Below are 240,578 nucleotides of genomic sequence, written 5' to 3'. Positions count from 1 at the left end.
AATATGTTGGAAGTACGAGGCAGATAGGCAGTGACAAGCCACACTGCATGAAAGGAACGAAATGGGTGAATTATCAAGAAATCCTTTTAAACACAGTCCACTGGGTCAGCTGATCAATTTAATTTGAAGTTTTAGCATAAGGGACATCCTGGCTTGTGCCCCGTAATTGCTGAGGCAGGCAGATGCCCACATGAAATGGCTAGTTAAGATTTTGTCCCTAGTTAGCTAGGTAAGATCTAGTCACTGGCAAAACACTTTTAGGAGATACGTGTGGAAGTGCTTGTATTTCAGATGCTCTGAGTTTTACGCTGAGGTTTATGTTTGGGGCTGCCTGCCCTCCCAGCCTGGCAGCAAAGGAAGGCAAAGTCAACAGGGCACTAACATGTATGCGAGGCGGTGTTGGCCACCCTCTGCAACACAGGGGGTGATGGAGGGGCAGGCACTCCCCTAGGAGCAGCATCTCTGGCGGCACTGGGTCCATATGACCTAAACGCAGCCTGTCCTACAGCCAGACAAAACCCCTGCATCCCATTCTTCTTCCCCACTGATTTACACAAACCCACAGGCGTGATTTCCTTCTGCTCCCACAGGTTTATCTGGTGAACAGCCATGGTGTGGGCTTCTGCGGCGCATCCATAATCAATGAAAAATGGGTAGTGACGGCAGCACACTGCTTGCATCCAGGCGACAATGTCACTGCCGTGGCAGGTGAGCACCTTGGGTGGCACTGGGCCACCCAAGGCAAGGGACGGGGGATGAGGCTTGCACTGGCCAGGCACGAGGCACTGCACAGAACCCTGGGACCCACACCACCACGACGGGCAGCAACGTGGCGTGAGCGGCTTTAGGGCGCTGAGGGCCCTGTTACAGATGGCAGTGTTTCGGCAGTCTGGTGCCTGCAGGTACTACTACCTCCAGTGGGAGCCGTGAGCTGGGGCTGGCCCTGGTCCCAAAGCCACAGAGCTGCAGGACCACGTTGAAAACACAGCTCAACCCAACTGCAGGCGATCATCTCACCTAAGCCAGAGAGAACCCCAGCATGCTTAAAAGCCCAGTGGGCTTCAGTTATTATGCTGCTTCAAGAGCTAGTGCGAAGGATTTTCATCTCTACTAGCCACACAGGACCTAACTAGGGATTTCTGCTTTTCTTGGCAGTCACACTATGTTTTCACACAAGTTGCAGAGAATGGATTTGTGTGGCTGGTGCAAGAGGGGCACCAGCAATCTGAATAACTCCTTGCAAGGAGACGACTACTTGTGCTCTTAACTTCTTTACAAGTAAACAGAATTTATGGACTGAAGTAGTGAAACTGGGCTGATATGTAGGAAAGCGTGCTTTGACAGCAGGGTCTCTAGGGAGTTAGGTGGGGGCAGTGTGGCCAGACCTCACAGCAAGTGATGCTGCTATTTTACAAAACAAATGTGACTCTGCTTGAAAAATGATGTTTCCCCCTGACTCTTGGTGCCCAGCTGTTCCAGGCTGCCTGCTAGGCAGCCTGCTGATAGCTCAGCATGGGGCCTTGGCGAGCGTCACGGTGCCACATTTCACAGCTGTGGCAGAATCAGCTTCCCCAAATTATTTTTTTCTCCCCTGTATGAATATCTAGTACATGAGAGTTACACTGATAGGTACAGGAGGAGAACACTGATACGGTCAGTAATTGCTACAAGCAGCACGAGAGGAGGCACAGAAGAATCATGCTTTCTCTTTCAACACTGTGAAACGCATTAGTGACAAAATTGGACATTCTACCTGAGCCTTGAAGCACTGAGTTTATATCTAAAAAAAGAAGCTCATCAAGAGGGCTCAAGTTCCATCTTCATCTTCCACGTTAACAAGGCCAATCTCCTGGGTGTGCCTGGCTGGACCCTGGAGAATGAGCACTGTGGAGCTGGGCACCATGTGCCCAGCGCTGGCAGGCTGAGGCTCACAGCTTGCTCACAGCTTGCACACAGCATATTTTGCTATCTACTTTCAGGCAGTTTTGCCAGAAAGCCCAGCACAAAGCCCAGACTTGCACCCGCTAAAGTGAGAAAGTACAAGACCCCCAGTGCAAAAAATACTCTCCCCCCAGAAAAATCACACTTCTGCCTGGACAGAGGCTTTGTGTTTGCTGCATCTGCACTCAAACTGCCTCTCCTTTCAGGCTCTCTCTTTCATGCCACACACCCCCTCCATTTAGGATATGTTATCAGCTAAGTCCCCTCATGATGCCCTCACACCACTCTGCACCACTGCTGGGTTTCCAGAGAAGGATTTTGGACAGGCAGCAAGTCGAGAAAGCAAAACACGATTTTGCAGGGCTTCAGGGACATTTGTGCCTGCACCATGTACACTGCATGGGCAATATCTGATTCCTTCACATCCATTCATGCTAAATATTCAGCTTTGTATATAGCATACCAAAAATCAATAGCAGGGGGTGGAAGAAGCATTCCCCTCCCCTGTCCTTCTTTGCATCTCCACTTTCATCCCTGAAGCATATTTTCAGGTCTCCAGCAATAGTAAGCAGCTATAGCATAAGAAAAACCCTCTCAAAGTCTCCCCTACATCTGTCTTGCATTTACACTGTAGAAACACAGCCTGCGAGGAAGCTGACATTCACACTCTGCTGCAAAAAACCCCTCACAGAGCACATCAGCAGCACCAGCCACCAAACCCGCCTTCGTCAGGTGCCAGCATTAACGTGAACATAGAAAGCTGCCTCACCTCTCTCACTGGGCTCCGTGCTGCTCCTCGCAGGCAGACGCAGCAGTCACAGGACACTGCCAGGGCCAGGAGTGCTGCAGATATTGTTTAGAGGAGATCGTATATTCTGGAGATTACAGCAAAGCATGTAGAAATACCGCAGCAGGGGTTAAACGCACCCTGCACTTCTTGGGCTGCGAGAAAGCAAGCGGGAAAAGTCATCCTGCTCTTGATCCTTCAGCACAGCCAGTTCACAGGCAGGAGAGGGGATTCGGCTACAGACAGACCCAGGCACTGCCCATCTGCCAACCCAAGACCACAGAGCATTTTCCCTTCTCTCTACCTGTTACACAAGCTGGGAGGGGAGGTAATAGGCTGACAGCAACTCAATCACAGGAACCTGAAGCTGCTGGCAGCACCCTGTAATCACAAGCAGCTGAGCCTCATGTGGGCAGCAGGGACCCAAGGGGCACCTGTGAGAATCGGGGGGGTGACATTTTGTAGCCCCCTGTGCCCATTCTGCCCCGTGGCTGTGTGGTTTTGGAAAAGGGAAGGTCAAGGTTTTTTTCACTAATAAATTATTTATTTTAAGTAAAGATTTTTAATTCTAGAGGCTTTCCCTCCTTTGATGCTAAGGCAACATCCCTGTACATCTCTTCAAGGGTGCTAAATCCTGAGAACAGCCACATTGCTACTAACCTTGGCAAAAGCATCTGGCCTTTGGCACTTGATCGGCCAGTGCATACCCGGTGTCACATCTGGGTGTTCAGATCCTGCTGGCTTCGGGGACTAAGGAGGTGTTGCCATGGGGGGAACCTCCAACACCCTTTAGTAAGGAGCAGGCAGCCTTGCCAGCAGCAGGCTCGGAGCAGCCTGTGTGCTGGGGCATGCAGCACCCATCCCTTTGCAACCACCCAGCTGGGCCGGTATTGCATCGGGACGGCATTGTCAGGGCACGGTCGCTGGTCCAGCCATGGAGCCCAAGCCATGCTTGTCTCTGCAGGTGAATACAACACCAATGAGGAAGATGGCATGGAGCAGCGGCGTAAAGTGGTGAAGATTCTTCCGCACCCCACGTACAATGCCATGATCAATAAGCACCACAACGACATTGCTCTCCTGGAGCTGGACCAGCCATTCAGCTTCAACAGCTACGTCACCCCCATCTGCATCGGCAGCCGGAACTTCACCAACACCCTGCTGAAGCACGGGATAGGCACAGTGAGCGGCTGGGGCAGCATGCTGTTCCGTGGCCGGCCTGCCACCATCCTCCAGGTCCTCAAGGTGCCCTTTGTTGACCGGCCAACCTGCCTCACAAGCACCTCCACCACCATCCTGAAGAACATGTTCTGCGCGGGCTTGTCGACTGGGGGCGGTGACACCTGTGGGGGGGACAGTGGAGGTCCCTACACCACTGAGATTGAGGGCACCTGGTTTCTCACAGGGATCACCAGCTGGGGCGAGGAATGTGCCAAGCCAGGTAAATATGGCATCTACACCAAGGTGTCTGACTACGTGAAGTGGATAAAGGAAACCACGAGGCTTACCTAACCCACAAGGAGGATACGCTGTGCTGGGGGATAGACTGGTTCACTGAAGAGAGACCGTAGCAGTCTACATGTCTTTCAGAAATTGTTGCATTTTAATAAATATTTCTAAATTAACTAATTTCTGCTCTTGGAAGGCAAAAGTTGAGAGGAGGCAGAGGAAATGTGGTAATAAGGAAATAAAAAGCCTTTTTAATTACTCATGACTGCATTCCTGAATGCACCGGCACTGCTGAGATGGGGTAAGTCCCCAGATCCCAAGTGCAGAGGCTGGTGTGGACGAACTGGGGCACGGCTCACACATGCCCTGGGCCAGCATGCCACCAGCATGCCCACAGCTGCCGCACAGTGCCATGGGAAAGGGGAGCCCAGCAGGCACTGGGTACATGGGGCACCAGCATCCAGCATTGTCTCTGTAGAAGGATCCCATGAGGGCTGTGAACACACAAAGCATTGTACCCACAACCCTCTCAGACAAATGTTTTCTTGTGACCATGGCTGAGATGGATCATGGGCAGCAGGAAATCAAAGAACTACAGAATGGTAGGGGTTTTGAATATTTCCAGCAAAGGAGACTCCACAGCCTCTCTGGGCAGCCTGTGCCCCTGCTCTGGCACCCGCACAGGGAAGGGGTTTCTTCTCATGTTTAAGCGGAACTTCCTCTGTTCCAGCTTGTGCTCGTTGCCCCTTGGCCTGTCATTGGGCACCACTGAAAGGAGTCTGGCCCCATCCCCTTGACACCCACCCTTCAGATATTTACAAGAATTGATGAGATCCCCCTTCAGACTTCTCTTCTCCAGGCCGAACAAACCCAGGGCTCTCAGCCTTTCCTCATAAGGCAGATGCTCCAGTCCCCTGATCACCTTGGTAGCTCTCCGCTGGACTTGCTCGAGCAGTTCCATGTCCTTCTAAACTGGGGAACCCAGAACTGGACACAGCACTCCAGATGTGGCCTCACTAGGGCAGAGCAGAGGGGGAGGATAACCTCCCTCGCCCTGCCGGCCACACTCCTTTGAATGCACCCCAGGACACCGTTGGCTTTCTTGGCCCCAAGGGCCCGGTGCTGGCTCAGGGTCACCTCGCTGCCCCCCAGCACTGCCAGGCCCTTCTCAGCAGAGCCGCTCCCCAGCAGGTCCCCCCCAGCCTGTGCTGGTGCGGGGGGTTGTTCCTCCCCAGGGGCAGGACCTGGCACTGGCTCTTGTTGAATCCCATGAGGTTCCCCTGGGCCCAGCTCTCCCGCCTGCCCAGCTCTCGCTGGATGGCAGCACGGCCTGCTGGTGTATCAGCCGCTCCTCCCAGCTTGGTGGCATCAGCGACCTTGCTGAGGGGACGCTCTGTCCCTTTGCCCAGGTCATTGATGACTGTGTTGAACAGGACTGGCCCCAGCACAGACCCCTGGGGAACATCGCTAGTTACGGGCCCCCAACCAGACTCTGTGCCACTCATCACGACCCTCTGAGCTCCGCCCTTCAGCCAGTTCTTAATCCACCTCACTGCCCCCTCATCCAACCCACACTTCCTAAGCTTACCTGTGAGGGTGTTAGGGGAGACAGTGTCAAAAGCCTTGCTGAAGTCGAGGTAAACATCATCCCCTGCTCTCCCTTCATCTACCCAGACAGTCACGCCATCATAGAAGGCTGTCAAGCATGACCTTCCCTTGGTGAATCCATGTTGACTACTTCTGATAACCTTCTTTTCCCCTACATGCCTGGACACGATCTCCAGAATTATCACCATTCTGGGGATGGAGGTGAGGCTGACTGCCCTATAGTTTCCTGAGTCCTCCTCCTTGCCCTACCTGAACACTGGAGTGACATTGGCTACCCTCCAGTCCTTTCCCGTCCTCCATGACCTTTCAAAGGTGATGGAGAGTGGCTTAGCAACAGCATCTGCCAGCTCCCTCAGCACTCGTGGGTGCGTCCCATCGGGGCCCATGGATTTGTGAGGACCCAGTTTGCCTAAATCATCTCTAATCTAATCCTCCTCAACTAAGGGGAAGGTTTCCTTTCTCCAGATTTCCTCTCTCACCTCTGGGGGCTGCGATGCCTGAGGGCCAGCCTTAGCAGTGAAGACTGAAGCAAAGACGGCATGCAGTAACTCTGCCTTCTCTGCATCCTGCATCACCAGGGCACCCACCTCGTTCAGCAGCGTGCCCACAGTTTCCTCAGTCGTCCTTTTACTGCTGATGTATTTGAAGAAGCCCTTCTTGCTACCCTTGACATGCCTTGCCAGACTGAGTTCCAAGCGAGCCTTGGCCTTCCTCGCTGCATCTCTGCACACCCCAACAGCATTCCTACATTCCTCCCAAGTGGCCAGTCCCTTTTTCCACATACTGTGAACCTCCTTCTTCCATTTGAGTTTTTTCTAGAAGCTCTTTGTTGATCCATGCAGGTCTCCTGGGGATGCGCCGATCTTGAGCTTGGAGGAAGTTGTACTTGACTATTGACCAGCTCTCTTGGACCCCCTACCTTCTAGAGCCCTTACCCATGGGATTCCTCCAAGCAGGTCTTTGAAGAGGCCAAAGCTATTTCTCCTGAAGTCCAGGGTTGTAGTCCTATGCTCCTCCTGCTTTAGGATGGCATAAATTAGCTGTATAAATGACCTAAAATCTGTATAAACCTCATCTAAAGGTAGTGGTAGGCTTTATGCTAATGATTTCTGAGGACGCTTGTTAGGATTATAAAGAGAACTGCTTTGCCCTCATTACCTGTCCTGGTCTCCATATATGTCATGTTAGAGACTGCAGCCACAGGCGCTGCTGGTGGTGATGGTGACGGAGCAGTGCCTTCTCCAGACAAGCTTGAGGGATGTCCCGAGTTCAGCTAGTGCGGGAGACCCCAGTGTCTGTTCTGAGTGGGTGGGAGAAGCCTCACTGGGAGGTACCCGCCCTGTGCCCAGGGTGGGCGCTGGCACTGAGGCATGGGGACGGGGAGGTGGCATCCTGGGGAAAGGCTACGCTGGGCAGAGGTCCTGTGCCAGGCTGACTCAAATGGGCTTAATTCAGTTCCCAACTTCAAGGGCAGGGAATAATCCCAGAGGAAAGGAAGTTTACCTCTGATCAGTGCTGGTTTGTCTCGTATATCCTTCCATGGAAAACTCCAGGGGCACACAGGGAAACAGCGTGGCCTTTCGCAGCTGCACGCTGTGATGCCTGGGTGGGCAGCTTGTGCACAGCCACGCTGCAGGCACGCACACAGGACCACGGCACATTCCCAAAGGCAGAATCCCCAGTGACGAGGGTCTCCTCCCTCCCGCCTGGTGAGATGTGCCTGAGACCACCTCTCCCCCCACACCACCTGTAAAAGCACTAGCGATGCCCACAGGGTCCCCGTGCACCCACCCACAAGCACAGCCCTGCAGCCCCCTGCCTGGAGCTCCCTCCTGGCAGCACTGCCCAGTGCTGGGATGCAGGGGAGGCTGGTGACTGAGACACTCTGAGCCAGGGCAGGATTTCAGTAACTGTTATTTCAGACACCAGTACGAGCACTAAGGTGCCTCTGCCATTTCATTGCCACTAGATCCAGCAAGAAGCTAATCGGATCATGTGCCACTGCTTATTTTAAAATCAAAATACATGTAAGAAGGTTATATTTGCTCCCAACACCATGAGAATTATTTTCTTTTTTTCCTCTAAAATTATAGTAGAGGTGTCTTTGGACAGAATTGCATATTCTCATATGAATTTATTTAACAAGTTTTTAATCTTTAAATATAGATTTAACACATTTTTTACAGGTACATATACAATATAGTTCATTTAAACTTGCAGTTAGAGAAAATTCTCTACTGTACTTTATAATAACATATACATGAAGAGCCTAATTCAACAGCATACTTAAGGTAACATACCATGTTGTGTGCAAAGTTTCAAATGTTAAAAATCTCAGACTGTACATTCAGTTTTGCAGAACTTTTCAACCTCATAAATTAATAAAAGCTTAGATTTAAAACTATGGAAGACAAAAAAGATTAAAACCATTTAATATGCAATGTGTGCTACGTTTGAGACAAATATTTACAGTTGTACCTCAAAATGTGTACTGTTACCACAAGAATTGTTACCACTATAAACAGCCCCGACAGTAACTTAAGAGACTCCTACTTTCCCACCTAGCAAGTGCATTGTGACCAGCTTTAAAGTAGACGGAAATAACCTTCAGTGACTTTAAACCTTTCTGCTAAGCTTGCCAGTGGCTGAAGAGTACTGGGAGCTTTCTACGTCTTGCAGAGTTGCTCAGTTCAGACTCAGCTGGTCACGCTTTTGAGGGTGTATGGGTGTGACCCCAAATACTGGCCACCCAAACTGGAGAAATGCCAGCGTGGCAGGGAACACCCCAGGCAAACACAGCCATCAAGTTGTTCAACAATTACTCCATACAAAAATGGCCACCAAAAAAAAAAAAAAAGCTCCAGTATATTTTAACTTAACAACTTGGGACTGTGTCTAAGAAACCATGGTTCATAAATCAAAGTCAGATCAGAAAGGTCCCCCTTTAGTCCACAGTATAAAACATTTCATCTTGACGGGACAGAGCAAATTCACTACCGCATGCACACTATCAACCCTGTTCTCAACACAGTCAGATGCTCTTTGCACACATCTGCTTAAAAGTCAAACCACCTGTACCTATTTTCTACAAAAGCAAAACTAGACAAAGAAACACAAAGTTAAATTAAGAGTGTTCAAATTCTTTTTTCCTTCTCAAAAATTCAATAGATACATTATTGTTAAAGATGCTGAAAAGTACAGTCTTATCACAAGAACATCCTTAGTGCAAACATGGACATTTAACTTTGATTTATGGCACGTGTTCCAAAAGTACATACATTTAATGTAAACTTCAACACTTGCTAGATACAGGTTTCAGCCTTGGGACACTTTGGGACCCATAGTGATTGGTGACAACCCTGAGTTGTCAGGTTGACCTGATCCAAACCTCACTGAAATCAATGGGACTGACTGCAATGGGCTAGAGTCAGACCCTAAGTGCAAAAAAGAGGATCTTTAGCATTATTGCATCTTCGCATGTGAGTCAGCCAGATGATGCTCTTACAGAACATTACATTCACATAGCTAAAGTAGATATTTAAGAAAAATCCATTCAAAAATCAATTAAGCAGGACATACAGCTTCTTTGTTTGGTTTTTGTTTTGGTTTTTGGGGTTTTTTTGGTTTACCAAAACTCAACTCTTATTTGCAACTTCAACAGTTGTCAGCTAATAAGTAGGTAAAGCCTTCAACCTGTAGAGGAAACTTCAAGCATCTAAACAAAGTGTCAGGGAACTGTAGTGTACTCCTCTGATGAAACGTGATGGATGTCATGGAAAAACAGCAGGTAAAATTAATAAAATACTGTACTTTCCATAGGAGAAAAAAAAAAAAAGAGCAGAGAATGGCTTCCTTTATGACTATGAGAAGCTGCTTAGGACCCCAGTCCCGTTCAGTGCAGATGAAGCTGTGGAAGTCTGTGAATGTGATGAATAGTACAGGACAACTCCAACTATTGTGCTATTTCTCTGTAACACTTAGTTGAAAGCTTCCAAAGAGCATCGAAAATAGGATGCTACTAGTTCACCCTCAATTCAAGGGGAACTAAACTTTCTTGTGTTACACAGGGCAGCATCTATAAAGTAATGAAGATTGATGTTAATATTAAAGCATCTTATTCCAAGAAATACATTGTTCCCTGTAATCACGTAACATTTGTATAACATTAAAAAAAGTGCACTCCTGCAGTTCTCCCTAAAAGCTGAACTCCCACTAGCTTCAGCGAGAGCCTCGTCTAAGGACGGACCGCAGGGTTTGACTCATTTCCATCATCTATCGCTTGATTACCACAGTGCAGCCAGCTGATATCTTCTCTAGGCTCCTTATTTTGTCTGGCTCAAAATGGTTATTTACAGTGTTACAAAACAGCTGTTCTGTGAAGCTGGCTGGCATCACAGGCTGTACAAGGAGTCCCTGCTTTATGTTTCAAAGGCCAAAAAGAAATCAACGTTACCGTTAATGGACCCTGCATAAACCCGAAAGCCTGTGGCTGCAATCATCGAAGTGCATGAGTAATAGTGCAAACAGCTGTGCTGCATCTGCAAAGCTACAAGTAGCATTTTAAAAAGAACTTAGACAAAACTTGCGCGTTTCAGCTAACATGCTTATGCCAGCCTGCAAGAGCTCAAGAGTTCAGCCACGTACGATACTCTTATCGGGCAGATTCAAACCACGTGGCCTAGGGAGCCACGTAATGGGTTGCCTCAAGCTCACCACAGTGGAGAGGATGATCCCCACCACCCTGGCCAGCAGGAGCAGAGGACGTCCAAGCTCGGTCCTTCAGGCACTACCACCAGTGGGGGAAGCCCTTACTCAGCTTTATTGCATGAAGAGCACACACAGGGGATCCCCTTAAGGCTTGGAAGAGAGAATTTGGCAAGTGGGGTGTTAAAACAAACTAGGAGAGAGTCTGGCATGTAGAACAGAGGCCTGAGTCCTCCTTAAACCAAGCGGGTGCGGGTGCCTGCCCTGGCACAGAGCATCCTTCCACGCCTGCTCTGAATGCTCCTTGCCTTTGGGCTCAAGTCAAGTTCTGCCTTTCAGCTCTTTTGCTGGTTAAAAGAACTTGAAAGTTGTAGCAATATTCCTTTTATATATATAATCCAATAAGTAAAAGGCATTTATCACTGCTTCCATTTTTCATTTGAAACCCTTTTTTATTCAGACTGCTCCATGCTCCCTCTGACAGAAATCAGTCTCACGCAACTTCCACACAGCGAGTGGAGATCGAAAACTTGCCCTTCACTCTGCCCAGCTTTTAAAGGTCAGGTGAAAAAAGCTGAAAATGCTTTGGCCCCATTTCGCTCTGACGTGACAATTTGGGACCGAACAACATGTTTCCTTTTGCTTGCATCTGTTTATAACTGCCGAGAGAAGGGAGCAGGGACAGAGCTTGGCCTCGATGAGGGGGGAGGCTGCGGTGCTGCTGGACACGAGCACTGTGTCACTGAAGTGAAAGCAAGTCACACATCTGCTTTGGGTTACAGCAAGGACCTCGTTTCTGCCGTCCCCGCTCTCTGTTTGCCATGGAGTGGGTGCTGCAGCACAGCTGAGAGGCCAGATGCCTTTTCCTTCACTGACACAGACACTGTCAGTGCTGTAAATCACAACCCTTTGGCACATTAGCAACCAGAGGATGTGCAGAAATATTTTGACTCCCGCCCAGCTGTGGAAGAGTAGTTGGGATTGTAACACTCCAGCTCTCACTTTCCCCAAGATGTGTGTCTTGCACAAGGGAAAGGGATAGATAATTTGCATCTCCTCGTTAATGCATATAAAAGTCAAGTCAGTTGACGAGGCAACGCCTGACCACTTTAGGAAGGCAGCTTAAACTGCAACACACAGGTAAGTCTGAGCAGTAGCTATTTTCTGAGTATTGAATTTTCTGAGCAGAGTTCTCCCCAGACATTTTAGGATCTGTGTGTTACCACCTGTGATGTAAAACTATTTCTATGGCACACACATTACAAAATCCGCCATGGACTGGCACAGGAAACAGAAAAAAATCTATTCAGAAGGAAGCAGCAAAGACTAATCTCAGAAATTATAGCTAGAGGCACACCAGAAGGAAAACTGGTTTTCAAAATGACCTCCAAGCCAGCCATCTTCATCCCAAAAAGCCTCCTGGATTATATCCAGGCCAAGATTTAAAAAAAGTTTAATAAGGTTTCCTACACACACGCACCTCTGCAGAAGTTTTGGACCAAAACACTTGCTTTATCAAGAGTTAAATGACATTGCCAATAACAACCTCTCATTTATAAGGAAAATTATCTATGCAACCATGTTAAGGAAGGAAGAAAAATCATCTGTGGTTCGTTTGGACGTTGCAAGTTCAGCTTTGCGAAAAGGCTGTCCCTCAGCAGGCCAGGTGCAGGAGGACAGCGGGTTTGCAAAGCTGGCAGTGGTAGGGGCATGGGACATTGACCAAATACACATCTGATAACTTAAAATGGACAGCAAAAAGTTCCCTGTAACTTCATCATGATTTGTACTGGCTCTACACTGGAATAATTAGCAGGAGAGGAGAGGAACAGCTTGTATGTATGCAGGTACCAGGCACCCTGTGGTGGGAGGTCTTTGTTAGGACCACAGCACAAATCTAAGAAAAAATGTCAAGGTAAGGGAAGCATTTCACCTAGCCAGCTATAGGCTTTGCACTTTGTATGGATTCTAGTTATGAAATTCTGTGACTGGAGATACATTTTTATTTATTGTGGGGACCTGGATCTCAGCAATAACAGAGGTGCTACCCCCCTGCAAAGGGCTCTAAGCTCAGGGGAACCCTACAATGTGTTAATCAAGTTTACCCTGCTTACATGCAAAACAGCATTTCAGCACAAGCAGCTACTAATATGTGAGGGTTACTCTGCTCCCTCCTGCTCCTGCTTTGCTCTGCAAGCTTGGCTGCCTAATTCTCCCTCTGCTATACTGGAGCAAGAGCTCCATCTTCTGAAGAAGCAGAAAAGAGCCCAGTCCAGACTGCATCCCTGAGCAGTCAGTGGTACAAAGTCACCTGCAGTATAAAATGGCCAATCTGCAGAGGAAAGGGAATTGCTAAATGCAAGGTACTGTTTGAAAACCAGTTTTCAGAGTGCAAATACATTATGCCTATAAGGACACATCACTGAAAAGTTCTAGGAATAGCTCTAGGAAACAGCAAGAAAACATCCTACATCATCCTACAATATTGCCTGGAGCACATGTAAATCAGAATCATGCCTAGAGACTGCATACACGATCAGTAATAGCAAGAGAGAACAGAATTAATCTTAACAGGGAAAACAGAGCCTCAGTGGGTGCAGCTAGACCCTAGCAACACGACTGCAAAGCATCTGGGCAGTGGTGTGAGACTTACAGGAGGAGCTTTCCATGATTTCACCTTGTGAAATTCTCCTTAGTTTGTACTCAGCAACTTTGTAAACCAGCCTGGAATTGGGAGTCTCTAGGTTTTGGGGGATGACCACTGACAAAGCAAACCAGTGTTCAAAGTTTGCTGGCACCCTATTTTCAAGACGCATTTATAGCTGGAGAAACCTTCTGCACAGGCTGTGGTCCAGGACCTGGTGAGATGTGATAACCAGATTTGCAGAGAAGACAACACATGGTGCTCCAGGGTGGGAGCACGCCAAGGGGACTCCTCTCAGCTGCGCTGCTGCCAGCCCACCACGAGCTACCCCTTACATAAAGTCAGAAAACCTCCAACCTGTGAAATTTGACTGCCCTGCAACAAAGGGGATAAAAAAATACCTTCCTGTATAGGAAGGATTTTACTGAAATATACTGGAAAACCATCAAGAGCTGACTGGAAATTTAAGCCTTTCAGAAGGCTTCCTTCATATTAATCAAAAAAATAGATTTTGACAAAAAGTATTTAAAAAGAAATCCACTTGCAAAATTTGTTTCATATGGCCATAACTGGTGGATCCTTTTCGGTCTTTTTTTTTTTGTTTGTTTTTCTGTTTGGTTTTTTTTTTTTTTTAATGGACTAAATCTACATGGGTTTCCTGAGCTGCTCCTGTCGCAAACCCTGGTCTCCCGTTTCCAGTGGACAGCATGGTGATGAGGCAACACATGGAGCGGTGATGCTGCATACACGGCAAGGGTGACAGGCTGCTCTTAAGGCATTTTCTTGTGTCATCTGTTATGCTTCCCTATCTACTTCTATGTACATTTACAGCTAGAAAATGAGAAATGATTTTTGAGACTAGAAGCCTTCTGCCAAAACCTGGTAACCTGTTTATAAACTTTATTCTAACAACGGATTAATAAGCAGGCAGCAGGGAGGGCAAGAGCGAGGCTGCAGAAATGGAGTATTGCCTTGAGTGCTGGGACTCAGGCCACAAAGTCTCTTGCAGCAGGAGGAGATTTTTGCCTGGGTACCTCCTATTCACATGGGAATTGAGCTACAGCAGTGAGTAGGAAAACAGTCACGGGAATCCCTGATCAGACTCCATCTCTTCTCCCCGATCTTCTACCCAGTGCTCTTGCAAAGAAATCTATGTTTTTAAATGCTTGGTTTTAATTTGCTAGTGCCTAAAGTCACAGAAATGTCTTAAGGTCTTAACAAACAAACAAACAAAGCTTAATTTACTACTTTTTCAGGCTTTTTGGGAGTAGTTGCTTTCTTTTTTTTTTTCCTGCAGAAGCATATGCAGCCAGATTTAGTACATCAAGTGTAATGCAAATGGCTTAAAAGACCTGACTGGAGTTACAAAATATTTCTGCTAGGCGTGCTATATGATACCTGCGACTTTGGCGTTCCGAAATCTGCAGTCACCGACTACTATCTGCAGACTGTGGACAGGAATCCAGCCTTCTTTTCTTCTGTTTAGGTTTTTCACCAACCTTTGAATGACAACAGTATTAGCAAGAGAAACAAGCCAACCCAGAAGCAGTCTGATACGGGCACACTCCACACAACTGCTGGTGCAACCAACTATTTGTTCAAACCAAGGAAGCATTTTAACAGGAGCTGAGCATGCATTTAAAATATTATTCCCACCTAAATTTAGGAAACCCAAATTGGGAGCACAGTTGCCTTGGGCCCCTCTCTAGTCAGTGGAGAGGAACAGGATTCTCCAGAGCACAAGCTATCCTGCCCAAGATCTGCATTGCTCTCCAGAGGTGCCAGTTCCCCTCCGTTGACGACCGATGGAGTCAAGGGCAATTACTTTCCTCAGTCCTCTGCTATGAAGCTAGACTGGTAGGATGAATTCAGTCAGGGTACTACGACTAATTCAAGCCAAGATGTAAGCAGCTGGAAATACTCATGCTCATAAATTACATTTCTCCATCTCACTCATGCAGTGAAATCCCCTCTAACAGATAAGTTTGGTGTGGGAAATCTTTGCCTAGCACTGGCCGAAACTCCCGTGAGAGGTGGTGAGCATTCAGCAGTACTGAGATGTTTTACATCTTGCTTTTGCTAAGAACAAACTGAATGTCTCTTGAAGTGCAAGGGCTGTAGATGCCAGCCAGGAATCCTCCATAGGGCATCTGCGTCTGTGCTTTCACAGGCTAGTGCCCGCACAAATCTGATTCAGGTTCCTGCTAATATCACCCTTTCCACATCCCGAACAAGGCACTAGTACTCTGTGCTCTGTCCTACTGAGACCCCGGGCTGGCTGATGAAAGCTAGTCAGAAATCAACCTGGAAAGGAAAAACAGCCAGAAATCTCAGCCAAATTGCTGCAAAAATCAGAAGAGGGCACGCTGCCCTCCGAGACAAGACGACTAATAGTTCAACAGGCAGGAGGCTGGGTACGGTGATTTCCCAGGCAACGCTCCCAGCCATAAGGAGAGAACCAGCTGTGAAGTATTACCTTGTGAGCCACAGCTTTAAATACAACAGAAAGCTGGTCTGCAGCCGTTAACCAGTTAACACTCATGCAGCTGTCTGAGGGAGGAAAATGTCTCACAATTACTCAATATTGCTATCAATAAGCCCAGAGGAACAAAGCCAGCAGCTGAGCTGGGGTGGGCAAAGAGCTCTCACTTGAAGCATCATCTGAAGTGGGAAGAGCATGGCGAGCGGGGGCTGTGAGATGTTGGTAAAACACAGCTCGCCCAGACACCCGCAGCAAGGGAAGTCCTGACATGTTTTCCCAGGCCAAGCGAGTCTGTATGGCCTCTAGTCTTGGCAAAGGAATGAATTCTTCAGCTTTCTGGAATAGTCTAAAACTTAACGGGAAGCTGCAACAAGTGTATCACCAGGCAAGCGAGCTTGCACGGGACTGCCTTGCAGGCTCTGAGAGATAAGGCAAAGTAATCCTGAAATACCTACCACTGTCCCTCACCATCTTCATGCAGAAGCTGAATTTCATCCCCGTTTTTCACCAGCAGGTCCTCTGATCCTCTCCTCTTGCAGTCTGCAAGGGCTTTGTATTTTCCTGGAGACTGTGGCAGTAAGAAAAAATTATCTTATTTAGCTACATTTCATATCACGCAGCTGTTATTTCTGACTGCCGCAGGGAACATGACAGAGCCCTATCAGCTACCTTAATTAAAATTATTTCAAGAAACTGTGGCCAAGACATCTCCTTATCCTCCAAACTTGAGATGTGGAAAATTTGAGAGACATGGACAAGATACATCCATTATCCAGTGAAGCAAAACAAAGCAAGATGACCAATGAACGGCAGCACCCCAAGCTTTGGGTCCATTGCATCTCTGTACTAACCAGCTGGTTCCCGTCCTCCTCTTCGGTGTCCGAGCAGTTGGAGAGGTACTGGTTACCCGACCACTCCTCCAGCCCCTCGCAGATTTCCAGGGACTGTGACATTCCCGGCCAGCCTGCAAGACAGCGTGCAGCTCAGGCTGGGGGTACCCCAGCACCTGCAAAGCATGCCCTGAAGGAAGGGGAAGGGTCCGTACTTCTGTGGGGCTTGTTCTGGGGGGATGGGAGCCCACTGTCCAGCATCACCGGGCTGGTGCGCTCTGAGTCGTTCTCTTCAGAGCTTATGGAGGCTCTCTGCTGCTTTCTGAAGGATTGAAAAAAAGAAATCAATCTCGGTTTTACTTTACGAATGAACATAAACTCCATGAGGGTCAGAAATTGCAACGGTACTTTTAAATTTATGTTTCTATAAAAGTGAAGGACTTGGTGACTGCTTTTAATTTTTTTGGTGGGAAAGGAAATAAAATTGCTACAATATCTCTTTCCCTGGATTTGAGCACCGTCTTTGATACTCACCTCCATTTGCAGAGGAGCTGCAGCTCAGGCTGTGCTGCCAGGCGATCTCTTGAGGGTCCCCTCACAGACCCTGTCCCCAGACCACTGCCACCAAAGGACCAGCTGCAGCACATCCTTCCTGCCACCCACCCAGAGGTCCCAGACAGATCTGGGGTGAGGGGAATAGCACAGAGCCAGGATACAGCCAGAGGGCACTGGGTGCCCCGTGACAGGAGGGTACCAGTGAGAGCCTCTGGTCCAGCTCCTAGGACTCACCCATCACTCAGCTGGGAAGAGAGCGGGAGCTGGTCCGTGCATGAGCCGGGCTGCTGCTTCTCCACTGCAGGGAGGTCAAACACCAGCTTAAAATCCATTTTTTTTATTAGTAACTATCACACTTGAAGCATTATTTTAAAAGTCAGACCTTTTGTACAACCCTAGTGATTTCTATTTAGAGAAAAACAGACCTAGGGACTCTCGCAAAGCACAGACTTAGTTATGATTAAGCTGGTATGTTAGCACAAATCCAATAGTGAGCATACCATTGAAGACTCTAATATGCTTAAAACTAGGCATCTACCATGTATCTTGTTGAATTAAGCCTATGATAACAAATATGAAATAATCCCCAACGTAAGGTCAAAAAAAAAAAGTTCTTCTGAAATTCATTTACACATAAGCACCTGGCCTTTACCGCTCTAAGTTATGTTATTTCCCGGTAATGTAAGACCTCAATCCAGTATTTTGCTACTAGGTTTCTTCTGAAAATCAATTCTCTGGTGAGAATTAATGGATTTGAAGATTAGCAATGTGAAAATAGGAACGGTTCTGCTGCAGAGTGAATGCCACAGAGAAATTGGTCAAATGTACCTTTTATAAGCTCCTGCTGCTTGAACAAAATTTTTCTTATTTCATTCAACCATGCCATCTTCAGATCTACTGTTTGGGCCTGGAAGAAGAGAAAATTGTGAATTTGGAATTAAGAATCATCCATTATAATGTATGCATAAAATCTTACTTTTCTATGCTGTAATTATCTGAAATCTGCTTTTATCCAAAACCACCACTAAATTTTAAACCTTCATCTTTTAAAATTGATCATCCCCGCTACATCCAGGCAAAATATACTGGAAATTGTGGAGCATCACCACAATGCAAGGAATGCAAGCAAAAGCACACGTGTACATGCATCTTCTCTCTTTTACGAAATACCTAAAGGGCCAAATCTGCCTTCTGAATATATGTATACTTGGCTACACACATCTGCTTATGAATTTAGGTTGCTACTGTGTTGTAACATAGAGAAAAAAAACTAGGCAGAAGGCTAATTTAAAAAAAAAAGATTTGATCAACACTATTTTCACAGTGGGTTTTCCTATAAACATCCCATTAGGCAAACATTTCACCTCCATAAATTTCTATTCGAAATGCTACAAAAGGAAAACAAAATCAGGAAGAAATCAGGTCGATCACGCTACTAATTTGTAGAAGAGTCAAAAGACTACTGGAAACAGCACCACAGAGGTTAAACCTTTGCTCTGGGAGCCGTTCTGACACCTAATTGTGCACATGTGGCCCGCGTCCATTAAAACATGTGGCCCATTTCCCAGCTCAATTCACATAAGCTATTAAGCACAGACTAGTGGTCTATCTGAGATTTCATCTGGAATAAAAGGTTTTATTTTGAGGGAGCAATTCTGTCTCCACTTTGAGATAACTTTTACAGTTCTGGACTGGACACCAAGGACCAGCCACTGGAACAGCTCTGTGAATGCTGACATGGGCAAAGAGGAAGCAGAAATGCAAGTTAAATGTCTGATCATCCTGTAAAGATCAATGGGACACATTTCCTTAACACTGTTATGCGGATGTACATATATCCAGATTTTTGAAGCTACAAACCTGCACGACATAGACCTCTTCTCGCCCACTATACCAGATTTCAAATTTCCGATGATCTCCTTTCACATTCTCAGTTATTCCAACTGCATTCATCTGCAAATCCAAAAGAACCAAAAAATTAAACATACTACAAACCTTTCCCTCTTCCCTAAGAATCCAGATATTTTGTAGCATGCTACACAAACCTATTTTCACCCAGTTTAACATATTTCATCAATTTTAATTTCAGTAGCAACTGGAAGTCATTATCTGACTCCATTCCCCGACAGCCAGCTTGCTGTATTTGTAAAAGCTTTCTGAAACCAATCAACGGACCTTAGCGGACTTTTCATTAGGGAATCAACGGAACTAACTGAAAAGTCATCTCATACCTCTTTCAGTATGAAATTTCTCAGATGAGGCTTATGAAGCTTTATAAATGCATGACGTGTTATTTTCCTACATACATTATTTCTGCCATATTATTCTTTATTTACTTGCTGTGTTTCATTCTTTCAGTGATCTTTAAAACCCATCTGTGAAGCCCTTAGCTCCTTTAGGAATTTCAGTTCAACACCTTTTGGCCCCTGACCATCCGTGTAGTTGCAACATCGTCCCAAAGTTTCCAAAAGAAGGGTTAACTTTTGGATATACAGCCTGAGCTGCCAGAAAGCTGGCTTTCAGGGAGCACGCAGACTTTGGGCTGGACGTGGCTGAATGCTGCTGTACCTAGGTACTCGTCATCACAGACCACTCTTGGTAAGTTGGGTGGGAACGCCAGAGGCCCAAATAGTTCAGCACCTGCACAACGTGACCCAACTGAATCAGTAGCTCAAACTACAATTAGAGACCAAGAAACTCTTCAGCAACAGGAGGCCTCTGACCCACCTGCTGAACGTGCCATAAAGCTGAAAAACGCTTTAATACCTGGTATCGCACAAACCATCTTCTCACTTACGGCACAGTTTGCTAGCAATTTATTCCTCATTAATGGATGGTCAAAAATAGCTGAAGCATCCCACTTACACATTTTGAAACGGATCTAATAATAATGGTATCACCTATCATAAATTATTGACGTAGACTGCACTAGGTAGATCAGTATAAATACAAATAAGGCCTTAGAAAGAATATCGCTTTATCATTGCTGTTATTTGTTAATATGTGCATTCTCAGAGCTTTTGGTCTGAAAGACTATGAGGATTTACAGATTAGGTCACCTGGGCAAACTTTCTGTTACTAGTTACTTTTTCAAATGTTGGTGCCCACCTTCAGTGACCACGAACAGCCTCAGGAAATAGGAAGCAAGTTGCTAATTAGCTTTCCTCATTTCTTCACTGGCATAAAAGCAGAGCTCTTCTGAATGTTAGAGAAAGCACTTGCCTCCAGATGCAAAAGGCCCATCACTGAACAGCAGTCAGTGTTTCCCAGTCTCGCTTTGCCTCACATCCCTCTCTCAAGCTGGTCTTGTATAGTTACGTTTGACAAAAGTGTAGAGATCTGCACTGAATAGGACCGAACTTGCAAGAAGGTGATCAAAGCCAGCGACCGTTTGCGCATTCGCAGTTTGACACACATCCATCGGTATTTAAAAATGTACAGGTTAAAATCTGCAGCATAGTCCTGAACACTTTGAAAAATTTTATCCTGTGCAGTACAGTGCCATGATGCCTTGGAAAGCTGGATCAGGCTCTGTTCTGGTTTCATGAAGATTAAAAAAACTTTAAACTTAAAAAAAAACCATTATGAAAGATGTTGAAAAGGCAGCACAGAGAGCACCTCATCCAGTCGCTGCAGCTTCCAGTTCTGTGCATCTTGGTTAGCATGGCAATTTATACAGAGGCTCCTGCAAAACTGCCCAGGAATTAAGATATTAGAAATTTTAGGTGATCTACTAGGAGGATGCAAAGGAAACTGCCAGGAACAGACATATTTAAGGTCTGTTCATTCATATTAGTGGATTTTGAAATTCTATGTCCTGCCCCTGGCCAGGATTTACTGTACCCCAGCTGGTGGCTCACTGCAATGCAGACCGAGGTGGGTTAGTGTAAAGCTCTGGGATGGCATTTGCCTGCATCAGCTTCCACGGTGGTGAGAGGCAGACTGACTTACCTGGCATTGCAGTGAGTAGTGAACCTGCATCCTCTAAGGTACTGAACCTCAGCTGAAGAGGTATTTACCACTGGATATTTTACGTAGTATGTAAGATATAGTTTACATAGTATGTAAAACATAATCCTGAGGGGTTCTTCTGTTTGTTTTACAGATGTCCAGTTACACAGCTTCTACCCAACAGCTTGCTGTAATTCTGAATCCCCAGAAAACATTCTTGCAAAGAAAAATAATTTCCTAATACTATAATGACTCAAACAAATGTCAAGCTCCAGAAACAAGATGCCAACCTCAGGATGGCAGTTCTGAAAATATATGTGTGCAGATGTGACCCTGCAGCATCTGTGGATTCTCAAACCCTAACCTCTCAGCGTGGAAACATGAACAACTGGAAAATGACCCCTCTCAGGCAAAAAATTAAAAAAAACCCTGGCTGCACTGCTTGGACTCCCAAACACGAGATTTTCTCCTCTGAGCAGGCTCTTCCCGTGCCACCTCTTCAGTTCTTTCAAGAGCATGTATGGTAAAACAAGTTCTACAGGGAAAACAAGCTCTCCAGAAAGAAAATTATGCTGCTTGGGAAAAACATTTAAGTACCTAGACATATGGCCTGGGATTTGGTTTTATTACACAATTTGTAATATGCACCGGAGCTGAACAGACTTACCTATTTTTACATGGCTTTCTGAATACTCGTGGCATTTCTCTCTCTAGACCCCTCTGAGATCAGGGGCCTGCAGTACCTGGGCCTGACGGCTCTGCCTCCAAGTGCCCCCTTTTTTCCATTCTAAGACATACCCATATTGGGTTTTTATTTATCAAGAAAAACAAGGCAGAGTACCGAGACAAAATGCTGATGTTAGAAGCGCTCATCACACGCAGTATGCCAGAAGGTCTCTTTTAGAGGAGCAGTTTGGGATTTTTATTGATAATAGGTGACATTTATAGGCTTGGAACAGTTGTTTATGTCCCTCATACTTTGCCACAGGCTACTCTTTTCATCTGATAATTGTACTTTTAGCTGCAGTTAGAGCCTGCCAAAGAAGAAAGGCAATGAGAGAGGAAGAAGAGTTATCTTTGCATCTTTCTTGCTGGGAAACAGGGCTCAGGAGCAGCCAGGCTCCTCCAGGCTGTGCACCAGCCAGACCCCAGCCCAAGGGATCTCCCCAGAGACCAGGGGCATGAGGAGCCCCCTTGCTTTCCCAGGTGGGCTGGGCAAGTTGCAAAGGGCTTCCCCAGTTTCATGCCCTCACTCCTGTTCCTGGAGAGTGGACACTAGGGGAGGGGGGAAGGCATGTTCTCATCCCTGGGACTTGCCCACAGCACCGTTTCCCTGGCAGATGCCATCACATACGTGATTCTGAGTCCAGGGGCTCTCCCAGCTGCTGCTTCAGCTATGGGGGTCCTCACAGCTTATCACAACCAACAGCCTTTCATGGGGACAACACTTCCGTATGGGGCATTACAACCCTTAATAGCAGAAAACCAGCCACTATGTTAGAAGAAAAATGCTCTCTAGGTCTGCAGAGTTATGGCTTACAATATACATGGCAAAAACCCCAACTAAAAAGTCCTTACTTTCAAAAAATGCTTAAAACTGTAAGATGAGGTTTTGTCATATCCGTCACCATGCTCCTCTCGTTTCTTGCAGAAGACCAAGGCTTTCTCATACAGGAACAGATGCCTCTGCATTGGCTTGAACCTGGCAAGATCCTTCATTTTTGTTGGACCTTTTCGGTGTCCTGTCCAAACACTGAAAGACCCTTGCATCAATACTTTCCCCAGTTCGCTCAGGTCACCCTGGTGAGAGTATGACAAATAAAAAACAAAGAAAGAAAAAGGCATCAACTAAAATGTAAGAGGACTGTCCAAACAATGACGGGCAATGGGGCCAGCCTTGTTCCAAGGCAGGTCACTCTAAGAATAGGTCTTCCTGGAAGGATCAGATATCTTTTGGGAGTGATGGCATGGTGCCAGGAGGCAAGCAGAGGTCTCGGATGCACGGCTGCAGCTAGTCTATGTGAAGGGATACAAGTCAGGATAGGAAAACTCTCTAGCTCCTACGAAGTCCAGGTCAAGAGCTCTGGCTGCTTCAGTGGGAGAGGGCAGATGAGATTCGAGCTTAAACCGAATTCTTGGAGGACGGACTTCTCAAGGAGGTGAGGACAGGCACCAGCAGCTTAAAAAACCAACCCCTGCACCCCTCCCTGAAGCCCTAGGAAAGACAACCAATTCAATGGGCAAGGATCAAAATCAGCCTCAGGGAGTATGTAGTTAAGTGTTGAATGAGAGAACTAAGGTGCATGCTGGAAAAATACTCTCGAAAACCACAAGGTGGCAAGTGTGGGCACTACGCGACTCTGCCTGTCCTTTGGAGGCAGATATTTTACAAAATCCTGAAATCAGATGGAAGACTGTCATCTGCAAGACCTTCCTGATTCCATTCGCTTTGTAGCTGTTCTAGTATAGTTTTTGGCTCATACATTCTGGGACACTATCCATTCCCAGTGCATCACTTGGCCTTGTGCAAGGTGTCTCCTTACGCAAATCTACTCACATCATATCCTGTTATTGAAATCTGATGCATAGAGTCATTGACTGACTTTAGCAAATCCAACATTGCAACCAGAGCTTCTTGAAGTTCCTGAACTCCATCACAGCTCGTGCTGTACTTTAGCAACTCCTGAAAATAGAAATGGAAGAGCATGTGGTTGCACTTGAACAAAGCAGACTTTTCCATCCCACCCGAAGTTTCCAGTGCCCAAGAGCAACGTACACTGCCTTTCTTTTTTCATGTCACCAGAAAAAAGACCCACTGTAAAGTACAGTCAGTATGAGGTGTGGAACATATCACTGAAGCATGGCCCGTTTTCTTAGGTGTTTCCTTAGGTGTCAAGTTAGAGAGCGGCACCACGCCCGTCTGAGTTCTTTGTGTTGTGTTTTCCTGCTTGGTAAGAAATGGAAAATAGGCTCAGGTTTTCCATCAGCTGCCAATATGTCATATATGCCTTCAAATGAGGTTGCAGCAGATTATATTCTTCAGACTGCCAGACACAAGGACAGATTTTATAAAACCCAGAGCCTTCAAGTCAATAAGGAGAAGACAGAGTTGGGAATTATACCACTGATATAAAATGACTCTCACTTCAGGCCTCCTCTGCCCACTTACAGCTTCTTGTGCAATTCATCCCTCATTCAAGAAGCTGGAAGGTGGGGTTCAGAGGCCACCACCCTGCTGTTGTTCACACACTGTAAAGTGGGAATAACAGCACTGCCCTGCCTCAGACAGAGGACACAAGAATAAATGCATTAAAGTTTACAGGCACTATAACAACCTGAGGAGAAGATGAAATGCATCAATATAATATATTTCATTTATCTTACTCTTATGATCATCTCTGGTTCAGTTTTCTTAGAAGTGCTTCTGTCATTTTGCATCTCTGAACAGACTTAGTCTTTCTCCCCATAAAATTGGCTTGTTAAAAGCACTTGTTCCTTTTTCAGGTATGTGAATTCTCATCCTCACTGAAAATCACTACAGAGGGCCAAGATAAGCAATATGTAATCTGAGGCTTGGTGCTGATTTACAGGTAACCTTTCATTGAAAAATAAAACAAACCGGAAAACATATCTATCTCCAGATGTCCCTCCAAAGCAGAACAGGAAATACCTTCAGAAGTAACTGGTATTTTGTCAGGCGCTGCACTGGTTTCAGCAAATAGGAATCCAGCCCGAGTTTGTGCTCTAATTTTCTTTGGCATTCCTGGAACAAAGAATTAAGATTAAGTAAATTCTGCACCAACTATAAGTAGTTATTCCAACAGCATGACTTGTATGGTTTGATGAATTTGAAGATTTCATGTAAAAATGTCTAATGGTGCCTATAACTAAAGAATTTTTATAAAAACACGTAAAATAGTATAATGAATAGATCTGCCTTAAACTCCTTGTGTACAAGAAACTCCAACTGCTATTTTTGTGAAGCTTCCACGCAACGGTAAACAGAATATACTGCTAAATCAGCGGGGTGCCGAGGAGGGTGTTTGAGTGTCCCAGGATGATGCCTGCCATGGTAGGAACAAACAGCTCACCTGGAAGAAGGTGCTTTCGGAGCACTGCCTCCACAGGGACTCCGACCGGGGCTTGTTCTGGCAGTATTTCTCATACATCTGGAAATCCTCTCGCTGTCAGGGAAGCCGAAAAGCAAGTCACATGCATGCATGCAAACCTGCTGGGCAGCTAAATAAGGTGAACACCCAAACTGTATATTTCCTTTTATCTCTGCTGCTAGCCATAATATCTAAAAGTCACAGAGTCTGGGTAAAAAAAACACTGCTGGGAATCACAGCAGACCATGGTGTAGTCACGACTGCTGCTCTCCCCCACCTGCTGCTGGCCACGCACCTACGCTCCCTGGCTTGCTGTTCGTATTGCGTTTCAGAAGCGTCTTACTCAACTGACATAACTGAGATGCTGCAGAGTGCAATGAATCAGGAGAAACATTGGCCTTCAAATCTGCTTTATATGTGAAAATGAGTCACCCACCCTGTCTAGGAAACAAAATCCCACTCTCTCGGGTGCTCCCAGGCAGCTTTCCAGACTGTGCAGGAAAATTCTGCAAGAGATGGGAGCAGAGACAAAATGCAGTGGTGAGCAAGGTACGGCTTCGGTATTTAATGATTATAGGAAATCCATCTGATAAAACAGGGGAATAGCGGCAGCATCATACTTGTTGTGGAAGTCATATATCTCAGGCATGTTTCCGAAGAGGACATCCTTCCTGTTCCTCAGCACGGGAGGCATGAGGATGAGCATGGCGGGGTTATCCATCTCAGCTCTGTAGCCCTGGGGGATGCAAAAGCGGCTCATCACTCAGATGCTAAGGCCTTGGCTTGGCATCTCCTCAAAAGCAGATGAAAAAGGGATGTGAACAGACTTTCAATACAATCTGCTTCGTTTCAAAGTGCAACCTCCCTTTTATTCTCGTCCCTAAACTCCTGTCTTTCAGCCCCTGGGCATACGGGGCTGTGGTACAGCAGGGGATGGCTTGGGACAGCTCCTGTGGGCTGGCCAGCACTGCGGAGATACTCTCTATTCACTAAAAGAAAATTGCAGCCACTCTCTCCTTGCTATGGCCTGACTGTGGGGGAGGTCCTGCAGGGATACTTGTGTGGATTGAACACAGCTGCTGTTATGACTGTGGGACACAGGAGTGACAGTGTGTTTGTACAGGGTTACGCACAACCTCACAAGAACCGGTGCACAAGGTGACTTGTCACAAAGCAGAGACAGCTTGAGATCAAATACCAAAAGTAATGGGCTTTTTGCTCTTGTACAAGATCCGCTGAACACTAGGGTCTCACTCTCCTCAGTGCCTCAGGATTTCTGTCCTCTGTGGCTCCACCTGCCTCTTGAAATCACAGCCTCCCAAACCAGGGAGGAGCTGGAGGGGATACCACTGCACTGCAAATCGGTGGGTGGAACTAGGAAATAATGCAAAGCTCCCCTCGGTAACATCACATCACTGCACCAACAGAAAGCCATTCACCAGATATGGTAAACATCCTAACTGTAGGGTAGGGAGAAAGCACGGCCAGAGCTCAGGACTGTGGCTGCAAAGAATCATAGAAACATTAAGGTTGGAAAAGACCTCTAGGATCATCAAGTCCAACCATCAACCCAACACCCCCAGGCCTCCTAAACCGTGCCCTGAAGGGCCACGGCTACACGTCTTTTAAATACCTCCAGGGATGGTGACTCCCCCGCATCCCTGTGCAGCCTGTGCCAGTGCCTGACCACTCTCTGTGAAGACATTTTTCCTAATATCCAATCTGAACCTCCCCTGATGCAGCTTGAGGCTGTTTCCTCTCATCCCATCAGTTGTTACTTGGGAGAAGAGACCAACCCCCACCTCACTACAACCTCCTTGCAGGTAGTTGCAGAGCGCGAGAAGGGCTCCCCTCAGCCCCCTCTTCTCCAGGCTAAACCCCCCCAGCTCCCTTAGCTGCTCCCCAGCACACTTGTGCTCCAGACCCTGCCCCAGCCCCGCTGCCCTTCTCTGGACACGCTCCAGCCCCTCGAGGGCCTTCTTGTCCCAAGGGGCCCAAACCCGAGCCCAGCATTCGAGGTGGGGCCTCCCCAGTGCCGAGCACAGGGGCCCCATCCCTGCCCGGCTCCTGCTGGCCACACCAGTGCTGACACAAGCCCGGGGGCTGGTGGCCTCCTTGGCCACCTGGGCACTGCTGGCTCATGCCCAGCTGGCTGTCAGCCAGCACCCCCAGGGCCTTCTCCGCCAGGCAAGAAGACATCAAGAAGGCCATTAGTCACAGCTCAAGCTGGCCACGCTAGTCACCAAGTGTTGCACAGAACTGAGGTCCTTCTAACATGAGTAGCAAAAATGTTTGCCAAAACGTATTCAGTATGTACAGCATATCTTCTTTGGCTTTCCAAATTAATCTCTCACACTCACTGTGGTTAGAATCAGTATTCCTTGTACTAAGCAGGCACTTTGTAGTTGATTAAGGATTCAGTGGAAGATAAGTATCTGGAAAATTAGTCATTTATATTTAACCACTGCAAGCAGGCTTCCCTCTTCAAAGGAAATACTATCTTCAGAAAACTTAAGTCTATCTGTCCATTTTTCTCTATCTAGACTTGATAAGCACAGTAATAAATCTGCATACTTGCCAACCACTTTATCATATAGAGTGTGGTTTAACAAAAAAACCAATCAGTGCAGGGCAATTACGTGTAACTACCTGCAGTCCAATAGATTGATATCCTGCTTGTTCCTGGGTGAGCAAAATGTAAGGCAGGAGAGATATTTAACAGCCAGCTTGTTTTGGCTGTCAGCAAGAGTTATTTGGGAATAAAGTAGAAGTGTCTAAAATGGCAGTATGAGAAATTATAATCTGTTTTCTAAAGATATGTGCTTTATACCTTCACGAACTTCACAGTATTGAGACAGAATCCTCACAAGGATAAAACACAAGCTTCTTTCTTCTGTTTTCAAAAGGTAAATTAGGGAACAGTTAAAAACAACAGCTTTTTGTACATTTTTCCAGGAACTGACAAAACTAATCACCAGTGCTTTTGTGTACAAACGGAAGGCTTCTCCCCCATTCTAAAGGCAAAGCTCATCCTGACACCAACTATTCCTGCAGATGCCTCCGACAAAGAAAAGCTAAGGAGAAAACTTGAAAATTTATGACTAGCTTAGGATCTGACAGTTTGGTAAAACCTGTCCATGCCCCCTCACATTTTTGCTTAGTTTGACAGAGTGGCAGGTGCCTTTTGGTAACAGTCACTGGGGAACAGTAATGAGGAATCCGAAGAAGTCACTCACCGTCAAAACGGTGAAGAGTTCCTCTACGTACACTCTCTCAGTTTCTATAAGCTCATTTATGACATGGCTAAAATAAAGAAATAGAAGGATGTTATTTTTATGTCTGTAAAAAAAAACCACAGGCAGTCAGTGCAGTTCAGCTAGCTCAAAACACAGGGAGATCTCATTAACCACCAACATAGTGATGATAAAACAGCACAAAACATGACACCAGGTCAGGTTGAAGGAACACATGGATGGAGCAAGGATTGGCCAGAAATAAATGTCATTTTGAGTGATGTAAACAGGGTAAAAGCTTACCCTTTTAGTATATCTAAGTTGTCGTCACTGTCTGAAATAAAAGACTGCAAGGAATTCCGTTTTTCCTGATAGTCGTGCATTACTTCGATCTGGAAGAGAAATGGGATGCCCTGAGAAGAGGTGCAGGGAGGTCACTGCAGAGGCAGAACAAGCCCAGCCCCTGATGTCGGCACAAGAACTCTGGGGAAGGATGAAATACGCTTCCTTTTAAGAAGTCCTTTGTGACACAAAACTTAAAAAGGGCATAGTGTATAACAGGTAGCCAAGTAGCCTCAGAAATTACCGTGCTAACGTAAAATCTGAAACCACTGGTAATGTAATTCACAGTGCAGAGACCAGAGAACAGTTCCACAGGGGAAATTTCTGTGGATGGGGAGTTTTCCTAATAGACATCACTGTTATGCAAAGAACAAGTCCAGGGAACAACACACAGAAAATCAATATCTGTGACTTGGAAAAACAATCCAAGATCGATCTCAGGTGCTGGACTAATCCAGCACTAAACCATACGGAAACAAAAGGGGGCTTTGGGTTTTGTTTGGCTTTTTTAAGGAAAAAAAAAAAGCATCCTCAAATCCAAAGTCTAAGTACAATCAATTTATAGAAGGGTTTCCGTTTTTCAGTATATAAAACTCATTCAGATTTCATTAATAATTTTTACCTTGCGAGAACTTAGAGTTTTTCTTGATGTTTTCTTCCCAGGAAGAGAGAGGTCAAATGAAAATTTCAAACTGGAATTAAAATCCACACCTTGGGTAGAAAAAAAAATATACTTATGTAATGTACCTCTACAGTGAAGGAGATGGTTCAGACAGAAGCTAATAAATCATAAAGAAAAATGGGATATATTTTAAGAATGAATAATTAGTTAGCTAATACTAAAAGCAAACTGACAAAATAAAAGATATCTGAAGCAACAATACTAATACCAAATAACACAAGTCACATGGATGGTCATAAAGGCCATAAAGTAAAAAGTAATCAGAAAAAAACAGCTAACAGAGTCTGTGAAGCCTGTGTAAATGATAGAAAACAATAAAATCAAATAAGCTACCAAAAGGAACATCACCTACTGGCATACTGGTTTAAAGTCCTTTTATGAATGTAGGGCAAGGTGCTCAGCTGGTATAAACTGTTTCTCCACCTTGTAAGAATTTATTCATATTGTCAGTAAATAATTACAAGTTGTTATACCTCGGGTTACAGAGGTAAATTGGAAGATGAACAATTAAAAAAATCAATCTCTCCAACAAGTTACGTGGCATCTTTCAAATACTTCTTATTCCTGAACAGTCAAGTATGGCAATTCTTCACCAGAAGGGTCTGTTCCCCCGACATGAATGGCAGTAATGAATTTCTCCAGCATCGCGCCAGCTCCAGCCTCAGTGACAGCCCCACGGGCCAGGCTGCAGCCCCAGTGGCTGTGCCAAATTCTGAGATGGACTAAAAATAAACACGTTCTGATGTGCAATATTCACCTTATTTACAAACAGAAAAAAGGGCTATCAAAATAATAATAATAAAAAACCCTGGACTAACAAACTATCTTTCCATTAGTGTGAAAAAAAGGTATCACAGCACACACGAATGCAACAGCAGCTGTGTCTAGATCAAAGGTTTGAACAGTGCTGACACCGAAGAGCTGCCTTTTGTAAAGCAGAAGATGTAAGCAGAAAAATGGATGCAGAGGAATGCAAACCCAGGTGGAGAGCAGGCGCCCCATCCTAAGACGGGGCTGCTATAAGACAAAGCTGTTACATACTACCACACCAACGAGGCCTTAGACCTCCATGCATAAACGTGCCAAACGTGGAAGGAGAGATCTGGATGAGCAGATCAGAGGCGTGCATGGGGTGTCACCCATCACGGACAGGAAGACCCAAAAGAAGCGAGGACTTGCCAGTGGTCCTACTGGGAGACTCGCACTGGGAGGAAAGGAACACCGATAGGAGGTTGGACGGGAGACGGTCACCAGCTGCAGCTCCGTGTTCTGTTGCAAGAGTGACTTTACCCCAGCACTTGGGCTCTGCTGCAGCCCGCCGTACCATTCCTGCACATCTCACTACATTTTATGGCTCAGGACAGGATAAGTTTACTCTTTTTTTTTCCCCGAAAAAGTGGTTTCAAAATTAGAACCATATTTATCAGACAGGCTTCAAATCCAGGGCAAAGATGAAAGAGGAAGCATCTGTCCTCAGACAGAAAAAGGAGGGAGGGAAAACAAAAGAAAGAAAGAAAAAGGGGACAAAAGCATTTGCTCAGAGGTGGTTTGGTTTCAATCCATGCCATAAAACCCATCCATCTCAAAGCACTCCCGGCGGAGCCCAGCATGCGTCTTTGACACTGCACATCATGCCAGCAGGCCTGCAGCATTTTGATGTTTTGTGTCAAACAGAGGCCTTATTAAAAAGCTCTCTTGGCATGATCTATCCAAAGAGAAGCCTTTTGTCTTTCCCCGCTTGCTGGCTATGCTCATTCCAACACACTTGATCATCTCTTTCAGGACGAGGATTAATGGAGGGTACCTGTGCTTCGGAGGCGACTGAGAGCCTTTGCTAGAAAAACGTGCATCCGATAAAGGCATGAAATAAGTCCAGCTGATAGATGATGGTCTCACAACATCCCATGGAGGTGGCCACCCATTTACCCCTACTCTGGGTCAATAACTCCTTCTTAACACTTTCCTGTTTCTAGAAAGCTGAAAAGTGACACTAGGTAAAATGGGCAATACTCTAAAGACTCAGAGCTTTCTTCCTGATTGAGGAAAGGGGTTCAGAGGCCAGTGTGGTCTAGCAAAGGTGGCATCAGCCTGGGGAAAAGGAAATTTGCGTCTTACTTGCTTCACTGGCCTGCATTTTGAGCAGCTTAGCTCCCCTCACTGCACCTGGCTTCATTCCTATCCCTCCCCCAGCTTGGTCTTTCACTTTAGTTACACCCTTAATGGAGCCACTTGTACTGTTTGCATGACACCTGCTTCAATTCACCATAACCAATATTCATTAATTCATCAAAAAAGTTTTGTGTTATAACACAAATGTTTAATTGCTTTATACAGTCAGATCACTGAATTTAATATTCCCACATTACTTAGTATGCCCATGGTTTAAAATACATGGACATTACTTTGGAATACTTTTTAATTCTGATACATACAGGGCTGCCAAGAATGAAAGTTTTAACATTGTCATTTAAAGCTAACATTGTGCCACATCCCATTACCACAATCAAGGCAGAACATCCAGTGACCTCAGTTCAACCAGAATTTGTACATTTATGGGTATTAATTATTCCACAGTTGGGATTTAAGGAAGACATTCTCAAGGAATCAAAGGGAGTTAAACATCCAGCTCATTTCTGTTCATGAGGTTTGAGCTCCTCATTTCTCCAAGCTCCTTTGCAAAATCAGTCTAACATTATGTCAGTTCCAGCTCAAGACAGTTACTGAGACTGCCACGGAGAATAGGTATGCTAATAAATTTATAAATCTTGCCGTTTTTCTCTGTAGCACTAATTCACCATTTTTCAGCCCAGTAGGATGCTAGTAAAGCAGAACTGGAAGTATGTGCTGTTTATAGCTTTCTTTTTTCACTGAGTAGGAAGTGAAAAGTGAAAATAAATACCAAGCAAACAGCACCGTTGTTCACACAGGTATGGGAAGCTAGACACGAATACTGGAAAGATAATAAATCACCTCATATACATTTAGCATTATACAACATTTCTGTATCAGCCAGCAAGGTCTAGCTGGTTTCTCAAAACCTCCTTAGCCTTACTCTTCCTGCCTCAAAGTAATATTATCATCTGAAAATACCATAAACTTAAAATATTTTACCATGTTTAGGAGAGAATAATGGTGATTTTGATCTTGGTGGATTTTCTGGCCGAGGGGCTACTAATTGGACGGGCCGCACATGTTTATCCAACAGCTTCTTGAAGCAAGACTGCCGATTCTCAAACATGCTTCGAACATTTTCAAGCTTGACCTGCACTGTCTGTATCTGGCACTGTAGAGAGTGAAAGAGACTCCCGTGATCAAAGAACTACCATTATTTTGCACTCCGACCCAAAAGAGAGGACTATAAAGCTGACCACACTGCAACGCAGCCCGATCTTGCTTTTCACTCACGTGAAAAGGAACTGGAGGGGTTGTTTACCTTCAACTCAGATGTTAAGACTGACTCAAAATCGTAGTGTAGGGCTTGGGGATCATAGTTTAAGTAGGCTGAAGAGCTTTCAAGAAATCTTTCTATGTCCTGGAGAGCCTTCTGAGCGCCTTCTTTAGACTGGCACTTATCCATCTGCTGGTTGGCGAGCAGGTAGGCACCTTCATCACAGCACTGCAGAGCCTAGGGCAAGCACAGGGAGTGAGACCGTCAGCGGCACCCCTGCTAAATCAAGGTTCCCATGAGGAATATCATCTACCAGATCTGTATTTTCAACATGGAGATAATTAGTACTCCTGAAAAGCTCAGCAGCTATCATGTTTTGATTAGAAAGTAGAAAGGCCACATTTTTTCTGGAGGGTGGCTGCAGTCCTTAACATACCCAGCTGAGATGTGCTCCCACTTGTACCTCGATAAAACCAGCGGGATAACTGACACAAAAGCACTGTTAAGTGCATAGCTGAACCAAATGATAAGCAGATCTTTATTTCTCCAACTCAGAAAGCTGAAGGGGGCACTGCAGAGTTTACAATGAGACAGGCAGGTTTCTTGAGATAAATGCCTGGCTCAGTGCAGACCTGAACTGCGAGAAATGCTCAAAGTAATTGCATTCCTGTTTTTTTAAAAAATTAAGGATTTTAAATTTCAGTTTAAAGTCATACATTTAACATACACAGGTAATAGCTGAACACCAGGCTGGTGTTCAGCTGGCACTCAACACTGGGGTATGCAGGCATGAGAAGATGCTGCAGCCAAGAACAACAGAGGCCCTCCAGTGCTGTGAATGGGAGGGGAGATGGTGGAGAGCAGGACCACGGAGTGCTCCAGCAGAGCCCACGGGCTAGACCACCAGCACCAACCAGGAGTGCAAGGACCCCAGGAGAGGACACTGCCCTGCAGCCGAGAGGCCACCGAGGAGTTGTCTGTCCCCACAGATTAATGCAATATTGAAGTGGAACATACAGACAGAAAAAAAATCCAGGTTCCCTAGTCCCCCAAAACAGTGAAATGGGACGGGGTCAAACTTTGCTGCTTCTCTTAATAGCCTCAAGCATGTTACAGTCATATGCCTTCTGGCCTAATTAGCATGAATTTCCCTAAATGAATTTTTGATGCTGATTAAGATATCAAAGAGTGTTGGAACCACATGACTCCACTTCCATGCTAGCACACAGCAGCTGTGCCTATCTACCAATCTGTCACCTTATTTTGCAGTCAGCTATGTTCATTCTTAATAAATCGCTAACAAAAACAGGCTGGGGTTTATCTGAAAGCATTTTACCTCTATTGCACTGGGTATGAAAACCTCAGAAGTCAATGAATACATGGATGCACCATGAACGCACGAGCAACAGCAGCAGCTGAGCTTTGGTGTTCTGCATTGTCCCCCAGGGATGCACACCTCTTTCTGCTGACTCTTCACAGCACTAGCAGATATCTGTTTGCTAACTTGACCAGCTAAGTGAGGGGTGAAGCACTCCTCCAGCCTCTGGGGACCCTTCCTACCATGAACCATTGAAGCAAAGCTGCAAATTCCAGATGCCTCCAGCTAAGCAGAGAGGCTAACCCCATGCAGAAGCTAACTAACTACTTCTCAGGGCCCTGTGTCTCTGAACTGTACCTGCTGAAGGCGTGTATGAAGATCCAAGGTCTTCTGCAGCCGCATCTGCTTCCTTTTGATCTCATCAGACAAGACATCAGAATGGTGCCGCAGCTCGTTGCATTGCTGGCAAATTAAGTTGAGTGCGTAGTGATGATTTGCTGCTAGCTGGTGTCCATGTAGTATCACCACCTGAGCCTTCCCTATCAGATCCTTCAGTGAAAGGAAGAGAAGGGATTGCACACTTACTGAAATAATGCCAAAATATCTACACATAACAACATGTGCTTTCTCATGTTACAAGATTTCAGGTGCACATGGAGATGACTGCCATTAGGAGTAGTCAGAATGGGTGGCTTAAGCAGGATAAAATGGGACCCAGCATCAGGGGAAAAAAAAAAAAACCCTTTTGCTATCCAAAAGGAGGATGAAGAAGAAAACAGTGTTTCACCAAACTAGCAACACTGTGGGTGGCTGCTGGCAATGTGTTGCTGCCGTCTCCAGGAACTGCACTCCAAAAAAAAACGCAGCTGGTGTCCAGTTTAGGCACACTGTGCTCATAAGCACGAAAGGGAATTTGAGCTGTTAAGGTTTATAGGTGAAAATAAACCAGGCTTTTTGCTGCAAAGCTTGATGCAAAGAGCACGCTATCTCATCTCCACATCTTGGTCAGTGTAATGGTTATGTCTCCTCCAGGGTCCGCTGTCTGTTGGGACTGCTTCCCTGTTGCACCCTGTCTGCCTGGCCTTTTGTGCCTCCTCCCCTCTCCACAAACACTTCTTCCAAGTGACCAAAAAGCCTTACACCTTTCCCCTAGGACTCTTATTTTCAAAGAAGCCTCTGGGGGTTGCGTCCAGATCCCTCAGGATTTCTCCACTGACACTGGCCCACTTGCCAAGCACATCCCTTTACAGAAGTCACATCCTCAGTTGGGCTCCTGTGAATCATCTCTGTCATCTCTCTTCCCTCTTCTTTCCCCTACACCTCTTAGTCTTCACCCATATGTTATGTTCAAATCACAGACACGTCAAGATAGCAACTTTTTTGCCCATCAATGTGCCTGGTAACAAGTCTCTGCCTATTAGCACTGCTAAAGCACTTAACATATAAATAATTCTTCTTCCAGCTCATTAGCTCCCACGCCTCCCCTATGTTCAGACATTTATCTGTTCTGGATTTTCATGGTGTCTCAGCAATTTATTTTAACTACGATAATTAAATACCCTGTTCCTGGCTTTCAGAGTGATCACAGCATTGCTGCGCAGAGCAAAGACATGAAATCAATCCTTTTGTGCGGCCACTTACCAACGAATTACAGCAGAACCAAGTAGTTTCAGAAAACACCTCCTACCACAAATACAGAATGCGTCTCTTGTGTTTCACTAGTGCCTCTTTCTGTGAAAGATTATCTCACCTGAGCCATACCATCAAAGTGACCCAAGTCCTTGAGCCTTTGTTTTACTTGGGGGGCACTGTCGCCAGTGCCTGGCAGCTCCGCTTGCTGACCCATTAAAAATTCAATGGCATTCTTGACCTAGACACAAAGAAGAAGACTGCTGCGACAGGATACAAAGCACAGGCAGAAAATCATTCTCAGACCAAAATTAATCGCACTTTAGCTAAGACTGCTAAATCCAATAATAAAACTAGTGTCCAAGAACTGATTTCTAAATTCAAAGATGCTTCTATCAGCAAAATGTATGCAACTGCAGGGCAGTGATACCTAAATTAGCTCTGCATGAGAAGGCACAGTGGTCTCCCCAAGCTAGCTAGACCAGCCAGAATCAAGGAACAGCAGCGTAAATTAAACACTCTCAAAATAAAAAGCATAAAAACTTCTCTCCCCTCCTTTTTGTCTCCAACTCTTCTTTTTGCTAAGAGAAGTGCACCTGATCATACCTCTTGAAAACTTTGCTCAAACTTCCACAGTTGTAAATATTGTTCCATTTTTAACTGATGTTTGTCCCAGAAGCCATCAAACGCAGTCTCCATCTCATGCAGCTGACCAAGTAACCTTGAGCACAGAAAAAGGACAGGATTGGAACAGTTTGCAAATAGAGGACAAGCAGAGATGGACAAGCCCTAGAGATCACCTTTTCAGGTCTTCTGGACCAAAGCTCTCAGGAGAACTCAACAGACACGTATATATGACTTACTAAGATCTCGGAGAGAATTTAAATGAAATCATCACTGCAGAGGACAGCACCTGTGTGAAGCAGTTGTTGCTATCTCCATTTATCTGAATAATGCCTGGGAACCTGGCATGGGAGAATTCTGCATCTGCTCCACAGCCTCATCGTATCAGTGGGGGAAAAAATCAGAGCAGGTCAAAGTCATTTGACAGAAGTCACCCAGCAGTTTGATGGGTCTGGAGCAAAACTCTGGTACCTTTGTCTTTACCTGTTTGATAGGTGACCTAAACAACACAACTACACTTAAATAAATTGAGTGCTTCCACTCAAAATCGGGCAAATTAGGAGCATAGTGCACTCACCGATTCACAGTTTCCCAGTCCCCAGGCCTCTCGCGGTGTCGGTCCTGACTGCATTCCCCGGAGTCAGGCTCTTCAAAACTGCTCAAAAGCAAGTTTCCCTCTTTTGTGACTGCTGTAATATCTTCCTGTATAATGCAAAATGTTTCTGATTCAGGCTACTTTTTGTGAGTAAGGAGAAGTCGTTTCGTGTTTTTCCTGCCTTAGTTTCTCTGTATGAAATGAAGCACCAGTATCCATCAGACTGAAGGACTCCCAGCAGATGTTTTAGCCCTCTTAAGGTGGGATTAGCCCCTGGAGCTGGAGGAGGCTGAACAATGGACTGGTCACCAGGCTGGGTGGAAACTGACATGCCTGAAAACATCAGGCCACAAAATGATCCAAGAGGCAGGAGGACACCACTACCGCAGGTGCCTCTTGGTGAGCAGGCAGGTTTGTATTAGATATCTATCTACAAATTCATGTACTCAAGCAAGTATTTCAGCAGCTTGGAGGCTGTGTTTCTACATCAAGATCATCACAGGAGGTTGTAGGAAGAGCATCCCATAGTGGGACAAAGCTGGGACTGAGACCACATAGCATCACTTACTAGAGCCTCTACCTATAGAGGCAAGCCAACACTTTCACTGTAACCTCCACTTACGCAAAATTTAAACTCTTGGTGTGTTCATTAAAATCAGCTGAGGTGCTTTGTGCTGTGTTGGGCTCAGCCCCAAAGCAAACAGGTGCATTTAGTCAATTATTTTCAGAAAAAAAAAAAAAAAGACCAAACACAGAGGTGAGAAGGAAGGAGAAAAGAGATGTGGCTGATGAACTGAGTTGGAAGAAGCCCTGAAGGAGAGATCTGTGCACAGCTCCATTGGAGAGCCAACTCCTGAAGGAGTAAGAGCCCATCCTAGGAGATGGCCAGATTTCTGTTGCAAGAGAAACAATGGCAAAGCCACTTCAGGGAGAAAATTCAGAAAGCACAGACTTGCTTAAACATCTGCCTGCCCCAGATAGCTCACAGAAACCTAAACATAACAGCGTCTTCAGGGCGGCATCCCAGGAGCAGAAGGACATGGCTGCAGGAGCTTCTCCTCTCCCACACACACAGCGTCCACTGCCAATTTATATCCTTATCACTAAAACATCATGGAAGATGACCGCAAGGCAAAAACCCCGTCTCCTTTTGCTACTACCACATCCAGGAGACTCAAAAGAGAAGAGGAATTATGCAGCATGCTTTAGACTGCAGGTGGCTGCTATTTCATCCTCTTACATCTCACTCTCCAGAGCCCTGTGCTCCCCTTTTGATTCAAAGCCTTTCATTATACATATAGCAAAGTAGCCCGACTGTCAAACAGGTGTTACCTTGATTCTTTTCCCATTCAGTATATCAAAGAGGTTAATTTCTTAGTTACTCTGTTTAATTAATTTCTGTCATTTTTTTCATTGTGCTTGCAACCGGCTTCTGTTCACTATCACAGCTACATAAATTATTCTGATCGACTCATTATTTGAATTCAGGAATCAGCTGTACCAATCTTGGGGTTGTCATGAGAGAGACAGGGATCCCATGTCTTGCTGTCACCACAATCTGTGCACAGTTTCTCATCTGCTTTCATCTTTCATGGTCTTAGAAGGAACAAAAGAAAAGAGCCAACGGACTTCATTTCAGTCGAAAGCCAACGAGTGGTTTGATGTTTGAAATCACTAGATGAGGCATTAAAAGCAACAGATGCCTTGTAGTGAGCACTGCTGCGCTTTATATGCAAATGAAAACACAACGTGTTGTATTTCTCCACAGAGGAAAGCGTGTATTACTGACTGGTTTATACACAGGACTACATTGTACAACTGCTATTTGCCCACTACGCTTTGGCTAAAGTCCTAAGCATTAAGTTTCAGTCAGTCAGTCATATTGCAATATATGTAGCTGCTGTTTTATACTACAGCTCTCCTCATTTTCAAAGAAGTAAGAGACTATTGGCAGTATCTATAATGATACTTTCTATACATATGCACATACATTTATGCCTACACACACACACTTTGGATGTCATTTTGCCTATTTCATACAGGCAGCCTTCTGGGAACTCACGTGAATGACAAATGATTATAAATGAAGACATACACTTCTTTGACTTATGTAAGCAAACCCTGTTCTAAAGCAAAGGAGCTCACTCTTCAGCCGCACAGCATGGCTATCGTTTCTGAAGCGAGGGTTTGGGGACAGGCCTGTGCTGTCCCCAGAAAGATGCCAGAGCAGCAAAGACAACAGCTTGATATAGCAACAGCTGGCTGCACTAAAGCTTCCACTAACTCCTATAATAATTGTAATCACAATCACGAATAGTTGAAAAAAAAATCTTAAAATATGAAAGACACAAATGAAGATGAAGCACGAAGGCTCACACGAAGACAGCGATCACATCATGAATGCTCCGTCCCACATGCTCACAAGAAACCTCCACCTCGAATCTCTCCAGCACAGTTGCCCAGGTCCCCCTGGGGAAGCTTCCTCACAGGGAGGGGCCTGGGGACAAACCACCCCTCCAGACCCAAGGATGACCTTTGCATGCAGCTTCCTCCAGCCGTGGGGGTGAAGCGAAGGGAAGCCCACCGGGGGCACGAACCCACAGGCGACGAAGCCTCCCACCCACCCTCCTGCCAGCGAGACGTGCAAAGCGCACGGGAGGAGCACACGACAGACACCAACTTCTGCATCCAGGAAGGAGGCGGCAGCTGAGACAGTTTGCTGGATGCTGGCAGGGTGGTTTGCTTGAGTGGATGGCAAATGTAAGGGTAACATACAGAAATAGTCATGCTGCGTTTTATTTTGTCTGTCAACATGTACACATATATGGGAGGGAAGAAAGAGTGGGCACCAAACAAACAGGCAGTCAAACCCTGGAAATCCCATTTTGCTGTGCAAAGAGGGGCTGGAAACACATGGCGGAGCTGCTGATGAGACATACCTTGAGCTGGTAGTACTTCTCTGTGCGCAGGGCCAGGATGCGCTCGATTGAATACATGTCGTCCGGTAGCTCGGTCTCTGCCAGCTCCGTGCCAAAGGATTGTAACATCTGCGCAATTTCCTTCACGGTTAGTGCAAAACTCTCTATTGCCTGGTGGGAGACGATAATTGCAATCAGCTTGGGATTCAGGATATTCCTACAGCTCATTAAGAGTGAGCAAAAGAGCCAAGGCTGAGATCTGCAGGGGAGCCCAACAGCTTGCTCTGGGAGAGGTGGGTGAGATGTCCGCTGCAGACGGAGCTGATGCATGCTGCGGTGCATTAGCTAGCGGCCACCAACATGTGGCCAGGTGGCTTTTAGTGCAGTTTGAATCCACAACAGAGACTTAAATAAGGACAGTGTTGGGCAGAGATACCTCATGCTTTGTTTTCTGCTGCGTGTTCTTGTGCACTCTAAGATTTTTACTAGCACAAGTTGGAGGTCTATAGCAGAAGCCACCATAGGATCCATCTCACATATTCCTGTAATTCCTCTTCTATCTTCCTCCTCCTCTGGTTAACCCATACTGTGAACCACCTCCAGGCAGTAAGGCTTTGGAGATGTCTGGCTTCTCGGTGATGGATGTTTCCAGCCTTGCAAGCCCAAATGGTGGGTTACGAGGCAGTCTGCCACCATGGCCACCTCATCCACAGCTTCACCAAGAGGACAAAGGAGGGAGCTAAGCATCATGCTGGAGACAAACTAGAGACAGTGGGATGGAAGTGAGTCCTGCTGGTACTTCCCCAGCACATCCCAGACAGACGGATCCCACACCATGGGGTGAGGTGGGGCTCTCCTGGCCCCGCTCGTTGCTCTGATCTTCCCTCCAGTTGCAGGAGGGGAAGAGCACAAAGCTGCTCACCGCCCAGACTGCCACCAGGCGACTGGATCAGCAAGGAGCTGCCGGTCTCCTACTCACCTGGCAGCAAATCACTGCAAAAGCAGAAGACACAGCCTTGCTGAGGCTTGAAACCTTGTCCCCTGAAGGACACAAGAGCTCCATCGCTGCTCTTGGGAACCGGGTAATAAATTCAAATGTAACAGATCGCATTTATATTTTCTTTAAACAGCATGTATTTTCCATGGAAATTTCAAGAAATGTTTTATAAGCACAAGGGCATTTTGAGAGAGGTTTTTCATGTGGACATTTATCTCCCATATGCAGCTATGGTCTAGAAACTCATCCTTTTCTTAGATTAACCCTAACATTTTGTCATTCATTTTGTCATTTTTGCCTCCAAGTGTGACAGATATGCTGTTATCATTTTAACACATTGTACAAAAGAACAAAACTAAGAGCCAAAAATTTTAAAAACTCATTAATTTGGCAGTACATCAGTGTAAACTGGTACAAAGTTAATGGCACAAGCAAAACCATGAGTTATTCCGGCTACAATGTCTTGTGCTACAATGTCATTATACTGAGCTCCACATCTGCTGGTGTGGATGATGTTGCAGGAGAAGGGGCACGAGGATGTCTGGTGCATTTTTTATTAGTGCTTTGATTTGCTGGGAGGGTAATTAGGAACCCAACCTGCCATTAATCTGGGAGACAAAGTACCAGTGGAAACTAAGAATGTACAGGAAGCGTAGAAACACACAGCAAGGCACAGCTCAGGGAATTAAATGCCTCATTCCTGGCAATATTGAAGGAAAATTCTTGCAAAGGAAAAAAAATAACAGGAAATTTTCTGAATTCTTTGCATTCAGTCACTACGCGGAGAGCAGTCTCATTGCGCTGGTTCCCAAACCCATTTGTGATATTAATCACATGAAGCAACCATTATAGGAAAAAAAAAAAACCCCAACCTATTTTGTATCTACTATTCTGGGAATTTTAATAAAGACTTAAGAAGGCAGATTTTTCGGGAGCAGTTTCAAAAGGAGCCTGATGGAGGTAATCATCCAATTCCCTTATAAACCCATCAAGTGCCTAACGCCACTTGACTCCTTTGCAAATCTGATCGAGGAAATGTAGTTGGCTTCAGGGGCTACTTTCAGCTACCTCATTGCCTTTCAGTCTATTGCCTTACCGAAAACCTTCCTCAATTGATCCCAAACACCCAAGAGCCCAGTGCTAGCCCTGGTACGTACAGTCCTGAAGATGACCCACTCGCTGTGGCAGTACTCCAGAGTGCCTCCAAACTCTGGGGTTAATTGCTGTTCATCAATGTATGTCAGCAGGTCGCTAACCGAGCTCAGCATAACAACCTACAAACAAGGCAACACCATTAGTTGACCGGTCATCACTTCTACCCAAGTCAAACACAGATCAAGCCTAGAAATCTTTTACGTATCTAAAAATTGGGTTTGTTCTAAATATTGTTCTACAGCATGGTTTTCGTCTTATGCTTATGGCTTAACATGGCTTTTATTTGATGTATTTGACCATTTTTATAAGCCAACCCTGATCTCCCAGGTGCTCTCTTCTCTAAATGCAAAGCGCAGTGAGATGCTGCAGTACCTGACTGCAGAACAGAGCTGAAAGTAAAAGTAATGTAGGATTTTGCAAGGGACGACCAGTAATCTGGGGAAAATACAAACATTTTAATAAGTTATGAAGCATTGGCCAATTTCACATAAATATGGCCTCAAGCTGCATCGGGGAGGTTTAGATTAGGTACTAGGAAAAATGTCTTCACTGAAAGAGTGGTCAGGCACTGGAACAGGCTGCCCAGGGAGGCGGTGGAGTCACCATCCTGGGGGGGTTCAAAAAACATGTAGACGTGGCACTTGGGGACATGGTTTAGGAGACATGGTGGTGGTGGGTTGACAGTTGGACTTGATGATCCTAGAGGTCTTTTCCAACCTTAATGATTCCATGATTCTATGGTTCTATGATATACTCATGAGGTTTTGTGTCTTGATCTGCCCTGGGATAATGAATTTTCAAAACTGTACAAATGGCAATAATTTTAGAGTGAAAAATGCAAAGTTTGTGAAGATCTTAGTATTTCCTAAAGGAAAACATTGGTTTGTTTTGTGGGTTTGTAATTGCATCAACCTTAGATTCCATAAATGTACTTTTCTTCTCTTAATTATTCTCATAGTTTCCTAAAATCAAGGTGGCTTTAGAAGTCTTGGAAACTTTGACTTGAGAATATAAAACCATTTCAGTTGCTATTATAAAAACAAATAGCAACATGATGTTAGTATGGAGCTTGCATTGAGATGAAAATGGCGATTATGAGTGGAATTCATAGCAAAAGCTTTACTAGACATGTCTTCTGACTTTTCAGACGTTAAACAAATTCCTGAGCATGGTTTTATCCCCCACAGGGGCATGCAGCCTACATGGGGCATGAGGACAGGCTGAGAGGCCCATCACCCACTTCCATGGGCATGCTCTGCGGGCAGCAAACTCGCACAAGGGAGATGAAAAATGCTACAGGAGAGATTTGGTGAAGAGAAATTTGGTGGAAATAGAGCATTACTGGCAGAGACACTCTAGTTACTCCTCACATAGGTGCCTGCAGAGTGCGACACTGTCACCCTCCCAACCCGAGGTGCACGGGCAGCCTCTCATCATGCACAGGCACAACACCTCTGCACGCTCATACCGGTAACTTGAGTAGAAAATCCTCCTGACTGAACCGAAATCCAATGTCAGTGAAGGTGCGCTGGAAAAACCCCGTGGGACGAAGAACCATCACTAAGTGCAGGTTCCCTGGGAAAGATGCCTGCAAGGAAAGAGAGATGATGTTCAACCTGGGGACGTGGCAGGTCCAACAACGGCTTTCAAACTCCTTGAAAAGAGGGGAAATTGTTCAGATCTTAGTATTTTTTTTTCTGATTGCCCTGATAGCCTTTTCTTATTTTCAGAACAGGAGGGAGACACTGTGAGTGGTTTAGAGGTATGGGACATAACCGCGGGAGGATTGTCCAGTCCCACTTTGTCCCCTTCAGAGCAGGCAGGAGTTCAGCCATGCTCCTTGAAAGGCCACCTATTATAAACTTTAATACTATGTATTGTGTTCAGCATTATAACCTGAGGAGTGAAATTACAACTTGGCAGGGAACAGAGGGCTGGAACATCAAGAAGAATGACAGACAGATTGGGGAAGCAAAATTTATTGCCAAACTCACTAATCATCCCATAACTGCATCAAGCACACTCTTCTTGTCCCTGGCAATTACCAGGCAACATCTAATTTGTGGTAAGAATTTGGAATTTCCTGTCTAAGCTGCTGGAGTCTTTTTACAAGCATATGGTTGGCAGGTGCATTTTTAAATAGATCTGTGAAAAGGGTGCTTGAGAATGAAAAAGAATTTTTAAGAAAGTAGGAGTCATATCATTAAATTATGGATAAGTGCATGATGCAAAGAATCAAGTTAATTAAGACATATGATTTCCTCTGAGATCCTGCCAGGCCAGGTTACATTTCTCCATATATTCCTCCTTATATTATCCTCTTCCGTGATGCTCAAAGAAAGATGACAATAGTATCTATATCAAGGGTGAGAGTAATGAACACGTTGAGGTATTTTGCACTGCAGGGCACTTAATCTATGCCTTCAAAACAAAGATCGCTCCCATAAACATGAATTAGTGTTGTTCAAAAAAGCAATGATTTACAGTTGAGATCTGATATTCATGAACTGCGTTGTAACTCATTTGCTATGTTTTCTTGTGTAGGAAAGGTCAGGTTGTAGCCACCATTGCCCACCACTCCACTTACAAATGGACAGTGACTTTTAGGATCAAATAAGCCACATAAATTCAATATATTGATCTGCCGTTATTTTAAGTAGGAGCAGGAAAAAAAAAAAAAGAAATGAATGTGAATGAAGCACCAAATTCATACCCTTTGGAAGTCAACAAGAATGGTTCCAGGGACGACGATTTGGCATTAGAAACAAGAGCAAACCATTAAATAATGGAGACTTTTGTGCTGGCTCCAGGCCCTGGGTGCTGCAGCTCTGTTACACAGCACCTGGTCAGCACTCAACATCTCTGAAATGACTGCCAGCCCCAGACACGGAGCGACGGCTACAGCCACCGGAGACCTAAGGAGCCAACTCCCAACCCCATCAAACCTGCAGATGGGCCAAAGGTCTAAGCCTGGCCACAGGATCACCAGACCTTTGCAGCTCTGTGACAGGACTGGCCAAGAAAGTGTGGGTGAGAGGCTGCAGGAGATCCAGGTTCAGCTCCCTGCTTCAGCTCCCTGCTTCAATGCCTGTTTAATTAGCTCTGCAGGGAAGAACAGCTCTCCTGCAAGACAACCTCAGGCAGGCCCTCCAACACAACAGCTACTAGATACAGCTTTGAAATGAAGCCCATCTTGGAGACCCTACTCAGCTCAGGATTTTTAATATGGACTTCCTCTATTACTAGAAAGAAATTAATCCACAGGCTACAGGATGTCTCCAAGGAGTTGGAGTGGTTCCTTACGTTGAGATTGAGAAGAGTATCTGCCTAGGAAGCAGAAAACCTTCACTGAGGAAAGTACCACCAGAACTGCATGGGCTTGAAGACATTTTGAATGAACTGAAAATTTATGGCATTAATATTTCACTGAAAGGTCTCTGGCAAGCTCAACACTCATCCTCCAGCACATCCCAGAGAAGCTGGCTGCCTCTCCCACCTCACCAGCACTGGCTCTCCATTGGACCCAGTAAATGCTGCTATTGCTCTTTCCAGGCCTGTTGGCTGACCTGGCTGGTCCTTGACCCATTTCATGCTCCGGCACTAGGACTTACCAGGAAACGACCTATCAGTCTGCGTTCACGGCAATGTCGTGCCCGTGCCTGCAGAGCTGTGAGTCCATCGTGTGTCATCCCCTCACACCCAGCCTCATGTCCCTGTTTGCCTCATTTCACTTCCTGGTCATTTCCCAATGGGCATTTCCCTGTAGACAGAAGAACAGTAGCATCCCCCAACAAGGTTTCAAAGATACCACCACAAGCTGCAAACCTCAAAGGATAGGATGCTTTTGCTCCAAGACAGGCCCTGCACCCCTGGCATTAATGGCTCAAACTGACTTGAACCAAAGCCTTGTGAGGCCAATGGTCTTACAATGCTTTAAAGGAGCCAGAGGATGCAATTCTAGGTCCTTCTGCACAGTTATGAGTCTGTTGTAGGTGAGCCCAATGGTGAAGTCCCACAGAGTTTGGGGAAAGCCACTATTTCCAGCTCAGAAACACAACAGTGTGTTCAGGTCTCTGGACTTTACGCTTTAACCTTGACCCCCTCTTGAAAAAAACCACATCAGGAATATCTTTGAAAAGAACAACCAGCCAGAGATATATCCTCCCTTCGTCTTATCTCTTTCTCCCCCTCCATCCCCTGTCCCCTTTAACCCTGTCCAGCACTTCAGGCAGAGGTGGGTCTGCTTTGCCCTCTCCTACTCCTCCAAGTCCTTTTTGACACACACCCTTCGTGTGCAGAGCAGTCTCCCTGGAGGAAGGGCCTGGGTCTCCAGACGATATCACTCAATGAGAAGCTGTAGACTTTGAACGCCTTCTCCTATGAACCCGTGGGCAGGAAACCCACAGCTCCAGGAAGACGGACCAGTGATCAGGAGGGAAGCAGAGCCGCCTGCCAGAACTACACTGCAATGGTGACAAGGTGTGAAACGCCTCTCTCAGAGCAAAGGTGCCTTTGGACACCTTTGGTTTAGTGAATGCAGGATGTCAACATGTTCTACACAATGTAGAAGAAGAGACCATAACCTGGCACTCAAATCCTCCTGCCACATCCGCCACAGGGGCAAATTCTTCTTTGATACAACTTTATGTCCCATATACAGACAACCGTATCCCTTTAGCTCCTTGCTATGTTTCACCACAGAGGTAGCTGGGTTTCCAGGACAGGTAATTTGATTTCCATTCAGTTTAGAAAGTGTTTGGGGATTTTTCGGCTGATCTTATACATATAAGATCAAGGTCAGCGCTCACAAGTAGCTAAAAAAAACAAGAAATACAGCTTTGCAAATGATACCCAATATATATCAAGCATGGAAAAAAACAAACAGGCCAAAAAATAAACTTGCAGAAAGACAGCCACCAATCAAACGATGTTCCGTGCCCTCTTACAGACTCCGGGGAAAGGATGAAATGTTAAAAATATATTTTTTTATACATATATATGAAAAGATCAATAATTCCTCAGGGATAACATTCCTGAAGGGACCGTATCTTTTTCAATCATTGCTGCAATTCTAGTTCTTCTAAGGGCTGAAGTATAGAGAAGGTCCCTGCAAACTGAACTCTAATGATACTGAAGGTACTGCTGGAAAAAAACCCTTCCCTTTAACATATTTGAGAAAGCAAAGACAAAAGGGTCCTTAACCTTGCCTTACATTTTGTCTTATTATGTCTAACACTAAAAACAACCTTGTGCATTTGACAAACTTGGTTTTATGTAACAAAACACCTAAAACAAACCTCTAAAGCATTTGCCCTCTGCAATTCCTCTGCAGCGTTAGCAGGAAAGACAGAAAACTATCATCGGCGCAATTCCACTAAATCGGGCGGTTGGAAACATTTCACTGCTGTTAAGTGTCTCACCAACCAAAGACCGTGCTCAGAACACCCCTCCCCTTCTGAGGACACAAACCTTTATACCGTAAGGCCCCAGTTCAGTAACTTGTTTAAACACACGCTCAGCTATAACCACGTAGATAGTGCTGATATAACCAATATAGATGAACGGTCCTAATGAAGCACAAGAAAGGGCATGCACTGAAAGCATCACAGGTATCCCCTCCTTAGTGAATATCTCATCCTGACACACTTAATGTAATTTTTCCTCATTTTAGGAATTCAGTTTCCAGAGGATATCCTTTCCCGCAGTTCACTGGGACATTCATGAGGTTGGAAATCAATAAATGTAAAGAAAAAGTAGTATCAGCCAGCAAGTTTGTTCCCGAGCAACGGAGATGGAGGCTGGCGGTCCTTAGACAGGTGCCGAAGTGAATGACTTTCTGCTGTCCCTTAAAGGAAGAGTCATACAACAAAATGCCAGGTTCTGCTAATTTGAGCTTTAACTTGCCCCGGAGCCAAAACGAAACTCCAAAGCGCTCTGCTACCTTTCTTTCAGCCGCCCGCATAATTAACCCCCAAAGATGCTGTCAGCGCCGCCGCGCACCGATTCCACCCGGGGCCCCTCTTGCTGGAAGAGCGATAGATAGAGCCTTTCCCACGGCATTCCCGGGATGCGCGGGAAGAAGCACTGCGGGGCCGCGATGCCCACCTCCCGCAAGAAGATACCACTACAAACAGCACCCCCCACCCCCCGCGCCGCTCAGCTACAGTCGCTCGGGCCAATATTCCCGTTCCCTCCATCCTTCCCACCCCCTCCCCGTAGGAAAAGGCCTCTCGCCGCGGCGATGCGGCTGCCCCCGTCCTTGGGCGCTGCAGCGGCAGGAGGAGGAGGAGGACGGCGGGCCCGGAGCCTTACCGCATCCCCGCGGCCCCGCCGCCCGCCCCGCCGCGGGCTCGCCTCGGCCATCGCCCCCCGCGGCACCGGGGGCCGCCCCGCTCCTCCCGCCCCCGGGGCGGGCGGGCGGGCAGGGAGCGGGCAGCGGGAGGGCAGGCAGGAGGGCAGGCAGGAGGGCAGGCAGCCGGGCAGGCAGCCGGGCAGGCAGCGGGAGGGCAGGCAGCCCTGCCGGCACCCGGCTCCCAGCTCCGCTCGCCTTCCCAGCGCCGGCTTTCTTTTTAAGGTGGAATGCCAAAAATCAACCTGCAGCCTGGGCCGGCGCTTTCCTTCGAGAATTGGGCTCTCTCCTCACAGCTTTTACCCTTTCCTCTCCCCTACCTGCAGTTATCGCAAAGGCACGTTTTAAACCGGTTTAGCATTTTGTAGGGAAAGCAAGATGCTCCTGCCAAAACCTGAGGCTTGACCCTGGCATAGGGCCTCGCTTCCCAAAGCGAGTAGTACCAGCGTGAGCCTGGCTCGCCCACACCATTAGAGACATACACAAAGAGTTAAACAAAAATCTCTACAGTCTGATAAAATTTTTTTTTCTGGATCAGATGCATAACTGCAGAGCTGCAATCACATATACATATGCTGAAAAAATAGGACACTGCATTTCAAATTCAGCTTGTTTGCACTTCTTTATTCCAAAATTATCCAAACCTCAGAAAAAAAAAAATATTGCAGCATGGGTTATGGTTTATGACTGGAAAGAAATCAAGATTTAATCTTCTGTGTTAGCCGCACAAAGGCAAGTCCAGTCAAACACCTCCTGGATACAAAGACAGCCCTTCAGGGCTAGACCCTCTTTTTAAGGCACGATTCCCACGCCATAAGATTCAGTGGACACGGGTTTCCTGCTTCTCGCTCCTCTTTGCAAGAGCACCTCCGCGTTTTCTACATGGACAGCCCTGATACTACAGGCAAAGTCACTTCTCTACATGGACACACAGCACATACAGGCACACGGAGGGGGTGTATGATCAAAGGTCACAAAAGAACTAAATTTTCTTATTAAACACAAAATGAATGACACTTCTCTAGAAGCTACAAATTAGTACAGGATTTTTTCATATTTGAAACTTCCAAGGTATGCAAAGCAGCTACATCATCCTTAAAGGATGCTCTTAGTACTAGCACCTGTACAAACGCTGGCAGCAGAACTGAATTTTCATGATCGCTTTAAAGAACTACTCTTTAAATGCTACTGCTTCTCTAATGGTTACCGTACTTGGAAAGTCAGTGTATAAAATTCAGGAAAATCGGAACCCACAATATTGACAGCGGCATCTTATGCACACTGCAAAAAGGGAACCCTCTTCCTGCTGTTGGATGCTTATCAGCAAAATGCCATCAAAACCTGGACACTTGTAATGCCAAGTTCAGCTGGACCGGTATTAAATACTTAAAATAGCAAAAGATTTAACTCTATCAGATCTAACCATAATCAGGTAAAAGCCTTCTTTCTCAGTACATACTGTTTACTTCATTCTCTATCAGATGGCTGATTCTCTGTCAGATGCCTTTAACTTCAATGATAAGCAGAAACAGAGGCAATAATAATGCACCCACAATATTTTCCTTGACTTACCCACATGGCACGGTCTGGTTGGGAAAGCATTTGTCAGTTAGCCCCTACCTATCCATGCACCTATATAGATGACTCTCACCCCTGCACACACTACTCTAACATCGTGCTCCAATTTCATATGACACGATGCATTGCTGAGTCGCAAAAAGTTTACTTTTCAGATATGGTCAGAATCTAACAATGGGTGGCATATAAACACGTGTAATAGATATTTTGAATATATGAATGCATACACACACTTTTAGAAGAGATTTTTCCACCCATGTCCACGTACAAATGCTTGTGAAGCCTGTTTTAAGAAACCTAACACTTTCAATCAGTGACAATTAGGTAAAATATACTCTCACTAATAACCAGTGTCTAGAAAGAACATATGTGAAGCCAAATTCTCCACCCATCAAAAGCACAGAACATGGCACAAAACACATTTGGACCACTATGAAGAAGTACAAAACCATGCAAATAAATCAGTTAATAGTCAAACAGCTCATTTATGCACTCAAATGGGGCACAGAGCTATGACTGAATTAATTACAGGGCCATAAAACAAAACACTACCTGGAGAGAAAGCACAAGCATCATTGCTCCTGGTTCGCAGTGTTTTTCTGAAAGTGATACATAATGGGCACGATGACTTAGTAGATTAAAAGAAACTAACACTAAAGAGGACTTACTGCTATTCTTTGGAGAGTCGTTTTGACTGATGTCCATGTGTCCAATCTTCTATCCAGGATTAGGATAAATTTGGTGTCAGACTCATGTTGACTATGAGATAAGAAAATACCAAGTAATCAGATAACATTTTGAGGGAATACGTTCCCCCAAAAAATCCCCAAACCCAAGCACGCAGAATGCAAACCACATTTTGACGTTTCCACAATTGCCAAAATTCCCTTTGAAAAAATTTCCCTGAGCAGACTCTGGCAAAATATCTGGGAAGCCCACCTCATGGTTAGCCCAGGGTTATGCATCACCTGTGAAATGGGCATTGCCCCGGAGGTGGAGATGCATTGGTCTTGAGAAGGACTCTGCAGAGGTGGGAGAGAGCTGTGCTCCTGCTGAGCAGCTCAAGGATGACCAGCAGCCTGCACCAGCCACTGCCCCAAGGTGCACATCCCGGCCCTCACCACTGAGCTCTTCCCTCTGAGGGAGCTTGCTACCTGCTTGGCCCGGTTACAGCAACCACACGATGACTCCTGACTTGTTCTGGCACAGGGTAACAAAGGCGACACCAAGCCAGGGAAGTGAGACGCCAGCCTTGGAGGGGGAGCTGGTGCTGAAACAGGCTGTCAGGGCTTCCCCGGCGCCCGCCCAGGCCCCGCTGGAGAGGCAGCGATTGCTAGGAGGCACTCTCCAACACACTCTGGTTCACTTTGCAAGCACAGGCTTTCTGACATCCCTTTTGACACCCAAATCCTTGAAGTTGCTTTGAAATCTTACCAGGCGAGCGAGCAGTACCGGGGATGCCCAGTCTGGCAGGTGACCTAATGCGCAGGTGAGCTCCCATCTGTAATTCAAATACTGCCTTCCCAGGCTGGCTGGGTACAGCTCAGCCAGGCTCAACCCATGACAATACACACCCCAAGACAGTATGAATTACAAATTGAAATCATGCTTGCACACAGGTAAGGGTGCGCCAGCTTGTCACCAAGTCCTGTGATGTGAGGGTATTTACAGGATACCTAGTTAATGTTTACAATATTTATTTTGCGGATGCTGAAGCAGGATAGCCACATCCCACGCCACCCTATCCAGGCATCTCAGTGCTGCGGAGAGGCTCCCAGTACACGTGCTGGCTGCCGAGAGCTGGGTCAGGTATCTGCACTGGGCATGGCCCCGTGCAGGCAGCCTACCGCGAGCACTGTCTTCGCTAATTCTTGTGTTTGGCAAGTGAAAACACATGGTGGGTTACTCAGAAGTATCAGATGGCAGCCAATACTTGGCAACTTCACTACAGGAAAAAAAACCAAACACTAGAAGCCGGTGCAGGAGCTTTCATTCAATACACACGGTGCTGCTCTGGTCTGTGATAGCCATGACTTCGACAAATATATTTAAAAGGAATTAGCAGTTGTGATGAGCAGAAAAAAAATTGGCTCATAATAATAATTGACACCCAAGCTGTCCTGCAACTATATCTTAGGGACCTCTAATGTCACACTCAAAGTGCAAAGGTTTGGCGCATATTCATACATTGCCGCTGGGGCGTACCAGAAAAAGAGCAGAGAAAATGAATAGCAGATTTTACTCGTGGGTCATACACAGAACTTCTGCATGTAATAAAGGCTGAGGTTACAGACTGTGATCTGCATCAGGCACAACTTTTCAGGCAAAACCTTTTTTTTTTTAGCTAAAATAATTTGGGCAATATGAGACGACTCTGCAGGTTTCTGTCAGCTCTGTTCACCCCCACCACGAGTTAAATGACGTGGGCGGGTGGGAGGGGGGCAAAATTATCCTTCTGTTTGTGGTAAAAACAAAACCCTTTGATTTTTCAGGCCACCCTAAAACTTTAATAAGTAGGTCTCTGTCCTATGAAAAACAATCCCCCAACTCCCCACAGTATTTCCCAACAGGCTGCAATTGGAGAAAAAAAAAAATAGTGTTTACACAGCACTGCTGTCATTGTAATAAATCCTGAAAAAAAACCCAACAGGATCCCAAGTAAATTAGAAAAGGCAGCCAGACTGTAGTGCATTGTCAGTTAATAAAAGTATGCCATAGTACGCCATTTACTCAGGACAAGGTTATATTCAGAAAGTTGCCTCTCAGCATGTTAATTTACTTTTATCAGTTCCCTTACAGACACAAAGAAGAAAGTTCTCAGCTGTCCAAAAGCCTTGAAACCTACTGTGGGAAATTTTTAATTTATTCTGGGGCTAGCGGAGCAAGCCTGTGACTATTTGCAACCTGGGCCTTGCAGGTTTATCAGATTTCCAGTCCTGCGATGTACCTTTTAGACTGGCAATAAAAATAAATCAGTGCTTTCTCACCAAGGCTGCAAGGGGTGAGTTCATTTGCATCCAGTACTAGAAAGATAGAGACAGATAACCAGATCGAGGATTATTTCTCTCCGGGTGCTTTTTGTCACTTTTTTTTCCCTTACCCTTAATTTTGTATATGTCGCAGGATGCACCAGACTAAAAATAAAGACTTGGGATGTTTTGCAGGAGGACTTGAAATTGGATCCCAGAGTCCGCAGTTGTCTGATGTATCACAGGACTGAGAGACTCCTTGTGGCTGGTGGGATCAGAGCAGGACCTGCTGCCTAATATTTAAATTCAGAGGTATTTATAGCCAGCAGAGCCCTTCACTGTTTCAGTACCCTGTGTCATCAGCCATGGCTCTAAATGACTTTGTACTTCACTTCCCAGTGTAAGGGAAACACACAGAGCTTGTCTAAACACCGAACAGCTGCATAGTCAAACAAGATCGCTCTTAGGGTCTCCTTTCTGCAGATACTGGGATCTGTCACGCTTACCTGTGCCTCTGCGTCGAGCACACCACCGCAGAGGGCTGTTCAACAAAGCCAGCCTGAAGGCAGGCAGGCAGCCCCTCGGCAGGCAGCCCACCGCGTGCAATTTGACTTGGGTGCGTGGGGCATGTAAGGTGGGGACCTGCGACTTATTTTTCTGCACAGCTCCTCCATACAAGCACTTTCCGCAGGTGCCTCCTGCCTGCAGCATGGTTCCCAGGAATCCTAACATAAAATTAACTTGCCTACAAGACTCATATTCCTCCCGGCTCTGTTACTAATGCAGAGTAATACTCGCAGAGTGATGAGTGGCTTATAGCATCCATCTCCTTTATCTAACAATTATTTCTAGGAGAAAAATGCTTCGTGAAGTTCAGCTTCCCAAAATACTACAGACCTGACATCCCATGAGGTTTCCTCAGACTACTATCAGTAGGAGGAGATGTAGTCCTTGCTGCTTGATTGCATAGGAAAGGCACTGTGCCCGTGGTTTTGATACGCCCATACCCATCCACAGGTATGTGGTAGGGAGGTGTTGGCGCATCCACAGCTAACTGACATGCAGGTCAGATACTTAACTCCTTTAGGGACTTTTCTTGCCCAAAGCCCTGATGCCATGCTGGGATGCCACTGAGGGTCACATACCCAGGGGTACCACATGCCTCACAGCCCTTCCACCCTAATTATGTGATGCTTTTCCTTGCTCCCTGACACCACAGCCTTTTTGACTCCAAAGTGTTAAAAGTCACATGTTTTTAAGGCGGTCAGGTATTGAGGCAGGCTGTTACGGTGGTAGGAGGAGCAGAGAAGCATGATTAAAGTGGTTTTACTAATAACATGCTGAACATGTTTGAATAAGCAGCAAGTTTGCAGCTATCATCAGTTCCTTGATTGAGTTTGACCTATTACAGGGACAGCAAGACTGCTCATCATGCTAATGCCAGGGTGTTCACAGTCATATGAAATAAGAAGCCCTGGAGAAACTGGGCAGAGCTGGGAAGCATGGTTGCACGGATACAGGCAGCCCACACAGCGAGAAGGAGAAACCCCTCTGCCAGCAGACAGCATGGCATGCTTCTGTCCACGCTGGGACAGTGCTCTGCGGGCCACGAGCCCAGGAAACTTCAGAGTCCATCCAAAAAGAGGACAGAGGAACCAGAGGCCCTTTTTTCTTCCTGCAGAGGTGGCTAAACACATGGTACTTCTTCCAAGGCAGCCGCTGATGGAAAGCTCCCATCTAGCTGCTGTCAACCTGCTCTCCCTGCAGGAAGAAATTTGCCAAAACATGCATTATTCAAGGAAATTAAGCATTCCAGGTAACTGAGTCACCAGGCTCAGCAGCAAGAAATAGGAGGGCCATTAATCTAAGTATACAGCCCTGCATGTGGCACAGGCAGACTGTCAGCCGCTTAACCCCGAGACACAGGCGGGTAATGGGAGCTGCGGCACGCTGCTGAGCCATCATGTGTAATGGGGACCCCAAACGGTTTGTTCCTGTAATTAGTCTCTTCCTCCAGTTACATTTCTCTTTTTCCACAGTAATGACTCTCTATTTATACATGTCAAAATATTATTCTGCAGTGGCATGGCGTATTTAAGCAGTGACACATGTCAAAGCTTAAGGAAAGCTTGCTGTTAATTAGAAACTTAATAAACTAAATTTATGATACATGAAGGCTGACAAGGCATAGGGATGACATTCACTTCTCACTCTGCAGTCACTGGCACATTAAATACCACGCCTGGACACCACAAGGTTTTCATTGTTCATTTTCTCCTTCTTACTTGCTCTGAGAGATGAAGATGCCCCTCACCTCCACGTGTGGCATTACCCTGAAGATGCTCTGCCAGACCCAGGCATGACGGACACCTCTGCCATCACAGGCAAGAGCTAGAAGGGAGCCACGTACCTCGGGACTGATGTTAGGTATGTTAAGACTTTAGATACGATCTCCTCAGGCACCTCGTTGAAGCGAGCGTTGTCGGGGAGGGTGATAATCCAAGCCTTGTCTTTCCCCCGGCCACCTGGAATAAAGACAAGGATGCTTCCCTGGGCGTGCTTCCGAGGAGGGCCAGCAGCAAAGCCCGGGCTGGCCAGTCAGGTCAGAAAACACACTGCCATTGTTACAGGGGTTTTTTTAACATCACCAGAATAGCAAAACCAAGCCGAATCCTGCCTCCGATTTCAAGCACAACACGCACGCACAGGTGGTAGAAACAAACGTACCAGGTACCAGATATTTCCTTTATTTACTGAGCTTACTTTACATGAGGGTACTTTACATGAGACAGCAAAAGAGATGTCAGAAATACAAGGACAAATCAGCACGCTGGTCTGGAACCTATAGAAATACGTTTCAAAGCAGAACACTTGTTAAATGCATTGAGTGCTTGAAGGTAAGAATATTTTACAGTACGGCTTCAGACAGAAACCTAATATGCTCTTTCAGGCTGCCTCAATGTTTTATTAACAACACTTCTAGTGGCACTGGAGACTACCTGATGGGTAATATCCTGTGGGGAGTATCATTTTGCCAAATAGCGCGGAAGTTTGTCTGGAGTATTTAACTACCACAGAGAGAGAGAGACACCCCGGAGCAGTTCACCGTACTCACCAGAAAGAAAAGCAAACTCTTTCATCAAATCATCGCTGATGTCCTTTGCACAGACGGGTATTGCGGTTTCTGGAAAAAAAACAAAAGCAGCAATCAGAAAGGAAGCAAAAATCCAAAGCAAGCACATTTATCAATGCGTTAACCCGAAGGTGGGGCTCGAACCAAATGTTGCTTCCCAAAATTATATATGAAACATTGTAACAAAGGATATATAGTACTCCTAGAAACCAATGTTTCTAATTAATATAACAGAGCAAATTCCATAATTCAGTAGCAAATATATTCTATCAAATGTACTGAGGAAGAACTGCCTGGGAGCTTGAGTGCTCTCCCCTCAACAGGTTATAACCAATGTTAATATTTACATTTTGGAGGTACTAAATTTACTCGCCTATTTTGCAAAAACTCCCCCAGTGCCTCCTAGCCTTGGCAATACAATGGGCTGAGGTTTCTGCTGGGAGCGGCAGCATCCAAGGCTGCGGCACTGGGAACAAAGTTGGGTTTTCAGACTGTTAGAGTCTTTAATTTTGAGCAAATAAGCTTCTGAAATCATGTTTTCATCTGGCATGGGGCCACAGGAGCTGGAAAGGCTGTTGTTCTTGCGTCCAGTTATTAGATTTCTTTTTAATTAAATAATGGGAGAGGCTGTTTTAATACCATATTTAGCATACTGACCATTTCAGTGGCAATGAAGCACGTCAGAACAATATACATGATTTTACCTTTCACTGGGAGAAGGAAACGAAAAACAGACTCAATAAACATAAGAGGAGCTTATAGCTGGCAGACATTTTTCTGGATTATCTATAAATGGAATGATAGCTAAAAATTAAGCATCCTTGTTCCTGCAAATAAATGTTTTAAAGCACATCTATACAGATTAACGTCCTTGTGCTTTCTGATAATTAAATTTTAAACACTGATTATTTTACAGAGTTGGTCCTAGGGAGTAATCTTTCGGCTGTTTTAAATCACACAGGCTGCATACTTCGGCACACTCCAGCGTAACCAATATGTATTCTGTTACGCTTTTTCCAAAAGCTTTCTGGGTCACTTTTACTTTATCTAACGATTTTTCAGGCCTTTAATTGGCTGTACGGAGCTGCAGCACAGCAGCCCAAAGGTGCACCAGGTGGGGGGCTCTCCGCCTCCTGCAGTCCCCGCCGGCCACGTGCTGCTATTCTTTTCCTCTTGTAGATAAAAGTGTTATTTTTGTTTGTTAAGGATCGAGCCTCAGTCCCACTGGCATCTACAGAAACATTCTTGACTTCAACAGGCCCCAGAATTGGTCTTGGTAAGAAAGAAGTTTGTTTTGCAAAGATACTTCAAATATTTCTCTTTCATTCAACTGCTTCACCCGACTTGAGGACAAGCAGAGGCAATAGATTTCTCTGTTAGTTGATTTCTTTTCGTGGTCAATAGTTTCATACTGATTAAAAAAAAAAAATAAAAATCACATTTCATAACTCAATAAGCTCGAACACATGAAGTAAGTGACATTAAACCTGCCGACAAAAGACAAAAGCCCTTGGCTGTGCACACATATTTGCCTTAGAAAGGTGTGGGGCTGTTCAGCAGTTCGTCTGCATTTGCTGCTCCCAAAGCCAGCTCACCCCACGTACCCCACCTAGCCCTGCCGACCGCTCTCCCTGGAGATGCGGCCGCTGGCAGGCCAGGCAAAGTTCTGCCCTGCGCTGTAACGCCCACGCGCGACTCAAGTGCTCAACAGTAAAAGCAAACACAGTTACAGGTTTACAGTAAATGCAGCTTTTGTTTCTGGTTATCACTGCTGAGGAAAAAGCTGTTTTATTGATAGCTGTCCAGGAAACGGGCTGGGAAAGGGGGTTAACCTTTGCATGGTTTAAAAAAAAAATAAATCACTTAATTAAAAAGTTTCACAAGACATTTTCTCACTAAGAACAACCTAACAGCTTGCAGCCTTAAACTAAGCCAGAGACAACCACAGCTGGAAAAAAAAGTAGCATTTTTCCAGAGATATTTTCAAACTTTGCTTTCCAGAAAAGAAATAGCATCTTAAAAATGCATGCTTTAACCCCAGAGTCTGGTGCTTAATCTCTCACATCTCCCTTAGCTGCAGTTTCCCAATGATCATCATGGAAACTGCAAAAACCAACTGATGTTTTAATCCTACCTGTGCGGGGGGGCTGCAGTAGGACCCGCTGTGCCGTGCCCTCCACAAGTGTGGGTGCAGGCAGCCCCTGTCCCACACAGCCCACCGGCTAAGCAAGTACCACACCAGCAGGTGGACCTGGCATCTTTGGGTTTGAGGTGCAAAGCACCATAGGACCAGGGTTCCAACCATGCTCAGGAACGACCCGTGGAGGGACCAGCTCTAGGAGTGGTGGTTTCCAGCAAGGACCTTTCTCCCCAATATTTTATTCTACAGCAAGTTTCATCCTTGATTTTGGCACAGAGGTGGAGAACCAGATTCCTACAGCACCCTTATGACTTTGAGTTTCTCGCTCCCCAAGGGATGACATTTTTGGAAGAGGGCACTCAGCACCTTCAGAAAATCAGGCCCGTCTCAGCAGTCCTAAGCTGAGCACCCAAAATAACTCATTTGAGGAAAATCTAGGCGGGAGTACTTTACTTCAGGCAGTGAAGGCTCAGGGAGCATTTCCCGTACAAACCCTCCCCGTCTCCTGCAGGGTAGGAGAATCCAACAAGCAATGGAGGAGCAGGACGGCTGCCCTTTGGTGAGGTCAAGGCACAACAACAGGCTGACTGTGGTCCCATGAGAGCCACTCCTTGGCCAGCTCATCGCTCGCTCTGCCTTGGCCATCAAACTCAACCTCCTGGGCAAACATTAGGGAAAATCAAGTGCTGGCATCGAATTCACAAGCACGTTGCTGTGCCTGTGGCACATCAGTTGGACGCTACTACAAACCCTGTACGGAAGCATGACCTCTGTCCTCAAATATTAATCTCTGGAAAAAGAGCAGTGGCAGGCAGCGGGGCACCAAGCCTCTCAAACAAGGCTTCAGTTGATGTTCACCAGCAAACTGAGTATTTCTTATTTGAAGGACACGCTCGGGACAGTACGGAAAAGGCCCCAGGGTACTGCCCAGCCCTGGCTGTGAGCAGCGCAGCCAGCCTGCATCGCGCCTTGGCACCAGGCAGAGGAAGTCAAGGCTTCGTGCAAGTACACTCGTTTCTCTTAAAAAAAGGCTTTGTGATCATCAGCTACTACAGAATTGAGATGCTGTTACAAAATCAAGCCTGAACCCCCTGCGTTACGGCATCCCAGAGCACTCTACAAACCGCACTGCTATCCCCACACAGTTGGTATGACCCCAGGCTTTAGGGTCTTACTGAAAACAAGCAGCATCGGGATGATAAATTGTCATAACAGTGTAGTAACATTTTTATACAGGCTCTAAGCTGGGTAGTTATAAAATGCTGATGCAATTATTACATTCAGAGACTCCTCTACAGAGGAGATCGTTGCCATGACACAGAGTTTCAGAGGATGCATGAAGCCAAGCAGGGAAAAGACAAAAGGGAAATACAGAGCTCTCTACCCCTCGAAGAAACACTAACGGGGCTCATCAGGGAACCTCGCTGAATCTGTCCTCTCCCCATCATTTGGTTACACAGTCCAGAACATTTTGCTGGGTCCTCTTCATAGGACCATATCTCAAGGCCATTGCGTAGACAGCAGTTGTAAGAATGATGCTTATTGCTACAGATCTTCCCTTTTGAGGCGATTCAAGCACAGCGGGACTTTCACATACAGTGGAGGTCTGCAGTGACATTCAGAGAGAGGACAGCTACAGTCTGAGTCCAAATTCCTCTCGTAAAACTCTGAAGTGCTTTGCTCTTTGGTAACTATTATTTTTTTTCTTTTCCAGACTTTGCAGGCCCACAGCATCTGCCGACAGCAGCTGTGCAATGCATCTGCCAAGCTCACGTAACAGCACCTTACACTTCACAACACTGACCGACTATTGTTTGCAACTATAAAATCCATTTGGAGATGGCTTTGTTGTGAATGAAGAATAGCAGCTTTTCATGTGAGGGTTGCTGCTGTAGTCTAGGTAACAAAACTGAAGTAAACCAAATGAAAAGGGTAAAGGATCACATTGAGCTTCTCCATGATCTGCTTCTTCTCAGCTGTTCGTCCATTTGGACGTCTATATCCAATGAAGCAGTGTCAAGGCAACCTGCAAATCAGCACATTCATAACCTATTTCCATTTTCCTCAGTGACTTTTGGGGCTAACCAGGGTCAGCCAGCGTCTGTCTCGGGTGTCCCACCACAGGAAAGCCCACCTGCCTCCAAAAGTTCCTTTGAGGCGAACGACACCGGTAAGGCAGACCTATGTAAACCGTAGGCATTTGCAGGAAGGGCTGGTGCTCGGGGAGTTTCAACGAGCGGGGTTTCTCCCAGCTGCCACGGACACTCCTGCCGCAGCCAGCATCAGCGCGAGCCTCCCAGAACAGCTGACGGAGCACAAGCTAGGCTGGGCATGAGGTTTAAGCCATCCCGGTCTCATCTGCTTTGCGCAGGAGTGGGAACAGGAATCCCTTAGAGTATAGTGCCCCAACCATGAACCCTGTGCAATGCAGAGAGCGGTCCTTTCTGCTTCTCCGGCTGAAGTTGCTCTGCTTTGTAAAATTAAATATTCACTGGGGCAAAGAACTGAAGCACAGTCCTGTATCTGAGGAGAAAGATCAATGCACCACCCTGCAATCTCTCCCCCGAACTCAGCCCAGACTGCTATACCCACTCAAAACGCTCAAAAGGAGGGACCCTGCAGCCCATCGCTCGGGGCACTCACATTGGATAAGGGGAACGGTTTCACCTGAAAATTATCTGCAAAAGGTAAAGAGCTCCTCCAGGAAGAATGACAGAAATTCATCCCACAGTAGCGGTCGGGGCCACAGCTTGCTGCAAGAAACCCGAGTCTCCATCACCCCAGTGCTCGTCCTGGCTGGTGAGCGGCTGAGCCTCACCCTGCTCTCTCACTGAGCAATTTCAAGAGACTTTGGATTCAATCCAGTACACAACAAGAAACATCGCCATTCTCCCTATCAGTACACCATGTCCAGAAAGCAAGACACAGGGAGTTATTAGAGAAAAAAATATTTTATACTGTCTGCAAACTGCTCTACTGTGAATGGCACGCTTGCATGAGGTCTACACAAAGCCCGTCCAAGAGCATGGTGCCCAGTGACAGAGTGCTCATCCCTGGCTGCAGGGAGGGTGCGGGGTGGAGCACGGAGGCACGCAGGCAGCCGCCGTTACTGCCCAGGCACCACTTCACCCAGTATCTTCCTAGGGATCGTGCCCACCTGCACAGCCTCCAAGCGGTGGCTTCCCCAACAAGCTTGTACCTGGAGCAGGATCCTAATTTCCACATCACCGGATCCACCCTCCCGCATCCCCATCCTGCTCCGTACCTGCCCAGGGAACAGGACACGACGCCATGTCCGCGCAGAGCACGTGTTTACACAGCGTTCATGGGAACCGGAGCCAGGAGGGGCTGGCGGCTGTCCAGGTGGCACAACGCTGATCAAGATACCGTGCTGAACCGCACGTTCATTAGAGAACATTTAACAGAGAATAGGGCATTGTGCTCCTCCACAAGGCCTCCTGTATTCACCAGAAGCTTATTTATAGGACCTGGTCTGAGCAGAGGACTGACAGCCAAGGTCCTGAGGCTGCTTCCTGGCTTTGAGACTAAACTCTTTGGTAGCCAGAAGCAAATCGTGTCACCCGTGGCTTCAGTTCCTCATCTGCAAATGGGAACAGGCAAAACTACCAGCACAACAGGATGTTAGTAAAGGGCCATTAGCATGTCTGGCAACAAGGGCAGAAAAGACCCCTGCAGCCCCCATGCGTCAGGGCGATGTAGGTGTTCATGTCTGTATGGGTTGTGTGAGAGCTGGCTTCAGAGGGCGAGTGTTAAAAACCCCACCAGACTAACCATTGGCGTTGGACTAACCTGGACAGCTGGGTAAGAAAAGATTTCCACAACCCACAGGACTGGTTTCTGAATCCACCAAAAATCCAGAAGATCTCGGGATCGGACATGAAGTCCACCAGCCAGTACTCGGTGGCTTCCTCCCCGAAGACCCGATGCAAAGGATCATTTTCCCCTGCAAGCGGGTTTGCAGCATGCTGGCTCGCAGGGTCTTGCAGGTCTAAAGATCTAAGATCCACAGGGCAGAAAAGCAGAGGGGCCTGCTAATAAGAGACATTTCTACTTGGTTCCACCAAAGTCATTCAGAGCTCCAGAGCACGTTGGGGTTAGCAGCCCTACGCTGCAATTACACATTTATAGCTGAGGTAACAGCCTGGCCACAGATTTAGACATGTGGGGACCTTCCCCCCATGTGATGAATACCCTGCAATAAAGCATAGCCTGTGTGAAACAAATTCCCTTCCCTCCACACCCCAGAACTTCAGCTGATAAAGAAACTTAGAGACTTGATAGTGCAAAGTGCAAAACCTGCTGTGGTCCTCTTCAGCATTTGCAAGTGATCCCAGGTATGCTGCGGAAGCCATATATGTAATCATTAGTAATTGCTAACAGCAGCGCTGAGCTGCACACAGCCTCACACGCACCAAAACCACGTTCAGCTGATCATGCATCTTGCCCCGACACACATACGCTCTTGCAGAAGCGGTTCCAGTGCAGTTGCTGGCGGTACCTATTGCAAAGGTGAGGCACTGTTGCTGTCCAGGGGAGCCACGCGGAGCAAACTCACATTCAGTCACCTCAGTCGTAGAACAACAATTTCTGCTGCTGCACTAACACCTGGTGCGTTCAACAGTTTGGAATTCCAGGTGGTGTAGCCATCCCCTGTGCCAAGCAAGTGGCACAAAAGAGTCCTTAAAATATTGATGGCGGAAAGCTTCAATACCCCCGACTGCGGCAAGCCCCTTTGTCCCCCCCCGCCCAGGGGACAGCTCACACCTCGCTGCGGCTGGGGGCTGCAGGGGAGCATCTGCATCCCCCCGAGCCCTGCGCTCAGCCGGCAGGCACCTGCTTTGTACCGACAGCCAGTCGAAACCACGCTTTCATTTGGAGGGAAAGATCAGGAATTAGATTAGGTTTACAAATGCCGAGGAGGATGATGGGGCTCCTCGGATGGTTCTGTCAATAGCCTGATGACAAACCTCCACCTGCCACATGAGAATCTCTCAGTAAATCCTCGACTCGGCAGAGGCGCTTGCAAAACACACTTTTACAGGGTGGCTGAGCTGCCGCTTCAGACGTTTCCCAGGAAGAGCATCAGCACAATACGGGGAACAGGGGTGGCAGAGCCACAGGAAGAGCTGCACCCCAGGAACGTGGTGGGAGCCGTGGATGGACAGGGTGTACTTAGAGGGAGCCGGTGGTTCCGGTGCCGGCAGCACGCCCTGGTCCCCAGGCTACAGGTGGCAGCAGGGCCACCCCAGGAGCTGCCAGGAGCCCAGCGATGCTGGCAGCCAGGCATGGGTGGCTCTCGGAGAGCTCGCTACAGAGGCAGGTCAGCAGCAAAACGCCTCTGTCAGAGCCAGACAGGACAGATGCACAGCAGCAGCCACGACACCACCGTTTCAAAGGGACGCGGCCCCTGCAAAGCCATGCCCTGCGCAGGACAGCCGCCGGCACCGGCTCCCCGGTACAGCCACCACCCTCCACAGCCATGTGGGCACGAATTCAGACGCCTCCTCCCAAATCACCACAGTAACTGTCCACATGTGAGCATGCCCCAGCGAAAATCATGATTTACACTTAACCATGAGCATCAGTTCATGTCACAGATGGGAAACTGAGGCAGTCGTGTCAAGCAGAAACACATCAAAAATAGCCAGGTATGCAAAAAGGCCGTGGAAAGCCCCGGGAAGGTTAGCCCATCACTAGCCATGACAGGTTGGCCACCATGCCAGGTTCAAGGACTCTTTAAATTGTCCTTTGTTAGGCTGGGGAGGATTTTTTAAGGAAAGGCTCACTCTCTTTGTAAGCTCTTTCTTTTACTTCTCCCCAAGCACCCACTCCAATGCAGCGTAGGAAGCAGGATACAGCACCAGATGGTCCTCTCTTCTGACCCAGTGGCTCAGCTTCTCCACTGAGGCCTTCTGGGGCTTATCTGCGGTCGATGCTTCAGCGCAGACACACATCCCCATCACCCAAACCTGGGAATATGCTTGGCTAAGGAATCTTACAGCAAAAAAAAAGTGAAGCTTCTGAAAAACTAGAATGACCTTTACAAAAGGCTTAGATTTATATACACTGAGGATAAGAGTAAAAATGCAAAAGAAAATGCTGTGAAAGAAAAAAAAAAAAGATAAGAAATAGGAAGAAAATGTTAACTCGGCACAGTCCAGGCTCGTGGACCATCACCCATGCGGTGTGCCCGTCCCATGGAGGAACGTCCTTTTGGGACCAGCTGAATCATCACCTTACAATAGTGCAGCCGCAGAGGGATCGGATGGCAGCATGTTGAGGCGTGCGCACAGCAACCCTGAATCAGGCCCTGCAGCCGAGCCTACGAGCCGTGGGACGGGAGCCCCTCACACCCGGGCATCCCTTCAGCAACCACTGGAGGGGAAACATTGGCTGAGGCAGAGCAGGAGCACACAGGGCACCGGCACAGCTCAGCTGCGGTCGCTCACTGACACACAAAACGTTGTTCCTGCTGACTGCTGCCAGAAGGCAAAGGCGCAGCCAGCTAAGGATCCCACGTTCGTGGGGAACATCATCCTCTGATATGATTTGGGGAGCTGGAGTGAGCAGAACGGTCCCCGGGAGCCAGGGCTGAGCCGTGCTGCCAGCGGGGAAGAGGATGCTTAGAGGAGGTTAAAAGGTCCAGGGAGTCCGTGTGTGCTTGGGACCACAGCGTTTGGGGGGGCAGGAGAGAGTCTCTTCCAATTCAGATTTAACAGCTGGCAAGCAGTGGAAGCTTTGCTCAGAAAAGCTGAACCAAAGGTAAACTAAATGGCAATGAGGCTCCCATGTTATCTCCTGTTATTGCTGTGGCTAATCTGCTGATGTGAGGGAACAAAATACTTTGATGCTTTGATGTATTCACGTCCAATCAGAAAAAACTATCTTCCCACATCACCCCAAACTAAGCAAAAATTGGGAAAGAGAAAAGCCAGCTCAACTATACATGAATTTACATCTATTGCAAGAAATGTAACAAAGTTTCTCAACACCCACCCTCGTGGATTCAAACTCAGCGTGGGAGTTGAGAAAATCTAGTTTCTTGCATTTCTAATACTTAGGAGCTTCAGTGTACTTTTAGTTTTCTTCTATTCCCAACCCCAGTCACTCCTCCCTTACAGGAGACTCAGGAAAGAGCCTACAGGTGTTTGCACACCAGCACCGGGGTGCGTTTGCCAGCTGTGCAGGGGAAGGTGTGTTTCGCATCTGCCACCTGTATGCACCTTCCCAGCCAACACCATCAGCCTCCAAAATGGAGCCCATTCAGCACTAAAGACTTCCAAAGCTAAATGAAAACATACACACATCAATAACTTTCCCATCATCATTCAATGCCATGCAAGCACTGCTTTTTCCAAGCCAAATTCCAGCTCTGTGCACAAAGTAACTCTTGGGAGATGTAATAGCAGTAAATCCTCGGGCCCCGTTACCTGCCTGGGAACCTGGAATTAAGTTCACTGAAGTTACTGGAACAATGTATTTGCTTTCAGAGCCCATATAGCCAGGAAACTAAATCGTACAGCTGGGTTCCCGTGATGGCATCACCTGGAAACTCCACTGCAAAATGAGGGAAACAAAACTATTTTCCTGCATTGAAAATGGAAATGCTCAATTCTGGCATTCTCCTGTTGAGCAAAAGCACGTCTCCAAATCCAGCTAACCGCTTTCCTGCGGCAGAAGGTGGTCAGTGGCATGGAAAGTGAGGGGTGGGGGAGGGTACTGCTGGCGCTCGCTGTCTGTCTCGCACCACCCAGCCCTTGGACAGACACCCATGGAGCAGCAGGTGGATAATTGCACCGTGCAGGCGGCTCAGCCAGTGCCGATTCCCAGGGAGCAACTCTGCCCCGGGAGCTGCCATCAGCTGGAGCTCCTGACGCAGCACCACTGTAAAACCCAGTCTAGCATCGCCTGGGAGAAAAAGGGATTCAGAAGACAAGGCAGCCCCACCCAGCCACTTCCACCACAGCTCCTCGGGCTCCTGTTCCCCTGCCCTCAATTTTGCAATGGCCTTCAATTTTACTGTGGTAGGGAAGCTGTCAGATGGGGTGACTGAGGCTTTGGCAGCAGAGCAAGTTGAGGAGCGTGGGACCACCACGTCACGAAGTTGCCCATTTGCAGGACGAGGCTGAGGACACTCGCTTGGTTTGTGGCTCTGGGATTTCCTTGCAAGTCTTACCTGCCAAAACCAGCTCTAACAAAAGACTCCTACCACAAAGCTGACCAGCGGCAATACCCGAGCTCTGAACTGCCCACCTCCAGGCACGGGGGAAAGCTCCAAGCAACTCCCAGTGCGGTGGCAAAGACAGAGCTTTGGAAGACTCTTTCTTTCCCCCACCATATTTTACACTTCGGTTCCCTCCCTCCCACACAGACCTGCTTCACGTCACTTTTGTCCTGGTAAATGAATGATAAAGCATTAAACTGCAGTTGTAGCAAATGTGATGCAGGGAGAGGAAGCACATCCCACGTACTACTGGCTGCTCCCAGACTACTACTCCTCTGTGGCTCTCCCTAAGAGGTCTGGACCGACAGTGGCGCAGAGCTTTCAGAGGCTGCTGGCCCTGTACCCCTGCCTCTCACTGAGGGAGCCCAAGCCATTTTATAGATGAGAATGGCTGTAAAAGACTTGGGATTTATACGGGCTTATACCTCGCTGTAAGGCAGGTATGGGGGAAACATCCCCTTCCACTAGAAACGACCATGTTTCCAGCACTGATGCATGAAGGAAAATGGTTAAAACGTGGTCCCAGATCAGACCAAATGCTCGGAAATCAGCAGTGAGGAAGAAAACCTTCTGATTTATTTTTAATCTCATGATTTGGGGAACCTTACTCAACTTTGTCTCTTTTTCAATATCTCATTTTAAGAACGTACAGAGATGCCAAACCACATGCCCAGACCCCGCAGCTACAACCACACAAGCGTGTGGAGATATTTTGATTTTGTATTAACATTATACAAAGGTCATCTGCCAAGAGCTGGTTAAAGCCAGGGCTCACTCTCATGAGAGACCCCCTGCCTGCTTTCACCGGTTTCTGTTACACCGCTCATAGAAACCGCTCACCATCTGCGTCCCCATGCCTGTGTCACCCGGTTCCTGTTCAAGCAGCGTGGGTGTTTCATCGCCGGCACCAGCGCAAAGAGGATCAGACTTCTTTTTTAATCACATCCGTTCAAGCAGCATCCTTTGCTAACTGGCCACGACCACCCCTTCTTACATTTCCCTACCCTATTGCCAGGGTGCGGGCATGGGTACGGCGGACAGGACCGCCCACAGCAGAGCAGAAGGTGCTGCGGTGGGCATCACCCCAGAAGGGCATGTACACACGCATCTCTTGAGGGGCAGGTGAAGTTCTCACCTGTGCCTTAACCCCCTCCATAAATTCCGCCTGCCCCTAAATTGCACTTTGCAAAGAGATCAAGGAAACTGGAATTAAACTGGAAGCTTTTTTGGGGTCAGTGTGTCTTTTTTGTGCCTGGCACGGCTCCAAGCGCACTGCCAACTGTGAACAAATAAGGAATGATGAGTGTCGGCGTCTCCTGACGCCATATGACACCTCTAGTGAGGATGGAGTCACCCAGGATGCCACTACCTTTCCTGACTTACGAAAGACCTCTCTGTCCTCCCCACAAGAAAACAAAATAACAAAAAAGCAAGGGCTTCAAAAAGTTTGTGAGCAGATCAGTGTCCCTGAAAGGAAAGGCAGTTGAAGCCCCAGAGCAGCTCACAGCCCGCGGGTAAGGGATCAGATGGCATTTACTTCTCGCATTAAGGGTGTTGTGCAGCCATACAACAACAGCAACATCATTACAACCCTGTGCGCTCCCCAACGCAGCGTTAAACGCAGGTTTAAGTGGTGTTTAAAGACCAAGGAATGAGGGAGGGAAGAGGGGCTAACAGAGGCACATGCTTTATATGCATCTACTGCTTTTCTACTTCGGAAACTGGGAAAGGGCACACATGATGGTCATCAGGCTAAGCTGCAACTTCCCAGAGAAGACTTCTTTACTTTTGGTCGTGGGATATCTGGGAAGGGGACTAGCGCTGGCAAACATCCTTCTGCTCAGCAAAAACAATCTCTTTGCTTCAAAATGCATTTTGAGCGAAGCATTCCAGTAATAAGAAAGACAGGTCAGCAGCCCAGTGTGAAACTGCTTCTCCTTAAAAAACGAGGCCATTCTACACAGATCCGATCACGCAACCCACCAAAACCGGTAACACCCAGAGCCCTCAACAGCCCTCGTGCAACAAGCCCTCCCGGAGGCTTCCTCGGCACCCCGGCCCCGCTCCGCCGCCGGCACCCGGGCCGTGGCCGGCGGGGGGCCGGGCGCCGGGGGCTCCCGCACCGCCGCTGCCGCTGCCGGGAGCGCGGGGCGAGCGGGAGCCTGGCTCCTCCGGCGGGGGAGCAGGGGTGTCCAGGGCGCGCCCCTCGCCCCGCCGGCGCCCCCCGCCGCCCCGGGCACCCGCGCCCCCCGCGCCAGACCGAGAGCCGCGCCGGCCGCGCGGGGTCCGGCAGCCCCGGGACTCACCGGCGGCGGCGGCGGCCTCCAGCAGCGCGGCGGCCCGCAGCAGGCAGTAGTAGCGCTCCATCTCCCCGGCCGAGGTGCCCCCCGGCGGGGGGCCGGCCGGGGCCGGGGCCAGGGCCATGCCCCCCGGCAGCGCTCCGCCGCCGGCAGCGCTCCGCCGCCCCGGGCCCGAGCGGCCGCCCGGGCGGGGCCGGGGGAAGCGGCGGCCGCCTCCGCCCGCCCCCCGCACCGCCCCGCCGCCTCCCGCCCCCAGCGACCTCCGCTTTTTGCCTCTTCTGCTTTTTCCCCCCTCTTTTTCACCTCCCCTCCCTTGCCCCCTTTTTTCCCCTCTTTCCCTTTCTTTTTTTAAATCCACTGCTACTCTCCCCCGTCCCCCGGCACACCGCCCTGCAGCCGGAGCCGCTCCCCGCTTTAGTGCCTACAGCACGTCGCTAAGAGAAAACCAAAAAAGTCTTTTCATCCTCTGCAAGCAGCGTTCCAGCAAATTCCTTGAACAATATATGAGAACTACATTAAGCCGTGCTATAGCCAAAGCCGGCCAGAGCTCTAAGCACACCACTGGCCTGACCCATCCACCTCAGTTTCCCCGATGCCGAGGTTCAAATGATGCCAGCTCATTCTCCACAGGAGCCTGAGCTGCCCAGAAAGGCAGCACAGAGAAGTGGATGTTCCTGTTTTACCAAAACAACCTTTTAATTATGCTCCTTGCTATAATAGCAGCCTTTTTCCAACACTTCAGCAGTCAGGGCTATTAATTTAGGACCCAAGGTCTAACAATGGTAGTATGAAAAACATCATCTTTTAGTAGACCGTGTCCCTTCTTACACTGATACAGATTTTTTCAAGGAAAAAATTACCCGTTCAGTCAGTGCTCCCTGTTCGTAACACAGCAGATCCTCACTAACTTAACTGTTCAAATGCAGAGGTTTCTGTCTGGTCGTAAAGCACGTCTTGCGTGACAGGGAGAGCTCATGCGCAGTTACTCATCAAAAAATCCAGCTCAGGTACACAGCAGTAAAACGCGGTTATAAAATTGCCATATGCAAGGCTACAAGCATGGGAAGACAGCCGTGGTGCATTCCGTCTGTATTCGTATTGTAGGAGCACTGTTATCCCTGAACTGCAACAGCTCATGCAGAAACAAGGCCCATCCAAGTGCTCAAAGTCTCCTTTTTGCTCTACCGCTGCGCAGAGGATGCCCTGCTGTAGCTGGGACTGGCCACCACTGAGTGATACATACCCACTTTAACACTGGCTTCTGGAAAAATAAAGCTAGCCAGTAGAAGATATAGCTGCGGTATCCCTAAGGTTTGGCAGTCAATACATTTCTTGCTCTCTGAACAGAAGACAAAATGATTAAGACTGGATGTGGATCGGGTGTTTGCGGCCAGCGCGCCCTGCCCGAGCCCCGGGTGGGCTAGGCTGGGCCATGGGGGCAGATGCCGGTGGGAATCCTGCACAGCCCAAAGCTGCACCTCCTCCCACCGATTCAGCTGGCGCAGGACAACAGCAGCTGGCTCTCAGCATGGAAAAGCTGTGTTTGCTCAAACTGACGGATTATCGGTCACAGCTTTCCCGTACAGACCTGTATGGCCACAAAGATTCTTGTTTTGGAAGCCTGGCTGCTCACAGCCCCTCCTTTCAGGCATTTCGCGATAAATGCCCAGCTCTTGCAGCAACGCCTTCAGCAGAGGCACCGTCCGGCTGCTCCTGTTTTTACCCTGGCAGAAGCTGCTTGGTGTGTCTGCCTCCTCCAGAGATGAGCACTACTCTCTGCCTGCCCAAGGAACGATAAGCTGAGATAGAGGGAACAAGGAGATGGATAAAAAGGAAACAACAACAGCCAGAAACATGGGTCTTTCTTTTTCAAGGATTTCCCACCCAGGCCCCGTAACAACATTCAGTGCTCTGAGAGTGGCACGTTTATGTCTGTGTGAGAAGGGAAAGAGCCCTTTCACAGAGCTGGGGAAAATCTTGCCAGCACCTCTGTTTGCAGAGTTCTTTCACGTGCGTGCAATTCCTTACCCTTAAATCTTAGGGAGAAGCTTGAAGGAGAATTCCTACTAATTTCATTAATTCCAGATCAGAAGCTGGAAAAAAAAAGTCTCAAACAAAATTCAAAACCCCCCTTTTGTTGTTTTGGTTTTTTTTTTTTCACATAAAGGCTAGAAGTTTTTATTGGGTCTGGCTCCTTGTTTGGAATTAGAAATCACCCTTCAAAAATAGCTGTTTAGTCAAACAGGAATGCTGCACTTCAGGCAACCACAGTCATCTGAGGCCTCACAGTGATGCGATCTCCTTTTGAGACTGATCTGAATAATCCTAGAATCATACAATCATTAAGGTTGGAAAAGACCTCCAGGATCATCAAGTTCGACCACCAAATCATATCAGCTATTTCTCCCCAGCATATATTTTTATTCTCATTTGGAGAAAACATAGGTTTCATATCAGCAACTTCCCAAAGCTGCTGCTTTCATACTTCATTGTGGGACTGTGCAGAAAGCAAGGGCCAAGCAGTGAGTGGCTACTGCTGCTCCATCCCCACCACATCGCAGGAGGTATCGCTCGGTTAGAGGCTTCTGAAAGTGTCTTGATAAACACCTGTCTGTCACCACCAGCTCAGCCCATCGCATCTCCTGGTGTCCCCTTCAGAAACACCCTTCCTTTGACAGTTGCTAGGGAAAAGAGTTTCTGGTTAAATAGGGCAATTTAATTTGTCACCCTCAATTCAGCCCTCTGTCGCAGCTCTCACACACAGATCTGCAGGTGCCAGATAACTTCTCCAAGATACAGCCCAGCTCTCATCACTCCAGGGCTCAGCTGTTGCCGTGTTTTTCCCTGGCTTGCCCAGATCCCATTTTTCCTGCTACACCACCTGGAAGGCTGCTGCAACCACCTTTGCCCCACTCCATCACGGTTGCCCCATCAGCTTTTGCAGGCAATTCCTCCACTGACCCTCTCCTCACCTGTGTCTCTGTTTCGTGACCCCTGCTTAGACCCCGAGCCCCAGCTGCAACGAGGAGCAGCCGCTGGGTCTTTCGTGCCCAAACTCCAAGGGACAAAACGGGACAGGAGGGCTTTGATTTTTTTTAGGGCGGTGCTGGGAACTGGAAAAACAGAGCTGGCTAAATGTGGTTTGGAGCCAAACTGATGTTGAAGGGAATTGCTCACCTCTGGAACAAGCATAGCGACATCAAAGTACTTGTGCCAAAGAGTAATTAAGCTCTGGTTGGTTTCCATACACAGGGTTTTAGGAGGATTTCGTATGCACGAGGCAGCATCGCTCCCGAACCTGGGGTGTTGGCCGGCGTGGGCCCTCTCCAGCCTGGTCCGGGAGGAGCAGAGGCTGCACAGCCCAGCAGAAATCCTGGCTACACGGAAGCCAGTTAAGCCCTGATCTCGCCAGGACCAGGATTTTATGTCACCTGCTGTGGCGATGTGAAAAAGGTCTCCACTCCACTTTCCCACTCTCACTTTTTCTCTGCGTCAGTCAGACCTGCCTTATTTATTGTTACAACCCCTGGTTTTGGAAGGGAACACGCACGCAGGTGCATCACACGCCCTTTCTCCAGGCCACAGCGTATTTTCCAGCTGAGCAGGTTATCCCCAGACATGTGAAGGTTTAAGAAGCCAACCCCAATCCCAGCAGCGAGGACAATGTGGATGCATCTCCTTCTGCAAGGGCTGCAGGGGAACAGGGAGCGACGGGGACACCGTGGCACCTCTGCGCGCCAAGAGGCCTCACACGCCAACAGCCTGACCTTTAAAAAAATTGCTGTCCTTGTTAAAAATCACCTTACAAAATGACATTGCTTCTCCCTTGCAATATGAAGGGTTACACAAGTGTTTTAAATGCTAATTTAGCACTTTCTGAAACACTTCATGACCCACAGCCACCTCCCATCGCTTATATCTACTACTTCTGTCCTGTCAGCCCGGGTAGCCAGCTCGGAGTAAAATCCTTTCCAGCTCTTCAGATGATTTTCACTATCACTCACTCGGGCTATTAAGATTCTCAATGCGTGTATCTGGTTTCCAATAGTACAAGCTGCTTCTTAAAGGTTATAGTTTGTTTTAAATAGCACAGCCATCTGTCCTCCACTGGCTGATGGGAGCTGAAGAAATCAAAGCAGCCAAAACAGAATTTTTCAAACTGTCAGTTTTTCATTACAAACATTCTGGTTTGAATCAGATCCATGTCAAAAGAAAAAAAAAATCTATATATTTTTCTTGTGTATTGTACAAACACTGTGATTCTTGCTTTAACAATGCAAATACCTGGCCCGGACTTCACCAGCTCCAGGCGCTTTACACACCACAGAACAACTCTCATTTGTGTGCTTCTAGTCTTTGAACTGAAAAAAATACTTATTACGGGGAGCCACGACACATGGAACCAACACACTGCATTATGGAAAAGTCTCCATGCACATATGGAAGTCGGGCACATGGACCTGCATTTCTTTTCCCCAATTCCTAAATATCAGCTAAAGCTCGGAGTCCAACACCTCTACAAAGTTAGATCAATCTATTCACTTGATTCACAGGGCTTAATTTCTTAATTTGACAGATTATTTTTCAGGGAAATGGGTTTAGAGCACATAGGCCAGCCACGTGCAGCAGCTGTTACCAGCAGAATCGCTAATACCTTGCTGGAAAACTAAAAAGAAGCAAGCAGTGTTTCCTTCCAACGCTGCTCCACATCAGAGAACAGCGTATGCCTTGGTGGCACCACCTACCCCCCAGCAAAAATCCCGACGGTCCCCCTCGTACTGCCTTGTAAAAGCCTGCGTTATGCACTAGCGCCCAGGAGCGCCCGAGGAGACGAGAGAGACAGCAAATATATATTAATCAGAACAACATACCAAAGTTTATTGATTACTTCAAACAAAAGTTTCCGTAATGAAAAAAGAGCAAGTTGCATTCATAAAAGGTAACATTCACATTCAATTTCCCTTATATAAAGCAACATAAATGTATAAAATTGCATTTAAGTGGAAAAAATGTAAGGTTGCAGTCCTTTTTTTTTTTTTTTTTTGTAAGAAGCTGAAAATGTATCTCCTCATTGCCTGTAGATAATTTACACTTCCTGTATACTACATGGTTTTTTAAAAAAATCCACACCTGGGAAATTGGATAAATGGTGCAGTAGTAGGTAAGTTTTTCAACAGCGTGGATACAAATTCAATTTTAAGCTTTTATGCAATTCCAAGTAATTTATAATATTCTCATAACGATTAAGATTAGTTTTTGAAAAGTAGCTATGACTACACCAAGTTCTTCCGTTATCACATACCAGTTTTAGAGGGAATCTTAATTACTTTTCTTATCTTTCAGTGTCACTAGTCAGTGATTAAACTTCAATGAATTATTATGAAAAAAACCCGAGCCTTTTTTCCTTCAAGTTTTTCCACCAGTAAGCCTGTACTGACCTTTCAGCTCGCTGAGGAGCGCTGTAGCGGTGCAGCAGGTATTACAGTACATGAACAACAATCAGAGCATCACTGTCGGCCTACTGCCACTTCGGCATCCTGCTGGCTGATACCTTACATGTATTATCGCCACTTTTTCTTCCCTTCTCTAACCCCAAAAGGGGTCTCCTGTTTCCCCCGATTTCACAAGCCACCCACAGCAACAGGAATTTCGCTTCTGCTATTGCTGAATGACGAGGATCAGCTCTTCAGCAGGTCCAGCTACCCCGGCATCCCCACACTACACCAGTGCACTAGCTGAAGATCCAAGCCCAAGAAAACCCACATTTTCCCAAAAGAGCTGCTCTTAAAGACATTTTCACATTAATTCCAGCCCGCCTGTCAGCACACATGCCTTGGATTTGAACAGACAGCTGTTGCGATGGTTTGCTCCATCCTGAGACTTGGAAAGATTTGGTTCTTGGAAGGTTCCATCTTAAAACAGACTGTAGAAATTAGCCCATTTAAGTGGCTTTATTCAGACAGTTCACACATCGCACATACGTGGCAAGCTTCGCCCTGTTCCCACTAACATCACCAGCAAAACCCCCAGCTGAATTTCACAGGAACAGACTCGGAACCTAGGAGCAGGGTACAACACAAACGGAGAAGCAAGGGGTCAGGCTTGGGACCACTGGGGCTTGGAATGGTTCTGAATCGCAGGAATTAGGCATGTCAGTGCCCACATTTTAAAGGTTATGTAAACACAAGTCAGCAACTGTATATTTAAGGAGAAAGGTTAGATTTGGCATATAGAGCGTATTTTCGTTGTATTCGTCGCATACTTGATCTGTAGGCACCACATTTTAGCAAGAAAAGTTGAGAATAGGACAAAGTCTGCAAGTTGAATTCTAGGTCTGTGAAATGAGCTAGAAAAAGGGAAAAAACAGAAGGGAAAAAAGAAAAAAGCTTCGCCTGTGTGACACATGCTGGAAGTGCAGCTCCTCGCTTCATGCAGCAAGGAGTCGTGCCGCGGTCGCTAACGCAGTGCTAGCAAACACCACTGGCGTTGAGGCCAGTGCAGTGGGTATAATACAGTGGTCCTGTCCGTCGGTGCCCTCCGAAGCTGGGTGATGTGAGAGCAGCCACCAGGGACTGTGCGCAGCCCTCTTCCACTCAGGTAAGGCCCACTGCAAAGGCCTTACGATGCACGCCAGCATTTGCCCGCAGATCTGCATCCTGCTTCCGCCGGAGTCAAAGGCGGACCTCGGCGGTGGCAGCCCGAGAGCAAGAGTCAGTCCTTCCAAAAATTAATAGTCCATAGTTCAACAAAATTTGATGAAGGGAATATTCCATCCAGTCCCACATTGTTGTTTCTTTGCATGTAAGTGACACAAAGCCTGAGAGAGCAGGAGCCAAACCCAGCTGCAGCGTAGAGCTTGTCACTTCTCAAACCAGAACCAAACGCTTCTCACAGAAGTTCCTCTGTGTCGCTCTGCAGAGGAGGGGGGATCTTCACACCAAACGTTGGGGGGCACACAGCGTGCTCCATCACCCCTTATGACTTACTATAACAAAAAAGTTGGTTTTTCCACATATTAAGTATCAGACATTAAAAAAAAAAATTGAGCATCAGGCATCTCACAACCTAAAGAGAAAAGTTCCCACAACCATGATACAGGTAGATTTAAAAAAGAACATGCCAATTTAAAAACCAAATAAAGTATAAAATGAAATCAGGTTCGTGTATTCCTTTTATTTTTAAACTGGCTTCTTTTTTTCTTAGTGCAAATAACTCAAGATGCAGTTTTACATGCCTGCAGGTTTACAGGCACAGCCCGTGTCCCTGGGATCATCCAAGGACCGCGCTGTCACTCAGGCCTTTAAAGTGTTGAAGCAACTGCACGGTGCAGTAATGTAAGCACAACCACAGGAGCCCGGGCAAAATGGCTGAAAGTCTGGCACAGCCCAACTTTTGAGATTCTTTCCTCCCCACGAAAGCTTCCTTCCATCACAAACAGCCACAACAGGAGGGAAAAATGACCTTTTCTTCACCCTCCATCAGGAATATGCCCCTCAGCAAACTGGCCGTGGGAGGATGCCCAGGTGCTTCCCAGCGCCGTGGGGCTCCGCACGGACACGCCGCTGCGTAGGGACCGCAGACCGCTTCCTGCCGTACCCAGAGGAGGGACATGCAACCGTGGGCATTGCACCGCCGGCAAAGATTTCTCCCAAATTTTCAAGTACTTCTGCTGCGTGCATCTGGTAATCCATCGCTGGGAGGGGGCAGCCCCCACCGAGGGGTCACAGCCCCAGCACCAGGAAAGATGCTCACAGGGCTGCATCCAGCTTCTGCGCGAAAGGAGCCAGCTTTCCCCATCGCCTTCGGGGAGCCGGAGGGGCCGGTTATTGGGTTTGAAGTCTGCGCTACTTCTTTGGTCAGGCAGAGCAAGAGGCTTAAGCAGCTCTCTGCTGCTCTCGGACAGATCTGCAGCGGGCAGAGGAAGCCCCCACGTGAAACGGGGCTAGTGTTGCGCTCTTGCACTTCGATTCATGCTGTTTTGGATAAATTCCTAACGATGCTTTCTCAGCCTCCTACAACGTAGAATTTGGCAGACTTTTTTTCTCGGCGGGGAGGAGAGGCGTGGGGAGGGCGAGGAAGCCACAAGACCAAAGACAAACAGGTACCATGGGGCCAGTGCCCTGGCTACTGCTTTATTAGCATGGCTGCTTACTGTACTTGGTAATATTAAAGAGAACTGTCAGGTTAAAAACCATGTTTTTTTCCTACAGCATGACAATACGCAGTGTTTGTATGGAGCACTTTAAAGTATCCTGAGAGGATATCTTTCTGCCAAATTAGTAACAGCATCTTCAGTCTTCACATAACCATTCTCTATACGTTTGTATGAGACTAACATAGGCAGATCAAAGGGGCCAGTCTGCAAAAATCAGAAGGAAAACACACACGGTATTGCAATTATTAAACTCCCAAATTCTTAAACCTTTTTCTGTGTTATTTTTAGAAGAAAAATACTTAGAATTTTATAGGAGAAGAAGAATTATTAGACCACAATAGAAGTGCCAAATTTCATTCACAACCAAATAACAGGATGGCAAATCAACCTGCACAATCTGCAAAATGCTGTATAAAGTCTAGAAGTGGTGTCTGCCCCGCTGTCCCCTGCGGTTCCCATACCGCCCCAGTCCTGCTGCCTCCTGCACCAGTATACGGTAGTGGAGAGCACCACCTAACGTCTGCAGGGAAGGAACGGCTGCTCGGCTTGCCGGCAATGCCCAGGCAAGCAGAAACCCAGATTTATGCCAGATACATTTGGAGCTCTGGCACGCCTGGCTGCTGGACCTGCCATTCTCATTAAACTGATTTCTTTAGAAGCAGCTGTAGGTACAAAGGCAGGGGAGCTTTGCAGAAAATGTGAAGTTTTATGTTTGCAGTGGACACCACGCAGCTATGTAACATCTCACCTAAGAGCGAAATTGTGAATTCAGTTTGGCACTTTTACTTTTTTATTCTGCTATAGGCTTACTACGATGCTTAAAATCAAGTAAACTTGTACGAGGATGCTCTCTGTGTGTACAGACACGGAGGCATGCCCGCCGTACCGCACGCTGACACACATAGACAAGTACACGTGTTTAGTTTCAATCTAGGCATATGAATTAAAATGTACTTATTTCTATCTGACAGAATAGCATGCACCCTAGAAAAAGGGATTTTGGTACAATTCAGATGCAATACTGAAATAATTTTAATAGCTGAGATTTGAATACTTCACTGTAAATGCATCAGTGTTAGCTTTTATAACCAGTTAGCACAATTCAGTGGCTGTATTCTCAGACTAAGTTGTCTGTTAATATTAGACTAAAATTCAGTTATATTGAAAAAACTGTTTACATACTGAGAAATATTTCAGTCTGAGAAGACCTGTGCACATATGGGATTCTGTTAAGGCTCGATAAGACAACATCCACAATTAAAATGCATCCCAAGCATTGCATCTCAATTCCACAAGGACAGGTGCCCCACACCGATAGTCAAGAGGATTACAAGAACCATAGTTTAATTGATTTGGGGGGTTATGTTTCGTTAATTGATGCCTTTTAAAACCATCCCAACTCCTTCGGACAGGGTACCTGTTATAACACATTAGACTCATCTGAGAATGTTCTTAAAAGAAGTGGTCTGACAGAAGCTCTGGCCGACAATGATTCAGGTACCTTCCTGCTGCTCTGCAACAGCGAGGCAAAAAGACTTACAGCACACGCGACACTTGCCCCTGCCTAATGGTCACACAATATAAGACAGACACCCACCTTTTTACAGCTAAGTCATATCATAAGTGATGTAGCAATACACACTCCCTAAATACCACAGTGGTTAATACTGGCTGGGTTCTGCAGTGCAAGAGGCATGGAGCGTATTCAGGAACGCCTCCTGAAATGGTTAACTTCAGGCTTGGAGGGTCATGCTGCAGGTGCTTTCAAGGGAGGAGGAACCATCCTTGATCTCCACATAACTGGTATTTTTAAAATAGCAAGTAATATTGGAGATCTGCAGTGAAACCAAACGCTAGGGACAGGAACTCAAGGCCTTTTGCTGTGAGGTAGCCCCACCACCCCCATGGTCAGCAAGGCCGAGACTATCCCTCGTTGCGAGGGCTGAGTGCAGCACCTTCCTCACTTGAGCAAAGAACAGTGGTAGCACTAACAAGTGGGCTGGGCTGGGCAAGATGGGCACTTGGGGAGCTCCCCCTGAGCAAACAAGCCTGAGCTGTTTGCCAAATCCTCCAGAGGACAATCAAAATTGAGTCCACACTGTCCCATGCTTTAGAGGAGTCTGTATCTAGTCCACAACACGCAAAACTACAGTGGGGAAGGGGAGTGTAACCAGCACTGGGTGCATCCCCTCACTCGGACATGTTGAGCACGACCAGCTCACCCACCTGAGGTGCAGCAGGAGACTGAAGAGGAAGAGACAGATGAAATATTTAAGCAAAAGATTTAAATTAAAGTAAAAGGGAGGGGGAAGCAGGATTCTGCTGGGTGAGCAAATCTAAACATGGGTTTTTAGGAGTTAGGCGTTAGAAGGAGGAAAAAAGCAGTAGCAAGCAACAGTGACTCAGAAAGGAAATCACCTTATTCACTCCAAGAAAAGCTGTGATTGCTGGAAGTTTGAGAAAGCATGAAGATAGTGGATGTTCCTGAGGAAGGAAGGCGCTTCGTTACCTAGTTCACAACAGCACAAAAGACAGAAAATTGCAGTACAAGAGAAAGGCAGAAACCAAGGAAAACACAACTGCGCCTTGCCATTAAAAAAACAAAACACAACCAAAACACTTCCACACAGAAAACTGAATAAAGACTGAACAGAGCTGATGTGTTGTGTTATAGGGAACTTGGGGTGAAACCTGGTCCTGTTGAGGTCAAGGGCAAATGCCCATCAACCTGGCCTCAGTCCACCTTCCCCTTCCAGGGGAACCCTCAGCCGCCAAACTGGGGATTCAGGCACCTAAATAGCATCCCTAACCTTGTTTTTCATTTGGGAAACTTTATTGTTTTCCAATATTAAGGTCAGGATCCTCAAAATGGGTCTTGATTTCAAATAATCTACCTGGTCTTAGATACCTTTAAAAATTAGGTGACTGACTTCAGTGTCTGACTGCTGACAGTCATCTAGAGCTGATGTCTGCTTCAGGAATTTTAGAGCTCTTACTCAAAACGTACATTTAAATATGGCTCAGCCTGTGTTTAGTTCGCTATGCACATATAAAGAGACTTTTCACTGACACTTCGCTAAACTATTTCACAAGAGCCTTTTTTCAACACTTATAAAGCACTCTTGAAAGCAAGTATTACATGAGGGAACGGATCTTCTGGCCATCAGCTGAAGGCAAAAATGGGTCACCTCTCAAGTGACTTCAGTTGGGGCTTGGTAACCCCCAGGTCACCGCTCCAGGTCACTGTCCTTGACCTGTCCTATACCCACAGCCGAGAGTGACTTGCTCCCAGCCTATTCAACAGGGGTGTCAAGCTAGAAACTATTAAATCATTCCTAATTGGAAAAAATTACATGGCGCTTCAAAGAATTCAACCATGTTTCTTTTACCATCTCTATTGCTTTCAATTTTAATGGTTTGGAGGGGTTTTTTGTCTTGCAGATACATGTTTTACTTCACTGATATTGTGCCAAAATTGTATTACAAATGTTACTGGAGAGAAAAACCTTTGCTACTTCTTTTGGTTTGTTTTTTTTTTTTTTTGATTGAGATATTTAAAAATCATTATTAAGGACCAAAGATAACAAGATATCCCAGGTGAGGAAAGTGCACTGAAACCTCATAGGATATAAAAGCTTCAAGGAGAGAAGCCTGTTTTGAACCTCAGTGTTTGGAAGGTCATCCCATGGGTTCCTGGGACATGGTCAGACCAGCTGAGCACCAGTCTGCCGGTACCACAGTGCTGGTCCAGGGCACAGCTGGCAGGGCAGAAGGCACCTCTGCATGCTCCTACCTCTGCGCTGGCCAAATTCTGCAGCCGTGCTGGCGGGCAGAACGATGGCTGGCTCTGGCCACCGGCCAGGGAACCACCCTGGCCAAACCCATGCTGCCAGCATCTGCACGGGGGTGACCCTGTGCCAGCAGTGCTGGCCCGTGCCCCTTTGCTCTGCCCTACTGCTGCCTACAGACATGCAAACCCGATGGCAAGAGGCCAGGGCCGGCTGGCAATGTGCCGTGTGCTGACCCAAGGCAGGACTTGATGTTGCAGGGGGAAAGAAAGGGGCTGCAGGAGACAGGGGAGGCACAGGGAGCAGCAGAGCACGGCCAGGGTGAGCAGGGGCTGCCCGCGGGGACGGTGCTGCAGGAATGTTCGGCACCTCTGGGCAAGCAGAGAGCAAGGGGCAGGGGTGGTCTCAGCATGGTGGGAGTCATGAGCCCAGCAGTGCTAGCATCATTCACCATTTGCAGAAGGGACAAAGAAAACTTTTAGGAGCTGGTTTACACTTCTAAAACAAGCCCTCCTCCTCAGCAGTGGAGGAAAGCTGTTAAGAAACCAGACTGCTTTTGAGGAGAGCTAGACACACCACAGGCTAACACCATGGTACGAGCCCTCAGTTAGTAAGGGGGGCGGGCAGATGTGACAAGACCTGGCCCTGTTGCCCCTGCACTGGCACCTGAGGATATACCCAAGGGGAACATTGTGGGGGTGTTCTTTCAGATAAAACCAAGTAGCTTTTTTTTCAGAACACAATAGGGTGGCTTGGATGATCAGTTCAGGTTGGAAAAGGGTTACTGTACTTTTATAAGAGATGGCAGGTTTCCATCCAGTGAAGGTAACTAAGGAAAGGCATGGGTTGAGTCTCTCCTCGCTACAGATCTATGCAGTATTTTTCGATGGCCTTCTGGATGTTGATGGCATGTGAAAGTGCAAGACAAGACTCTAAAAAGCCTTCCTCGAGATCTGAGTGGTACATGGTACTGTTACGGGTTCATCTGGTACTTCAGATTAAGAGAGGTCTTCCTAAAAATACTGTGCGATACATCATCCTGTTCCTTACCTGATGGTTTTTCTCTTTTATATTTTTTAAAACTATCAGAAGAATTTCTGGGAAAAGACTGATAAAGATCAGGAGAATTATTGCCAGCCATGTGGAAACAGAAGTCAGCATATGGGCAAATATAAAATACATTCTTTGCTGCTTCAAGAAAGGCCTGAAAAAGAATGGATACAAATAAATTCTGGTTAACACAAAATTTCCCAAGAAGTCAGAATCAAAGACAGATTCAGATCAAACTATTAGCAGTAAACCCCCTTTCAGATTGAGACGGATACAGCCTGCACAGACACACACTGTTCAGCCTTCTCCCAAGGCATCTCCTGCCTTCAACTGCGCCAGTTCTGGAGGACTGTCCTGTCACCTTACATGACGTATTTTGCATCTTCCACATCTGTTTCATTTTGGGGTAGGGAGGGGTTTGAATTTTGCTATTATCACCAATTTTGCTACTATCACTGAAGGTAAATTATTCACCTTATCAAAAACCAGATCATTTTATTTCAACTTTGGACTTTGTTATAGCTTCTGGTTTGCTTTTGATGATGGAAATCCACAGACTCAGTCCCAATAGGTTATTTGCCTCTTCCTCCCTCCTGTGATGATGGAGAGCAACTAGCAGAGGATTGTGAAAAATGCCTCATAAATAACTGATGACAAGGATTCCAAAGCAGGTCTTGCTTAATATTTTCTCAAAAATATGGAGCTATGCAAGGTAAACACACCAGTAGAAAACACCCACATTTCAGCATAGAGATCTGGCTAGATCGCAGGTCTGAACCTGTTGGTTAGGAACACTGAAGAGTTAAACAAAGCCTGTAACCCTCAATTAAAATACTGAAATCAGTTCCACATCTTTATTAGCAGGCTGCTGGATCAAGGATCTAGCCAATAACCCATGGCACTAGCCCATGGGAAAGCACAGGTGTAAAATGGGAGAGGTTGTCTACTGTGAACGTCAGCATGAACCTCTAACTCCAGTATGGGACACAGAAAACGAATAGTATTTCTAATGTACTACTGCTTGCCTGCTTTTGTGAGACATGAAGTCTAAAATCCTGGTTGCACTCAAATCAATTAGAATTTCTTCTCCTACTCAGATCCAGGACTTCAGCAGCAGGATCTGTGCTTTCTCCTGCTTATTTCTCCCCCTTAAGCTGTCCCACTGTGCCAGGTCCTCTTGCTCTGCATCTGCCTCATATTTTCTTTCCTATATCACAGAGTTTCTTTCCACCCTCAATTTTTCCTTTCCTTCCCATCCACATGCAGAAACAGATCCTGAAATATTTACCCGGGAACTTCACAATGAAGACAAGGGCCTCGGCACCAGAAATAACTCCGCGGGCAGAAAAGCAAATCACCTCTTGCCAAAACCGAGCACCTGGATGACAACCAGGGCATTATCTGCTTTTAGGCCATCTCTTCAGTAGGGAAAGGAGCATGGTTGCATACAACCTGCCATCTGCAATCTCTCGATAGCCCAACTGAGGGCATGCTGCAGCCGCATCCCCCGCAAAGGTGGCGCAGGGCATTCCCCTAGGAAAGCAGCATGGAAAGAAGAAGATACTTGCCAAATGACTCCTCCCCAAAAGAACGAGAAAAAGACATAGAAGGCAAGGGAGCCCCAAATCACAAAGTGGTTCATCCACGTCCAGAATCGGGTATCTAATGCTAGCTGTGTGAATAAAAAAAAAAAGACAGAACAGGCATTAGACACAGAGAGTACTTGATTGTATTTATATGAAATTTCAGACTGCTTTCACAGTAAGGCTGAAGGTTCTCCAAACAGCTACCTCTCTGCAAATGTGCACCAGGGAAAATATTTTTACTATCTACACATTGGCACAGTGTCAACAGGGAAACAGCGAGTTTCTAATTTTAACTGACACTTTTTAACGGAATACATTTGATGCAACCGCTGATGCTACAGGAGAGAAATGTCTAAAGGTTCCGGGCACTGTGATTGCCTCCTGCCATCATCTGCTGTCCTGAACAAAACATAAAAGGCCTTTTGTAAGGCCTTATGCAAACTGTTCATTTCTGGAAAGCTCCATGAAACAACACAGATTTACTATTGTTATTTGACAGGTATGTTTCTGTGATCCCTCTGGTGCTTAGAGGTGTCTGAAACAAGGTGGACAAGCCCAAGTTCTCTATTATTCCTTTCCTCTTGCTGGAACTGAACGCCAAGAGGTGAAAGCATGGGGGAAAAGTCAACCATAGCCAACTGCAGTTCTCAGAAGCACACAAAAAATGGGACAATAATTTAACCAAAACAAACACTTATAGACCAGCACAGCCCAGGAATACAGACCAGAGACTACACAAAGGACAGTGGTCAATAAGCAAGTTCTGCCTCTGTGGAAGAGAAGATTTAAGTATGGTTCGAAACATATTCATAGAAACTTGACCTTCAACACATTTACTGCATGATTTTACAGTGCATACAAGTGGATAGGAAAACGACTGCAAAAATAAGTGACTGAAAAAGGAAGGAAGAGCCTAACCTTCAGAGTGACGGTGAACACCAGCACAGTGAAAACAATTGTCCCAAAGGTCCAGTTCCCAAAAACCTGAAAAAAACATTACATTGCCACAGGTGTCTCAGTCCATCTCCTTGGAGAGGCACAGAAACAACAATGAGGGCAGGGGTGCAAGCAGGGACTGGAGAGGAAGGACGGGATGGAGCGACTGCTACAGGGAATTGATGCTGGGAGAGGTGCCGGGCGCCCAGCACGACAACTCGCCACCCACTACACTACCCTGTGCCATGCAGTGCCACACAGACGGGTGACCCAGAGTTGGGACAGTGACAGGTACAACCTCCTACTAACAGCAATGTCGACTGAGGATACAAGTCATTGCACAACCTGTGTTTCATGATTTCTTGGTAATTTACTCAGTTTCTGCTTTCTTGCGACACCTTCGCTCATCGTCTCGCTTTAGTCCCATTTGCAGAATGCACCAATGGGTATTTTTCCATCTGGTTTGTTTTGCGGGTACTAGTGACTACGCACAACAAAGAAAAGCAGATACTGTATATAAATCCAAATGATGGCAATGAATGGGAGGGATGCTTACCAAAGGCTGTCAAGATCTGAATGCATACATTAAAACAGAAAGTGAAATGTAAAAGTTTTCAAAAAATGCAAAAAAATTAAAGTCAATAGGAGCGAAAAAGGAGTCAATCAAACACACATGGATATTATGAACAATTGCTGGTAGCAGTTCTTACAGGCTAAGTGTTTACAAAACAGGACATAACCACAGATCTTATTTTAGTGCCACAGACTTGACCTCTTGAGGCATTTGCAGAACATATCAGTGCTTCATGTTTTATTCAAATACAAAGAATGGCTACAAATACAGAAAAGCACTGAATCTACAACACAGGGGCTTGACTACTTACAGCTGTGCCATAAATGTTGGCATTGATGCAACATATGCATACACATACATAAATTTCATCAGCTTTTCTCCAAGTGTTGGCCACTAGAAAAAGCTAAGGTATTTTCAAGGGTCACAAATGATGGTGTAAATAAGTTTTTCATCAGCCTAGACCTGACAAGAAGATAGCTCAGGCCACCACATGTGGCAGCTGCACTGCACTAATGCTTTGCTCTCTACTCAGTTAACTAGCAAAAAAAACAAAACAAAAATAAAGAAAAAAAGAGAAAAGAGACAAAAAAAAATCAACCTCCCCGCAACTTGGTGTAAGTTAACTCAGAGCAGCTCCACACCTTGCTCACGTGGTGATGCAAGTGCTTGTCCTGACACAAGAGGCACAAGCAAGCAGGCAGCAGGGAGAAGAACAGCCTGCTCATTCTGACAGCAGTGCTAACTTATGCTGGCTTTGAAATGGTAGCAAAACCCCAGCACCAGCCGTCCCCCATCGCAAAGGGAAGAGGGGGGCTGAAATCACGCCCTGGGCAGGTGCAGCACACAAGCAGCCCTGTACCATGTCTGCGCTGACAAGCAGCATCTTATCAAGGTGGGATAATTCAGTCACTTATCACCAGCTGAACACAAGCCAAATTTCATACAGCACACTGGTGGGAAGGATGGACACTGCTCCTGCCCTGGGCCAACACCTGGGACCACGCAGAAGAGTGGAAAAGCGCTGTGCAAAGCTCAGCAGGTTGGAATAAGCTGTGTGTAAGACTAGTTATTTTACCTAGTGAGTATAACCAGCTCTGCCCTGTTTCCACGGCAATTTGGAAAATGTTTCATTTAAAGCATTTGCTGCAAAATCATACCATAAGCAAGGCTACACTGTTGGACAAGACTCAAGACACACTGCACAGATTAAGCATGTAGATATTCCCTGCCAAGCGTATAAAAGAGGCAGCGCACAAAAGAAACACTCATCTTTCTCTTTCTTGTTTTGGTGGTGTTACCTTTCCATTATCTTCCAATGATGAATTTTGGAAAAGAAAATAAACCCCAAAGAAAAACACGAGTCCTTCAAAGGCTCCCAGAAAGGTCCAGTACAGGAACGGCCTCCACTGCAGCATTGCATTATCCGAAACCTTCCTGCCAAGAAACGGAGTAACAAGAACATCACCATCACATTTAGGATGCACTGCACAGCCCCTTGCAGCCAGGTGATCAGTGGGCTCTGAAGCAAGCCCTTGCTTGTAGGGGACAAGGGGGCAAAACACAAATATCTGCCAGTGCACAGGACAAACAACATTTGCCATATGCAGCTGCTGGTCGTGAGAAATTATAAGAGGTTCAGCATATTAATTTTTTTTTTGGGTCTTCTCCTCTAGGTAACTTGGATTAAAGTCCAAGCCAGCCCAAAGCAAGCAGCTGTAATGCTGTCCTGAGCCTCCCCCACAGCCCCTGCACTGCCCACGCTACCTGACGTTAACTGCTGAACTTTAAAAGCAGGGCACTGCCAAAGAGCAGCTGTACAGGATGCTGCAAATCTGTGGCGTTTCCCTTTTCTTGTTGGATGCACTAAGTCCCTCTTTGATCAAAGCTCTGCAAGTCCCATTTCTGGAAGCGGCATTTTTCTGCACAGGCTGAAAATAACCTCCTGAATTGTATGGTGGGTGTTTTTAACACGGGGGTTGTAGCAGGAGGCTCGTGGCTGATTATAGAATGAGATCTGGCACGGAGGCAGCAGCAGCGAATGGATGCGCTATGAGCAGAGCTCTGCACAGACTGCAGGCGAAGCCCAGGGAAAAAAGAGGGGACATCAGGGCAGCAGGGAGTTAAAGTTTCCTGCTTCATTCTCTTTTCTGATTACTTTCTATAAAACTTGCAGATTGATGAGGCATAAAAGCATGTTAAAAAGCAAAACCAAAAATCCCCATTCTCTTCTCATTTTCCTTCCTAACTGTTAAAGCAATACATCCATTTTCAGCAAGATGCACCTTGCAAACTGGTGTGGTGCTGGGCTCCTATAATTGCAGTTTCTAAAACCAAGCCCTACCGAATCCTATGCACCGTGTTGTAGAGGCAGTGCTCTAACATATTGCAGTTTAGGTATGAGTAAGGAGCACAGATTCTTGCTCAGACTGTAAGTAGGTTTTATTGCAAGGAGAGAAAATACAACCAATTTCCTCACTGCAAGCTCTGTTTTGCATTGGCATTTATGTCCTGCAGCATTCATTGTAAACAGGCTTTTACAGTGCCTCAGATTAGAGATCTGCACTGCAGCAACTCAGCCCTTCACACAGCAGAGGCACAGCAGTTGTTCTGCATTCAGCAGCGCATGCACAGTCATGAATATTCAAACTAAAGCTATCTGCTTTAGTTTAAATAGTAGCTTTATTTTAAAGTAATCTATTTTCCCTCAGTGGGAAGACCCTAGAGATCAGACAGCCCAGTGACAAATGCACAGGGGCCTGCTGTTATTTGTCTCTGCTGCATAATATTCAATTACCAATTTATTTAGAAATACATGCAGTGGCATTTTGCCATATGAATGGAGTAACACAGAGGTCTAATCAATCATGGATCTGGGTACTTCAAAAGCACCCAGGCCCCCTTCCTAGTCTTACTGCCCCTATTGCATTTGCTGATTTTTCTATACCTAAAGCAACTTTCACACAACATCTTTAGGTACCTAATTCCCTTCACTGTCCCTGCAAAGGCAACACTCTTGGCTTGAGCATGACTTCGCTGCACACAGCTCCTCCATGGCTGAGGAGCATTGTATGATGGTGACAGGGCTTGCACAGGGCACTGGCCAGAGCAGCCCCGACCTGGTCTCTCTCCACAGGGGTGAGATCAGCACTGAGATTACTGCCAGGCAGGGGAATTAGCAACTGCAAGGCATGAGCAGGGGCTTCCTCAAAAAAGCATCTTCCTTAGTCCTTACTAAAAGGCTGCACACAAGCATGTGTGCGTGGGCGGGGTGGGGGGGAGATGGGAAGCATCTTGGTTTCCGTGGGATGTTGCAGCTCCCCTCAGTTGCAACCAAAGAAGGAAAGAAAGCGAGCAGCAGAGAAAGACAGTCTCCTCTTAAACTGGGTTTTCTGTGGGCAACATGACAGAAAACACAGAGCACATGGATCGAAGAGCAGAGGTCCCCAGTAACAGGCTCTGATATGGGGATTTGTCCTGTGGAGGGTAAGTCTGGGGGAGGACATCCATTTAGACGAGCTGAGAAACTACCTGTCTGAGCTGGGCTTCAGGAACATTTGTCTTTCTGAAAATGAATGGATCTTTTCTCCTGAAAACCACATCTCCCCTCTGTCCATTACATGCTCTGTCATGTGCTTGGCTCGTGCTGCCTCAAAGCTAACATGAATGAAAGGTCTGCCCACACTTGCAGCTTGATTTTTCTTACAGATGGAGAATTCCACATAGGGTTTATCTTTTATAGAGACAGCAGTGCAACTTGCTAGACCAGATACTGTTAGAGAGCATAAGTAGAAAAAGGCAGTAAATAGGACATTGCTCAGCTCTAAAGCAGAAGCAGCAGAACCAGCAGGGACAGAAGCAGCCTTTCCTGCAGTTCATGGCAACCCCATCACCACCAACACAGGACAGGTACACCTGCTTACACTCCTGCACTAACAAAACTTGAACTGTGGTTAACCAAGTCGGGTGCTGGCTTACCCAGCCCAGTGCTACTTACATATACAGCTGTGGATCTGAGGTCAGCGTGTCGATGCTGATATGCTGCTCCAGGAGGCTGTAAGCCAGGATAGGTAGTGATGTGAAGCAGATGTTGTACATGGTAAGGTAAGCAGCATCGTACAGTGGCTTAAAAGAGGAAGAAAGGGTAAAATGAGACAAATTCCATTTTAAAAGTCTCCCCACAAACAGATTTAGAGTTTCCAGCCCTTGCCTCCATACATACCCTACAGATACATGCTTTTGTAATAGCCACATAGGAGTTTCATTCAACAGGGGTCATGCTCCGGGCAATGCCAGGGGGCCCAAGGCACCTGCAGGTTGCATGTCTGGGACCCCGCTCCTGCTGCTGGGAAGTTTTGTACCTGGCTGGTCTGATCTCCAGCTCAATCTCCAGAAAAACATGATTAAACAGCCCTTATCACAGATCTTCTGTAGCTGCTCTTGTGCTGATGTTTCTATTAATATACTTGATGTCTTCTGTGACACTCTCAAGACTAGACTGCTTTAGAGGAACTATGGCTTCTTTTTTTTAATTAAAAAAAAACAAAACAAAACCAAAAAACCACCTCACCAAGCAAGTGGTTCTGCTGAGACAAGCAGAGAATTATTTCCTATCATTTACTCTTCCTTACTGTTACTTTTGAGCCCAAATAGACACAAAAGCCCATAAGTTGACACAAAAGCCAAAGCTCTTGTCTTCAAGCACGTGAGCCCACCCACCAGATGGATCTGTCCTCCTGACGCTCACCTGGACTAAGCAAGGCTCTGATGACACTCATCATGTGTCCTTTTTTTTTTTTTTTTTTTTAAGAGCTGTCATAAAAGAATAAACTATTCTTCCTTTTGAGAGACACCTTTAATGCAGGGAAATGCAACAGAGGAGAAAAGATCAGGAAGTCTTTGAAAACTTTTTCTCTTAAGAGAAGTAGCAAAACCAGGTGCTGACAAACCAGCTAAACCCCCTCCCTTGTTATTTTAGGAAGGTGTCCATAGGTGGTGGATGGGAAAGGAAAGAAAGCAGATTCCTTTCTTTTCAGTTTTGCATCTCAAAAACAAAATGCTCCACATATGGTGCTGAGCAATGAGGTCAGCTCCTACTGTCCTCTAAAGCAAGGTGAGGAAGAGACAGGACACCAAAAGCCAAGTCTCTGCTAGGAAGCCTCATTGTGCCACTTGCTTTTTATCCTAGCTTTGTAGACACATTACTGGAAGTTACCTGCTGTGAGAATCCACAGAAGAACTGGTATAAAAACTGCGGTAAAATGAAGCAAAGGTTCTAGGAACATGAAAGAAAAATCGTTAGCAGGGAAGCACTTGACTTCTCAACCTAATTCTAAATAATTTTTCCTGTTATCAGATATTAGTGTCTGATATTACATTATCAGTCAAGCTGCAGCACTCTTTTCTACCAAGCACAAAACTAATCCAATGAGCTCTTAGTATCTGCAGAAGACGCTGGAAGAAAGTGACGCTCACACTCCCCTGTAAGCACTGTTTTCAATTGACAGGCACATGGTAGACACACAGCCTGTTCTAGGGAAGGAAAACAGACACAGGATATTCTATATATTTTTTTCCTGTTTACTATTTTTTTATATTTTCAAAGAAACCCATAGTATAAACAAAGAAATAAGCTGCACAGACATCCTTACCTTATAGAAGAAATACTGTACAAGGTGTGCTATTCTCACGTAATATAAATGCCCATGTGCTAGTAGCAATTTTCTTAAATGTTTAAACTTTGGCACAGCATAGTCGCTGTTTCTGGAAGCCTGCCGTCCTTCTTTGCCTTTTATACCTGCAGACAGAAGCATGGCAAGGGGTTAATCCCAAAGGGACTGGAATTTGTACTGATGCTACCCACTAAGTTTGTTCACATCACTCAGTGTCTGAAGCCATGACGAAGGCCCTATTTCCTTCTCAAGTGCCCCAGGAGAGCAAAACACTAACACGCTGCAAGACTTGGCGTGATTTTGGCTCCACGACAGTCAGACCTGCCTCTGGAGTTTTTAAGCTATATTTAGGTTGCTGTCTGAGTTCCTACATAAGAGAACGTGGTAAAGAGTATCTAAGCAAGCCTGATAAAAAATAATGAGTTGGTTTCCCCACAGGCTTGCCCATATCTAACACAACCTAGTTATTTCATCACAGACGCTCAGCCTCCGGAGACATCCCTGCAGAGCAGAGCTCAAGACAGACAGTTTTGTTCACTCAAAAGCCATATCCAAATGAACTGCTCTGAGACCCCATTCATTAGAGGGCACCGCAGCATTTCTAACAGCCCCAAATAAAGAGGCTGCCCTTATCTCTTACATCAACCCTTCTTTAGCAGTATTAAAAAAAAATGTCCAGTATTCCCCGTATCTCTGACACTAATCTGCTGAAAGGAGGATAGTTTCCAGCCTGATGTCAATCATACACACAGGGCAGAAACAACATAACCCAGCATCAGCCCTCAGGAAACATGTGCAGGTCCCCAGTGTTGAGTTACTAGCAGCTGTGACCAGTTAGCCCTAACAAAGTCTGATATTTTCGTTGCACTGCCTTTGCAACAACTGCCAGTAATCACCCATCAGTTTGCCTCTTGTGCTTTTTTTTTTTTCCCTGACCAGCAAGCAACCTTTGCTACCTTGATTTTGGCCACAGAGTTTTTGAGCACAACCTACAGTTTATGACCAATAAAGAGAGTAGTACTATCAAAGGTGAGCAGTATATGATGATCCCAAGCATTTATCTGGAGTCAGACTCTGGCTCCAAAGAAAGCAAAGCAGGCTTTCTGCATTTTTCAGTGGGATCAGTTAAGCCACGTGCAATCAGAAATACTGACTGTGCCTCAACAGTGAACCCCAGCAACAACAGACAGGTGTGTGGTGTCAGATGAGTGTTACCAGGAGCCTTACCTATTCCAACATGTGCTTCCAAAATCATACTAACATCATTTGCACCATCCCCTACAGAGAGTGTTATCGGGCTCCCTTTTGTGTTCTTCACCATTCGCACAATCTAAAAAGATTTTAAGAAAAGGCTAGCAGCAGAAACCAAAAATTCTGTTAAAAAGCCTCCAGAGACGCCCCACTGCCCCACTTGCAAGAGCCCCCAGGACAAGCAACCAGGCTTCTACAGCAGCAAAACAACACCCAGAGAGTTCAGATTAATAAAAGCTCTCATTACATCCTTTGCAGTCACCAACCAGAGGAAAAGCCAAGATCCAGGCTGAAGGACAGTATTTATAAACAAATCCCAGGCAGCAGCATCCCACCCTTCCCTTTTGCCAGACCCCGCTCTCCCAAAGACAGGACCTCTCACACATTTCAGGGGGCAGGAAACCCTCCCGTGGAAGATAGGCAGAAACACGCCACTTATCAGGCTCGGATACCATCAGCCAGTGTGAGGAAGTCACAACTCTACTTGACAAATTTGGAAAGGAAAAGTAAACAAACAGGGGTTTTGTTTATTCCTAGTGGGTTCGGGTTTGTAGCTTCCTGCGAGCACATTAAACAAAGGTTTTATGATCAGATTTGAAGGACTGGTGTGTTCCCATCACACTCTGAAGCTCAGACGAAGTTTACACATAGCCTGGAGAAGTCCTAGCTGGTTAAGATGATCAGGTCAAGTCCCAGCTGATGGATTAAATGTGCATCGCATCACCTAGTGAAGTGCTTCAGATGGTTAGAAGTAGAGTAAATACCTGTGCTTTCTGCAAAGGGGCCATCCGGCAGCAGAGGACTGCAGTACACTTCAAGCAGATTTGTAGAAATATGTTTTTGTAATTACTAGAACTGGAGTCCTGAGAAGGGTTGAGTATCAGTGACAGCGTTGAGCCATCTATAATCAGGCCATATTCTTGACTCAATGTCCAGCTTCTGCAACAATGAGGAACGTGTTTGAAATAAAAATCAGGATTTAAGTCAATCTAGTAGCTGCTTGTATCATCTTAGCAGAAAATAAATTGCTTTTGTATCAATCTTCTTCCCATCCCTTTTGGGGGGCTTAGAAGTCTTAAAAACCTTGGAATTAACATGGACTCTTCACTAAGGGAACTGTGTAATTAAGTTCAAAACCAACTAATACTAGAGGTTATGAGCAATGAGAAGGAGCCAGATGCAGTGCCTGCAAGTAGCCATTCCCCAGGGCCACAACATGGTCCTATTCCAGCTATACACTTTGCATATCTGCATCCAAAACATGCATGGGCTGCGTCCTCTTGCTCACTTACCTCTTCAGGCCTCCCCGGCTTTTGGGAACGTCCTGAATCAGCTTTTTATGGTACTCCATCAGCAGCTCATGGAGCCGATCCTCCTTTCTTTCACCCTCCCCCACCACTTTCGCTGTCAGCTCCAGCAGCTCGGTGCTAGTCTGGAAGAGCCTGCAGGCGTAGCAGGTGGATTTGGCAGTTTCCATTTTGTCTCCCGTCAGCACCCAAACCTTCATGCCAGCTGCATGCAGAGCTTCGATCGTCTCTGCCGACTGCTCCTGCAGCCTGTAAGCAGAGCAAAACATCATTTCTCAGGTTGGCCCATACTTAATCCACAAAGCCCTTATCTTGCAGGTAGGAGATACCAGCTGAAGACAAGTTAACTGCTTTTTCCCATGCTGGAGAGACCACTGCCACAGGAACAAGGATTAGAAGTCAGCAATCCCAAATTTTTATCTGCAGCCAAAAAACAACCCCAAAACACCACTTTATACTGTGAGAGTAAGAGTTTAATTTACACATGCCATTACTATAACTGCATGCGAAACTCAATTTGTTTTGATGTGCAAATTAACACAGTGTGCTTAATTCACTCTCTAGAAATAAGAGTACTTCTGCAGTTTCATTAATAAATCCCAATTCCTACTACACCACCCAATTTTAGCAACTAGGGCACTGTGTAATGGGTTGTACCATGGAGTAATTAATTGCCCTGGACACTTCCAGCACCTGCCTGGCTGCTCAGTTCCACCACAGCAAGTCAGGGCCATGATGCAACATCAGGGAGAAGCTGCAGGTGCTGCAGTGTCAGTGGTGGTGGTGGTCACCTCTTTACCTGTCTTCTACAGCAGTAGCCCCAATCAAGTGCATGTCTGCTTCTGTGTCTTCAAAAACCTTTGCCATCTTTTCCTCCCTGTCCTGCAGAGCCATCTTAGCTTCGTTCAGCTGTCTGTCAATTTTGTCGTACTCCTTCTGAGTCAGTTCTTTGAATGCCACACAGAGCGTTCGGTAGCCATCCTGGTAGGGGGAGGGAAAGAAAATTAAGTGGACAAGTGCCCTAAAACCAGATTTTCTGCAGCTCCTCACTTTAGGGTTAGTGCTTTTCTCTACCATCAGTGCTTTCTGTCAGTACTGACCCTGATGGCAATGGCTTGAGTCAAAAGACCCATTTCTCTCTGTTTATAGGGTAACTTCTTCTCATCAGAGTAACTGTGGTTATGCTTATTACGGGCATGCAATATGGCAGAGAGCAACCAAGAGAGAAGGAGCAGAGCCAAAAGCATGCATCCAGCAGGGAGAGCTGAGACCAGGTGTCCCCACGACATTTGTGTGGGCCAGTTATTCCTCCCACCGCGGAAAACAGCCTGCTATTGTTACTTCCATTTTTAACTTACTTGGGAGATGCTCGGACACAACTGTGATGGAGACCATATAAGTATATCAAAAGTCAAATGAACGTTGGAAGCCAAAGAAACAGAAAAGGAAAGAAGCCTGGCTTCAAAACAATGTGAAGTGACACTCAGATTTTCAACACTTCCCTCCAAAGCAAGGTCACATCCCTATTTTGGAATAAGGCTTTCCTGACCCCAGGACCCAGCCAAATTCAGATGTGTGCTCACCATAGCGTTGCGGTCCACATGGACTTTTGTGTGATGGATTTCTTCTTGCTGCACCCTTGGAAAAATAGAGGAGTCTGCTCCTTTACAGAAGAGAAGCAACTTTCCTAGAAGCAAATTATAAATAGTTTATCATATTCACAAGCCGTAAAAAGACTTAAAAGATTCAATAGCTAGCAAATGATGCAGAGGGAGAAAATCCGGCAGGACTAAAGAAGGAACTGCTAGAAGCCCGGCTGTCTACCAAAAGTGGCCTCGCACTAACAGGGGTGCCCCTACCTGCCTCTGAGCAAGCTTTCTGCAACAAGCTGGAGAAAGCAGTGTATTTTTTCCTATTTAGAAACCTTGGCAACCTTTTGGAGGAGAGGAAAACCAGCGTCCCATACCTCATAGGACTGATATTTGAGAAGGGTGGTGACCTCTGAATTTTTGTCTGCTATCCCCATGAAACCCCTCCTGCCCAGGGGAACGTCTCAGATCTCCCCTTGTAGTTGTTCACCATCTCCATTCCTGTCCCCTCCTCTAATCTGCTGCTGGCCCCCAATGGCTGCTATGGTGAAAACTAACTCTATCCCAACCAGAACCAGTACAGAATTTAATTAGACCAGCTTAGAAAACCTAACAGCTTAGCCTCTCTAGGTTAGAGCGCATGGCACTATGCACACTCAGTACGGGAACAGAGGATGTGTTTTGTATTTGTATACACGTGCACACATGTATGGGAGTCCAGAAATGTGTTTTAACTGTACCCGTGGTGGTTCTCACAATGACACTCATACGGCGACGGACAGGATCAAAGTTCAACACATGGAGAAGCTGGTACCTTAAAAAAAAATAAAATAAAATAAAAAATAAAAAAATAAAAAGAGAGAGAGAGAACAGAGCTTGCACTCAGTAAGAGAAAAATAATTATTTAAGACAGAAAATCACTAGCAACACACTGCAGAAATCAATACACCCTATGAGTGACAGCACCCACCGGGCAATGTACTTTTTACAACTACTACACAAGAAAACAGAGTAAAAAAACCTCCAGCATTGCTTTGAGCACAGGGCTGAGGGTGTGGATGCACACACGAGACCTCCCACCAGACAGCAAAGCTTTGGGTTACAGCTCGTGACTGTGCTCCCCTCGCTCCCCTGCACTGGTGCACCGAGCCCCCAGGCCGTGCAGCAGCTCAGCAGGAAGCAACATTGGCATTTAAATAAGAATTTTCCCCATATGGGAAGTAAGAAGTGAAACTTGCTTGTAGAGGCAAGTTCTTGGAGAGCACTGGGATTAGGTCAGTGATTCTCAGATGTCCCATGAGCTGTTAGCACAGTGTATAATCTAATTATTTTCAGCCTGGGAGGGGGAAAATGTTACAGGGGAGGGAGCCATATCATGCAATTTAGGCTTAGTGAATCCCACTGTGAGGCCCAGTCACTGTCTGTAAGGTCAGCAATCACCCCAGGAGCCACGTGCACAGCCAGGCAAGGATGAAGGGACCGCACGCACTCAAGGGCCCTGAATTTAGACGTCACTAAAACCACCAGCAGATTTTTACAAGCAAGACTTCCAGCCTGCACCTTGCTGTGCTGTGCGTTGCAAAAAGGACAGGAGTTTTCAGGCAGATCAGCACGGTCTGACAGCGCTCATGGAACAGCTTTGACCTTGCCAGGTTGGCCACATTGACCAAACTCGATTAAGCCAGGCAGGAGCTGGTGCAGCACTAAGGGCCCTGTTCCTCAGCAGCCCCTGCAGCACTTACATTTCAGTTTCATTCTTTTGGTTTCGTATTTTCATGAAATCATTTTGAAGTCCTAGAAAAGTGAAACCATACCTGTCAATAAACAAGAGGACAGAACAACATTGAAAACACCCATTGGCACATATTATACATTAACAGTGTTCATGTTTCACCTTCTGTACTGCACAGGAGAGCAAAGAAGTTAGTGAGCATGAGCTAAAAAGCTTGGCTAGATGTTTGCTTGCTCCGTGCAGAGCCTACAAGGATGTTCTGGCACCGCCCGCATGACCTAGAGAGCTGGGCACTACAGCGCACAGACACCGAGAGCCTCTGGACACGGTCCCCTGCGTCTCCAGCACATTTACAAACCATGAGCAAGTATATACAGCTGCAACAACCTCAGTCTAAAGCTTAGGTGCTGGCAATAGCATAGAACAGAGTGGTCTGGATTGGAGGGAATCTGAAAGATCACCCAATTCAACCCTCCTGCCATGTGCAGGGATAGCTTCCAACCTGGTCTTGAGCACCTTCAGCAGGATTCAAATGTGGGTTTGATAAAAGTAACCCATCCCATTATTTTGCCACTGCATGCCAAGGAAGCAATTTGGCTGCAATATGCACACAGTAACCGATCTCCATTTCTTGGAGATTAAAACACAAGGCCATGTGGGCTCCAGCAAAGGAGCCTCTGCCCCAGCCGGGCACTGCAGCACCTTGGGGCTCCTCTCAGTAGTGAATGCAAACCACAGCCTCCCAAGAAGCTGCTCAGGGAAGGCCCTTCGCAGAGCATCCCCTTTTACAGAGAGCTCATTTAAACCCACAGGCTCGCGTGTCTTCACAGGGCTGCAGGTCAGGCCCAGCATTGGATCACAATGTGCTTCCCAGACAGAGATGCAGTCTTGACCATGGAAAGGTGGCTGCCACCTTTAGATAACCCTCACCTCCCTCCCACCAGGAGAGAAGGAATTAAAAACCCAACATCTTCATATTCTTACTTTTCTGCGCCTTTCACCAAAGCAATTTCGTCTGGGGAAGAGGAGATGTAGGTGTATTTGCGTTCTGGATGCCCTATCAGCCCATCCACCTGATCTGCTTCCTTGATCTGAACGGTGTGGCACAAGCAGAGGGCTCGCAGGAACAGCTCCTCGCGGCTCTAGGCAGGAGTGAGGGAGGGCTCGTTACCAGCTTAATGCCGTGCACTGAGCCCACCTCGCAGCACTTGGTTGTGATTTTTGTGTGTACATGTTTTACAACAAAACACACCCTCCCCTCCTCCCCCAGCTTCTCCTGTATTTACCCGGCCAGGAGCTGACCACAAAACCCTAATAGCCATCGACATGCAGATTTCTTACCTTTTCTGCTTTGCCATAGTACTTTAAGGGTCCATCAGTCTGGGAGAAGCCATCCACCTCCGAAATGCAGTCTTTGTACTTGTGCCCGTCTATGCAGCACTCGATGAACTCCATGCTGTTCTCCGTCAGGGTCCCGGTTTTGTCCGTGAAGACATACTCCACCTAGAAGCGAGCAGGCAGGCTGCCTCACTGCACCCCCAGCCCGATGTGCTGGGGAATGAGCTCCTCAAAACCAAAAAGGCTGGGGCATTTTAGTGCATTCATGGCAACACTGATGAGTACATTGCTGCTATCCTAACCTGGACCCCCAAAAGACAGGTGCCTGACGTGAGTGACACCACCGTGTAGTTTTACTACTTTGCGCCTCAGAGCAGCTCCTTTGTTTCCAGTGGTTTTGCATGGGTGGCAGAAGGCAGCTCCTGAAGACTTAAAATATGTTTTGAGGCTCTTTGTTTTCCCCTCATCCTCTTTACTGGGCCCTTTGCTGTAGCTCCTAGTGCTGCTGCAGCTCTGCTCCTCCTTTGGGAGATCTTCATTTTGGTGCTGTATTTGAATTAGGCAATTGCTGCTCCAAACTAATTTTTTCAATTCTTTTAAGCAAAATAAAAAGCAGGAGGCACTACTCATACCCCACACTCAGTGTCTCCTGACATAGACAAGAAGGGAAGGCTGAGCTAATTGCCCCAGTAAAGCCAGCAGCAGCGTGGCTACACGTGCACTGCATGCCCACAAAGATGACTGGGCAGACATTTTCATTAATCCTCAAAGAGACAGAGGATTTTTAATTTTTAATTGAAGCAGTGAAAGCAAGCCACCCTGACATGCAGAGTGCTGCGCCTGATGTTCCCCAATATGGAAACAATTGGCATGACCCAGTTCCTGCTCTTTCATGCACTATTTATAACCTTATCCATTTCGCAGAGTGAGTAGAATCACATTAAACGGAAAGTGCCACCAAACTGGCTGAAGCTCTGCCCTGAGGGGACCGCAAGGGACAGCCACAACAAGGGTTCCTATTGGGAAGGACATTTTTGTCCACATTTTCATCCAAGCAGCTGCAAACAAAGCGTGTTCTGACCTGCCCAAGCTCTTCGTTCAGGTCTGAGGTGTTCACCAACGCCCCTTCTTTTATTTCTTCGTCATACATTTCCTTGTCCCAAGAAATGAAGAAGGAACCCAAGAACTTCTGCATTTCTACTGTAACGTACATGGAGACCGGTATGATAAAATTGAAGAGGACCATAAATGACAAGAAGTCTGTGAACATCCGCAAGACCTGCAATGGAAAGAGAAGATGGTGCAGTCTGTGCCTGTCAGGCATAACTCAGGAGCACTTTACAGCAACACCTCTGGGGTTTTAGAGAGCTTTTTTTCTAAGGTTAAATAGAAAAAACCAACCTGAAACCGAATACAGCTAAGATACACGGCCAAATTCCATTTTCCTTCAATGTAGAAAATCTCATTGTCTTCTGCAGATCTATGAGTGTATCATACAAGAGTATATCTCACTGCTTCACAGTGACTAAATCAATGTTTTATTCAAGTATATTCCTCTTTAGAATATAGTGCTACAGGCTCATTCTGATCTCAGCTAGAAACAAGGAGCAATTTAAGTTTACCTACTAAAAGCTGAAAGATAGATCAAGTTCAGGTAAGGATCCAGGTTAGATTGACTGCTGCATTTATATAATATATAATATTTATGCTTTGCCCTGCTCCACACAAGCATCACTGTGCACAAGCACGAGAGGCAGGAAAGAAAGAAACGCAAACAGCAGGAGAGTCTGAAGGAAATGACAGTACTTCCAGTGAGCGAACAGGACTTGCACGGCTGGCAGAAGACATTATCAGATTAAATAAAGCTGTCAGAATAAATAAAGCTGGAGGAGGTGCCGAAATGCACATCCACTTACCTTGAATGTCTCCCTCTCTTTTTTAGTCTTCTCGTTGTACCAAGGCTCATCATTAAATGGATTACTCTGCCAGACATATTTCAGAGTTGTGCACACAGTAGCCTTGCTCAATAGGATGCACAAATACACTATCAAGAAAACGTTGATAGATCTGAAAAATAGGTTTCTTTTTTAAATTCTTGCAGCTATTTTTATATAGAAAATCATGCAAATATGCAGGAACAAGGTTTCCTTACTTTTAAGAAGGGAATTACAGAGCAAGTGCTTTTGACAGTGCTGATATTCAGGGTCAGTTCATGTATTTTAACATTTCTTAATTTTGTTTTTAAATAAAAAAGCTACTAAATGACGCAGCTTCTTGAAAGATATGCTTAATCAAATATACAGATTTTCTATGCAATCAGAGAGCATCTGAAACAAAAGGCAGCAGATTAGGGTATTATTTCTGTACAAGTCATCCTTGGAAAAAAAAAACCCAACCCACAACAGCTTTTACCGATTTTTTGCTGACTGTAAATACTCACTTTTCTACAGCAGACCGTTTCTGAGATTTCCCTTGGTAGTTCAAAGCCATTTTCGTTTCCATTCCAGTATAGACTGCAACTCCTACAAGGGTATTGAAGCAGGGCTCATAAGGGACTCACAGCCCCGGAGGGACGCAACTTGCACTTAGCCATAAGGGGCATCTGTGCTTACATGAAACTCTACACCCAATTGAAGAAAGAGGCATTACCGAAGGGCTGTTCAACTACAGAAACCTCCGAGGCTGCCAAGTAATGTAATTGCATATATCCCAGAGCACTGAGTAGGAGCCTACGGATCACACACAGTCAGAAAAATCATCAGTCTTCTGTAACAGCCGTCACCCTTGATCACTAGTGGCTGGGACTGTGATCTTAGCACATGTTTTCAGCAAAGGATTTGGGAACAACTCCCTGCTCTTTGTATACCAAGCAAAAAGAAAAGCTTGCTCAGGTGCATTAACACAACCTGCACAGCCTGGCAGCACTGCAGATATAACCAGTATCTCCTACTTTCACCCTGTAAACTTTGCAGTCAGCTTGCATGCTGAATGCAAATGTAAAGCCCTGGCAGACAGGCAGCAGAGAAGTATTTTCCCTCTTCAGATTTAGTGATGAGCATCTACATTTGTCAGGATTTATCAGAACTATTTAAGTAAATAATAATAAACTGTTCACCATAGATCTTCTTGGTATTTTTGAGGGTAGCACCTTTCAGCAACAGGTTTTCAGGACCCAAGGACCTAAACATAAAAGAAGTTACAATGTTACATCACTCGACATTCAAATTTCTTCATAATTTAGACCCGGAGATAGATTATAAAGCTAAACAGATGTTCTTAAGATCCAGTTATTTGATTTGTGTGTTAAATTAGGCATTGCTTGAGTTTGTTTTTCTCTTTACATACTTACATTTCCATTTCATCTTACACAGACTATTTTTGGTGCTCAAAGTTCCAAATTTAATAGGGGATTATCAGTAAGGCTTTTGAGGAATAAGTACAAAATGTTCAGATCTAATATGTTCTAGTACTTATATAAAAACCCGATTTTAAAAGCATTGAAAACCTGTCTATTCCAGCACTGTCGACTAATGGCACCAAAGCCGACGGCTTATTTTGCTCCCATTTGTGTCTTTATTTCTCTTCGAAACCCCCATGCATGACCCTCCACCGCTTTTAGGGGCTGGGTAGATCCACCACAGCACAAAACACACTGGCACCACTCTGGTGACAGCCATCTGGTTTTGGCAACTTCCTAAACATTATTTGCTTATTTTTTCCCAAAACACACTGATTGATGTTTAAGTTTCTGCTTTTCCTCAAATAACAATTTTTTTGCAATTGCCTGGTAAACTTGTTCCCCATCAGCAGGGGAGGACGTTACTGGGTGGTCCTGCACTGCTTCCCCAAGGGGGGCTCAAACAAATCACTAGATAACAGAAGAGTGTAAGTGGAGAGGTTAACTACAGGCCTCCCTTAATAATGAAGTATTTGGAATGGTTAAATAAGAACAACCATTCCCTACTGATGGCAGCACAAGTTCAGATCCCTGAAATCTGATGCAGATGCCCAGCCTCTTTGAGGAGGGCCAGCAAGGCGGCTACAAGACCAACCTGGCTATGGGCTCTTGGTTGTTTCTGTAGATGATAATTCTTCCAACAAATCTGCAATAAAAATTAGAGAAACTTGTATTACAAGCACATTAACTTTAAAGGGCTACTACAGGCATACTAAAAAGTCATTGGCAGGAAGTAGAAACAAACACACCAATGACTGCATCTGAGAGTTTAACGCTTCAGAGGGGATGCTGCGCTCAGAACAGGCAGAAACCACACACTCCCCATGGCCGGGGGTGCCCACAGCTGCCACCCAGCAGCTGAGCCGCAGTACCTGACCATGCCTACGCACCCTAGCCCATCCCTATTGCAGAGTACAACGTATCCCAGCGAACCTCCTTCAAGCGATTTAACCACAATGACACCTTCCTCTTGGAAGTAATTTGGCCCAATGCGTTTTACTTGGAAGGTAGAGTGGCCTAAGAATAGGCACAGGGACCATTACTACAGCTGAGCTGACAAAAAATAGCTCATTGCACCACGACAAGTGTTTCACCGGAGAGGTTTTGCTGCAAAGAAACTAAGCCCTGAAGAATAGCGGCATCAGCTTTGCCAGCCTCATATGGAAGAAGCCCAGCAGCTTATCACTGCCCTGGAAAACCTTCTGGTCTCTGCTGAACTCTAACTTGTTAGATCCCCTAACCGGTGGTGCTCAGGTGTCTGCAGGGAGGTGACACCAGGCAGCAACAGGGCAGGATGGGCAAGAGGAACAGACTCACTTGTAGAGGTCAGGCTGTGGCTGTTCACACTCAATCGTGGCAGTGAGGGCATCGATGGCTTCATCTGTACAGAGCATGGTGGTATCCCGCACCGCATAGTGAGTCTGAGCAGAGAAGCACAGGCAGCGTCACCATGAGCCCCCAGCAACATTGCCTGTACCCAAGTTTTATTCCCCATTACTTAAAATACCACCATGCGAAGGCTTGTCAGCGTGAGCAGCTCACCCAAGTCCTCGCCCCACACCCACAAAGCAGCTGAAGCATCTCAGTGAAAGACTGAAGTCAATAAGCTTAAGAGAAACCGTAGCGGGAAGGAGCTGCTGGATATCTGTTCAGTAAGGCGTGTACCAAAAGCAGAGCATCTTTGTTTTTTCCCCAGGGACTTGCTGCTGCCCCGACTGGGGTTGGGGGCAGGCTGCAGGTGTCCCCAGGGTGAATGGGCTCCCAGGGACCCCCTGCCCACCCGCTCCTGAAGGTAATTAGACACCAGCTCCAGCACCCAGGGATCAGGCAGAGCGCGCTGACAGACTCCAAGCTATTTTTAGTAGCTGCTGCTGTGAAGGTTCATCTCTCACAATTAACTGGAAAGCCCACGAAGGATCCGCTCGCTGCCTTCCAGGCTCTATTTATAGGAGCTACTCAGAGCTCCAAGTCACGGCAGGCTGCCTCGATCCATCCTCATAAACAAATTCATTAAAAAGCTTCCTCCACTCCTTACGTTTGCGTTCCTCTCCTTGCATGTCCCGGGAGGAACCGTTATGTTACACACTCTGTAGTCACGGCATTATAAATACCCATCTTCATGCTGTTTTGGAAACCTGCCTAGCTTTTCATATTGAAAGCAGACAAACACACCCGCATCTCTCGCATAAATCACAGCCTTTGTGAAACAACACAAAACTGTTCCTGCAGTGCCCAGTACCAAACCCAACCCTTGTGCCTGGTTCTGCATCCACCGCTCCTGTCACCATGGACACCATGCAATTGCCAAGTCGTACTTCAAAGCCGCCTCCTAATCAATTCCACCATCTTTACATGCTGGGTCCCTTAGTGTATTTAGAAAACATATGCTCTTTTAGATAATGTATGACCGAAGATTCATGCTTCAAAGACAGCCCTGACAAAAATCCCTTTAATACTCTGCTGCAGTCTCACTTGGCCAGGCATCTTTCCCATACCTCAACCTGACATGCCCCAAATACCAGAAAAATCCTCACCAGGAATGCAGTTGATATTGGTGCAAATGAGGTTTTGTGTGTATCTGAGTGTGCTTCCCTCACCCTCCTTTTGCAGCAAAGCCTGGTCCCTGATGTTAGACCTATTCCCCCCTTCCCCTTCAAACTCATCTTCATCTCGTCAAGAAACAGGAGACAGCTCCGTCACCTACAGGAATCCACAAACCAGGAAAACAACACCACAGCGCTTGATATACAAATTCAGCATCACGCTTGCAGACTCAAAAGTTAGTAAGAGCCAAGACTGCAAAAGTTATGTGAACTCATGCATATAACACACCTGACACAAATAAGCAATTGCCTATTTAACATGGTTATTTATTTTCTGCCTCAAACCACTTCAAAGCTCCACTCCTCTTCACTAGTGGAACCAGTATGGTGCACCGGTACTGTATCAGCTTCTACACAAGACTTCCAGTACCAGTTAACAGCCGGTCATAAAGAGGCAAGCCACAGACCCTGTACAAATTATATCAGACCGACAATGGTATTCCCAGTGACTTCAGACTGCTGGAAGGAAACAGGTCATTTTGAAGTATCTTCCAGTCTTACTAATGTAGTTGCTAGTGTCTATATCAACATTTATCAAATACAAGTGCAATTAAATGTTCATGCTTTCTGATGTATATAAGTTTTTTGTTGTTGCTGCTTCTTTCACAGAATCACAGACCAGTGGCAGTTGGAAGGAACCTCTGGAGCTCATCCCGTCCCACCCCCTGCTTGAGCAGGCACACCCAGAGGAGGGGGCACAGGGCCACGTCCAGGCTGGGTTTGAATGTCTCCAGGGAAGGGACCCCACAGCCTCCCTGGGCAGCCTGTGCCCCTGCTCTGGCACCCGCACAGGGAAGGGGTTTTTTCTCATGTTTAAGTGGAACCTCCCATGTTCCAACTTGTGCCGATTTCCCTTTGTCCTGTCCTTGGGCACTATTGAAAATAATTGAAAATAATCCACTCCCATCCTCTTGACAGCCACCCTTCAGATATTTTATAAGCATTGATAAGATCCTCCCTCAGTCTTCTCTTCTCCAGGCTGAACAAACCCAGGTCTCTCAGCCTTTCCTCATAAGGCAGATGCTCCAGTCCCCTGATCACCTTCGTAGCTCTCCGCTAGACTTGCTTGAGCAGTTCCCTGTCCTTCTTAAACTGGGGGGCTCAAAACTGGGATGCCCAAAACTTTCCCTGGTTTAGAGATGGGGGGATTTATATATTTTTTTATATAAATATATTCTTTTATTTACATACAGAAAATAAACTGAACAGGAGATTCATCCTGAGCAAGACTAATACTACATTTCACTGCTTGAGTCAGGAAAAGGGAGAGGAAAAAACCCAGAAGCAATGTTTTTCTTATGCGGGAGAAAAATTCCCCAAATGAATCTAGACATACTGCCTCAAAAAGTCTCACTGCAAAAGCTCAGTTAAGTAGCAGACACATTGGCAGGTACTGGAAAGGGAGCTGAAGCAGCTGCAGGCACTACTTTACCAACGCACCAGACCTCATGAGGAGCAGGAGCAGGGAAGCATTAACACACTTCCCATGATGGGCAACAAGGCAGTGAAGCTCTATCAATAAATATTGATACAATTTGGGGCAGTGCCAGCAGGCATGGCTGTTGGAGACAAAACATTAAAAAAAACAATCCCCAGGGGGCTTCGGTGCTGACGCATTGGGAGCAAACAGAGGGAAGAGCTGTAAATAGAGCCATGTGGCCACAGGGACGGGCTCTGCAGGAGCATCCTCCAGATAAGCACACACCCCCTTGCGCAAGCGCCAGCTTCAGTGGCAGCTCCAGGAACCCAAGTACCCCTGAGCACAGGCTCCTGAATGCCACCCCATCCATCCCCGTCACCTTGAAATTGGACTCGCCATCGAGACTTGCTGTAGTGACATAACAGGTCCCATCAATGCTGCTTGAGGCCAAAAATATCAAGTCACAGGGGAAGGTCTCATCTGCTTTCACTTCTACTATGTCTCCAACCTGGAAGAAAGGAAACATTTACATGAAAAGCCCTCTTGGTTGTTACTAGATGGTTATAGATTTAGCTTCTCTCAAAGCCTAACAGACATCACCTTGGCTAAAAGGGAAATCAGGGTTCAGGAGGTACATGGGTCCCCAAGCATCACTCCAGAGCCCGATGGGTCGGCCCAGCCCAGCACCAACTCAGAATGCCCACATGGCGCAGTTAGTATTTATTTCTTTGCTAAATCTTGATGGAGCAAAAGCCTCTGTACTTGTCTGAAGTGCAGTGTGATAAACTACCATCAAAGCTATTGTACTCCCCTGGTGTCCTTGGGAGTGTTGGAATTAGAAGAGGACTGCCTATCCCAGAGAAGCGCAAAATGCTGACAGATCTGTCACTTGTCAGCCCCAGTACAGTTTTTGCAAGACAGCTTTTCAAAAGCGAAGGCAGCTTCACTCCTTAACCAGGAACAGCTCTCTGAGCATCTCATCTGAAAGTGAGCATGCCCGGGCGGCTCTAACCGCAGTACATCCCTCCCTCCCTGCCCTCGCCTCCTCACTACACCCCCTCATGTTCCCACTGGCTTCAGTGATAACCACATGCGAATTCTCTGTTAACAGTTACCTTGATTTTTTCACTCTCTTTCTGCACTTGCTTTGCATTTTCGACAAGGAAGACATTGCTTTTGTTCACTTCGTTGTCAGCTCTGTGCCTCAGCCAGTCCTCATATCCCTAGGCACACAAATACAGGCAACACAAACTTGTAACGAAGCAAGTAAACTAATGAAAGAGGATGAGTGTGGACAAAGGCAGAGATTAAAAAAAAAAAACAGAATAAATGAAGGAGTCCTCAGACCTCCTTCCTGCCTGACAAAACATCAGCCACAGTAGCTCAGACTCAATCAATTTGTTTTAAAAACTTCATATGCATATTTGACAGATTCAGAACAGATTAAAATAACACACAAAAATAATCTATATGCAACACATGCACCAAGCAGCTAAATTACTGTAACATGTTTCTATTATTCTCAGCGTTGGCAAGAACAGGCTGATAATATGAATAATACACTGAGTACCCTGCAACTCTTTCCTATGGTAACGCAGGACAAGACTCTTCCTCTTCGGTTTTCACTGAAAGAATACAACATTCAGATTTGAAACAGATGGGGTTTACGCTAGCTCTCCCTTTCTGGCCCCTGCAGAAGAAACTTCTTTTATTATTCAATCCTTCTGTGGAGCAAATTTTAAATGGCACATGTGCGTATGATGGGAGGAAAAATGTCTTTCAACACCACAGGACGATGAGGACTCATATTTTTGGGACTAGCTGAGTGGTTGAACAGAACCTGTCCCTTCCATTTACCAACAGAGGAACAGAGAGCAGGCTATATTTAGAGCACATCTCTGCATCCTGCAAAGACCCAGAGAACATTTCTAAAAACAGAATAAAAATTCAAGTAAAGCTAGAACTACAGTGGTAACCTTTACTGACCCTCACGGCTTGCTTACAACAGCACATATAGAGATGTTTTACATTGTCAAAACAAGAGACACCCACAACCACACTCAACATGCAGCCTCTCTTGAAAAACACCAGTACACACGTCTGGTCTTCTGAGAAGGGTTCACCAAACCCACCAGCCCATTTTGGTGACTCCTGAGTATATTCAAATACATGCTCATCATTTTCTCTACCTCATGTCCCAAAGAGCATCTTCCTCTCCCCACACTGACCCTTGTACCTGTTTGATAGCTGTGACAGTGATGACAAAGAAGAGTGGGAGGCCACTGGTCACCGGGCTGGTTGGGGTGTCCACTATCACCTGTGGAGAGAAGAATGTACTGCTGACATCTGGTTTTCAGGCAGCAGAAGAAACAAAAACTCCGGTAATGAGGGAAAAAGGATGCTCAGCCCACAGCAGGTAAGTCACAGCCCAGCAGAGGAGTGAGAGAAGAAAGGGGCACATGAGAAGGATGGGCCCCAGAAGTGCTCTCCTCCCTTTTGAGAAGATGGCAATCCCTCCTCCTGAAGACCACAGGATTTCCTCAGGTGGGAAAAACCCTATCAGAAGTAGCTTAAAACCTAAACTTGACCTTGCACTAGTGGGAAATAAAAGCCTGGATGAATGGGTTGCTGGGGATGGGCTACATAAACACAACCACTTGAAGTGTGTATGCCAACAAGCCTGCTCCCACCACGGGATGTGCTGGAGATGACCAAAGAGGGAAGGAGTATGGGGCAGAGGCAACAGCAATGCATGAAGTGAAAACCACCCTCACTTCTCACTGAGCCACAGGAGGGCTGTTTCTCCTCTTTGGCAGTGAAGACGAGGCACATCTGAACCCTAAAACATGGCTGGTTTTGAGGGGGAGGATAGTACCAGTTGTCTCGAACCACTGACACTCAGATTAAAATAAAACATATCAGCCCAAATTAGCTAGGAAATATATTGCAGAATGGAACATGAATATTTAAGTAAAACAAGCTCTGAAATTTGGAGTTAAGAGCACAACTTAAGCAGAGACTGCACAAAGAACTTGGGGGTGGATAACTGGATTCTTCCCAAGTTCAGTGCAGCACTTCAGCTGACACTGCAGCAAAGACCAAGCCCCTTCGTCGTTAATTAAACCTTCAGGCTGTGGGAAATCGCTGCTTCTTCTGACTGTATTATGACTTGGCCCAAAGGGTAAGAACAGCAGAACTGCTTCATAACTGGGAGGGAATAACATAAGAGGAGGAAAAGCTGCGCCCCTGCCCCACCCTCCAAACCAGAGCACACAGAATTGGCTATTTTTCCTACTGTCCCCAGAGAGGATGGGAGCACGAGAGGCAGATGGTGAGGGCTGTGATGAAAGGGATGGGGAAGCTCAGCAGAAAGGCTTTGTGTCCCCATAAAGGGACTTTGTCTCCCTCCACTTGTTTGCGCTTCCCTGGCACACTCACAAACAGCAGCATCTGTATATTTATTGTTTCAGGCTGCCCATAAAAAGCTTGTTAAGGACAGGACTGCTCTTATCAGCTGGGAGGAAGCTACATGGAAATTTTTAACTCTCACAAATGCCGTACACTGCAATTTTACCCTGAACTATTGGACCAAAAGATAGAAGAGCCAGAAGATATTGAAGTGGAGGAGATACACCACAAGAAGTAGCCAGGTAAGTGGTGTATGAGTTAAGTAGCATGAGAGTAAACCAAGATAAACACAGCAAGTATCTCCAGGAACACAAAGCCCTGGCTCACTCAAATGGGTCTAAAATGTTTACAAGCAGAAAGTCCAATAAAATCCAGACTTTGGAGGAAGAACCTTGAGCAAGGATGGTGCCAAGTGTCACACGGACACACACCATACAGCATATGTGATGGAGGCTCACTGGAGCAGCATCAGTGAAGTTTAGGCCAGTTGGCCAAAAGTTATCTTGCAAAAATTGGACAGACCTTGGAAATGAAAGAGGAACTTTGGCTTTTAGCTGAGAAGGACAAGGGAGAGGACCTCCTGCTGCCCAGCAGGAGGGTTCTCTGCACTGGACAGGATGCAGTTGTATTTGTTTAAACAGATTATATTATTTCTGTCCACACAAATGCTGTATTATAGATGTATGAACACAAATATTAGATTAAGTCCCCAGAACAACTCATTTATGTATTTGGAGATTGCATTCCCTGCGCAACCTGCGGCTGGATACTGCTCTTCCCCTTGCAGCTGGTGGAAAGCTGAGGGACACAGGAGCACTGGGCCAGATCATCAAAAGCAGAACTCCTTTGAAGCTATTTTTGAGCTGGTTTAGGACTGCAACAGCTTAATTTGGAACCACTTAAAAGTGACTAAATCCTCCTATTACTTAATAGTTTCTTCCTAACTCATTGTTTAGGAGATAAGACCACAGTCCAGAAGTCACCTCCATCAAGCAAAAGGGACATTTTTCATTCCTGCCACCTCCTAAATTAGTTTACTGCCATCAGCTTGGTCTGCCTAGAAAGGTACGTGGACTACGCTTACTCCAGGCCAGCTGTTTCCACCAGGAGTTTACTCGCAGTTTCCTTTGAGTGTTGCAATAGATGAACCAAAGAAACAGCTGTTTCTATCCCTGTTAGTGCACTAATATGTGTTTTATATTTAATGCATGTACTTTCTCTTCCACTCTCTCTAAAACAAGACCTGAATTTGGAGTCTCGGAATAACAGACATTTTAATAAAGGGTTTCAGCAGCAGGTAGAGCAGATGCACCAGACAATTCCCCAGGCACTGTGATACTTTGCTCCTAATGCAGCACGTAGGACAATTCTATTCATTTCAAATAATTTAAAGACAAGCACCAACATTTAAGCTATAGATGCCATTTATCAAGGTATAACCCTGGATATTTTAAATGAATGGAGTTGCTCTGAGTGCTTTAAGGCAAGTGACACCTCCAGAACAACAACCGCTCAGGGGCAGTCAGCTACTCTGTAGGGCAGCAAGTATGTTAGTGCTGCCAGGTTGGTTTTTGTTCGGTTGGGTTTGTTTCTTCTCTAATAGAGCATGAAGGTTGCCTCCTTATTTTACAGGTAATCACAGGTCACGGAATAAAAACAAGGAGCAATAGTAAGGCTCTTTGCTCTTGCACACCCCTGTGCCTAAAAAGGGTAAGCAGCTCAACTGCAACCAGCTTTGTAAGTATAATCAAGAATATTCCATGTTCTTCACAGCCAGAGGGTCAATCGATAAAATGTAATACCATGTCACTAAATGGCCAACTACACAAAAAGGACATCCCAACTCCGGGGCACTGCTTTAGTTCAAAGCAAATTACCAATTCACTCTGACAAAAATGGAGCAACGCCAGTGAAATCAAGTGGTGGAGAACAGCCAGCTGATGTCAGGGTAAATTGACCTTTTGTGTAACATTGCCAGGAGGAGCCATCCTCAGCCGCTGTCTTGGGATCCCCCATTTCTGTGGCAGCCACTGAAATGACTATAAGCCATAACACTTTACTGTGAGGACAAAACATTTTAGGCACTCATCTTTTGAACGTGCAGCCTAGACGAGAGTGATACGCCAGACCTGAACCACCAAAACCCCGGAGAAGCCATCTAAAAGCAGGCTGCTTGCAGTAGACGCATGGTGCCATTTAATTTGCCTATTTTCAGCCCACAGGCAGGTTGTCTGCTGGGCCCCAGGTGTCACTACAGCATTTAAAAGGTGAGCAAACACACTGCGGTGATTCTCCCAAACTCCCTTCACCCCAATGCGTTTGGACAGACCACTTTTCTTCTTGGTGGACAGAACAGAAAATGACTGTTCAGGTTTGCTCAGGATTTGCTCCTTAACCAAAGAATAATGCAGAGTAGAAGTTTTTCCACATATGAAATGTCTTGTTTTGTCTGTGTAGAGCAGCTTCCTCAAGTTTCACATTCCCAAAGCTGAGGCTATGCATTTTTAAATTTTACTGAGTACAGCCTCTCTCTCCTGCTTGCCTTGAAAGTCACTACAACTTATACACAAGTATCATATAACATGGGAAAATACACAGTTATGCAGCAGAAGTAATAAAGATGACCCAAAAAATAGATCTTAATTCTGTAGTATCAAATGTATTTTCACTGGTCGACTGATCTTAATGGTTAAAGAGTTAGGATGGATTTTTATTTATTTCAGCAGTCATTCAAACATCATCTCAGACAGGCCCAAATATTTTAATTGTTATTATGCCTTAGATGGCGTGCCAGAATTATTACACAGCTTCCAATTAAAAAAAAAAAAAAGAAAACAAAACCCCCAAATACTTATAAACATCAGAGTAATTTTTGAACTTCAATTCTTGTTCAAGCTGAGCTTACCACCAGTACATAAATAAAACCCACCCTTGGCATCAAAGCTCTTACCTGCACGAGGAAGATGATGAGGAAGTAGAAGTTGGCAATTCTTCTAAACTGCTCAAAAAGGTTCTTCGGGAGGAAGTTCCAGAGGGTGTACTGTGGGAAGAGAAGGGGCTCACAGACCAAGGCACGGGGCTGACTGGGGCCTTGAGCTACAAAATGGGAAGTATCTGCACAAAATAGGAAAGGAGTTTTCCCTTTAACCTGGCAAAGAGCACCGCAGCGAGCTGTCTGAGCAGCCCCGGTGCGCTCCAGACAAAGGTCCAGGTCCCTGCTTTAAAAGCAGGGGTGCAATGGAGCTGGATGCCAAGATGCCACAGAGCTTCTGCTTCAGCTTCCAGCACCGGCTCTCTCTGCTGGTTCACTGAACAGCTGGAAGTCTCTCAGTTACATGGGGGTTTTTCGTTTGTTTGCTTTAAAGTAGGCAACTGTTTCTCTTTTGTCAAAATAATCCAAACCCCATGGTTGTAGAAGGCGAGGGGTAAAAGAAGATAAAACCAACAGAATCTGTTTCAGCAAACAACTTCTAGATACACATTTGTAGAGACTTTATTTCACAAAGAGGTAATACACAGTGCAGATTTTTTTCATATTCCAAAAACCATCTTAGTGTTGCTCTTCTGTTAAAAAAAAAAAAAAAAAGCCATGCTGCCCATCCAAATTTGTTATTAGGTTGTGCTTCCTTATCATTTTAAGAAGGCTGCTGAATCATTTGCTTTGGAAAACATGAAATTTAAGATGGAAAATAATGGGTCTAATACCTGATCTTTCAGTCTGCCTCGAATAAACAAAGAATAATAAGCAGTCAAGTCTCAAGACAAATGTTCTCTTCATTATAAAAAGAGACTGGGGAGGTAAAAAGACTCCATGCCCAGCAAATATAAATGGAAGAAAAGAGCAAGGACACAACATTTGAAAATAAATCAGGGAAGAACTGAAATTAGTGCTAAACCAAACCATTTTGTCAGAGAGAGAACTGAAACAGGGGAAGGTGTCCTCTCTGAAGGACCCTCTTGCGGGCCAGGGAAATGTCAGTAGGAATGCTACATGAATTAGACACGGCAAAACTTAAAACTTTTCCCCAACATCAACTCAGACAGCTCAGAGACATAAAACCAAATAAGATCCAAGCTGTATAAAAAAGAAAGAGGAGGGGAAGAACCCCCTTACAGCTCTAGTACAGTAGAACTGAAGTCTAACTGTATGCTGAGCACCATGAATCCTAAGCAACATAATATGTATCCAGCTGTGTTGACAATATGGGATGCCACTTGTTTGATATTTTACTCAAATTGGCTTCAAACCTTTTGAAATAGCTTCATGAATGTCATGGAAAAACGCTAAGCAGAAGGCAGACGGGTGTCATCACAGTTTTCCACCATAAACAAAAGCTGCATTAATACCACACGAATGTTCCCCCCTTTCATGCAAAGGGATAAACAGAGCATGGTTATTTTTGTCCTATCTTAAGAGAGAAAAAGACCATGGAACAGCATTAAAAAAAAAGGCAGGGGTAATCATATTTTTCTGTCCGTTTATAAAATAATCCCCACTCCCTTTTGCAATTCTGAGTTGCTGTCATCTCACGCTGTGTTACACTTAACCTGTCCTTGCTTCACAATGGGAATGCCAGAAAACATTTTTTAACACCCCAAAACAGCCACCCCACCCCAAAAAACCCAGAAAACCAATGCATCCATGTGCTTTGCTCTCATCCAGCCTAGAAGACAGGAACTTGTACACACCCCCGCTGGGATTGACAGGAAGAAGAAAACCACTAATAGAGAGACTGGAGCTGTGGTGTATGTACCAGGCTGCTCCACTTGCAGAGGGACCTTTACATCCATCCTTGAGGAATTCAGAGTTTCTCAATTTCAGAAACAACCATCAAATAAAACCAGGGCGAATATACAAGCGGGGAATACACACGCACAATGCACCTGCAGGAGCAGAGCAAGCTCACCTTGGAGGAGACGATCCTGTTGTCGCAGAACTTCTGTGCCACGTATGAATCTGTTTCTGAAACTGGACGGTGCCCAACCACCACGGTGCGTGTACCGACCCGCTTCTCTTCCCCAGCACACTGTCGGGGCAACCAGAAAGGGGAAAAATTAGCTTTCAGCTTAAAAAAAAAAGTTGAAGATGTGTATTAATACTTCCAGCTTCTGAATGCACCATGCCATTCATTGGAAATAAGGAAGCGGGAACCTCAAAAATTCACTTCTTCGCCCCAGCAAAAGCACAGAAAACAGAGGTGCACGTAAGGTCATTCAGCAAAACCAAGGCAACGCCAAGCGTGCAACCCGGGGTCCCCACTGCTGCTCAGCCACCGACCCCCCAGGACCACAGCCTGTCCTACACCCCACCAGGACAGGTTACTGCTCACGTCCTCCCTGCTCCTGCCCTATGTGGGATGGCTGCTGCCTGTAGTTGCAGCCTGCGCCCATCTGCCGGGAAATTTTTCTTTCTTGAAGGAGAATACATCTTTATTAAGCACTTCAAGTCATTAGGAATATCATTTATCTTCTGTCCATCTCTTCCTAGCCCCAACCTGGAGAGTCCTTCAGCCTTGGGTTCCTAGAACGGCTCCAGGCTTTACCCCAGGGCCCCATGGAGAATGATGGAAACGGCACCCTCCTTTACACTTGCTCTCCTGTCAAACCCTCAAGTCTACCTGAAATGTCTCACCACCACACTGGTGTGTGCAGGCTTGGGATTTAGCTTAAAATAAAGGAAATGTTTTAATGCTGCTATTTTGAAATCTCAGATAAAACCAGAAATAATGGAGCAGAGTTTCACATCACAAATTCCTCAAAAAGACACGTGAGGCGCTGGGGATGACAGCTTGTCTTGCTGGGGGGTTATTTTAAACAGAATGAGATGTCGCAAGTGAATGATAACCTGGTGTCACAGGAGCTGACAACAGCCCCTCTGCACCACAGCAGCCAGGGGAAGGGTGAGGGGAATTGCAGCAGCCTAAACTCAAAACAGAGGGGAAGCAGAGTGGCTCTGCAGGAGGAGAGCATCCATTGCACAAAGACACGAGAAATACTTGCAACCGGCAACACGTGGCTCTAGCAGAGAGCCAGCCATTGCCGTGACCTTGCAGGGTTCCCAGGGGAGGTTGCAGCACCCAGCAAATTATAGATAGATCCTCCCAATCCAATGGAGAGTACGTTAAAATAACACAGAGTAAACAAGGAACCTGAATATACTGAAATTAACAGTGCTCTTCTAATTAAATATAACTCTTAAATATCAAATTTCCAACTTCCTGTAACCTCAGTTAAAAACACTTGCAAAACTGGTCACAAGGCAGAAGCAATGCAGGTCCCCACCAGTGCCTGCAGCCCTTGGGAAGGCTCTCGGGCAGATGGGGCAACGTCATGGGCTCATTTTCCATCAGCTTCCAGCTACAGGCTGCCCAGCACGTGCAAGGTCCTCAATGGATCAGAAAAGTCTATTTTCAAAAGAAACAAAACTGTGCAATTGTTTAAAAATCAGCTTTTTGCTCTGTCCAAGTTCCACCTTGCATATAACAAAGTGTCACCCCACTGACGGTTGCAGCCAAGGGAAGAGACCTGGCTGGCACCAGGAAGTGTTTTGCAAGGTTGAACTTAAAATTATAAAGTGAATTTAAAAAGCCCACTAAGAGGAGATGAAATGAGGGGGAAAAAGGGTCATCTTAGGCCAGGCTAAGGTTTTCTTAGAGTTAAGGTTTTGGATTTTAAAACATGAGCAGGGAAGACATCTGTCACTGTTCGTGGTTCAAGGGCATTAACAGGCAGCAGTGCTGCTAAAACACCAGCAGATACTGTTCATACTCCACTTAGTCTTATCAATCCTCAACCCTAGAGCTTGTTTGCTTTGAAACCCCACCAGGGCAGGTGCCAAAAATGCCAAATCTCTAACTTGTGTCAGCTGTACGGCACAGGCTCAGCCTACTGTGGGCAAATGCTCCTGGCATGCTCTGAGTCCAGTTCAGCATCCCAGCTGCCTGAAGGGCCCATGGCAGACAGCTTGTCAAGCTGCAAGCAAAACTCAGCTAGAGAAAGGTTGCTCTGAAAACCACCACACTAAGACAGTAAGCCCTAGGATTAACCTCTGCTTAGGGAAAGGGTGGGGAGGAAATCTAAGCCAATCTAATTCATGTACCTGGAGCAGCAGCAATTGAATGGATCCTGTTGCACCAGGAGCAATGTCTGCCCAAAGGAAGCAGCAGCTCTTCCTTCCCTCTGCTCCCTACCCATGTCTGCGGCATCTTTAATTAAAGAAGTGTTTTTACATCGTGCCTAAACCTGGTTAAGTGTGCTGACCGCTCTCACTACAGCCCTCCTCAACCCTCCAGTGGCAGTTCCTTAGATCCGAACAACGTTTCTCACACACCCGCACCGTATCCTGGCATGGACAGCAAAGCCAGCAGCAGCCACCAGCACCCCCCGCAGCACCTTCCACCTCCGCCAGGCACAACTGGCTCGCCAAACACAGATCGGGCAGGCGCATGCTCCCAGCTAGGCAATGCCACCACCTCAGCACGGGCTGACCCCCCTCCCAGCCTCATCATCGCACCAGCAGCAGCAAACAGCACGTCTTCTGAATGAGAAACTAGACCTAAAAAAGACTCCCCAATGTGTCTCCTGTATTATGGAGGTAACAGCCATGGGTCTCACCAACCTGCACCCCAGCAGCGAGAGGCAGAGCCGTTTATCCACACCACGGCAGCACCGGGGAGCAGTGACAGACTGTCCCCAACCCTGAAGTCCCCATCGCATCCCCAGGCAGGAGCTGGAGCCAGGTGTGCCTGGCGAGCATCCCTCCCGTGCGGGGAGGAACAGGGAGCTTCCCTGCCCATGCTACTGGCAGGGCGCTGGGAAGGAGCGGGAATGAGGGTTTGTCAAACATATGCATTGGCACGGAAGCAACAAAACTCTGGTTAAAACACTCCTGTAAAAATATACACAAGTGTTTACTCTGCAAGACTGTCTGTAGTGAGCCATAAAAAAAATGTGGAGCATGGAGCATGTGAAGCCCCAGAGCAGAAGAGAACCCAAATCCCAGGTATGGTGCATTAGCTGAGTTACCACCAGTGACTCCCAGGTGGGCTTTCAGCCCTCAACTCCCCTTCAGTTATTCTCTTGAAGCATCTCCTACAAAGATGATGGCAAGCCCCTACACAGTGCAGAGCCCTCTGCAGTGGCAGCAAAGGGGGAAGTCCTCACTCTGTGGTCTAACCACACTCCCACCACTCCTGGCATTTCATTTCCCATTCCCCTGCCTGTCCCACGGTGTCACACCATCACGCAGCCATGCAAGCAGCTGGAAGCCTTCATGCCACATCTCTCCGCTTTTTCTGCCTCCCAGAAAGCGAGCGTACACCACAGTGATCCCCGCGGCGAGAGGGTTTGGCTCAGCAGCAATTAAAAGCTCTTATTTTGACAAGCCCACCTCAAACGGCTCACCAGGTTGCTAATAGATTGCTAAATCTTAATAACGGCTCTCGATGGAGACTTAAGAGGAGATTTAGGGAGTAACTGCCAGGCTTTTGGGAAAATTGTAAAATATGCAGATTAGCAGGGAGGGGATTTACACAACTTTTCCTGACCCCCTTTCACCAAAAATTTTAATGCTGAAGGAAAGAAAAAAAAAAGTAAATATTACTTGGATACAATTCAAGCTGCCTCATTGCCTGGTGGGGTTTTACAAAGCCCATGCTACAGGGTGCAGGAGTCAGCTGGTACAAGAAAAAGCCCGAGTTTCTTCTGCTGTTTAGAACCAGGCATGCTAAAAGGATTATTTAAAAAAAAAAAAAACAACAACAAAACCAAACAATTGCAACCTCCCCACAAGCACTTCATCACCTCCCTCTGTCCAAGGCGTGGTGTTTGCAGGAGTGCTGGGAGAACCAGAGCTGTCCACAGGGATTAGCAGTGCCAGACCACGCACAGCCTCAGGACCGTGGGGTGGGAAGCCACACTGCATCCTCCCACCAAGCCCTAAGAGTCTGGGATGCTGGTAGTTGACCCCAGGCCCCTCTCTGCTGTACCATGCCCCAACAACCCAGAAAAGCTCCCAGCAGCTGGCAAACAAAAAACAGCACCCCAGGGGGAGACCACACCCCAGAAATCAAGAAGAGGGAGAGGAGGTATTTTTGAGAAGAGCCACTATCCTGTTTGCATCACTTGAAGACCAGCCCCAAAGATGCTGGTCTTTCCTGCAACATTTCAAGCTACAGTTCACGACTCCAAGCCCATCTGCAAGTCAACCTCTCAGCAGGGCATCCAAACCAGATTTCTCCTGAGGGAGCTCAGCTGGAAGACAACAGCCAGAGAGTCAAAAACAGATCATAGGAGATAAAGATAAGGCTAGCAAAGCTATTCTGCCAGGACCATCTTTCCAAGTTGGCAGCCCGCTATCTGCCTTCGATCCCCACCTTGGGCAGGACCAGGCGCCCAGGCTGCAGTAATAAATAACTGCATCGTCCCCAACGATGAGGGCATGCATGCTCTGCTGCATGCACAGCAGGGCAAAGTGCTGCTGCTGCAACATTGCCTTCCTTATGCCACAGAGAAATTCAGATACAGAACATATTTCTGTTACATCAAAATATTTAACCCAACCTTTCTGTACTTTCAACTTTGTACAAAGCCCACTGATTGCCAGAAGCAGCACTTCCAAAAAGTCATTAGGGAAAATGGCTGCTTTCCTACGCTGTTCAAATTTTGAAAGTCCATCTACACACATTAACATGCCCAAGGACGGTCAGCTGAGCCCTGGCATTTTTCTATAAGCTTGCCTTTGAGGAGTGAGGAACAGGTACAACGTGAATGCATCAGAGCAAGGCTAAAAAAGTCTGTGGATACAACTAATAACCCAACATCATTTATGACTTGAAGCTGGTGGAGCATTATGTACAGATGGTAGAATTATATTTGCAGCCCACAGCACTTGCCAAATTCTTCACCTGAGTTTGGGTAAGCCTCTCTTCATGCCTCTTCCCCTCTCCATCTGTGCCCTTCTCCCACGAATGCATCCTGCCCCAGGACGACAGCTCCTGCCTGCCCACCCAGAGAGGCTTCTCTTCACCCGCCCTCCCAAATTTCTGGGAATCCATCACAGCGCCATGTACAGGACCTGGCTGCCAATAGGTAAAAGTTGCAAACCTGGGTAAAAATTAGCAAGCCTGGGTAAAAATTAATGGAGTTAGACAGAGTTTGACACGAGAGGTGAATCTGTGCTCTGCAACTGCTGTTGACAAGGAGCCACTCTAAGTGGGCTATTTCCAGGGCAGCTGCAAAACTGCCCTAAAACAGTGTCTAATTATATCCCCCATATGGAAAACAAGTCTCTGTACTACCTGCTGGCCCCATTTCCAGAAAAAAAAATAGTGGCAGAAAAAACCAAGACCCCAGAATTTTATTTACTATAGTTTCAGAAAGCACCTAAACCAGAACTAACTAACCAAAAGAAACTCCATTCATGTTTGCTGAAGATATCTTCAAGCCACAAAGTAAACGCAAATAACTCAGAAAAAAAAGTCTAATAAAAAACACAGGCATTTAAAAAAAAAGTCATCTGCTAAACCCAGAGATAATTATATGGTACAAGTACAAAGCTCAAACATTTGAACAAAATCACAGCTTATATTAAATATACGCAGAAGGAAGATTAAATCACATTAGTTGGCTTAGATCTCATGAATAGTTTAAAGTCTAATCACTCCCATATTGTTCCATTTGTCATAAAAGTAGTAGAGAAGACGACCTGATTTACAAAAAAAGCTGGCAAAAATAACACCACCTCCCAAAACAGCCTGTTCTAGCTCCTGTTGCATTTAGCCGCAGAAGAACCAAGAAAAACACATCCACAATTTTAAAAAGCCTCTGTAAATTTACCAAAACCTCCCCAAACTGTCCAGCAGTCTCAGAAAGTTACTCAGCACACCGATCTCATTGCCCAGCCAATATATTTTTAATGGAAATTTTTCTTGCCAATTTTTCTATTACTCTTTGTCCTTAGTCATTTCTGTGCAAGTACAAATGGTGCTTTGAGAAAAGCCTTAATTATTAAGCAGCTTGGACTATGCTTACCCACACCGACAACATTTTTAGGCAGATCTCCTGATTTATAGAGATAACTCCATCGACTCGGATCAGCTCCACCGCTCTCCCCTATGCCTGCGGGAAAGGGTCGATAACATGCATAGTCCTCAGGGAAAAAAAAAAAAAAACAAAAAACAAACATTGCATTTAAAACACTAAGAACCCATAGGTCCAAAAGAAAGGGCTAAAGGTGAGCACAGCTCTGAGCTCACTTCCCACTGGAGGGGACTTCTGCTGTTCATCCCTAAGTGGAAGAGGAAAGGCCAGTACCTTGGGAAAGCAAAAGGTTGAAATTTAAACCAGTACCCCTTCTCCTCCATTGAGGCTGAAGCTCCTGCTGATATTTCGAGCAGAGAGAGAACAGTACCACCAAGGAGCAACTGCCAGGGGCAAGCCAGCTGCAGCTGAGGTGAGGGAGACAGCAGGGGGTAACCATGTGAGCCCCCAGACCAAGAGCACAACAAGCAAGAGAGAAAAAGAAGCCATGAGAAAAGGACCAATACATTCTTTTTTAGAAACCATGGTCAACATATGATGGAGCTCAATACCCAGACCTCATCCCTGTCATCCCCAATGAGGGACCAAAGTGGCAGATGACATGCCCTAGCAGAGCATCATTGACCCAGACCACACCATCCTTAATGCAAGTTGAGACATATCCAGTGACACAAGGGGCCCTGGCCAGAGCCAGAGCCTGTCCCCACATCCCCTCTGTCCCAAGGACGTGCTGCCTCACCATACGGGCTTGCAGGAAGGTCACCTTCACCAAGGACGGTGGGCTGGAGAACTGCAGGGCCCAACCAGGCTGTGTTTCCAGGAAAAGCTCACTTAGCTGATAAAGCCACTGATAAAAGCAGAGACACACATGACAGGGGGTAGAGACTGGGGGAAAGGGCTATCTGAAAAATTTAAGAAGGGTGGAGGGAGGAAATACAGGTGGGTTTTCCCCCAGATAATAAACGTAGACAAGGGCCCCAGAGAGGGCTGCACACAGGGGCGACACTCAAAAAGTGCTTTTCTGGTGTGGGGTTTGTTTTGGTTGGTTGTATTTTTCTTTTTCCATCTGAAGGCAGTCTACCCCCAAATCACATTGCATCTTCCAAGCAAATACACCCCGTTGTCCCTAATCACAGCCTCAGTTCAGCAGCACTTTGCACAAAGTCAGGTTCACATATGAGGCAGAAAGCTAAACCCAGACTGAAGCCAGCAGGTATTGGTTGAGATAGCATTGCTTCAGTGCTGCTGTTTTGTGGAAAATCTGTTGCTCCTCTTCAAACACAACCACCAACCTTTGCAAGTTTTCAGCTTCTCAACTCTTTTTCACTGCCCTGTTGGCAGTCAGGGTTATGAAACCATCTCTCATCTTGAAATGCAGGCAGCATATTTTTATTTTTGGCAGTCCAAAGAAAAGTTCGACCAGCACACTGGTAGCATATCCAGTTCAGGCTCATTGGAACACTTCAGACTCGAGAACAGAAAAAGGACTTTGAATAAGAGCCCAAATGTTTTGCAGAGGTCACAAAGCAAATACAGCAAGGTCTTCCTGCCTTCAAACCTCTTCCTCCCTCCTTTTCCCAGATCAAGCTGTGCATATATGTCTTCTCATCAGCAGCTATTTTAGCAGGGCCGCAAGCTCCTCAGAGCAGTGATCTGCCCTGGCAAAAATTAAAGACCAAACTGGAAAAAACCTCCAAGTTTGCAATTGTCAATGCTTGCATCAGCCAGCAGAGCTATAATTTGTTGGTTTTCCCCGTTGCTTCCTGGTCTTCTGAAAGCCTAAGCTCTTCAGTTATAAAAAAGCACACCCAAAAACCAAACCAAAACAAAAAAACCACACAACAAACCCTAAATACGTTATGCATCCCAGATCAGCCAGACGTTACCCTGACCTTTACCACCTAAAGACATTTTTAAGTTTTCCCAGCATTTCAGAGCCAGGCTATCTGCTGACCAGCAAGGAGCCCATTTCCCAGAGCAGTTTCCTTCCCTCCCCCAGGAAGCAAGCCCACCCAGCCATGCACCCACCAGGGACAGAGGCTGCAAACCCCCCTGCCAGGGCATACATCACTGCCACAACCCAGGAGCAAGGGCTGGTACCCAGGCCTGCCCAGCCCACATTCCCCCAGGTCAAGCTTTCCCCCAGGGAGGCTGTCATATTTCCCACACAAAAGCCACCATGAGGGATGGGAGGGCAGGTCCGGGCTGCAGTGGGTGGCCGAGCCCCGCTCCGGCATCACAGGGCAACAGAGCTCTGCACCAGCATCACAGGGTGCCCTCAGTCCCTGCAATGGGTACCCGAGGTCCAAGGTCCCAGTCCCGCCACGCTGCTCACTCACGCTAGTTCAGATTAAGTTTTTCCACTCCAAAAATGTAAAAGCTGTGGTTTTCTAACCCTCCTCTTCCTGTACGGCAGAGAAATGATTCCTCAGAAGTAGCAGGAGATAAAATGGGAAAGAGAGCAAGAAATCACCTACTTTTCCCCTTGCTCCACAGCCAAAATCAGCTTCACAAGCCCCAGACCCCATTTGGAATATTTTCTTCTCTGGATACTACAGCAACCAACAGGTTTATCTTTGGAGCTGCAGGCACAGTGTATATCTGTGGATAGGATACCGGATCAGTGCAATCCACCCAGTCAGGAGATAAATCCTCAACATGTGGCCTAGAATCATTTATCTTCAGCAAAACCTTGTGGTTCATGTTTCCACCAGGCTGGGTAAGGTAGCTGCAGCAAAGCACACGCTGCTGGGGATGACTGAGCACCCACGCTGATCAACGCCAGCGGCACAGCAGCAAGTTTTGCAGCGGGAGGGAAATCTGCTTATCCACAGGTACTTGGGAGATGAGGTCTGAGGTGGTTCTGGGATGCCGGGCTCGGTGCACGAGGGGTTTCGGCACGGTTCATCCCAGCACCGTCAGCTGCAGAAGTGAGCCCATCCTGTGCGGGAGAACAGGGCAGCATCCTGGGAGATGACTCGTGGTCATCCCATCCCACCACCTTCCCTAGATGGGCACTGGGATAAGGGCATTCCTGCTCTCACAGTTATCAAGACAAGCACCTTCACCCAAGGTTTTCTCTCTCTGCACATCTGATCTTCCCACCCTGCACTTACCGGAATGGTACTTGTCAAGTGGAAAATCCCACTTCCATCCATTCAACTGCACTGGAAGAAACCGCCCCACGGGAATTATGTACTCCACAATAGGAATTCGACTGATACAAGGACAACAGCCCTCTGGGCATTGCAGTTAATTTTTCTGTGTTCCCTCCCTGAGCAAACATTTATACGAAAAGGTGAGCCAACAGGAAGAGGGAGGGGGAATGAAAAACACCTTCCACAACTCAGAGTGAACAAAACCGGCGTGCAAAACGCAACCCTGAGAGCCAAAAAAACCAAAACAAACAAACAAAAAAAAAGGAAGAAAAAATTAATATTGCATTTTAAGCTTGGCTTTGTGGTCCCTGTAACAGCAGGCACCCCTGGCACAGCCCGAGCTCCCCCATCCCTGAGCCTGGCTCAGGACCTCACCATCACCCCTGGTCCCAACAGGCAGCAGCTGCTTGGCTTTGTGCAAACGCTGGGGAGGAATTACACAGAAATCATAATAAAAGATGGCAGGGCTGCTCACAAAGTGGATTTTTTTTTCCCTACATTTAATTTCCCGGCAGTGAGATTTATTTTTTTTCCCTCTCAAGCCAATTGAGACTCAGGAGAGGCAGCACAGCATCGCTGCAGTCTACCAGCACTTAATTTTGATTAGCACTGAAAAGACTTTGAATTGCAATACCAAAGAAATGCTTCACATTGTCCAGTCTTGCCCATTGCTCACCCTACTCAGCTTTTCTAGAGCCTTTACTGTACAAGAAAAATAGGATCCCTCTGTTCTGCAAATCAGTGCATTTGCCACAATATTGCAAACAAATTTTATCTACCAAGTGAGCATTGCCTCTGTTTCCCACTTACAAAGTCTTACTAACGTGTACAGCATACTTTAAGATAGGCCAGATGTAAAGACTGCTTGCTGACCCTTTGAAAATACACAGCTAGAAATTACCAAGCCCTCCACATGCCACCCTAGGAAAGCAAGACTGGGGCCAGATCAAGGGCCTTTCACCTATAGGTCCTGCAAAATTCAGCTGAAATCACAAAGCAAGAAGCTTGCAGCAAAGCATTGCTCACCCAAGGCCACAAAAGAGGCTAACAGGAATCTTGTTCGAGTTGTGAACAAAAATAACAACCCTGATTTGCTCCCAAAATACCCGGCTATGATAGCGTTGCATGTGCTTACCCCTACTTTCTGCTGCAGGAGGAAAACAAAAAGCCCTTTACAAACAGCCAGATCAAAAATAAGTGCATTAAGCTTTCATTAAGGAGAATAGGACAAACATCTCTGAAGTACAAACGCTATCAATTACGGCTGGATGTCAAGAGCGGGCATGCTTTTAGACTAAATTGGCTTCAGTTGAAATTCTATCTCAAACAAAATGACTGAAGTCTTGGGAAAAAAATGACTGGAGTCAGCAAGATGCAACAGGTGCCAGGAGAGAGATGGACTAAAAAAGATTTTTACAGAGTGCTGGTTCTGAGCAGCATCCATGGCAGCAAGCATCCCTAAGACAGTATGAAAAACAACAGGGGGAGGGAAAGCACAGCCCAGGACTGCTTCCCTTCTACCAGGAAGCCCCCCGCTAGCGCATCGACAGCTCCTCTCCCCACCTAGCCCTGCTGCCCTACCTGTGGGCGCATAGCTCGATATCCAAACGCACCTTACAGCCGTCAAAGTGGCACTTTGTACCAACCACCAGCCAGCAGCTCCCTGGATTTTGGCTAAGCCTGAGAAAGATCCCATAAGCAAAATATAATATATATATTTAATGCATCTATATATATTGCATATATGCATATTTAATGCATATATATTGCATACATGTATATTTAATGCTTTTTTTAAAGTCACTTCAGCCTCTGGGCAGAACAGGCTTTTCCTGACCCAGCAGCCATGCTGCTGCCAAGCAGGAGCCAAGCAAGGAGGACAGGGTCGGGAGGAGACCTTTTAAACCAGGAAAGTTTCACTATTTCCCCGAGGCTACAAGTTAGTAAACTAAGCTTTAAAATGGCTTGCCACTTACTGCCCATCCCATACGGCATATTGGCATCACTCTCCTACCACAAAAGGGTGATGGCAATCCACTTAACAGCTCCATGCTTGTGCATGCTCATCTTGGGGTCAAGTTTATTACAAAAAGCAAAATACTAACTGCCCAAATCAAATGTTAACCAGTTCGGACAAACACCAGTGACCAACCCACTGGTCAGATGTCAGAATATTCAAAGCAATTCAGCAAACTGCGGTGCGGTGGTTACACCGAAAGCAGCTGGGGCTGCCTTGTAGCCAGCCTGCAGAAAGGGTGCATGGAGTCACAGGAGAGCAAAACTAGAGGAGACAAATTACTATATAATAATTAAAAATAATAACAGAAACGGCCTACAATCATCAGCAAGATGAGCAGCAGTGTCCTCATTACCTATTTCCAATGAGTAGGACACACTTTCCAACTGGCACGGTGTCCCTAAAGGCCAGACATGGTCCGAGCACAGCACATTTCACCGACACGTCCTTCACACAGCACTCACTGCTAAGAGCTACGCAGCAGCATGAGGCTCCCGAGTGGCAGTGGCTAAGCACCGGTGGGCAGCAAACAGCCGCAGCCCGGTACCCCAAGCTGCTGGAGATGAGCCTTGCCTGCAGCCCAGCATCTGCACGGTCCCCACAAGTTAGAGAGAGCTGCAAATCTCTGGGGGAATAAGGGAAAACAAAAACACTGAACCTCAGTATCACTTGGCAATTAAAATAGGAAAAAAAATATACTAATTGCAATTGATGAGGGAGTCGGGGAGAGGAGGGGGAAGAGGTTGTAGGGGAGCAGTGCGGTTCTCCCAGCTCCCATGCAGTGGTATGCATCATCTGCAGAGCTCAAGCTCAGGTCCAGACACAGGTCCGCTGGCACAGCAGAGCACAGGCAGGTAAAGTCCACAACAGCCTGCATATAGCACTGGCAAAACCTGCTCAGCAAAACCAGCCCATCCTTCCCAACATCAGACCTCAGCAAGCACATATTTTTGAAATGAGCAACAAGAAGCAGATTTCAGTCTAAACCCAAGGGTAACGTATTTCCTAAGATCACCTGGTGATAGCCTGTCTGGCACAGGACAAGAGCTGAAGCCCACTCCCCTTTGTAACCTAACCCGCTCCCCCGGGCAGGGCTCGGCAGGGGACCCAGGGGACACTTTTGGGCAGAAGGCCACCAAAGTGACCAGCCGAGCTGCGCAGGAAAACCTCTGTGTGGCCTTCCAGCCTCAGCACCCGCTTCCTACACACAATTAAATACAGGAAACTCCCTAAAAAAATCCCCTGAGCAAACGTTTTCAGGGAAAGGCAAATGGGTTAGTAGCACATTCAGTCACGCTGTGCCCAAGCTTCTTGGAAAATTCACGCTTCCCAGACACCCTGGCCAGGCCAAACAGCTCAGTGACTCCCTTACCCTGCCACTGCGATACCAGCTCCTCCAGCAGGCAGACCCCGGCTGCAGGTATCACAAGGGATGTCCCTCCACTTGGCCACCCCTGCATTTTCCCAGCAAGGACAGTGGGTTAAAGTTCCCCAAGGGGATGCAGAGTCCCATGACCAGGGGAAGTAGCAGCCAAAGGCTGTTTTTCTGTCGCACACCTCTGCAGATAGGATTCATGTGGGGATACGGTGGGAGGAAGATGCTCAAAGGGACGCAACCTGCACTGCCAAAAACATGGTTGCTGGCAGAACTCTTTGGTGTGAAGGTTTCTTCTGTCTGAGACACTCTGGTAACACTCCACCAGCTTTGCTTTTAACTTACGTTTCAAAAAAAAACCCTCCACTAGAGAGGGCACCAATGGTTACAGCCAGAAAGCAGCAGTTCTAATGGGAAAGGAAGTAACAGGATGAAATTAAAGGCAAGGCTGAAAAGCCTGCTATTAATAGATGGCCTGTTTGCTTTTACAATTTTTATTGTTAAAAGCAAATTGCCATCCCTTCAGCTCCAACTCAGTTCAGCTCCAAACCTTCCCTACACAGCCCAGACAATCATTATTCTTAGCAAAATACCAACTGGAGATAAACCTGGTTTCGAGGGAAGAATAAAATACAGCCTCAAGATGCACATTATTCTCCACAGAAAAGTTTCTGCACACACGGGTTTAATTTGCAGCATCATATCATTAACGTTTGACCGGTGCTTTCTAGTACCTCCTCATAGCAATTTCTAACCTCTCCAAACTTTAACTGCACACATGAATGTTTCCATGCAGCTGCTTGTCCCAGGCTGACTTTTTCTGTTTGATTTTTATTTATTTTTAGCCAAATGGTTGAGCTATTTCTGGGAATAAAGCTACGGTGAGGACACTGCTTTGCAATGTTAAAGAGAAACGGTTACAGGAGTTTGAGAAACTCCTGTGTCCCCATTTTCCAAGATAGAGGCATCGAAAGGGGATTTCAGCCCTGGAGAAGAGCCTTTTGCAGCTCCAGGTTCCCAATTTGAGCCTCCGCTGCCTTCCCTGTGGTCAAACATGGGCTGCCCTGCAGCTGCTATAGGGGAAAACGGCCCTGAGCACATGAAACGCCATATCACGTTAAATTCATGTTACAAAATAAATTCCAGCAATGTTCATGAAAAATTAAAGTCGCCTCATTAAAATCCACGCACTTTTGAAGTGTGATATTCCTCCAAGCAGAACCGCTACCAGTGTCACCAAGACACCCCAGCCCCAATCTTTGCTGCTTGTGGGTTTTTGTCATACTAATGAAAGCAAAACGCTTCTTGCAGAAGTTGGCAGTTGGGTACAAGGTATTTGACATGCAACTTCACTCTCAAGGTGTTAGCTTAGCTGGATTGGGGGGAAAAAAAAGGTGATTCTCAAGGCTTCCTCCTCCTGCCTATGCTGCTTTTTCTTATTAGAATAGGAACTGCAATCACACACTGTAATGTTTGGTTCACGCTCTCTAAAAAAAAAAAAAAGGCGTGAAAGAAAATCGCAGATGTGCTCTGTGTCCCAAAATAGACGTTATTACACATTTACTGCAAAAACTAGAGACAGGAGTGTAAGCCAGCATCTTCCACCCCAGACTCAGACATCTCCCACTACATGTACTCCAGCATCCCCCCTGAGCTGGGCAGGGTCAGGCTGGGCAGCAGCCAGAAGTGGTTAGCCCCCACAGCTCTCCCCACCCACCCCTGCCCCTCCTCACCTACTCCCCATTTCCAACCACAGGCACAGGGAATTTACTTCCCTTCTTAACGGTGACCTTGGGCCACTTCTCATTTTCTGCCATTTGAATAGGTCTCAATGGGGGTATTTTCCTGCAGAGCACAAGGTAGGACCTGCCCCACAGGGCTCACCATCACTGCCTGCCCTGCTCCTTCCCAGGCTCCAATCACCTCCCCAGTCTCCAGCACATGCCTCTTGAGTCAACACATGCCTTCTCCAAGGCCTTCCTCCTGCCTCTAGTCCTACCCGAAGGGACCAGGCAGGGCTTCAGGGACATGAGGAAACACACTGCCATGCTCTGGTCCTGCTGACGGCTCTGAGCATCCCTGCACAGACCCACCTCCTTAGCAGCACCAGCTTTGCCCCCCCGAAGTGTGTGGGGTTGGGGGGCATTCAGGGTAAGATGACCTTCAAAAAATCCAAAGGGGCTTTGCAAAAGTACAGTAGAACCAAGACGGAGCGCTGAACCTCACACCAGACACCACTCATGTGCACGAGTCCCCACCCGCAGGGACAGGATCCTTCCCCCTGCCACTTTGGGAAGGGTAAGGCTTTGGAAAGGAAGTTTGTGACAGTCGCAAGCACTTCAACAGGGGAAACCCTTCCCTGCTGTCTGCAGAACACCAGCAGCACAGCAGGTGCAGCCGGGGGATGCACAGCAAGCAGTGAAGCAGTGTCCGGGGAGCCTGGCTGGGAGAGCCCCCACAGAGGTGACAAGCCACAGGTGACATTAAAGCCTGGCTCAAGTGCCCATCCCCTGCAACCCTGCCTCATGGCAGTCTGCAAGCAATTTTTTTATTTATTTAGATAAAACAAGCCCCAGATGGAAAAGCTCCACATGAGAGCAGCACTAAGCATGCAAATCAAGAGTAACGGGCAGTTACAAAGGCAGCTCCTCTGTTTTAGGGCTGCACAAAGCAAACCTCCTTCACTTTCCTCACCATCCCTCCTCTGGGAAGCAGGCAAGCCTGAGGCATTCCAGCCGGGACACCAAGGGACAGGTCCTGACCCGGGGAAGCTAGCAAGTCCTGGGGAGAGGAGGGTGGGGGACCCTATGTAGCCCCACAGCCAACCTGGGGGTACCTCCAATGCTGGCAGCCACACAGCAGAGACACCAGGAGAAGACCAGTAAAGGACCGTCCTTGTCAGCCTACAGCAAGGCGAAAGCACTGAGTTAGGACCCAAGGAGAAACACTGTGCTGGCACCTAAGAGGCACCTTCTTTCCCCCAGTGTCAAGCATATGTTCTCGAGAGCCAGCAGCTCAGGACCAGCCCAGTAGTTGCAAAACACTAGGGATTTACCAGAGCACAGGCTGCAAAGAGGATCGGACCCCAAGGTATTTAAATAAAAGGGAATAACACAACTAAGGTCCTGTTGTTAGACACTGCACAAACACACAAAGCAAATAATTCTTCTCCCAGTTAGGGACTCTCTGTTATTTTCTTACCCTATTCTTGTGTAAAATTCGGGAAAATACCTAAGCGAGGACCTGCACAAACCACAGAGGAAAGAGACCCAGGTGGCAATGCTGCAATGGGTGAGCACCCCAGGGTGCTTCCCTCCCTCCCAGCCTTCCAGCACCGTGAGCAGGGTGACAGCTCCAGGGGCTCGCTTCCAGACAGGTCTTAAACAAAAGCAAATGGCAGGGGGAGGGGAGGACGACACACACACCCCACACACCTAAAACCAGCATCTTTCTGGATTTCTTACTCAGTTCTTACAACAGCCTGAGTTGGCGCTGGCCAGGTGTCATCGGCAGAGCTGTGGTGCATAGCTGTGGCCAGGAGGTACAGCTGTGTGCATGCTTCAGAAGAATCCAGGAAAGGTAATTAAGGAAAAAAGCAAATTGTCTTTGATGCACAACACAGGGGCCAGTAATTCCCACTTCCAGGCAGCCAAGCGAGTCTGGAAGCGGGCAGCGCTCACCCCACTCCTGCAAGGAGCCCAGCATCAGGAGTCAGACCCAAACCCTCCCCTGGTCACCAACACACTTCCCCACTCTACTCCCACACCCTCCCCACAACGGCCATACAAGCGGCGTGAGACTCAAATAAGAGATGCTGATGCCAGAATCTGTTTCCAAAAGAGAATTAAAGTTATATTTCAAGTTGACAGTATCTCCTGAAAGTGGATTAGCCGTGGCAGTTCAATCCTGCCTCCCCGCAGCGATCCCAGCCCGACTCCCCTTTCAGCAGGGATAATTTTAGTGGTGTAAATTGAAGTTGAGAATCCAATTTGTTTCTGCAGAGAGCATCAGTCTGCGCCCTGGGGTAGCGAAGCAGACCCACATACACCGCTCTGCCCCTCTTGCTCTTTTTACCATCCTGTTTCGTACCCTATCCAGGATAAAAAAGTTTATGGGAGGGAGAAATGGAGCCACCTAACAGTCACATTGACAGGGCAAGGCACATTCATTATGCCTAAGCAGTGAAATACATCTGAAAACATGATTTTTAATATCTGTTGGTATTTATCAGCCTCTGGCAGAGACCACACAGTGGAGGTGACAACATTTGTCTGAGTAGCCCTGTGGGATCTTAAGTGTCAGATAATCTGCAGCCTTTAACAACTGCAGTGAGTTTTCTGCAATGCCACTGCCACAACATGAGCATTGCTTGAAGCCCTGTGACACCCGTACAGGACTGCAGGCAAGACTGGGGATACCTCTGTGGGCTGTCCTCTCCTCCCATGGAGCAAGAGGGGAGACCAACTCAACCCCAGCAAGCTCCTGGGAGACCTGCAAGGCTGGGGACAGGGCAGCACCACAGCAGCATGACAGGTGGCAGGAGCTGCTATCTGCTCAAGGCCGGGGGACCCATGCCACCTGAACAAGCCTGATAACAAACACAGCTCGTTGCTGCTCAAATTCCCCTTACAAAGCCAGTAGACAGAAAAAGTGTCCAAAAAACCCTCACACCACCACAGTCGTCCTGGTGCGCTCTGGAGTCCCCTAGCAGAGTTGTTCCTCTAAACAGAAAACTTCCTCTAACCCTCCAAATGCATGGCGCAACAGTTCAGCCCTGAACAAAGCAGTTACAAGTACCTGGGTTTGGTGATCAGGACCATTTCCTCCCCACTCCAGTGGCCAATCACACCCCAGCAGCCATGCATGTCTCCTACCTGTGCGGAGGGACTGTGAGAGGTGGCACGGAGCCAGTAGTGGACCACCGGGCAGAGCAGGGGTCGTGCTTCACATGTGAAGAGGATGCTGGAGCCAGAGCTCAGCCAGGCACCTCTGTGGCATCCCACGGCCGCCAGTACCTAAAAATGCTTTTAGCCAAACTCGGTGGCTCCAGGAAGAGACGCTTCATACCGCAAGTGTCTCCTGGTACGCCTTAGAAAAACCCTCCTGCAAAGGAGGGGTAGGACGCACAATAAGACCAGGCAGAGCTAAATTCAAAGTCAGAAACTCAGGGCACTGAGATTAGATCTTATATATTTATCCCTAGGGCTGCAAAACAATAGTTGCAGTAGGTGTGTTCTCTGCAAGGCTAAGCAAAAGTCTTCAAGAGCAATCCAACCAAAGGCACAGATGGGGAAAATTAACCATTTGCTTTTCCCAGACCTGCTGCAGAACCACCTCCAGACTTAAAGAAGATTAGAGTTCCTTGTGCCTGGAAATCCAGAACGAACAGCTTGCTCAAAACTAAAAGCAAATATGAAAATGCATCTCCCAGCCATTCCGGCCTTGCGGGCAGCCGCAGGCAGAGCCCATTATTCTGGCAGGTAAGAGGGTGCCAAGAGGCACAGCGTGCCTCAGGAAACAGCTCCTGCACCTCCACGGGTGTATGCACCAATCTAATAACATACACTCGCGGCTTAAACTCAAGGAACTTTCTTAACTACACACTGCACAATAAATGGCACTGCTACATGAACAGAAGCTCCCGAAATTATGTTTAAACGCTCGCTTTTACCGCACTTGCTGTGGAAAAGGAAAAAATGAGTAATTACAGCATTCAGGCCAAGCAATGAGGTCATGGTGAAATCTCTGAGTGGCTTATGTGGCACTGGGAGGGTGTTTAACGTATCTGCGGACACGAAGCGGGTGGGAAAGCGGCGGGCAGCCCCCTGACAGCTGCCCTGCGTCCCGCCTGGCTTAGAACCGTGCGGTTTGGGGTGCGCGCTTCCAGGGACCGAGAAATCCCCTCCTCTAGGATTTGGGGGGGGGAGGTGGGGGTGAGGCGGCAAAAAGGTCTGAGCTCCGACAGCAAAGGCAACTTCATGTGAAGAGCCGCAGGGCGGGCAGGGCGCTGCCCGAGGGGGGATCAGGGAGGGAGGGAGGGAGACAGACAGCGCTGCGGCTCGCTGGCGGGAGCGGGCCGGGAGCCCTGCGGCCGCGACCCCCACCGCGGGGATGCGCCTCCCCCCCCCCCAAAAAAAAAAAACCAAACCAAATCCGATAAAAGGCAAAAAATAATAACGATTAACTTTTCCCGCCCTGCCCCCCCGCCCCGGCCCCGCACTCACCAGGCGGCTCAGGCTGCGGCGGAGCATCGCGGCGGCGCCCGGCCCCGCCGCCCTCACGGCCGCATCGCCCGGCCCGGTTCCTAGGCCGCCCGCGGGCCGCGCCGCCGGCCTCGCACCATCCCCGCCACGGCCCGGCCCGGCCCAGCCCCGCTCGGCTCGCCTCGGCTGGCGGCGCTCCCCCCCCGCGTCCTCGCTTTTGTCCCGCCGGCGCCGGGAAGCGGCGGGGCCTGCCCCGGAGCAGCCTGGGAGCTGTAGTGCGGAACCAGGCCGGCGGGAGCCCCCCCCCACCCGCCGCCGCAGCCTCGGGCGGCCCTGCGGGGACAACGTGGGGCCGGGGCCGCGGGGGCCGCCAGCTCCCGCCGGAGGAGAGGCTGCCCCAGGGACGAACCCTGCGTGGCCGGGAGCCCTCAGGGCGCTGGGGGGCAGAGAGCAGCCCGGGGTGCGCGGGTGGGTATGGCTGTGGGGAGGGAAATGGGAAATGTGGTGCGGGGAACGGCTGTAGCGGGGGCTTGAGAGAAGCATCATCCCTGGAGCCCCCGGAGCCTTTGGGTTGGAGCCCTTCTGTCCACCTTCCCAGAGCCACGGCCACAGTTAGGCAGCGGGTACAACCTTATATTTATAACGCAGGATCCTTCCCTCCTGTGCCACAGCCCTCCTAATAATCCTCTGATACAAAAGTCTGGCCTGATGCTCAAGCAAATACCATAAATGCACCTTAGGGCACTTTTCCCCACGTTGTGACTGAGCACGGAATGTGTTTAGGGTCCCTCGGTGTTTTTCCCACTGCAAACTCTGGGCACACCTCCAGAAGAGCACCCCGCAGGCACTGCCTTTGCGGGCTAAGCCTGCCTGCCGGCAAGCCCAGCCTAATCCCCAAGGCGGTTGGTTTTGCAGCCCCTGAGCTCAGAACTGCCCGGCTTTCCCCGGTGCCTCCAGCCTTCTGGCAGCACACAGGCCAGCCCCATATCCTCTTCCCTCTGGGCTGGGATAACGCATGACTGGAAACAACATTCATCTGAAATAGCTTCTGTGAGGGAGCATCCCCCTGGTCCAGAGGGCACAGACCATGAAAACATTTGTTGCCACCTAAATCACTGAAATTGAGAGATGAGATGTAACCTAACAAAATCTGCATTTTCTATTATGTTTTTGACATTGCTATTGCCTGTGATAAACCAGCTTTTTCTGGAGCAATACCCTCCATAAGAGCACAGGGCAGGGAGTTTTCCTGGTGCCATCCCCTGCTGACAGCCTCGAGGACCCCCGGGAGTAGGTGGGCTGCTCGACCCCACGGCCAGGGGCTGCTGTCATTTCAGTAGCCTGAGTCGCTATTTTAAAGCAGAATTCTCCCTGGAAACTGAGAAAAGGCAGGTGGGGGCTGCCAGAGACCTGGAAGACACACAAAGATTTTTTTCACTTGCCATTTTTAAAGCACGAAGAATACCATATTGATTTTACTAACGCTAAAACCTTGCTCTACTTAAGCACCAACCGTCTGGCAGTTTTACACAGTATAATTACTCAGTTGGCGAGGCACTCGGTAGCAGCAACGGTAAGTCCTGCGACTGGGCGCTAGATTGGGGTAGAAAAGGGGGTTTCCTGTGCCAGGGAACCCGGTAACGAGCCCGGTGGGGCCCTCGCGCCAAAACCAACCGGCTGCTCTCGCGAGCGCGGCAGACGGGGCTCGGGCGTTGCTGGGGCAACGGCGGGAGTTTTAAACGGGCCCCTAGGGAGCGCGAGCGACCGGGCGCGCGGCGTGCCAGGAAGGGCGCGGCAGGGCGAGCAGGCAGCTGGCGGGCTCTCCTCGCGCTCTCCCGGAAGAGGCTCAGCCATGGTCTCTGCTCGGACAAGAGCCATCGCCAGGAGGCATGTGGCGATGCAGACAGAACTCCCACCAAAACATGCAGCCACCCAGGTCTCTGGCTGCAGGGAGTGCCAGAGCCTTGCTCCAGTCATGGAGGGCTCCCGAGACAGGGCCTGCGTGAGGTGCGAGCAGGTGGAGGATCTGCTCAGCACGGTGGCAGAGCTGAAAGAAGACGTTGCGAGACTGAGGTGTATCAGGGAATGTGAGAGGGAGATAGACTGGTGGAGCCACTCCATACCATCCCTGAGACAAGCGCACCAGATAGAAGCATCAAGAGAAGGAGTGGCTCCCCTGCCCTCGTGCCACCAGGCAGGGGGAGGGGACCCAAGAGACGGAAGATGGATTCAGATCCCTGCTCGGTGCAGTAGGCGAATCCTCTCCTGGCTGACTTCGCCCGCCCAGGTGCCCTTACACAATAGGTACGGGGCTCTGGAACCCAAGGGCCAGGAGGACAAAGACACAGTGATCCACCCAAGGGGTTGACTAGAGGGAACCAGTCAGCCCCACGCATTACAATGGCCACTGGTAAGAAAAAAAGAAGGGTAATTGTCATAGGCGACTCCCTTCTGAGAGGAACAGAGGGCCTGATATGCCGGCCAGAGCCATCCCATAGGGAAGTCTGCTGTCTCCCTGGGGCAAAGATAAGAGACATTACCAGGAAGCTCCCTAGGCTAGTAAACAGATCCAGTTGTTATCTGCTAGTGGTTGTTCAGGTCGGCAGTGATGAGGTAGCTGAGAGGCGCAAAGACAATCGAAAGGAACTTTAGAGATCTGGGGTGATTACTTGAAGGATCAGGAGCACAGGTAGTGTTCTCCTCCATCCCATCGGTGACAGGGAGACATACAGAAAGGAACAGGACGTCCGATCTCATTAACACCTGGCTCAGAGGCTGGTGCCAGTGGTGGAATTTCGGGTTTTTTTTGATCATGGGGCAGTTTACATGGCCCCAGGCCTGCTGGAGACAGTTGGGGTTGACCTGTCACAAAGGGGGAAAAGGATTCTGGCTCAGGAGTTAGCAGGCCTCTTTGAGAGGGCTTTAAACTAGATATGAAGGGGGAAGGGGATAAAACCAGGCTTGCTAGGAACGAGCCTGGGGGTGGCATACCTGTGTTGGAGAAGAGACCAATAGATCAATTGAAGGGCATTTACACCAATGCACGCAGCATGGGCAATAAACAGGAGGAGCTGGAAGCCATCGCACATCAGGGAAACTACGATGGGGTCACCATCTTGGAAACATGGTGCGATGACTCGCACAACTGAAGCACTGCAATGGATGGCTACAAGCTCTTTAGAAGGGACAGGCAAGGAAGGAGAGGCAGAGGGATAGCCTTGTATGTTAGAGAGTGTTTTGACTGTCTAGAACTCAATGATGGTAATGATAAGGTTGAGTGCTTATGCGTAAAGATCAGGGGGAAGGCCAGTAAGGCAGACCCCCTGATGGGCGTCTCTTATAGACCACCCAACCAGGACGAGGAGACAGATGAAGTACTCTACAAGCAGTTGGCTGAAGTCTCACAATCTCTAGCCCTTGTTCTCATGGGAGACTTCAACTTACCAGATATCTGCTGGAAATACAACACAGCAGAGAGAAAGCAGTCTCGGAGGTTCCTGGAGTGTGTGGGAGATAATTTCCTGATGCAGCTGGTAAGCAAGCCAACTACAGGAGGTGCCCCGCTGGACCTGCTGTTTACAAACAGAGAAGGCCTGGTGGGTGATGTGGTGGTTGGAGGCTGTCTTGGGCTCAGCGACCATGACATGATAGAGTCCTCAATTCTTGGAGAAGTAAGGAAGGGGGTCAGCAAAACCACTACCCTGAACTTCAGAAGGGCAGACTTTGGATTGTTAAGGAGTCTGGTTAACAGAGTCCCTTGGGAGGCAGTCCTGAAGGGCAAAGGAGTCCAGGAAGGCTGGATGTTATTAAAGAAGGAAGTCTCAAAGGCACAGGAGCAGGCCGTCCCCATGTGCCATAAGTTGAACAGGTGGGGGAGAAGACCAGCTTGGCTGAATAATGAGCTTTGGCTGGAACTCAAGAAAAAAAGGAGAGCTTACCGCCTTTGGAAGAAGGGGCAGTCACTCAGGAGGACTACAAGGATGTTGTGAGGTTATGCAGGGAAAAGATTAGGAAGGCAAAGGCCCAGCTGGAACTTAAACTGGCCGCCACTGTTAAAGATAACAAAAAATGTTTTTATAAACACATCAGTGACAAAAGGAGGGCCAGGGAGAACTTCCCTCCTTTGTTGGATGCGGACGGTAACCTTGCCAGGAAAGATGAGAAGGCTGAGGTACTTAATGCTTTCTTTGCCTCAGTCTTTAATAGTCAGACTGGTCATCCTCAGGGTTGTCAGGCCCCTGTGCTAGGAGATGTTGCTAGTATGCAGAATGAAATCCCAGTTGTTGAAGAGGTGGCCGTCACCGACCTGCTCCTTCACCTGGATGTTCACAAGTCCGTGGTGCTGGATGGGATCCACGCGGGGATACTGAGGGAGTTGGCAGAGGAGCTCGCCAAGCCACTCTCCATCATTTATCAGCAGTCCTGGTCAACCAGGGAGGTCCCAGATGACTAGAAACTAGCGAATACGACACCCCTCTACAAGAAGGGTCAGAAGGAGGATCTGGGGAACTACAGGCCTGTCAGCCTGCCCTCAGTGCCGGGAAAGGTCATGGAGCAGATCATCTTGAATGCCATTACACAGCACGTGTGGGACAACCAGGGGATCGGGCTCAGCTAGCATGGGTTTATGAAAGGAAGGTCCTGCCTCACTAACCTGGTCTCCTTCTATGATAAGGTGACCTGCTTAGTGGATGAGGGGAACACTGTGGATGTTGTCTACTTGGACTTTAGTAAGGCCTTTGACACTGTCTCCCACAGCACTCTCCTGGAGAAGCTGGCTACTCACGGCTTGGACAAATGTACTCTGTGCTGGGTTAAAAACTGGCTGGACGGCCGAGCCCAGAGAGTGGTGGTGAATGGAGTCAAATCCAGTTGGTCACAAGTGGCGTTCCCCAGGGCTCAGTGTTGGGGCTGGTCCTGTTCAATATCTTCACTGATGATCTGGATGAGGGGATTGAATGCACCCTCAGTAAGTTTGCAGATGACACCAAGCTGGCTGGAAGTGTCGATCTGCTGGAGGGCAGGAAGGCCCTACAGAGACCTGGACAGGCTGGATCATTGGGCTGGAGCCAACGGCATGAGATTCAACAAGGCTAAGTGCTGGGTCCCGCACTTGGGTCACAACCACCCCATGCAATGCTACAGGCTTGGGGAGGAGCGGCTGGAAATCTGTCTGGAGGAAAAGGACCTGGGGGTGCTGGCCGACAGCTGGCTGAACATGAGCCGGCAGTGTGCTCAGGCAGCCAAGGAGGCCAACAGCACCCTGGCTTGTATCAGCAATAGTGTGGCCAGCAGGAGCAGGGAGGTGATCGTGCCCCTGTGCTCGGCACTGGTGAGGCCCCACCTTGAGTACTGTGTGCAGTTTTGGGCCCCTCACTACAAGAAGGACATTGAGGTGCTGGAGCATGTCCAAAGAAGGGCAATGAAGTTGGTGAAGGGTCTAGAGAGCAAGTCTTATGCGGAGCGGCTGAGGGAGCTGGGGTTGTTTAGTCTGAAGAAGAGGCAGCTAAAGGGAGACCTTATCGCTCTCTACAACTACCTGAAAGGAGGTTGTAGCGAGGCGGGGGTTGGTCCCTTCTCCCTAGTAACAAGCAATAGGACAAGAGGAAATGGCCTCAAGCTGCGCCAGGGGAAGTTTAGGTTGGATATTAGGAAAAACTTCTTCACTGAAATGGTTGTCAGGCATTGGAACAGGCTGCCCAGGGAGGTGGTTGAGTCTCCATCCCTGGAGGTATTTAAAAGAAGGGTAGACGTGGTGCTTGAGGATATGGTTTAGTGGTGGATTTGGCAGTGATAGGCTAGTGGTTGGACTCAATCTTAAGGGTCTTTTCCAACCTTAACAATTCTATGATTCTGTGATAATATCTCTAAGCTTACACAGAAAGCCTGCCTTAGGCAGCACCAAAATAGCAGGCAGGTGCTGGACAGGCAGGAGCCTCCTGGGTTTTGGGTTTTTTTTTAACACCAGTTATCCCAGGGCAGCCATAGGTGTGTCAGGGAAGGCTCCCACCTCCCCACTGAGCAAGGTAGGATTCCCAAACGGGATTCAAATGAGTGCTGGCTGTCCAAGTGCAACCTTTCGAATATTCTACGTGCAGCCTGTGCAGAAAGGTAAGTAACAGCACAAAGCCTAACCACAACAGAGGAAACCTAAAAACAATGCTAGACAGTTTTAAACACATTTTAAAATAATGAATGGAAATTGTTAAACATCTTAATACAATGCCTAACCAGTTCAGCTCCAGGCTTCCTTATCCCACAAAAGAGCAACAGAGAACTAAACTTAGATCAACACTATAATGCAGCTTTTGCACTGCTATTTTTGATACTTTTCTGATGTTTTTTCTGGCCTGTATTGGCTAGAAGAGGGAGTTGCTGTTCTCAGGCATTTTTCCTGTTGCAGGGCTCCACGGTGGGTGTTGAACAGACTAGTGATGCCCAGTGAGCCACCAGTATTTGGGGCCAGGCACCTGCATGTTTCTAAAGGCCAAGGCAGCCTGGCTTACCTGGCCCATAGAAAACAAAATATATTCTTCTCTTCAATGTACTCCTACAGGTGCAGCTACTCAGCTTTCACCTGCATTAACTGGTAAAACGGGAAGTTGGTCTCACAGCAGAACAGAAGATCCATGCAGCTACACTTGCTATATGATTCCCACGCTATACAAATTGCAGCTCCTGTCCAGTTTAGTTTGAAGTGCTGCTGTCTTCATTTCTAGAGAGTTTGCTGGATTTAGAACTACAATGCAAGACTTAAACTGCAACATGGAATTAAGTATTAGACAGGCGATTATCTTTAATGTATTGCCAACAGTGGCTGTGACTAAGGTGTTGGAGAGAGACCCTCTTCCAGGGAGCACCCAGATGAAGCAAGTCCAAGCAAGTCAGCACAGCTGGGAAGCAGGTAGAGGCAAGTATCTGGTCTCCCATCTCAGCCAGAGCAGAATCATAGTCTCCTGCCATGGACAAGGCTGCTTAAACTCATCCATCTCCCTACTTACCCTGCACAGCCAAAGGATGATTTCACTGGAGAACTCACGGCAGCTCTCACCCCCCTCTTTTGCTGCTGACACAGTGGCCTTGGGCAGTGAAACACGTATCTCAGCAGAAACCATCCCCACACAGATGAAGCAAAACAATCCAGACCGGGTTTTTTCACACCCTGAAACAGCCTGCTTGATTCCGCTGCTGCTTGGGTAGCAAATATATCAACTCACAGTTTTTTTTTTTTTACAAGGAAACCTGTTCTTCATGCACCTTTTAATGCCACAAACAACTGGTCCCTGCGTGGGTAACACACACGGCACAGGCAATACCAAAAGGGCCTCCCCAGCAGGGACTCCATCCTACATCCAGGCATGCCAAGCTCCCCGCAGCAAGGGGACCACAAGGGATGGGTCTCAGGGAGAATTTTGCATGTTACAGCTCAATTGGGACCCATAACCACTTAAAGTAGCATCAAAAACTAGTTCTCCACTAAATCAGCTGAGCTCTCAGCCAACTGCCAACCAGGGCATGAACAGAGTGACCCAATGGATTGCTGTGAACTACTCACAACTTGGTCAAGTCCATTCAATCCTTTAACAAAATAGTTTTCATGTTCAGTAACCTTTGTTTTTAATGTTTGCAGCAATGGAAGCTTTTGAACCTCAGTCCCTGGCAGGTAGCGTAGCAGGAAGGGGAGCCAGCCTCCCCACTAACCTTGGGACACACTAACCTGCACTGCCTCTTTTTTTTTTTTTTAAACGCTTAGTTTTGCAATGTTCTTTGCTTTTTCTGCCATCGTGTGGCCAGTCGAGGATGAGAGCTGTCTTTGGTAGAACGTGCAATCAGCTTGCCAGGTCTTAAAAGTGTTGTATGGATTTTTATGATATCCGGTGGAGTATGAAGTCAATGGAGATGTATTACTTCTTTTCAAGGTCCATCCCACCTCCTGACGAGTACTACAGATTTATCTTTAATGCTGTGATGGCTTGAAGTAGATCGTGTTAATCCGACCATTTAGATTAATGGCCAATTTATTGTAAGGGCATGACCTTCCTGTTGGCTTGCTGCTTGCAGAGCTTCTGTTCACATTGGGCAAGGGGATCAGGGAAGGGGCACCCACTGCTGACTGCCACCACAGCTACCCGCTTTCTATGCAATTCTTTTTCCCCCTGAGAACCATCCCAGGGCCATCTCTGTTTGGTAAAGTCTGCTCAGGGCTGCTGCAGTCACAGCACTCTCTGGAGACTGGCAGGGCTCTGTCTTTGCCCACGGGTACATTGATATGTGCTGGGAGCCCTTCCCCACCTTCCCTGGGGGGGATGCCAAGGAGGAGCAGACAGCACCATTTTTTCCCCACCCCTTCTCCTGAATGAGCCAAATTTTCATAAGAAATAAGAGCATTTTTTTCCAGCAGATCCCAGGGCAGAATCCCTGTCTCTTCATGCCCAAAACTTTCAAATCTACGGTCTTTGCTTACCCTGCCAGCACAGGGCTAACCAATGGGCACAGGACCAGGAGCTCACTTTCTGAAAGTGGACAAAGCCACCCAAACGCTATACTTGCTGGTGTTCTACATATGGGCTTTAGCTGCTGATGTCTCTGGGTATTTCTCATTGCCCCTCACCAGGGCAGGGTGTAGGCTTCATCCTCCCCTCATGCCCATCTGCCTGGAAAGCAGGTCTCAGCCGGGATGGGCCAGGGAGCACTTGGCACACCATCGAGGGTGTTACAAGGAGGGATTGTGCCATACTTGCAAAACACCCACGAGGGAAGGAAGCCAATAACTCTGCCTGCAGAGGGGTTTGCGTGAAGGCATGCCTCAGTACTTCTCTCAGAGCCTGCACATCCCATCCCCACCTGGAACAGCAAGGCCTGACAAGCCCCAGTGGAGAGCATCATGCAGCACCAGTTTCCAAAGTCCTGCCTTCTAGCCTGTGCAAAAAACATCTGCTTTGGACTTGACTTCCTCTGGGAGGTCACAGCCTGCAGCAGGGACCTCCCAGGGGCTTTTTCTGGGCTTTTTCCAGCCTTCCTGGAAAACGGAAAAGGCAATAGTTCAGAGCCTACTCTAAGCACTACTGAGTTGACTCAGCAGCAGCATCCACACTGCAGTATCCACTGAGCAAGGGGATTTGCACATCCTTTTTTTCCAACCCCAAGTCCATTTCAAATCAATTTGTCACTCCACTAGCAGCTTTCTTTGCTGGAGCAAGGCACAGCATTCAGATGCTGGTAGCTGCAAGCCTGTGCAGCAGTTGTACCTTGCAACCAATGAACACAAGCCTGGCCAAAAAAAAAATAAAATAATCAAACAACAAAAGACCTACAAAATCACCCCCAAAACCTCTTCCTACAGCTGCGCTACGCATGGAGGGTGGGTCATACGGTCTAATGCAGAGCACAGCTTGGGTAGCAAAACGATTTACATCACAGGTCAGGGATTTGCACTAGAGTCTTGCTAAACCCAGCTGCACTGAAATACAAATGCAGTTTAATAAGGTGAAAGTTCTCTCACAGACAAGGCCTGAGCTCTGATTGCTGCAGAACAACTTAAAATGAAAACTTTTGGTTAATAAATTGGCTCTTGATCCCATATCATGTGATATTCTTTAGCAAAAGCCCTTCTAATTAATACACTGATAGTCTTTCTCAAGAGGCACTTTCGCCTTATAGTCTGAAATAACTTATTCAAATATGCAGTGACTGACAGAGTGATAATTTATGAAAGAGACACACTACCAATTTTAGTTAACACAATTTCCCTTTTTAAAAACAAGCTTTTTACACAAGGGGAGGGAAAAGGCAAGTATATTTGGTACATGATGTGACAAATCTATATACCTCAGATTCCAGCACATTCCCTTGTGCCCTGAGACAAATACATCCATTAAATAAATTTGATTATATCCTTCCTCCTCCTGCCAGCAATGTCTCCAACAAGGCTCATTTAATCTAGAAAGGGAAAGTTCTCATATTTTCTTAATTTCTAGTCCTCGTTATCTTGTCTTTCCCTGCAAAGTCTTAATAGCCTCTTTCATAACAATCAAGAGAAGCTTGGGGAGTTACTCTCACCTAATTAAGCCTTCTTTTTTCTAACAATTCTGCAGAATAAATGACAGCAAACACTCCAGCTCTCATTTTTAATTTGATACAACAGAGGATCTACAACTGATAACAAGAACCAGAAAGAAACCCTGGGCATGGTTATTCATTATTCAATGTATGCAGCCTCTGAGAGCTGGAGGGGGAAGAAAACTGCCCAGTATCACGCTGGCATTCTTCAATTTCAATATTTTGAATGATATCAAGGAAATAGATTGTGCCCTAGTGAGCTTACCCGGAGAAAGAGAAAAGTATTTCCCAACACTTCCTTTTTCTCACTGAGCAGGGAAACTGCCACAAGGGCATGCTCACAGCCAGCCCACCTGAGTCAGAGGGCAGGAGCTGCAGGCATGAGAAAGCATACGTAACAATCAACCTCACAAGCTCAAATAACCATCCACTCTAGGCCTTTATCAACACAAACACGCATTCCAAGGATTACAATCCACTAACCTTACTCAGACATATTTATTTAAGTATATACATGCTGCAGCCAGCTTTCAGCAGCAGTGTAACCTGAGCAACAGCCCCATGCCTCAGCACTGCCTGAGCAGCACATTTGCAATACCTCCAGCCCTGTCCTAAGCGATGGCAAAGTCAGGGCACAGAGGCTGCTCATTTCCCCACCAGCCTCCGTGGCTATGGGGTGAGAAATTTTTTATTAATTTTTCTTACCTTTCATTCAGAGCAGAGAGGGGAGAGCTGTATGTAAAAGACCTCCACTGTCCCAAACCTCAGGCTCTCTCCCCAGAAAACCCTAGGCTCACCCTGGCTTTCTATATGCCCTACAACACATGATGGGATTTACAGGGGGGCTGGCGGGGAATGAGGAGCACCTGCAGGCACCCTGCAAGATGTGACCCATTGCATTTGCCTTTGCAAAACATCCATTAGCACTTGCACTTAATTGCCTTTACAGCCCTAAATTAGTGTTCAAATTCCAATGTCTGAGATGCTTTCTCAAAAACTACTTCCTGACTCCTTCTTCTGTGATTTGGGGTTAGTGAAGGAGTAGACCAAGAACCATCATGTTACTCACACAATCACAAATCTGTCTCCTTATTAAGCTGTTTCCCTTCTCAGGCCTGGCCGCTCTTGGGTTGTACCACTCTGTGGCTCCTTGATATGTGGAGTACCCCGGGACAGGGCTCACGTTTCCCATCCTGCCCCTTGGAGCATGGGGCATCCTCACTGCAGGCGTGAGGAAGGATGACTCCCAAAGGATCTCTGCATCTGAAAGCTGGAAATGATGTTGAGACCCACAATAGTTCACACTCCCCTGGAATGGCTCATATAGAGGAAAAAATACACAATTGTGTTTTTATTAGTAAAATTCAAAAGTGGATGTACAGCAGGAGAGATACCTGTGTGTCTTAATGCCAGCTTGCTGTGGGGAGACCTCCTGCCCTGTCCACACTTGTAAGACAAGTCAAGGGCTCTCAGAGGAGCTCTCAAAGTCAACATCACTTTCCCCATCCTTTCCTGGGGGTAGAGAAGAGCAAGGAGGGATTAAAAATCATCAAGTTTGCTGATGATACCAAGCTGGGAGGAGCGGCTGATACACCAGCAGGCCATGCTGCCATTCAGCGAGAGCTGGGCAGGCGGGAGAGCTGGGCCCAGGGGAACCTCATGGGATTCAACAAGAGCCAGTGCCAGGTCCTGCCCCTGGGGAGGAACAACCCCCCGCACCAGCACAGGCTGGGGGGGACCTGCTGGGGAGCGGCTCTGCTGAGAAGGGCCTGGCAGTGCTGGGGGGCAGCGAGGTGACCCTGAGCCAGCACCGGGCCCTTGGGGCCAAGAAAGCCAACGGTGCCCTGGGGTGCATTCAAAGGAGTGTGGCCGGCAGGGCGAGGGAGGTTATCCTCCCCCTCTGCTCTGCCCTAGTGAGGCCACATCTGGAGTGCTGTGTCCAGTTCCGGGCTGCCCAGTTTAAGAAAGACAGGGAACTGCTCAAGCAAGTCCAGCAGAGAGCTACCAAGGTGATCAGGGGACTGGAGCATCTGCCTTATGAGGAAAGGCTGAGAGACCTGGGTTTGTTCAGCCTGGAGAAGAGAAGTCTGAAGGGGGATCTCATCAATGCTTATAAATATCTGAAGGGTGAGTGTCAGGACAATGGGAGTGGATTATTTTCAATAGTGCCCAAGGACAGGACAAAGGGAAATCGGCACAAGTTGGAACATGGGAGGTTCCACTTAAACATGAGAAAAAACCCCTTCCCTGTGCGGGTGCCAGAGCAGGGGCACAGGCTGCCCAGAGAGGCTGTGGGGTCCGTTCCCTGGAGACATTCAAACCCAGCCTGGACACGGCCCTGTGCCCCTGCTCTGGGGGTGCCTGCTCAAGCAGGGGGGTTGGACAGGGTGATCTCCAGAGGTCCCTTCCAACCCCCACCAGTCTGTGATTCTGTGAAAAAATAAAGTGCAATTGCTGGCTAAGCCCAGCCAGCAGGCAGAAAGCAAAGCATAAAGAAGTGGGAGAAAGCACAGCAGGGCTGTGGGTGCAGCCGGAGGGGCCGGCAGCCTCTCCACATGGTCTTGTCTGCCAGGCCAGGCGGGTCTTCCCGCTTCCCGGAAACCTTGGTGATGTGTTGCAGATGGGAGGGCTCAGCAGCTTTTTTCACACTGACCAAGCAACGCTCTTCCCACCCCGCTTCTCAAAAGAGCAATAGTCTCTCTCCTACCCTCCAAATTTCAGCCCACACAGTTAAATTTTGATAGAGATAACAGGAATCAGGAGAAAATCTGATTGTGCAAATCAATGTTGGTATGAGGAGGTGGGACCAGCCATGCCCCAGTGTAGGTGTATGCCCACAGGCACTCGCTGAAACATCTCTTCATCCCTTCCTGGCACCATACAAACCATCATCAACTTTTGCAAAGCTCAGACAAGCACAGCCTCCCTCCCTCCATCCTTTAGGCTCAGAAGGACACATGCCATGGAGAGAGCTGCTGATGGCCATGCCGGAAGCTGCAGGTTCCCCAAGTGAGCATTGTCGAGGGGAAGTGGGCTGCAGACACGCAAAACTCCCACATGCATCTGTGTCACTAGTTTACAACAAACGCAGCCGCAGCCCAGGTTGAGGAACCACAAAAACGCTCATGGAAGCAGGAACCAGGTTTGCCTAACCCGACCCTCCTGAGACAGCTCCTCTGGAAACCTGAAAAGAGGATGTGCTAGAGAATATAAAAATGTTTAAATGCAAAGCATGGTGGTGTCACCCAGCTGGCTCTCATCCTCCCTGCAGAAAATGCTTTTGATACCATTTACTTTCTGCATCAGTAGACAGAAGTAGAATTAGAAAAAGCAGAAGAAGGAGAAGTAGAAGATGTAGAAGATGGGTCTCCCTGGGGCAGCTGCTGTTGCATCGCCTCGTGCTTCTTGGCACATTTGGAGCTCCGTTGTTTTCCAACAAACCCAAGATTCATGGGAGTGTGCCACTCACCACCACCTCATTTTTGGGGATGTCTCCTCGAGGCAAGCACCGCTGCTGGGCACCACACCTGGCCTCAGAACACCAGCCAGCAGATAAGACATGCTGGGACCAGCCTGGGCAACATGGCACCTCTGCCACTGTCAGCAGGCAGTGCCACTGAAGATCATACCCCCCCAGAAACCTCCTCCCTTGCTGGTTATTCAGCTATTGGACTGTATGATGGAAAAAGGAGCCCTGCCCACTGTCTGTGCCCCAGTCATGCACCCCCTGCTATATCTGCTACTTTTCATGCATGGCAGGAGCAGCCCAGCCCAGCCTGTGGCACAGGGTAGCCATTAATTAACATATTTCAGTTTACCTTTGATCACATAGATCTCAAGATCTCATTTCTGAGATGTTTTTGCATTTAAGATACACCATTTTTAACACAGAGCTGTTGCTGCTCACCTTCTAAAGAAGATAAAAAGTTATATTCCTGGTTGGTGCAGACCAGGATTGTCTCCTGGTTGTAGTAGGGATTAGCTGCTCTACAGCCATGGAAACACCAGGATAACAGGGTTTGATTTTGAAATATATTTGGATTGCCTGTCTGCACCACTCATTTGGGATCATTATGTCAGGGGAAAATGTTTTAGAGCAACCTAACCTGTTTCTTACAGCTGGCTCCCAGGGAAAGTTTCATTCAGCTGCCCAGCAGCACCAGCTGGGCCAGTTCTGCCTTTGGTCTTGTCCCACTAGCCACCTCTGGCTTTGGGTGTCACGCAGGGCACGCTGTCCCCGTGTGGGTGCCGGTGCCTATGTCAGGGAGCTGCACCGCCAGGAGCCGCAGGGAGCACCAGAGGGAGCTGGCTGCCGGCTGGCCCCGTCTGACACTCCCAAACCCACTCAGCTCCCGCTCCCCATATGATTTCAGAGCTGCGGTGAGCCAGGCCCAGCCCCAGCCCAGCCATGGGTTGGCTTGGGGTGCTGGGAGGGCTTGGCCTCCTCCCAGACCTGATGGGTGTGAGAGAAGCAGCCGTTAGATAGGATCACCTGCCCAACGTTCGTTAGGTGGAGAGAAGCTTTTAATATCCCCGCAGCCATCTGTGGCCCTGGCGGAAGGAGCCTGGCTGGCAGCCAAGACTGGTCCCCGTGGGGGCACGCATGGCCCCAACCCACCTCAGGAGAAGGGGCTCCACTGCACGCACTGGACACCGCTTTGCCCTCCCACGTCACCAGCACCACAGGAATATCCACCAGAGAGAGACAAGGGTTTACTAGAAGTTCTGTATTTACAGGACAGTATTAATTTGTGCTCTTTTTATTTACAATTTATTTACAATTAATCCCTGTCGAATCTGGCAGAATTAGAACTTTACAGCAGACTGGCAAGGCAAAGTGGCCAGAGTTTCTCTTCTTTTCCTTTTTCAGCCCTCCTGAGGGAGGGGCTTTAGTCCCCTGGACCACAAAGACGTTGCCTGTTAATCAGCAATCATGGGAGCAGAGATGACTCACGCTTTGCTGCTGTGCACAGTTCAAGTCCTAATGCTGTTGCAGCCGTGAAGGGAAAACTGCTGCACTCCTGACTTCATGTAAAGTGTTTCCAGGGCTGGCAGCTGGTTTGCCTGCAGATGCACCCAGACAGCCGGGCAGCACGAGCCCTCTGGCATGGCCCCGTCCCCACGACAGCGCGGCTCTGACAGACACGGTGTGTGTAGCAGAGAGGTTGTGTTGGGATGTGGATGCTGCTCGTTCTCTGGTCTCAGAGCTGAGCACAGATCAGGGACTGCCTGGGGCTGGAGCGTGCCAGGCTGTCAGTGACATGGGAGGATTTTGCATCACATGCAGGTCACCACCCCCCCTCCTGGGAGGATGGCAGGATCAGGAGGACCAGTCTTGGGGCAGAAGCCTCCAGTAGCCTCCATCACCAGCTGCCATTGAACTAAGCCTCTGCTGGCGGGCTGCAAGGATGCAACAGACAACACAGGCATCACCTTCCTCCAGCTTGCGCGGGGGCTCCTGACGGCCCTGTCAGATGTGGCTGGGGACCAGGTGAAGCTCTTCTGCAGACCATCTGTGACTGCCCTCCCTCCTTCACCAGCAGAAAGTTAGACTTGACCAGGCAGAAGCCAGTGACTGAATGAGGGGCCGAGTCAGCCCGTGACCTGTGAAGACAGCATTGCCTGGGCATAGGTCAATTCAAGAGACAGGCCTTTCCCCAGGGATATTTGTTCTGATCTTCCTCTCTCCCACAGACTCGGTCGGGTTCAGTCCAAGTCTTCCACAGAATACTAACACGGGGTCGGCAAGTAGCTGGCTGTTCCCTTTCCAGATGGATTTGCAGCCCGGTTGCCAGAGAGAAGTCTTTCAAAGGGACTTTTGGCTCATTCCTGCAGATCCCTGGTTTTCAAGCCACATAGAGGACAACGATGCTGTTCTTTCCCCAGGACCCATTGCACAGTACAGCCCGCCCTGGCCAAGCACCCCAGGAGCCCTGCACGAGCGTGGGTCCCACCGCCACTGCAGTCTGGCATCCCCTGGGATGTGCCTTCCTGCTCAGGGGACGATGGCAGACTGCTGCTTCCTCTGCTCCTGCCTCATCTTCAAAGCCAGCATCACCCGGCGGTACAAGTCTGGGGAGGAAAGCAAGCGGTCAGGCACTAACACAGGGGCTTAGCTCTGGGGTCCAGCTGAGTGAGGGCTGCAAGGACAACCAAGGCTCCAGCACGGTGCACTCGCATGGCCCCCCCCACGTCCCACCCGAAGGCAGAGGCAGCAGCATCTGCCTCCCCAACAGCCCCGCCTTGCCCTGCAGCATCGCTTGCTTATGCCCACACTCTGCCCCTGCACCAGGCACCACATCGGCAAGGGCTCCTGCACAGCTCATTCCCTGCTGCCAGCGGGCCAGAACCCCCGATGCTTTTCAGAAAAATCTGTTCTGGAAAATACCAACCAAAAGTGCCCGAGACCTCCTCACACTGCTGCTCCACGGCAGGTTCCTGTGACCTGATTTTATTCTTAATTTTTTTCTTCTTTTTCTTCTTCACACCCTGCACTAGATGGAGGAACACAAAATTTCAGGCACCACACCTAGGCAAGGATGCATTTGTCACCCAACCAGCCGAGAGGACTGCTGCTGGCAGATCTGCAGTCCTCCACCACCTCCGTGCATTAACCCCTGTGAAGACACTCAGGGATGTCTCTCCTCCTCCCCGGTCAGACTCCCAGGACCCCACTCAGCTGATCTGCAAGCAAAGCTAACAGAGGAGGTGGGGACCAGTGGTCCGGCACACCGCCACGTTGCCGGGTCCCCAGACCACACTGTAGGATGTCTCTGGGGGTCCTGGTGCCAGTGGTGCCAGCAGCTCCCTGCAGCCCCCTCTCACCTGGGTGGGGGGTAGCTGTCCCGGTGGGAGCAGGCTCCTCCTGCCCAACCCTGTTGGGAGGCAGCAGCCCCCCGGCAGCCCCTGCTCGGCTGTCGCCCCCTCCTCCCGGTCCCTCCGGCTCCTCGGTCGGGCTTGGCTGCCCCGAGCACTTCTTCCTCGCCTTCACCTTTCTCTTCCTCCTCCCGGGGCCCTTCGTGCTCTCCTCCTGGGCAGGGTAAGAGGGATGAGGGAAAGGTGGCGACCCGCCCCCCCTTCCACCCCATCCCATCCCGGGGGGTGCTCACTCACCATGGGGAGGGGGCGGCGAACGGCCCGCAGCGGCCGGGGCTCCCCCATCTCCCCAGCGCCATCTCGGGCATCCCCCCCGGGGGGCGGCGGGGCCCTGGAGGGGCGAGAGCACGGCGGGGGATGGGGGCGAGGGGGCCGCGGGGACACGGGGAGAGACCCAGCGGGAGCTCCGCACCCACCTGCGGGCTGCCCTGGGGCCGGGGCCGGACGGCGGCGCGGCGGCGGGCGGCGGGGCGGCGGGGGCGGCGCGGAGGAGCCAGCGCAGCCCCTGCAGGGTGGTTCGGTGAGGGCCCGGGCCGGGACCCCGCTTGGCGGAGCAGGGCTCCTGCGGGCGGGGGGACGCGGGTCAGCCCCGGCGGGGCGCGGGGGAGCGCAGGGGGGAGCGGGGAAGCCCCGCACTCACGATGCGGCAGGGGGAGCGGTGCTCGTTGACCAGCCGCTCCAGGGAGAGCCGTTCGATCAGCTCGCAGGGCAGCAGGGCGGCCGCCGCGTCTTGCTTGTTGGCCAACCTGGGGCGTGGGGGTAGCCTGTCACCCCGTCCTCCAGCTGCCTTGCTGCACGACGGCGGGGGAGGCTGGATACCTCCTCCCGGTTTGGCAAAGTATTGCCCCGGCCTGTACTGGAGCCCCCTCCCCGGCCCCTCTCCAGGGATGCTCCCAGCTCCCGAGCACCACTGGGGTCCCATTGTCCCAGCACCCCCTGACAGCACTTTGGGCGCCACATCCCCGCCACGCTCCCCAAAACCCCAGCCACAGGTTCCCACTCCCACCTCAAGCCATACAGATCATATCCCAGGAATTCGGCCTTACAGTAAGATGGGCTTCCCAGAGATGTCGGGATGGCTCAGGACACGGCTCAGGACCTTGCGGGCCTCCTCCATCCGTGCCAGGTCACTGGAGTCCAGGACGAAGAGGAGCCCGTGGGCCGTGCTGTAATGGCTGCGCCAGGTGCTGCGGGAGCGCTGGCCCCCGGGTAAGTCCACCAGCGTCACCTCAAACCTGTCCAGCCGCAAGTGGGTCTGGCTGGGCTGCACCGCGGGCAGCATCTCACCGGCCAGCGCTGCATGCAGGGAGAGGGCAGAGAGCTGGTGCAGCGAGCCCGGGAGCATCCCTGCAGCATGTGCCTCCTCCTCCCCCAGCCACAACCCCGCTCCCAGGGCTGCCCAGGGCACAGCACAAGCCCGCACGCTTCCTCCAGCCCAGCAGCTGTATTTCAAGGATCTCCGTCCTTCAAGGCTCAGGTACTTGGTTGGTAAGGACTGTAAAGCTGCTGCCTGCAGCCAACGCCAGCTCCGGGGCCGTCCTGCTCCTCACCTCTCTCTATGTCCATGATGATGGAAGTTTTCCCCGCGTTGTCCAGCCCCACAACAAGGAGGGTCACCTTTCTGGGGAGCGACAACAGCGGGTGAGCGTCCCAGAGAAAGGCCATGCTCCCTGGGGATCAGTGACCACTGCTGGCCCCGGAGCTCCCAGGCAAGGGACCTTGCGCAGAGCAGCCATGCTTTGGCCAGGAGAGGGGCAGGATGGTGACAAAGGCTCTGGCTGAGCTGGGGGCGAGGGCAGAGACACTCTCTGGTTCCTGGGAGAGAGCAAGGGCAGGCACGGGTGCCTGGAGCCACCCTTGCACTGTGGGGCAGCTGCACTGCAGAGCCTTCAGTGCACTTCCCATGGCAATGATTTATTTTCAGATCACATAGGATTAAACAATGATATGCAGAGGCCAAAATGATTGTTCCTTATAAGCAAACAGTTAATGATTGTTCTTGGTGTCCTTCCGCATCAGTGAGTTATGGGCATACACGGCTGGGGAGAGGTAACAAGGATATTTTATGAGCTTCTGCCTGGACTCAGGAGGTTTTTCCTCTTGCTAAACAGTCCTATTTGGTCTCCAGTGACATGCTCCACTGGCACCATGCGCAGAACATTTTCCCTGTGGTTGACAAGCCACAGTAGTCATTCGCAGTGTCATTTTCTTCCTTAAACATACAGCCCAGGCTGCGTGGGTGGCACGGCTCCACCTCCGGCATCAGGGCAACATGTCCTCCTTCGTGGGAGAGGGCCACAAACCCCCTCACCGCCCACAGTGTCTGCCCAGCCTGGTGCAGTGCCATCCCCAGGGACTTAACCCGGGTCTCCTGACACATGCAAACATGGCAGGTGTTTCAGTTCATCCTCCCCAGCTTTTCTGGGAAGCTGCTGACTTTGCACAGGGGGAATCCCGCTGGTAGCGTCCCTGGCATGCGCTCACCAGCCTGCCCTGCTCCCCTCCCTGCCCAGCTCCTGCCTGCTGGAGGGGTAGTGAGGACACGCGTGTGCCTTGCTCCGTGGTTTGGGGATGGTTCCTGCAACGAGCACCGCTCTTGCAGCGTTACCGCACTAGTGCCCTCACCGATAAACGTGCAGGTAAATGTTGTGCCCCCCGGGGATCCCCGAGGAGCAGGCATAGGGACCTACCTGATGGGCTCCTGTATGGCCTGCAGCCATGACCAGCAGTGGGAGAAGAGGTGGAACATGCTCAGCAGCCCTGCGTGGATGGATGGCCTCTCTTCGGTACCTATGAAGTGAGCAGCCTGGTGTGTCTCTGCGCCTCATCGTCCTGCCCGTGGCTGCTCCCCATGGTGGGAGCATCTCACCCTGGGGTGCCCCGTCCCACAGCCCAGCACTGCTGTCTCCAGCCTGGTGCGCACAAGCCAAGCCAGAGGACAAAGGCCAGCCCCCTGGGCAATACTTCATGGGCACGGACCCCAGGGTCAGACCCTGCCCTGGCAGCCCCTTCTTGCATCGCAGGAGCACCATTCAGGCTCTCACCCGCTCATCGCCGCCGCGCAGCCCCTGCTCACATCCCCTTTGCGAAGCAGCTGCTTAAATCTAATCTGGATTTAAATTACTTACTCATCTCAGCCTCCTTAATCCTGGAGGGTCGGCCGAGGCTGGTGGCTGCTGGGAAATGGAGTGCTGTGGGGCTGCCTGCTGCACGGGGCAGCATGGCACAGCACTGCATTACTCACCTGGCTGCACCCGCGAGGCACTGGGCAGCCTCACACCTCCATCACTGGCTTAAATGGCTTGTGGTGGGGACATTGCCTGATAGCCCACGTGGGGCTTCCAGCTGAATTAGTGTCTCCTCTAACAAATGGCATCCCTGGCTCCTCACTGCCTAATTCCTGTGCGGGTGTTTACCTGCAGCCCCTGTGAGAAGCAGCCCCTGTGAGGTGTGCGCTTGCCCAGGGGTGCACTCAGTGCTGGGCTGGGGGACATCACTGCTCCCTGCTGGTACTTCATCCCCTTACGAGGCACCCACTGAGCAGCAGCAGGTCCTGCGCCTCTCAGAATAGAAATACTAGCCAGCCCGAGCCCATGCCGGGCTGGGAGCAGGGAGGTACTGGGGGCCTTTGCACAGCTGGGCAGGGAGCAGAGAAAAATAAGCCCCAACTCCTTGATCTGCAACCCCGAAGCTCTTATATTGCTCCTCAGGTTTCCTGCTGCTTCCCACAGCCGGGGCTGCCCTCCCTGGCACTCTGCCACTGTGTGTGCGGAGAAGAGGCTGCACAGGGGTATCTGAGCTGCAGGAGCTTTGGGTGGGGGACATGGGGTCCAGAGGGATGAGGGCATGAGAGCCACAAAAAGCCATACCGGGGAGCAAACAGGGATCCTGCTGGCTCACATCAGTCCATACTAAACCACCCAGTGCCAGCAGCACTACCTCGACCAGCTGAGCCCCAGCCATACCGAGGATGCTGCCGGGTCTCCCGCATCTCTGGGATGGTTCTGGGGGTGCGAGCCCAGGCTGGGCATGGCCCCTTGCTCCAGCTCTGCACACTGCTGGGAAGCTCGGCACCCACCCCTGGACACGGGAGCTGTGCCAGCACCGTGTCACGGGCAGGGAGCCACGCGTGGTTAATGATTGATGGAAGAAGTTTCCGTACCGATATCACAGCCACATACAACAATATTTGGAGCGACTGTTCACCCCCACATCTCTGATGGCAGGGGAGTGGCTGCACCCCAGCTGCCTTAGCCTGGCCCAGGGACAGGGCCTTGCCTCAGCCTGATGGCCTTTCCAGGTTGCTCCTGTGCCCGTGCCAGCAGCCTGCCGGGACCAGCAGCAGTGCCACATTTGCAGGCAGCATGGGGCTGGGAAGCCTTTTGCAGAATTAGCCTTACCAGGGCTGAAATGACTTGCCGAAAGCATCCACACCTGTCTCTGTGCCTCGGGGTGACACTGCCAGAGGATGGCCAGGCAGGGGATGGGAAAAGGCACGACCACAGGTGCTATAAATAGGGAAGCACCATGTGGCAGACAGCCGCATGGCCTCCTTGAGGGGCAGCAAGAGCTTGTCTCCCTCCCGCACCAGTGGATTTTTGGAGGTCTCTGATTACTTGGGGCTCTGTTGCTTTTAACACAGGTGTCCAAAATCACCAGCCAAACCAGTGCTGGGGACTGGAAAACCCCCCAGAGCCTGAGACAGCTCGCGGTCACCCCGCCCGATGCACACACGCCTGGCTCAGTGGCTGGGAAAACTTCAAAGTCCGCCCCAAATTTGGTGAAACCCACACCCGACTCCGGAGGGGCGGCATGAGGGCCAAGCCTGGATCAGTGGGCATTTGCCGGGCCCATGCTCAGGTTACGCATGGGCGGCTGGCCTTCCGCCCGCACAGCCGGCTGGCCGGGGTGCAGCCGTCAGCACCGTGGGGACCCCCGGGCAGCGCCAGCAGGGACCCGCAGCAGCCGTCTGGGTTCCCTTGGTGACTGTTGCCAGGTGAGAAACTCTTAAGGCAGAATTTATTATCTTGGCGGATAACGGGAGATGTTCCTCACCGGAGCTCATGTCGGACCATGCCCTGGCACTGTGCCGGGCTAGACCCTCTAGTGCTACTGGTGGGATCCCCCAGGGGAGGGCTGTGCTTGGGACACTAGGGCTGCTCAGCCCCTGGCATCGCTTCCCGGAAGGTGGTATGTGTTTTGGGTTATTTCTGCCCACTGGAGTGTTGCAGGCGAGGGAAGGAGGCGAAACCACAGGGACTGCAGAGAAGCGCAGATGGACACGGGCTGGCAGGCTGCCCTGCCTTGGCTTCCCTAGACCCAGTGAGTATGTGCCCGAGCCGGCATCGGGCACGCCGGGACCCCCCCGCACGGGGTGATGAGCAAGTCGGGGGCGATGGCAGTGGCAGGGCTGGGGGGGCTTGCACATGGAGAAGGACAGCTTGCAAGGGAAAGCAGTGGGCAGTGAAGAGCTATAGGGGTTGCCTATAGCATTTACTGAGAACCTTGAGCCAGGGAGGCACCAAAACTGAGGTGATGGCAAGGACCGAAAAGTCCCAGCAGAAATATTTACAAGCAAGCTGCCTTGCTTTGCTTGGGACCTCATTGTTCCTGCCCAAAAGGCATCTGCGGCAGGGTGAGGACATGCACAGGCTTTGGGGAGGGACTCTTCTTTCTGTTTAACCCATCGGATAATGGCAGCAACACAGCAGATATGCAAATAGCTGCATCGTCCCTTTAAATCCCAGCATGGCTCTGGTGGCTGACGATAACCCTGGATCATACAAGCTCCTAAATCCCAAGAGCTAATTACAGGCAAACGCCCCGTGGTCAGGCTGGAAATGCAAGATAATTATAGCCTGTGCCATGGAGACCTGTTGGCGGTGAATTAGGGAACCAGGAACGTTTGCTGACTGGCCGGCGTGGTGGCGAGGAGTGCAGCTGCTTCACACCGTGGCCTCCGTGACACATTTTGTGCCAGCGTGGGGCCACGGTGCAAACCAGCTGCACTCCCTGCCACCAGGCCAGCAACCACTTTGCAAGCTATTTTGGGCAAGGGGGTTATTTTTCTGGACCACTCTTTGCCCCACCCCACCGGTACAACCACCCTGCGGCAGACACAGAAGCAGGGGAGAAAGCGTGCAGGGAGCTGGTTGCTTTTCACCCAGTTTCTGGCTGGGTGCTTCCCAGCCAGAGCACACAAAAATTCATGAGAGAGGCTTGGATTTCAGTGCCAGGTCCTGTGCCAGGGTTTGCTCTGCTCCCTGCTGCACAGGAAAGCTGCCAGCTCACTCCTGTGCCACACATGCAGCTCGGTGATGCCCTGCAATGGCTACAAGCTCTCTCCCGGCTCCTACAGGGTATTTTTTGAAAGCATTAGTGCTCCTGCTGCTTTTCTGCAGCAAAGCATGGGGAAAAGCAGAGTGTAAACTATCCTGCCTGCCTGCCAGGATGCCCGGGCACGCACAGTCGCAGACTGGCTGGGTTAGCACACTGCCAGGGATGTATACTCTTACAGCAGGTGGGACTGGGGAATCAGTTAATTAAAAGTCATTTTAACCCTTCCTGCCTGGTTTAGTGTTACAGAATCACCTGCTGCCTGCGCTGGGACTGTAGCCAGAGAGGCATGACTTCAAAATGTATAATTATTGCAAAGAGTTATAAATGCACCCAAAGAAGGTAACTCTGTTTCCTTGTTAAAGAATTTAAGCCCTGAGGCACGTGGCATGTTAAGCAGTGGCATGTCCAGTGCTGAGGAAGGAGCACCCCAGCTCCGGCAGTGCAGAGCCCCACAGTGGGCTCAGCACAGCCTCCAGCACCCAGTGACATTTAGAAGGATGAGGTCCTCAGGGTAGACGCGAGTTTTTCTCCCAGCAGGATCAGGGAGCAAAGCTGGACGAGGAAAGAGGATGGCAAAAGCAGTCGCATGATGAAGCAAATGGAAAAACTATTTCCCCAACCAGAAACTATTCCACAGACTCCTAGGGCAGAAAAAACCACAGCTGAGTTACTGAGAAAGCAATGCAAAATGCAAACAGTTTAGGCTGTGTAAAGCAGTCATTTGCAGAGCTATTTCCAAACTAAATAAAAAGTTCCTGGCTCAAAGATTCCTGTGAACCCCACAGCTGTCAGCCCTGCCGGTTTGGGCAGCGTGGCTCTGTCCCCTGCTCACTGCATGCCAGGCTGGGGAACACTTCATCATTTCCACTTCATCCAGCACATCTTGTGGGGATCAACACATCCCCGCCATCGCTCTGTGCGGCACCAGCTGAATATGTAATCCTCAACACAAAGTGGGGAGGTTCCAGATCCAAAATGGCAGGGGGAGGGGAGCGCGGCTGTCCGGCACCCTGAGCAGCGGCCTCCACCTCTGTGTGCAGGGCTATATTTGGGAAGTCAGCAGGGTGTGCTTGGCATGTCCCAGCGAGTGCTCTGGGAGGGATGTCTGCTCTGGGTCCTAGTGCGGTGGCAGTGCCTGGGGAAGGGGAGAGGAGGGGAGGGGAGGGGAGGGGAGGGGAGGGGAGAGGGAGAGGGAGAGGAGAGGAGGGGAGGGGAGAGGAGGGGAGGGGAGAGGAGGGGAGAGGGAGAGGGAGAGGGGAGAGGGAGAGGGAGAGGGAGAGGGAGAGGGAGAGGGAGAGGGAGAGGGAGAGGGAGAGGGAGAGGGAGAGGGAGAGGGAGAGGAGAAGAGGGGAGGGGACAGGGAGGGGAGGGGAGAGGAGAGGAGAGGAGAGGAGAGGAGAGGAGAGGAGAGGAGAGGAGAGGAGAGGAGAGGAGAGGAGAGGAGAGGAGAGGAGAGGAGAGGAGAGGAGAGGAGAGGAGAGGAGAGGAGAGGAGAGGAGAGGAGAGGAGAGGAGAGGAGAGGAGAGGAGAGCTTGCTGGCAGCTCTCCCCACCTGGGCTCTTTAAGGGCTTTGGCAAGGAGCTCCCTGCCATTTCCAAACGTCTTCTCTCCTTTTACAGGACCCGAGCTGCCAGGCAGGCATGTGTAAAGCAGACATGGCTATTTTCAGAGTGAGAGCCGGTGAGGGAGCCTGCTCCCACCCCACGTACAGCCCAGGCTCCCACGCACAAATGCCCTCGTGCATCTGCAGGCATGCAAGGGGCTGGAAGAACTGCACAGCAAATACCATGTTTCCCACAGTGGGCAGCCGCCACTGCCATGGCCCTGTGTTCAAAGTGTTGTGTGAACACTGGGATTAATGAAATAATGAAGGCTGGGATTAAGAAAATAATGAAGCTGGGATGCTCTCCGGGACAGGGCAGACATTTGTGGGATAAGGAGAACTGACGTCTGCACATGGTGGCAGGACTTGGACTGGTGCCTTGGGCATCCCTGGGTAGGGAGTCTTCTGAATGCTGGTGCCCATAACAAGGCACGGTGCAGGGACTCGGGTGGCACCATGCCATCCTTGTGCAGGGAAAACAGTGTTTTCCCTTTCCCTCTGCCTTTCTCTCCTAGTGCAGCTCCTGACAGAGAGGTCTGCAAAACACAGGAGCTTCGAGGTGCTACTGTATCATAATCATAAATAACCTGCCACCAGCTAAACCCCCTCACTTTCCTAAGCGGTCCTAGAGATGCCAGCACAGTCCCCCTCCATCTGGCCCCTTGGGTTACAACCTGATGGGCACTTCCATGGCAGTCTCGCATTGTTTTGGAGGTCACTTCCCCCCGCCCAGCCCAGTGGCTGTTCTGCTCCCAAGAGGGCTCAGACTGAGGGCCAGCCAGCATTCTGCTGGCCCAGGATCCAGCCACTGCAGACGGGACCACCTGGGTGGGATGTTCCCAGCACGCAGGCAGTCCCTCCCGGCTTGTGGCAGTGCTGGGTCAGCCGGCAGCCCTGTGACGGCAGAGTCACAGGGTGTCTGTGCAGCCCAAGCCATGCTGGGCTTGCAGGCAGAGGCACAGGTGATGAGCCGGCAGGTACAGGGAGTGGCGGAGGCAGCGGGGGCAGGATGGCTCGGTGATGCTATCTGTGACACAGATCACTTTTATGGTCTGCTGTTTACAGTGCTGAGCTGGGGACAGGTAGGGTTAGGCTTGAGGGGTGACTCACTGCATGAACCAGAAAAAAGCCTACTGTTTGGGTCAGAAATGCTTTGGGTCTCCGTGCCTGGGTCAGAAAATGGGTTAATAACTGGTGTGAGAAGCTCTGGGTGGCTTTGTCCCTTCATTCCCCTGACAACTGCTGGGGCTCTGGGATGCAGGACTGGATTTTTTGACTGCTTAAACAATTGCTCTTAAGTATTTCATCATGAAGCAGGGGAAGATGAAATTAAAAATATGATGAGTCGGAGCCCAGGCACTGCTCATCCGAGGGCTTGGTGACCTGCCAGACTCCTGGGGGATGCTTTTAATTTGGATAAATGGAAGTTGCATAAACGGTATAAATTGCATGTTGCTCTTGCTGCTAATACAGAGGTGTGGGCGCCGTTGGCAGTGCCGCACGATGCTCTGTCACCGGCTGAGTGCCCAGCCAGGCTGCGTGCTGGGGCCGGCACAGCCGTTGCCCGTGCACAGCTCCCACCCCGCAGGAGCCACCCGGCTAGTGGGCAGGCTTCTTCGCTTGGACACTGTTCCCTTTCCCCTCTGACCTGCTGGGGTTTCTCTGGAGAGGCTGTTTTCCAAAAACAGCTTGAAAATATTTAACTATCATACCAGAGCTGAGTGGTCACACGTAGGTCTCCCATCCCTGCCGGTCAGGCCAGTTCCTGTGAGCTCATGGTGTTTGTGGTTTCCCGAAGCAGCTGTTTAGCATTGGAATGAAAAGCGCTGAGCAGCTGCAGAGACTGGGATTGCTTCTGTGCAGGAGCTGCCGTCAGGGGAGATGCGGCCTCCAAGGTCTCAGGCAGTTTTATTCCCAGCCCTGCCACTGATAAGCCTGATAGCTCTGGTAATGCTTCCAGCCCAGTAAAATGGGGGAAAGTGGGGTTTGGGGGGGTTTCATGCTTTTGGCTTGCACAGGGCCAGGCAAGTGATGGACACAGTGTCCCTGCCATTAGCGTGGGCACCTTGCGAGCTGGCCTGGCTGCCGAGCAACGAACACCAAGTGCCTTTTAAAAGTTACCTAAAACTTCCCAGTCTGCCTAAACCAGGGAAAATTGGCTGACCTGAAACACTCGTTGCCTTGTCCCATCTCTCCCAGCCAGCCAGCATGTGCCCAGGCTGGACTGAGTAATCTGGCAGGCAGCGCGTGTGCTTGGGCGAGACAGCTTGCCATGGCAGCAGCTGCCTGTGCTCACACCGCTGCCTGGGGGGGAAAGGCAGGCAGGGCTGGTGCTGGGGACCACCGTGCGTGCCAGGCAGAGCAGGGACCCCCATGGCCAGCGACGTGGGGAGCAGCACAGCCCGCCTTGTGCTCCCACCACCGTGCTGGTGACCGAGGTGTGGAGCTGAGCTGGCCTGCCTAGGCCTGGACCACAGGTGGGATGGACAGGAGGGGACGTGGGGCTGAGCAGCAGGCTCAGCAATGTGAGGTCTGGCTCTGTCAGCAAGCCCATATACTCCATCACCTTGAAGGTGGGTACTTGAAGGAGATGGGTAAAGCACCCTGTTGCTCAGCTGTAGGCTAAAGTGGTCTTCACTACCTCTTAGCCAGGTGTGGGAGCATCCAGGATGCAGGAGCCACATCTCTCCTGTAATATCCCACCCAAATCCTGAGGCCAGCCCTGCACATACCCACCAGCCGCCTGCGGTGCCTATGCTGCAACTCGGCTTGCGAGATACCAGAATGCTCCCTGCCTTGGCAGCACCCTTCCTCCCACATGCTGCCCCACAAAGCGCAGGGCCACGGGCTGGTGGGTGCTCTGGCCCAGCCCCATGCACCCTTCCCTGGGGCTGGAGATCTGGGTCAGCCCCTGGAGCTGGGGCTGTGGTGCGTGCAGGCAGATGGCTGGTAAAAGCCACGGGCCTGGCTGTGGGCAGGGCTGGTACCTGCACTGGCATCCCTGCCTCCATGGTGGGACTCCATTGCTTCTGGGGCTGCCTGACACCTTCCTCCAGGGGGGACCCCCCGTGTTGCTGCACCTCAGGGTGCTTGTAGCTGCCAGGGCCCAGCTGTGCCAGGACTCTGCAGAAGGGTGCTAAGGAGGACCCCAGAGGACATCCAGGCTGTAGCGTGGGGTCTGGCAGGGCTACGGCTGGGGCAATGTGGGGTCCGGGGTGGGCACTGCAATGGGGTCTTGGGCTGGCAGGGGGATTCTGGAGTGTGGGTCCTGGCCATGTTGGGGGTGTCCTGAGGCATGGGCTCCCTGCAGAGATGGGGAGTCCTGGGATGGAGGATGCTGGGGAAAGATGGGGTTGTTGGGGCAGGGGTGCAGGTGGGGGGTGTCCTGGGGCAGGGGACTCCGTGCCCGGGCACAGCAGCGGTGGGGGGCGAAGGGGGGGGGGGGGTCCCGGTGCAAGGGGTGGCAGGCACGGCGGGGCTGGCTGGCCAGGGAACCCCGGTGCCGAGGCTCGGGGCCCGTCGGGGTGTCCCGCCCCCTGTACCCGTCGGGGCGGTCCCGGAGCCCTGCCGGTGCGGCCGCGCCGGGGCACGGCTCGGCAAGGCTCGGCACGGCAGGGCTCGCCTCGGCGCGGCGGGGCCGGGCCAGGGCTGCCCGTCGGGGCTCCCAGCGGCGGGGCCGCCCCGCCCCGCCCCGCCCCGCAGCCCGGCTCTTCTCTCCGCTGCAGCCCGGGATGGCGCCGCGGCGGGGCTGAGCGGGCCGGGCCGGGCCGGGCCGGGGCCGGGATGGACGGCCCGAGCGGGGGCTGCCCGCCCCCCGCCACCGCCGCCCCGTCGCGGGCGAAGCTGCCGCTCGGCATCGTCTTCTCGACGGCGCTTTTCTGCGGGGAGGGGGCGGCGGCCGCCGTCCTCTGCCTCTCCTACAGCCACTCCGACGACCGCTTCTGGCTGGCGCTCACCGTCTTCTTCGTGCTCTGCCCCTCCGTCCTGGTGCAGCTCACCCTCATCTTCGTGCACCGCGACCTCAGCCGCGACCGCCCGCTCGTCCTGCTCATGCACTTGCTCCAGCTCGGGCCCATCATCAGGTGAGCGGGGTCGGGGACGCGGGGACCCCCGGCGGGTCCGGCGGGCGCCGGGGCAGAGCGGGGACCGACCGGCGGCCGGGCAGGGCGGGGCGCTCCGGGCACCGGCTCTCAGCAGAAATCTGGCCGCGCAGCAAAGCCCGGCGTGCCCAGAGCTGCTCCTGCCGGCTCCCCGTCCCCTTGTCACGGCCCGCGGGGGTCTTCTGCTCGTCCACCCCTCCCCAGCGGTGCCGCCGTCCCGTCGGGGGGGTGGTGCCTGCTCTCCTGCCTGCTGGACCCCCGCTCTGGGCAGCGCTCGCCTCTGCCGTCCTGTTGCATCTCAGCTGCTGAAAAGGTTCTTTGCACGGTCGTTTCTGCAGCCAGCGTTTCCCTCTGCCTTTGGGTCTTGCCATCATTTTGCTTAGGCTGGGAACACAGAGGCAAATCCTGGCTGGGGTGCTTGAGGGTGAGTGGGGACAGGGGTTCTGCCCCCTGGGAAAGGTCCCCAGACCTGTCACCGCGAGGTGTTACGGGACACGGAGGAGAGGAGCTGGGTGCAGGAGCAGGGCTGGCATGGGAGCTGGGGGGCCACCAGATCCCACCAGGGAGAGGAGGGCAAGGGTGTGGATGTTGCACAAACTGGAGGGGTGCTGATGTCTCACTCGCTGGGAATGCTGCAGTGCCTCCCCAGGCTGCCATCACCCTGGCCATCCCTCTCGACAAGAGCACACAGTGGGTGCAGCGAGCAGCATGGCAGAGCCGCCATCTCTCCTGGGCTCCTTCCCCAAGGGCGTGCTGGCAGCCGCACTTCGGGGTGAGCCATACCCACAGAGCTGCAAAAACACCGCGGCCTGCACCATGCTTCCTCTGTCACCGGAAACAAGCAGGGGGCCGGTGGCGTCCTCCTCACCACAGCTCATCTTCAGAGGCGGCTGTGGAGCCTCACCTCGGTGCCGCCAGCTCTTAGAAGGGTTGGGGGTCCACCTCAGCCTATGCGGGCCCGCATCTCTCGCAGCTCTCACCGTACCGACCATGGCTGTCTGAGATGGTTATGATGGTGCTTGGCTGCTTGCAAGCGCCAGCCAGAGCTGCTCGGGGGGGACTGCTTCAGTCGGCTCCTCAGGCTGGAGATGGAGCCCAGCCTGTTGCGAAGGTCTGGCAGGGCACTGGGAGCCGGCTGGGACTGCCCTTGAAGCCAGCCTTTTGGATGAAACTGTTTTCCCATTAGAGTTTGCAATGAGCCGTGAGCGCTGGCCTGATCTAGCAAGAGAATTCATCCAAAAACCTCATTCCATTTGGGTCTGAAACAGAGCAACTTCTGCTGTGCTAATGAACACTCATAAATAATTACGTCCTGTTGGTCCCAGAGCCAGCTTGTCCCCAGGCGGTAGCCAAGCCTGTCGGAGGGGTCCTCCACTGCTGATTGTCTCTGTCCCACACACACCCACCTGCATGGCTGTGTGTGAAGGGGCTGGGGGTCCCGCTGCCCGCTGGCCTTGCAGCAGGGAGCAGCGTGGGAGAAACCCGCCCCCCTTGCCTGCGCGTTAGCGTGCCTCACGGGGAGGGGGCTGCGGAAGCACTGTCTTATCTGCCCATGTCACACCCGGCTTCACCCTGCGCTCCCCTTCCTGCCGTCCCCTCCAAGAAGGAAGCGTGGAAGTCTTCTGCTCAAGAGGAGAGATCAAAGGCAATATCAGAAAGTTTCTCTTGCCTCTGCTTAGGGAAAGAGATGCGTTTTGTGCCAGTGGGGAATACAGAGCCCGAGGGTGATTAACGCCTTCCTGTAGCTCTGGCTCCCAGCAGAGCTAAAGTTTCCATACCCTGGGTGCTGCACCTCTTGCAGCAGTTGTTGCATCCCTTGCTGGGGCCACTGTTGTCCCCCTGTCCCACACGCTTCACCCTGAGCACCAGAGCAGAGCAGTGCCCACCGGGCACCTCCATGGTCCTGGTGTGATCCTGCCTTCATCCTGACTTGCCAGGATCCTGCCCTCACCCTGACATCCCAGGGCCAGGGACTGCCCGCAGCGCTGCTGAACAGTTGCCCAAATCAGCTGGGCTGCGCCTGGCGGGAGCAGGGTCTGGCCGGCACTGGACAATGGTGGGCTGGAAGTGCAGTGAGCGGGGCCGGGGCTCAGTGGGGAGGCTGGCGGGGTGACGCTGCCCTGTCCCCCCAGGTGCATAGAGGCCCTGGTGGTGTACTGCTGGTCAGGGAAGGAGGAGGAGCCCTATGTCACCATCACCCGCAAGCGGCGCCTGCGCAAAGGCTACGAGGTGGAGATGGAGCAGGAGGTGGGCCACTCGGAGCGCCGGCTGGCCACGCACCGCAACGCCTTCAAGCGCATGGCCGTCATCCAGGCCTTCCTGGGCTCCACCCCACAGCTCACCCTCCAGCTCTACATCAGCGTCCTGGAGAAGTATGTCCCCACTGCCCGAGGTAAGGGTGCCTGGCACGTGGGCTCCCCTGGGGCCGTGCAGGCAGGACCCCACCAGGGCACGGTGGCAGCTCCTTAGCCACGTGTGCTGGTGTGGCATCCGAACGAAGCTCTGGGGGGTTGCTGGGGGCACGGCTGCCAACGGACTCCCCTAAATGTGGAGTGCAACCCGTAGAGGTTGGGTGCTTCTCTGTCCCTTGGTTTGCTCTTCCCATGCCCAGTGCCCTGCCTTCCAGCTTGGAGTGAGGCTGGAGAGAGTGGGAAGAGCAGGCTGTGACTGCGGCACCAGGTTCTGCCCCCAGCCCCAGTGCTTGCAGATATCTGCCCTACGGAGCCATGCCATCCACCCGGTGCCCTGTCCCATAAAGATGTCGCGCCCCTGCCCCAGGCTGCTCCAGTCTGCATTAGTTACTGGGTTTTTCAGACTATCTATGGGCTCTGGCTTCCCCACACTCCCTCTGTCAGATCTATTTCTATGCCTTTCCCAACAGCCGGAGCTCCCAGCCCGGTGCTCCCAGGCTCCCTTGCCTGCTCCCAGGGTGTTTATGTGCTCAGGAGGTGGATGTGCCAGAGCAAGCTTTTAACTCCCACTTCAGTGTGCTGCCGAGCTGGGCACACAGTGTTCTTGCACCATTATGAATGTAACGCCTGGCAAAGGAGCTGCCCTCGCCAACCCTCTCCCAGCTGTGCTGGGAGCCCAGACCTTGCTGTCTGTGCCCACGGCATGCGTGTGGAAAGGGGAACATGGGAGATACCTCGTAGAAACCCATTCCTTGGCAGTGGCCCCCTCTGAGGGCATTTTGGGGACTAGGAACAGCAGAGGCAGGAGGGCAAGCCTGGCACTCCTCCAGCAGCAGATGTGGGAAACAAATCCCTGTTGACATATTTTGGGTGGTTCCCTCGCAGCTTGGGTGTCTCAGCTGAGCCCCACAGCTCGCAGCTGGCAGTGGCAGCATGGCATGTCTGGGAGCAGCCACACACCTCCCTTTTTCTCTGTCACGGTTTTTCTGGCTCGCTGCATGCAAGCAGCCACTGGAGCTCTCTATGAATGACCTTGGCTGGATGCTCTTGGGGTGAATGGTGGGCTACTGTGGTGTGGCTCTTGGCCCAGGTGAGGGCAGAGGGATGCTTGCAGCACAGACCGTGCCCCACTCTCCCTTGAGCAGCATTTCTTGCACAGGGCCTGGTTTGAGCAGAAGGACAGCCCCAGTTTGGCAAAGGCTTCTGTTTTATTGGTGGAGGGAGAAAATCTGGAAGCAGAGCCTCCTGCTGCCTGCAGTGCTCCCCCACAGCCACCCCATCGCGGGGTCTGTCACCACCAGCCATGGGCTGTCCCAGCAGTGCTCACACTGAGCCTCCTGCCACAAGCCCTGGTGCTTGGCACCCCGTACTTCACACCCAGGGTTGGCACCCACTCTTTGCACCCAGGGCAGGAGAGAGCCGGACACACAGCCTGGTCCCGGGCACTGCCTGACTGCCCTGCCCTCTCCCTCTGCAGCTGTCCTCATGGGCATCTGCCTGGTGTCGGTCACCTACGGGGCGCTCGTCTGCAATATCCTGGCCATCCAGGTCAAGTACGATGACTACAAGGTCCAGCTGCGCCTGCCGGCCTTCCTCTGCATTGTGCTGTGGCGCAGCCTGGAGATCTCCACCCGCGTGACTGTCCTCGTGCTCTTCAGCACCGTCTTCAAGCACTGGATCATCCCCATCGCCCTGGCCAACCTGCTGGTGGTCTTCTTTTTGCCCTGGGTGCAGTTCTGGCGGAGTGGCACCCGCCTGCCTGACAACATTGAGAAGAACTTCAGCCGGGTGGGCACGGTGGTGGTGCTCTGCGCCTTCACCCTCCTCTACGCCAGCATCAACATGTTCTGCTGGTCGGCCGTGCAGCTCAAGCTGGCCGACCGGGACCTCATCGACAAGTCGCAGAACTGGGGCCGCCTGGCCGTGTACTATATGGCCCGGCTGGCAGAGAACATGGCCCTCGTCATCCTCTGGTACTTCTTCAAGACGGACGTCTACGAGAACATCTGCACCCCGCTGTTGGTGGTGCAGCTGCTCCTCGGCTACTGCCTGGGCATCTACTTCATGCTCCTCTTCTTCCAGTACCTGCACCCCTGCCGCCAGCTCTTCCAGCACAACGTTGCCGACTTTCTGCACTGCGTCTGCTGCCACCGGCACACGCCGGGGACCCCCCTGCACCTCCAGGCACCCTACGAGCCCGGCGTGAGGCACAGCATTGTCTGAGGCACAGCCAGCACCTGGCTCTTCCAGCTGGCTGCGGACATGGGGATGGGCAATGCTGGGCTGTGCTGGAGGTCGGAGGGGGCTCATGGCACAAGCTGTGCCAGAGGCAGGTGCTCCCGGGCCCTGCAGTGACAGCGGGTCTCAGTGCGTCCCCGCGGTGGCAGGGGGACAGGAGTGCGCCCGCCTGCCCAGGACCGCACGTGCGGACACAGAGGACTTGTGGGGTGCCCAAACCACCTGCTGCTGCAAGCTGGCTGCCGTGTGGTGCACAGCCCCTGGGGTGCCCCGACACCCTTGACCACCCACTGCAGTACATACAGTGACCTTGGGGCCACAGGTGATGGCAAGACTGTTTTAAGCAGTAAAGAAACTTTGCTGTAGCTGCACGTCTGGGTGCTGGCGGGTGGCCGGTGACTCAGGCAGAGGGTGGGGACTGTCCCGCCGGGGCTGGCGTGGATGCGCACACCCGCTGCTGCCCACGTAGCCCTCGCGCTCATGGGTGCCAAGGCAGGGCTGTGCCAGCAGGAAGCGGGGATGCAGAGAGCCCTGTGGTGGAGCCGATAAGCTGCTGGAGCATGGCGGGACGGGGGCTGGCCTCATCCTGCACTTCCGCCAGCATGGCCCTGGCTGCAGGCCAGCAGCCAACAGCAAGGAGTAGCCTGCCCAACCAGTTCCTCCAGGCCTGAGGCTCCAGCACCAGCTGCTGTTCCCAGCAGGAGCGGTGGGTGCCGCAGCTCTGGGCACCCAGCTCAAGAGCGGAGGGCGGGCAGGAAGAGGAAGGGTGGCTGGCACAGCGATGGTGATGCTGATGGGACCCAGGAACCCTCACCCCAAACCAGGAGTGTGATGTTACCCCCCCCCCCAAAACCATTTGTGGGGTCAGCTCAGTTTGGAGAGTGCTGGGTGCCATGCTGAGGGTGCTGAGCACCCCAGGGGTATCTGTGGAGGTGCGGCATCACTGGTGCTCCGGCGCTGGGCTCTCAGTCTTAATTCACCCTCCCTGTGTTGCATCTCCAGGCTGGATCCTGGCACCGGCGCAGTGCCACGTCCCTGGGATGCTTCTCCCTTGGTGGTTTTCTTGCCAAACAGGGGCAGCAGAGGCTGGCAAGGGATGCCAGGGAGGCTGGTGAGGGGCATGTCTGCTGAGCCAGGCACAGGAGGAACCCTCCACAACTTCCTCCCACCAGGAAATTCCTACCTTAAAAAAAAAAAATATCTCTTTTTTGTCCTCAAATATTGCAAAAAAACAAGAGGAGCAGCCCAATGCCCTGCCGTGCCTGGCCGTGGGGCTGCAGGAGACCCCTCCATGGGGAGCCATGCCCGGCTTGTGCAGGGGGCTGTTTCGGGGCCAGCAGTGGGGTCAGCCCTGCCTTCCTGGAAGGTGGCCTTTGAAACTGCCCAGCATTTCCTCAAAGGCTTCTCAGGGGAAAGTCCCCACGGTGCCGTTCCCACGGCTGGGGCTGCCCCACTGCCTGCCGTCTCCATAAAACGGCGGGCAGCAGCAGGCAGTGGCAGGCGCAGGCAGGCACAGGCAGGCGGACACAGGAACGTCACACCATGAGCAACTGGCTGGTCAATCACTGGTTCTCAGCCACCGTCCTCGTGAGTGTGTGGGGCTGGGGGGGCTGATCTGCCGGGAGGGGCTGGGTCTGTGTGTGGGGGCTACAGGGGGCACAGTCTGGGCATGGCCCCGGGTCACTCGTGGGGGAAATGGGGGCTGGTGGGCTGTCTGAGACTGGGCTGCAGGGAGGGATAAGCATCCCCTCTGCTTGGCCAACCTGTGAAGTCCTGGCTGCCAGGGGAAGGATGGGGTTAGGAAAACTCGAGGAAAATATTACTCAAAGGAAAGGGGGAGTCCCACTGCAGAACTTAAAAATGCCACTGCTTTGCCTGGCCGCTTTGGCCAGGAGCCTCCCACGTGCAACATGACAGCAGGAGACTCCCACGAGAGCTCACACCAGGGCAAGGAGCCCACACCAAAGGGATGATCTGCTGGTACCGTACTGTGCCATCACTGGTGTAAAAGGGCTTGCACTGCCGGCATCCACACCAGCTCCCCAGCACTGCGTGAGGAGCTGCAAATGCATAGGAAGGGGGGGGGGAAGTTGGAGTAAGTTGGGTATTTTAATTTTTTTAATTACTTCAAAAAAAATAACAAACCAAAACAAATGCAAGGCAGAATGGCTTTGCGAGCTCTGCAAAAAATCGATGGCTGTGAGAGGGGCCAGTGTGCAGTGCAGTAGGGTTAGGCAGGGGAGGGCAGCATGGTGGGGCTGGTTGAGCCAGCTCCCTTTAAAATTTCCTCCTCCGAGTCTTCCCCATGCAGCCCCACTCAGCCCCAACCACCCTCCGGATCTGCCCTCTTGCCGTTCAGGCGTTGCCTGCCTTTCCTCCTTCCTCGGGAGCGGGTGATGCACAGGGCCGTGGGTGACAAGACAGTTATTTTGCAAGACTCCCACACCTCTCCCTACCTTTGGCCCCATGTCCCAGTCCCGTGCGTGCTGCCACAGCTCATAAGGAAGCAGGAGGGGACATGCTGTCCTGATGCCCTCTGGCTGCACCCACACCCGAGTGCTGCGGGGTGAGGGGGGTCCCAGGCTGGGGTCCCTCATGAGGTCATGGCTTTCCCCTGCAGGCAGCCTGGCTGGGCATCAACATCTTCCTCTTCACATACTACTTTCTGTTCTTCAATCGGGATGAGCGGTACTTCTACACCAGGGCCATCCTCGGGGTAAGGTGCCCCCCTGAGGCTCCCTGCCTGCCCAGGCACATGTGCCCCTCAGATCCCTCCTGCAGTGGGGTGGGGGCTGCAGCACCCCATGCCCATTCCTTACCCCATCCTCTTAGAGTCTGCCATCGCTCCGTCCCGGTCCCCAGCCTGGCATTCTTCCATGCTGGTCTACATCTTGGTCCCTGTCCTGTCCCAGCCCAACATCACCCCACCCCAGCCCAGCATCACTCCCTCTCAGTCCTCCTCCTCTCCTGGTTCAGCATCACCCCCTTCCAGTTCCCAGTCCAGCCCAGCGTCACTCCCTCCCAGCACACAGTCAGGCATTGCTCCCTCGCAGGCCCCAGCTCAGCATCACTCAGTCCCAGCTTAGCATCGCTTGGCCCCATCACGTCCCAGTCCCGGCACAGCACCATGCTGGGCAGAGCTGTGGGGGCAGCACAGCTGCAGCATGGGACAGCAGTGCTCACACACACCCCCCACCCTCAGTCTGCCTTGGCGTGGGCACGAGCGTCGGCCAAGTGCCTCAACTTCAACAGCATGCTGATCCTGCTGCCCGTCTGCCGCAACCTCCTCTCCTTCCTCCGCGGGACCTGCTCGGTGAGTGTCCCGCAGTGGCACGGCCAGCCCAGCCGTCCCTGTCCCCATCTCCATCCCCCTCCCCGCCCTGACACAGCTGCCTGTCCCCGCAGTGCTGCAGACGGACACTGCGGAAGCAGCTGGACCACAACCTCACCTTCCACAAGCTGGTGGCCTACGCGCTGGCCCTGTTCACAGGTATCACCCCGCACCGCGCTGGGGCACGGTGGGGACTGGGAGGCAGGCAGGCAGGTAACTGCTTGTCCCCTGCCCAGCTGTGCACACCATTGCTCACCTCTTCAACCTGGAGCGCTACAACCTCAGCCAGCAAGCCACCGACGGCAGCCTTGCTGCTGTCCTCTCCAAGATGCACCTGCAGGGCAGCAAACAGTGGCTGAACCCCATCCACTCCAACCAGACAGTGAGTGCCAGCCCCAGCATCCAGCCCCCCACTACCACCTGTCCCCTGTCCGCTAACCCACCCCACTGCCCCTGCAGACCGTTGAGTACGTGGCCTTCACCACCATCCCAGGGCTGACGGGGGTCATCATCACGCTGGCGCTCATCCTCATGGTCACATCCTCCACCAAGTTCATCCGCAGGAACTACTTTGAGGTCTTCTGGTACACGCACCACCTCTTCCTCATCTACTTCGCTGGCCTGCTCATCCACGGCATTGCGTAAGGCTCCCCACTGCTCCCCGAAGGCAGGACAGGGAGGGGCACTGGCCGCAGACCCCAGGGGAGCAGTGCAGCCCTGCAGAGGGTCCAGTGGGGTTGTGGGCTTCCCATTCCCAGAGCTGGCTAGCCCAGCCGGCCTCATGCAGCGTGGCTCAGCCCTGTCTGGGGGACAGGAGCCAGTCCCTGGGCTCACCCCTCATCCCCCTGCAGCGGGCTGGTGCGTGGGCAGACAGAGGAGAGCATGAAGGAGGTCCCCCCCCATCACTGTGCTGACTATCTCACAGACAAGGACAAGGACTGCAGTCACAACTGCTGCAAGGACCCCGAGTTCGGAAGCATCCCCGCTGAGGTAGGGCAGCGGCAGGACAGTTGCAGAGCGAAAAGCTCTTTCCTTGCCCTTGGGATGGTCCAGCCCTGGCGCTCCCCAACCCTTTGCTCTCCTCCATCCCCACAGTCCTGGAAATGGGTTCTGGCCCCAGTCATCCTCTACATCTTTGAGCGGATCCTCCGGGTCTGGCGTGCACGGCAGAAGGTGGTTGTCACCAAGGTGAGTGGTGCAGGAGCGTGTGCCTACTGCCCGCTCCTTCCCTCGCAGGCACAGGTGCCGCAGCTCCTTTGTGGGAAGGTGGGCGGGGGCTGCAGCCAAAGCCCCTAGCCCAGGGACAGGAGCCAGGCTGGGTGCTGAGCCCCATCCCTGCCCCACAGGTGGTCATGCACCCTGCCCGCGTGCTGGAGCTGCAGATGCAGAAGAAGGGCTTCCGCATGGAGGTAGGGCAGTACATCTTTGTCAACTGCCCCACCATCTCCCTGCTGGAGTGGCATCCCTTCACCCTCACCTCGGCACCTGAGGAGGACTTCTTCTCCATCCACATCCGGCTGGCCGGCGACTGGACGGAGCGTCTCATCGACACCTTCCAGCAGCAGATGCTGGAGATGCCCAGGTAGGATGGGGAGTGCCTGAATGGTCAGTCCTGGGGGTTTGGGGAGGCTGTACCTCTTACCCAGGCCCTCCCTCGGCCCAGGATCGAGGTGGATGGCCCTTTTGGCACGGCCAGCGAAGATGTGTTCCAGTATGAGGTGGCCATGCTGGTGGGAGCAGGCATCGGTGTCACCCCTTTTGCCTCCATCCTGAAGTCCATCTGGTACAAGTTCCAGCAGGCTGACCAGACCCTCAAGACCAAGAAGGTATCGGGTGTCCTATGGGACCAGCCATGGTTATCTCCATGCTGGGCTTCCCTGTCCTTGACATCGCATCCTTCCAGCCCTCCTGCTCTGCTCCACCTTAAGCAACCCCTCTCCCTGCATCCCAGATCTACTTCTACTGGCTCTGCCGGGACACAGGAGCCTTCGCCTGGTTCAACGACGTGCTTGCCTCACTGGAGCAGAAGATGGCTGAGTCGGGCAAGGCAGACTTTCTCACCTACCGTCTCTTCCTCACTGGCTGGGACACCTGCATTGTGAGTCAACACGGGCAGGCGTGGCTGCAAGGAGGGACGTGGGGTGGCCAAGTCAGGCAGGAGAGGCAGGGCAAGCACATCAGCAGCTTGCAGGCAGGAAGTCCAGGAGCGGTGTTTGGTGGGCATCAGCCATGGCTGCTCCTCTGTAGTGAGGGACTGGAGGTGGGCTCACAGGTGGTGGCTGGGGTCCTCACCATCCCTGCTCTGCCCAGGCCAACAATGTGGCGCTCCGCTTCGACACGGCTATGGACACGCTGACAGGCCTCAGGCACAAAACCATCTTTGGGCGGCCCATGTGGAACAACGAGTTTGCGGCAGTGGCTGCAGCCCACCCTAGGTGAGAGTCAGGCAGTGGGGTTGGGGTGTCAGAGCTGGGAAGCACCCCCTCCTCCCTGGGCCCCAGGCTGCGCTGGCATGGGGAGGGGCGTGCTCAGCCCCCACAGGTTGAGCTCTTAACTCACTTTTCCCTGAGCTTCCCACCCAGTGCTGATGTCCCCGTGCTGTGTGCAGGTCGGTGGTCGGCGTGTTCCTTTGTGGGCCGGGGGCCTTGGCAAAGAGCCTGCAGAAGTCCTGCCACCAACACTCCAGCCTGGACCCCAGGAAGGTCCAATTCTACTTCAACAAGGAGAACTTCTGAGTGGCAGCCAGGCTGGGACCCTGCCAGTCTCGCCTCAACCCCAGAACAAGTTGGCGTGACCAGGGATAAGCACCCGCTGAAGGGCGCGTGCACAGAATCCAGGCAAGACACAGCAAGGTACTCCTCCTCTGTGAGAAACTCCAGGTTCAAAGACTGCCGCCTTCTCAACCTGGTCTACAAGGGGTCCCCACAGAGGGAGTGGGCCTGCAGCTCTGCACAGCCCCCCATCAAGAAACCAGAGGCACGTACTGCGACGAGGCTGCTGCTGGAGCAGTGGGAGCGCCCAGCGGGCTGGGCAGAACCGCAGGACGGGGATGGGGACTGGAGAGGGGCACGCCGAGCAGGCACTGGGGGCCAGACGTGCCCATCTGGGTTTAAACAGACCGTGGCGTAAATGGGTAAATTAAATGTGCTTCCCTTTGCAATAAAAGCCTCCAGGGTGACTCAGTTTGTGCAAGTGCGAAGGGAGCCAACGCTTTGTCCCACTGTAGGGCCGCAATATAAAAGCTGGCTCCTAGCAAACCTCGTGGGGTGCAGGGTGAGGTACTCCTTGGCGGGGGCTCACTGCCACCGCTCAGAGCCAGGCTGCAGTGCCCGCCAGGCACACACCAGCGCACAGGCTGACTTCAAACGCAGCTCATGTAAAGGCAACAAATTCTGCTCAAGCATACGTAGAGAAGAGGGGAAAACCACCCTCCCCGAGCAGGCCGGCGCAGTAAGCGATACAGCAATGCAATACGGAGCCCTTCCTGCCCAGTTGGCAGGGACAGAAGACCAAGCTCCCTGTCTTGCCCTTCCCTCATGCCCCTGTGAGCAGCACAGCACAAAGTCCCACGAGCAGATCTTGCCCTGGTGCTGGGGAGAAGCGAGGAAGTCAAGTGGTTTGGACTAGCCTGGAGCCAGGCCAGACTGTTCCCAGAACCCAGAAGTCCCACTCCAGCCCCCATAAGAGACCAAACAAGGCAGCTGGAGACATGGCTTTAGTCAAACCCACCTCCCGCTTTATTTCAAACATCATAAAATATACACACAGGAAAAATAAAGGATGAATTGGAGGGGAAAACATTAGAGGGGAGGAGAAACTGCTCCCAAAAAGCAGCATCAGCTTAGACAGCAATAGGAAGCAGCTGCCATGGAGCGTTGCCTCTGTCCAGGCAGATGGCATCTCCACCATGTGCCTACCAGGCCTGTGAGAAGGAAGAGGAGGAAAATGAGCCCTGGCATGGAGAGGAAAAGCAAGGTAAAGCCCCATCCTGAGCACCTCTCTGATGCAGTGAAGGGGAGCAGGCACAGGCCAAGGCTTGGTTAAGGACATCACCTGTCAGGGTGCCCCTGTGGACTTCTGGATTTGCTCCTTCAGAATAAGGATGCTCTGCCGTTGCTCCGGGGGCAGCATGGCGATCTGGTCTGCTGTCAGCTGCAGCACCTGCATGATCAGGGCTGCCTGTGGGGAGAGGGGGGAATCAGAGACATGCCCTGCCAGCACAGCCACAGGTTCCCAGAGCCAGGAAGGGGCTCTCCCTGCTGCAGTAAGTCATGGAGGAAGCGCTGCTCCCGGTGTCTCACCCTGTCCCTTTGCCCTCTCACCTTCTCATGGTCCTGGGGCGTGACCTGGCTCTGTCCAGGGCTAAAGCCTCCGGGCTGACCAGCTCCTTGGACCCCTGCCCCAGGAATGCCTCCTCCCTGCATGCCTGCCCCTGCCATGTTAGGAACCTGTGGGCACAAGAGAACGGATAAGGACCAAGGGGTCTCGACTCAGCCATACAAAACCAGGAACGTAACACAGAGGTGCAGATGCCCCCACAGCCAGCCTGAAGGTGCCTAAGAATGAAGAGAGACAGGCTACCATGCATTTTACGTGCTCTCCTCTCCCTCCAACTCCTGCACTCCTTCCTGCACATCAGGAAGATGTGGAGAGAGGCTTGAGCCTTGTCTCATCCCCAGCAGATGGGCAGTGCCCGAGGAGATGCGACTGCCCCAAACCCCTCAGCAAGCCAATGCCTTGTGTTCCCTGGAGACGCTGCTCTGTGGGACACCCTCCCCTCTCCAGCCACTGCAGGACACGATCACACCCCACCCCCAGGCCCAATCTACAGGATGCCACTGGTGCCCAACCAGCTGAGCAAAGATCGTACATACCTGGCGGGGTCCCTGCGGGCCACTGGCTCCCATGTTAAGCGGCCCAGGACCCTGTATCCCACCAGGCATGGGGCCACGCGGGTTGGGACCAGGCCCTCGAGGCTCCAGGCCCCGGGACTCCATGACCCTGGCCTCCATGGCCCTGGCTTCCAGCACTCGTGGCTCTAGGACCCGTGGCTCCAGGCCTCGTGCCTCCAGGGCTCGCGCCTCCATCACCCGGGGCTCCAGCCCTCGCGGCTCCAGCCCTCGGGGATCTCTTCCGACTGCAGGGGAAAGACAAGGCGAGCTGTTATGGGGAGCAGTGCCGCAGGGAGCATGGGAGCGAGCCTGCTGCCTCCTTTGTCTGGGGGCTAGCAAATGCCTCGAAGGTGCAGAGCTGGGGGCAGAGGGGACACACCTGGAGGAAGTCCCTTGCCCCATGGGACTGTCCTCCCTGCCCTGGGGTCAGCTCTTTCGCTGCCCAAACCCCCTTCCTACACCTTGCATCGGGGCAGTGGGCTCCACTCTGACTTCTCGTCGGTACGCTTTAAGCCACCCACTATTTCATGCCCCCTCTCTCACCTCGAGCATCCATCAAGGGCCCCCGCGGCTCTCCCATCAGTGGTCGGGGTTCTCCCATGGGTCCCCCCCTCATCTCATGGGGGGGGCCACGGCTGTCATGACCAGGCATATGGTGCATAGGGGCTCCCTGGTGGGGCGGCCCAAGGTAACCTCTGACGCAGAGAGACGAGGAGAGCAAAGCAGGAGGAGGAGAAAAAGCGAGAGAGTGTGAATCAGACACTGGCTTGGCACGGTCTGGGCAGAGCGCTGGGATTGCCCCCGAAGCCGGCCGCAGGGGAGGAGGGCGAGGCTGGCACAGGGACGGGAGCTGTCAGTCCCACGCCACAGGGCTGCTGCCATCACCCCGGGGATGCCCCGTCCCCGAGGAAATGGGCTGGCCCCCGCAGTCGGCAGCACACAGGCCTCCGACCAGGCAGCAGTGACTCCCGGAAGGCTGGTGCCATCCCTGTCCTCGGTGAGAAGTCACCCTTGGGCAGGGGACAGTGCCAAAAGCTCCTCTCCTTCCCTCTCCCCTCACCTGGGCTCCACTTCTCCAGTGACTGAGAGCAGGGTCCCTCCGCGAGGGTCATTCGGGGCATCTCCCAAAAGGCCTCGGGGTGGCGGGCCACTAGCAGGTAGAGGTCCACGCTGCATAGGGGCCCTCGGGTCTGGCATGGGCACTGCCAGGAAGACACACAAGAGCTCGTGAGGATCTGCATGACCAGTGCCGTGCTGAGACTGTTCCCCAGCGCTCTTGGGGCTGGGGTGCGGGGCGGCCTCACTGCTCCCTGGCGTGCAGGCGGGTGAGCCGTGCTGACCGCCAGGGCAGCAGCCCCACACGCAAGGCCGGAGCACACCAAAGCCCCTTCCCTGGCTGCTGATTTTATCCCTCTCTTTCCCTCTCTGGCTCTACCTCAGGCTTCTTATGGCACCAGGTGGCCAAACCAAGTGTGGATGCCCCCGTGGCTATCCCTATGAGCACAGACATCGACACCCTGCCGATGTGGGGCCAGGAGCAAAGTAAGACCTGGAAGGCTCCCGGTAGTGAGGTGCCAAAGAGGGCTGGATCCTAGGCAAAGGCCCTCTCCAAGCAGGCTCTCCTTTTCCACTGGTGGCTCTCTGTGCCTGGCACTAGCCTGTTCTCTCCTGAGGTCCCAGAGGAAATCCTGCCTCCTCCTAACCCTGCCAGGCTATACACAGTGATACGCCAGTCCCCGGCCCTGAGCACTGCAGGGTGAAAGCTGCTCTCTGCACACTCCACAACGAGCTCCACGGGAGGGAGCTAGCAGGTGCCGGGATACCTTGAACGCGTTCGATAGACGCAGGCCTGGCAGGTCCCACGGGCGAGAGCTGCAGGTTCCCTGGGCAAGCAGCAGGAAAAGAGGAGAAGAGCAGACACGTAAATAGTGTATGCACACATGCACTCAGCCTTGGGGACAGTGCTGCCTGCAGGATCGCCTCTGCTCCCTGAAGGCCCCCGGAAAACCTACGGAGAAGATGCTGCCTGCTGTAGGTCTGGCTTTATCAACTTCTTCCGTTAATGCCACCTCTGTCACCAGAGGTGTGACAGACAGCTTGGCACAGCCCTTCCCTCGCTCACCGCGTGAACGTGCGGAGCAGGAAGATGATCCACCAAGAGAATCGGCATTCTACGGGGCCACGCTGCGCTCGACAATGCACAGCTAGTCAGCTTCTGCCCCTGCCTGCACCTTCCCACGGCACTCCCCAGTGCCAGCTTTCTGTCTGCTCTCCAAAACTTCTAGGTACCAGTGAAAGCGCCAAGAACTGCCCGTTTGCTTTCAGGAAGATGGTGCCCACCCCAAAGAAAATGAAAGTCAGCTTCTCCTAAGATACCTAAGGCCAGCGGATCTCAGAACAAGTTCACAACATTACTCAAACAAGGCCTATGATACAAGTCAAGGCAATAAAGGTATCGCCTATGTGCCTTAGTACTGGGAGAAGAAGAATGCCTTGGTTGTGTTAACCCCGGCGCATGACTTGACAGGGTGACCACGCAACATGTGAACCGTAAGGAATACGGCTCTGGGGCTGGGCCATACAGACCGTGCCTGCGGAGGGAGAGCCAAGCAATCGCTCACCAGGAAATTCCCAGCCAAGCCTCACTCTCGCAAGCAAAAGCGAAGGCCCAGCTCCCTCTGCTGGGCACAGCGCAGGGAGTGCTGGGAGACACGGGTGCACACGGCGGCAGCACAAGCTGCTTGCCAGCACCCAGGCAGCAAAGGAGCATGGCAGGGACTAGAGAAGAGCAAGCTCTGCCCGCCTGTTCAAGCACAGGGAAAGACACGGGCTCAGAGAGACAGAAAACAACAGGCATGTCATGCTCGGTGGGGCTCTGCAGAGACTGGCAGCTCTCCCGGCTTCCAGGGCACGTCTGCACAACATGGTGCAGGACAAGCTGGCAGCAAACCGGTGCATGTACTGGGGCCCTAGAAGCAGGAGAGCTGCTACCACAGCCTTGTGCCTAAGTAAACAAACCCGAGCACAGACCAGCGCTGCAGGAGCTGCCCCCACTCCAGGGCAGCGAGGCTGAAGGGAGCTGGCAGGGGCTCTCGGTGCAGCACTGCTCAGCACCTGTGGCCTGGGCCCCCGCTGGAGCAAGGCTCAGGTAACGCACAGCACTAACCCACGTCTGTTTTACCTTGTCCACGTTCCAAGGGGACAGGCCCTCCTCCCGGCATCCCAACCTGTGGCTGCATCCCACCTGAGAGGGAACAGAGAGAGATCAGATCCCTCCCCAGCCATCCTGGCACTACTACCAGATTCCCAGATTCCTCTGGCCCCAAACAGCTCCCCCCTCCAGGCTCCTGGGGGAGCATCCAAAAGTTTATTTTCTTGGTGTCAGTTCCCCACAGACATAAACCAACTTTCTGAACCACCACTGGTGGCAGCCATAACCAGGGTGCACAGTATGGAACTACGCGTGCTCCCACAGGGCCAAGCCCTGCGGTTAAGGGGGAGGCAGAGGGGGGCCGTCTGCAGGACCCATGTGCCTAGTACACCGTTCGGCCAAAACCCACGCACTCACCTCCTGGAGCCATGGGGCCAGGGCCTGGGCCCTGCACAGGGGCTGCCATCTGTCCCGGGGCCGGCACTCCTCCCTGCATGGGTGGCTGCATCAGCGGAGGAGCGCCGTTTACGTGCATCCCACCCTACCCAGGAGAGAAACCAGACCTCAGGGAAGCCCATCACCTGGGCATGCATGCCCCACCTGGGAGGGCTGGGGCTGGCAGCACCCATCCCTCCTCCACAGGGTGCCTGCGCAGCGTAGGCTCTTACTATGGGCTGTGGCTGGGACGAGGGGGTGTTCTGCGGGTTCAGCTGGGCGTTTGGCCCTGGCCCAGGCCCTGGTCCCGGTCCAGGCCCCGGCCCTGGAACTGGCTGCTGGTTGCCTGGGATCAGAGGAGGAACACTGGTCTGGCGATGCAGGATTTTCTAGGGGTGGAAGAAGAAGGGAGTTCTCTTCCACCCTACCTCCACAACAGGCTGCCACCGACACCGACACCCTACCAACCCCAGATGAGGCAGCAAGGGACAAACCAGTGCAATCTCTGGGTCAACGATCCTCATGACCACTTGGGCCTGCAGCAGGGCATAAGCCAGCTGGGGGTTCTGGAGCAGCATGTTCCTGGCTTCCTGGGGGCTGTTCTGGACACACAACTGAGAAGACACACACAGATCAAAGCTCTGGCAAGGCGCACAGGCAGCGGTGGTAGAAGCTCTGCCCATGCAGAAAGTACAGCCCTTTGCTTCACTCACCTTCATCTGCTTCATCAGCTCAAACATCTGCTCGGGTGGCAGGCTGGCTACTGCCCGGCTGATGGACTCGGGGGCATCTTCAGGATTGACAGGGTCCCCATAGGGTGACTCGATGATGGGTGCACCTGTGCCTAAGCCTGCAACAGAGTTTATGACCTCATACGGTAACATGAACTGGGTGTTTTTAAAGGGCTCATGAGAACGGAAGCACCATGCCATTATGGGGAAAGGGAGGCAGTGAAAACTGGGAGATCATCTGGGATAGAAAACACAGAGCTGAGCCCACACATCCCTCTGCAAAACTACTTGCTACATCGCTTGGAGCAGCTCAGCTCCGTGAGGTCTCCACCTCGCCAGCTTCACACAAGAGGCATGCTGTGTAACACTGCAAACGCCAGGCCCAGCACGACACCAGTGCACTCTCCACCACAAAATCCAGACTTACTCTTCAGCTCCTCCTTGTTCTTCTCGCTGGCCGCGTTGTCGACACGCAGGGCCCGACCGCTGAACTCTCGCCCGTTCAGGTTCCGCATGGCACTGAGGGCCGTCTCCTGGTCTTGGTACTCACAGAAGCCATAGCCCTTTGGCTTTCCCGTCTCCCTGTCATACACCAGCCTGCACAGCAAGGAGGCGAGAACCACCACTGCTGAGGGCAGGGCAGGCATCGAGCAGCGCGCAGTGCCCACAGCTCCCCAGCACTCGAGAGGGGGTTATCAGGGTACACCACGAAGGAGCACTGAAGAGCAGAGCGAAGACACCGGGGCGCAACAGTCAGTCCTAATCCAGAGCCAAAAGGCTTCCTGGATCCAGGCTGATGGGTGTTCCCAGAGCTCTGGTGTCCAGGAAGGCCACCAGCACTAACGCTGTGCTCCCCATGACCCAATGGCAGCAGCTCCTAGGGTCACAGGACTAGACTGACTGCTCCTGGAGCTCCCAAGCCCTTAACCGAGAGCTCCCTGAAGCCTGGTGCCAAACCAGGAAAACATAATAAAATCATAAAGGTTGGAAAAGACCTCTAGGATCATCAAGTCCAACCGTCAACCCAACACCCCCAGGCCTCCTAAACCATGCCTGAAGTGCATGTCTACACATTTTTTTTAACACCTCCAGGGATGGTGACTCTACCACCTCTCTGGGCAGCCTGTTCCAGTGCCTGACCACTCTCTCAGTAAAGAAATATTTCCTAATATCCAATCTAAACCTCCCCTGACACAGCTTAAGGCCATTTCCTCTCATTCTATCCCTAGTAACTTGGGAGAAGAGACCAACACCCACTTCACTACAACCTCCTTTTAGGCAGCTGTGGAGAGCAGCAACAAGCTCTCCCTCAGCCTCCTCCTCTCCAGGCTAAACACCCCCAGCTCCCTCAGCTGCTCCTCACAAGCCCTGCTCTCCAGACCCCTTTCCAGCTCTGTAACCCTTCTCTGGACATGCTCCGGCACCTCTATGTCCTTTCTTGCCCTGAGAGGTCCAGATTCGAGGTGCAGCCTCACCAGTGCCGATCACAGGGCCACGCAGAGCCCTTGTGACTGCAGCGCTCTGCGCTCCCGGCTCCCTGCACGGAGCCTGATTAGGACCTGAGGACTGATTTGCCCCAGCTCCAACCACAGCAGGGTAGCAGCTCCAACCTGGTGCAGCATGCCCACACCCACGCTCCACAACTCCAGGCGCCCTCGGATCTCCGTGTTGCACCGCGGGCATGCCCGCCACAGCCTCAGAAACGCCCGGGAAGACACGTACTGCCCTGAGCTGCTCTACCTCATGAAAGCACGGCCCCCGCCCCCGGCCCTGCAAGGCACCAGGACCCCGCAGAGCCCCACGCCACCCGCGGGGCTCAGGACTCGGTCCGCCCGCCCTGTCCCGGGGAACCGGGAGGCTGGGGGAGGGGTAGGGCAGGCAGTCATTCTTACCTAAAGCTGACCACAGGGCCAACCTCCGAGAAAATGTCCTTCAGCTGCTCCTCTGTGGCTTCGTACGGGATGTTCCCCACTGCGGGAGAGAGCCGGCGGCCACCGGTCAGCGCGGAGGCCGTGGGCTGCGCCAACACCCGCCCTGAACGACGGCGTAGGTCCTGCCAGCCGTACCCCTCCCTGCCCAACCCGCCCCGTCCCCGTCCCCGTCCCCGTCCCCACGGCGCCCACCGAACACGGAGCGCAGGGAGCGGTCCACGGCGGGGTCCCGCACCGACAGCCCCGCCATACCGCCGCACCGCCCTCGTCGCCGCGGCTTCCGGTCCTTCACCCCTACACCGTCCCCCGTTTCCGCTTCCGCCCGCGCCCTCAACAAATATGGCGGCGGCGTAGCGCAGCGAGGAAGGCGCTCCGGCGGGAAACACGGGCTCACGGCGGTGGAGTGCGCGCGCCGCGCTCGGTAGGAGGGGGACGGGGGCGGCCGGGACCCTCGGCCGGAACCGCTGCTCCTTGGGGAGTCCCTCCCGGGACAGCCAGCCGTGGGGTGCCGATCCCGGGGCAGTCCCGCGGCCGCAGGTGTGCAGTCCCGGGCGCCGGCCCTGAGGCACAGTCCCCCGGGTGTCACATCCCCCGCATACGGGCGCCCCACTCCTGGGGTACCCGGTTCCCCCAGGCACCCCATCCCCTCGGACACCCCTCCCCTAGTGTACCCCAACTCTAGAATACCCGCCCCCCCCAGGCACCCCGCCACTCCGGCACCTCCTTCCCCCATTCCTTCGGACACTCGATCCCCTGGGGTACCCGATCGCCGGGCACCCCATTCCGTGGAGCACCCCATCCTCAGCCCCCACCCAGGAGTACCCCACCCCAATCCCCCGGGGCACCCCACCCACCAGAGTACCCCAATCCCTGGGACAGCCCCCCGGGGCACCCCACCTCCCGGTCACCCCATCCCCGGTGACCCCCCAACAGTGCCAGGGCAACCAGCCCCCCACCCCGGGGCACAGCCATCGCTCCGATGCCCCCAGCATGTCGGTGCCAGGGACCCCCGTCCGCCCCAGCTCCCTCCTGTCCCTTGCCAGCCTGACACTCTGTGCCCCCCCAGCAGGCGGCTGCGTCTCTGCTGGAGGGTGACAGCCCCCCATCCTGGGGATGGAGGCAAGGGGTGTCCCCGTCCCTGCGCTGGCCACGGAGCCGCAGTTTGCCCAGCGCCTCAGGTGAGCCTGTGAGGGGGGACGGGAGCCCTGCGGCTGCTCGGGCAGGGTGCAGACAGGGTGTGGGCAGGGATGGCGGGGAGGAGAGCTCGGAAGGCTGGCCTCACACCCAGCGGGTCCCTTCCCTGCGGGGCTGGGGAGGGCCTGACCATGCCTTGGCCTTGCAGGGAGCGTTTGGAAGAGGAACAGCTACTGGACGGGTGCTACCGGCTGCAGGAGGTGCTGGGGGGCCGTGTGGCCCTGCCTGTGCTGGAGGAGAAGCTCTCCCAGCTGCGGCTGCCCCAGGAGATGCCCTGTGAGCTGGTCTGGATCCAGGTTGGGAGAGACACCCCTCACTGAGTCCCGCCATGGGGCGGTGGGGTCTCAGCCTCATGTGCTGCATCCCTCTGACAGGACCCCATCCCCTCCAGGGCTGCCCGCCGGCAGACACCCGCCCAGAAGCTCCGGGACGAGCTGCGGCGGCTGCTGGGTGAGAGCTGGTCAGAGGAGCTGGAGCGTGACGTGCCCCGCGCCTGGCAGCGGCATGGGGATCTGGTCCTGCTGCGTGAGGACAGCTTCAGGGCTGCACCATGGGAGAAACTGGGTAAGGGAGAGCAGGGTCTGCCTGCCCAGATCCTGCCCATGGGGCCGCCCCGGCCTTTTCCAAAGCTCCCAGGACATGCGTCTTGCAGGTCCAGTGCTCTGGGAGACGGTCGCCTCGGCTCTGGGTGCTCGGCGGCTGGCCAGGCGAGGACGGGTATTGCCAGATGGGATGCGTTCCCCCAGTGTCACCCTGCTGCTGGGCCAGGACGGCTGGGTGGAGCACGTGGACAACGGGATCAGGTAGGTGGCAGGAGCCATGGTGCAGGATGCAGCTGGTGCAGGGAAGGGGCTGCCCTCACCAGGCTGGCAATATCTCCCAGGTACATGTTCGACGTGACCAAGTGCATGTTCTCACCGGGCAACATCACGGAGAAGCTGCGGGTGGCCTCACTTCCCTGCTCTGGAGAGGTCCTGGTGGATCTCTACGCAGGTAACAGGGACAGCAGAGGGATTTGGCAGGGCAGGCTTGTGGAGGCAGGCAGGCGGAGAGCAGTGATGCAGGTACCAACAGCATCCAGGTGGATGTGAAACGTCATGCCTGGACTGGAAAAATGCCCAGGCTTGGAGCTCCTGCCCCATCTGTGAGCCTTCAGCTAACCTGGCACTGCTGTCCCTCCTGTGTCCCCGCTGCCTTTGGACACTCAGGATGGCCTTGCACTCAAGCTCTGCAGAGCACTGCGCTGTACCTAGTGCTGGTCATGGGAATCAGTTGGATGCATGGAAAAGATTTGCCCTTGATATTGTTTCTGAAAAACTCCCATAGATGTCCTGAGCCTGTGCTGATATGCTTTCATGACAAGCTGGCGCTAACTGAAGTGTCCTGTGCTGTGAGATGAGCAGTGAGGTCACATCAGGTGTCTGCATGTCAAGAGAGCCACTGTTCTGTGCTTCGGGAAGTTAGTGCTTCCAGTCTGTGCCACACAGAAAGGATGTGGCACTCACAAAACTGCTCTCGGTTGATTAAAAGAAATAGTAGTCTGGGCACTTGTACACAGAGTGGAGGCGGGGCAGGGCAGGTCTTGAGCTGGTGGCCAAAGACCGAAGGTAAAATAAGCTCCTCTGTAAACATTTTTCAAGCCAGGTTTTGCTCTTGTGGAGGCAAAGGGGGTGAATTTCCATTTTCCCAGCATCTGGGCTTGTTTCAACCCGGAGCAAAGCAGGTGCAGAGAGCCAGGGCAGTAATCCGCATCCTGCCCTGCCTCCAGGGAGGAGTGTGGACCCTCGTTGATGCTGGACCCTCCCCTCAGCTGCTGCCACCTCTCCTGCCCCCAGGCATTGGCTATTTCACGCTGCCATACCTGGTTCATGCGGCAGCTGCCTTTGCCCACGCCTGCGAGTGGAACAGCCATGCTGTGGAGGCCCTGCGGAGGAACTTGGTGCTGAACGGTGTGCAGGACCGCTGCCGTGTCCACCACGGGGACAGCAGGCAGGTGAGCATTGCCAACTGTTCCTAGTTCCCCCAGCCCTGTGCGGCACCCCCCTCACCTCCCTGCTCTTTTCAGCTGGAGCTGCGGGACGTAGCGGACCGGGTGAATCTGGGGCTGATTCCCAGCTCGGAGGAAGGCTGGCCGGTGGCCTGCCGCGTCCTGAAGAAGGGCACAGGTGGGGTTCTCCACATCCACCACAATGTGGAGACTCTCCCCACACCAGCAGCGCCGCAGACCTCGGTCCTGCGGGCTGAGCGGGGGTCTTCAGAGGGAGCCGGCTCTGATGGGGAGGCGCAGCACCCAACAGAGGACGGTGGGAAGGAGACACTGGGGGCCAGGATCAGACCTGAGTGGCAGAGGTGGGCTGAAGCCACGGCAGCACGAATCCGGGGACTGCTGGCAGAGCTGCATGAGCAGCCGTGGCGCACCAGCATCCTGCACATCGAGGCAGTGAAGTCCTACGCGCCCCACGTGCATCACCTTGTGCTGGACCTCGAGTGCCGGCCGTCACTGCTTGCCTAGCCAGCCCCGGCCCTGGCGTGGCTCCAGCTCCCACAAAACGGTGGCAGGGAGATGCTGCTGTTGCCTCCTTCCAGCCTGGATGTGCTTTATGTTCCCTGGTTCCCAGGTGGCAGCGCTGCCCAGCAGTGCCTCCCCGTGCCCAGGGCATGGTCTCCCACCAGAGATCCCTCCAGGAGCCATATCCTGGCAGAGGATGGGGTGAGCTGGGGCTGTGAGCTCCTGCTCTAGCAGGATGAGAGTCCTGCTCTAGCTCTGACTGTCGCTGCCCAGGTCTTGGACACATGGTGGCACTTTCAGCCCCATCTTCACATGAGAGAGAGCCGCACGGCTCAATAAACCTTGGATTTCTGCTGGGTTTCATTTCAGCAAGGCAGGGGCAGGCTTTGTGCTTATATTTACCAGCATGCTTTTTTTTATTATACTGGAAACGGGTCTGTTCATGTCGGTTTCTTCTCACCATTTTGCAGAAATAAGGATGTTTCCCACCTCACTGGTTGGCGTCCAGTTAAAACGTGAACACTGGTGGAAGTGTGTGGGTCCTGTCTGGGGAGGCCAGGTCCCAGGGCAGTGTGTGGAGGGGCTCAGGGAGCAAAGCCTCTGCCTGTATGCTCTGCCCTTGATTGTGCCTGCAAGCCTGAAGCCCTCTTACCCCTGTGTAAGGGAAACCACCTCTTAGCAGCTGTGTGTACCCCTGCTGCAGAGGAACCCCTGTCCGGGGAGGCAGCTCCCATGGATTTTCCCTCGTGTAGGTGTCCCATCTCCTCCCACAGGGCTGGGAACCTCTGTCTCTCCCTGTTCCGTGGTGGGGAGTCCTGGGGTGCAGCTGGAAGCGTGGGCAGAGCTGCTCCCTCACATTCACTTCAGGACTGCTCCCAGCCAGCCTCCCACACAGCCCCGCCATCGTGCGTGGCAAGAAGCCACCTCCCCACGGATGTGAGCCCCACGCCTTGCCCTGGCTCGTGTGCTTATTGTTTTCCTATTGCTTGTGCTGTTGCGGGCAGGGTGCGAGGGGCCCTGCTGGGCCCGTATCTCTGCCCGTGAAGGACAAGGGCAGAGGCTGGAGCCTTGCGGCCGGGCCGTCCTCAGCTGCGGGCTGAGCAGGGGGCCGGGAGGACCCCACGCGTGTCTCAGTCCCCCGCCTCCCGGCGTGCTGGGCACCCCAGGGACACCGGGAGGGCACCCCAGCAGTGCGGGCGGCTGCAGGCTTTGTGCTACCCTGTGTGTGCTCTTTGGGAGGAGCTGCCGGGGCAGCAGGGGCAGAGCGCCCGGCTCCTGGCACCGAGCGGGGGCTCTGCCCAGCCGGGCCGGGGGGGGTGGGGAGGGGGGCGGAGAGCAGCCCGAGGGCTGGGGCCACGGCGCTGGGGCTCGGGACCGCCCCCGGGGGCCGGGACCTCCAGGGGAAGGGGCTGCTGGCCCCTGCGGGGGCGGGGGCTGGCCGGGCGCCGCCTCTCGTCGGGGCTACAGGTGTGGCGGGCGCGGCCCCTTTAAGGAGGCGGCACCACCACCCCCCCTCCCCCGCCGCTGTTGGGAGGCGCTGGCCGGAGCCGCGGCAGGTACCGGGGGGGGGACCCCGGTGTCCCAGGGGCTGCGCTGCGACCGTCGTGCTACCGGCCGTGGCCCGTCCCCCCAGCGGAGGGGAGCCCGGGGTCTGGCCCACCGCCTCCCTCGCCCCCGGGGCGCGGCTGCGGGGACAGGAAGGTCCCTCCCGCCGGGAACTGCCGCTTCCAGCCGCCATCCCGGTTCGCCGGTGCCGCCGCCCCGGGCGGGGGGGAGCGAGGAGCGGGAGGTGTCCCGAGTGAGGCTGCAGACCCCCGAGCGGGTCTCTCCGGGAGCGCGGCTCTGCCCGGCTCCGTCGGGGCCGGGGGCTGCCGGGGCCGCCCGGGGTCCGGCCGTCCGCACCCGCGGCGCCTCCGGGCCCGATCCCGCTCCCGCCGCTGCTGCGGCCGCGCCTCCGCGCCCCGGCTGCTCCCGGGGCGGGGGGTGAGAGCAGCGTTCCGAGCCTGGGGCTCATTCGTGCGTGCAGCAGCCCGGGGGGTGCCCGGGGGTGCTGGGCGTCAGCCCCGGTCCCACGGAGCCGGCTGAGGGCACCGGGGCGGCGGGGCTGGCAGACGGCCGACAGCCCGGGCCGCGGGCAGGGCCGCCGCGGTGGCGGCGCGGGCGCTCCGGGCGCCCAGGCGGTGTCGAGGGTGCGGTGATCCGGGCTGGGGGGGCGGCAGCCGGCCCTGCCCCGGGGTGCGGGCATGGGGCACCGGGCAGAGCTGGGCTCAGGTGGGGCTGCGAGCCCGTGACGCGGCCCTGCTGAGCTCTGCCTTGCTCCTAGCTCAGGCGCGTCCGGCCGTCGAGCGAGGGCGAGCGATCTGGGACGGGGCGATGTCGGAGGCTGTGGATCTGTCCTTTCTGTCGGATGTGGAGAGGGATTTGATCCTGCAAGTCCTGCAGCGCGATGAGGAGCTCCGCAAAGTGGAGGAGAGGAGAATCAGGTGAGGACATGGCTGGGGCCGGGCAGGGCGCTGGTTTCCCTGCTGTGCTCCAAAAGTGGCTGGAGGGGTGAGGGCACGGGCGATGGGGCTGGGGTAGCAGCTCTGCCCCAGCCCGGGGTCCCGGCGTGGCTCTGACGTGTCGGGGTCTGAACAGGCGCCTGAAGAATGAGCTGCTGGAGATCCGGCGCAAGGGGGCCAAGAGGGGCAGCCAGCGCTACAGCGAGCGGACGTGCGCCCGCTGCCAGCAGAGCCTGGGCCGCGTCAGCCCTAAGGCCAACACCTGCCGGGGCTGCAACCACTTGGTGTGTCGGGACTGCCGTTCCTACGGCCCCAACAGCTCCTGGCGCTGCAAAGTCTGTGCCAAGGAGGCGTGAGTACCCGGGGACAAGTGGCAGGGACTTTCTGGGCACTCCTGCTGTCCCTTTCCTCCTTCCAGTCACCCCAGCTTGATGCCCCATGGCCAACGTTTCCTAGCTCAGCACAAGGGCAGCTGTCTCTGTTGTCACTTCCCGGGGTGGGCGCCCATGGTTGGGTGACGGAGAACAGGGTCATGCCCCACTCTGGGGTCTCCTTCATGCCCACTGCACTCCTTTAGCCCCCACTTGACTCCGGCATCCCCCCACGCCCCTCAGGCATCCTGTCTTTCAAGCACTCCAGGTTTCTTCCTTCTCGGCCTCCCCTGTCCTGCAAAAACTGCCTTCCTTCTGTATTTGCTGGGGATGTAGCTGGCCCCATTGTCTACTCAGTGCTCTGTGCCCAGCCACCTGCTGGATGTGCCCACTGTGCCTGTGCTCTCCCTTGCTGGTAGCAGCACTGAGGGTGGGGTTGGGGTGCAGGGAGCAGCTCCCTGCTGCCCCTGACTACACCCCACTGCCTCCCTGCCCTGCAGTGAGCTGAAAAAGACGACGGGTGACTGGTTCTACGACCAGAGGGTCAACCGCTTTGCCAACCGGCTGGGCAGCGACATGGTGCGGCTGTCCCTGCGGCACAAGTCGGCAGGTAGGGGTGCCACAGCAATGCCTTCTCCCACAGCGTGGCCCTCCGGGATGCTCCAGCTTTCCCTGGTGTGCCTCTGTCCAGTGCAGAGTTGTGTGGGAGCAGCTCCTGCTCCTGGCAGTGAGCTTGTAGCAATGGTCCTCCCAGTGCCTCTCTTCCAGCCAGCAAAAGAGAGACTGTGGGACAAACCCTCCTCCAGAAAGCCCAGCTCGGTGAGCCCAAAGGCTCCTCCACAGTCCAGCAGCAGAGCCCCCGGGCACCCCGGGAGGGGCCCAGGTGAGGATCCCTGCCATCTCCCCCACTCCGGGTGCCAGCCCTCGCCTGCTGCAGGGACGGGAGGGACGCTGACGCCCTGCTCGGATCGTTGGTGGCACAGAAATTCTCTCAGACCAGCTTCCTCGCCAAACAGGACATACCTGTGGTTTTGTTTGTCTGCAGTTTGTTTCTGGATGCCTCAGACCCTCGGGATGGTAAAAGTGACACAGAGTCCATGGAAAACATGAGCCTGGATGGCTACAGATCTAGTCCCGGTGGCGTGGGGGGCAGGTGAGGGGCTTCCTCGGTTATTTGCCCTTGGCAAGGCTGGCCTGGCAGAGGATGAGGACCTTTGTATCAAGTGCATTTTTCTCGGTCTAGAGAGGGGGAGTGGGATCCTCTGGCTGGGCTGAAACCTGTCCCTGGGCAGGCAGGTCCTCTGCTCCCTAGGCTAGGGTGCTCCGGGGAGTTTATGGGGAGACAGTGCTTCCTGGCCAGCGCTTGCTCTTCCAGCCTTGCTCTTGGCCTGGGTCAGACCTTTCTGCATCCTCGGCAGGAGTAACTCCCTGGAGAGAGCCGCCCCTCTCAGAGATGGAAAACAGGTTGCTACACCAGCAGGACCTGCTGCCTCCAGCCTGACCCTCCCTCTCCGCTCCAAAAACACATTCTCTGATGGACGGGTGCGTGCCGCTGCTCCAGCAGGCTCAGCCCTGTCCTGGGGCGCGGGGCTGTGAGCCCTGTGGGGTGGCCGGTCCTGCCCTGCTCTGAAGGGACCTTTCCTCCCCAGGATGTCGCCGTGGGGAGCCGCAGCAGCACCTTGGTGGATGAGCATGAAACAATATTCAAGAAGAATCCCCGGCGGGTGGTGAGGCCTGCGGGTGAGAGTTGCGCGGGGGCAGGGGGGTTTTGGTGCCAACGTGGCAGGGGGTTTGCGACCACTTCTGGGGCTGCAGTGAGCGCTCGGTGTGGGTGGGAGAGGCTGGGGCAGCCCTTTGCTTGAGAGAACAGCAGGGCTCTGGTAGTCCTGCACTGTGTCGCTGCCTCCCGCCTCACCATCTCTCGTGCAGACTACACCAAGTCGGTGATCGACCTGCGCCCGGAGGACTTTGCGGGGGAAGGCGGCTCTTTGGGGGACAGGAGCAAGTCGGTCCCCGGCCTCAACATGGAGCTGGTGAGACCCTCGGTGTGCCACGGAGCTGACTGCCAGGTGGAGGAGCCGGCTGCCTGGCCGGACATGCCACGCTGTGCCCTACACAGGCAGCTTGTCTCTCTGCTTGCAGGAGGAGGAAGAGGAAGACATCGATAACCTGGTGGAGATCCATCGGCAGAGGGTGGCGCGGGGCAGCATGCGCAGCGGCACCTCCTTGGTGAGTCCCTGTGGCACGGCTGTGCTCTGCGCCGCAGGAAGGAATGCTGGAGAAGGGCAGCGCCGGCTGGTCGGGTGGGAGGGAGGCAGGGTGGGCAGCTCCTGGGGTGCAGGGGCAAGAGCTTGGGGTGTGGTGCCTTCCTCCCCTTGAAGGGAATTGAAATGTGGAGACCCAGCTCTCTTCCAGGGAGCCTGTGTGCAGGTGGGAGGCACTCGGCAGCCAACCCCAGCTGCGGAGGGGTGAGAGAGGGGCTGTGCAGAGGAGGTGTGGGGAGTAGCCTTGCTGAGGATGAAGAGGGACCCACCAAGCAATGCTGCCCTGGCTCAGCCCTGCCGTGTCTTCCAGAGCACGCTGGGGAGCATGGTCAGCATTTACAGTGAGGCTGGTGACTTTGGCAACGTTGCGGTCACTGGTGGAATCTCCTTTTCCCTGAGCTACGAGCAGAAGACGCAGACCTTGTTCATACATGTGAAGGAGTGTCGCCAGCTAGCCTACGGGGACGAGGGCAAGAAGCGCTCCAACCCGTGAGAGCCGGGGAGGGGGGTGATGGCCGGTGGCAGCTCTGGTGGTGCTCAGCTGGGTTGTGGGGTGCCCACCAGAGAGGGGAGCTGCAAGTGGGGAGGGGTCTTTGTGAGGCAGGAGGTTTGGGGTTGTCCTGGGGGGCTAGGGGGAGGGTGGGGTGAAATGCTGCCTGCTCCTCCCGTCAGGTACGTGAAGACCTACCTCCTGCCAGACAAATCCCGGCAAGGAAAACGCAAGACCACCATCAAACGCAACACCATCAACCCCCTGTACAATGAGCTGCTGAAGGTGAGTGGGGACGGGCTGGGCACAACCTGCTCCCTGCTGTGGGGCTGGGCAGGCACTTGGCCCTGGCACTGCCGCTGGAACAAACCAGGGGATGGATGGGCTGCAGAGGAGGCTGTTCCTCCAAACACCCTCCACATACCCCCCCAGGTGGGGGCTCTGCAGAGGACCCATGCCCAGACGCTGCACCCTGAAAGCGGGAAAAACCCACTCCCAGGCTGGGTCACTGCTCTGGTGTGGCTGTGGTGTCAAGCCCCAGGTACCACGGTGGGGTGGCGGCACAGCTGCAGATGTGAATGTGTGTCCTGGCTCCTGTGGCACCCCCCACAGCCAGGGGCCTTTTGCCTATCCTGGGACAATGCTTTCCTAAGAAGAAGGCTCCTGGGCCATTGCAGGCAGGCTACAGTGGTGGGAGGGTGGGCAGCATGGCTGCAGAGGCAGAGATAAGGCAGTTCTGGGCCCCAGGGCAGAGTCACTTGGCGCTGCCCTTCACGGTCCCTGCTGCAGCCACCACAGGGTGGTGGGAAGGGCTGGCCCCACCCCTGAGCTTGGCAGTGCGTCGCTGAGGCCAGGCACTCTCCAGACAGGAGGGAAGTGGGAACGGTGGTTGGGTTTCCAGGCTCTCACAGCCCTGGGTTTGCTGAGGTCTCGCACTCTGACCACTTGAGGCTTGGTAGGATGGGGTGGGGTGGCTGGATGCCATAAGTCCTGGTCCTGGCTCTGCATGGGCTCTGAGGATCATTTGTCTGGAGACACGGGCTCCAGCATCACTTCCCCAGGACCTTGAGGTTTCAGCAGGCTTGGAAAGGAAGACAAAGTCTCCTGTGTGCATCCATTGCCCCTCAAACCTGTCCCCTCTTACGCTCGACAGCTGTGGCTGGTGGTGTATGCCAAGCCTGTCCCTCGCCTGGCACTGTCTGCTCACCGGTGGTTTTCCTGTGTCTCTTCCTAGTATGAGATTAACAAGTCCCTCCTGCTTGCAAGGACGCTGCAGTTCTCGGTCTGGCACTACGATCGCTTTGGCCGAAACACGTTCCTGGGGGAGGCGGAGGTCCCGCTGGATGCCTGGAACTTCGAGAGCCACCTGGAGGAGTTTCTGCCCCTGCACGGAAAGGTGCTGGCCCTGCAACCCCAGCCCGGCTGCCCGCAGCAGCCTCCCTTGACTGGCCCTGTCCCAGGGGGTGGCCCTCAGTGGGCAGAGGGGCATAGAGACCTTGGCTGACAGCTGCCAAAAGGCTTGCCCCAAATCAAATCTTGGAGAAATTAAGACCTCAGAGCAGATAGCACAGTAGTAAAAAAGGGGTAGATCTTCTGCCTTAAGCCTAGCTTCCTTCCTCCTTCTCAGTATATCCCCTATGGGATGCAGTGGGATGTCTCTGCCCCATAGATATTTTCATTCTGCTTGCTTGATTGCTCCAAGAGTGCAGCTCTTCCCAGCTCCCTGCTCCAGCCAGGAGGAATTGGAGCCAACTTCAGGGAAACAAATGGGGGAAATTGTCTGGGACATCCTGCTGTGGGCTGCAGAGATGAGCAGTGAGGGCCTTCATGCAGCTTGATGGCAACAGCAGATGCTGCTGCTGGACTTAAGTCTGGTTCTCTTGACTAGCTTGTACTGTGGGCAATGCTGGGGCTTGAGCAGCTTGTGGAAACCCCTGAATAGAGTTTTCTTAGAGAGCTGTTGAGCTAAAGTAGGATCCCAAAGGAACTGGTCTGAGTCTGTCCTGGTGATGCTAGGGAGGGCCTACAGGCATTTGTGCCAGCTAAATCACCTCTAGGAGGTGGCCCAGCTCTTTGGCCCAACATGGGGAGGTGCTGCATGCAAGCCAGGCTATCACCATGTCCACGTTGGCCTCTCTAGCAGTGTCTGATAAGCCTTGCCTCTTTGCAGGTTGGGGCGGATGCTGCTGGTCTCCACCAGTACAAGGGGGAGCTGGTCGTCTCCATGAAGTACATCCCTTCTTCCAAGCACCCTGGGGCTGGGAGTGGCAGGAAGGGTGAGTGCTGGAGCTCCAGGATCTCTGTGTAGCCTCCGGGACCTGCCCATGGCCATGCGAGCTGGGTCTGGGTGGGTTTCCTGGGTGGTGCCACTGCAGCCTTCTCTGCAACACCTGTAAGGCTGCTCTGGGTCAGGGCAGGCTTGTTTGTCCTCAGGATGGCTGAGCAGTCCCAGTGCTTTCTTGGGGCTGGACCAGGCTGGACTATCGGGCCCTGCATGGGGCAATTGTCTGCCTTTGCCTCAGCATGCAGGGCCAGTAAGGGAAGGAGGCAGGAGGAGATACCAACTGGGGATCTCTACCTGCCTCTGCAATGAAGGCTGTTCAGCAGGACCTTCCCAGAAGTTAGTGGTGCTGGAAATTAAGGTTGATTACTTTTTGCTGTGTTGGGTTTTATCCAGGCAAAAGTGGGGAAGGAGGTGAGCTCCAGGTCTGGATCAAAGAAGCCAAGAACCTCACGGCTGCCAAATCTGGGGGAACCTCAGACAGCTTTGTCAAGGGGTGAGTGTGGGTCCTGGGCGGGGGGGGTCAATGAAGGCACTGTCCTCCCTGGCTGCATTCCAGAGCTGCCTCGAGGAGGGAAGGGTCTCTCAGCTAGCTGCCCCCCGCTGCCTATGTTGGTACCCTGAAAATTCCTGTCTGCCCGACTGCCTGGAGACAAGAGTCTCTTGGTAGCAAACATTCCCCTGGGTTTTGGCCAGCTGAGAGGTTGCAGAGGGAGGCTGCTTGCAGGGCGTGGCTCCAGCTACCATCACATCTTCCCAGAGGTCAACAAGCCACTGGGCAGTGTGGCTGGGGGCGAGCAGGCGACGGTCCTTGCCCTCTCCCCACCTGTGGTCTGCCGGGTGGCTTTTCAGGAGTCAGGGCAGAGGCCCAGCCTCTTGCAGGCCATTGTGGGTCTTCTTGGGCCATGTCAGGGAAGGTGGGCTCCAGACCCCAGGTGCTGGGATGCTGAGGTGCCCCAGCCCCTGGTGCAGAAGGCAGTTGTACACGTGCTGCTAACCCCAGGGGCTGCTGCCCCCAGCTACCTCCTGCCACACAAAAACAAAGCCTCCAAGAGGAAGACACCTGTGGTGAAGAAGACCCTGAACCCTCATTACAACCACACCTTTGTCTACAACGGCATCAACCCCGAGGACCTGCAGCACATCTGTCTGGAGCTGACGGTCTGGGACCGGGAGCCGCTGTCCAGCAACGACTTCCTTGGGGGTGTCCGTCTGGGGGTGGGCAATGGTGAGGAGCCCTGGGGTCCCATCAAACCCTGGGGACAAGCAGCCTTGCTTGGGGCTGCCCCACTGCAGGCAGGAGGGTGCTCTGGCAGTGACTTCTGCCCATGTCCATCCTTTCTCCCAGGCATGAGCAATGGGCAGGCTGTGGACTGGATGGACTCCACGGGCGAGGAGCTGAACCTGTGGCAGAAGATGCGCCAGTACCCAGGCTCATGGGCGGAGGGGACGCTCCAGCTCCGGTCCACCATGGCCAAGCTGAGGCCATAGGCTGTGGCACCAGCACGGGGAGTCAGCTGAGGGCTGGCACTGCTGCTCAAGAGTTGCACTCGCAGCACAGCCTGGCAGGGCTGCCAAACATGGTTATTTTTTTTGCTTATACTTTAATAAACATGACCTTCTCTAAACAGGCTTGGGCAGAAAGTCTTCTTGCCCTCACTTTGTTTAAAGGGTTTCCTTTTGTCTTAGGCTTTGCACTAACTTTAAGGCTGAAGTAGAGTCCTTGTGGACCCTCCCTTCTTCCCCCCAGGCAAAATGCTTTGAAATGTGGTTGGGTTTTTCCTTCTTACCATTCTTCTTCCTCCCACCCCCTCTGTTTCACAGACAGCTCCCTTGCCCTCCCCACCCTCCTCCCACAGCTGGTTCCAGGACAGGGGCATCTGTGGACAGCCCAGCCCCAGCCCTGGCTGCTGGGCTGAGATAGAGCCACATGCAGGGTCAGCTCTGGGGGCTGGGGGTAGTGGCCCGCAGGAAGGATTTGTTTCATAGAATCATAAAATGTCCTGAGTTGGAAGGGCCCCACAAGGATCATCGAGTGCCACTCCTGTCCCTGCACAGGACAACCCCAAATTCACACCATGTCTCTGAGGGCCTTGTCCAAGTGCTTCTTCAATATTGCCAGCCTTGGTGCCGTGATGCCTCCCTGGGGAGCCTGTTCCAGGGCTCCACTGCCCTCTGGGGGAAGAGCCTTTTCCTAATGCCCAGCCTCACCCTCCCCTGGCACATCTCCCTGCCATTGCCTCGGGTCCTGTTGTTGGTCACCAGAGAGAAATCAGTGCCTGCCCCTCCTCTGTAGACCGCGATGAGGTCTCCCCTCAGTCTCATGTTCTCCAGGCTGAACCATGGCCAAGTGACTTTAGCTGCTCCTCATACAGTTTCCCCTCTAAACCCTTCACCAACGTCACACCCCTCCTCTGGACACTCTCCAGTAGCTTTATATCTTTCATGTCCTGTGGTGCCCAACACTGCACCCGGCACACCAGGTGAGCCTGCCCCAGAGCAGAGCAGGACAATCCCCTCCCTCACCCGGCTGCGATGCAGGGCTTTATGCACCCCAGGACATGGTTGGCCCTCTCTGCTGCCAGGGCACGCTGTTGGCTTGTGTTCAACTTGCCATTGACCAGAACCCCCATGTCTCTGCAGAGCTGCTCCCCAGCCTCTCGTTCCCCAGCCTCTCTGTACAGCCAGGGCTGCCGAGCCCCAGGGGCAAAATCCGGCACTTGCCCTTGTTAAGCTTCATACGGTTGGTGATTGCCCAGCTCTCTGATTTGTCTGGAGCTTGCTACAGGGCTTCTCTGCTCTCAAGAGCATCAACAGCTCCTCCCAATTTCGTGGTGTCAGCAAACTTAATTAGTTTTCCTCCAAGTCCTGCATCCAAGTCATTTATGAAGACATTAAAGAGTACTGGCCCTAAGATGCATCCCTGCGGATCCATCCATGCCCTAAGATGTTTCCCGGGCCTCTCTGCGACACACCTTCTGCCAGCACAAACTTTTATACAAATTTATTTGAGTTATTCTACTGCCAAAACAGTTCCCAGGAAGCGTTGCCCGTGGCTGGTGGAAGGGGTAGGGTGGGGATCGCAAGCCCTTGGGTGGGCTGCACAGTGGCTGGCTGCTACCGGCTTTGCTGAGCATGGGGCTGTTTGCTTTTACTAAAGGCGTTCTGGCAGGACCCTGGCAGCAGCACCTGCCTGGCAGGGCTGACCCTGGGTGGGGAAGGAGTGGGATCAGGTTGTGCATGGGGTGAGGACGGCCACAGGGAGGGTGAAACTGCTGCATTAGAGGCTGTTGCCCTGCCTGCACTGCCTGCCCTGTCCACTCTCCTCTGCTCTGGCAGTCCAGTGCCTGGCTCCCCGATTTTCCCCTGCCCTGGGGCTTGAGCAGAGGCACTCCCATCCCTCCTGCCATGGTCCCGGCTGGGCTGAGCCATCCCACCCCACAGCCGGAGGCTGCTCCTGGCTGCTGGGCAGTGGGGACACTGCCGGCAGATGGCCCCCATCCCTGTCCCTGCTCGCCATTGTGTGCCAGAGCAGCCGGAGAGGGTCTCCCCTTCCCCTGGAGGTCCTTGGCACTCTGGTCCTCCTCTATGGTGGGCGACTAGAAAAGCAGAAAGGAAGGTGTCCGTCCCCTGAGGCCGGCGGTGGCAGAGGGGAGGTCTCCCTGGCACTGCCTCACTCGCAGGGGTCCCCGCTCTGCGCCCGCCGCGCCGCCTCCCGCTCGCTCAGCAGGTAGGTGTCGATGAAGACGAAGAGCTCATCGGGGCTGATGGGGAAGATGTAGCGCTCACGGTCAGCACCCGCCTTGTCCAGCAGCACCGCATTGAAGTGGGAGCGGGTGAGGTGCAGGAACTGCCTGGGGGTGCAAGGGGGAGACGCTGGTCAGTGCTGGGGAGGCTGTGCGTTGGGGCTGAGCCTGCCCACCCCATGCAGTGGAGCTCAGATCCTCCTGGGTGGTGGCTCCCATCTCTTCCTTGGGGCTGTGAGCTCTGGGAGGGTCTGGGGATGCACTTGCCAGGGGTGTTCCTACATTGTACACGGCCTGCCGGTGCAGCAGGACGGGTCTGTCTGTGAACCCAGCTGCAACCTCATGCTCTGCCACCCCTGGAGGAGTCCCTGTCCCTGCTCCCCTCCTGCAGACACTGATCTCTGCAGGACAGCCCCCTGTCCCCCTACCTGAGCTCCTCAATGATGCCGAGGGACAGCTGGTGCTCCCGGATGCGACCCACCTCGTGCGGGGGCTGCCCCACCAGCTCGATGGTGGTGACGTGACGGAGGTCCAGCCCGCACGCAGCTTGCTGTGGGGAGGGAGGAGATGACAGGGTGCTGGGGGCAGGGTGTGGGAGGCAGGGTGGTGGGAGGGTCTCCTCTCCTCACCTGCAGCATGGAGATCTGCATCTTGTAGTGGCGGTTAGAGGGGTCAGGGGCCGAGATGACGAGGAGGCGGCGTTTCTCGTGGAACTGATCCAGCAGGCTGGCAGCTGAGTTCACGGCTGTGTTGATCTGCATGGCTGGGGTGAGAGGCCAGCGCATGGGGAGATGCTGTTTTGTGCCCCATCATCCCTTCCCCACCCCTTCGCCCTGCCGGGCAGCATCCATCCCCGAGCACCAGGCATCATCGTCCCCTGCCCCACACCACTTACGTGCACAAAGGGGCTGGGAGCCCGTCCACTGCTGGGTGGACTGGCAGACCCGCAGGGATGTGCCCTGGCGCTCGTAGCCCCCGTCGCACAGGTACTCGCAGGTGGCACCGTAGTTGTTGCCGTCAGAGGTGCAGGAGAGGTATCCGTTCTGTGGAGGCTTCAGGACAGGGCAGCGCCTCACTGTGATGAGGGAGGCTCGGTGAGGGCTGGGGGTGATGGGGCACAGCCCTGGCTGCGGGGCACAGAGCCCAGAGCAGGAGGGAGGCAGCCGGCACCCCCAGGGAGCCCATTTCACCTTGGACACGGATGCTGAACTTGCAGCTGGCTCGGTTGTATGCCTGGTCATGGGCAGTGTAGCGGATCACGTGCTCGCCTTCAGGGAATTCGGAGCCGGGCTCCGGGCCCCGTAGCATTACCCTGCACCCAGCAGATGGGTTCCTCTGTCAGGACGCTGGGAGGGGACACCCAGCGTGGCCCCCAGCCCTTGCTGGCAGTGCCCACAGGGCCTCTGCCCTCACCTCTTGATGATGCCGTCAGCAGAGTCCTTCACGTGGGGGGGGTCCCAGTAGACGGTGGCGGTCAGCTTTCCTGGCTCAGCTATCCGCTCCCGGGAGTCCGGGCAGCGGATCTTGGGAGGCTCCATATCTGCCCGCCGGGAGAAGAGGGAGTTGGGGAGCCTGCGGGAGCTGGGCATTGGCCCTGGTGTTCAGTGGCCTAGGGGTGCTGTGCACAGCCCGGGCACCCCAGAGCCAGCAAGACCTGCTGTAATGCCAGCACTGAGTGCCCTGACCAATGTGCCCTGTACCAGCCCATGCTTCGGGGCTTACGGCACCTCGGGGAGCAGCAGGGACAGGAGTCCCAGGGCTGGGAGGTGTAGGACATCTGGCAATGCCTGGCTCAGGTGTGGGGGTGACATCTGCAGGCACCCCAGGGATGGAGGATGGCCTGACCCAGCAGCATGGGGCTGGGAGGATGGTAGGGTGAGAATTTACCTACACAGATTGGCTCGCTCCCGCTCCAGTGCCCATCCTCCATGCAGACACGGCTCCGGTCACCCTCCAGCTGGTAGCCGGGCAGGCAGGTGTAGTCGCAGCGGGAATCCATCTGTACGCCGGCTGAACACACGTAGGAGCCCCGCAGCACCGCTGGCAGCACATGGCACCGGATTTCTGGGATAGAGGGAGCAAAAAGGGGAGGGAAGCGGCCGCCCAGCCATGCTAGTGAGCAGAGCACCCAGGTCTGGCCACTGCGGGTGCCTGCGGGGATGCTGGCAAGCTGATGGCACACTCACGTCGGCAGTACGCCATCCCGGACCACTGGCGGCTGGGCAGGCACTGGATGGCACTGCGTCCCACCAGCCGGTACCCACGGGCGCAGCTCAGCTCGCAGCGTGTCCCCAGGCTGCTGCGGTAGGACCCCCCCCGGGGCGAGTAGCAGGTGGCCTCTCCACGATGGATGTTGAGCGTTGCACACCATTGCGGGACTGCGGGAGAGAAGGGAGGTGAGGGGGGCACCCAGCCCTGCCATGCCTTGGTTTCCCCATGAGGACTTCAGGGTTGGCTCTGGTGCCATTACCTCGGCGGTAGTCCAGGGCAGGCTCGGAGGGGGGTTCTTCCACGTACACTTCATTGGTGTGGCTCTCAGCAGCATAGTAGCCGGACCCTGGGGAGGAAGGGAGAGACAAGGGGGCTGCGTGATCGTTTGTGGCCGCAACAGCACCCAGGTGACAATGCCTCCCAGGGCAGCTGCACCCTCCAGCCCCCAAACATCCCACAACTCACAGCAAGCAATCCCATCCCCAGGCAGGCCCTGTCCTGCCATCCTTGGGGCTGCCATCAAGGGTTAAGCCAGGCAGACAGCGAGCCCAGTCCCCAGTGGTGTGGTGTACACTGGCACCAGCCCGCAGACTAAACAGAGGCAGGACCAGCCGTGGTTATGGCAGGAAACGGGTCCTGGCGCAGAGCAGGCTGGCACTGACCCCCAGCTTTGCGCTGCCAGGAAGTCCTCCTTCCACCCGCTCCCATGGCTGTCCCCTGCCTGTCACCTTCCCATCCCAAGGGAAGGAAGCAAGCTGCCTCTCCTGCCTGTCCGAGTGGAGCCCCTGGCCAAGGCAAGGGAGGAGAGGCATGTCGCCCAGCCGGGGGGCTGGCGGGGATGCAGCTCGTGCGCCAGGGAAGGATGAAGCTGCTGGAAGGACAATGCCGGAGGGGCTTGGCTGGAGCTGCTGGGCCCACGCCATCCGTGCTGTGCAGAGGGGTCCCTGGCCCCATGGACGGGGGGAGGACAGCCTTGCACCATCCTTGCGGGCCACCCTCTGGCCCGCACCATGTCCCCAATTGCAAGGGACCAGCGGGCACGGAGGGAGCCATGCAGGGGGAGAGGGCTGGCGCCCTTCCCTGTGGCCCCTCAGCCCCGCGGCGCCTCGGCCAGCCACGGCATTCCCCAGCACTGAGCTCACGTTTCCGCCGTATTTCCGCCAGGCCCCGCCAGTGCTGCCCCCTCCTCGCCGCCAGCCCACCCCTACCGCAGTCCGAGCTCTGACATGACGGGGATGTTCAGCCTGGGAAGGGACCCCAGGCGAAGCGGCAGCCCTGCCGTTGCTGTACCCATTTTCCGTTCCCCTGCTCTGGGTTTTGGGAAGGGATGTCGCTGAGGCCAATCCAAGCAGCAGCCCCGCCGTCACGGGGAGGAAACTCCATTACAAATCTTTCCGACATGAACTTTACTACAGAAAACTCCCCGCCACTTCCCACAAGCTCTGTTAAGTCGCCCACTCCTTTCCACAAAGCCTTTTATCCCGACTCCCTTCCCACGCTGCCACGGCTGCCTTGAGGAGCGGAGGGGCCTGGGACGAGCGCAGGGCTGGCATCCATGGGGCCGGCAGTGGGGATCCGGGGGTCTGGCGAGCACTGGGGCCCCGGGGATGGGGTGTGCTCTGTCCCCGCAGGCAGATGTGCCGTTTAATTGCAATGTTCCCTTTTCGCGCAGGGGCTGCCTCTCCCTCCTCACCTGGGGCCAGCTTGCAGCCCTGGCTGCACCGGGCAGGAGCGTCCCCGGCCAGCTGTGCTGGCACTGCAGCAAGAGGATGGGGATGGGAGCAGGGGAGAGGGAACCCCACCAAACAGGGCGAGAGCTTTTGATCCTTGACCTGGCTGCCCAGCCACAGCGGGGGCTGGATCTGAGCGCTCTGTCCAGGCAAACATCTGCCGGCCGATGGCCCCCCCGGGAGCAGGGAATCAACGGGAAAGCTGCTCCCGCAGGCAGGGGCGTGATGGAGAGGCTGGTTTTCCTTTTCTCTCTGGATGTCTCCCAGCACCCCCTCATGCCTCCCTGCACCCCGTAGCACACCCCCGCAGGCACCCCACACCCCTCAGGCACCAATGCTCTCCCCCGCATCGCCGTATCAGGGCACACCTCCCTGCTGCGAGCCCCCCAAGGGGAGCAGAGCCCTGGAGGCTGCCCTCCCCAGGGAGCCCCGCTGTGCCCACACACCCCAGCACTCACCTTCGTGCCACGTGGATGACACCAGCCTGGCAAGGACAACCAGCAGGACAGAGGCTGCCTCCTGCGCCATGCCGGGGGGCCAGGGGGGCCAGGGGCCAGCCAGCCCGTCTGCTGTGCCGCGTCCAGGGGCAGCCGCGAGCCCCAGTGAGGACAGAGAGGGACTGGAAACGGGACGGCGGCCCCCTCCGTCGCCTTGTCACTGCACAGACGCCTGACCCTCCTGCCTGTCCTTGCTGCCTGTGCTGAGCAAACCTACTTTTCCCTTCTGCTGCCCGTCCCAAACATTCAAAAGCCGTGAGTCAGGCCCAAAATGATGAGATTGTCAAAAATAATAAATTCCAGGATCACCCGTTTTCCAATGTACCTCCTGCTTCTCCGAGGCTTTAAAAGGTTGTCAGGTTCTTCTCTTTGCAAGCAGAAGAGCCAGGAGCCTATTTGGACACGGGATAGAGCGTGTGCCTGTGCCAGCCCTGCAGGGCTCCCAAAATCGGGGTCCTGGGGGGGGCCGAGGACAAAACCACAGGAACCAGGACCCTTTTTCTACCTCCTACCAGGAAGGAGGGAGAGACCTCGCTGCAGACGGCAGGCTCCGAAACCACTCTGGAGGCAAGTGATTCCAGCTGGGGTCTGTTTTCCAGCTGAAGTTCAGCCCCCGCGAAGCAGAGGTAATGAAGTGTGTTTGGTATGTCCCATTGCCCCGCGTCCCAGGGCTCGGGCGGAGGCGAGACAGGAGCCGGAGCCACCTGGGGATTCTGGCTGTGGAGCACAGGACTGCACGGGTGAGGGGAGAGGAGGGACGAGCCTGGCATGGACAGGTAGGAGAGCTGGCGCTGGGCAGCGCGGGGGGGCAGGCTGCCTGAATGCACTGGTTATGTGGCGGCCAGGCCGGTAAGCGCATTAATTAATAACCCAGCTGTCCTGAGCAGGAGAGTGCTGCTGGGAGGCCACTGTGCGGGGCTGCTTGCTGCAGGTTGTGGGGAGCCCACAGCCCCCCACAGCCCGGGGACGTCGCCGAGGAGGGGACAGGGCGCTCACCCCACGGCGGGCAGGGAAGCCGTCGCAGGCCGGCATGGTGGCTGCGCCATGTGCCGGGGCGCGGGGTGGCTGTCCCGGCTGGTCCCTGCTCTGCTGGGGGACACCTGGGCAGGGGGCGGGCGGCCACGCTGCGGCTGCATTGCCCGCGGCTGGGGCACGGGGCTGGGACTGGGGGGCACGGGGCTGGGACTGGGGGGCACGGGGCAGGCAGCGGGTGCCCCCTCCCGGGGAGGAGCGGCGCCCCTTCGGGCGCTCTCGGCCGTTTCCGTGAGCGCTCGGCAACCTCCGCCGCCGCTCGGGCGCCTCCGGCGGGGCGGGGCGGGGCGGGGCGGGGCCTGCCGGGCGGGGCGGGGCTCGGGGGCGGGGCCCGTCCCGGCAGGAGAGGGCCCGTGTCGGCCATGGCGTCTCCGTCGCGGCGGCTGCAGACGAAGCCGGTGATCACCTGCCTCAAGAGCGTCCTGCTCACCTACACCTTCGTCTTCTGGGTGAGTGCCGCCCCGCCCCGCCCCACCCCCACGACATGTCGCGGCCGCGTCGCCCGGTCGCGACAGTCGTGAGCCACGGCGGCTTTCCCCTCTCCCCAGGTGTCGGGCATAGTGCTGCTGGCAGTGGGCGTCTGGGGCAGGGTGAGCCTAGCCGTCTACTTCTCCCTGCTGGACGAGAAGGCCACCAACGTCCCCTTCGTCCTGGTGGGCGCCGGCACCGTCGTTGTCCTCCTGGGCACCTTCGGCTGCTTCGCCACCTGCCGCGGCAGCACCTGGATGCTCAAGCTGGTGGGTGGCCCTGGATGGGGTGGGACGTGGTCCTATCCCCTCCTGACCCTTCCTGACCTGTCCTGACCCATCCCAACCTTGTCCCATCCTTCCCCATCCTATCCTGACCCCATCTCGACCCCATCCCATCCCATTTTACCCCATCCCATCCCATCCACCCCATCAGACCCTGCTCTTTCTGCCCACAGTACGCCATGCTCCTGTCCCTCATCTTCCTCATTGTCCTGGTGGCCGCTGTCGTGGGGTTTGTCTTCAGGCATGAGGTGAGCCTGGCCGGCCGCTGCTGTCTCCCGATGTTGCAGAGGGTGTTTGATTCTGGCTTTAGCCCAAGCGCAGTTGCAGATGTCGCTGGGGGGACAGAGATGCTGCTGGGAGCAGTTCTTAGTTTATCTAAAATGTGGTTAAAAGAGCCCGAAGAGTAGCTTGGTCCTCCGGTAAGGACCCATGAGGTCCCCATAAGGATGAGGCTGGGTGCTGGGTCTGCCTGGCACGGCACGCTGTCCCTCCATCAGAACAGGTGAAGTAGCCCTGGACTTTAATTTCTGGCTTTGGTCTACCTTCTGCAATAATTTCTGTAATTAAAGCTCCTCTGAGGATTCCTGTGCCACAGAGCAGCCTGCTTGGGGGGGGGAGTTGGCACAGCGCGGGTCCTTGTTATTATGCGCAGCATCCCTGCCACCACAACACATCCCGACCTGCCCTTTAATACCGTGTTTAATTGCCTGGGTGGCCAGGGGAATGTCTGCTGGTCACGGCTGGAGTCATTCCTGCCGTCGCCGAGAGGTGACTAATGTGGGGCTGTGGGTCCCCAAACACGGGAGGGGACAGCACCGCCGCAGAGACCTCTCTCCTGCAGATTAAGACAAACTTTGAGAGTAACCTAAACCTGGCCTTGAGGGACTACAACGTGACCGCAGATCGTCACAGTGAGGCCGTCGACACCATCCAGAGAACCGTGAGTGCCCCAGCGGGGTGGAGGGCGGCAGGTGGGTACGCTCACCTCACCCCGGCGCATCTCCTGGGACCCCCTGCGGTATCCATATCCCCATCACGGTGCTGGGAGTCCTTTTGCACCACCGGCTTTTGAGTTTGGGAGGAAATGCTGGGTGAGATGGGGGCAGTGCCTAAGGAGGCGAGGGCAGCAGTGGTAGGACGGGGGGGTCAGTACCCTGGTGTGACTGTGCTCCCCAAACGTGCTTCCCCCTCCAGCTGCACTGCTGTGGGGTGCAGAACTACTCAGACTGGGAGAGGACTGACTACTTCACCCAGAGGGGCATCCCCCAGAGCTGCTGCAAGAGCCAGGACGACTGCTCGGAGGAGGATCTGAAAGACCTGAGCAAAGCCAAGCTGAAGGTGTTTGTGGATGTAAGTTAAGCTCAGAAAAATCCCTCTGCCAGTCCTGGAGGTGGGGAGGGCAGAGCTGGGTGGGTGGAGAAGGGCTTGCCCTTCCCTGGGAGGCTCGAAAGGAGAACTGCTGTCTCAATGCAAACACCCTGTGGCCCAGGGGCTCCCCTGCGTTTGAGGTAGGGGAAAGGTATAGAGGAATGAGCCCTTCCTCATGTCTGAGATCTCCCTCACTCCTTTCTTGGAGGTCAGGGACCAGCCAGATGCAAGTGTTTGCGCTCAGGGCTGTGTGTTTGGGAGAACAGGTAAATAAGGAGGTAATTTCCTGGTAAAGTTAGTTTCGGCAGCGCTGACGTCTCTTGGCGGTCGTGCAAAGTCCTGACCCAGCAGTGAGCATGGGTGACCTCATCCAGCAGGGACGGCGGGGTGATGCAAGGGATGTTCCTCTGATGAGTCACCTTGCTCAACCCAATGCTCCTGTTGGGAACAGCCCAAGGGCAGTGCTCCCCTTGATAACGTGCAGCTGGGCTGGGAGGCCAGGCTGCAGCGCTGATAGGGAAAGGACCTTGCCGAGGTCAGGCAGGAGGGTGGCAGCCAGAAGTCCTCAGCTGCCCGTGCAGGAGCATCTTCCTCTGGAGCTGCCAGTGTTCTGGAGAGGTGCTGGTTTTTACTCTGGGGGACTGAAATGCACTGGACTCACGCACTCACTTTCCCTCCTCTGCAGGGTTGTTTCTTCCTGGTAACGTCAACGATGGAGTCAAAAATGAGCATTGTGGCTGGCATCTCCTTTGGCATTGCATGCTTCCAGGTAACTCTCCCTTGCTGGCCAGCACAGGAGTGCAGAGGGAAGCTAGAGTGTCTCCGGAGGATTTAATTTCTGTGCAATGTCTGCTGTGTGTACAAAAGGCACGGCCTGTTTCAGGCAGGGAGGAGCAGCTATTCTGCAGATTCCCCTTGGGTTTTAATCTCACCACTGTGCTGCCTCCAGTCTCTTAAATCCAGGGCTGAAGTACCAGCTCTGTTTTTGTGAGCCCAGGTGATCTGAGAAGAGCTCCTGTCTGAAACAACCAACTTTAAGAAAACCCAAACAGAGCCTGTGCTGTGCCAGGCAAACTCCCTGCATTTGTGGTTGGCAGAGATCAAATCGCTCCCTTCCTTTTCCTACCCACTGACCTCCCTTTTTATCAGGGAGGCATTTTGGCATCACTTCTGTGTGGCTGGGTCCCTGTGAGGGCCCGTGGGGCACCGCATTTGCTGGCGGCTCACGCCCCGCACGCCGCCTTACCCTGCGATTGCTTCCTCTCCCTCCCGCTCCCCAACCTCTCCTTTACTTTATCCTGTAGGACACTTCCTGCAGGAGCTGCAGCAGCGGCGTGCTCGCTGGCCCCTGCTCCGGCAGGCTTTATCCTGGCAGGAAACGAGAGGCCCCTGCCCCCTGCTCCACCGCGCTGGGCAGGCTGATACCGCGCTGGGGTTTCCCGCGGTGCCGAGGGTTTTCCCATGCACCACAGTGGGAGCTGCAGGATGCAGGGCCGGCCCTTCTTTAGCTGGTTTGTGGAAGCGTGCTGGGCTCTCGGCGCTGAGCAGCTGCAGAGCGACCTCGCTGGCCTTGACTTTGGAGGGGCTTGAATTCACCCCCTCCTTGATCCAACATGCAGAGGCTGTGGCGTAAGCCTCAAGGCGCTGCCCCCCCGGGACCATCGGGCTGACTGCACCAGCGTGGGGAGAAGGAACCCCGCCAAGATATTTCTCCTGTAATGAGCATGTCACCATGTGTTTCCCATATCGGAAGTGCTAAACTTGGGGAGAGGCGGGAGCCAACAGCCCCTGGCTGCAGTTTGTGCTACCAAGTGCTTTCGGTTGCGGCTGGGAGAGCCCAAGAGCCAGAGCCGCTCTGTTGTGCTTGCCCCAGTCTCCTCCTCACTTGGGCTGTGCTCGCTGCAGGGTCACTGAGTTGTGACGGACACACAAACGGTGAGCCACACGTTCCCAGCTGTGAAATTATCTTGGCTGATGCCAGGCCTGGGAATTGTAACCGGTTCCTGGCTTTTATCGCTCTTTCAGCAAGCCTTGCTGTGTCGTGCGGCCAGCGGGGACCCATCATGCAAATGTGCCTCTGACTCTGCTGGTGTAGGTCAAACTCCTGCAGAATCTGGCCCTAAATGTCTGTGCAGGGGCTGGGAGGCCACGTTGTGATAACAGTAGCGTGTCCTTCAGATGCTGATGCAAAAACAGCAACCTTGCTTTCCCCACTGCCCTTGAAACGGGAGAGGTGGCTGCTGTTCTGTAGTGACTGTGTAATTGGCTGTGACGCTCCTGATATCTGTGTAATATCCAAAATTACCATAAAACAGTAGATGCTTCATGAAGCAAAATGTAACAGGATAGGACGCAGAGCATCTCTTGTGAGAAGCATGTCTGGCTGATGCCTGCCAGGATCCTCCACTTCAGTCTCTCTCCGTTACTCTGAAGCAGGGTGCAGCAGCCCATGTTGTGGTTTGTAAATGCTGCTGGTCATGTCTGGATTTTATAAAACTGATGCTCTAGAGCAACTTGTCAGGTTTTTTCCCATAAAACACTGCGTCCTGGTTTTGGCTGTCTCTGATGTGTGGGGATTTTTTTCTCTTTTTCAGTTGGTTGGCATCATTCTCGCCTGCTGCCTGTCCCAGTACATCACGAACAATCAGTATGAGATGGTGTAGCTGGCCCCCAGCACACCGTGGCTGTGGCCAGGTATGTCTGTCCAGCGATGTAAGCTCGGTGGGCTGCCTCTGCATCCCTGGCTGCTGCCTGGTTGCCCCTGGGGACCCTCAGTACGGCGGCGGGTACACTTCTGGGGACATGTAGGGATGGAGGGCAACTGCAAGACCGTGTCTGCTACATCATTTTAAATCACGTATAGGTCCTGCCTTGTCTGTTAACGCTTTGTCTTGTGCATTGCAGGGTATGCTCTCTGTGGTTGGGGAGGATGCCACCACCTCCAGTTTTCCTCTGGATGCCGCTTCGTGAAGTCTTGCTTTGAACTGACTGATCTTCTTCTCAACTAACTCTTAGAAACGAGTGCAGCAGCTGTCCTGGTGCGCTCAGGGACTTGTCCTAACACTACTCTGCTGTGCCACTGCGTGGGATAATTGGTGTAGCTGCGGTGGTTACAGCAAGCGTGCTCCCCAGGGCACCGCAGACCCCAGCTCTTTCCTCAGCGGCGCGTTTGAGTGCCATGCCGAGCTGACCATGCTGGTGGCCTCGCGGGACTCCCAGTGCTCATCCTTGGTGCCTCTGTCGGGAAAGCGATGCTTCCCCTCACCTCCGGCAACCCCTCGATGTCCCCTCGCTCTCTGGACACGGTTGCTTTTGAGATGGGACTGTTACTCTGTTAAAACGGAGCCCTGCCTGCCTGATGCCCTTGGCTCAGCAAGGTATTGGCTTGTTGCCAAGCTCTCTCTCATCCCTGCCCTGGGTTTTATATATTTTTTTTATAGTTGTACTTTTTTAAGTACAGGCTGTAGTGATTCTTTGTAAGCTGTAGCGAGGTTTGGTGATGTAGCTCCTGGTGCCTTTACCTTGGTAGGTGTCCTTGCACCGAGTCAGCTGTGACTTGATCGTCAGTATTATATGCTGCTTTAACTCGTTTTGTGTATTGAGTAGAACTCTCTTGTCCTGAGACTCAATAAATATTAAGATATTTTACTCTATGAAACTGCCTTGGCTTTTCCTCTCTCGGAAATTCTTCTGCTTGTGTCCCTGCAAAGAGCAGCAACTGCCCCGGGAGGTAATCTGCTCGCCTAGGGCCAGCCAGTAACCTCTGGACCATTGCAACTCACGTTTCTCCAGTGCTCACTGGTGCACTTGTGCTTACAAATAACTTCTGTAATTGAATTTTCTTCGTAACAGCGGTTGTGTAACAGTGCTGAAGCAGAAGGCCTGGAGCATCCCAGCCCAGAAGCCGGGTAGATGAATTCAGCCCTGTGCAAACGCATGCCTCCCCTGCCAGCTGGCCGCTCGCTTGGAGCAAAGGGCAGGGCAGCGCTGCTGGAGCTGCCAGCATCCCCAGCCTCTCCCTGGGGCAAGAAGCGTGGATTTAAGCTTTTGTGTTCATTTGGTACTGCTCATCTTTGGGCTGTTTCATCAGCAAGACTTTGCCTTACTGAGCCTGATGCTGCGGTGGTGCGGTGAAGCTCCCCTCCTGCCGAGCTTGGGGGATTTTTAGGTCTGAAGCACCGAACTCACAAAAGCTGTGGCTTGGAGCAGCCGGCTGGCTGCCGGGGCTACCTGTCCTGCTCCTGGGGAGGAGGCAGGTGTAAAAGGAGCATTTAAGCCACGGGTAGGAGTGATGGCCTTTTGTCAGCATCAGCCCTCTGGCAAATGCTGCTCCCATGCTGGGTGAGCTGCCCCCGCCAAACCGCCCCATGGTGTGGCAAATGACCCAGTGCAGGGCAGCCTCACTGCTGACCGAGGAACACGGAGGGGAACACCCAAAATCCTGATGTTGTGTTTAACCTGGGTGAGTAAGTCAGACTGTTGTCAGTGCCTGGCTGACCAAAAACCGCCTGGATTGAGACAGCGAGGCAGTGTGTCAGAGTGCAGAAACTGGGTTGGAGAGTTTGGCCAATGGCAATTAAGGGGCAGATGGAGACAGTGCAGGAACGCGTGAGAAGCAGGGCCAGGTTTGGATAAACCCATCCTCATGAGGAAGCCTGTGCAGAAGGAAGCGACCCTGCACTGGTCTGTGCCCCTGCCTCTGCAGGCAGCTTCTTCCCGGGCTGGATGGCAGAGGCGGTGCTGGGCAGGGGTGGTGCTGGCGGAGGGTGGCATGGGGACCCCGGAGGCTTCTGAGCTGCTGCAGGAAAACCTGTGGGCAAAACCAGCAGGCTTGTCCAGCCTGCTCGTCCCCGTGGCCAGTGACAGGCACTGTGGCCATCAGAGGGTGCAGATCTTAACTAGTTAAATAGTGCTTATGTAGACACCTTGCTGTCATTTGGCGAGACACCAGTGATGTCCTAGTGGTACAGGCATGTGCTGGGGGAGACGCTGGGCAGAGCTGGGACACTGCTGTCCTGGCAAAGGTATTGGATGTCCCTTGGTGACCTGGCTGGACCAACTGAGCCGGGACACGAGCACAGCTGGCTGGCCCCAGGGCTCCGGTTTTCTGCCGTAGCTGTGGCCAGGTGGGCTTCACGTGTCCCACTGCATTTGGACATCCCCATTCAGGGGGATAAATGTCTTGGGGGACTTGTCAGAAACACCTGGTGTCCCCAGGGCTGGTCGGTGTCCCTTGGGATGCTGTGTGGGGACCTCTGCTGCATCATGCTCCTGGTGGCTGCCAGCATTTTAATCACATTGTCAGCACAGCTGTGAACAGCGATGGAGGGAACTGCTCTTAAAATGTGCTCACTTCCCCATGGGAGCCACAGGGATGCAGGGGGGGCCTGGCAGCCCTGGGGACACTGCGGCCAGCATCCAGCACAGTGGCAGTGAGCAGAGCCCGACCCCTTGCTCCCTCCTCTGTACTCACGGCTGGACAGGCTCATCCACCCAGCTGTTTTTTTCTGGAAAGCCCCAGCCGTGGCAGCACGGTCACCCTCAGTGACACCAAGAAGGTTTTACCCAGTGACACTCGTGGGCTGTCAAAGCTCCTTGGCAGCAGCCAGCTCCTTGGGATGAAAGCTGGAACCTGGGCTCTGGCACAAGCACCGAGGCCATGAGCAGAGGAAGGCTGCACAGGGGGTGCGTGGGGATTTTGGCCGTTAGCCCTCAGCACTGCTGCAGGCAGTACCCTGCTCAGGGCAGCGGCAGTGCCAAGGACTTTTTTTTGCCTTCTACAGCTTGGGTTTTGCCTGTTTGTTGGTCACAGGGCTGGGACAGCTGATGGCACTTGGAGTCCTCTGTGCCACTGCTCCCTCCGGCTTTGGCTGCCCTGTTCCCTGGAGGCTCCTTGTGCCTGCTCCTGCCTGCCTTGCCTGCACACTACCATGCTACACATTGCTCCCGTGGGACTGGTGCCACCCCTCAGCTGACACTAGTAACTCCCGAACACATCAGAGCATGCCAGAGCAGAGGGTCCGGATGTGCTGAACAACAACCAGCGCGGTCAGGGAGCAAATTAGGGACCGCCGCACGTTCCCAGCACGGCAAACGCTGGCAGTCCCAGTACCTGAGTTATGGATGCTCGTGACAAGGCAGCCGAGCAATTAGATCACTTCTCAGACCCATTAAGCATCACAGACTGAGACTAAACGACTTTCCATTTTCTTTGCAATCGCTCATACAAGACTTTTATTGTTTGCCTCTTGCTGCTCGGCGTGGCGACGATGCACTCGAGCACGGCCTCCCCCAGCGCCGCGGGAGCAGTGCAGGATGCAGGGGGGTCAGGCGGTGTGCGCTCGGTGAGGGTGTCGCGGCCGGCGGGCTCGCATGCTTGCCGGCAATCAAGCTGGTAGCAACCTGCGGGTTGGCTGCGTCAGGATGCATCCGGATGGGTGGCAATGAGGCATGGGGCAGCACCCAAGCCCTGGGTGCTGTGAGGCAGGTGCTACACCCTGCCCAGCATCCGCGCAATCCACCAGTTGCAGGGCATGATGATCCGGCAGATGACCCTCCCGCCCTGGTAGCAGTACGGGTAGGGGTAGTAGCCCAGGAGGGGCTCACAGACCCGCCGGCAGTAGCGGTTGGCACGGCGGCACTGGGCACAGCAGTAGCCTTGCTCGTCCCACAGGGGGTGAAACTCCAGCCCGTTCTCCGACTGCCAGGAAGAGACAGCGTCAGCGCAGCGAGGGGGACATGTGGCCAGGGCATGCTAGGAACATGGCCAGGGCACCCCAGGAGCAAGGACAGGACAGACTGGGAGGGCAGACAGGGCACCCCAGGATCAAGGACAGGACACCCTGGGAGGGCATCCAGGGCACCCCAGGGAGCATGGGCAGGACACCCCAGGACCATGGCCAGATCACCCTAGGAACATGGCCAGGACAACCCAGGAGCAGAGCCAGGACACCCCGGGACCATGGCTGGGGCACCCCAGGATGCAATTCTCTGCACTCACGTAGTCATTGATGGGCAGGTCCTCCTCAGTGAGCTGCCGTGCCCGGCGCTTGGGGCCCAGCTGCACATCCTTCTCCACCTTGTGTTCACTACCCCCATCCAACCAGCTCTGGTTGTCCACAAGCAGCTCAGGATCTTCTTCTGCCCCTTCAAGGCTGGCCAGCTCAGGAGCTACAGGGAAACCCCAAATGTTGCTGTCAACAACCGAGGAGCAGGGGGACAAACGCAGCAGCAGGCATTAATGTCTCTACCGTAATTTGGTGCCATGGTACAAGAAGAGGAGGAAATGGCTCCAACCTTAGCAGCCTCACCAGCAAACCAGGTCTGCTCTGTTGCCTCCTGCTCTTACCAAGCCTGGGCAAAAGGCTGTAGGAGGTAATCCGGTAATCTGGCAGAAGAAGAGGGTACACAAGATATGGCCCATCCCCTCCCGTGCTCATGGGTGGCAGGTGCCCATGGGTGGTGTCAGCACCCCCTGCACAGGGCTGCAGGTACATGGAAGCATGTCCTTGTGGTGGGATCTGCTGCTGCAAGGGGGCATTTGTAGAGCCCCAATGAAGCAATATGATTTGGGGCAGATTATGCTCAGCTATAGCTCCTATTGGTGTCTTAGGTAAGACCCACAGTGACATTAATTTTCTTTGCAGTAGGGTTTAACAGCAGGGACCGAGGAAGCAGAAAGGGGACAGCAGCCAGGGACAGCAGCCAAGGACAGCAGCCTCCCCCTGCATCAGGGATCTCTGATGCCCACTTGCTCCCAGGACCATCGATGGTGTGAACTGAATGGTACCCGTGGGGGATGAGATGTGCCTCTGCGGCGGCAGGGTGGGGGGATTTTACTCGGTAGGGATTTTTAAACTACCTCATTCAGATAGAAGTGGGTTAGAGAAAGTGCATAATTACACCGTCAGATCGCAGAGGCCACAACCTCTGTGAGGGCTGTGTAGCGAGCAGCTGGAGGTGGCAACCCTGTTGTGTGATTTAGATGCAGATGTCTGCTCATCCTCTGATGCTCATGCAGTGATGAGAATTTAGGCGTCCCAGTTTCCAGCAGTGCTGGCTTCTTTGCAGGTACAAAGGGTTTTAGGTTTTTTTCCCTTGTTATGAGGAGGGTGGCCACTCTGCAAAGCACAGGGTGGTGGGGAGCCGGCAGAGACAAGTGGTTTGCAGAGAGAAAATTCAGCCCCTGCTATTATATTGGCCATGTTCTCTCATAGTCATGGCCAACATTGTGTTCGTGTCTGCGATGTACAACGAGGATGTGGAAATGGGTTCCCACCATGTTGAATGGGGGCAAATGGCAGAGTGAACATGGGTGGGTGGCAGATGGCTCCTTGTACCTGCTATCGGCGTGGGGTGGATCCAGTAGATGGTCACATTTCTGCAGATGTCAAAAATTTTGGAGCTCTTCAGGAACTCCTTGTTCTGAATGGGCTTTTCCCCAGGCACCCAGACCACAGACTGCTCAAGGTAGGTGGTCGTGATTTCTTCTCCCTGGAAGAAAAGCAAGATTTCCCCCTGGTGTGGTGAGACACCCTATCCCCACTGCTAGCTGCTTCTCCTCCCCTTGGCTTACCTTGAGCCTCCTCTCTCCTCTGAGTGAGGAGCTGGACTTTGCCTTAGCCCCAGGTTTGGGGTGCATATGCAATACCCTACTGGTTCTCACAAGAGAGACCCATCATGAGCCTTGTCGTTCCTGCCCACTCTCAGCCAACACCACCCTGCTCTCTCCTCCCAGTGTTCATCATGCTTCAAGAGCTTTCTCCTGTGCAGTACCCACCATCTGGAAGAGCCTTCTGGAGCAGCCCAGCTCATTTAAAACCCAAGATTAAAACATCTCCTCTTGCTTTGCTCTTGCTACTTCATTTCTTTCTCCTTCTGCTACTGATTTTGTGATCGAACACTTTAATTTATTCCTCACAGAAATTCTTTGCACGGCCGTATTCTGTAATTTATACTACATGTCTCTGCGGTTGCATTAGTCCATGGTGTGTTTTGGCAGGTGCTTAGGGAGGGAGATATATAAAGATTATTGGGTAGGTCTGTGCTGAGCTATCTGCCAAGGCAATGTTGTGTATGTTGGTGGTGGTAGCCCATAGAGCAAGTTGGCAAATGGCATTTTTCTCTCCAGAAGGTGTCTGGAGCTGTATTTCTCTTTTATAGAGTTTTTCCTTATGGCTTTGGGAAGTCTCAGGAAAAAGCTAACACAACCTGGCTCAGTCTGAGCAATTTTCGGAGTCTCTGGTGAAAGCCGTGGGGTTGCGGAGGTGCTGCCTGAAGGACCTGGCAGAATGTGGGCTCTGGGAAGAGATGACTAGTTCTTAAATCTACATTTATCTCATTGGGTTTTACATTTCAGCTCTCTTCCTGGGGCAATGTTCTGCTAAAGACTGGGAAGTCATATCTGTTTTACGACGGTAGCTGAAAAGATCTATTAGCATCTTATAGCATAATCAAAGAATCAGTGTCTGGGAATTTGGGTCATGATTCAGGGAAGTGTTTCAGCCCACGCTTTGTTTCAAACAAGTGTCCTGCTGGTGTTTTATCTGCAATGGCTTCCTTGGGGGGGATTCAATCTGCTAACACCCTTCATCTTGCAAACGGGGAGGAGGGAGGGCTGTGCCGCGGGGCAGTGCTGCCGCTGGGGGCTCAGGGATGGGGACAGGGACAGGGGACAACTGCTTTCAAGGGACTGAGCCATCAGCCAAGGTTATGCCACCAGAGAGGGGTTGAAATATGGAGCCAAACACTTTTTCCATGCAGCACGCAAAGCATGTGGGTCCTTGCAGCAGGACGTGGTGGGCAAAAGTTAAATGGGTGTAAGAAGCAATCAGGGACGTTGATGGGAGGAAGGTCCGTGCAGGACAGGGAGGAGGCCCCAGGCCGGCGCCTCCCGCCTCCCAGGGCTGTACGCCAAGCGCTTTCTCAAATTGCATTTCTTAAATGCTGCTGCTCTTTTAAATTCATTACATGAGGCTCAATTCTTGGAGAAAACAATTTGATTGACTTTTTGGTGCCTGCTAATCCTGAGCTGCCTTGCGACCTTTTGACTACAACAGGATTATTGCTCTTGATCTCCGGTATTGTGCTGAGAGGTTTTTGTCTGTCGGCTGTCTAATCCCATTTCTTTCCACTTCTTGTTTTTAGAAGCAATCCTCTGAAATAAGATAATTTTATGAAGCGATCACAACTCATTATTTCTTTATTGTGGAGTCTCCGGGAAGGCTGGAGCAGATGGGAGAGCAGTGGGGACAGCAGCCGTGCTCCCAATGCCAGGGAGAGGAGTAGGTTCCACCGGGGGCAGAGGAGTGTCCTGTTTTATTCACCTACCTCAAGCTCAGGGATCTTGGCCTCTGTTGTCTCAGGTAGGACTTTAGTCTGAGTTTTGATGAAACATTTTTGAAGTCCCACAAAGAAGATGCCAGTTATTCCCTACAGCAACAAAACAAACACCAAAAAAGCAGTCAGGGCAAACTGGGAGGACAAATAACCCCATCATATGGAGGGTACAGCTGGCTGAGGGTTTAGTTGTACTTTTCCTGTTGATGTTTTTGTGCAAACTCTGCTCAGTGGTGGTGCTAAGATGTACTAACAGGTTCTCCTAAGGGATATTGCATTTCATGGTTTGGGAGAATTGGGCTTTTTACAAATATTTTGAGGCAGATAGTCATAAAATTTTACTTTGCTCCCCTTCTCCTTGTAACTATCATGAGCTCTAGTTATCATAAATAAAAATATGCAGAATAGCATCTGACCATTATGGTTATATGAACATTCGGACCCCAGTTCCTGCTGGGCTATTAGTTGAAAATTTTGCCATATGTCACTGCACAGGGTATTTCCCTACAAATTTTAATTAGGTTTCAGAGAGAGCCTGCAACATTGTCATGAGGTTTTAATGCTCTCCAGACAGACGAATGTACTGGGCTTGGATAGATTTATGGTTATTGCATTCCTCTGCAAGGGTAAATCCAATAACTAGGTCTTGCTTTTAAGATGTATTTTGTTGGAACTGAACCACGCCACTATTAAATACTGGTGGAAGCTTATGTAGATACACATCTCCTTTCCCTTGAGAGCATACCCAGAGAGTCTGCATCTGGGCATTGCCCTCCCTGATGCAGAAACAAATTGTCCTGGGGCTTGCTCCAGCAACCCGTTGGTGTCCTAAGGGATCCTGCCGGTCCTGCTGCAGGATGCCAGGCAGGGTCCCGGGGACAAAGCCTGCTGCACTCACATTTTTAAAGTCATGGATCTCCAGGATTTCCTCACTGCCGTTCCCACTCCTGAAGGTCTCTGTCCTGGTCAGTGGGTCAATCTCCATCACAATCTTCTTCTTTTCACCGTGGCTGAAGAACGTGTGCTCCATGTCGTAAACCTGTGAAGGACAAAACCACACAGGGGTCAGCTGAGCTCCCAACCCGATTTCCCATGCCATCCAGTGGGCAACTGGGCTGGGGCTCGGTGCCCGACTCCTGGTGCTGGGTACCCTGCCACAGGGCCGGCTGTTTCCCCACGCCCCATCTCTGAGCCAGGACAATTATGGGGCTGGGAAGAAGGGAGGATGGGTCCAGGCTGTTGGGGGGACATGTGTGTCAAGCCTGGGAGAAGATGCTCATCCCACACTTGCACCAGGAGCTTTGCCATAGTTCAGCCTTTGCCAGTGTTTTCTGTGGCACAAGCCTGTTCATGTCCCAGGCTGGACTAAAGTCAGCCTGGAGCAGAGGAGGCCGAGGGCAGCCCTCATCGGGGTCTGCAGCTCCCTCCCAAGGGGAGGAGGAGGGGCAGGCGCTGATCTCTTCTCTCTGGACCCGAGGCAATGGCAGGGAGATGTGCCAGGGGAGGGTGAGGCTGGGCATTAGGAAAAGGTTCTTCCCCAGAGGGCGGTGGAGCCCTGGAACAGGCTCCCCAGGGAGGCATCACGGCACCAAGGCTGGAAATATTGAAGAAGCACTCGGACAAGGCCCTCAGAGACACGGTGTGAATTTGGGGCTGTCCTGTGCAGGGACAGGAGTGGCACTCGATGATCCTTCTGGGTCCCTTCCCACTCAGGACTCTCTGTGATTCTATGAAAGTCCTGAGCCCAAGGGACCTCGCTTTCCCCTGTCCCTGCCCTGCTTGCTCCATCCCTGGCTCACTTGCTCCATCACTGTGTCCCCATCTTTCTTCCTCCATAACTGCATCTCTGGCTCTCTTGCTTCATCTCGGTGCCTTCTGTTTTTCCTGGAAAGGCAGAGGTAAAAGCTTCCCTCTGCTTGGAGGAGATCAGGGATTGCCAGCGGATCAAAGACCTCCTCGAGGGCTGCTGAAGAGCTTCGGGGCGTAGCAGCCGGCTTCCCGGCAGCACTCATCCCTGTGGGGAGCCGGGGGAGCAGCGCCGGGGGGAGCAGCCCTCTCGTCCTCGCAGGTGCTCGCTGCACTCCGCCAGCCCGGCAGCCCTCCAGCCTCTGCGGATGCCTGACCCTTAAAGGATGAGTGGTGGCAGATGCTATTTGAAGCACAAAAATGATCCTGCTGGCATGGATTGAGCTGGCGAGACTTGGGGAGTCTCGTTTCCCAAATCGGATGGTGTCATGCGGAAGCAAAGGGCCTCTGCAAAACCCCTCAAGTCCACGAGGGAGTGGGAGGCGATGGAGGCACAGGGACGGGAAAGCCCTGTCCGTCCCCTGGCACGGCCAGAGCCAGGGAAGGAGCACCCTGGCCCTGCAGCAATGCCCCGGCGAGGGGCAGGGGCTCTGCCTGCAGTCCCAACCTAAACCCCCTTTCACTGTCCCCTGGTTCTTGCACATCCCTCCCCATCAGGGGGTTCAAAGCCTCTCAGCAATGTTTTCAGCATCAGCATGCCCTGTTTTGCAACCACTGGAGGAAGCCTGGGCGTAGAACCAGCCATGCAGGTGGTAACTGCTGGGTACCTTTGCCCCTGCTTAAAAGTTAGAAGAGCGATGTGAGCCTTGGCAGCCATGAGCAGCTCCTGTTACTCAGCAGGAGGCTTTTATAAAGATATATGGCTGTCAATGGATTTTATGGTATGGTAAAAATAGTGTGAAGCCTAAAATGGCTGGAAGGCTGCCGGTTTTGACTGACAAAATGTGCATGGTGCCGTAAATAATTTCTAGGAGGGTAGGATCCCAGGTGGCACCTTACCTTCAAGTGCCTCTCCATTTACAAAGAATTACTTCTGCCAGCACAGTGGCCAGCTAACCCATTTGGGCTTGGCCAGCTCCGTGCTTCTCAGAGAGCTGTGAGATGTTTTATAGGGCTAAAAATGACACTTGCTTGTGAATCATTGAAATATTTCCCCTGCGAGGCTGTGACGAACCCCTCGTTAGCTGACTCACCGCCTTCGCTCGCCGGCAGTGCCAGCCGGCATGGATGCTGCTGTGCAGAGGGCAGCGCCATGTCCAAGGCCACCCCTCGGAGGAACAAGTCTTCTTTAAAGATTTTTTTCCATTCTCTGGTTGCGTGGAGGGAGCTCAAAGCACTTTTTGTTCTTTGAAGAGTTTAATTCCCCTTGGTTTACATTTTTGAGCATTAGGAACTTCCAGCCCGCCCTGTCCTGCTGTTCCCAGAGGACTCCTGGCTGGCCGGAGAAGCGCTGCACCATGGCTGCAGAGGACGCGGCGATGCCGGATGCCGGGAGCATCACCGTGCAGCTCCACCACAGGGATGTCTTTGCTCTCCTATGACCTCGCGCTTTTCTCGCCTGCCCGTCAGGTGTTGTGAAGGGCTTTCAGAAATATTGATGGACTCCATCCTCCATCAGGCCGTGGGAGCCAAGGACAGGCACCCTTGATAACCCTCCCAAGGCTGTGGCAATGGCTCTGCACCGCCGGCTCAGAGAAAACCTGCCCTCGGGGGGTTAACAGCCTCTTCCCCCGCAGCTGGCAGGCACCCTGTTTTTCGAGGAACAGTAGAGACTTTATAACCATCTTGGCAGGAGCCACGTATGGCTTTTATTGCTTTGTCTTTTATTTTTTGGGTGTATTTCTTTCTATTTGCTGATAAGAAGACAAAGTTTCTGGTGAGCAGGGTGCTTCCTCCGCCTGGTGGGAGGGCAGCCCGGCTGGGCTAGCTCGGCTCCTGCGTGGGGCAGGGAGGAGAGAGGAGATGCCACCGTGGGAAAGAGGCCGCTTTGGCTGCGCACAGGAATTTTGGAGACGTTCTTGAGAGTCAGCAAAACCTGCCAGCGCCAGGGTGCAAACATCCGCCTGGATGAGCGTGGAAACTGAAAGGGCAGGTGGATGGGGAGCAATGGGGAGCACCAGGAAGGCTGTTGGCTTCAAGGCTAAGTGATTTTCTTAGGGTATGGGACAAAAAAAAAAGGGGTTTGCCAGAGTTGCCAAGATGCTGGGCAGCAGCAGGCAGAGATGCATCAGAGATGCACAGCCCCGCTGCCGCCCCCAGCGCGCTCGGCACTTACAGCAGCGTCCGTCTGGGGAGCTGGGAATAAAAGAGCACAATCCAGTTAGCAGGAGCTCCTCCAAAAGCTAATCCGTCTCACCGTCCCCTCACATTGCAGACACATTAAAGTAAGAAATATAATCCATGACAATCAATCACCGCTGCGTCCTGGCTTTCTCTCCTCTTTATGCGGTGGCATAATGACTTTTCCACCAGTTTCTGGCAAGATAATTGAAATGAAATGGAAAATATTTTCTTACTTGTCATAAAATTTGCTGCCGGTGAAATAAGAGTAACTTTAACTCTTCGTGGCGTAGCTCCCATCCCCTGTAATTGTCAGCTAGGGAAAGAATGTGGTGACAGAGAAAAAAACCCAGCCGTATAATGTAAAAGCTAGTTATGAATAATATAAAGATTTTTAAAAGTCCCATGAATACTTGTGGTCTAAGAAAATGCATTTTGTAAAGTTGCCTTGGTTTCGGGGTGTAGTTAAAAGTTTCAGTGAGTTGGGGGAGGCAGAAAGCTCTGTCTGGGGAAGCGGTGCTCAGAAACACTGGATCAAAGAGTTTCTACTTACTTTTCTGGGTGTTGGGCTCCAGAGATATTTGACACCAAAAAATATCAGAATAAGTGAAATGAGCAGCACGCTGAAAAGCAGTCCGCAGATCTGGTATCTGGTGCAGGTCTTCTTTCGCGTCTTGGATGCTTCTGCCTAATTAATGACAAAACAGCGATAGCCAGAGGTTGACTGATGATTCAAGGAGGGATGAGCACACATGCATATCAGACATTTACCATGCTGACAAGCTGCACGGTGGCAAAGCAAGCCATGAACTCACGTCCAGAAAGCGGCAGTCCTCTGGGCTCTCCCGAGCCGTCCCTCCCATGGTCTCCTCTGTGTGCGAGGACGTGAGCCCGCGCCGAGGTGGAGTTACGGAAGCTCTGGGCTGCACAGGCGGGGAGGAAGGCTGGGTCTCTGCCGCCCCCACAACGGCGGCAGCCAGCTTTCCCCCACAGCCTGCTGGGTCCCGGGTGCTCCCGCAGTGCTTGCTGTTTGCAGGGTGCAAGCCATTCCCATGTTTTTGGAGATGAGCCCACACAAAGCTCCGCTCCGTGGTGTCCATTGGCCCCATCCAGGGTCCCAGTTTTTTGTTTAAGCTCTGTTTCCACCCTCCGCTTCTGCCCCTGCACTGCTGGCTAGAGGCACCCAGGCTGTGCAAGGGCTCCTGGCCCCGCTGGAGATCGGGGGACGTGGGCACTGCCGTCCTCGGGGGGCTGCTCGCCTCTGCTCGTGCATCCAGGGGGGCACGGGCGGGGTGCCTGCGTGGTATTCGGGGGGGCACGGGCATGGCAGGGGCGGCAGGTGTGTGCGCGGGCATGAGTGTGCATGTGTGTGCATACACGTGTGCATGCACTCACTGCCAGCCCTCAGCAACGTGGTGCGAAGCCCGAGCTCTCCCCACGGAGGGCTCTGACATCCCACACCCGCTTTGTGCGGAGCCTTGCCCCAAAGTCGGCCTAGCCAGGAATTTCCTGACTAAATTTTTTCTTTGTTCAAAAATGTCCATGTGATGAAATCGTACAGGAAACGAACCCCTCTTAAGAAAGGCTTTCAGAAATGCAGTGTGAAGTTTCTAGTCTGAACAGGATGAGGCTCCCTGGTGTAGAGGAGCTGGCATGCACTGTTTTTCCAAACTGTTTGTGCTCATAAAAATCCAGAGTGCATCATGCACTAATTAAAATTGCACTGAAAAGAAGAAAATCCATGTCGAGTTTTGCTCAGGGTGAGAAATGGAGAAAGAAATTGCTTTTAGCAGGTCTGGAGCTGGCTTTGTGAGCATGTCAGGGCATTGCTGCCCGCATCCCAAGGGTAAATCCAAGCGGGATGGAAGTGGAGTTGCTGAATATCTTGGGGAAAGCACTGTGCCTGTGTGTGTGTGCCCTCATGTGTATTGGCTCCCTGCAGAGGGGTTTGGGCTCTGTGGGTAGGAGCTCCTCACCCCGCAGCCCAGCAGCAGCCCCAGGGCCAGCTCTCCTTCCCTTAACTATGTAGCAATGGCTCAGGGATGTAAAACACACCAGGGGTTTTTAATATTTGAGAAGCAAATATTAACATTTTTTCCAAATTCCCGTTCCCAAACAGGAGGGAATCATATTGATGAGTGAAAAACAGCAGGTTATTTGGAGGAGAAAAATCACTTTTTAATAGAAAGCAATCACAGGCAGCCTTTAAAAATATCTGAAAGATTTTGGAAGTCTAAATGCAGCAAACTCTGTGCAGACACCAGGTTTGTCTTTCTCCACTTTTCACCGGAAAGTTTCACCTCCAAAGGTTTTGTTATTCACTGGAAACTGAAGTATCTGAAAACATTTTATTTTCCTGTCAAAATTACAGTTTCAAAGGAAAACTTTGGAGCAGCTCTACTGAAAGACGGTTATGATTACAGGAAAGAATTACAGCAGTGCCGTTAAGCAGACATAATTGATCAGCATAGCAGTGATCTTCACAATATCCCCCACTCCAGGCACAGGAAACACTGCAAATACCACTCGTAAACCAAATTAGGCATTATTATTTTATTACTGTTGTAAGGTAAATGTCAAGCTTTTTAATGGCAATCACTGTAACTCCTGCAGGAGTCGGGCATCTGAATTAGCTGGAAGAGGTGAGAACCTCCCAGGGCTGGGAGTTAATAAAACTCAATAAATATCATCGGTCCCTTCCAGCGCTTGGCGAGTGCTGGGGATGGAGTGGCTGGGGTGAGCGGTGGGGGGTGCAGGGGGATCCGCTGCAGGGCTGGAGCCTTTCTTTTGCTGCAGCCTGCAAAACTTGGCACTGCTGGCCAGGAGGGATGGGGACACACCCCTGCACACACACCCATGCACACGTGTACGCACATGCAGACCCAGAGCCAGCTCAGCCCTGTGCTCCCCCGCCCCTGTGCTGGGCAGGGAGCTGGATGGGACCCCTCCACACTGCCACCCTCCACAGAGAGCATTATAAACACCCAGTCTTGAATCAGGGGGCTTGACGGTGGCAAACCCCTGTGTGACCCGAACTGTCCTTACCCTCCGCAGCTGTGGGCTGTGTGACAGCCGCTAGATCCTGATGGGGAGAGGGATACCTAGGATGCAGAGAGGGGCAGAAACCATGGATGACGCTGGCCAGGAATGGTTTTATTTCCCCATTCCCCTGTGTCCAGGCTCAGTATTCAGGGCTTCAGAGAAAGAACAAAATTGATTCTCCATGAAAGGACAATAATTTGGGGGAAAAACCCCTCAGCCTCTTTAAGATGACAATCAGGTTCTTCGTAGAAAAAGCAGTTCTGATGTAAATCTCCCATCGGTGCCAATGAAGAGGGAACAATCACTAATTTTCCTTGAAGCTAATGAGCGCGGGTCTATATGACAGGGGAGAATTTAATCTGATGTGAACTGAGTAAGAGAAGCAATACTGATATTAATGTGTGACTAATTGATACCCAGAAGAACATTTGAAATGATTAAAAGGCATTTGATTTTTGTACAGGACAATAAGAGGCTCATTGGCTACGACTGGTGCATCCTTTCTGTTTTCTACTTCTTGCTCCAATTTGCCCAGAAAAATCTATCATATCTGCAGCGTAGCTTGACTGCCACATAAAATCTCTGTGCCTGGAAATGTTTTACTAAGAAATTCCTCCTGGACAGCATGAAGGTTCATGCGTGGTGTGAGCAGGGGTGAGAAGCCTGGCAGAAATAATATAGGTCCCCAAACTAGTAAAAAGCAGATCCCCAAAGCAGTGGGGCTCGGGCAGCAATCTTCAGCCGAAAACTCATCGTGATTAATGTGGTGCTCTTTGTTATAATGAAAAACCCATTAAGGTCAGTGGCAGCATCTCTGAGCAGCACTAAATTGGAACGATGGAGACAGTAAAGTTAAAAATGAGCCATAATATTAATGTGGATAGTGAATTAATTGGGCAATTCCATAGGTAGTAAGTAAATCATATCGTTTACTGTGGGACATGGCACCTCGTGGCTCTCAGTGCAGGATGGTGTGGTGGCAGCGGTGGCACCCACTCCCAAATGGAGCTGGGGGGCATGACATGAAGCCACCGCACCTGGGGGGTCCCAGCTGTGTCTGCCCCTCCCAGCCTTTGCCCCTTCTCCTTGGGTGCCGCTGGGGGGTCTCTCAGTAGAAGTGCCTCTCACTTTGCTCTTTCAGGTACTCCAGCCCCAAAATACATCCAGAGCACTGGCTTACAGCTTGTCTGGGGTGCTGCACCCACAGTCCAAGGTGTCTGTCCTTTGGTCCTCAGCCATGGTCCAAGGTGTCTGTCCCCCTTTGCTGTCGCACACACAAAGCTTTGAGCAGACTGCTGGTAGGTTTACAGATGGTGCCTTCCCCTGGTTTGGGTGGGTCTCTCAGGAAAGGCCTCCTTGCCTTCGGGAGACACGTACAGCACCATCACACAGCCCTTAGCCATCTCCTGCTGCGGTTGTGTCTCAGACCGGGACCCACTGTGGGTGCAGAGGGCAGTGACTTATACCAGAGCGAAGCTTTTGCATGCATGTTGATCGGATTGCTGGCTCCCTCCCTGCTTCCAACATCCTGGACAGCAAACAGAGAAAGGGAAAAATCACATATAAAAGGAAATTGCTCATTAGCCAGTGGCTGATTACACAGAACGGTCTCTGCTTCAAACCATCCCATTTTCTGTAACATTTGCCAGATGAGAGGACGCATACCTCCTCTTATCAACTAGCCACATATGGCCTCAGCTGAAGGGAGTTTTCAGTAATTTGCCTATTCATCATTCATTGTTTATCTTAAGTTCACATTGTCATAAGGGAACTCCAGAGACACCCTTGATTTAAGTTAAGAAACTTCATCATTATGATAAAACTGCTTGGGGAGTTGGACTTCGTGTTGGAGATGCAAGTGGCCATGTGGCACTCTGGCAGTCTGTAGCCGCAGCAGATTATTCAAAACTGACAAAGCTTTTGGAGAGAATAGAAAAAGATAAATTCGTGGTGGCCATTCTGATGGAGACGCTCAGAAAGTTATTACCGATGACACATGCTTCTCCTTGCTCACAACCCATGAAAAATCCCGCTCCTCCGAGCTCAGGGGGATGTCTACCTCATTTCTGCTGTTGTGACTCCCTCGTCAACAGAAGTTATTAACAGCGCTGGAGAATTTTATCCAAATGCCGGTTTCATCTTGATAAATAACAGTTTCATGTCTCTGTTCTACTAGAGGACTACACGGTTTTATTTCAACCACTTAACTTCTTCAGAAATGCTTCCCCATGCACAAGGCTCAGCTCATCTATAGAATATGTGCTGAGCAGTTTTTATTTTCACCAGGCTTCAAATATCTGTAATGCAAAGACCAAACCTGTAATCCTGCACTATCATAAGTCACTTCTCCCAATAAAGAGCTGCTTCCTACTGGGAGTGCTAAAATGTAATTGAAAGCTACTTGTGTATTGGTGTCACACCGAAAACCATTTTATTCAATATAGTTTAAGGGTTGTTGAGATCTGAAGGAATATTGTAAAGCTCCTCTTGGATGTGAGAAAGGAAACCGAGAGGATAACTTGGGGTGCAAGGGGTCGTTGTCTCTCTCTGCCCTGCAGTAACCACCACCCCAGTGCCCATCGCCCAAATCTGCCATACGGGTGCTGTTATTGGGTTCCGCGTGCATGGCAGCAGATGGATGCTTGGGGTGATGCAGGCACTCTGCTGGCAGCCATTAATTGTCAGCCTGCTTAGGTGGAAATGGGTAGTTCTGTGATGACTGTGTGAGAAGGAGGTGGACGAGGCCAGCCTGTTTCCTCGAGGAAGTGCGGATGTCATGCTGTAGGTGTGTGATCTGTTGCAAGATGGATGGATGCTCTGGGTTTCCCCAGCAGCAGCGGTAAGCCCGTTGGCGTGGGGACAGGCACCAGGTCTCCCTTTGAGGGACTGCAGGGTCCAAATTTCACCATGGCCAGTGGAAAGCCTCCAGGGAGAAGACAATTTTTGGTAAAAATTGCTGCATTGCACTGGGATTGTGTGAAGAGAATAACCCATTGATTATCACTGCTAGTAAACCTGAAATATTTAATATTAATATATTAAAAACTTCCTGCCAAATCAGTTCAGTATCACATAGGCTTCTGCGTTATTTTACTGTCACCTGATATAGGTATTAATGTTGTTTACTTACTAAAGCGAGTAAAGACAGAATTGAGATTACTCCTGAATGTGACTAATCAAGAAGGAATCCATTAAACTGAAGAATTTCAGCACAGCTAATTTTTCTTTGATTGTCATTAAATGTCCCATTGATGGCCCTTGCAATTAATCGTGCTGTGACGCTGCGAGCATCATTTTCCCTTGTCCTCTGAGACCACGTACAGCATCCCAGTGATGGGAGGATAAATGCTGGTCTCTTGGGTGTGCTGAGGTTTCTGGGGAGATCCTGAGGCTCAGGAGGTAGGAGTTTGCCTGGTTCTTTCTCAGCGATATATCCCTGCAGCCCTAGCTGCTTCCTCTGTGCCTCAAGCTCAGGCACTGCCTCTTCCTCAGCTCTCACACATACGGTCAAGCTGTGCATGGCTCCTTTTGGAAAAAAAGCAGTTATATAAAAAAATCAATAAAACAGACAAAATGAACCAAAGTCAGCATCGTTACCCATCTCTGCCCCAAACAGAATGAAGCAGTGGAAGGCTCTGCAAGTCTATGAATTTTGGGGTGCATCAGCTGAAATGTGGGGTGGCAGCAACTGCTGCAGGCTGGCTCCCCTCCAGATGCTCACCAGCACCTAGGGGGTCCCTGGGGGTACCCAGCCCGGGGTGGGGGGAGCACTCCCACCAGCTATGCTTCCACCTGGGGCACCAGGTGGTCCCCATGAGCAAAGGTGGTTGGAGCCAATGCTGCTCAGCTGTCCCTGCCTTGGGGGGTATATGGTGGATGGGATGGTTGCAGAAAGGTTTGGGCTGACAGAGGAGGGCTGCAGGGCTCTGAGCAGCTCCAGGAGCCCAGGGTGCTGAAAGCTGAGGATCAGAAAGAGAAAATTTGGGTGAATATAGATGAAAGAGGTGGGAAACTGAGGAGGGAGGAGGCTCTGGTGTGTGCAGGCGAGGTGGGAGCTGTGGGGTCATGGCAGTGCTGTGTGCATTAACCAGACCTGTGCCAGGCTGGGCTGTGTGCCCACGCTGTGACAGTGGTAGGGGATCTCCTCCTCCTCTGCAGCTTCCTCTCTGCCTCAGCCATGTGTGATCGCAGATGGGCTGCAGAGGGGGCACAGAGGGCTGATGATAAGCATATTGGTGATGCTGTACCATGGCATGTGCTGCTTGCCTGCCTGTGAGAGCAGGCTGGCTGCTGGGAGCCATGGGCACAGTGCTCCTGCCATGCTGCCGGGCTTCTTCCTCCCTTGGTGCTCTGTGTGAGTACTGGTGGTACTGGGAGCTGCTGTCCCACTGTGAACGGGGGCCCTGTCAAAACCTGGGTGGTTCAGCCATTGCCTTGTTGCAAGGTGCCTGGGTCCCAGTGCACTGACCCCTGCATGGGACTGTCCCAACACCCATCCTGGGGTTTGCAGGAGGGCCAGCTTGCACCCTGTGTGGTGCTGGGCCACCAGTGCCATGGCTTGCCCCATGCTGTGCCCTGCAAGCTTGCTGCCTCCTTGCCCCACTGCTGGGCTGGCTGCAGCTCAGCTCTTTCCTCAACTTGGTGAGTCTTTGCCTTTGGGACCACAATTGCACACTTCTGCTGTGTGTGGCTTGCCTGCCCTTGCCTTCCACCCGACGTACCCGCCAGGGACTGCTGCAGTGGGCTCAGCTCGCTGCTGCTGCGGGGCTGTGCCTAGCCTGTGCCTCCCAAAGCCCATCTGCAGTGGGCTGAGCCCAGCCTTCTGTGCCTTTGGAGCAGTCCAGGCATGCAGAAAACATCTGCATTGACAATTTTCTTTCTTTTATCCCATTTCCTCCTGCTGAGGCTCTTATCTTTTTTTCCTAACATTAAGGCTTGAAGCTCCCTCTCAACCTTTTTCTCCCCTATTGCTTTGCTCTCCCCTTGTTCTACCTGGCAGGGATTTTTTCCCTCCCTCCCTTCCAAGGTGCTTCCCCTCTGTTGGATTTGTCTCTCCTCCTTTGCTTTGTTCCTGCTCTCTCTCCTGGTTCCTCCTGCCTCCTCCTTGCTCTTTCCCTCTCCCTGCCACAATGCTTTCTTCTCGTTGCACCCCCCAGCATCTCCCTCGCTCCCCAGCTGTCTTGGCTCTGTGGCAGGAGGGGGCTGCAGTGCTTGGGAAGGGAGATGCAGCCCCTGCCCCGTGCAGGACTGCCTGGCCCTGGGGTCTGCACCCCAGGTCTGTCCCTGGTGAGGTCTTGGCTGACAAGTGGAAATTCCCAGGAGAACCTGCTTAACTTTGCTGTCAGCTATGGTGATGGTTTCTACTTTTTTTACATTTTTGTCCTGTGAGAAACTGCTTGGTAAAGAAAGCACATTTTTCTTGCTTACTGGGAGTTCCTGCTTGTCATTTTTATAAATCAGTGTTTATTGGCCTAATTATTGTAAATGCAGAGCCCAATAAAGGTGACTGTGATTGCAATATCTGATAATGAATTTTATAACAAACCTGCTGAGCCTGAAAGCTGCCAGCAGGAAAGACATTATGTCAGGTTAATGACAGAGAGGAGAAATCTTCCCCACCAAGCTTTTTGTCCAAAGCATAAAGGATCTCTGGTGAAGGCTGCTGGGTGTCCTTCTGGGCTAAAGCACCTCAGGCTGGTGGGGTCTGGTCCTCCAAGGTTGCATCCCAAAGCTTTTGGGGCTCCTTCACTGCTTCAGCAGCCTTGCCCTGGTGGGAGGATGCTCTGGGCATGCTGGGTAGAGGGCTGCAAGGAGGCTCGGCTCGGGCCTTCCTCTGGGTGCACAGACATCAGGCAGCAGCGCCCAGGGGTGCTCGCCTCCCTGTTCCCGCTCCCCCCAGCTGGCTTAATCCTACCATGCAAATGCTGAACACGAGGCACAGGGAAAGCAGCTTAAATAGCACCTAAAGCTAGCTCAACTCCAATTGCTGTAAATAGATTAATTTAAAAAATCAATTGAGCTCTGCAGGGGTAGGTTTTCCAATAGAGATGCTGGTGCCTGCTATAGCCTCATGCCCTTACGTGAGCCCTGGGTGGGGGCAGAATCCCCTCCCTGCCTCCAGCTCAGCCTGCCGAGGGGGGGAAGCAGCTCCCCTGGCCATGCTTGGCTGTGCGTGGGGCTGCCCCTCTGTCACCTTCGCCTCTGCCTGCCCGTGGTGCCTGCCGAGATGGTGCAGGTGAGTCATTTTGCTGGGAAAAGCAATGCTGCTCCTGCAAGGCCCTGATGAGGGGAGGGTGTGGGGATTTATGGGCTGCTCGTGGGGTGTCTAGACAGCCCAGTGTGATGCTGTTATCACATGGCATTGCAAGTGCCACGGACCTGTCTGATGCTTGAGCGAGGGTGGGGGACCTGGGGCTCATGGTGGTGCCTGGCTTTGTCTCTGAATGTTGCCTGACCATGGTGGCCCCAGGCTCGTGCTTTGTCATGGTCCTTATCAATGTTGTGATGGTCTTGGGCAGGGTCAGTGGCAGCTGCCCGTGCCCCTGTTCCCTGGGCATGGCTCTTCCCCAGGGTTTGGACCTAGATCTGCATTTCAGTGCTACAAATGTTGGGCTCTGGGCTTTCAGTCAATGAGTGGCAGCTGCCTGCTCTGCCAAGCCCAGGTCTGCACTGCTCTGGGTCCACCTGATCTGAGAGCCAGCTCTGTCCCACTGCAGGAGCTGTGGCACCTTTCTAGACCTGGATCAGATCCAGAGTGTGGCTTCATGCTGCTTTCAAACCTGGGCTTGGAGGGTTTAATTTAGTTGACTCACCAGCGGCAGGAATTGAGTGCAAAAGGGAAAGTATAAAGACTAGAAGAGAACATATTTTCTTTTAAATAATGCAGAGAAACATGGGGGAGGAGGTTGTACAAATGTGATTTAGTCCTTTGCCCCTATGTTATTTGCTGCTGGTGGTCAGCATACCCCAGCTGTGTCTCGCAGGGCTGAGGGAATTGCTCGCCCTCTGCAATGTGCGGATGCCTGCACTGCGCCTTCTCTCCCAAGCTGCCAGCGAAGGTCTGGAGCTGCTTTTTTTTTTTTAATCTTTAATATTTGGTTGACAGCTGCTGTGTTTGATGCTCCTCAATGTGAGAGCAAATTGGATTAACTGAAACATATTTACTGGGATAAGCAGGCAAAAAAAAAAAAAACATGCGCAAGGGTTGTTTGCAGAAACTGGTGTCTGCTGAAGGTGGCTGATCCCCTCGAGTGGCTCCTGGTGCATGGGGCAGGGCAAACCCTGGCCTTGCTCAGAGGCTGGGGTGGAATGGGGGAACTGAGGGGGTCAGGTGGGACCACAAACCCAGCACCAGGTGCCCCCCACAGCCCTTCTGCAGCAGGATCTCCCTGGCAGCAGTGTGACCCAGTGATTTATTGGTGTTGTCCACCATGCGCACCAGAATGCTTGTCTTCAGCAGATGATGCTTTCAGTAGTGCAGTCAATAATAAGGGGACATGGATACCTTGGGAAAACTTGCAGAGGAATTTTGGGGATGGCTTCTGTTTGGATAAATGAGTCCCAAGTGCTGTGTATTCATCACACTGCAAACAGCCATAACTGAGCGACATGTCCTCTCTGCACCTGGAAATGACCCTCCCTTGCCCAGGAGGGGACAAGGGTACAGCAGGGATGCAGACCTAAGAAGTCCTTGCTGCTGAAGGCAAAAAGTTGGAGGCAGAAGGCCAGTGTCTCTGGTTTCCCCTGCCTGATGCTCAGCTAGCTGGCAAGAGCATTGCCAGGGCGATATCCTGCCCTGCACAGCCCACAGAGCACTATTATTTCATTAATCGCATGTCATCTCCTCCTCAGCTGATCCAGTTGCAATATTGCAGAAATAACTTTTTGCTGCTCCCCAAGGAGGAGCAGACTTCAGAGGCCAGGAGAGCTCTTCCTTCTCCTCCCTGCTTGCTAGTGGGCTGCGAACCCTAAAGCTGCCAGAAGGTTTGCGAAGTCTTTGATTCCTTTTAACTCTTAGAGTCAGGGACACATAAAAAGTAGCTCATGCAAAAAAACCCAACCAGTTGTTATTATCATCAAACCCTTCAAAATCCCAGGGCAACTTAGCAAGGTCTAGATGAAGAAGTCACGTCCCCATCCCAGACTCGAAAATGTCACATCGCATTGGCCGATGCCGGCAGATGCTGTCAAGCAAGTGACTGTTGCAGATCATTCCCCATTCTCTTTGTGTACCCAGCTTCCTTGGATGCTTGGCTTGCTTCTCCCCCGAGTTACTACCCAGACCACATGCTGCTCCCTCTGCTTTTGCCATCCCAGTGCTGTGGTCCCTCCGGGTCTCGTCCAGGAAGGAGCGTTCATGGGGCACTGATTTGTGGAGCCTCATTAGCTGCAGATAAATGAGGAGTCAGGTGAATTCTTACTCCAATTCCTAAAATACCATTTTAATGCATAATATATGTCCGGGGGTAAATCTCTGTTTCTATTTAAATGTGGGGAAGAGTGTGCTGCTGAATTTTAAGTATGTTATCACAGAAAACAATGACTGCTGGGTGAATGACATGTCTAATGAATATAGCGAGGGGAGCAGGGCTGGTATCTCCACTCCCTCATGCTGGTGCAGCCTCCATTAGCTGCACAGGGGATTTTTTTCCCAGGCATAGTAGTGACAAATTATACGATCAATACAGAGGCTGATCCCTGGTCTAATCTTGCTTAGCCCTGGTAAGCCTGGGATTGATCCAGATCTAATCTTGCTTATCCTGGACAAACCCAGGAGCAGATCCAGATCCTAAGGTAACGCATCCTGTGCAAATCCAGAATTGGTCTATCGATTTGCTGGCATCATCGCTCCAGTTTTGCCTTGCTGGGGAGTGGTTTATCGGTGTTATCTGCCCCTTGATGTGTAACGCAATCGAAGCGGTCATCTTGATTAATTGGTGGCAGCAAGTGCCTGGCGTCTCTGGCTACAGGGCTGCGGAGCAATGGGGCTTCCTACGTAAGGCTGGCATAATAGAGGGAGGAGGCTAAATGGCTGGGAATCAAGGCACCCTCCGTTTGTGTTTCACCTGAGCTGCAAGAGCTTTTCTTTGCTGTCAAAGGCAGTCATGGAGCCATGAATGCCTGCAGAAAGTGCAATCTGTGTAGATGAGGCTCTTGTTCCCACCTAGAGTGCTCCTCGGTCTCCTCTCAGGCCCTGGTGGTCTTCTGACCCTCCACCCATGAATTCAGTAAGCAGAAGGACTGTGACATCCAATGGTCCCCTTACTTTGCTGCATTGCCCTGCAAAAGCTGGTCCCTGCAGCCCACCATCCCCACATGCAGCGCACAACAGCAGGGTCCTGGTCTGCTACTCCTGCAACAGGGCTGAGACAAGGGGCTTCTCTTTCAGGGTCTTCCTGCAACTCTGATAACTTCAGGAAGGTTAAAAAAAAAAAAAGGCAATTACCTTCTGGGGTGGAATTTCTCCAGCCTTTACTCAGCCCACCAGGGAATTTGTCAGGAACACAGACTGCGGTTTTATTCAGCTATTCCTGAGTTATAACAGCACTGGGAAAATGGCATGTCTCGCAGCTTGATGTTTTTCTGATGTCTTTCTTTGCTCTCCGATTTAAAAAAACATACCAGACCCCAAAAAATCTTTCTTCAAAACATAAAACTTGCCCTTAGCTTAATTCAGCGGAGACTCTAGCAGCTGCTCCTGCATCTCTGAGAAAAGAGGCCTCGTGCTATTAACATGTCTAAAGAAATTGGATGTAGAAATATGAAGGTCCCCACTCTTTTAAGAGCTGCACTCCGTGCCTCCGGCTCCTGGCTTTTGCACTAGTGGTGCGGCACCAAGGGATGGAAATATGTTGCAGGAGCTGATCCTGCTGGGCTTAAAGGGGGGCTTGTGCTCCAGCCCCTCAAGGAGAGGGTCCCTGAGCTGGGAGGAAGTGATGAGGGGCTCTTTCTCATCTTCCAGCTTTTATTGCCCCAGGCAGGTGTATCATCAGAGGCTGGGCTTAAATGCTGGAGGACCAAATACTGGAGGCTTAGTGCCAGAGCTTACAGAGTTACAGCTGCATCTGCAGCCTGGACCCATATTTTGCAGAATGCTTGGAGCTGAAAAGTGCTTTAGCGGTGTAAATATAACCTAGAAGGTTCTCAGACACTCCAGAAATGTTCTCAGAGAAAATACTCTGCCTTTCCCCCCCTCCCTTCCTTCGAACGGGAAATAATTCAAATTCATCCAAATGTGCTTTTCTAATCAAAGGGGCCACTTTGTACTTCTGAATCCAAGGGGAGGGGATCGGAGCACAAATAAAACAAAACTCCTTCTCAGCGCTGTGTTTGCGAGATGGATCTCCTGTGGCTAAATCCATCTGTGTTTCTCCTTTGGCGTGAGCAGGAGGATCTTCCCACTGCAGCTGGGCACTTCACAGGCTTAGCTGCTGCGCAGGGAGGAGGAGGAGGATGAAACGCTGGAGTAGCCCAGGTTTCTATGGCAGTGTGTTCAGCAGCCTCTCTCCTTATCTTTCCAACTTGATCGGGAGAAATTGCTTTTGTCAATTTTAATTTCAGCTGAGCTGAGCAGGATAAACAAAGGGAGGTGCAGGCAAAGCAGATGGTTTGTCACAGAGCACGGAGCAGGCAGGAAGACTGTGCAGCTTTTTATAGTGTATAATGGCCTTTCCTTGCATCTAGCTATCCATCACGATATAATTCCTGAAATAAACTGGGCTTGTGCGATATATGTGAAATACCCGAATGTTATAGCAGGTCTGAAATACTCAGGCTGCAGAAGTTTTGGCAGTGGCTGGGAGCATCCACACAAAAGCTTTCTGCTGGTCGGTGTCGGCTCCTTGTTTGGAAGTGCCTTTGGTGGCTCCTTGTCCCATGGCTGGTGCAGGGAAGCTCCACTATGTCTGGGGTGAGACTTCTGCCGTTTGGCAGAGCGAACACTGCTCCTTTGTGGTGTAACCAGGATCAACAAGGGGTTTGTATCTTACCCCACGGTTCTCATTTCTGATTACACCAGCCAGGGTCATCTCAGACCCCCTGGCCCAGGTCAGGCAGGTGGCTGAAGAAGCAGGGAAAGGAGACATCTCATAGCCATGCTCTGCATTTCCTTGTGTGCATGATGGTCTTATATGCATGGAGCTTTTGTGTCCATGCAGGTGTTGATGGGAGTGTGAGGAAGCTGTGCTTGGTGCCCACAGTGACTTCCCACCCCATTGCTTACCCCCTCTTTGGTGCTTCTACTGCATGGGGTGTTTTGGTGATGGGGTGTCCTCTCATACCCTCCAGCTGCATTCACCTCCTGCCTTGCCCCCAACGCTGGCAGTGTGGTCCCATCGTGTCTGCATGCCGGCTCGGTGGGTGTCTGGACGTGTGCCCCACGGCGTGGGCAGGGCTGGCAGGAGGCTGCCTGCAGCCAAGCGGCTCTGACACTGCTGCCGTGGCACCGCGTCCGAACCAGCTGGGGAGACATGATCTTTCCTGGAGCTCGTGCTCTTGGAGCATGGCACAGATTGGTGGATATTTGTTTCAATAAGAACCATGCTGGTGTTTGCAAACCCTTTTAAATTGCCCTCAGCAAGCGCTTCTGCATCTGGAGCAAAGTCTGCTTGCAGAAAAGCCTGCAGAAAGAGGAGGTCTGGGGGGCGGTGGTAGGAGCCTGAATCCTTGCCAGGTTTCCGTCCCGCAGAGCGTGTCGGGGCCGGAGCAGGGACATGCTGCGGCTGCTGCCTGCTTGCCTTTGAACAGCAGGCAGGCAGTCCCTGCTCCAAAACACCCCCATTAAAGCATCCCTGTGCAATTTCAAATAATGAGCAAATATGAAGAAAATCAAAGTATGTTTAAACTTCATTAATGAAAAGAAAGAAGGCTAAATGTTTCCAATAAACTGCTGTGAATTTGCAGAATACCTAAACCAGCTCCATCCGTTCCAGCTCAGGTTCTGCAGGTGCCCAAAGCATGAAAGCCTCAGCACATGAATGATGGCATCAGTCAGACCCTGGTGGGGGCTGTGATTTCTGGTGATAGGTGACTTATTCAAAATCTAAGCCAGCATGCTACATTTCCATTTGTGGGCAGGAACACCCCCTTGGAGAGAGCAGCAGGGGACAGCCCACCTGGGCTGCTGGCCTCGACAGCAGTCAGGAAAGGGAAGATATGGGCCAGGACTTGGAAGAAAACAGAGTTCAAAGGAGGCTCCTGGGGGGGAAGCGGCTTGCGTTAGAGGACAGCCCCTGTGGCATTTGTGCGCATTGCGAGACCTATTTAGTGTTTATTTCCCTGTATTTGCTGTTTACAGGAGGCTGAGCAGCAGCCTTGCTGGCTAAGTGGGGTCCCCCATCCGGGTGCAGCGTGAGCCCCAGTTCCGAGCCGCACGGGCAGGGCTGGGGCACCCAGCCCAGAGGCAGTCGCTGGCTTTGTTTGCGAAGGCAGGCAGAATTTCAACGAGCTGCGTTTTCATTCTTCAGGGCTGGAAACTTGATCTCATTCATGGGCTGGTTGCTCAGGCCTTCCCCCCAGAGGGATGGAAGGATGGACGGTCGACCAGGGCTCTGCGGTGCTGAGCCCCCCACTCACACCCCTCCCAGCTTAACACAGGTTTAGGGAGGCCCTGTGTAGGGTGTAGAGGGGATGTGCAGGCAATGGGTCATGCTGGTGGCTTTCTCCATCAGGACCCTCACCAGTCACCCAGAGCCAGCCCTGGCTCCACAGTGCCGTCAGCTGATTAGCTTGCTAATTAAAGTAAATAATGATGATAGGGCTAGGGTATATGTTAAAGCTCTACGAGGAAGGGTGTTTTTTCACGTAGTGTATCACGTAATCCTGCCACATTGTCTAGGTTGTAATTGCTGCTTTTTCCCTTTGAATGTGGTACTTGCCCTAATAATAATTATTTATTCCTTGGCTGCAGGAGAGCATGGTGCCCTGAATCACAGCCTCGGGTCAGCTGTGTGAGGGTCTTGGGTGCTGGGTGGAGCACCAGGCAGGGGATGTTTCAGGAGGACATGTACAGAGCTCCGGTCCAGGCAACTGCTTTCTCTGGGATCCCAGTGCATTCCCTATCGGTCCCTAAGCCTGGGTCTCTGCTCCCAACTCTGCACACTGTCTGGGTGTCCGTCCCCAGGCTACGTGCCACCCGCTGCTCTTTGCCGTCACCACAGCTCTGGTTAATGATGCGTCTCGACATTGAAAAAGCTGGCTGGTTGTCTTGATGCAGCATGCTTTGCTGCTCCTGAGTGTCTTGCTTAAAAGGCAGTTCCTCTGTCAGGTAGGATGCCACCCCTCCCCAAGTGACCTCCTGCCCCGCTTTCAGGGGTTGCTCACAATTGTGGAAATAAGGAATTTCCAAAAATGCCCTCAAATAGCAGACCAGTCCCTCGGGATCACATCACCTGTAAACAAGATGAACATGGAGAAGAGATGCATCTTTTGCTGTTAATACATTAAAATTATAGATGATCACAAAATAGCAGTGTAGAGAAAAAATGCTTAGCTGATGTAAATTACTCTTTCCTCTGTTTCCTTCCATTAGCCACCAACCATTTACCCCCGGCAGAGGTCTGTCCCCAGGAAACACCTGAGCTGAATGTGGAGCAGCAGGCTGGGTAAGACAGCAATCCTGATGGACTGAGATGAGATGAAGTGTGAAAATCAGAGGGACTGTGAAATAGGGGATGCTACCTGTCATATTGTCTCCAATTCTTAAAATAAAAAAAAAAAGCAGAAAGCTGTTCCTATCTGATTTGTGTTCTTTTGTTCTGGGCATCGCTTGCTCCAGGAAATGATTTGGCCAGCAAACCAGTGAGGAAAGTTTGCAGCGTTGGCAACAACACTGTGATTCAGGAGCGATCCCTTAAACAAGATTATTAGTCATTTTATTAGGCACAGCTATCCATTATGGTTAATAAAACACTGCATAAGTGATTCTTAGTCTCATCCAAACAATATATCTTGTCCAGCTGGACTCACTTTTATCCTTAGCCTCACATTGGAGGATATGTTGCCATCAGCAGACATTCAGATCTTGGTACCTGATTGTTTGGACATCTAAGCTCTGCTGCTTACTTTCCAAGGAGATGAGTAATGTGAGCTGTTGGATGGGCACAGTTGCCACCTCCCTGCTGTGTTCTTCTCTGAAGGGCAGGGTTCATGTTTGCTGTGGCTGTGGCGGCATGTTGGCCCAGGGTCCTGGGGGGGAAGGCAGATCCATCCTGGGCTGGGTGCCCTGCCCGCCCGCTCCACAGCAGCTGGGTGGCCTCTCAAGGGACTGGGCTTCATGCTTTTCCACTGCTGGAGCTGCAGCTGTTCTTTTGGCTGCCCAGAAGGCGATATCTCATTGCCCCAGAGCAAATGAAGTCTGTGGGTTGGGGAAGAGGAGGAGGACCAGCCTGGGCTGTGGGAGGGAAGCCTTCATCCTGGCAATCCCGCTAGAAGTAAGGTCTGGGAATTTGTTGTGGAGATTCAAGGTTGGCAACAAGGCTGCCTTCACGTGCCCGTGCTGCTCGGCAGCCTCCGCTGGCCCTGTGGGAGGACAGGAGCCAGCAATCCTGCCTGCACGCTGGCCTTTGCAGCCGGCGTTCCCCCTGTTCTGCAAGGCATAGGCGACAGCTTGAGGAGTGCCGGGGCCAGGGGCAGAGGCAGGAGCAGTCCCTGCCAGGATGCTGTTACCCCACAAATGAGGAGCACACACCGGTACCGGCATTGCCAGCACCTGCTCTGTGGCGTGCCGGTGGCTGGCCAGGGGGCTCTGCTCCATGCTGTCCATCTGGCATCTTTCTGAGACACCACACTCGGTTTTTTGCCACGCCAAAACAAATCCTAGCAGATTATTAATCACTGGCTTGGAACAGCATCCACCCTGCGTTCAGTTATGATAAGCTATGCCAGCACCTTCCCCTGCGCCGTGTCTGACATCGTGTAGCCATTTGAAGAGGCCATAATTACACCAATTGTTAGGCATTTTTCTAGCCTTTTCTCCCTTCTCTCATAGGTGATGTTATGTGACAAATCGCTTTTCCTGACATTCACATCTCCGAGCGCTCTGCTGAAACACCACTGGTAGCCTGGCTGTGTTGCGGTGCGGGAACATCAGGCTCACCACAGACAGCACAGGCGGGGTGCCATAACGTGTGAATCTCAGTTTGGTGGCTGAAAATGATCCATGCGGCAATGCTGGGGGAGAGCTGGGGTTTTGACGGGTGTGTTCCGCAATTTCCCTACATCTGCAGTTGCAGAAGTGGGAGGGGAGGGGGGAAGCATGCCGGGATCGGTGCCTGGACTGCTAATTGCTGGGTGTAGGATACAGGCAGGCAGTGTTTGAAATGCCAGACTGCAGGATGCTGCTAAGTCAATACCAGCGAGGAACCAGAGCCAGATTCCGTGGTGCCTGCGGGCACCTTGGTGGGATGGAGCAGGAGCCTGGTCCTGGTCCCGTGGCTGCTCCTCAGCTGGTACTATGCATCTCCATCAGCTGCTCCGGAGCTGGGGCAAATCGCACCAGCTGAGGAGCGCTGCCTGAATCTCCCAGCTGGCATCAGCGCTATGGCAGGAGGCTGTATATCCCAAAAATGTGCTCTCCTGTCTGTTGGCATGCTGGGCAGGAGGCTTGTGGCTCGGGTGTAAAAGCAAGCGAATGTTTGGGAGCTGTCAGCTCTCTGCCAGTGCCAGGTATCTAATTTCTGCTGAAAGAAGGAAGCATTGCAGTCTCTTTCCCATCCCATGGGGTCAGCAGCAGACTAAGTAGCATGCTGGAATAAAAGGGAGAAAAAAACCAGGAAGAATAAATGTAGAATAAGTGATTTAGTTGTATTTATGACTGATTTGAAAGATGGAACAGATGTTGCGGGAGTGGCTGTGCAGAGTTTGCTAAGCTCTGTGCATTAGCTGCGTAGCCGTTCAGACCAGAGATATTGCACTGCCTTGTTTCTCTAAATCACTGTCCTTCCCCAGGTGTCTCTGTTCCCCTGACCTTTGTAATCTGTTTGTCCATGCAAGGACCCGCAGACTAAAATAAGATGTGCTATTTGTAAGCAGGGTAGGAAAAGCAGAGATTCTCCCATCACCTAGGATAACCTTCGCCAGCAGGCGGATCTCCTGCAGAGAGAAGTTTGGTTGCCTCTTAATTCAGCCATGGCATTGCTGTCTTGTAAACCCTAAGGCCGTCTGTTCTTCACCTGTGTGGGTAACAGCGTGCATGGTTTGTAAATCCAGGCAGGCATCCAGCATGCTGTCCTGAAGGTCCACCACGCAATCGTGCACTGAACTGCATTGCAGCGCTCCCCCGGCTCTGCTCTTGCACACGCTGATGGCACAGATTGCAATTTCCTTGTGCTTCATTTTCTACCCTCCCTCTTCTCTCCTCCTCGCTTTTAATCTTTCCTTAACTTGTTGTGCAGGCAATTGCATGGCATTTAGTGTATGGTGATGTGTGTTTGGGGCCTGTGCTGGAAATCTAGCTCATTATCTGGAGTGGATAATATTAAGCACTTTTCTCTGTTGGCCATTTGATCACAAGGTTATCCTGTTTGATGGTTTTGTACGCTGGAATTGATTGCATGGGAAATATTTAGCCAGCATGGCTGAAACGCATGTCTCCTCGAAGGCTGCCAGATGCAGGTGTGCTGCTGCACCCGAGGGGCCGGGGGAGCGTGACCAGCAGGGAGGGTGACCAGCAGCCATTTGCAGACCCCCCGGTCAACTTTCCCTGTAAGATACGGGATTAAATCTATCCAGCCACATAGTTTTTTTGGTGTGATCCCACAGCAGGCAGCGGGCTGGCTGTCAGTCACCTCTGAGGATGATGTTTGGTGTTGATGCTGACCTCGGCTGTGGGTGGGCTGCGCGGCTGTGGGACCAGCTTGCTCGGCAGCATGCCAGGCTCTCGCTGCAGGTCTCCTGCCTGAGTAGGGGCACCTCCCCACCCCGCTGGGTCCTGGCCCCTCAGCTGACACAGCTGGCAGAGATGCCGATTACAGCAGTAGCTTTTCATAACGTGCCCCCTGGGAAATGGCCTGAGAATGAGCGTGCTCTTTTGCCACAGACCATCGAGTAGCCACTGGGCAATGAATACTGGCAGCAGCTGGTGGGACGTGGGCCAGCGAGGCAAGGGGAAAGGCTGCATCGCCTCTAATGGCCCCCCGAATCATGCAGCGTCTTTTGCCTCATGCCTTATAGAACGTATGGGAAAGAGAGCGGTTGACGATGCCAGCTGCCTCTTGCCTTAATGTTGTCCCGTGCATGCTGCGGAAAGCCAGCCTCTGCCCAGCTCCTCAGCTGCCCATCGCGCGTGGTGATGCTGTGCCCTGTGCTGCCTTCACGTGGGGCTCCTTAGGTACCTTCAGAAAACACCATCCTGTTATTTCTCCCCTGTCCCTACGTTTTGCTATCAGGCAGGCTGTGTAAATCAGGATCGGCTCCAGCGGGCTTCCTCTGGACCGACACCAGTGCGGGAGCGGAGCATTAGCCCTGCACCTGCCACTTTTTTTTTTAATACAGGTTTTAAATCTGATTATAACTGCCTGTCTGGCTCTGCATTATGTGCTTCATGATTATTCAGCATTATGTAATCTTTGATAAAAGATGCTGCATCACTAAAAGTGAATTAAACTATTGAGTGATAGGAGTTTATCGAATTCCTCAGAGTGATGCTGTCCTCTCTTTGGCACTTTAACCTCTCCTGTGGAAGGAGCGTGCCAAACGCTGCCCTTGCTAACAGCCAGGAAACCCTGCTGACTTGGGTGGAATTGCAGGAGTACAAATAAAGTTAGATTTCAGCTTAGAAGGACAATTTTTTATAGTCTAAAGACTCAATATTTTACAGCAGCAGTTGCTTATCTGCATTATGTGCAAACTGCTAACAGAGTTACACGGACAGATGTCTGCAAGTCCCGCAGATGCTCGATAAAGTTTGGCTCTTAGAGGGATGATGGGCAGAGACGGCTGGGCTGTCCTCACTCCAAAAGAGGGGACATGCACTGAATTCCCACAGGATGGGGAGGGGGGAAGTGTGTTTAATTTTAAGCTGAATACTTTGTTTTCATTTCCAAACAACTCCCCCAAATATAAAATATTGTATTTTTCTCCTTTTCACGTCTTCCCTTTCTCGACACACAGCAGATGTCTGATGGCTGAATGGTCTAGGGATTTTGCTCTGAGTTTTCTATTTCTTCATTTCCCTTTTCTATGCTACAGGTTTTTTTTTCTACTTTGCTGTGATATTAGAAACATTGCTAGGGGAAAAAAAGGCACAACCCTAAACTGTAACTCCCGACAACCAGATGCTTTGAAAAGCTTTCAAGTTTTGCAGCAACGGATAAGCAAAGAAAGGAAAAAATAAACCCACATCATTTATTTTACTTCACCTAGTAGCTAAAAGGAAAAGGCGCCGCAAAGGGGAAAAACAACACTTCAGAATTGTGAAATTAAAAGAAAGGTTCTGAAAAATTAAAAAGATAACGTTCCTCTCTGATGTTTAAAACAAATTTCAAAATTTCAAACTATTTTGTGCGTGTTTTCTCCAGTTCTGCAGTGCACCTGGAGAAGCGGGGTGCCGGGGGAGCTGGGGCCAAGCAGGCTTCGCTGCCTGCTTGCTGTAGCAGAGGACGTGAGCGGCGGCTCAGGTACGAGCACTGGGGCTGGGTGCCCGTGGGAAGCCTTTGCTGTAGGGGGAGGCAGGGCTGCACCGAGCTCCCGAGGCCCGCCGGCCTCTGCGGCAGCGTGCCCTGAGAGAGGCAGGGGGGCGAGCTGGAGCTGCACAAAGGAGCTGGCCGGGCAGGAGGTGAGTCCATCCTGCTGCCCCATCTCCGGGCGATGGCAGAGGCCAGTTTGCCCGTGAAGCAGGACAGCTTCAGCCTGCACGGTCCAGCCAGGTGCCGGGAGGCCGGTGGCTGCCTCACTGCTTTGCTGGCCTCGCCCCATGCTCATCCCTTCCCCTCAACCCCTGCATAAGGAATGTTTAATAAAAAACCCCAGGCTTGACAGCCCGCTGATAATGTAGTTTTAAATATACATGTTTTAGATCCTGAGATTTACTTCTTGACAGGTACAAGAGAGACAGCTATAAATGCTGGGCTGGAAAGGAAAGTCATTCGCATTAGTGCTCAAACAAAGGGCTGCAAGCTGCACTGCTTGCTTTTAATTAAAAGCTTTCCTTATTTTACAGCGTGGGCAGCACCAGAACCAATATCTTTGTTACATGCTGCCCGTACCCATCAATGAGCCAGCTGAGCGACAGGCCGCGGCGCTGCCCTGTCACGCCAGCTCCTCAGCTGCGAGGGGCCGGGGCTAGGCTGGCCCTGCGGCCCCCCCGAGCCTGCCGCCGCATGCTGAGGGGCAGCGAGCTGGCACCGTGGGGGCCATGCAGCTCCCTGATGGCAGCGTGACTGAATGAGGGTGCTACGAAACGGGCTGCTGTCTTGCATGGAGAGCTCTTGCAGGGGCTTTGGCCAAGGAGGACATGGGGACCACCGTGCCACCTGCTCCCTCCCTCCCAGGCCACCACGCACTGGTGCTACGGATGTCGGCAGGCGCATCATGACGGGAGTGTTGGGCTTTGGATAAACTAATTGTGTTGCAAGGAGTGGAGTGAAGCTTTTAGATTTCAGAGCCAACATGTGGCATCTTTATTAATGTTCCTACTTGAGTTCCCTGGGACGTGATGTTTTCTCCTCACCCTGGCCATCCATCTCAACTGATAATAGGACTATTAATCCATTTTGTTGACAGCACTCACAGACCTCCAGTGAGGCAGGAGATGGGGAGGGG

The 240,578-nt window shown here is 51.5% G+C and overlaps 12 protein-coding genes across 21 annotated transcripts in view; 6 read left to right on the top strand and 6 right to left on the bottom strand.

Moving 5' to 3' along the window:
- F9 (coagulation factor IX) overlaps positions 1-4,435 on the top strand; it is a 16,119-nt gene extending 11,684 nt beyond the window's left edge. Inside the window, exons 7-8 of the mRNA XM_064462925.1 lie at positions 591-708; positions 3,693-4,435. Coding sequence (XP_064318995.1) covers positions 591-708; positions 3,693-4,240 — 666 coding nt within the window. The 3' untranslated portion in view covers positions 4,241-4,435. The remainder of the gene's footprint in view (positions 1-590; positions 709-3,692) is intronic.
- Positions 4,436-7,914: 3,479 nt separating this feature from the next.
- MCF2 (MCF.2 cell line derived transforming sequence) lies at positions 7,915-68,822 on the bottom strand. Of its 2 annotated transcripts, XM_064462923.1 has the most exons (30): positions 68,662-68,822; positions 55,953-56,021; positions 55,248-55,362; positions 50,537-50,627; positions 43,410-43,529; positions 41,944-42,060; positions 39,811-39,960; positions 36,854-36,978; positions 36,259-36,373; positions 35,774-35,893; positions 34,381-34,572; positions 32,751-32,942; positions 32,429-32,600; positions 29,258-29,346; positions 28,597-28,685; positions 28,297-28,363; positions 25,681-25,796; positions 25,497-25,566; positions 25,043-25,135; positions 24,622-24,714; positions 23,509-23,634; positions 22,530-22,751; positions 18,861-18,953; positions 17,829-17,907; positions 17,235-17,298; positions 16,661-16,767; positions 16,467-16,579; positions 16,071-16,183; positions 14,532-14,632; positions 7,915-9,860 (listed from the first exon to the last, which is right to left on the bottom strand). In XM_064462923.1, exons 1-30 carry the CDS (start codon positions 68,777-68,779, stop codon positions 9,820-9,822), a joined length of 3,372 nt encoding a protein of 1,123 aa, XP_064318993.1. In that variant the 5' UTR covers positions 68,780-68,822; the 3' UTR covers positions 7,915-9,819. The 2 variants fall into 2 exon arrangements, with proteins under 2 accessions (XP_064318993.1, XP_064318994.1); XM_064462924.1 differs by lacking the exons at positions 50,537-50,627; positions 55,248-55,362; positions 55,953-56,021; positions 68,662-68,822 and adding an exon at positions 48,254-48,327.
- Positions 68,823-73,504: 4,682 nt separating this feature from the next.
- ATP11C (ATPase phospholipid transporting 11C) lies at positions 73,505-132,541 on the bottom strand. Of its 4 annotated transcripts, none has more exons than XM_064462920.1 (30): positions 132,333-132,541; positions 113,426-113,545; positions 111,469-111,558; positions 107,347-107,427; positions 106,226-106,333; positions 105,490-105,618; positions 102,405-102,508; positions 101,683-101,733; positions 100,746-100,810; positions 100,071-100,152; positions 99,547-99,697; positions 98,712-98,909; positions 97,634-97,795; positions 97,277-97,434; positions 96,303-96,374; positions 95,301-95,374; positions 94,555-94,658; positions 93,771-93,952; positions 92,957-93,220; positions 92,429-92,603; positions 91,641-91,743; positions 90,393-90,538; positions 89,957-90,016; positions 88,739-88,866; positions 86,043-86,178; positions 84,153-84,218; positions 83,217-83,320; positions 81,649-81,802; positions 79,229-79,319; positions 73,505-77,014 (listed from the first exon to the last, which is right to left on the bottom strand). In XM_064462920.1, exons 1-29 carry the CDS (start codon positions 132,357-132,359, stop codon positions 79,230-79,232), a joined length of 3,384 nt encoding a protein of 1,127 aa, XP_064318990.1. In that variant the 5' UTR covers positions 132,360-132,541; the 3' UTR covers positions 73,505-77,014; position 79,229. The 4 variants fall into 4 exon arrangements, with proteins under 4 accessions (XP_064318990.1, XP_064318989.1, XP_064318988.1 ...); XM_064462919.1 differs by lacking the exon at positions 79,229-79,319 and adding an exon at positions 78,228-78,323 and having other exon boundaries at positions 132,333-132,540; XM_064462918.1 differs by lacking the exon at positions 79,229-79,319 and having other exon boundaries at positions 132,333-132,540.
- Positions 132,542-149,766: 17,225 nt separating this feature from the next.
- ARL13A (ADP ribosylation factor like GTPase 13A) lies at positions 149,767-151,091 on the bottom strand. Its single transcript, XM_064462723.1, has 2 exons — positions 150,293-151,091; positions 149,767-149,992 (listed from the first exon to the last, which is right to left on the bottom strand). Exons 1-2 carry the CDS (start codon positions 150,589-150,591, stop codon positions 149,830-149,832), a joined length of 462 nt encoding a protein of 153 aa, XP_064318793.1. The 5' UTR covers positions 150,592-151,091; the 3' UTR covers positions 149,767-149,829.
- A 9,776-nt stretch (positions 151,092-160,867) lies between these two features.
- Positions 160,868-167,520, top strand: XKRX (XK related X-linked). Its single transcript, XM_064462917.1, has 3 exons — positions 160,868-161,270; positions 163,421-163,680; positions 165,177-167,520. Exons 1-3 carry the CDS (start codon positions 160,972-160,974, stop codon positions 165,920-165,922), a joined length of 1,305 nt encoding a protein of 434 aa, XP_064318987.1. The 5' UTR covers positions 160,868-160,971; the 3' UTR covers positions 165,923-167,520.
- A 112-nt stretch (positions 167,521-167,632) lies between these two features.
- Positions 167,633-172,388, top strand: NOX1 (NADPH oxidase 1). Its single transcript, XM_064462916.1, is given in 13 exon segments — positions 167,633-168,553; positions 168,555-168,653; positions 169,140-169,250; positions 169,343-169,427; positions 169,505-169,650; positions 169,728-169,909; positions 170,120-170,258; positions 170,364-170,456; positions 170,615-170,850; positions 170,932-171,094; positions 171,220-171,366; positions 171,579-171,703; positions 171,877-172,388. Coding segments are annotated over 13 exon segments (1,740 nt in total). The 5' UTR covers positions 167,633-168,466; the 3' UTR covers positions 172,004-172,388.
- Positions 172,389-172,982: 594 nt separating this feature from the next.
- Positions 172,983-180,711, bottom strand: CSTF2 (cleavage stimulation factor subunit 2). Of its 4 annotated transcripts, none has more exons than XM_064462913.1 (15): positions 180,601-180,711; positions 180,370-180,448; positions 178,905-179,074; positions 178,460-178,596; positions 178,241-178,360; positions 177,980-178,135; positions 177,729-177,852; positions 177,342-177,404; positions 175,984-176,043; positions 175,221-175,362; positions 174,704-174,855; positions 174,143-174,405; positions 173,591-173,716; positions 173,322-173,447; positions 172,983-173,220 (listed from the first exon to the last, which is right to left on the bottom strand). In XM_064462913.1, the coding sequence occupies exons 1-14, from the start codon at positions 180,656-180,658 to the stop codon at positions 173,325-173,327; spliced, it is 1,773 nt and encodes a 590-aa protein (XP_064318983.1). In that variant the 5' UTR covers positions 180,659-180,711; the 3' UTR covers positions 172,983-173,220; positions 173,322-173,324. The 4 variants fall into 4 exon arrangements, with proteins under 4 accessions (XP_064318983.1, XP_064318982.1, XP_064318984.1 ...); XM_064462912.1 differs by having other exon boundaries at positions 172,983-173,190; XM_064462914.1 differs by lacking the exon at positions 175,984-176,043 and having other exon boundaries at positions 172,983-173,190.
- A 31-nt stretch (positions 180,712-180,742) lies between these two features.
- On the top strand, positions 180,743-184,548 carry TRMT12 (tRNA methyltransferase 12 homolog). Of its 2 annotated transcripts, none has more exons than XM_064462910.1 (8): positions 180,743-180,829; positions 181,475-181,586; positions 181,751-181,898; positions 181,977-182,166; positions 182,255-182,405; positions 182,486-182,595; positions 183,438-183,595; positions 183,668-184,548. In XM_064462910.1, exons 2-8 carry the CDS (start codon positions 181,522-181,524, stop codon positions 184,112-184,114), a joined length of 1,269 nt encoding a protein of 422 aa, XP_064318980.1. In that variant the 5' UTR covers positions 180,743-180,829; positions 181,475-181,521; the 3' UTR covers positions 184,115-184,548. The 2 variants fall into 2 exon arrangements, with proteins under 2 accessions (XP_064318980.1, XP_064318981.1); XM_064462911.1 differs by having other exon boundaries at positions 183,413-183,595; positions 183,668-183,980.
- Positions 184,549-185,492: 944 nt separating this feature from the next.
- Positions 185,493-193,651, top strand: SYTL4 (synaptotagmin like 4). Its single transcript, XM_064462909.1, has 17 exons — positions 185,493-185,667; positions 186,435-186,594; positions 186,749-186,964; positions 187,484-187,593; positions 187,752-187,866; positions 188,029-188,136; positions 188,402-188,525; positions 188,633-188,723; positions 188,913-189,016; positions 189,126-189,212; positions 189,558-189,736; positions 189,920-190,022; positions 190,972-191,133; positions 191,908-192,013; positions 192,415-192,514; positions 193,038-193,246; positions 193,367-193,651. The coding sequence occupies exons 2-17, from the start codon at positions 186,485-186,487 to the stop codon at positions 193,507-193,509; spliced, it is 2,067 nt and encodes a 688-aa protein (XP_064318979.1). The 5' UTR covers positions 185,493-185,667; positions 186,435-186,484; the 3' UTR covers positions 193,510-193,651.
- Positions 193,652-195,007: 1,356 nt separating this feature from the next.
- SRPX2 (sushi repeat containing protein X-linked 2) lies at positions 195,008-200,710 on the bottom strand. 2 transcript variants are annotated; one of them, XM_064462905.1, is made up of 10 exons: positions 200,164-200,710; positions 198,235-198,321; positions 197,951-198,142; positions 197,652-197,828; positions 197,178-197,304; positions 196,955-197,076; positions 196,660-196,839; positions 196,394-196,527; positions 196,193-196,314; positions 195,008-195,872 (listed from the first exon to the last, which is right to left on the bottom strand). In XM_064462905.1, exons 1-10 carry the CDS (start codon positions 200,231-200,233, stop codon positions 195,692-195,694), a joined length of 1,392 nt encoding a protein of 463 aa, XP_064318975.1. In that variant the 5' UTR covers positions 200,234-200,710; the 3' UTR covers positions 195,008-195,691. The 2 variants fall into 2 exon arrangements, with proteins under 2 accessions (XP_064318975.1, XP_064318976.1); XM_064462906.1 differs by lacking the exon at positions 196,193-196,314 and having other exon boundaries at positions 195,717-195,872.
- Positions 200,711-201,544: 834 nt separating this feature from the next.
- TSPAN6 (tetraspanin 6) lies at positions 201,545-207,012 on the top strand. Its single transcript, XM_064462907.1, has 8 exons — positions 201,545-201,683; positions 201,783-201,971; positions 202,160-202,234; positions 202,828-202,926; positions 203,181-203,336; positions 204,040-204,123; positions 205,949-206,048; positions 206,259-207,012. The coding sequence occupies exons 1-7, from the start codon at positions 201,597-201,599 to the stop codon at positions 206,015-206,017; spliced, it is 759 nt and encodes a 252-aa protein (XP_064318977.1). The 5' UTR covers positions 201,545-201,596; the 3' UTR covers positions 206,018-206,048; positions 206,259-207,012.
- A 2,555-nt stretch (positions 207,013-209,567) lies between these two features.
- Positions 209,568-219,142, bottom strand: TNMD (tenomodulin). Its single transcript, XM_009500485.2, has 7 exons — positions 218,594-219,142; positions 218,332-218,466; positions 214,591-214,731; positions 213,684-213,785; positions 211,694-211,847; positions 210,355-210,524; positions 209,568-210,054 (listed from the first exon to the last, which is right to left on the bottom strand). The coding sequence occupies exons 1-7, from the start codon at positions 219,131-219,133 to the stop codon at positions 209,845-209,847; spliced, it is 1,452 nt and encodes a 483-aa protein (XP_009498780.2). The 5' UTR covers positions 219,134-219,142; the 3' UTR covers positions 209,568-209,844.
- Positions 219,143-240,578: the final 21,436 nt, after the last annotated feature.

Source organism: Phalacrocorax carbo, chromosome 11 (genome assembly GCF_963921805.1).
Source record: "Phalacrocorax carbo chromosome 11, bPhaCar2.1, whole genome shotgun sequence".
NCBI classification, from domain to species: domain Eukaryota; kingdom Metazoa; phylum Chordata; class Aves; order Suliformes; family Phalacrocoracidae; genus Phalacrocorax; species Phalacrocorax carbo.
This window is presented reverse-complemented; position numbering and strand designations above follow the sequence as displayed.

What these genes read in the sequence shown, in the direction of transcription:
- MCF2 (XM_064462923.1), bottom strand. Translation starts at nt 68,779, where the DNA reads ATGGCCCTGGCCCCGGCCCCGGCCGGCCCCCCGCCGGGGGGCACCTCG. An exon ending in TTTCAATAACAGGATATGAT is followed by an intron (nt 22,752 to 23,508) that starts GTGAGTAGATTT and finishes TACTCTCACCAG; the next exon opens with GGTGACCTGAGCGAACTGGG. An exon ending in AAGAGGTCTATGTCGTGCAG is followed by an intron (nt 17,908 to 18,860) that starts GTTTGTAGCTTC and finishes CTCTTCTTCCAG; the next exon opens with GCCCAAACAGTAGATCTGAA.
- ATP11C (XM_064462918.1), bottom strand. Translation starts at nt 132,359, where the DNA reads ATGCTCCGCCGCAGCCTGAGCCGCCTG. An exon ending in CATTGTGAGAACCACCACGG is followed by an intron (nt 94,659 to 95,300) that starts GTACAGTTAAAA and finishes ATTTGCTTCTAG; the next exon opens with GAAAGTTGCTTCTCTTCTGT. An exon ending in CATTGGAAGATAATGGAAAG is followed by an intron (nt 84,219 to 86,042) that starts GTAACACCACCA and finishes TGTTTTTTTCAG; the next exon opens with GTTTTTGGGAACTGGACCTT.
- ARL13A (XM_064462723.1), bottom strand. Translation starts at nt 150,591, where the DNA reads ATGCTCCCGGGCTCGCTGCACCAGCTCTCTGCCCTCTCCCTGCATGCA. An exon ending in TCTGGGAAGCCCATCTTACT is followed by an intron (nt 149,993 to 150,292) that starts GTAAGGCCGAAT and finishes CCCACGCCCCAG; the next exon opens with GTTGGCCAACAAGCAAGACG.
- XKRX (XM_064462917.1), top strand. Translation starts at nt 160,972, where the DNA reads ATGGACGGCCCGAGCGGGGGCTGCCCGCCCCCCGCCACCGCCGCCCCG. An exon ending in CAGCTCGGGCCCATCATCAG is followed by an intron (nt 161,271 to 163,420) that starts GTGAGCGGGGTC and finishes CTGTCCCCCCAG; the next exon opens with GTGCATAGAGGCCCTGGTGG. An exon ending in GTATGTCCCCACTGCCCGAG is followed by an intron (nt 163,681 to 165,176) that starts GTAAGGGTGCCT and finishes CTCCCTCTGCAG; the next exon opens with CTGTCCTCATGGGCATCTGC.
- CSTF2 (XM_064462913.1), bottom strand. Translation starts at nt 180,658, where the DNA reads ATGGCGGGGCTGTCGGTGCGGGACCCCGCCGTGGACCGCTCCCTGCGC. An exon ending in CTCCCTGCGCTCCGTGTTCG is followed by an intron (nt 180,449 to 180,600) that starts GTGGGCGCCGTG and finishes TCTCTCCCGCAG; the next exon opens with TGGGGAACATCCCGTACGAA. An exon ending in GAACAAGGAGGAGCTGAAGA is followed by an intron (nt 178,597 to 178,904) that starts GTAAGTCTGGAT and finishes ACTCTGTTGCAG; the next exon opens with GCTTAGGCACAGGTGCACCC.
- TRMT12 (XM_064462910.1), top strand. Translation starts at nt 181,522, where the DNA reads ATGGAGGCAAGGGGTGTCCCCGTCCCTGCGCTGGCCACGGAGCCGCAG. An exon ending in GTGAGCTGGTCTGGATCCAG is followed by an intron (nt 181,899 to 181,976) that starts GTTGGGAGAGAC and finishes TCCCTCTGACAG; the next exon opens with GACCCCATCCCCTCCAGGGC. An exon ending in CACGTGGACAACGGGATCAG is followed by an intron (nt 182,406 to 182,485) that starts GTAGGTGGCAGG and finishes AATATCTCCCAG; the next exon opens with GTACATGTTCGACGTGACCA.
- SYTL4 (XM_064462909.1), top strand. Translation starts at nt 186,485, where the DNA reads ATGTCGGAGGCTGTGGATCTGTCCTTTCTGTCGGATGTGGAGAGGGAT. An exon ending in ACACATTCTCTGATGGACGG is followed by an intron (nt 188,526 to 188,632) that starts GTGCGTGCCGCT and finishes TTTCCTCCCCAG; the next exon opens with GATGTCGCCGTGGGGAGCCG. An exon ending in CCGGCCTCAACATGGAGCTG is followed by an intron (nt 189,017 to 189,125) that starts GTGAGACCCTCG and finishes CTCTGCTTGCAG; the next exon opens with GAGGAGGAAGAGGAAGACAT.
- SRPX2 (XM_064462905.1), bottom strand. Translation starts at nt 200,233, where the DNA reads ATGGCGCAGGAGGCAGCCTCTGTCCTGCTGGTTGTCCTTGCCAGGCTG. An exon ending in CGGGATGGCGTACTGCCGAC is followed by an intron (nt 197,829 to 197,950) that starts GTGAGTGTGCCA and finishes CCTCTATCCCAG; the next exon opens with AAATCCGGTGCCATGTGCTG. An exon ending in GCTGACGGCATCATCAAGAG is followed by an intron (nt 197,077 to 197,177) that starts GTGAGGGCAGAG and finishes TGCTGGGTGCAG; the next exon opens with GGTAATGCTACGGGGCCCGG.
- TSPAN6 (XM_064462907.1), top strand. Translation starts at nt 201,597, where the DNA reads ATGGCGTCTCCGTCGCGGCGGCTGCAGACGAAGCCGGTGATCACCTGC. An exon ending in CCTACACCTTCGTCTTCTGG is followed by an intron (nt 201,684 to 201,782) that starts GTGAGTGCCGCC and finishes CCCTCTCCCCAG; the next exon opens with GTGTCGGGCATAGTGCTGCT. An exon ending in GGTTTGTCTTCAGGCATGAG is followed by an intron (nt 202,235 to 202,827) that starts GTGAGCCTGGCC and finishes TCTCTCCTGCAG; the next exon opens with ATTAAGACAAACTTTGAGAG.
- TNMD (XM_009500485.2), bottom strand. Translation starts at nt 219,133, where the DNA reads ATGCCCGCGCACACACCTGCCGCCCCTGCCATGCCCGTGCCCCCCCGA. An exon ending in GGAGCCCAACACCCAGAAAA is followed by an intron (nt 214,732 to 218,331) that starts GTAAGTAGAAAC and finishes TGTCCTTCACAG; the next exon opens with GTTTACGACATGGAGCACAC. An exon ending in AGATCCATGACTTTAAAAAT is followed by an intron (nt 213,786 to 214,590) that starts GTGAGTGCAGCA and finishes TTGTTGCTGTAG; the next exon opens with GGAATAACTGGCATCTTCTT.